Below are 220,175 nucleotides of genomic sequence, written 5' to 3' on the forward strand. Positions count from 1 at the left end.
ACCGTGATAGGGTTGGGTCGGGTGGGAAGATACTCGCCTCCTGTCTTCATATAACTAATATTTTCCGTCACAAGCTAGGAAAATCTCAATTTATATATCAGACAGGAGGCTCATATCTTATGCAAGTTCAAAGTCATACATGGATATACATACAGTGTTAAACTTGACTAATCAAAATAATAACAGAATCACAGAACTGCCATAGATACGTGGTCCTCCGGTCTAAAATAAAATTGGCGAAAGGTGGTCTCGGAAGACCAGTCTGCCGCCATCAGAAGATCCGAAAGTGAACCACCCGAGGTGATTACCTTGGTAGCCATGGCACCCCTGGAAGAATGGGCACCGAACAGAGTAACATCAATCCCAGCCATGTCCATGGTGAACCTCACCCACCGAGCCAGCGTGGCCGAGGAAACCGGCAGATGTGGGCGTACATAGGAAATGAGAAGTTGTGACAACGACGGAGACCGCAGCGCAGCTGTTTGTAACTCATAAGCCTGCAAGCAGCGAACCACACATAAGCGTGGGTGTGATGGAAAAGACGGATAGAAGACCGATTGTATTCTTGTTTTTGTACGACGTACAACCGAGAACTGAACGCCCCGGGGTGAAAATTGGCGCCTAGAAATGTCTAAGGCTTTGACATCAGATACTCGTTTGATGGAGATTAAGCATAAAAGAACGGTAAGTTTAAAGGACAGTAGTTTTAGCGGAAGAGCGTCATTGTCCTCCCATGTAGAAAACATGTTCAATACCAATGCCACGTCCCAAGTGTTCTGATATCTGGGATGTGGTGGACGTTGGAATCTAACACCTCGTAAGAGGCGGCACACCAAGGGATGTCTACCAACCGGAAGGGAATCTACCGGACAATGGTAAGCCGAAATGGCTGATCGATACACGTTGATGGAGCTATATGATCTCCCGGATTCAAATGAATCCGCCAGATAATTAGCTACCACTGGTACAGGTGCGTGAACGGGATCAATTTGCCGTTGATCACACCAACGTACCCAGGTTCCCCAGGCTGATCGGTACGCCGATCTAGTCCCGGGGGCCCAGGCCAGGGCGAGGAGGTCCCTAGCTGTTCGTGAAAGGTCGCTACTCGAGTCCGACACCCCGAGACCAACCAAGCGAGGAGATGGAGGTCGTGACCCACTACCAGGGGATGGGGTTCCCCTGTGGGATTGGATAAGAGATGTGGAACCCGGGGAAGCAGCCTGGGGAGATCGACAGTCATTCCCAGGAGCAGGGGAAACCACGGTTGTGCTGGCCACCAAGGAGTGATCAGCACGACTGAGGCCCCCAGGTTTGCCACATGTAGGAGAACCCTGAGGATCATTGAGAAGGGTGGAAACGCGTAATGCGTCCCTTGTGGCCAGGTCTGGCGAAGGGCGTCTATCGCCTGGGCCTCGGGATCCGGTCTCCAGCTGAAAAAGTGCGGGAGTTGCCGATTGAGGCGTGAGGCGAAAAGGTCCATGGAAAAAGGACCCCACAGTCGAAGCAGGGAGAGGAATACCAAACGGTCCAGCCGCCAATCGCTGGAGTCGATGAGGTACCGAGAATTCCAGTCCGCAACCAAATTCGAGGTGCTTGGGATGTATTCTGCCAAGGGAACGATGTTGCGTTCCAGACAGAAGTGCCAAAACTCCTTTGCTAGAATTGCCAGAATTCTGGATCTGGAGCCTCCTAGGCGGTTGACATATTGGACTGCGGTCACGTTGTCCATGCGTAGTAATACACAGCAATTGGATACGTTCGGCAGAAGACTCCTTAGGGCGAAAAAGGCCGCCGTGAGTTCCAACGCATTGATGTGTAGCAGAGACTCCTCTGCGGACCAGGTCCCTCCTGTGGTGGAGGGTCCGCATCGAGCACCCCAGCCGTGTCGGCTCACATCCGATTCTATAATGTAATCCGGATTGGAGCTGAAAATGGTTTTCCCATTCCAATCGATGGCGTGTCTTAACCACCAGCGTAACTCTACCACAGCTTCCGCATCCAGTGGTACCTCGTCTGAGTAGCGAAGACCCTGGCGTAGGTGAAGCGCCTTGATCCTCTGAAGGGCTCGATAATGGAGGGGTGCCGGAAAGATGGCCTGTACCGAGGCCGATAAAAGTCCCACTAGTCGTGCCAAGCCGCGTAGGGACACTCGCCGTTTGTACAATACGGAACGAATCTCCTTGCGGATAATAGCCAGTTTGGTCTTGGGTAAGCGAAGGACAGCGCGATTGGTGTCCACTAAGAATCCCAAAAATTCCATCTCTTGAGATGGAATCAGGATGGACTTTTCGCGGTTTATGACAAAGCCTAGTTCCTGGAGTAAGTTGACAGTCCAGGAGGCATGTATGTTTGCCAGTTGGGTGGAACGAGCCATAATGAGCAGGTCGTCCAGGTAGATAATTAATCGTACGCCTCTGCTCCGTAGGGCCGCCACCACGGGTTTCAGCAACTTGGTGAAGCACCATGGGGCGGAGGATAGCCCGAAGGGAAGGCAGGTGAATTGCCATATCTTGTCTCTCCAAATGAAGCGTAGAAGGTGTTGGGAGGAAGGGTGAATGGGGACTGTGAGGTAGGCGTCCTTCAAGTCCACCTTTACCAACCAGTCCCTGGGGCGCAGGAGGTCCCTCAGATGATGAATCCCTTCCATCTTGAAGTGTCGATAAACGACGTGCTGATTGAGGGTTTTTAGATTTATAACGGGGCGGAATCCGCCATCCTTTTTCCTGACCAGAAAGAGGTTGCTGAGAAACCCTGGGAGAGAGGGTCCACCTCTATGACGGCCTGTTTGGAGAGGAGAGCTTGGAGCTCTTGGTCTATCAGTATCGAGTTTTGGTTTGAGAACCGGATGGGGTGGGGTACCACATTCAGTTCTGGTAAGGAATACAGTTCTATCTGATATCCCGCAACCGTGTTGAGTATCCAGGCGTCTGCCGAAATCGCAGACCAGGCGTGGATAAAATGTCTCAATCTTCCCCCTAGGAGAGTGTGAAAAGAATATTGGTGTGTGGCACTCACCGGTAGAAGGTCTTGAACGGGGGTAGCCTCTCCCTCCGCGTCCCCTCCAGGGACGTCCGCGTGGTGGAAAGAATGGTGCTGGTTGAGCCACCGGGATTGGGTATGACTGCGGAGCCTGGCTGTACTGAGCGGGAGCTCTATAGTATTGCCTGTTTGCGGAGTAGCGACCAGCAGAACGGCCCCTGTTTCTGCCGGCCCTAGGAAAAATTTTGGCGGTCCCTGCTTTCTTCAGTGACGATTGGGCCTTGTCCAGACTCGTGTACAGTCCGACCATTTTATTAATATCCTTGATAAGGGAATCGCCAAAGAGCATGCCTTCGGCTGACGGGCCAGGTTCTGAGTCTGCGAGATGGGATAGCTGAGGATCCAACCTCATCAAAATGGAGCGGCGACGCTCCGTGGAGCAAATGGTATTTGCGCTGCCTAACAGGCAAACCGTTCTTTGGGCCCAGCCTCTGAGCTGATCCAAATCCACCGGATTATCCGAGGAGGAAGCTTGTTCAGCGATATTCAAAATTTTTGTGACAGGGCCAAACAGGTCGAGGATACGATCCTGGATGGAACGAAAGGATCGTTCAATACCCTTTTTTTGAATATTTGCCCTGCTTAGTAAGGTACCTGAGAAGTACCGGGTCCACCTCGGGGGTGCAAACCGCTTTCTTCGGGATGCATGGGCGAGGACACTCCGCTCTCAATTTGTTGCGGTTGTTTTTATCCACGGACCTGCGGGCCCAGTATTGGATATATTGGGCAACCTCCGGAAGAGGGGCCCATTCTCCAGAGCGGGGGTGAGAAATCCCTTCTGGGTCGAAGAAGGGTTCTCCCCTAGCGTCTAGAATTGTTTCGCCCTGGGTTACAGGGGTGGCGTTGTCAGTGGGCGCCATATGCCCACTACCCTCATAATCAATATCATCAACATCATCATCAGACTCGTAGGCGTCTGCCGCCTCAGATTCCGCGGACGAATCAGACGTGTCCACAAAGGAATCAGGTTTGGACCGTCTAGCGGACCTTTGCCCCTGCGTTTGCTGCTCCCCGAGGCTCAGGGGTCGGTGAGAGTCTGGGAGGGTAGTGGGTCGGCAGACCGGGTTGGGTGCTGCCTGGGGCACATTATTTACTTCCCCTGCCGGGGAGTCGCATGTTGTGGGAACGTGTTTGCGCTTATGAGTCGCCTTGCCCTTTTTTGTGGGCGGTTCACCACAGCCTGGGGGACCAGGCATGACAGCAGCCAAGTGTGTCATAGGGGCCGAAGCCATGGCTACTTGTACTGAATGGTTAATGAGTTCCTGGATCTGGGCAGCAGTCAGGAATATGGGGCTATGAAGGGTGTGGTCACCTCCATTTGGGGTGACAGAGGATTCAGTATACTCCTCATCAGCCATGGTAATTACAAGCTGAGGGGTATAATCTTGGTAACAGGCAATTAAAAGGCAATTAGGGCAAGAGGGGAAAGCAGGTGGGAAGACTTTCCACACTCTGATTCCACTAGCAGTGTAATTGGGGCTCCCCAGATGATCTAGCCCAGTAAGGTTTAAATGTAAGGTAAACCTATCTCTTATTAGGTAATTATTAATTAATTATTAATTAATTAGATCGATTGTATATCAGGGGGGGGGCCCTCAGGCATGTCCTACCCGTACAGCCGACTACTCCACACTGGAGCAGCGGCGAACGGTAGGCGTGTCCACGTTCAGGAGAGCGTAATCTCGCGAGATTACGCTTCCTGAGTTGTGATAGGACGGCGCTGAGGTCCGCCGAGCCCGCCCCCCGCAGCGCGCGATGTGCTGATTGGAGGAGCGCGGGGATGCTTCGATACGCCCCCTCAGTGACGGGACTCTCTGAGGGGAAGCGCGCGGTGTCTGAGGAACTGACAGGGAAGGCGCCAAGACGTGTAAAATGGCGCCGACCTGCAATGAGAGATCTACCTCAGGGGAAAGAGAAAAACTAAAACTGTTTGTAGAAAACGCTGGCGCTTAAAGCGACAGCTAAAGACAACAGCATATTTTTGACAACGAAATTATATATACAATTACATGATACCAATAGTTACATATTAAATAATGTTAATATTACTACATAATAGATTAAAATGTAATGGGAAACGTAATGGGAACAAGTCCCAAACGAAGTCCCATTAAATATGACAAAAAATCTTTTTCAAACAGTAAAATTATATTTGTAGAATAATATACTCATCTGATTTCATGCTGTGAGCAGAAAGAAAGAGGAGGTGTTTAAAGAGACAGTCCCTTATATACTACCTGATCTGCCGTGTGATTGGCCGGCATACCCAGAGGACTGCTGGGACTTGTAGTTTGTTTATAAAAAAGTTCTTTGATTATTGAAATTCACTGAAAGTTGTATTTCTGCTGTGCGCATTATTAAAGGAAGATAATGCATAAGATATGAGCCTCCTGTCTGATATATAATTCTAATTATGACCAAGCAGAAACTTTCTTTTTCCTGGTATGGTGTTGTACATGGTAGCAATATAATATCAACATATCACTGGAGTACACATCCAAGAGAACTACATTGTATATAATACTGTATACACTATAGCCTCCCCACACATGTATTCCTCACAAAGTAAGTACATTTTAGGTAGTTATGTTATTGTGCATCTTTTAAGCCTCATACGATTGTTGGCCAACTGAGCGTCTGATTTTTGTCAAAAGGGCGTGTGCCAGGATCTTGTCTTGAATACTAATGTTACACAATTGTCGTGCCACAAACACGAACGTAGTGACGTACTACGAGGAATTTTAGCTCTTGAGCTAATTTTGTGTTTGGTGAGCACTGATTCCGAGCATGCGTGTTTGTACTTTAGACTTTTGTGTGACGAATTTGTGTACTGACCATACGAAAATTAGACGTGGAGCCGATGTCCGCCTAAAATTTACTAGCCTCCCATCCAACATTTGTTGGCTGAAAATTGGAAAACAAATTGTCTAAAGGAGCGTACTAACGGTAGAAATTTAAGACAACAGTCTGTCAACAGACAATCCCCTTCCAGCAATCGAACCGTGTGTACGATGCTTTAACCACTTCCATACCAGGTACTTACGCAGCTTCCCGCCCAAGCCAATTTTCAGCTTTCAGCACTGTCGCACTTTGAATGGCAATTGCGCGGTCATGCTACACTGTACCCAAACAAAATTGGCGTCCTTTTTTCCCCCACAAATAGAGCTTTCTTTTGGTGGTATTTGATCACCTCTGCGATTTTTTTTTTTGCGCAACAACTAAAAAAAGGCTGAAAATTTGGAAAAAAAATTACGTTTTTATTTTTTTCTGTTAATTTTTTTGTAAATAAGTTTTCTCTTTCAATTACGGGCACTGATATGGCGGCACTAATGGGCACCGATGAGATGGCACTGATGGACATCGATGAGGTAGTACTGACGGGCACAGATGAGGTGGCACTGATTGGCGGCGCTGGTATGCGACACTGATGGGCACACATAGGCGGCACTGATGGGCACACATAGGCGGCACTGATGGGCACACATAGGCGGCACTGATGGGCACACATAGGCGGCACTGATGGGCACACATAGGCGGCACTGATGGGCACTCATAGGCGGCACAGATGGGAACTCATGGGCGGCACTGATGTATACTTATGGGTGGTACAGATGGGCACTGCTAGGTGGGCACTGGGCATGGATGGGCACTGTGGGGTGGCACTGATGGACACTGGGGTGGCGCTGATGGACACTGGGGTGGCGCTGATGGACACTGGGGTGGCAGCACTTATTGTTGCCAGTCAGTGCCCATTTGTGGGCACTGACTGGCAACTTTTTTCTTTATGTTTTTTTTTTTTTTTTTTAAACTTTTTTTTTTTTCTGGCTTTTTTTTTGCCCACCCTGGTGCTCCAGGGTGGGCATCCCTGGTGGTCCAGTGTGGCGATCCGAGGGGGGGCTGCGCTGATAAACAATCAGCGCGAACCCCCCCTGTCAGGAGAGCCGCCGATCGGCTATCCTCTACTCGCGTCTTTCAGACGCGGGTGAGGAAGAGCCATCAACGGCTCTTCCTGTTTACATCGTGATCAGCCGTGGTTGGACACGGCTGATCACATGGTAAAGAGTCTCCGCCGGAGGCTCTTTACCGAGATCGGAGATGCAGGGTGTCAGACTGACACCCCGCATCACCGATCGCCGGGATGCGCGCCCCCACGGGCGCGCGCGGCATGAAATCCTGCAGGACGTTCTGGAACGTCCTGTCAGGATTTCATAACCACTTCCCGGACGTAAATCGGCCATAGGCCGGGCGGGAAGTGGTTAAAGACAATATCTAATACAAATGTTTACTTGCTTATTTCATGTAAAGTATTGTATAATAAGAATAAAGTTTAACATGGAAGAAGCTTGGAATAGCGTTGAAGGAAGATCCAAATACATAAATCTATTTCTAGTTTATAAAGAATTCTGACAAACCAATAGCCATAGCAGCCCATGTGGATGCCATGGGACCTGGAGGTTGGTCCCAATTATAGAGACTGAGGCAAATTAAACACAGAGGGCCAGATTCTCAAAAGAGTTACGACGGTGTATCTCAGAAAACACCGTCATATCTCTGTTTTTGGCCCCGGGTATCTATGCGAGGGATTCCTAGAATCATTTTCGCATAGATACGGCCTAGATCCGACAGGTGTAAGTCACTTACACCGTCGGATCTTAGATGTAATTCGACGCTGGCCGCTAGGTGGCGTTTACGTTCAGTTCTCATTTGACTATGCAAATGAGCCTGATACGCCGATTCCCAAACGATTCCCGCGTCGTCGTCGTTTACGTCGTTTCCGTAAGCGTGAGGTTACCCCTGCTATATAAGGGGTAACCTTACGCCAGTCCGCCGTATGCCATGTTAAGTATGGCGTCGGTCAGCGTTGTCTTTTTCCGTCGGTTACGTCGTTTTACTAAGTCGTTCGCGAATACGACTTTACGTCAATGACGCTCACGTCAGCGTCATTGACGTTTTCCGTCGTGAGCTGGAGCATGCGCACGGGGGCGCGCTTAATTTGAATACAAGCCGCCCCCTTTGAATTACGCAGGCATATGCCGAGCCATTTACACTACGCCGCCGCAAATTACGGAGCAAGTGCTTGGAGAATACGGCACTTGCTCCAGTAAGTTGCGGTGGTGTGGTGTAAATGGCTTACACTACGCCGCCGCCGATTCTATGTGAATCCGGCCCAGAATATCTGTGTGCATGTGAAAATAATACACATCTACAGTGCCGTGAAAAAGTATTCATAACCCGTGACATTTTCCAGTTTGTCATGTTACAACCAAAAACGTAAATGTATTTTATTGGGATTTTATGTATTAGACCAACACAAAGTGGCACATAATTGTGAAGTGAAAGAAAAATGATAAACGGTTTTCCAACTTTTTTACAAATAAATATATGAAAAGTGTGGCGTGCATTTGTATTCAGTCAACACTTTGTAGAACCACCTTTCGCTGCAATTACAGCTGCAAGTCTTTCTGGGGATGTCTCTACCAGCTTTTCACATCTAGAATCCGGACAGGTGGCAACCCTAGTTCTAAGTAATTTTCTAGCAAAAAAATACAGATTTTTACATGTATGTGAAAAGTGTGGAAATTGGCTTGGGCTGCTAGTGGTTAAAGTGTAATCTTCATATGCTTGGTTTAACAAAGTGGCATGTTGGAAAAATGGCATTCACCAGGTGGGCATACTGTTCAGAAGCGTGTTGTTGGAAGGCAACATGTTTTATTTCATAATACAAGATGTGTTTGAAATACGATGGCAAGAGGTGGAATGTCCATTAATCTGGGAATGGATCGATGCGGTTGAAGAAACTTATAAAATGGAGGAACTGCAGGAGGACATGGAGGGCAACAATATGGTACAAAATATGAAATGGGAAAGTTGGAGAACTTTTAAGAAATCATGGAGTTACGCGGAAAAGTTAAGAGAATATACTTAAGGACACCATAGAAAAATCAGAGAGAAGTTGAGGTATAAGGAGATTGTTTTGGGTGAGATAGGAGGGGGGGGGGAGTAAGGGGGGTGAAGTATTAAGGGAAAAACTCTTGTATTTGTCGAGCAAAAGAAGTTAAATATGTATTCAAGAAAATTTATAAATAAAAAAAAAAAAAAAAAGAGGGAAAACAAAAACAACTTACACAAGAAACAGAGACACTAATGATGCAAGACCTAAGTAGAGATGCAATGGGCTGGTACGCAGATCATGAGCATGTAAATGCACACTCTATGAGGTGGAGTCTGAAGTGAAAAAAAAAAAAAAAAAAAAATGAAATACGAACTCTGGAGTTTTCTTTCTGGTTGTTTCAACCAGGTGTCTGGAATTTCACTTCCTGGTTGATACAGGCAGATGGTTCCCAAGTTGGAATGTAACCAGTTAACATCAAAGCTTGTTGTTCTACTAAGCAATGTGTTTACTTTCATAGATAACCTTATGTCATTGTGCTTATCAGAGTCATAATAGATTAGCTAATTATAGGGATAGGCAAGTTATACATATATAAAATAGATAGATAGAATCCGTAAACACCTTTCAAAAGACCAGTTATATAGTTTAATAATATTGCATTATTTACTTCACGTGTTTTATGTTACACTGCATTGTAAACAGATAAAAGGGGAAGATGTGGAAGTGGAAGCAAATCAAACTCTAACTAAGCTCTTATCTACTCCCACCCCTATTTTTAAGCATATTCCACCTACTCTGTAAAATGAAAGATGCGTATACTTTTTCTGAAGGCACTCCGGTCCGGTCACATGATCAGCTGTTAACGCGGCCTCAGTGTACAGGATGCCCCATAGCAAGCCTAAGAGTAACATCATCACCCATGTTCTGCAGTCATTTTTGGCAATCTCTCCTCTACAGTAACGCCGGTACTGGAGAGATCATGTGACGGGACTAGGGCAACTTCAGAATAGGTAAGTATAGGCATCTTTCCCTTTACAGGGTAAATAGAATAGGCTTAGAATGGGAGTGGATTTAAGCTTAGTTAAAGCGGTGGTTCACCCTCCTTCACATCATTATACCATTACATTCGGCATCGTAGCGCGAGCTACGGTATGCCGGTCTTAAATTTTTAATCCCCGTACTCACTGTGCTATCGATCATTGAAAAATCCGACTCCCGCGGGGAATGGGCATGCCTATGGAGAGGGAGGATGATTGACGGCCGGCTCTGGCACGTCACGCTCCCCGAAGACAGCCGGAGTAGGTCTCGGCTCTTCACGACGCCTGCGCACAGGCTATGCGCAGGCGCCGTGAAGAGCCAAGCCTATTTCGGCTATTTCCGGAGGAGCGTGACGTGCCAGGGCCGGCCGTCAATCACCTTCTCTCACCATAGGAACGCCCATTCCCCGGAATCTTCAATGAGCCATAGCACAGTGAGTACGGGGATAAAAAATGTAAGACCGGCATACCGTAGCTCGCGCTACGATGCCGAATGTAATGGTATAATAAAAAAAAACATTTTTTTTTTTTTAACAGGGTGAACCCCCGCTTTAAGGCTTGATTTGCCTTTCACTTTGAAGGGGTTGTAAACCCGCAAGGTTTTTCACCTTAATGCATTCTATGCATTAAAGTGAAAAACCTTCTGTAGTGCAGCAGCCCCCAGAGTCTTCCTTTTATTTACCTGAACCGTTTGTTAGCGACGGGGACAAGCACAGCAGTTCCAGCCGCTGTCTCGGGTCCTCATTGGATAGATTGATAGCAGCAGGAGCCATTGGCTTCAGCTGCTGTCAATCAAATCCAGTGACAATGGATGCAGCAGCAGGACCCAGGAGTGCGCCTGCACGAGTGCCCCCATGGAATGCGGCTCTCCGTGGGGGCACTCAAGAAGAGGAGGAACGCCACTGAGGAAACGTGGAAACGTGGTATTCATTCACAGGATAAAAAGCTGCCTCTGAATAGCTGAGCACTATTCAGCCGACCCAGCACTGTGTACTGTATGCTTTGTCCAAATGAACTAGTTAAAGTGACAGGAAACCTGCATTAAAGCTGAAGAAGCTGCTTATGTAAGTATGTAGGTTGGTACAGTTTATCCTCCCCGCTGTAGGGGGCGCTGTTTAGTTGACCGCTGTGCAGAGGGGAATGGAGGATTAAAGGAGCTTTGTTCCTGTGAAGCCTGTAGGTGTCATCAGGAAAGCAGTCGTCCGATTCGATGCTGCTGCCCTGAATGACCTCCACAGCTACTGTATGTTTAATGATGGCAATGCTAATAAATAGCTCTGTCCCACTGTGGTTGGTGAACATTAACGTAGCCTACTAAAGGGATCTCTCAGGTACAAAGACTGTGTTAAAGTACCACCAGTGTAGTTAAAGGGTTACTCCACTTTCACCGGAAAAAATAGCAAATAAAAAAAAAATATAGCATATACAATTGCCAGCCCTCAAATGTTTGACTCGCTATTCGTATTTTGCGAGTGGAAAATGGTTTCTGGCGAGTGTGGGCTGCCTCTGAGATGGGGAGGGGTGAGCAGTTGGGATCTGTTCTCCCAACGATAGCCCCAGGGGAGAAGAGGGTGGAGGAAGAGGCCAGGGTGGGAATTACTCACTGTAACATCTTACATTAGAATTGCTGTCTGCTTGCGGTCACACACAGTCCCGCCTCTTGACCCGGCGCCTGTGACAGACAGAATGCTGGTCCAATGCTGGGATGTGTTCTGTCTGTCACAGGCACTGGGTCAGGAGTCGTGGCATTGTGTGACTGTGAGGGGATGGCAATTAAAATGTAAGCTGTTACGGCGGACAATCCCCACTCTGTGATGATCCGACCACCCTCTCTCTTCCTCTGCACAAGTAAGGCTGCAATGATGGGCACAGGCGAAGCTGCAATGATGGCTACTGGTCACACTGCAATGATGGCCAAGGGTCACGCTGCAATGATGGGCACAGGTGACAATGCATTGGTGGGCACTGGTCACGTTGCAATGATGGGCATAGGTCACACTGCTATGATTGGCACCGGTCACGCTGCAATGATGGCCACAGGTGAGGCTGCATTGGTGAGCACAGGTCACGCTGCAATGATGGGCACAGGTCACGCTGCAATGATGCGCACAAGTCACGCTGCAATGATGGGCACAAGTGAGAATGCATTGGTGGGCACTAGGGATGAGCCGAACACCCCCCCGTTCGGTTCGCACCAGAACCTGCGAACAGACCAAAAGTTTGTGTGAACTTTAGAACCCTGTTAAAGTCTATAGGACTAGAACGTTTGAAATCTAAAGTGCTAATTTAAAGGCTAATATGCAAGTTATTGTCCTAAAAAGTGTTTGGGGACCCAGGTCCTGCCCCAGGGGACATGTATCAATGCAATTGTTTTTTTTTAAAACGTCAGTTTTTTCGGGAGCAGTAATTTTAATAATGCTTAAAGTGAAACAATAAAAGTGAAATATTCCTTTAAATTTTGTACCTAGGGGGGTGTATAGTATGCCTGTGAAGTAGCGCTTATTTCCCGTGCTTAGAACTGTCCCTGCACAAAATTTAATTTCTGAAGGAAAAAAAATAATTTAAAACCACTCGCGGCTATAATGAATTACAGAAAAAAAAATGTGTGGGGGTCCCCCCAAATTCAATTTTCAGGCTCTTCAGGACTTAATTTGACAGGGGAACCCTGCGTCAAATAAAAAAAAAAAATGACGTGGTGTTTCCCCCAATAATCCATACCAGACCCTTTATCCTAACACGCAACCTGACAGGCCGCAGGAAAAGAGGGGGGGAAAAATGATGCGGCGGGAGCCAGTGACAGCTCTTATGTAGGTGTACGTGACCCCACCCCCCTCTGACGCAAGGGAAAACCCAGGCTTTCCCAGTGACGTACGGGAAACCTGCGTTACATCAGAGGGGGGCGAGGTCACCTGCACGTCACTAGGAAAGCCTGGGTTTTCCCTTGCATCAGAGGGGGACGGGGTCACGTGACGGTGGCCCCTGCCCTCACCTACATAAGAGCTGTCACTGGCTCCCGCCGTCTCATTCCCGGGTGTCTCCGGTGGAGACAGGTGATGCGCTGTGCTGCGGACATCTCATTGTTGGATCCTGGACCTGGATGAAGAAGAGATCATCTTATCGCTGGACCCCGGAGAGGAGATCACCCATTGCAGGATACCGACAGCGTTGGGGTGGAGACCGAGAGTGGATTACCACTGCTGGAATCTTTTTTTTATTTTTATTTTTTTATTTTTAATAAAGGACTTTCCCAACAGTGTTTGTGTTTTTTTTACAATTTGTTACACTTTCTTTGTGAAATGGTAGGGGTACAATGTACCCCATTACCAATTCACATAGGGGGGGGCGGGATCTGGGGGTCCCCTTTGTTAAAGGGGTCTTCCAGATTCCGATAAGCCCCCGCCCACAGACCCCCACAACCACCGGCAAGGGTTGTGGGGATGAGACCCCCAAAGTATCCTCCCCATGTTGAGGGCATGTGGCCTGGTACGGTTCAGGAGAGGGGGGTGCTCTCTCGTCCCCCCCTCTTTTCCTGGGGCCTGCCAGGTTGCGTGCTCGGATAAAGGGTCTGGTATGGATTTTTGGAGGGAACTCCACGCAATTTATTTTTTGATTTGGGGTGGAGTTCCCCTTAAAATCCATACCAGACCTATAGGGCCTGGTAATTGAATTTGGGGGGACCCCCACAATTTTTTTTTCTCAATGACTTTCAATGCCCTTTGTCTGTATTGCCGGGAGCCGACAATTCATTATGGCCGCGAGTGGTTTTAAATTACTTTTTTTCCTTCAGAAATAACAGTTTGTGCCGGGACAGTTCTAAGCACTGGAAACAAGCGCTGCTTTACACACCACCTAGGTACGAAATGTAAAGGAATATTTCACTTTTATTGTTTCACTTTAAGCATTATTAAAATCACTGCTTCCGAAAAAAATGTAGTTTTTAAAACTTTTTTTTGCATTGATACATGTCCCCTGGGGCAGGACCCAGGTCCCCAAACACTTTTTATGACAATAACTTGCATATAAGCCTTTAAAATTAGCACTTTAGATTTCTCCCATAGACTTTTACAGGGTGTTCCACGGCTTTTCGAATTTGCCGCGAACACCCCAAATTGTTCACTGTTCGGCGAATGGGCGAACAGGCAATGTTCGAGTCGAACATGAGTTCGACTCAAACTCAAAGCTCATCCCTAGTGGGCACTGGTCACGTTGCAATGATGGGCATAGGTCACACTGCTATGATTGGCACAGGTCACTGTGCAATGATGGCCACAAGTAAGGCTGCATTGGTGAGCACAGGTCACGCTGCAATGATAAGCACAGGCGAGGCTGCATTGGTGGGAACAGGTCACACTGCAATGATAGGCACAGGTAAGGCTGCATTGGTGAGCACAGGTCACGCTGCAATAAGCACAGGCGAGGCTGCATTGGTGGGCACAGGTCACACTGCAATGATGGGCACAGGCGAGGCTGAATTGTTGGGCACAGGTCACGCTGCAATGATGGGCATAGGCGAGGCTGCATTGGTGGGCACAGGTCACACTTCAGTAATGGCACAGGCGAGGCTGTAATGATGGACACAGGTGGTGCTGTATTGGTGGGAACTGGTCACGCTGCAATGATGGCCACAGGTGAGACTGCATTGGTTGGCATTGGTCACGATGCAATTATGGACACAGGTCACACTGCTATGATGGGCACAGGCAAGGCTGCATTGGTGGGCACTGGTCACGCTGCAATGATGGGCACTGGTGAGGCTGCATTGGTGGGCACTGCTCACGCTGCATTGATGGGCACAGGTGAGGCTGCATTGGTGGAAACAGGTCATGCTGCATTGATTGGCACAGATGAGGCTACATTGATGGGCACAGGTCAGGCTGAATTGATGGGCACAGGTCAGTCTGCATTGATGAGACTGCATTGATGGGCACAGGTCATGCTGCAATGATGGACACAGGTGAGGCTGTAATGATGGACACAGGTGAGGCTGCATTGGTGGGAACTGGTCACGCTGCAATAATGGGCACAGGTGAGGCTGCATTTGTGGGCACTGATAACGCTGCAATAATGGGCACAGGTCACGCTGCAATGATGGGCAAAGGCGAGGCTGCATTGGTGGGCACTGGTCACGCTGCAATTATGAGCACAGGTGAGGCTGCATTTGTGGGTACTGATAACGCTGCAATAATGGGCACAGGTCACGCTGCAATGATTGGCACAGGCGAGGCTGCATTGGTGAGCACTGGTCACGCTGCAATTATGAGCACAGGTGAGGCTGCATTGGTGGTGTGGTGGCAAAAAGCTGGGCTGTACGCAGAGCACAGCGCCATTTTGCCCTGTGCTATTAAGCACAGAATCCATCTTAATGAAATAATGCATATTTAAGCTAAATATATTCACTCACCATCATTCTCTGCCATTCATACAAGCAAGAGACCTCACACCAGCATGTTCTCATTCCATTCAGCTCTTAGTCATCATCCCTTCTGACCTCCAGCTCCTTTTCTCTTTATTTATGTCAATTTGAGTAACAAAAGAAGGTGGTGGCTTTACAAAACAGCCAATCAGACATGGTGTATACATTCAAAAGAACCAATCACAGACATGTGATTGGAACAATGCTTAGACGGTTGCAGGCAGTTTAATTAAAAGACTCAGTAGGAAGTGAGGTCACAACATGTGACCACCTCCATAGGAAGTGAGCTCACAGGGTGTCAGCTTCACCCAGCAGATGCCCATGTATGGAAACCCCTCCAACAGGGATTCCATACAGCAATAACAAAATAATACAACAACACCACAATACAATACAGCAATAATCAATAACAATACAGCAATATAATAACAATAGGATACAGTTACTGATGGGAGGAGCTTATCTGCAGGCGTAGGCGCACATCACAAAACAGTGTTGATCAGGTACTGAGAGGATGACAGGAGCGCACACCAGCTAAATTGACAATGCGTTTGCAGAGCGGACGCACCGAGAAGGCGAATATCTGTGCATCACACAGGGGCCCTTTCACCGGCCGACACCCCCCTCCACAAACACCCTTCTCCAAATCAGGAAGTGTATCTCCACCAGTCTGTCTGCCCCAGTCAGCTTTCTAGAGCGGGCTGAGGGAGAACCAACCATGGGTGACACTATGACAATACATAACAAATACATCTTTAAATTTCCACAACAGTGGGCACAGATGAGGCTACATAGATGGGCACAGGTGAGGCTGCATTGCTGGGCACAGGTCAGTCTGCAATGATGGGCACAGATGAGGCTGCATTGATGGGCACAGGTGAGGCAACATTAATGGGCACTGGTGAGGCTGCATTGATGGGCACTGGTGAGGTTGTTGTTCAAATATTTATTTTTGTAACTTAATTCTGCATAAATCATCTTAAGTGTAATTTCATGAGATAATTTACGAGGGCGTGTTTAGGGGTGGAATTAGGGGCAGGGAAGGGTAGGGGTTGGTTGGGGCAGCTGGTGACGAGTAACCCATTAGGCCTGGCTAGTAGCTCAGGATTTGACATTTTGAGCCCTGCAATTGCAACAAAAATGACAATTGCGCGGTCATGCAACACTGTATCCAAATGAAATTGTTATACCCCCCCCCCCCCGCAAATAGAGCTTTATTTTGGTGGTATTTGATCACCTCTGCTATAAACAAAAGGAGAGTGACAAGTTTTAAAAAAACACAATATTTTTTACTTTTTGCTATAATAAATATCCAATTTTTAAAAAAAAAACACACAAATTTTTTTCCTCAGTTTAGGCTGATACGTATTCTTCTACATATTTTTAGTTAAAAAAAATCGCAATAAGTGTATATTGATTGGTTTGCGCATAAGCTATAGCGTCTACAAAATAGTTGATTGATTTATGGCATTTCTTTTTTTTTACTAGTAATGGCGGCAATCTGCGATTTGTATCGTGACTGCGGACACTTTTGACACTATTTTGGGACCATTCACATTTGTGATCAGAGTCTTCAAGTCTTCGAGTAAGGGATGCGATAACCCTAATAACCAATGGCCTGGATTGTGCCCATTTGGCCCGCCGTAGGTACGCCTGAAAGTGGGCATACCCTGAATAAGAAAAGTAAAATGAGAATATGAAAAAGCTGAGGGAATGGGTGGGTGGGACCCAGAAATCTACGGCGACCCAGCCCTGACAGGGAGGGAGTCTTAAATAGCCTCAGACTCCTCCCACAAATACAGGCTGGCCTGCGGCCAGCCTTCTTACTTGTGATCAGAGTCTTCAAGTCTTCGAGTAAGGGATGCGATAACCCTAATAACCAATGGCCTGGATTGTGCCCATTTGGCCCGCCGTAGGTACGCCTGAAAGTGGGCAAAAGACCCATATTTAGGTGGAGAGGGGTAGATGAGCGACCAAGAAGTAAAGCAGCACGCACCCGGATGGCAACCGTAAGCATACCTGATAAGAAGCCGTTGTGACCGGAGAAGCTACTGCCTCATGACCTGTGAAAGAAGGAAGCCCCTGCCGAACGCGTGAAGCAGCCCCTGAACTCGACCAATGCCCCGAGAAAGATTGATTCGAGCCTGCTGCCTGCGACAAGCCAGCCGAAAGCCTGAAACGTTGATGATACAAGGATACTAGGGGGCAACTGAACCAGAACTGGCCCGAGACGCCCCTGCGACCATGCCTAACAATGAATACTACAACCGGACGCCAGACTTAGCTCCGTGAGGAAACCCCCCCAACCCCTGACCTACCCATACCTGATATGGAAAGTGAGCGGGTGAGTAGCAAAAATTGACAACTGACAGGAAGTGCTGGATACCTGATGGATAAGTTGACGGGGCAGAAGGACGAGGCCCATGCGCTGCGCAGCCACAACCTAACATGTTCCATGTCGACACACGAAACCCGTTCCTACCTGATAGACTTGGCTGCAAGTACCCATCGAAGGGACGTCAGAGAATCTGAGATGGGAGAATCCACCACCACCTCCGACAAGGAACACCCATGGCTCAGACATAACTAAAAGGACTGATAGCCCGGACCCAAAGGGATGATGACATGGCCGGCAGAAATGGAAGAGCAGGAACTGGTGGTGCGCAGACACAACCTAGACAAGACAGAAAACAGACATGCAACCACAACACCCAATGAGCCTACCTATATATGATCAGAACATCAAGACCGCTGCGCATAAATAAACCCGATGACACCCCAACCCAGTGTGACTGGCATGTGAGCCTGAGTAACCTGCCGCGCAGAGACAGGCAATTTAACTGAACACTCAAGGCTAGTGTACCCACGGACGGTGGTAGGCAATCGTATAGGTGTATGAATGAACGTGCACGTATGACGTATGGTATACAGGCGAGAAGATTGTGGTCAACAATCAATTAAAAACGAAAACCTCAGCCCGTAAGAATCTGAAGACGTGACAGATCCTGAGATGTGAGCACTAGCTAATCAACCCAGATGCAACGTGGACAACGTACAATGAGACATGGTCATCACGGAGATGACAACACCAAGACAAACAAACACAGACAGGAATCGTGGGGCAGCAACGCTAACACAGAAATCGTGGGGGCAGAAATGCTATGACAGAAATTAAGGGGAACAGAAATCGTGGGGGCAACGGTAATGCTGAGACTGAAAACTTATAGCAAAACCTGGGGCAGAAATGGTACGGGAGACCCGCTGAACCTGAATACTGAATCATAAATATATAGGACAAAAATAAAAACAAAACCCTGGGGCAAACCTGGTATGAGAACGACACTGAGCCTGAAATGCTGAGACAGAAAACACAATGACAGACAGAAATAAGACAAAACGTGGGGGACGTAGTGCCCAGACAGAAAAAACGTGAGGGCCGCCGTGCCCAAACAGAAAATGTGGGGCCGCCGTGCCCAAACAAACAGCGCGGGTGGCCGCCGTGCCCAGACAGAAAGCGTGAGGGCCGTAGGGCCAAGACAGAAAACCAGGGGCAGGGACGCCATGATAGTAAACCTGGGGCATAACCGCCATAACAGCAAACCTGGGGCAGAAACCCTATGACCGGAACCCTGGGGCGGAAACCCTATGACCGAAAAACCCCGGGGCAGAAACCCTATGACCGAAAACCTGGGGCAGAAACCCTATGACCGAAAACCTGGGGCAGAAACCCTATGACCGAAAACCTGGGGCAGAAACCCTATGACCGAAAACCTGGGGCAGAAACCCTATGACCGAGAACCTGGGGCAGAAACCCTATGACCGAGAACCTGGGGCAGAAACCCTATGACCGAGAACCTGGGGCAGAAACCCTATGACCGAGAACCTGGGGCAGAAACCCTATGACCGAGAACCTGGGGCAGAAACCCTATGACCGAGAACCTGGGGCAGAAACCCTATGACCGAAAACCTGGGGCAGAAACCCTATGACCGAAAAACCTGAGGCAGAAACCCTATGACCGAAAACCTGGGGCAGAAACCCTATGACCGAAAACCTGAGGCAGAAACCCTATGACCGAAAACCTGGGGCAGAAACCCTATGACCGAGAACCTGGGGCAGAAACCCTATGACCGAGAACCTGGGGCAGAAACCCTATGACCGAGAACCTGGGGCAGACGTAACGACAGAACCTGAGGCAGAATGGTCTGACAGAAACCCCAGCCTGGAACGCTGAGGCAAAAACTCCAAAAACTCATGATACTATAGCTATGTAACATTTGAGCGACTACCATGAGAAACGTAACGTATGCGGACACATACCATGAGCCACGTGAAAGCATGAGAAACATCATTGCAAGATACAACCACCATGAGAAACGACATCGCATGAGAAAACCCATGAGAAACGCCATCGCATGAGAAACGCCATCGCATGAGAAACGCCATCGCATGAGAAACGCCATCGCATGAGAAAAACCCCGAAACACTTCACCGCATGAGAAACGACATTGCATGAGAACATGCATGGTACTAGAAACGTAACCACTTGAACATAACTAGTATGAGCAACGTAGTCGCATGATGAGCAACGTAGTCGCCTGAGCCACATGGTCGTATGAGAAAATAGTCGTGAAACAGTCGCATGAGAAACATTCGCATGAAAACCTAATCGCATGAGAACATAGTCGCATGAGAAACAATCGCATGAGAAACATAGTCGCATGAGAAACATAGCCGCATGAGAAACAGTCGCATGAGAACACGTAGTCGCATGACCAACAGTCGCATGAGAAACATAGTCGCATGAGAACACGTAGTCGCATGAGAACACGTAGTCGCATGACCAACAGTCGCATGAGAAACATAGTCGCATGAGAAACATAGTCGCATGAGAAACATAGTCGCATGAGAAACATAGTCGCATGAGAACACGTAGTCGCATGATGACACGTAGTCGCATGAGAACACGTAGTCGCATGACCAACAGTCGCATGAGAAACATAGTCGCATGAGAAACATGTCGCATGAGAAACATGTCGCATGAGAAACATGTCACATGAGAAACATAGACGCATGAGAAACATAGTCGCATGAGAAAACGTAGTCGCATGAGCAACAGTCGCATGAGAACATAGCCGCATGAGAACAATCGCATGAGAAAACGTAGTCGCATGAGAACATAGTCGCATGAGAACCAATCGCATGAGAAAACGTAGTCGCATGAGAAACAATCGCATGAGAAAACAGTCGCATGAGCAACAGTCGCATGAGAAAACGTAGTTGCATGAGCAACAGTCGCATGAGCAACATAGTCGCATGAGAAACATATTCGCATGAGAAACATAGTCGCATGAGAAACAGTCGCATGAGCAACATAGTCGCATGAACAACATAGTCGCATGAACAACATAGTCGCATGAACAACATAGTCGCATGAACAACATAGTCGCATGAGAACACGTAGTCGCATGAGAACACGTAGTCGCATGAGAACACGTAGTCGCATGAGAACACTTAGTCGCATGAGAACACGTAGTCGCATGAGAACACTTAGTCGCATGAGAAAAAGTCGCATGAGCAACATAGTCGCATGAGAACACGTAGTCGCATGAGAAACAGTCGCATGAGCAACATAGTCGCATGAGAACACGTCGTCGTATGAGAAACATAATCGCATGAGAAACAGTCGTATGAGAAACATAGTCGCATTAACAACATCGTCACATGAGAACACGTAGTCGTATGAGAAACATAGTCGCATGAGAAACAATTGCATGAGAAAACGTAGTTGCATGAGCAACACGGTCGCATGAGACACACGGTCGCATGAGACACACGGTCGCATGAGAAACAGTCGCATGAGAAACAGTCGCATGAGAAACACGGTCGCATGAGAACACGGTCGCATGAGAAACAGTCGCATGAGAAACACGGTCGCATGAGAACACGGTCGCATGAGAAACGGTCGCATGAGAAACAGTCGCATGAGAAACAGTCGCATGAGAAACAGTCGCATGAGAAACAGTCGCATGAGAACACGGTTGCATGATTGACAGTTGCATGAACCCATAAACGTATGAGAAACAAACAGTTTGTATTACCTCTATTGTAGCCTAGAGACACATTAGGACACTTGGAAACATAACTAAGCCGCTGGGAGAAGTGGATGGAAGCTGCGCCCCCCCCCCCCCCATGCAACCAGCGTGGTGGATGGATGGAAGCTGCGTCCCCTCCCCCCCCCCTGAACCAGCGTGAGCCCCGGGAGGAGGAGTGAGAGGACCAACGAGCAGCCATGCCGCAGCTGCCGGCGTGAACCCGAAGGAGATAAGTGAGTGGGGGTTGGAAGAGGGGACACCTGCAAGGACCAGGAGACATGCGGGAACCCCTCATCTGAGCACCGAGCCCCCCCCCCTATGGACCCGGTGTGAGAACCGGACCGTGAGCGGCTCCCCCCTCCCCTTGAAACACCATGTGCGGACGGAAATAGCGGCGGGCCGTCGGGTCTCCATGCTGCCAGCGTGAGGGGAACCTCCATTAGCCCCCAGCTGCCGACCTGTAGCTCCACATGGAAACCGGAAATGGCTCGGTCCCCATGACAATGCCACACAAACAATGTAACCCGGAGGAGTGGGAGGGAGGTTGGATGGTAAATGACAGCGCTCAGAACCCGCAGATAGCCCAGGGTGGAAGGCGGCTCCCGCTCCCCCATACCGCCTGGTAGACGCCCAGGGAGAAGCTAGTGGGTCAGCACACACGTGGAGCCGCCATGAGCAGGCGGACGACCCCTCCCTCCTCCAAATCCGACGCTGAATGGCATCTGCTGATGTTGACATGACACGCCCCCCCTCCTCCCCAGAAATCTACGGCGACCCAGCCCTGACAGGGAGGGAGTCTTAAATAGCCTCAGACTCCTCCCACAAATACAGGCTGGCCTGCGGCCAGCCTTCTTACTTATACAGCAATCATTGCTATAAAAATGCACTGATTACTGTATAAATGTCACTGGCAGGGAAGGAGTTAAAACTAGGGGTGATCAAGGGGTTAAACGTGTTACCTAGGGAGTGATTCTAACTGTAGGGGGAGGGGACTCCCAAGGGGAAGAGACCAAGCCCATGTCCTCAGCTTCTCAGGTCCCTCTTTAATGCTCCTGGCCCATAGCTCCCAACTGTCCCTGATTTCGAGGGACTGTCCCTGATTTGGAGCAATGTCCCTCTGTCCCTCTTTCCTCCTCATTTGTCCCTCATTTTAGTCTGATCTATATAGTTGTATATAGAATGCACTTTTTATCTATCAAAAGTGTTTTTCAGTGCTAAACATTTTTTTTTTTTTCAGTTTTCAAAAGAGCTTTATTGTTGAATAAAGAGTAACATTGCGGTAAATTGTCACCCACGCAGGGGTGAAGCAGGGTATAAAACAGAGAGATGACAATTGTCAAGCGTTTTTACAAAGCGATGAAAAAACATAAGCGATCAACCTTATATTAGATAGTCATGAAGGAGAACTTAAAGGGGTTGTAAAGGTAAAAAATGTTTTCCCTAAATAGCTTCCTTTTCCTTAGTGCAGTCGTCCTTCACTTACCTCATCTTTCCATTTTGCTTTTAAATGTCCTTATTTCTTCTGAGAAATCCTCACTTCCTGTTCTTCTGTCTGTAACTACACGCAGTAATGCGCCACTTTCTCCCTGGTGTGGAGAAAGCCGCTTGAAGGTGGAGGGAGCGAGCAGGAGTGTCAGGACGCCCACTACCACACAGATCCTTTCTCTATCTGCAAAGTAGAGAGTGTCCTGACACTCCTGCTCGCCCCCTCCCCCCTCAAGAGGCTTTCTTCACACCAGGGAGAAAGTGTCGCATTACTGCGTGTAGTTACAGACAGAAGAACAGGAAGTGAGGATTTCTCAGAAAAAATAAGGACATTTAAAAGCAAAATGGAAGGATGAGGTAAGTGAAGGAGGACTGCACTAAGGTAAAGGAAGCGATTTAGGGATTTTTTTTTTACCTTTACAACCCCTTTAAATAATGAACAATTGTAAGGTACACACTGTAAAAAACGGTCTGCCGGCCGCAAGTTGCCTAATTGCCCTGGCACCCCTATTGGGAGCAATCTGTGCCATAGGTCACCAGGCAAACCTTGTATTGCCCATTAGAGGAAACAGTGTACACCTACGGAGCAAAGAATAATGGGCCAGATTCACGTAGCCCAGGCGCAGCGTAACGTAACCGATTTAGGTTACACCGCCGCAAATTTTCTGTCTAAGTGCCCGATCCACAAAGCACTTACCTGGAAATTTGCGGCGGTGTATCCTAAATCCGTCCGGCGCAAGGCGGGCCAATTCAAATGGGGCGGGTACCATTTAAATTAGGCGCGCTCCCGCGCCGGACGTACTGCGCATGCTCCCGACGCAAATTTCCCGACGTGCTTTGCGCGAAATTACGACGCGCCGACGTTTTGTGAATCGCGACGTGAAAAAAAGTCTTGCGCCGAAAAAAAAAAAAAAAAATTCAAAAGCGACGCGGGAAAGACAGATATACTTTTACATGGTGTAGTAATTTTAAACTTTGTAAAAGGTGCCCTATCTTTGCGACGGCAAACTAACACTTGCGGCGACGTAACGACGGGAAAAAGTTTCGTGGATCGTCGTAACTGCTAATTTGCATACCCAACACTGGTTTACGACGCAAACTCCCCCCAGCGGCGGCCGCGGTACTGCAACCTAAGATCCGACAGTGTAAAACTATTACACCTGTCGGATCTTAGGGATATCTATGCGTAACTAATTCTATGAATCAGTCGCATAGATAGAAACAGGGATACGACGGCGTATAAGCAGATACGCCGTCGTATCCCTTTTGTGAATCTGGCCCATTGTGACTTAGAACTTGTCAGAACTAAAACCTTGAAACGTTCTAAATATTTGACCCAAGGGCTGAAAGCCCACCCTGTAGAGCGTTATCTTAAAAGTCGCTCTGTGAATAAACCGTAGCATAAGGAAGTGGAGATTGGGGGAATGTTACAGTCATAACCCATATCCCCATTAGTGAGGGCCAATGGGGGTAATGAGGAAGGAGACAGAAAAGAGGGGAAAGGCATAGACAGGTTGAAGTGAAAGGAGGAAGCAGTCAAGCAGTGCTAAACTTTTTATCTGATTTCTAAATTGCTGCATTTGTAAATTCCAAAAACAAATATAAAGGAATAGTAGTGGTAAAAAAAGCACTTGTGGGATTAACCAATCTTGTTTTTTGTACAATTCTCCTTTAAGGGGGCGTGGCAAGGAGTGTGTCCTATGTCTGCATACTTTTGCTGATAAGTGTCCCTCATTCTCATCTCAAAAAGTTGGGAGGTATGCTGGCCCCTCCCTCCTGTTGAGTGCCCCCACAGCAAGCAGCTTGCTATGGTGGCACCTTAGCTGAGCCACATCTTGATTGATAGCAGCGGGAGCAAATGGCGCTTTGCTGCTGTCAATTAGAGCCCTACAGGTGCAGCAGCTGATTGATAATTATGAAACCACTCCCATTAGATTCACTTTTTCACATAGACACAGACACACAGTGATTTCTTTAACCACTTAACGCCCGCCGCACGCCTATTTACGTCCACAGAATGGCATGTACAGGCAGATGGGCGTATATATACGTCCCTGCCTTCTAGCAGGTCGAGGGTCCGATCGGGACCCCCTCCGCTGCGTGCGGCGGGCGGCTTACCTCGGGGAGCGATCCGGGACGACGGCGCGGCTATTCGTTTCTAGCCGCCCCGTCGCGATCGCTCCCCGGAGCTGAAGAACGGGGAGAGCCGTATGTAAACACGGCTTCCCCGTGCTTCACTGTGGCGGCTGCATCGATCGAGTGATCCCTTTTATAGGGAGACTCGATCGATGACGTCAGTCCTACAGCCACACCCCCCTACAGTTGTAAACACACACTAGGTGAACCCTAACTCCTACAGCGCCCCATGTGGTTAACTCCCAAACTGCAACTATCATTTTCACAATAAACAATGCAATTTAAATGCATTTTTTGCTGTGAAAATGACAATGGTCCCAAAAATGTGTCAAAATTGTCCGAAGTGTCCGCCATAATGGCGCAGTCACAAAAAAAATCGCTGATCGCCGCCAATAGTAGTAAAAAATTTTTTTTTTATAAAAATGCAATAAAACTGTCCCCTATTTTGTAAACGCTATAAATTTTGCGCAAACCAATCGATAAACACTTATTGCGATTTTTTTTACCAAAAATAGGTAGAAGAATACGTATCGGCCTAAACTGAGGAATTTTTTTTTTTTAATATATGTTTTTGGGGGATATTTATTATAGCAAAAAGTAAAAAATACTGCATTTTTTTCAAAACTGTCGCTCTATTTTTGTTTATAGCGCAAAAAATAAAAACCGCAGAGGTGATCAACTACCACCAAAAGAAAGCTCTATTTGTGGGGAAAAAAGGACGCCAATTTTGTTTGGGAGCCACGTCGCACGACCGCGCAATTGTCTGTTAAAGCGACGCAGTGCCGAATTGCAAAACCTGGCCTGGGCATTTAGCAACAAAATGGTCCGGGGCTTAAGTGGTTAATGTAGCAAAAGGTAGGACACTGCAACAAAGTTTGGTAAAATCCTTGCAACGTACAGTTTATAGATCAGTCAGAGGGGAATGTTTTTTCCCCAACAAAAGGGGTGTTACTCTTTAAGAGCTATTATACCTGGACTGCCTGTAATATTGAGGCTCAATTGACATATTGTTGGAAGCTGTAAGGGAACTCCTTGCCGCTGTCTTCCCTGTGTTAATTGTTACTTCTGCTTTGCCAAATAATAATTTTGCCACCTTCCTTGGTCTCTGTGTACCTTTACTCCATCTCAGGTACCAATCAACTGGCACTGCCTACAACTTCGCACAATTCATATCCTTATTACATCAGCTGGCAGTAACAGGGTTCTAGGGTCCACTATGGTACCCTTAGGAGCAGCCTTAGCGCTAATCCCAAAGTCCAATGGGTCCAATGTCTTGCTGACTGAGTAGGAATAGAGACTGGAAAGTGCAGTACACCTCTACCAGGTGTCCTCCAAGCTGATTACGGAATTAGCTATTAACTCCATTAAGGCTGGTGCCTGCCAAGCTATCATAGTGCTACCAGAGGAGGAGCACACTAGCCCCACTTCCGGCGCCTGCCTTACTAACAAATGGCGACCGTCGAAGTGTTGAATGCACATTTTTGCCAGTTCTTTTATGCTATACAAGCTCCGGAGACGAGGTTAGCTGTCCATGTACCGCGCTCCGTGATCTGATGTTTATTATGCCCGCTGCCCCATGTCCGGCTTTCGGAAGATGGGCGCCCTTGGTCTTATGGCTATATTCACAAAACAATGGCCGCTGCCCCACTTCCGGCCTTCGGAAAGATGGCTGCCGCCCCACTACCGGCGACCGCCCAATTGGATGAATCCCACTATATAACACATCCCTAATGTACCTCTAACCACTGAAGAAGTCAAGTGACCGTGACGAATATGCATAAGAGTCCACTAAGAGGTGACGTTTGCAAGTTCGCTACTCGTTTTTATATGCCTGTTTACATTGTATCTATGTGAGTACCATAGTGTATGTTTTTTTTATCATTAACATTTTTAAACGATACTGGACTATTGGCGCCTTTTATCTCCCTGTGTGAGGGTCATTGTTGTCCATTAGACGTGACTCCCTAGGGGGACTCTGTCCACAGATAGAGACTGCATCTCATTGGGACACATCACATTTGAAAACGACTGGAACTCCTTTTGCTGTATCTGCCTAAACAGAGTTTATACATGCTGTTACCTTACAGCAGTAAGGTAAGGGGACACCCTCATCAACTCTAAAGAAAATTGGAATCCTTTCCTGCAGCAGCTTTCACGTTGAATATTTGGCACAAGCACTTTTATCTTGATAGATTTTTTTTATTTTTATGCTCTTTTAGTAGCATTTGCTGTCTTTGCATGAACACTGACGTAACATTCCAGTTCACATATGTTTCATATGAATCACTTATGTGTGTTGTTTAGCTTTGCTGCTTTGGGACTTCTTTTACCAGCGCACGCTCCAATTTAGTTTCACCTAGCACTTTGTATCTATTGTTATTTTCATTTTTGATTTGATGTCATTCATATTATCATTATCAGCAAGAATTTTTATTCGTTTTTTTGATTTTCACATATATATTTGTTATAGCACTTTCTCCTTAATTTAATTCATTCGCCTTTATTTCACACAGTGCAGTATTACTTATTCATTATATTTACTTTGGGTTTGATATACCTTCAGTGCTGCAGCAGTATTCCTCTTCCACCCCCCCCCCCCCCATTTCTTTGATAGCGCGGTAATATCCCACTATGTACAAATAGTTGCATGGCTAGAAGGCCTTTCCGGAGGATTGTTACCCTGACTGCGATGAGATGCAGGTTCTTTATTCACAGACAGCAGGCGGGCGAAAACCTTACTTACTTTTAAGTAGCCCTACAAAAATTATGGAAATTGTTGTAAAAAAAAGGAACTATCTGTGCTGATATAGGCACTCCGGATAAGCTTTTATGGGACCAATTTATAGGAGGAGAAAGCACTGGCTCTGTCTGGTGGTCCCTGCAAGAATGGGAGTGGTCCCAACCTTTCTTCACCTTCAATGGTGTGGTGGTGGAAGCAGTGTTCTGGGAATAGGAGGATGTAGATGCCAATACTGCAGTGACAAAGAGAGGTGTGCCAATGTACTTTAGAGAGGGAGCTTTGGCTCCTTCCCCCTGGTCGGCTACGCAGACAGCCATACGGGAGTTGACACATATGACAATATGGCCTCTATGCGGCAAGAGATGACTGCAGTCAGCCAAGAGTTGACCAAGTTTTCCAAAACATCCTCATTGAAACTTTTTGAGGCCCTGTGCGCTGGAATGGCGATTGTTTCACTAGGCCTGCAACAGACTGGGAAGACATTAGTATCGTGGAGAATCCTCCCATCCAGGAAGTTTCCGTGATATGGTATCTTCCGGTTGGAGGAAAACCACCTGACCTTCAGAAGACAGATTAAAACTCTGCTCTTTTGATATCAAGAGACAGGAACAACAAGCGCCCAGAGGCGATTCAGTTCGCATGTGCCGCGCTATATAAGTTTTTCATTCATTCATTCATTCACTTGAGTCCAGGCCCCTGAAACCTGGCCGGCTGTCCTGAAAGAGAAAGTTCCACCACTATTCTCAAGGACTTTGCTGCAAACCCATTGGCAGATACCGATTGTCCTGTTGAGCCTGTAGACTCCTCTATGGACACTGTTGCCAGCCCGAGTGAGGGTGTTATTTCTGACCATGAAAATCCCAAGCATTTGAGGCTTCTGAGCAACCTTTAGTAATTGAAAGCCCTGATGCTGAGCTAGGGGCAGACAGCAAGCACCACTGCCCCATTTGATCTAACTGTTACCTGCAAAGTAGTAACTACAACGGGGCGGTTCCACAATTTTCACACCTCACATCCTGTTCCTAAAGAATAATATCTGTTTTTCTAACGTAATTGAATAAGGGTTTTGGTGCTACCTGTTTGGATATAAATGCTGGGGTTTTCTTCTAGAATTGAAGGCTTGAATAGGCTATGAAATATCTTCAAACAATACATTTTCTATATATTTTAAAACCATAAGGAATGGAGTAACCTAAGTATAATAATGATTAACTAAAGGTTTATCAGGGTTTAAATAGGATTTTTTTTTCTTGTACGCCATTTGAATGGCTTTTAATTAAATTCTATAAAAACAGTCATATAAGAAAGGGAATTTAGATGTTACTGATCTCTTATTATTATGCATACTGTAAATTACAATAACTGCAGAATTAGGTTGCAGCTGTATTCTGCGTTTATTTATGTCAAATATTAAAAGCTTTGTCCTTTGAAATGCCTAGAGTCTATACTCTAGACGGTATATGCACTACCAACTCTGATATGGCAGAGTAGTACTATTGCAAAGTCTATGTTTAGGACCATATGTAAACTTGATAATTTTTTTTAGGTGTAACTACAGTTGAGAGAGTCACTCTTAAATAGCAAATTTACACAAATTCAACCCAAACATGCCCTATCTGCCAATTATTTGTCAATTGGTAAATAGGCAAAATGGATGCCTTACGTTAGACTTTGAATAAGGGGGCATGTGCATACCAAGCAGGGCTAGTTCAGGTTACTGGTCCAATAATCTATGACTGTGGATGATGGATGGATATGTAGCGCTACCCCCGGAGGTGCTGCTTGAGTAAGTTTAGTTCTGTACTCTGCCTATCAAACCCAAGAACAGTCTCAGACCCTCTGGCACACCTGGCAATAGTGTAAGTGCAAGTACAGTAATAACAGACATACGTTGTAGTAGAACGCAGAAATAGTCTTTACTGTGGAATTTCTGTGAATGGTAACAACAGTAGAAGTATAGTTCAAGTAAAATAACTGTAGAATAATGGCTAAAGATCAAGATCAATATAACACACTGTGAGGCTCCTTTCAGGGCATTCCTCAACAGCAAAAAACCCCAAGAGCAGAGACGAACACTTTAATAATAAAAGATCACAAGATAGCAAACTCTATAATGGATTATTCACCACTTTACTTGAATTTGGCTCTATGAGTCCAGGCAGAGGAATGACCCTCGCTTATGTAAGACCTCTCTCTTCTGTCCCCTGACACCACAGGCCCACAAACTATAAACACAGCATCTACTTCAGTGGTCAATGGCTTAGCTTTCAAGACAAACTACCCCGGTCATGCAGCCCTGAGTATGGGTGCGTTTCTGTATGGCCACAATTACTTCAGTTCTTTTGGCTGCAGTGCAGTTCCATATAATAAACTTGATTGCAATTGGCACTTGTAAGTTCGCAGATTTGCCAATTTGGTATTTACAAACATGTTTGCCGCTATTAGTGTTGCTTATTTCCCACTCTTCTTAGTAAATCAACACCACAGTCTCTTAACACTTCTCACAGGTGATGATCTGGCCTCTCCTTCAAGGGTCACTAAAGGAAAACATTTTTTTTTGCTGAAATGACTGTTTACAGGGTATAGAGACATAATAGTTAACTGATTCCTTTTAAAAATGATTAAAAATAGATAAAAACCAATCATATAATGTACCTACAGTTTAGTTTCGTTTTTGCTGTTGTTTCCTGGTTCTCTGATGTACAGAGAGCCAATAGAGGGCAGTGATGGATTGTAAAACGAAACTGGATTGGTGCTGACACACAGTAATCACACCTCCTTGATTAGTCACCACAGTGAGAAATCTCCCAGTACTGTGGTGATCAGGAAACAGACAACCAGGACGTGTCCAGAACAGAGAGGAATTACAGCAGCATCAGAGCAAAAACGAACAATGAGGACATGAAACCAGGACTGCAGTAAGGTAAAGGACGCTATTTAGCTAAAAAAAAAAATTCCTTTAGTGATCCTTTAAGGCCAAGGTAGATACTCTGCCAGTGCCTGTTCACACACGCTGCTCCTAGCGCAGCTTGTCTCCAGGAAAAAGAGCTCTGAGGGATAGGCAGCCCCTATACAAAACCGGCACAGTCAGGATGCTGGTTTTTATTAACCACTTAAGCCTTGGACCATTTGGCTGGTCAAAGACCAGGCCACTTTTTGCGATTCGGCACTGTGTCGCTTTAACTGACAATTGCACTCGTGCGACGTGGCTCCCAAACAAAATTGACGTCCTTTTTTCCCACAAATAGAGCTTTCTTTTGGTGGTATTTGATCACCTCTGCGGTTTTATTTTTTTGCGCTATAAACAAAAATAGAGCGACAATTTTGAAAAAAATTAGAATATTTTTTACTTTTTGCTATAATAAATTTGCTCAAAATATATATAAAATATTTTTTTTCCTCAGTTTATGCCAATAAGCATTCTTCTACATATTTTTGGTAAAAAAAAAATCACAATAAACGTTTTTTGATTGGTTTGCGCAAAAGTTATAGCATCTACAAAATGGGGGATAGTTTTATGGCATTTTTATTAATAATTTTTTTTTACTAGTAATGGCGGCGATCAGCAATTTTTATCGTGACTGCGCTATTATGGCGAACACATCGGACACATTTGACACCATTTCGGGACCATTGTAATTTTTACAGCGATCACTGCAAATGCACTGATTACTGTAAAAATGACACTGGCAGTGAAAGGGTTAACCTGTAGGGGGCGCTGAAGGGGTTAAGTGTGTCCTAGAGAGTGATTCTATACTGTTAGGAGGCGTGGCTACGAGTGACACTTCACTGATCGCTGTTCCCGATGACAGGGAACAGACGATCAGTGACATTTCACTAGAAAGAACAGAGAGATGTTGTGTTTACATTGACATCTCCCCGTTCTTCAGCTCTGTGACCCGATCGCTGGACACCGGCAGACATCAGACATCAGACCGTTTTCATCAGACAAACCGATCGTGTGTACGTGGCGTAACTCTGCTTCAAACAGGTCATCACATATTTGTATGCAAGCAATTTTTGGGGAAAATGGAGAGCCTTAAAAGTGTTTCTTTATCAGAAATATTTCATGCCATTTTTAAATGCTTTACAAGATGAAACCATCTAAATGTGATTTTCAATTATTTCTTACAAAGCAATGTTTGCTTTTGCAGGCTACAAATGGTGGAAGAATGGTGTACATTTTGTTCCTGATCCCTCTGCTCCTTATGGGTGGAGTGCAAGGTGAGTTTTATAGATCTTTGAAAACCTCTGCTTATAATAACATAAACTTCCATCCATTCAAATCAAAGAAGTTCTTTGCATCATGCAATTAATGCATATTATTTCATGTATGTTGAATCATATGGCTATAATACATGACCGGTGTATTCGAGATATCCCCAACTCTCCAATATCACCCTTTTTTCTCTTTTAAACCCTTCTTATAACACATCCCAATATCTTACCCCCTTTTTACAATAAAAGACTACACCAGAGTTGGAGTATAATTGGCCATAACAGCCATTTTTATTAACCAATAAAATAAATAACTCCAAATATTAAATAACTTTTAATTAAATTACTTTGCCATTAAAGTGGATGTAAACCCACTCTCATCAATTCTAAACTACTGCCATAGTGCTGATCTATAAGGATGTACATGCCAGTCCTGCATGTATCCTTACCTGTCAAATGTCCCCCATTTAGCTGTTTGAAACCCCAAAAAAGTCCAGATTCGGTGGGCAGGTCTGTTGTTCGGCGCTTGGTGGGCGGAGTCATGATGTCAGCAGACTCCCGCCCACCTCTACACTCCAATTGGCCAGAGCGTGCACAGGACCAGGCAGAGCGCATTCTGGGTAACAGCAGAGTGCGCTCATGGCCCCCTGTCATTTTTTAAACAGCACACATTGATGTCCTGTGACAGTCGGGGATGATTGCTGCGACGGGACAGCTGTGAGCACCGACCCCCCCGCATGGCTTTTCATCATCTGCTTCTCCTCCTCCCTCCCGCGGCTTTCACCTGAAAAGCCATGGAGGGGGGGTCGGTGCTCACAGCTGTCCCCGTCGCACCGATCATCCCAGAGTGTCTCTAGCACCCTGTTATCCTCCACCCCCAATGTCGTCCACCCCCCCACGCCGTGTCTTCATCCTCAACCCCCCCTCGTCCTCCTCTATGTGTCCACCTCGTTCCCCGCATCCATCGCCGGCTTCTCTCTCCTCTCCCGCAGCCTGCCAGGGGGGCGGGAGATCTGTCAGGATGGAGAGCAGAAACCGAGCGCTGTGCATCCTGTGATAGCTGAGCAGAGTAACCCGTGTGTTACTCTGCTTCAGTTTATGAATGGAGGGGAGACGCTGTCTTCCCTCCATTCATCTTCAATGCAGAGAAAGGATCGGGGAATCAATGTCCTCTGTCCCTTTCTCTGTCTCAAATGGGAGATGTCAGGGGTCTCTGTTTAGACCCCTGACATGTCACCAACACCCCCCACAGGACTGATAAAAAAAAAAAAAATCTAAATTGTAAAAAAAAAAATGAAATTGAAAAAATAAAACATCCGACACCACAACCGCCCCCCCATACCAACACGGTCCAGAACCCCCCGACCACTACCCCACTGACACCGGCCACTACCCCACCGACATCGTCCACTGACACCGACCATTACCCCACTGACACCGTCCACTGACACCGACCACTACCCCACTGACACCATCCACTGACACCGACCACTACCCCACTGACACTACCCCACTGACACCGACCACTACCCCACTGACACTACCCCACCGACATCGTCCACTGACAACGACCACTACCCCACTGACACCGTCCACTGACACCGACCACTACCCCACTGACACCGTCCACTGACACCGACCACTACCCCACTGACACCGTCCACTGACACCGACCACTACCCCACTGACACCATCCACTGACACCGACCACTACCCCACTTACACTACCCCACTGACATCGTCCACTGACACCGACCACTACCCCACTGACACTGACCACTACCCCACTGACACTACCCCACCGACATCGTCCACTGACACCGACCACTACCCCACTGACAGCGTCCACTGACACGACCACTACCCCACTGACATCGTCCACTGACACCGACCACTACCCCACTGACACTACCCCACTGACACCGACCACTACCCCACTGACACTACCCCACCGACATCGTCCACTGACACCAACCACTACCCCACCGGCACCATCCACTGACACCGACCACTACCCCACTGACACTACCCTATTGACACCGTCCACTGACACCGACCACTACCCCACTGACATCATCCACTGACACCGACCACTACCCCACTGACATCGTCTCACTACCCCACTGACATCGTCCACTACCCCACCGACCACTACCCCACTGACATCGTCCACTACCCCGCCGACATCGTTCACTGACACCAACCACTACCCCACTGACATCGTCCACTACCCCACCAACATCGTCCACTGACACGACCACTACCACCATCCACTGCCACTGACCACTACCCCACTGACACCGTCCACTGCCCCACTAACATCATCCACTGACACTGACCACTACCCCACTGACACCGACCACTACCCCACTGACACCGACCACTACCCCACTGACACTGTCACCGACCACTACCCCACTGACACCGTCCACTGACACCAACCCCTACCCCACTGACACCGACCACTGACACCGACCACTACCCCACTGACATCGTCCACTACCCCACCGACATCGTCCGCTGACACCGACCACTACCCCACTGACATCGTCCACTACCCCACCGACATCAACCACTACCCCACTGACATCTTCCACTGATACCGACCACTACCCCACTGACATCGTCCAGTACCCCACTGACATTGTCCACTGACACCGACCACTACCCCACTGACACCGTCCACTGACACCGACCACTACCCCACTGACACTACCCCACTGACACAGACCACTACCCCACTGACACTACCCCACTGACACCGACCACTACCCCACTGACACTACCCCACCGACATCGTCCACTGACACCAACCACTACCCCACCAGCACCATCCACTGACACCGACCACTACCCCACTGACACCGACCACTACCCCACTGACACTACCCTATTGACACCGTCCACTGACACCGACCACTACCCCACTGACATCATCCACTGACACCGACCACTACCCCACTGACATCGTCTCACTACCCCACTGACATCGTCCACTACCCCACCGACCACTACCCCACTGACATCGTCCACTACCCCACCGACATCGTTCACTGACACCAACCACTACCCCACTGACATCGTCCACTACCCCACCAACATCGTCCACTGACACGACCACTACCACCATCCACTGCCACTGACCACTACCCCACTGACACCGTCCACTGCCCCACTAACATCATCCACTGACACTGACCACTACCCCACTGACACCGACCACTACCCCACTGACACCGACCACTACCCCACTGACACTGTCACCGACCACTACCCCACTGACACCGTCCACTGACACCAACCCCTACCCCACTGACACCGACCACTGACACCGACCACTACCCCACTGACATCGTCCACTACCCCACCGACATCGTCCGCTGACACCGACCACTACCCCACTGACATCGTCCACTACCCCACCGACATCAACCACTACCCCACTGACATCTTCCACTGATACCGACCACTACCCCACTGACATCGTCCAGTACCCCACTGACATTGTCCACTGACACCGACCACTACCCCACTGACACCGTCCACTGACACCGACCACTACCCCACTGACACTACCCCACTGACACAGACCACTACCCCACTGACACTACCCCACTGACACCGACCACTACCCCACTGACACTACCCCACCGACATCGTCCACTGACACCAACCACTACCCCACCAGCACCATCCACTGACACCGACCACTACCCCACTGACACCGACCACTACCCCACTGACACTACCCTATTGACACCGTCCACTGACACCGACCACTACCCCACTGACATCATCCACTGACACCGACCACTACCCCACTGACATCGTCTCACTACCCCACTGACATCGTCCACTACCCCACCGACCACTACCCCACTGACATCGTCCACTACCCCACCGACATCGTTCACTGACACCAACCACTACCCCACTGACATCGTCCACTACCCCACCAACATCGTCCACTGACACGACCACTACCACCATCCACTGCCACTGACCACTACCCCACTGACACCGTCCACTGCCCCACTAACATCATCCACTGACACTGACCACTACCCCACTGACACCGACCACTACCCCACTGACACCGACCACTACCCCACTGACACTGTCCACTGACACCGACCACTACCCCACTGACACCGTCCACTGACACCAACCCCTACCCCACTGACACCGACCACTGACACCGACCACTACCCCACTGACATCGTCCACTACCCCACCGACATCGTCCGCTGACACCGACCACTACCCCACTGACATCGTCCACTACCCCACCGACATCAACCACTACCCCACTGACATCTTCCACTGATACCGACCACTACCCCACTGACATCGTCCAGTACCCCACCGACATTGTCCACTGACACCGACCACTACCCCACTGACCACTGACAGGCCCGTTGCTACAAGGCAGGCAAACCAAGCAATTGCTTGGGGCCCCAAGCTAGCCTGGGGCCCCAAGCAGGGCCCTTGCCGCGCTCCTCTTCCTTCCTCCTGTCAGTCCAGACCCTGTGCTCACTTCCTTTTAGTGTGTCCGGGAACAGGAAACTGAATCTCCTGCCGCGCGGTACAGACCCGGTAGGGAGGGGGGGCCCGGGGCGTAAAAGAACATAGGGGGATTGTGCGTGTAGGGGGGGGTTGGGGGGCCTCCATGTCCATTTTGCTTGGGGCCCACAAATTCCTTCAAACAGCCCTGACCACTGACACCATCCACTGACATCGTCCACTGACACTGACCACTGCCCCACTGACACCAACCACTACCCCACCCCCTTTCCCAAAGCACTGTGAAAATATATATTTAAAAAATAAAACCCCACCCTCTCATCAATAAAAAAATGTAATTGTAAAAATGTATAAAAATATAAAAAATCCACTGGTCCAAAAAAACCTTTTGGAAATAAAATAAATAAATTGTAAAATAAAAAAATGATCTGACACTGTCCACTATCCTGACACCATCCTGCACGTACTACCCACCTCTGTACAATCCGCATTCCTGTGATTCGCACCGCATTGATGTTCAGATTACATGCAATGTCTATGTGATGCAAACTGTATGGCTGAAATCGCATCACATTCGGACCAATCACGCACAGGACCCTTTTTTTGGTCTGCACCAGAATCGCATGGGTGTTCACACATATGCGATCCGATTCTTGTCCAAACTGTCAGTTCGCAGTGCGATATGCGAGCTGAAATTACTATTGTATGACACTCCCCAGCAGTTCGCATATGGCAGTGTGAACTGCCGTGCGAGTCGGGTGCGATGTGGGAACCCGCAGTGGATTCACAGAGTTCCCGAATCGCACCAGTGTGAACCAAGCCTCAAAGCATACAGCCTACAAATATCACCTGACTGCTCCCACCAAGGCTCGGTTCACACTAGTGCGATTCGGGAACCCTGCGAATCCACTGCGGGTTCCCACATCGCACACAACTCGCACGGCAGTTCACACTGCCATATGCGAACTGCTGGGGAGTGTCATACAATGATAATGACACCCCCATTACAGCTCGCATATCGCACTGCGAACTGACAGTTAGGACATAAATCGGATCGCATAGGTGTGAACACCTATGCGATTCTGGTGTGGACCAAAAAAAGGGTCCTGTGCGTGTTTGGTCCAAATGAGATGCGATTTCAGCCATACAGTTTGTATGGCTGAAATCGCATCGCACAGACATCGCATGTGATCTGAACAGCAGTGCGGTGCGAATCACTTGCGATGTCGCACAGCGAACTAATGTGAACCAGCCCTAAGTTCATTCAGCCTTACTGGGTGTAAGTATAATAAGTGAGAAATCCACCCCTCCCCCACATAACACATACTGGTAATATAGGAATTTGGCATATGTGATCAGGTGACCTCAGACACACACACTTCAATATAATAATAATATGATCACTCAAGCTTGGACTACATATATCTCCCCTAATAACGTGTCTATGTATATTCTGATGGCTGCTGTTCACTGGAGCATTTCATCATGACATTGAACTGTGCCTCACCTCATGTTTTGAAAACATTTAGTCAAAACACAGGAGAGACAACAAATTCTAGGAGAGCTAGAAGGGAGAGGGGAGGGGGAGGGTGATGGGAATTGTGCACTGTTTACAGAAACTGTGTGTCTGCAGGCTAGTGCACGAGATATGTAAATAACCTGTCACTCAAAGCATGGGGGCGGAACAGACTTTTCTTTTTCTCTGAAAGTTCGTTTTATTCCCCTGAACAATAAAAAGAGGATTGCTCAGCGCTGGATTAACTCTGTGTGGCAAGACTGGGCACAGATGATAGGAAATCTTATTGTCTACATTGTGACTTAAAAAAAAAAAATTGGGGTTTACATCCACTTTAACATATATTCAACATTTTTAAACCACAGTTTCTTAACTCCCAGTCTGTTGGTCTCTGACGGCACCCCAAACTTTTTCACTTTCCACCACTACACTGCAGGACCATAATTTTTCCCATACCAGGCCTCCAGCCGTATCACCAGCTCGGAGACAACCCCCTCCCGCAGTGCAACCATAACCGTATTCCAGCAGACACCATTCCACTGGAATACATCAGAGGGGCACATACCACCGATGAGCCCCCCACCATTTCCATGACATCTGTTTTCTGCCACCGTCAAAGACCAAAGACACCGCCTGTTAACAGCTGCTATGACGACCCTGTGATGGACTTTTTACCTATATGCTTCAGGTTAATCCTCCCTGCTTGTTTAAGGCTGTTAATTGTAGTTACTCTTCTGCAGCTAGCCCTGTTTCAAATGTTAATTGTTTTAGCCCTGTGTTTACTGGTTACTGTGATTAGATAAGTGGCTTGTGTTAATTATGCTGATTGCTTCATTGTGATAATTATCTCTCTATATGCGGTGCCGACCCGGCTAGCTACTGAGTAGTTCAAAGAAATATCTTTATTTCAAAGGAGCTGTATTGAAGACCCCCCACTGTGTGAGGGGGGGCGGAGATTTGTCATTGTAACAGTTGTAACCACATATAAGCTCTGGTTTCTTACCATTAAAACTCTGTCTTGTTCCAGCAGTAAGCTTGTCTCATGTGTGGCTTTCTGGGCGATTCCAGGGATATCCCTCCTCGTGGAATATTGGGGTGATTGTCGTTATGGGAAGAAGGGAACGTTGACGGGGATATCATACCGATACCGTCACAATTGGTTGGTAGCAGTGGGATTTTTCCCTTCTATTCCCCTTTACACCCGGATTCCAAGCAGACACTGGAAGAACTACTGGAAGTTCGTGGAAGGATTGCTAGCAACAAAACCAAGCGGGTCATCATAGCAGAATCAATGGAGCTAGACCAGGAGGACGGGATTGCAGCAACGCCAGCAGTACAAGAGATGGAGACACCAGTGATTCAGGAGGAGGAATCGCCAGCCAACAAGCTAATGAGAGAGAAGCTAGCGTGGTTCGGCCCGAACCCAACGCCAGATGTGGTACTGAAAGTGATGGACATGTTAGTAAACGCAGAGCTACAGAAGGCTAAAGAAATAAGAGACGCAGAGCTACAGGAGGATAAACAAATAAGAGACGCAGAGCTACAGAAGGCTAAACAAATAAGGGACGCAGAACTACAGAAGGATAAAGAAATAAGAGACGCAGAACTACAGAAGGATAAACAAATAAGGGACGCAGAGCTACAGTTAAAACTGGCAGCAGTCCAACAAGCAGCCACACCTTCTACGAACAGTGAGTACAGCACAGCAGACGCAAGGAAGATTCCGTTTAGCGCTTTTAAAGCTTTTGATGAAAAGGACTGTGAGATTGATAACTTCCTGGCGGATTTTGAGCGACAATGTAACCTGCACCGAATAGCTAGAGGAGACTGGGTTGCAATATTGTCAGGCAAACTGTCAGGCAAAGCTTCTGATGCGTTCCGGACCGTGCCAGATCAGGATATCCATAGCTACGCCCGGGTTAAAGAAGTGCTCCTGGCTCGCTATGCAGTAACCCCAGAGTCCCACCGACAGAAGTTCAGGGACTCACGCAAAACCACGAAAGACTCTTACGCAGAATGGGCATGCCAGCTGTCCCTGTCGGCCTCTAACTGGGTTAACAGCAGCCAGGCCACCACCGCAGAGGACATTTTGCAACTAATGCTCCTGGAGAAATTTTACAATCACATCCAGACGGACGTCAAGGATTGGGTGAGAGATCGCAGGCCCATGACTCTACCAGAGGCCGCGAAGTTGGCGGATGAATATGCGGATACTCGCAAGACAAACCAGGTCACACCACGGGTACAACCCCCACAACCAACGGCGCCCTCACACCCACCAGCCGCTAGATACCAACCGCCTAACAGACCGATGACATATAGCCCTCGCTACCCACGCCAGGAGGACAACGAACAACGCTGCTTCCGGTGCAAACAGTTGGGTCACTTCAAGCAGAATTGCCCCATGAATGACAACACCAGGTCAAATTGGTCTCAACCTGGGTACCGCCCACCAGCAGCAGCCCATTGTGTAGACTCGGCTTGGGATCCCCAGGAGCTGGGTCAGGAAGAACCATTGGGCACCCCTTACGAAGCCCTCATGGTACAATCTGTTATTACGGACAACAGGGAACACCATTGTCAGCTGGTCATGGGCGACAGCCATGAGCCGGAGGGGCCTTGGAGGGAGCTGGGCAGAAAGAGGCACCGCCAGCTAACCTCCAAGAAGAAGAGGTCCTGGAAGTCATATAACCAGCGGACCTGGGAGGAGAAGAAGCGACTGGAGGAGAGGGAGTCACAGCGGGCATCCCAGATGCGGGCCGAGATGTTCGCCAAGGGCCCACCGGTGGCCCCTTACACCCCCACCCAGTTCCTGATGATGAAGGACCACGTGGAGAGCCTGCAGGACATGAGCAAGCAGGATCTGATCCGTGAGTACATGGAGCTGGAGGAGTGCATAAGCCGCATGGAGGAGGAGAACAACCACCTGAGGTCACAGCGGGCTGACCCCCCCAGGCTCCATGAACTGGAGATGGAGCTGGAGAAGCTCAAAGAGGAGAACCGGCGGCTGCGGAGGGAGCAGGGGGTGGCTGACCTTATGGGGCTCTGAGTCCCCTTTCCCCCCCCCCCCCCGGACTCTGAGCACCAGTGCTACAGCACTTCAACAAATATAACTTTTTCTTTTTATGAATCTCCTGTGATTGTCACTTCAGAGCCATAACCTGCCCCTCCCATAGCGGGACACCTAGATGGCGGCGCACAGACCCATTCGCCATCTTCACACTGACTTCTGGTGACTCTGCAGATCGCACAAAGACTTGGGGACTGACCGGCGTGTGATCTGACGACCCGGTGGCATACCTGAGTCGGGAGCAGTTGTCAAGGGAGGTCAGTCATGCCAAACGGAGTTAACCTCGGACTAAAAGCTCTGAACCCGTCAACCCTACTGGACCAGGGAAGGTCCAACCGGGTTTGCCGGAGCAGGGAGAAAAAGGGGGGCCATTGTGATGGACTTTTTACCTATATGCTTCAGGTTAATCCTCCCTGCTTGTTTAAGGCTGTTAATTGTAGTTACTCTTCTGCAGCTAGCCCTGTTTCAAATGTTAATTGTTTTAGCCCTGTGTTTACTGGTTACTGTGATTAGATAAGTGGCTTGTGTTAATTATGCTGATTGCTTCATTGTGATAATTATCTCTCTATATGCAGTGCCGACCCGGCTAGCTACTGAGTAGTTCAAAGAAATATCTTTATTTCAAAGGAGCTGTATTGAAGACCCCCCACTGTGTGAGGGGGGGCGGAGATTTGTCATTGTAACAGTTGTAACCACATATAAGCTCTGGTTTCTTACCATTAAAACTCTGTCTTGTTCCAGCAGTAAGCTTGTCTCATGTGTGGCTTTCTGGGCGATTCCAGGGATATCCCTCCTCGTGGAATATTGGGGTGATTGTCGTTATGGGAAGAAGGGAACGTTGACGGGGATATCATACCGATACCGTCACAGACCCGAATTCATGCATCCTGCAAGAGAAGAAAGCAAAACAACGCAGAAAACACAACATAACAGGAAGGGTGGTTGGAAAAGCTTCCTCTCTCTGTCTAAAACTCCTCCAAGTGCCCTCGGAGGTTCCCGTGCCCTCGGAAGTTTCCGCCCCCTCCTTTTATACCGCTCCACCCCTTTAGTTCATTTTAGCCTCTAGCCTCCTCCTCTCTGTACTTCCCCCATAATCTATCCCTGTGTTGCCTCTCCTCTCCACCTCGTCATGCCCGGCCCTTCATTACTTTGTATTTCTTGCCTCTACATTCCGGGCCTCCCTTGCTGATCCAAGCAAGTTCAGCTTTAGCCATGTACATGCTTTGCGATTGCAAAGAGAACCATACTGAGGGAGCACTTACGGCATGGGTGCTCAACCTGTGGCCCTCCAGCTGTTGCAGAACTACAAGTCCCATCATGCCTCCACCTTTGGGAGCCATGCTTGTAACTATCAGCCAAGTTGCAATGCTTAATGGGACATGTAGTTCTGCAGCAGCTGGAGGACCACAGGTTGAGTACCCACAACCTACAGTTTACTGATTATAAACAGTCCAGTAGGACTATTTCTGGAAAACGGCCTAGATCTATTACCCCTGAACTTCCTCTTTGCGGTATATAAGACAACTCACAACTTAAAAACATATTAAGCAGAAAAGCAGATTAGGGTAAAGCAAAACTCCCCATTTACTGTGTGTACTGTAGGCTTCTGTCTAACAAATGATAATGGCAAATCAAAAGCCAGCAGTGCATTGCCACGTATTGTGAATGCTGCATCACCATTTAACATGGAAGGGTAGTTGACAGAGACCAATATTTGATCTTGCCGCTGCTTAACAAATTCTTAAAATACTATATAGATTAAAGCGGAGGTTCACCCTAAAAACATTTTTCTAACATTACATTGTGCTCACTTCGAACATTGACAGTATGCGTATTTTTTTTTTTTTTGCTGTACATACCGTTGTATAGTTATTTTCCCCCCCGGGTTCTGGGTAGTGGCTCCTGCGGGAGTGGGCGTTCCTATGCAGAGGCTAAGTGATTGACGTGATGACAAAAACTTCCCCCCGGCGCATAAGACACATCACCAGTTTCCGAAAGAAGCCGAACGTCGGTGCACAGGTGCCGTATAGCGCCGACTCGCAGTTCGGCTTTTTTGGGAAACTTGTGACGCGCCTTATGCACCGGGGGGAAGTTTTAAAGCGGGAGTTCACCCGAAATTTTTTTTTTTTACATTAGATTGATGCTCATTTTGTCAAGGGGAATCGGGTAGTTTTTTTAAAATTTGAAGCAGTACTTACCGTTTTAGAGAGCGATCTTCTCCGCCGCTTCCGGGTATGGTCTTCGGGACTGGGCGTTCCTATTTGATTGACAGGCTTCCGACAGGCTTCCGACGGTCGCATACATCGCATCACGAGTAGCCGAAAGAAGCCGAACGTCGGTGCGGCTCTATACGGCGCCTGCGCACCGACGTTCGGCTACTTTCGGAAAATCGTGACGCGATGTATGCGACCGTCGGAAGCCTGTCAATCAAGTAGGAAAGCCCAGTCCCGCAGCCCATACCCGGAAGCGGCGGAGAAGATGCATCTCTAAAACGGTAAGTACTGCTTCGATTGTAAAAAAAACACCCGATTCCCCTTGACAAAACGAGCCTCAATCTAATGTTAAAAAAAAAGTTTTTTGGGTGAACCTCCACTTTAAGTCAATCACTTAGCCTCTGCATAGGTACGCCCACTCCCGCGGGAGCCACTACCCGGAAGCCGGGGGGGGAAAATAGCTATACGACGGTATGTACAGCAAAAAAAAAAATCAGCATACTGTCAATGTTGGAAGTGAGCACAATGTAATGTTAGAAAAAAGTTTTTAGGGTGAACCTCCGCTTTAAGGAAAGGGTAAATTTAAAGGAGTTACCTGATGCACCTCAGCCAATGACACTTCAATTTAATAGGGGATACTGCAAGTAATTTCAAATAGAATTCTCAGATAGCGAATATTATTCAAGTTAGTACTGAAATGGGATGGCTACAGCTTAGGTTTAACAATTTTTTTTTTTATTGAGTGGTAAAATTATCTTATCTCCAAAGAAAACATCTTATAAATATGTTCATTTTGTATCCAAACCTTTTGTGTAGTGCAGTTTACAATCTCTTATTCACCTCACTGGTATATGTCAACAGCTGTGTGTCATATGTCAGATGTCTTCTTTAGAACTGAGACAGCTAAGCACAAAGTACAGAAGATAAGATTTGCCAATCCATTTAGCTTATTATTTATAAGTGTTCCTTTGTTTTTTTAGTCTCTGCAAACAATAGACCTCAGTTTGGAACCATGCCCCCTGTCATTATAACAGAAGATCTTCCCGTTGGTGAGTAGTTTTTCATGCAATATGTCATCTTTAAAAATACAGTGGAACCTCGGTTTACGAGTAACACGGTTAACGAGTATTTTGACAGACGAGCAACTTTTAAAAAAAAATTCTGACTCTGCGGTTGTTATCTTGCAAAATGAGCAGAATTCAAGCTAATGGAGTGTGCAGTACCACATTTGACCTGAGGTGCGGGGGCGCTGGAGCCAAACAGAGCCGAGCGGAGCCGTTCGAAAATACTCAGTTCCCGGGTGTTTCCGAGCCTTAACCCAAGGTCAGCAGAGCTGTCCCCGGGCCTTTCCGAGTGTTTCCGAGGCTTTCCGATGCCCCCCCACCTCTGCCTGCATGCGGTATCGCATGCCATTGAAGTCAATGCGGATCTAATTATTTTTGTTTCCATTGACTGCTATGGGGAAACTCGCTTTGATATGCGAATGCTTTGGATTACGATGATTCTCCTGGAACGGATTATGCTCGTAATCCAAGGTTCCACTGTAAACTTCATGCATACACCAAAAAAGTGATGTATTTTATTTAAAAAACATTTATTTTTTCACAGAACTGCATAAAACCTGAATGTGTCCAAAAATCTGCCTACTTCACAGCATAGCAGCTTTCATTTTTAGAATAGGAGGGTCAACACTAAATGTGACAACATTAGTTTCTTCTCCTTTATTGTCCAATCACAGGCAGGAGCCAGACTGGTGACCAAGCTATATTGTGTAACTGCTGTAGTGGAAAATAAGCTGTGTTGTATGGTTAGGCTATCTGGGTTACAAGACTTGTAGAAAATTCTTCTCTGTACACATACCACTTTTCCAATTCACAGTTGGGTGCCGATACTGTCCCGTGCACTGATAATCCAATGATGAGGAAGTTTACATTAATTTACAAGTCCAACAGAAGGCTGGTCACCTTCTACTAAAAAAAAACATTTAACCACTTGCTTACTGGGCACATATACCCCCCTCCTGCCCAGGTGAAATTTCAGCTTTCGGCACTGCATCGCTTTAACTAACAATTGCGCGGTCGTGCGACGTGGCTCCCAAACAAAATTGACGTCCTTTTTTCCCCACAAGTAGAGCTTTCTTTTGGTGGTATTTGATCGCCTGTGCGGTTTTTATTTTTTGCGCTATAAACAAAAAAGTGAGACAATTTTGAAAAAAATACAATATTTTTTACTTCTTGCTATAATAAATATCCCAATTTAAAAAAAAAATAACATTTTTTTTTCTCAGTTTAGGCCGATACGTATTCTTCTACATATTTTTGGTAAAAAAAAAAAAAAAAAATCGCAATAAGCGACTGGTTTGCGCAAAAGTTATAGCGCTTACAAAATAGGGGACAGAATTATTTTTTTTTTAATTATTTTTTTTACTAGAAATGGCGGCGATCTGCGATTTTTAATGGACTGCGACGTTATGGCGGACACATCGGACACATTTTTGGCGCCATTCACATTTATACTGCGATCAGTGCTATAAATATGCACTAATTACAGTATAAATGTGACTGGCATTGAAGGGGTTAACACTAGGGAGTGAGGAAGGGGTTAAATGTATCCCTGCTTAGTGTTCTAACTGTAGGTGGAGGGGGGGGTGACTGGGGGGGTGACCGATCTGTGTCTCTATGTACAAGAGACACAGATCCGTCTCCTCTCCAGAGACAGCACCGCTGTCTCTGTGTAAAACGGCAATGAGAGATGATCTCATATGTTTACATATGAGATCCTCTCTCATTGGCCGCACAGATCGCCTCGCGAACGGCCACTCTGATTGGCCGTTCGCGGCGATCTGTAATTGGCTGTGTCCGAGGGACACGGCCAACACAGATTTTCCCTGCAGCGCGCTCTGGAGCGCGCGCGGGGACCGCCCTAAGGGGCGGCCGTCAATTGACGGCGGTTTGGAAATTGGGATCCGCACTGTAGCCGTCAATTGACGGCAGGCGGATCCCAAGTGGTTAAAAACCTTTGACGAGTAATACTATTTAAGGGTATACAAAGCATACTTCAACAGCAGGAACAGGCATAAGGTAAATAGAAGCTTTATGATCAAAGTGCCTTTTCATTAGAATTCCAATTTTGATGACAATTTGTGGAATACAGATACTCAAATCTAGACACCACATCCCATCTAAGAGTACATTAGAAGAAGACGGGAAGAAGGGTAACGAACCCTGGGGACTTTAAACGGTGTCAGTAAATCAATAATGCAGATATAGTAAAAAATAGAATTTTTTATTTTACAAAATAGAACACAATAATTTAAACATGTAAAAAAAACATCTGATGAAGTGAATCTAGCTCAACCATGAGCTGTGGACCTGTAGCAGGATTGCTCAACATGTTTTGCTGACAATGAGCTTCTTCAAGAGCTTGAACAGGTAATGCTAAAAGTCACAAAAAAAGATATACACAGGATGAAACACAAATTAATAAATTGACATAAATAGGTGAAAAATACACAATGTATTGAAATGCAAATAGTCAAAAATGAAAAAATATATATAACGGTTTTGAAATGAACATAAATACATATACATATTCTCATATAGACCGAAGTGCAAAACCCAGTGCAAAACCCAGGCAAAACTCACCATATTAAACCTGTCTACATCCATAGATATATATACACAGTGAGGAGAAGGTAAGAAACATAAAATATACATACAATACATTGTGCATTTTTCACCTATTTATGTCAATTTATTAATTTGTGTTCCATCTTGTGTATATCTTTTTTTTGTGACTTTTGGCATTACCTGTTGAAGCTCCTGAAGAAGCTCATTGTGAGTGAAACATGTTAAGGTCTGTTGTGGATTTTAAGGGGAATCCCAAGCCCAAAAAACACCTAAAAACAGACCCTTATCCAAGCATGGAGCCCAGCAGGCCAGGGGTTGGCAACGGTGCCGTTTATCGTAAGTGATGCTACATTTCCTTTGTGGGACGTTGTTTTTTTGTTTAATAAAGGACTTGTCTCTGTGTTTTTATTTTATTTTTGACACTTTTTTGGTGAATGAGTAGGGGTTCAATGTACCCTCATACTCATTCACATAGGGGGGGGCTTGGATCTGGGGACCCCTTTGTTAAAGGGGGCTTCCAGATTCTGATAAGCCCACCCCCCCACAAACTCCCACAGTCAGGTTGTGGGGAAGAGGCCCTTGTCCCCCATCAACATGACAAGGTGAAAGCACCCCCCCCATGTTGAGGGGGTGTTCGCTCGTTCCCTCCTTTTCCTGCCAGGCTGCATGCTCAGATGAAGGTCTAGTAAGGATTTTGGGGGGCCCCCCACGCTGTTTTCTTTTCTCAATTTGTGTTCAAACCTGATGACGTGTGATTCAGAAGCATTCCCAAAGAGGTCAATGAGCCTAGAATTCGCATCTGAAATGCACCGCAGTGCTCAGAAACCGCACAAGACTTTTTTTTAAATTTGCACTGTGGATGCACCACAGATATTAGGTAGAATTAAAAAAAAGAAAAATGTACACTATTGTTTCTGGGTTGTACTACAGGTAGAAGCAACAACTAACTTACATACAGTATATGTGGTATTGCTGCGATCGTTGGCAGCAGGAGAATTTGTTTTGGGTTGTTCTTTGGCGGTAGGTTATGGTAGTAACAAGAAATATACAGCTACACTTAAAATGTTTATATTTCTACTATTTTGGGTCAGTTTTTCTTTGATAATAAAAAATAAATCAGGAGATATTCATTACAATTTACCACCAAATGAAAGCCCAAATTGTCCTGAAAAATATGCCGGATAATCCACCTGCACAAAGTAGTTGTGGAGATATGTAAGCTTTTAATAACACATATCAAAGTTGCAAAATTGTGCTTAGGCGTTAACATTTGTTTTACCATGAGGCATGGAGGTTTAATGTAGTCAGAGTGAATGGACTGTTGCTGTGTGCCTGGCTGCCTCTGCACCATTATAGCTCTACACACATATACTCAGTGCCGGCCCAAGACATTGTGCTGCCTGGGACCAAGAATTAAATGCTGCCCCCCCAGAAAAAAAATCATGCCAACCAAAAGGCCCCCACATTCATTATTTTATATCATGATAACTAAAGGGGACCCGTCATGGCTCTATACATGTATAAAGGAATATAAAGAGGACCTGTCATTACTCTTTACATGTAAAGGAATATCAAGAGGACCTGTCATGGCTCTATAAATGTATATAGGACTATAAAGAGTACTTGACATGGCTCTATACATGTATAAAGAAGTATAAAGAGGACCTGTCATGGCTCTATACATGTATATAGAGGACCTGCCGAGACTCTTTACATGTAAAGGAATATAAAGAGGGCCTGCCATGGCTCTATAAATGTATATAGGAGTATAAAGAGGACCTGCCATGGCTCTATACATGTATAAAGGAGTATAACGAGGGCCTGTCATGGCTCTATAGATGTATAAAGAGAACCTGTCATGGCTCTATATATGTATAAAGAAGTATAAAGAGGACCTGTCATGGCTCTATACATGTATATAGGTGTATAAAGAGGACCTGTCATGGCTCTATACATGTATAAAGGAGTATAACGAGGGCCTGTCATGGCTCTTTAGATGTATAAAGAGGGCCTGTCATGGCTCTATACATGCATATAGGCGTATAAAAGGACCTGCCATGGCTCTATACATGTATCCAGGAGTATAAAGGGACCTGTGAATTGCCGGCGGCCACAATGTCTTTTGCGCAAACTAATCAATGTACGCTAATTGTGTTTTTTTTCTTTGGTACTAAAATTATGTAGAAGAATACATATTGGCCTAGACTGAAGAAAATAGTTTATTTTTCTAAATTTTGGGCATATTTATTATAGCAAAAAGTAAAAAAATATATATATATTTATAGCACAAAAAATAAAAACCGCAGAGGTGATCAAATATCACCAAAAGAAAGCTCTATTTGTGGGAAAAAAAAGGACATCAATTTTATTTGGGTAGCGGAGCTGGCGGAACGGGCTGGTGGGCATCAGTATGCTGCCCCCCTAAAAGTGCTGCCTGGTACCCATGGTACCACCCGGTCCCATCATAGGGCTGGCCCTGCATATACTATATGCTTTTCCTGGTGGGATCTGTTAACTACTTAAACAACTTTAGTACCAAATTGGTGCCTTGCTTACACAAGGGTTGCAGATCATTTAAAAAATATATATATTTATAACAGCACCATTAATACCTCAATTACCTTAATTCAGTCAGCAAAATACTGCATTTGTTTCATTTGTTTGCATTTATTGAAGGATTTTGCTTTTATTTTATTTTATTTTTACACACAGTTTTTTATCTCTCTCCCTGCAAGCAGAGAGTGAGATACAATGTATCTTTTTTCTCCTTTTCACAGAGAGAAAAACACAGTGGTGGGTTTCATAGTAATTGATCACTGTGATAACTAATCGAAGGCTATCACAGCGATCTGGTGACCTGGAACATAGTACGGGATCTGAGACCCTGGAATCTGTGCTGGAGCATATACAGTATGCGGCCCCATGGAGAAAAACCCAGTCCAGAGACTGCTGGAAGGGGTTATAAACAGTCCACGGATGTCTTTTTAAGATTTATTGCTCGTAGAACCTGTAACAGAGGAGGGGTTGGGGTGGTATGGAATACACCATAATGCTGACTTTTAACAAGAGGACACACGTGATTAGGCTAGACTTCTCTGAATGGTCTTTATGCTAAGGGTTAAAAGAAATGGCAAGAACTGTAAGAACAGTCTCAAAAATAGCTACTGCTGGCATTTATCCATAAGAGGAACACCTGAAGCATGAGCTCAGGTCTATTCTCAAAATGTCACTGCAGGATGGCTGAACTCCCCCACTTTCCTCCAAACACCCCTATGCCTCAGGAAAACTATGGCTTCCACCAGATACTCTTCAGTGATGGAAGGGTTAATAAGCAAGAAGATGTATTAAGTAAATCGTAGGGGTGCCTTAGCACACACTGGGAGTCATGAAGATAATAAACCAGGGGGTCACCAACCCAAGTAAATAGTGAAAATTAATATGAAGAGAAACAAAGTAGGTATTTTAATGGTGGTCTGCTGGTATTTACATGATTGTCCAATTACACACACAAAAAAAATCTTAAATATAAAAATACATAACTTTTATTGAACAGCAATTAAAAAATCTGCAAAACATATAACTGAATCCACATATGAAACCATACAGTAAAGGGAAGAATTACTGTCCAGTGCAATGGTTCAGTTACACATATCGCTGAAACATGCCGCGTTTTCAATTTGCCAAATATGCTTGTGAATTAATTGAATACAAAGTTCATATATCTAAAAAAATATAACATATATCAATATACATCATATGCATTACATTGTTCAACTTATGAAAAAAAGGCACCACTATCCCCTTACAAAACTAAACACATATTAGGCCTTGTACACACGACGGGACAGTCCGATGAAAACAGTCCGCCGGACCGTTTTCATCGGACATGTCCGCTGGGATGTTTTGGTCTGATGGCTGTACACACCATCAAACCAAAATCCCCGCGGACAGAATACGCGGTGACGTGGCGGCGACGTGACGGTGACGATGACGCGGCGCCGTGCGCAAACCCGGAAGTTCAATGCTTCCACACATGCGTCGAATCACTTCGACGTCATGCGCGGGTTCTCGGGCCAGCGGACATGTCCGATGAGTCATACTGACCATCGGACATGTCCGGCGGACAGGCTTCCAGCGGACATGTTTCTTAGCATGCTAAGAAACATTTGTCCGCTGGAAATCTGTCTGGTCAGCCGGAAAATGGACCAGTTTCAGCGGACATGTTCGGTCGTGTGTACGAGGCCTTACTTTTCGGGGTTAATAATCACTGCCACAGAACAAGTACACACATTCAATCTTACACGCAGCACTTTCCAGTGAGTCTACCAGACCAGACCTTTAGGTGAGACTGCTTAGTTAGCTCCAAATATGATTAGGAATAGCCCCCCCGGCCCTGCCACAGCTGGGACCTTCATGAACATCACCAGACTCCAGTAAAACTACTTTAGAGGGGCAGAGCCTCTGAGGCTGTGGAACTTCTCCTGCAGGACATGAACAGGGATCATCCAGACCTAGACTATTTATGTTCCTCCCCAGCCACCTACTGGGCACACCTCCCCAGGGATTGGCTGCAGCACCATAAATATTCAAGCTGTCCATTTGACTCTTACAGCCTTATATGTTATGAAAGCCTCCAGAATGCAGGGGGAAGCAATCAAACCTGTAGCATGTAAATTGTAGAACAGCCCAAAGAAATTAGTAGCTGCTCCAATGATTCTAAAGGAGCCAAAAAAACTAAAACTAAATGTACCTATCATTATGGAAACCTGTCTATGAGGGTGCTACATGTGTCTTCTGTATTTGTTAATATCTGCATATCGGACATTCTTTCTTTTCTTTATTATTAACAGCTGCATGTTTAATTTATTCTCTCTTGTAACAGGGTCACATGTATTTACCATCATTGCTACAGATGTTGATGGTGACACTTTGACATATGGCATAGAAGGACCAGATTCATATTACTTTAGCTGGAAGCCTAGCACTGGTGAGGTGACTCTTGCTATTTCAGTAGATTATGAGGTAGGTGGCATGAGCAAAGAGTATCCATTTAAAAAAAGAAAATTAGTTTTGTTGTAAGCAAAATATGTATTCCAAATAAAATTATGTATACAAATTTAAAAGACCATGCTGTGATCTAACAAGTATGTCTTATTGAAATAAAGCATAATATGCAAGATCATATGTAATATACTGTACATGTTAAATCAATGCTTTACAAATATATGGTACAAAGTAGGGTTGTCCAGATACCGATACCAGTATCGGTATCGGGACCGATACCGAGTATTTGCGGGAGTACTCGTACTCGTGCAAATACCCCCGATACCTAAATAGAATACTTCCCCCCCGCCGCTGCCGCATCAAAAGCCGTCGCATCGCACCGCACCGCCGCATGGGTTAAACGCCGTGCAGGAACATCACAGCTATTCAAATGAATGCTGTGATCTTCTCCATGCAGCGGCGGCAAAGGTATGGGGGACATGGCTGGACTCGGGACATGGCTGGACTCGGGACATGGCTGGACTCGGGACATGGCTGCATATGTGAGGGACATGGCTGCATATGTGAGGGACATGGCTAGACGGACATGGCTGCATATGTGAGGGACATGGCTAGAGGGACATGGCTGCATATGTGAGGGACATGGCTGCATATGTGAGGGACATGGCTGCATATGTGAGGGACATGGCTGGGGGGGACATGGCTGCATATGTGGGGGACATGGCTGCATTTGGGGACACATTTAAAAAAAGTATCGGTATTCGGTATCGGCGACTACTTGAAAAAAAGTATCGGTACTTGTACTCGGTCCTAAAAAAGTGGTATCGGGACAACCCTAGTACAAAGGCAACATTGTATGATAAAGGCACTTAGCAGACATTTCTCACCCTTGCTATTTGCCCATCAAAAGCTAGGGCCGACAGTGTGCTCTGAGGCGAATGGTTTAATAAACCATATTCACGGAATTCGTTTTTTTCCTGGCCAAATGTTGCATGCACTGTTCATGTCAGCTGTCTTGCTGAGGTGGTACAGCATTACTAAGCAGGATGCAGAGCCTGCATATGCATTCGCTTGCCCCATATCCATATATAATTGTCAGTTAGAGAGAAACTAATTTTCTGCACATGGTTAAACCTACACTTTTTAACCCAGCTTGTAGGCCTTAACTAGGTACCTTGTATTGGGAGGAAAAACTCATGCATCATACATAGGGTATTGATGTTGTTTATCTTAATTGTGACCAGTTTGTTGGCCACAACTGATAAACTGATCTTCAGGACTGATATAAGCAATCCAGAGAACATACAGTTGCAGTATTTACAGATTATGTCTTATCTCTTCTTGCATAGGCATAGGACGTTCTGCAGTCTGAACTATCTCCGTGCCTTTGGACCGCTTACCAGAGTGTATAATGTAAAGGAGTCCTCCCTGAGCTATTCCTTCTTGTCTGGAACCTGACCCTGTGCTAAGCACTGTCCCTCACATACAGGTTCCTCTTCCTACCACTCACTTGGCAGGAATGCTCCAAAATGACATGGAGTCCCTTATTTCAAAGGTTCCCTCACTCAAGATGGCCACGAAAGTCTCGAGCGTTCACTGTCCAATCAGGCTTTCCTGTCTCAAGGCAGTAAACAAAACAACTATGGGATCAATTCCCTTACTAGACTCCCCTTCCCATGCAATAGTGGTGTAAAGTCACCTACAGATGGGAAGGCTAACTGCACCTGCCCACAAGATGGCCCAGCCAATTTTTATTATTTATCACTTACCAATAAAATTCACAGTACAGTTCGCGCCAAATGTACTAAAGTCAGCCAAAAACACATTCTTTCAAATAGCATATAGACCCTATAGAATTAAGAGTCAAGTTTAAGGCCTCGTACACACCGCCGAACATATCCGCTGAAACTGGTCCGCGGACCAGTTTCCGCGGACATGTTCGGTCGTGTGTAGGGCCATTTTTCAGCGGACATTTGTCCAGCCGACCGTTTTCCGGCGGACAAAAATTTCTTAGCATGCTAAGAAACTTGTCCGCTGGAACGATGTCCGCCGGACATGTCCGATGGTCAGTATGACCGATCGGACATGTCCGCTGGCCCAAGAACCTGCGCATGACGTCGAAGTGATTCGACGCATACGTGGAAGCATTTAACTTCCGGGTTCGCGCACGTCAGCGCGTCATCGTCGCCGTCACGTCGCCTTCACGTCGTCGTCCTGTCACCGCGTATTTTGTCCGTGCGGATTTTGGTTTGATGGTGTGTACAACCATCAGACCAAAATCTCTGAGCGGACATGTCCGATGAAAACGGTCCGCGGACCGTTTTCATCAGACAGATCCGGTGGTGTGTACGCGGCCTCACAGTTGGAGGCAGCAGACTGTAAGCTCCATTGGGAGTGACGTATATTTCCATATAATTACATACAATACAATATATATATATATATATATATATATATATATATATATATATATATATATATATATATATATATATAATATACTGTATTCTATTTATTACTATAGCTCCAAAAGAGTCCTCAGCTCTTTACTTTGTACATAAATAATTTTGTTAGCCTCTTCACAAGAAGGGCTAACACTGTAATTTTACTCACAAAAAAGTTAAACACTACTAAGCACTCTGACACCCTGGAGTTGGGCACATGGGTAAATGGAGAGATATTGGCCTAAAATGAATCCCTGTTGTGTGTTAGAGATGTACCAATAATCCTGATAATGAAGAATAACCAGCTGTGATAAACAGTAATATTGGAAATAAACAGACTAAAAATGGTCACAGATAAACCATGAAACATACAAAGATGTCAACTATAAGTCCAATGTTGCTGGATGAGGGGGAAGCTCCAGAGACATGTAAAAAACATAGAGATCCAGAACAAAGATTAAAAGTGCGTAGTTAACAACCTTCCTCCCTGTGTGATACATAAATGGGGAAGGTCCAGTTCAGGGGGGCTTAGAATGAAGAAACACCACAGTTCATGAAATCCTGAACCCCAAGACTCTGCATGTGATCAGCACAAAATGCTGGTGTTCTGGTGAACACTACCAGTCATTGGGGATCACCAGCTTTGGACCAGTACCTGTACAGGTAAGCCTGGGCAGCCAACAGTTCCTAGCCTGGTCTGAAGTCATGAAAGAACAGGGTTAGTAAAGCACATGTGGGGTAAGAAGCAAAGCCACTAGAAAATGTTTAGTCGGCAAGACAAGCAGGAGGAGGAATGCAGTTGTGAGGTACATTGCAGCCAGTCATGAAGCATGGTACCTGGTGTAGGTGACAGGTCCTCTGGTAGTGAGGGGATCGGTGTTCTGGTTTGCTTCCTAGTAGTCGGTGATGATAACCCCTTTATGTGCCTTACTCACCAGACTGATAAGGTCCTGCTTAAATTCGAGGAGGGGTTCTTTCGCACATTTGGAATATGTGGACCTGTTAGGTAGAAGCCTAGAAGATTCATTGGAATAGTCTGAATAATCTTGTAGGACAATCCCACCCTCTTTGGTTGCTGGTTTTATAAACAATTATTTTTGGTCTCAAAGTTTGCAGAACTTTACGTTCTTCTGTAGTCAAATCATGCCACCGTCATATACACATTGGCACTAGCTCCAATTGGATGTGCAAAAAGAAAAAAAAAAAGAGGGAAAGGTTAGCACATTGCAGAGGCGTCAATAAGGTGTGGCTATTGAGGCTGGAGCCCCAAATCTGGGACCCATAGCCCCGAGTCCAGGGTCCCATATCATAGAGACGAGAGGAACTTTCTCACACAAATCTCTCCTGAGCTGGTAAGTGCAGACCATGGGGAGGGGGAAGGGGGGAAACTCTGTACATACCAGCCTATCTTCTGTATACCCAGATTCTGCATATACCAGCCTATATTCTGTATACAAGCCTCTCTGTATATACCAGCTTATCTTCTGTATACCCAGCCTCTGTATATACCAGCCTATCTTCTGTATACCAGCCTATCTTCTGTATACCCAGCCTTTGTATATACCTATATCTTCTGTATACCAGCCTCTTTGTATATACCAGCCTATCTTCTGTATACCATCCTATTTTCTGTATACCCAGCCTCTGTATATACCTATATATTCTGTATACCAGCCTCTATCTTCTGTATATCCAGCCTATCCTCTGTATATACCCAGCCTATCTTCTGTATACCCAGCCTCTGTATATACCAGCCTTTCCTCTGTATACCCAGCCTCTCTGTATATATCCAGCCTCTGTATATACTAGCCTCGCTGCATACACCCACCCTTTCTATATATACCCAGCCTATCTTCAGCCTATCTTCTGTATACCCAACCTATCTTCTGTATAACCAGCCTCTCTGTATATACCCAGCATCTCTGTATACCCAGCCTTTCTTCTGTATCCCCAGCCTCTCTGTATATACCAGCCTCTCTGTATATACCAGCCTCTCTATATACCCAGCCTATCTTCTATATACCCATCCTCTGTTTATACCAGCCTCTCGGTATACCCAGCCTATCTTCTGTATACCCAGCCTCTCTGTATATACCAGCCTCTCTTTATATACCCAGCCTCTCTGTATACACAATCCGCATCTGGTGGCAGGTGACGTGACAAGTTCTCTGGTGACCCCAAGGTAATGAGGGGGGCTTTGGTGACCCTTATGTAATAATATATAATATTTTTTTTGTATATATATATATATATATACACACACACACATATGTATATTATATACATGTGTATGCCCACCCAAGCGTATGACTCTCTTTACTTCAATGCTATGGGCTCTAGCCCCAGATCTTTTGTAGACCTAGCAACGCCCCTGGCACAGTGGCTAAGTAGTTAGCACTTCTGCCCATCAGCACTAGGGTGTTCAGTTCAAATCCCAACCAGGGCACTACCTGCACTGAGTTTGCATGTTCTCCCTGTGCCTGCGTTGGTTTCCCCTGGGTACTCCTGTCTAAATTGCCCCTAGTATGTGTATGGAGGAATTTATGTTAGGGACTTTAGATTGTAAACTCCCTGAGGGCAGGGACTGATGTTAGTGTATAATTTATTTAAAATGCTGTGGAAATTTACAGCGCTATATAAATACCTGTAATAAATAAACCCCTGTCAGGTTTTTATTGCTGTTTGCTCATCCTTTAATTTGTGCTAGTGATAATTGTCAAATGGACTGAAAGTGAGTGAACATCTAAATTTTGAGTTGTCATCGCAGCAAAAAGTGAGGAAAAATCTCCCATTAGGGACACTTGCTCTAATTACAACTGTTTAAGGCTGTCCATACATGGCTCGAAAATCAGCTGGTTCAGCAGGAACTGGTCATGTTCCCATCCATCTGTGGGCAGGCTGGTTGTACTGAAGTTGATCTATTAATCGGCTTCAATACAACCAGCCTGTTAGGTTTCTCTCATGCGATAACAGTGCCGATTTTGTTCAAAATTAAAAAAATATGATATGCCTTTAGACATACTGTAATCCATTTTTGGGATCTAGGAAAGAGACCACTTACTGGACAATCTTACTAACTGCATGCAGATAGTGATGGGGTGAAAAAAAAACAAACACAGGGCCAGATCCACATAGAAATAGATCGGCGCAGCGTATGTGAGATACGCTACGCCGCTGTAACTTACTTTTTCTGGTTCGAATCCCCAAAGAATTTGCGCCGTAAGTTACGGCGGCGTAGTGTATCTCAAGCGGCGTAACGGCGCGATTAGGGGGCGTGTTTTCATTTAAATGAAGCGTGTCCCTGCGCCAAATGAACTGCGCATGCTCCGTTTCTAAATTTCCCGCCGTGCATTGCGCTAAATGACGTCGCAACGACGTCATTTTTTTAACTTAGACGTGAATTACGTCCATCCCGATTCACGGACGACTTACACAAAAAAAAAAAATCAAATTTCGATGCGGGAACAACGGCAATACTTAACATGGCAAATCTAACTATACGCCGCAAAATATCAGCTTTAACTATACGCCGGAAAAAGCCGACTAGAGACGACGTAAAAGAATGCGACGGCCGCGCGTACGTTCGTGGATCGTTGGAAATAGCTAATTTGCATACCCGACGCAGAAAACGACGTGAACGCCACCCAGCGGACGCCAAAGTATTGCATCTTAGATCCGAAGGCGTACGAAGCCGTACACCTGTCGGATCGAACCCAGATGCCGTTGCATCTTAGTTTGAGTATTCAAACTAAAGATACGACGCGGGTAATTTGAAAGTACGCCGGCGTATCAGTAGATACGCCGGTGTACTCGCTCTGAGGATCTGGCCCACAGGATCCTGGCACGCTCACTCTTTCCACAGTAGCAGCTTTACAATTAAAAAAACCCATAGGGAAATAATATTAAAATGTTCTTACCTTACCTCCAGATTCCACATAGAGTGCCTAGGCAAGGTTAAATCATCATTCTTCCAGTGAGATGTCGTGAAATGCTACATATCCCGAAACACCTCCTGAGATTTTGTATACTCTGCATTCTCCAGGATCTTGCTTATGGCAGAAAGATGTCTCTCTGTCCAAGGGGCCTAAAGCGAAAGCCAGGAGTAGGGAAAGTATTTTAAATTCAGATTTATTTTTTAAATGTAAAGCTGCTGCTATTTACTGCAAGGTCTGCTTTACCTACAATGCAACTAATCCCCAGTTTGTATGCTGTATATTTCCATTAGAATGTCTTTTTGAACATTGTATATGTCATTGACCAATGTCTTATTTAAGAATGTGTATAAATATTTGTACGTATGTATTTGTTAATTTGTATAATCTAATGCTACAATTTGTTCAGATCTTTATTTATTTTTCCTCTTTAGGTCAAAACCTCACTTACAATAATTTTGACAGTGACTGATGGAAAAAGTGCAACGGTAAGCTTCTACGGTTTTATTGGCCTCTATACAGGCATTAGTCACATGAACATCACACCTGCAGCAGCACAGTGTACAGTCAAGAGAACAAAACTCAATTTTTGTTTAAAAATGCTTAAAGTCTCGTACACGCGATCAGATTTTTAGACGACCGTTCGTCCTTTTTTATTTCATGCTAGTCTCATGTTGAAAGTGAAGAGGTTACTCAGCATACAAAAATTCTCGTACCACAGAATACAACTTCAAAAGTGACATAATATGTTGAACAGTTTTGAATGTGTTCTTTCGTTTCTGAGAATGCGTAGTCTTGCTCCTATGATTTTTTTTTCGTATGTACCTTACTGATTAAACGAAAATCGGACATTGAGTTCACGTACGACAACATTTTTATAGTCTGCACATCCAGTTTTTGTCTTACAAAAAAACAGAATCGGCTGTTGAAAGCACCATACTAACGATCCGAAAACCGGCAGATCGTTCGTTCCGCCAAATTTGACTTTGTATTTTCGTATCGTGTGTACGGGCCTTTAGTCGTTCCTCCCTAAGCACACAGACATTGGAGAAGTTTACAATTAACATTAATAACATCCATCCTTGCAGGATCCAAGTGTGTAAAAAAAAAAAACCTTATTGTATTTGGTATGTTTCCAAAGCCCTGGCTATCATTTAATATTTACAGCCATGTAAAAGTTGTCACACTTCTCCACTCTATTAAAAAAAAATATGGCTGGAATTCCACTTTCAGTGTCTCTCTCTGCAGAGGTGAGTTTACAATCAGTACTGCTCTTAGAGATACTTTTCATGCTTTTCAATGGTGGCCTTGATGGCACCTCTTGTTTTCAACCTCCCATGACAATAGTATGTCCATCCCTGCTTAGGCCCCAATCATACCTGTTTTTTGTGCTTATTTCCTTATTTTATGCAGAATCCCATTATTTGTAATTGTCCCTGCTCACACTCAGTTGCCCTACACTCTGTGCTCAAAAAACACATGAGCTTTTTGAGCCTATTTAGGCATTTTTGGTCCTATAGACTTCAGTGGGAGCGTATGTAAATGCGCAATTTGCAAATCTTTTGCTTGCTTTTTTACACCTTAAAAACTTTTTTCCTCCTATGGCATTCTCTCCTTCCCTTGCCCAGACCAGGAAATTAAAACCCAAAGCTTGATACATGTGTAAAAACACATATACAGCACCTGTAAGTTGCCTGAAAAACGCTTCAAAATTGAGAGCACATTCCTGGTTATTTTGAAGCATTTTTCAAAACCAGTGAGATGGTGAGACCAGCTTCTGTCAGTTGAGGAGCTGTACACATGGGCCGAAAGTTTTTGTGTTTAGCTGATTTTAGGCACATGTATACCTAGCATAACTTTTGCTCTCCTTGTGCATGCATGTATAACTTTGGTTCTAGTCAATACTATGGTGGGTAAAATGCAGGGTAAAAGATACTGTGCAATGCATTGTAATGTGTGGCTTTTATCTGTACTGGTAAAAGTTCTCTTTCATCATCTCTCTCCATAGGTTACCAAGACCATACTTGTAGTTGTGAAGGATTGCAATGATAATGCACCGATATTTGAGGGCACGCCTTATTTTGTCACAGTCAATGAGGTATTCTAAATTATGCTTTATAAATTAGAGAGCTTGATTTTTGTCTTCTAGTAGAAATAATGTTACTAGTGGTAAGCGGTGAAATACATAAAACATTCATACTTATTACTCGAAATGTCAATTTTTTTTTTTTTTACAGAAGAAATATATATATTTTTTAAATTGAACAAAGATTCAGTGTGAAGTAGTTTTACAAATTGAAAATTGCTTTGTTACACTTGGGAGGTAAAATGCAGTGTATATAAAAGGATTATGCTTGAAATAAAAGTACAATCTATTCAGTAGATAAACTAAACTTGTGTTTTAAAATTTTATTTTTTATTACAAATTGTATAACAAGGACTGTATATGTTAAGAACATTTTAACTATACATTAAAACAGGTAAAGAAAAAAGGGGAGAAAAATTGCGCTAATATACAAAAACAAAAAACAAACCAGTGTGGCCACGGGGTGACAGAAATGCTGGTAAATCTAATATAAAGCTGCGACTTGCTGTGCAACATCAAACAGTGGTCAAAAATTGGAAAAAATAAAGTTGCCCTAAAAACTTAAGTAAATTATTTGAAACAAACATGTGCATATTTCAAATATTTTGAAATATGCACATGTTTGTTTCAAATAATTTACTTAAAGCGGGAGTTCACCCATTTGTAAAAATTTTTTTTTCTCCCCTTAGCTTCCTGCTCGTTCGGTCTAGGGGAATCGGCTATTTGTATTAAAATATGAGCAGTACTTACCCGTTTTCGAGCTGCATCTTCTTCCGTCGCTTCCGGGTATGGGTCTTCGGGAGCGGGCGTTCCTTCTTGATTGACAGCCTTCCGAGAGGCTTCCGACGGTCGCATCCATCGCGTCACTCGTAGCCGAAAGAAGCCGAACGTCGGTGCGGCTCTATACTGCGCCTGCGCACCGACGTTCGGCTTCTTTCGGAAAATCGTGACGCGATGGATGCGACCGTCGGAAACCTCTCGGAAGCCTGTCAATCAAGAAGGAACGCCCATTCCCGAAGCCCATACCCGGAAGCGACGGAGAGGATGCATCTCGTAAACGGGTAAGTACTGCACATATTTTAAAATAAATAGCCGATTCCCCTAGTAAAAACGAGCAGGAATCTAAGGGGGAAAAGTGCCCTCTAAGGGTGAACCCCCGCTTTAAGTTTTTAGCGCGACTTTATTTTTTCCTATTAAAACAGGTAACCACTCCCCTTTCCCTCATATTAATGTAAAAGCTTGCTGCTAAAATGCATTTTCAGTTATTGACAATACTGATCCAGAAGCATATTGCTCTTGCAAGAGCTTGATGAATTTCTCTTAAATTTCTGGTGTCATTTTATCTATAAATGAAGGTATTGTGTATTTTTGTGAGGCAGTGATTTTCTAACACTGGCATATTTGAAGATGCTGCTGGTGAAGAAACACTTTATGGTGATCTATAAGCAGCAGAAATACTGTAGTGTTTCTGGAATGACAACTCTGGAGGGAAAAGCTTCTTGCCCTTTCAAAAAAAGTCCTTATTTCATTCCATTAAGTATTTTTTTAATGTCCTTATGCCGCATACACACGGTCGGGCTTTTGCCCGGCCAAAAGCACATCGGAATTTCCGACGGAATTCCATCGCAGTAAAATACAACATGTTCTATATTTAAACTCCGATGGAATTTCTCCGATGGGGCATACACACGGTTTCCGTCTGCCTTTTTCTATTGGAAATTCCGATTGTGTGTACGGGGCTTTTCTACCATGCAAGGATGTGTTTTGTCATCCTTGTAGCATTTGGAAAATAATATTTCTTCTCACAATATTTGCAAATTGCATTTTGCTCTCAGCAGACATTGCACCGTGGAAATGTTTCAAAACGTTACATTTTGGTCTTACTATTTTACTGAGAGAAGAAAAAGAAAAAAACTAAAAATTCACCCTCTTACCTGTCAATTAAGGCCTGATAAGAAAGAAACTATTACTACTGTATCCCAACAATCACCAAACTGTAGGACATACAAGATGGAGCCCACAAGCAAACTAAACTGTAGAATTTCTCCTGCAGTGTCCCCTAGTAGAAGTAAGGGGCTTTTGCTTTCTAACAGAGAATGTTAGCTGCCAGGAGAAGAATCCATTTTTTTACCCCTGTTATAAAACATAAAACCAAGCTAAAGATTGTTCCTTTGTGTCCAGATGTAAGCTGGAAAATGCTGTTTGCCTGGCTGTGCAGGAGTGGGGAACCCTGTCAACTGCAACCCCTATGGAATAGTGCTATACCTATGCAGCATACCACTCAGTAGTGCCATTTCATCTTTTAACTCAGATTCATTTAACTCCTTCCTGAACTTGTTGCTTGTTCTACCATTGCTGTTAAGCCCCTTTCCAAGTTGTAGCAGGTAGAGATCTTCCTCCATCCTTCGCCCTCTTGAACTGAGAGAATCTGGAAGCTCCACAGTATCATCATTAGTGCACCACCAGTAAGGAGGCATTTCAAATCCTCAGCATGACTGATGAGAGCAGCAGGGAGCTCTCACAGTCCAATTCTGCAGTACCATCCGAAAAATAATTTTATTATTTTGTGGTGTAGTTGTAAGTATGCATATGCCCTGTGAGAGAAATAGCCTTTTTTCATGACAATTTTGTGATACAAAAAAAAAAACTTTTCCAAAGAATTGTGGAAAAAAATTACAACTTTAAATAACTAAAAACTTTGGAGCAAAGGGGTTATTTGGGGGTTAGTTGTACGTTCCTGGCTTGTTAGTGTCTCAACAAATGAGATAAGCTGTCAGTACATCAGGTGTTATGAGGTGTGATCAATTTTCAATGGTTGGCACTATAGCTTGTAAACTCTATAACTTTCACACAGACCAAATAATATACACTGATTTGGGTTGTTTTTACCGAAGCAATGTAGCAGTATAAATTTTGGCTCAAATTTATGTAAAAAAAATACTTATTTGCAAAATTTTAAAACAGAAACATTGGGTTTTGTTTTCAAAATATTTATTATTTTTCATTTATAGCGCAAAAAATATAAAACACAGTGCTGATTAAATTCCACCAAAAGAAAGCTCTATTTGTGTGAAAATAAGGGCAACAATTTCTTATGGGTACAGTGTTGCATGACTGAGTAATTGAATATATGAAGATGTACTACAGCGCTACTACCGGTACTTATATTGAGCAAGAAAAAAACACAACAAAAATATCCAAATGATATAGCTGCATACAAAAAGAGGTGTAGAAAACCAATTAAAGTGAAAGAAATGGTAGTAATGCGCTAATACTAACTTTTGCTGCTGTTAGTATACAGTGTACAACGTGTGCCAATGATACCAAATATACACCCAAAATAAGAGGTATCGATAAAATGCAATGTGAAGCAAATATAATGACATCAAACCATTATGTGAACAAACAAAAAACACAAAAACATCCCCCTTTTCCACACACAGACCAGTGCAATTAGCTTGGAATGATAAGGAACAATCCTATAGTGTGCTGGGAGTTTTAACAGTGCTTGTTTAGCTCAGGCTGACGCTTTGATACTTCAAGGTGACACAGCTCTTGCTGTGTCACCTTGAGGCACTAAGTCACGTGCCGAGTGACGCAACGCGTGGGGGAGGAGCCTAGTGACGCGATCGGCAGACATATGTTCGTATAAGGAGATCGCCGCACTGAGCGGCATGAGAGGCTGCATTTAGAATTTTTTTCTGATCAGGGGATCCGTGAGTGTAATTGCATCACCGCATCTATGTTCTCCCTTTGACCAACATTATTGCACCATATTTTTTTTCTTTTGTTTTTTCCATGAGCTGTGTCACCTTGAAGTATCAAAGCGTCAGCCTGAGCTAAACAAGCACTGTTAAAACTCCCAGCACACTATAGGATTGCTCCTTCTCATTCCAAGCTAATTGCACTGTTCTGTGTGTGGAAAGGGGGGATGTTTTTGTGTTTTTTGTTTGTTCACATAATGGTTTGATGTCATTATATTTGCTTCACATTGCATTTTATCGACACCTCTTATTTTGGGTGTATATTTGGTATCATTGGCACACGTTGTACACTGTATACTAACAGCATCAAAAGTTGGTATTAGCGCATTACTACCATTTCTTTGAGTAATTGCCATTCAAACTGTGAGAGCACGGAAAGCTGAAAAGAAGTGCCAAGTAGGCAAGTGGTTAAAAAAAAGTTGGGTACTAATGTCACTGTCAGTGATTTCTCTGAGAAATTGGTGTGTCAGAGGGGCTGAGATCTTCGAGAAGGTTAGTAACGGAGGACCTATCTCACCTCCTTTGGGGGTAGCGCTACATTAGTCTAGGGTTTGAGTCTGAAGCCTGTGGTCACCCCTGCACCACCTCCAGTCCCTGGCTATTGCAGAAAACCTAATATGACAACAAAACAACAAAAAAAGAGGAAAAACCTCAAAGGTATTGAGTATCTCGGTACCCAAAGGACAAGGCGTTCACACATTCATTCAAAATTTTAAAAATATTTTATTACAAAAAGAATTAAAAAAATATAGCAAACAAATAACAGAAAACATCAAAATAACAATATTACTATTTCAAGCACATGTTGAGCTGTGCTCATTTTTCAGTGTTTAGTTTTCCCCACCGAATGATGGTGCCGCCTTCTGTTTAATTTTGTGTTTTTAGGCACTAATAACATTATGCTAATATGATAGCAGTTACACTTTTGAGAACTAAAACGACTTGCTAAACTATTTTCTGTCTTCCCTACTTGTAGAGCACTGCACCAGGAACTATAATTTTCAGTGTTACAGCAAAAGATTATGATGATGAAGGACAAGCACCAGTTTCATTTGAGATTATTCAGGTATGTATTGAAATGGAATTAGAATAAATTACATCTGGTTAAAAAAAAATTGTAACCTGTCCTATCCTATAAGAGTTAGCTTGTCCCTATTTATTATCTAGCACTATATTTTCTAGTGTAGCGCCTGTGTACTTTTCAGTACAGGTGCTATGTTCAATTTAGAGGAGGAGAGAGTTATTTGCTTTCATCTGTGTTGATCTATTTAAATTTTGGCAGTCGCCAGCCCTGAACTGTCCTGTGGGTCATTCTGTGCTTCAGAGATGTAGTTTAATCTCTGGATGGCAGGTGGCGCCAGAGGGGTCCAGGCGGAGCCGCTTCTCCCCAGCAGCCAAATAGAGGAGTTTTCCCTCGCGGAGCATGCTGGGGAGGGGTATTTCTGTGGCGGAGGCCATTGCTCGGGGTTCTTCGCGGGTTGCTGGTTCCAGGTGCGGCACCCACCTTTAGGGTGTGCGCACATCAAGGGCCCCGGCGTTATGGCCTACCAGGCCGGGGCGCACGTGCCACGCGGAGTTCCTGACTCTGGGCTCTCATGGCCCGGAGCAGCTGATGCTGCTAAGGGGCCCCAGTGACTTACTGGGTCCCCCCAACTCTATTGAGAAGATCCCAAGCAAGTTGTGCTGTTCGGTGGGGAGTCGGTCTGAGACGGACTGAGAAAAGCCCGGAGGCAGGTGATCCAATAGGGCTTGAACGAACCATCGGGGATCTGGGTGACCGGACACTGACAGGTTGTATGCTGCAAACTGTCAGACGGTAACCCCAAGCTAAGAAGTCTACCTGCGGAAGATTTAGGCAAATTATAGTCTGGGAGGATTCGCTCTACTATTTCATGTTCTTGTGTACTAGGCCTGTGGCAGAGGTCTCAATACCAATCCAAATTCCATTAGAGCCAAGTCGGTGGCAGAGACTTGTTCCCAGGGCCGATCCCCTGGGAGGTTAGGATCGGCACTGCTTGTTCCTTTTCAGAGGTTCTAAGTGATGCTCTGGCTGCCAGGCCTGTGAGAGGGACCTGTCCAGGGGCACTTTACCCACTTTGGCTGAAGTGGGGACGAGGAAAAAGTTGCTATTAGAAGCAAGACTGCTTCTGTTTATCCATATGCCTGAATCTGCATGTTCTTCTTTCACCCACCTACTTCTATCTACCTCAGTTGGATTGTTGGTCATATTGGACCAGTAATAAAGCATTGAAAAACGTCACCCTGCTATCTGGACATTCCGTTATTGCTTCATCCTACCATCATCATCCCTAGACACATCACAGAGGTAACATAATTACGCCGATCCCAAATCTAACCAGCGGCTCCTCCGGGGGTAGTGCTACACTAGGTATAGCTGACTATCTAAAAACTAAGGAAGATGGACTTTGAAAGCACACGGGTAGATAATGTAAGAAATTAAGAGTTTTTTGTTTTAGAAAAATTGTAAAAACATTTATATGTATAAAATTGTTATACCACTGTTATTAAATGGCCCACACATAGGTTATCATAGCACTTCCAACAATAACAATTGAGTTTGCAAGACCCAAAAAACACATTAATAAGTATCCAAAAAGAATAGATAGTTTGCAAGTACAAATGTGGAGTGGGTAAACCACGGTGTGGGTCCAGATGCAGAAAAGATTCGCTCTACATGTTACGTGTAGAGATACGCTTCTTCAGGAGCTTTGAATCGGTTCTTTGCTGGTAAGCAAAAAAAGTCCAGGAATATTCGTCCAATACACCAGAATGTCTATGCAAAAACTGATAGTGTAGACCAGTATGCGTTTTAGGTAAAGTTAGTTTGTCCAAGTATGGCGCTCAGAACTTTAGTCAGAGTCTTTGAATCTGGGTGCTAGGGTGTAGGCAATGGGCCTCCTTGACATGCAGTGGTGATCTGTCTGGGTGTCTAGGGTGTAGAAAGGTTTTGCCCACTCTGTGACCCACTTGTGCCAAAATCGGGTCTGGGGCACAGCAGGCTGCATGCTGAGTACCAGAGACTCTAACGAACTTTAGTGCTAGAACTGCCAGCTGTCAGTGACTGCCCTGGTCCATTACTAAACTTAAGAGCTAAGTGGATCAGCTCATGGGCTGCTGTTCCAGGTACAGTACACTGTACAAAAATGCTTTCACATTTGAGTTGATGCAACTAAGTTTTGTTTCACATCTGCAGCAATAGATAATTCGATATGGTAATCTATATCTTGGTAACTAAAAATTGCAAACCTGTAAAAATTTTACTAATGTTCTGTCCATGGAAAACCAACTTTAAAGTAGTATTACACCAAAAATTGAATATATCGCAGTTTACTGATCATTAGATGTGATGGCCGCATTCATTTTTAATTTTTAGGCTTTTTTCCCATTGTTTTTAGCTGATAATCTTGCCAGTAAAACACTGCCTGTATTAGCATGCCCCCACTCTAGATGAGCACATGGGGGCACATTTGAACAGAAGCATTGTCAGTCTGAAGGGGAAAGGGGGTGTTGGATATAACTGATTTAAATACACAAACAAATTGAACCCCAACTCCAGCTAACACTTACAGCAAACAGTTTTTTTCCTTTTGGTATAAAGGTTTTACATCAACAAATATAATTTTAAGCACTCATGCCAGTGTTAAATGGTTTGTCTTATCCCTGTAACTTAGGGTGACCAGACATCCCCAGTTTCAGGGGACAGTCCCCTGATTGAGGACACTGTCCCCGGACCAAGTCTGTCCCTGGTTTTGTCCCCAGATTGGATTTAATAGGGGGCAGAGGCAATTTCAAGGACAGTCAGTGCAGAATTAAAATAAAAAAAATAGAATTACACACACCCCACTCCGCCGTGCCTACTAGCTTAGGGTTGTTGTATTTTTTCCATTATCTGTGCCCCTTTCTGATGATCATGTGCTGGTCGGAGCGGAAAGGGAATATTTCTTCAGTTTCGGGCGCATGCCCATTCAGCTTCGCTTGCATGTTCTTTTGCCTTGGCTCAAATCCTGGCCAGCCACCTGCCTATCTCCTTGCCTTCCCTGGCGGAGTGATCTTCCTCCGCTCCCCATCCAGTAGTATCTGGGGCCCGAAGAGTAAGACTTAAGAGCCTGTGAGGCGGGTGGCGACGGGCAGAGAGTCGTTGATTGTTGCCATTACTAGTAAAAAAAAAATATGTCCCCGGATTTCATTTTAAAAATCTGGTCACCTTACTGTAACTGATACTGTAAGAAAGCTTCCAGGCAGCTTGAAATGTGTGTAGTTCGTTCCAGCAGCCAGCCCAGGCTGGGGAAAGGCACTTTTGTCTCAGTTTTCTAGGATTTGGGGTTTCGGTGGGCCCACTTGTTATATAAAGAGGGGGACTGCTAAGACCAGGGCTGCAGAGCATTCATGCATTAGGACAAAAATCCTTCTGTGTGTAGCAGCCTTCCCAGCATCCTGTAATTACTTACCTGAGCCATGAGTGTCCTATGCGTCTGGGACACTCCTCCTGATTGGCTGAGACACAGCAGTGGCACCATTGGCCCCTGCGGCTCTCAATCAAAGTCAGTTAGCCAATCAGGGGAGAAGGGAGGAGGGGCCAGGTCGGGGGTCCTTGCCTGAATGGACACACAGAGCCGCAGCTTGGCTCGGGTGCCCCCACAGCAAGCTGCTTGCTGTGGGGGCACTCGATAGGAGGGAGAGGCCAGGACCAGCAAAGAGAGACCCGAGAAGAGGAGGATCCAGGTTGCCCTGTGAAAAACCAACTGCACAGAGGAGGTAAGTATAACATGTTTGTTATTTTAAGATAAGATAAAAAAAAAAATAGACTTTACAATCACTTTAACTTATCCTAATGTTATAATAATGTTTTACACAAACAGATTTTTTTTTCCTGGGTGTTTTGCAATGTAATCTATATATATAAAACTCAGTGGGGCTGATTTACTATGCTCTGTGCGCTGCGCTGGTTCATGCCTTAATTAGTGCGCCGGGTGGAGGCTTAATTAGGCGCATGAACCAGCGTAGCAGCCGGCTTTAAAGTAATATGTAAAGCCGCGCCGAACTCCCTATAGAAGTCTATGGGAGAAATCAAAAGTGTTCATTTTAAAGGGGCTAATCTGCAAGTTTTGTCCTAAAAAGTGTTTGGGGACCTCAGTCCTGCCCCAGGGGACATGTATAAATGTTTTTTTTATTTTTTAAAATGGCCGTTTTTTCGGGAGCAGTGAAATGAATAATGCTTAAAGTGAAACAATAAAAGTGAAATATTCCTTTAAATTTCGTACCTAGGGGGGGTATAATGTCAGCATGTGAAATAGCGCATTTTTCCCGCACTTAGAACTGCCCCTGCACAAAATGACATTCAGAAGGAAAAAAGTCATTTAAAAATTCACACGCGGCTATAATGAATTGTCGGCTCTGACAATTCTAAAGGGATTCATTCATAAAACAAACAACAAAATGTGTAGGGGTTCCCCCAAATTAAATTACCAGGCCCTTCAGGTCTGGAATGGATATTAAGGGGAACCCCGCCGTAAAAACCAAAAAAAAAAAGACGTGCGGTTCCCGGCAAATATCCATTCCAGGCCCTTCAGGTCTGGTGTGGATTTTAAGGGGAACTCCACCCCAAATTTAAAAAAAAAATGGCGTGGACCAGGCCACATGCCCTCAACATGGGGAGGATGTCCCCATGTTGATGGGGACAAGGGCCTCATCCCCACAACCCTTGCCCGGTGGTTGTGGGGGTCTGCGGGCGGGGGGCTTATCAGAATCTGGAAGACCCCTTTAACAAAGGGGACCCCCAGATCCTGCCCCCCCCTGTGTGAAATGGTAATGGGGTACATTGTACCTCTACCATTTCACCCCAAAAAAAATGTCAAAAGTGTTAAAAATGACAGTAGCCGGTTTTTGACAAATCTTTTAATAAAATCTTCTTTTCTTCTTTCCTTCGGGTTTCTTCCGCTGCTTCTTTCTTGGGTCTTCTCGTCCACATCTTGCCCGACGTCTTCTTCTATCTTCTCCGTCCGTCCTTCAGCCTTCTCGTCTGCCCGGTGTCTTCTCCTGTCTTCTCCGTCCTTCAGCCTCCTCGTCTGCCCGGTGTCTTCTCCTATCTTCTTCTCCTTCCGTCCTCCTCCTCGTCCGCATCTTGTGTCTTCTCCGGTCTTCTTCTTCTCGGTCCGCCAGCCTTCTCCTCCACATCTTTTTCTTCCCCGGACCCAGCGCTTGAATTTGATTTGGCCGCCGTGTTGCGCTCCTGGGACCCGCCCCCCTCTGACGCCACAAGTAAACTCCTTAGAAGGTCATGTGCGTCAGAGGGGGGCGGGGTCACAGAGCGTCACACGGCGGGGGAATTCAATTTCAAGCGCGCCGCCCGGAGAAGAAGATGCCGCCGCTTCCAATTGAAGTTCCCGCCGTGTCACACTCATGCGACCCCGCCCCCCTCTGACGCACATATGCCACACGCGGACTTTCATATGAGTTTACCTGTGGCGTCAGAGGGGGGCGGGTCCCAGGAGCGGGAACACGGCGGCCAAATCAAATTCAAGCGCTGTGTCCGGGGAAGAAAAAGAGGTGGACGAGAAGGCTGAAGGACGGACGGAGAAGAAGACAGGATAAGACAACGGGCAAGATGCGGGACCAGAAGGCTGAAGGACGGACGGAGAAGATAGAAGAAGACGTCGGGCAAGATGTGGACGAGAAGACCCAAGAAAGAAGCAGCGGAAGAAACCCGAAGGAAAGAAGAAAAGAAGATTTTATTAAAAGATTTGTCAAAAACCGGCTACTGTCATTTTTAACACTTTTGACATTTTTTTTGGGGTGAAATGGTAGAGGTACAATGTACCCCATTACCATTTCACACAGGGGGGGGGGCAGGATCTGGGGGTCCCCTTTGTTAAAGGGGTCTTCCAGATTCTGATAAGCCCCCCGCCCGCAGACCCCCACAACCACCGGGCAAGGGTTGTGGGGATGAGGCCCTTGGCCCAATCAACATGGGGACATCCTCCCCATGTTAAGGGCATGTGGCCTGGTGCGGTTCAGGAGAGGGGGGGGCCGCACTCTGTCCCCCCCCTCTTTTCTGCGGCCGACCAGGTCAGCGTGCTCGGATAAGGGTCTGGTGTGGATTTTTAGGGGGACTCCACGCCATTTTTTTTCAATTTGGGGTGGAGTTCCCCTTAAAATCCACACCAGACCTGAAGGGCCTGGTATGGATATTTGGGGGGACCCCACGCCATTTTTTTTTGTTTTTACGGCGGGGTTCCCCTTAATATCCATTCCAGACCTGAAGGGCCTGGTAATTTAATTTGGGGGGACCCCCATACATTTTTTTTTTTTTTTTTTAGTTTTAATGAGCAATGACTGTATTCTTTATAGCCATGAGTACTTTAAACTTACTTTTTTTTCACTTCAGAAATGACATCTTGTACAGGGACAGTTCTAAGCACGGGAAACATGCGTGTACCCCCCCTCCCCCCTGTATGAAATTTAAAGGAATATTTTACTTTTATTATTTCACTTTAACCACTTCCATACCGCGCCTATTCTGGCACTTCTCTCCTTCATGTAAAAATTATATTTTGTTCCTGGGAAATTAATCAGGACCCCCAAACATTATATATAATTTTTTAGCAGACACCCTAGGGAATAAAGTGGCGGTCATTTTTTATTTGATTTCCAACGGTATTTGCGCAATAATTTTTCTAACGCCTTTTTTTTTTTGGCCCAAAAAAAAAACACGGTTCATGAATAAAAAAAAAAAAAAACAGTAAAGTTAGCCCAATTTTTATGGATAATAGATACCTAACTTGTCACGCTTTAATATTGCACACACTCATGGAATGGCGCCAAACTTCGGGACATAAAAATATCTATAGGCGATGCTTGTTTTTTTTTTACAGGTGACCAGTTCAGAGTTACAGAGGAGGTCTAGGGCTAGAATTATTGCTCTCGCTCTAACGCACGCGTCAATACCTCACATGTGTGGTTTGAATGGTGTTTACATATGTGGGCGGGACTTACATGCATATTCGCTTCTGAGTGCGAGCTTCTAGGGACAGGGGCGTTATTTTATTTTTTTGTTTGTTTTTTTTACCTCATATTTTTCTTCTTGCACTTTTTTGTCACTTTTTTTGATTTTGGATCACTTTTCTTCCTATTACAAGGAATGTAAACATCCCTTGTAATAGGACTAGTGTGTGACAGGTCCTCTTTATGGAGAGAGGTGGGGTCAATAAGGCTGGAAAGCATGGTATTGAAAAAAAAATAAAATATCTCATGCTTTCAGCTGCAATCATGTTCGTTCAGCACAGTGGTGTAGTGTATAGCACTTTGACCTAGCAGCAAAAGGGTCGCTGGTTCGAATCCAGCCCGTGACACCATCTGCATGGAGTTTGCATGTTCTCCCTGTGCCTGCGTGGGTTTCCTCCCACAATATAAAAACACGCTGTAAATCGGATCCGGTCTAAATAAGCCCTAATATGCAGTAGTATATTTAGGTTTTGTTCTGCCCTAGGCCTGACTACATATCTGCACCTCCTAATAGAAAAATGACCCACCCCTTCCTGTCAAGGTCACACCCTGTTTTTGTATGACCCGCCCAGGAATTTTCAGGGGACCCACACACTAGTTCTGGGGGGGAGGGGGGCACTGGATTCCCTTAACCACTTCCATACCAGGCACTTACGCACCTTCCCGCCCAAGCCAATTTTCAGCTTTCAGCACTGTCGCACTTTGAATGGCAATTGCGCGGTTATACAACACTGTACCCAAACAAAATTGGCGTCCTTTTTCCCCCACAAATAGAGCTTTCTTTTGTTGGTATTTGATCACCTCTGCGATTTTTTTTTGCGCAACAACTAAAAAAAGACTGCAAATTTTGAAAAAAAAAAAGTTTTTATTTTTTTCTGTTAATTTTTTTGTAAATAAGTTTTTCTCTTTCAATTACGGGCACTGATATGGCGGCACTGATGGGCACCGATGAGATGGCACTGATGGACATCGATGAGGTAGTACTGATGGGCACAGATGAGGTGGCATTGATTGGCGGCGCTGGTATGCGGCACTGATGGGCACTCATAGGCGGCACTGATGGGCACTCATGGGCGGCACAGATGGGCACTCATGGGCGGCACTTATGGGTGGCACTGATGGATACTTATGGGTGGCACAGGTGGGCACTGATAGGTGGGCACTGTGCATGGATGGGCACTGTGGGGTGGCACTGATGGACACTGTGGGGTGGCACTGATGGACACTGTGGGGTGGCACTGATTTTCCCAGGTTGCCAGTCAGTGCCCATTTGTGGGCACTGATTGGCATCTTTTTTCTTTTTTTTTAATGCTTTTTTTTTTTTTTTCCATATATTTTTTTTTGCCCACCCTGGTGGTCCAGGGTGGGCATCCCTGGTGGTCCAGTGTGGTGATCCGAGGGGGGGGCTGCGCTGATAAACAATCAGCGCGAACGCCCCCTGTCAGGAGAGCTGCCGATCGGCTCTCCGATACTCGCGTCTGTCAGACGCGAGTGAGGAAGAGCCATCGATGGCTCTTCCTGTTTACATCGTTGATTGGACACGGCTGATCACGTGGTAAAGAGTCTCCGTCTCCGTGAGAGACTCTTTACCGAGATCGGAGATGCAGGGTGTCAGACTGACACCCCGCATCACCGATCGCCGCGCTGCGTGCCCCCACAGGCGCGCGCGGCATGAAATCCGGCAGGACGTCCTGTCAGGATTGTGTAACCACTTCCCGGACGTAAATCGGCCATAGGCTGGGCGGGAAGTGGTTAATTTGCATAGTTTTTCTCTCACTTCCTGTTTGGCTATGGCGCAGGAAGTGAAGGCAAATCTCCCCAATTGGACACAGATAATACAAAATAAACTGACAGGGCCTATAACCCTCCCTCACTCTATCCAAAATTAAAGAAAATAAAACGTGTTGATTATAGTTCTAGTCAGGGGCGGACTGACCATTGAGTCACTCGGGCACTGCCCGAGGGCCCCATGCCACTAGGGGGCCCCATCCGGGTTGCCAGGCTCAGTAAAACCAGGGACAGTATGTAAAAATCTGTGTTTTTTTTAGATCTGTCCCTGATATGTCCGAAAATGACATGCTTTTAATGTGAATATCCCAAGATTTTAGCTGCCCGCCTCTGCACTACCTCCTGGCGTGGTGGCCATCTGTAAGCCAGAGGGGCCCCATACTCTTCTACTGCCCGGGGGCCCCATGAGTTGTCAGTCCACCCCTGGTTCTAGTTTAAGCACAAATTTCATAGAGTTTTATTGAGAGGCCTAAGAAAATATAACCATGCCAATAGGCCAGGATACAGCGTTGCTAATATGTAGGAATGTGTGTGTTAGAGCACCCCACCCAATGTTAACTAAAAAATTATTAATTTGCAAATAAGTATTATCTGCTCATTTTTTGGGGATGTCTGCACCCCTGATAGTGAGAACATTTGTGAGGTGTCTTCACCCTTTCTAATTCATTCACTTCCTGTCACATAGCCAAACAGGAAGTGAGGGTAAAACCTTACTAATATCTTTTCTTGGGGACACAGAGATCAATCTAAATAGTTTCCCATTATGTAAATTGCACTCTAGCATTTTGCTGTGTACACCCCAAATTATTAGGGATCTTGGACTTTGGGGTCCATTTACTAAAGGCAATTCCACTTTGCACTACAAGTGCAAAGCAAGGAAGAAAACAAAACAACTTTGCTTCTACAGGATTGGATGTTAAAACCATCAGTGCTTCCTCTCTCATTTTCAGCAACTATGCTTGTACTGCAGAGTGGCTTTGCCTTTACTAAACCCCAAACTAAATAATCATTTGGGGCAGGGATCCTCAAACTACGGCCCTCCAGCTGTTTTAGAACTACACATCCCATGAGGCCTTATAATGCACTGACATTCACAGACATGACTAGGCATGATGGGAATTGTAGTTCCTGAACAACTGGAGGGCCGTAGTTTGAAGACCCATGATTTAGGGTGTACACAGCAGTGCTGGAGTGCAATTAGCTTAATGGGGACACTAGTTAGATTGACCTGTGTCCCCAAGAAAAGACACTGGTAGGGTTTTAACCTCACTTCCTGTTCAGCTGTGTGACAGGAAGTGAAGCCAATTTTAAGAAAAGGGACACAAAGCTCAACCCAAAAAAACAAAAAACACAAGCAGGGGTTCTAACACTCACTTGGCTTCCCTCAAACACCCACAATTAGAATAGGGTTGCCTTGCCCTAGATTTAAGCACAGTGCTGTAAATCAGCACTTCAAGCCTGTCCACCAATAGCAACCCCCCCCCCACAGGCCATGTTTGCAGGTTTTCCTTCATCTTGCACACGTGCTTTAAAAGACAGTCTGGACAGCAATTCTTGATAAGAGAAATCCACAAAACATGTCCTGTCGGGGGTACTTGAGGGCTGAGGACCACTACAGTTAAAAGAAAATACTTACCAGTTTGTCTTTAAAGTCATGGGGAATAAACATGGCAAACATTTCATGATTACACACCAGGAAAGAAGCTTAGACAAAAATCACACCCAATTTGTTAGGCCCAAACCTATTTCAGCTGCAGCTGTCAAAATATGTTGCATGAAAAAGTAACAAAAAACAAACTTCAAAATTTTAAAGTAATTTTTATTGGTCAACAAAACAAGGAAAGCAAAAAAACAAACAAACACACACAAACAAAAATACATTTCAAAACTCAAAATAAACAGATTTAAAGTCGCAACATCTTCACAATTTTTTCATAAAATAAGGCAGCAGAGACAAATACATCAAAGTGAACATCATTTAAAAATAAACAAAAACCATTGGCAAAATAAAAACCCATGCAACAAACCACATTTGTGTTCCGCAACAGCATTTCTGCCTGCCCCTATGAGGGCAGCTGAGGACTGATCGATGCACAGTTTTTATAACATGTGCTAGTAATGAAGCAATTGAAATCACATGAACAAATTGCAGTCTCTAGTGTGGGTGAGCTTACACCTGGTTAATTAACCCAACCCACGCTCTATGACCATCCAAGTGATTTTCACCTTTTAAAAAGAAAGGATTTTTTCTAAGTGTTTGAGCAGACTCAGTTCATCACACATGTAGGAACAAAGCTGCAATGGCATGAGAGTTTTTTTTTTTTTTTTTTCCCCTGATCTCATGCTTTCCAGCCTGGCCCGGTCATTGACCAGCAATATGGTCCGGGGCTCAAGTGGTTAAAAATTAACAAAACACTAAAGTTAGCCCAATTTTTGGGGATAATGTGAAAGATGATGTTACACCGAGTAAATAGATACCTTACATGTCACGCTTTACTATTGGAAACACTCCTGCAATGGGGCCAAAATTCATTCCGTGAATATCCCCATAGGCGACCTTTTTCTTGTTTTTCCAGGTTACCAGTTTATAGTTACAAATAAGGTCTAGTGGTAAAAGTATTGCTCTCGCTCTAACGCACGCGTCAATACCTCACATGTGTGGTTTGAACGATGTTTATATATGTGGGCGTAAGTCCCGCCCACATATGTAAACACCGTTCAAACCACACATGTGAGGTATTGACGCGTGCGTTAGAGCGAGAGCAATACTTTTAGCACTAGACCTTCTTTGTAACTATAAACTGGTAACCTGAAAAAAAAGAAAAAGGTCGCCTATGGGGATATTCACGGAATGAATTTTGGCCCCATTGCAGGAGTGTTTCCAATAGTAAAGCGTGACATGTAAGGTATCTATTTACTCGGTGTAACATCATCTTTCACATTATCCCCAAAAATTGGGCTAACTTTAGTGTTTTGTTAATTTTTAACCACTTGAGCCCCGGACCATATTGCTGGTCAATGACCGGGCCAGTTTTTGTGATTCGGCGCGGCGTTGCTTTAACTGACAATTGCGCAGTCGTGCGACGTGGCTCCCAAACGAAATTGGCAACCTTTTTTTTTCCCCACAAAGAGAGCTTTATTTTGGTGGTATTTGATCACTTCTGCGTTTTTTTTTTTTTTTTTTAGAGCTCTAACCAAAAATAGAGCGACAATTTTAAAAAATAAAGAGATATTTTTAGTTTTTGCTATAATAAATATCCCCAAAAATATATATTATAAAAAATAAAAAAAAACTCAGTTTAGGCCGATACGTATTCTACATCTTTTTGGTTCCAAAAAATCGCAAATAGCGTTTAGTGTTTGGTTTTGGCAAAAGTTATAGCGTCTACAAAATATGGCTTTTTTTTGTTTTAACTAGTTATTGCGGCGATCAGCGATTTTTATCGGTACTGCGACATTATGGCGGACACATCGGACACTTTTTTGGAACCATTGGCATTTTTCTAGCGATCAGTGCTGTAAAAATGCATTGCTTACTATAAAAATGCCACTGGCAGGGAAGGGGTTAACACTAGGTGCGAGGGAGGGGTTAAATATGTTCCCTGGGTGTGTTCTAACTGAAGGGGGGGTGGGACTGACATGGGTAAATGACAGATCGCTGTTCATGAAGGGGAACTCCAGACCCCAAAAAAAAAATAACGTGGGTTCCCTCCAGGTGCATACCAGGCTCTTAGGCTTGGTCTGGAACATAAGGGGTTAAACCCGCGTAAAAAAAACAGCGTGGGGTCCCCCCCAAGATCCAGACCAAGCTCTTATCCCAGGCACGCAGTCTGGCCAGACAGGAATGGGGGTGGGGACGAGCGAGCGCCCCCCCCCCTCCTGAGCCGTACCAGACCACATGCCCTCAACATGGGGGAGTGTGTGCTGTGGGGGAGGGGGGCACTGCCCCCCCACCCCAAAGCACTCTTGTCCCCATGTCGATAGGGACAAGAGCCTCTTCCCGACAACCCTGGCCGTTGGTTGTCGGGGTATGCGGGCGGAGGGCTTATCAGAATCTGAGAGGCCCCTTTAATAAAGGGGCCCCCAGATTCCGGCCCCCCACCCTATGTGAATGAGTATGGGGTACATTGTACCCCTACCCATTCACCTGGGGAAAAAAAAATGGAAAAAAATAATACACCACACACATTTAAAAATTAATTTATTAGTCAGCCGGGGGTCTTCTGCCGGGGCCCCCCACCACCAATTAGGCCCCGGGCTTCGCCATCTTCTGCCGGAACCCCCTTCACCAGTGAGGCTCCTGCCTTTGGGGGAGGGTCCCAGGCTTCGTCGGTTTCTGCGGAGGGGGTGCACTTGCACCCCACCCCCGTCTTCAGCGCCGTAATTCACCGGGACCCCCTTCACCAGTGAGGCTCCTGCCTTTGGGGGAGGGTCCCGGGCTTCGTCGGTTTCTGCGGAGGGGGTGCACTTGCACCCCACCCCCGTCTTCAGCGCCGTAATTCACGGGCTTCTACGGTGTTTTCCGCCGGGGGGCGACACCCGCGGGCTTCTGCGATGCCTTCCGCTTCTGCCTGTCTCCTCCGCGGAGCACAGGGCTTGTCTCCGCTGTCTTCTCCCTTCTCTTCCATTCGATGTTGACACGACGAGGTCCAGCGCTGGAATGCCGTCTGAGCAGCGGGCATGGACTTATATAGGGCAATGCCACCATGTGACCTCAACCCATGTGACATCACATTCCCATCATGCCCAGGGAATGTGATGTCACATGGGTTGAGGTCACATGGTGGCATTGCCCTATATAAGTCCATGCCCGCCGCTGACACGGCATGTCAGCGCAGAACCTCGTCGTGTCAACATCCTATGGAAGAGAAGGAAGAAGACAGCGCAGACAAGCCCTGTGCTCCCGGAGGAGACAGGCAGAAGAAGGAAGAGAGAAGAAAGAAGACGGAAGGAAGCCCTGGCTCCGCGGGGGAGCCAGGCAGAAGAGGGAGCAGAGAAGACAGAAGAGAAAAGACCGGGGAGTTGGCGCACCTCCGGCAGAAGACCAGGAAGACCGGAACCCTGGCGGAAGGCACCGGAAAGACCGGGGGATAGGCGCCATCCCCCGGCAGAAGTCGCCGAAGTCCGGATGCCCCCCCCTAATGTAAAAGAGCTTAAATGGGGTGGGGGCATCCGGCGGAAGGCTCCGGAGAGGACCGAGGGATGGCGCCCTCCCCCGGCAGAAATCACCGAAGCCCAGGGTCCCGGCAGAAGATCGGGAGAGAAGAAACCCCCCCTTGTAAGAGAGCTAAAGAAGAAAGGGGGGGCTCCGGAGCAGATTAATAAAATATTTTATTGTGTGGTGTTTTATTTTACTTTACACTTTCCCCCATGTGAATGGGTAGAGGTACGATGTACCCCATACTCATTCACATAGGGTGGGGGGCCAGTATCTGGGGGCCCCCTTATTAAAGGGAGCTCGCAGATTCCGATTAGCCCCGCCCGCATACCCCGACAACCAATGGCAAGGGTTGTCGGGAAGAGGCTCTTGTCCCTATTGACATGGGGACAAGAGTGCTGTGGGGTGGGGGGGCAGTGCTCCCCTCCCCCACAGCACACACTCCCCCATGTTGAGGGCATGCGGTCTGGTACGGCTCAGGAGGGGGGGGGCGCTCGCTCGTCCCCACCCCCATTCCTGTCCGGGCCAGACTGCGTGCTTGGGATGAGGGCTTGGTTTGGATCTGGGGGGGGGGACCCCCGCACCGAATCAGCGCGGTTTTAACCCCTCACGTTCCGGACCAAGCCTAAGAGCCTAATGTAGCCCTGAAGGGGGACCCGCGCCGATTTCAAGTTTGAAATTTGGCGCGGAGTTCCCCTTCATGGCTGAAAACAGCTCGGAGATTCCCGTGCGCCGCGTCACGCAGCGCATTCACGGGTACGCCGCTTGGTATTTACCAAGATTTTCACGGCGTACTGACAAGGCGCACGGGAAGCGCCGAAATTTCTCTCTGCGCATGCCCAGTATGCAAATGAACCTCCCGAAGTTCAGGCGCACTGTGCAAGCGTACAGGGATCTGTTTTCAAAAAACACTTTCCCTTTCAATTCGGCCCGCCAAACACATTCAAACACATGTCACTTCACTTCCCCTGCATCCCCCCATCTCCCCCCCTAATAAACTCCCGCCCGAATCCTCGATATTTACATTTCAATGTGCCGTGCGCCAGGTCTGTACTGGTGCACAATGCACCCTCTCCTGGGCGCACGGAGCACATTAGTAACTAGGGAAATACACTGCACTAGCAGCGTATTTCTTTAGTAAATGGCCAAACGGCTGCTACTCCTGCTTTTACTCCATGAGTCATGGAGTAAAGGCTTGGTAAATCAGCCCCAGTGTGTGTATGTATGTATGTTCCAGCATCACGTCCAAACGGCTAAAGATATTAACATGAAACTTGGCACACATGTTACTTATATGTCAGCAACAAACATAGGATAGGTGGTTTAACCCTTACCCACCCCCATTTGCCATGGTCGGGGTTTTTCTTTAAAGTCCCATTCAACTCTATGGGAAATACATGTTCCAGCATCACGTCCAAACGGCTAAAGATATTAACATGAAACTTGGCACACATGTTACTTATATGTCAGCAACAAACATAGAATAGGTGGTTTAACCCTTACCCACCCCCATTTGCCATGGTCGGGGTTTTCCTTTAAAGTCCCATTCAACTCTATGGGAAATACATGTTACTTCATAACTTCCAAACGACTGTAGATATTTCGATAACACTTGGTCACATGTTACTTATATGTCCACTTAAACTATCGGATAGTTAATTTATCCCTTAACTACCCCCATTTGTGAGGGTCGGGGTTTTTGTTTAAAGTCCCATGCAAATCAATGGGAAATGTATGTTCCCACATAACTTCTGTACGCCTGGAGATATTTCAATAATACCTGGTACACATATTACTTATATGCCAAATAAAAATATATGACAGTTAAATTAACCCTTACCTACACCCTTATATAAAAGATGGGTATATTTATATTACTATGATTTTCCTCCCCAAAAGGTTAAAGCGGTGGTTCCCCCTTAAAAACAACTTTTTTTTATTCCACTGCCCCCCCACATTACAATCGAATTAAGGCTCTTATTTTTTTTTTGCTGCTGTACATACCTTGATACAGCATCTTCACCCGTGCATCCGGGTTGCGAGTCCCGTGGGAGTGGGCGTTCCTCACATGCTGTTGATTGACGTTTTGCCCAAAAACGAGCTCTCCCCCCGTCGCGTAAGCCGCGTCACGATTGGCGAAAGGAGCCGAACGGCGATGCGCATGCGCAGTATAGCGCCGACTCGCCGTTCGGCTCCTTTCGCCAACCGTGACGCGGCTTACGCGACAGGGGAGAGCTCGTTTTTGGGAAAAACGTCAATCAACAGCATGTGAGGAACGCCCACTGCCGCGGGACTCGCAACCCGGATGCACGGGTGAAGATGCTGTATCAAGATATGTACAGCAGCAAAAAAAAAATATGTGTCTTAATTCGATTGTAATGTGGGGGGGCAGTGGAATAAAAAAAAGTTGTTTTTAAGGGGGAACCACCGCTTTAAGATAGGAAGACCGGGCAACGCCGGGTATTCAGCTAGTGCATTTATAAAAGCAAATTTACAAAAATTAAACCATTGTGTTGACTCTCTGGACAGTATATTAACTTAAAGCAGAGTTCGTTTTTTTTTTCTTTTTAAACATCCCTGTGTTGTTTCCAGTGAATCCTACATCAATATAACATGTCGGTCAAGTACATATTATATAACATGTCGGTTAAGTACATATTATATAACATGTCGGTTAAGTACATATTATATAACATGTCGGTTAAGTGCAAACCCAGCCTCCTAAGGAATTTAGGTGGACAGAGTAGCACAGTTATTCTGACAATACACACACTTTTCATTTGCAGCCCTGTTAGCACATTGGGTAGACCTGGGCTGTCTTTACAGTGTTTAAAACTTTTTTTCCCGCTGCACCTAGTCTTGCCCTCATGCAATGGAGTGAGGGATAACACTGTCGAGTTTTCTTTGAGCGCTAGCCAGATACAGATTTTGCCAACCTATGTGCAGCTTGCGTAGGGGAGCAACAAATAGAGGGGCAGCGTCGGTAAACACCAAGCTATGTAAGGACAAGATTGAAGCAAGCTTAAGGTACCTATTTGCTGTAAATTCATCCAAGTTCTTCCTGATGTGTCAAACCATTATTTGTGTTTAACAATAATGCATTTGGTGTTTAATCCTTTACATTAAAACCTTGGTTTGAGAGCATTTTGCAAAACAAGCAACATTTTTTAATACATTTTGCCTTAATATACAAGCGATGTCTTGATATACTATAATGCCGCGTACACACCATCACTTTATGTGATGAAAAAAAACGACACTTTCTGTGAAGTAAAAAATGACGTTTTTGAAACTTCAATTTTCAAAGACGAAGTTGCCTACACACCATCATTTTCTCACAATGATCTTGCAAAGTGAGGTTACGTTCCACCACGTTTTTCCATTGAAGCTTGCTTCATAAGTAGCTTCTGGGCATGCGTGGATGAAAAAACGTCTTAGAAAAGGACGTTTTTTGCTACACACGGTCAATTTCTGTGAAGTAAAAAGTGCACTTTTGAAAAACGACACATAAAATTGAAGCATGCTTCAATTTTTTTTGGTCGTTTTTTACAAGACATAAAACGACGTTTTCCCCCACACACAGTCAATTAAAGTGACGTTTTTAAAAACGTCATTTTTTTTCATCACATAAAGTGATGGTGTGTACGCGGCATAAGAGTAGCGTCATGTCACATCTGAGTATAAAATAGAAGAGAGGAGCCTCTTAGTGTAGAAATATGTTTACATTTAATGAAGTTACAACATTTAGAAAATCACATGGTTGATGATTAAAACAGGCACAGACATCTGGAGTAAAGCTTTCCACATAGACCATTCTCCTTACCGCCATTGATGTCATTGATGTCATCCCTTTCACGAGTGGTTCAAGCCTCATTTTCAGATTGCTCTACTGCAGGGTAGTCTTCCCAAGCAGGATTGCAGACTGACAGCGGTGAGAGCCGGCAGTCAGGAGGACGATCTATGGGGACAGCTTTACCCCGGATGCTTTCAGAATGACCCCCATTTTGCTCCTAGGAACCATAAATGTTGTATCTGACCTGATGCATATTTTTATCCATCATTATTTAGTACTCCAGCTTGACTGCACCAATTATTGTTGCCTTGATTCTTTAGATCACGCCAAATATTCCAGGCCCCTACCTTTTCTTCATCAACCGAGAAGCTGACACAAGTCCTACAATTGGAAATATTGTACTTAATGACACTTTGGACTACAAGTTGAGCACCCTTTATCAACTAAGTGTTCTAGCCAAGGTAAGATATTTTATGTTATGGGCATCTGTTTGCTTTTAATTTCTACTATTCATGTTGAAGTTGCTATATTATTATATATAGTGTTATGCCCCATACACATGAGTGGAATTTCCTCCAGCAAATGTCTGATGTGAGTTTTTTATCGGAAATTCCGACCGTGTGTATGCTCCATCAGACTTTTGCTGTCGGAATTTCCGTCAGCAAAAGTTTGAGAGCAGGTTCTCAATTTTTCAGACAGAAAAAATTCCTATCGGAAAATCCTTTCGTCTGTATGGAATTCCGAGGGGAAAAAAACATGTATGCTTGGAAACAATTTAATGCATGCTCGGAAGCATTGAGCTTCTTTTTTCCGCCTCGTCGTAGTGTTGTACGTCACCGCATTCTTAACGCTTGAAAGTTCCGAGAATTTTTGTGTGACTATGTGTATGCAAGCCAAGCTTGAGCGGAATTCCGTTGGAAAAACCATCCAACTTTTTTCCGACGGAAATTCCGCTTGTGTGTACAGGGCATTAGAGTTTTATACAATTTCAGCAACTTCTCAGCATGTGACTGACCATTGTTTGCGTACACACTACTCTATAGAATGAAGCCAAACAAGTTGTCTTAGGCCTCTTGCACATGGGAGTGAAAAAACGCCTTTTTATTTTTTTTACAGATTTTTAAATGAGATGCATTGTTGCACACAGCTGAGTAAGGATCCATAATACAGCGATGAGTACAGAGCAGTAAAACTAAAATAGAAAATTTTACATTCGAGTGTAGTAATTTACTCACGTTTGCGTGTTTACTTGTCTATAAGCATGTTTACACGTCTTCTCCTGATTGTTGACTTTGACACACATACACCTACCTCCTGGAGAGTGTTCTTGATCCGGCCAACTGTTGTGAAGGGTGTTTTCTTCATCAGGGAAAGAATTATTCGGTCATCCACCACAGTTGTTTTCCGTGGTCTTTCGGTGTTGCTGAGCTCACCGGTGCGTTTTTTCTTTTTAGGAATGTTCCAAACAGATGTTTTGGCCACACTTAGGCCCCTTTCACATGTGCGGACCGTATGTCTGCTTTTTCATCCATCTGTTTGCGGATGAAAAAGTGACAGCCGACGGCTCAGCAGGGATTTACGGAGCGATCCCCGCTGAGCTTACGGACACACGGAGGCGGATCATTACTGATCCGCCCCGTGTGAAAGGGCCCTAAATGTTTTTGCTATGTCTCTGATGGGTTTGTTTTGTTTTTTCAGCCTAATGATGGCTTGCTTCATTGATAGTGACATGTCTTTGGATCTCATATTGAGTGTTGACAGCAACAGATTCCAAATGCAAATAGCACACTTGAAATGAACTCTGGACCTTTTATCTGCTCCTTGTAAATGGCATAATGAGGGAATAACACAAACCTGGCCATGGAACAGCTGAGCAGCCAATTGTCCCATTACTTTTGGTCCCTTAAAAAGTGGGAGGCACCTATACAAACTGTTGCAATTTCTACATCGTTTACCTGATTTGGATGTAAATACTCTCAAATTAAAGCTGGAAGTCTGCTGTTAAAGCACATCTTGTTCATTTCATTTATAATCCATTGTGGTGGTGCATAGAGCCAAAAAGATTAGGATTGTGTCGATGTCCCAATATTTATGGACCTGATTGTATCTTTTAAGAAATGTGTAAGGGTGTAATTTTTCCCAATGACCACAAATGTAAGGAGCTTTTTTTCCACTGATCATCACACTAATGTTGTAGAGTTGTAGATATAATAACTTTGGCAGAGATTCTCTGAGGCCTCGTACACACGACAGAGTTTCTCGGCAGAATTCACAGAGAAACTCGGTCAAAACCCGGATTCTGCCGAGAAACTCTGTCGTCTGTACACTTTTGGCTCGATGGAGCCACCGAGGAGCTCGTCGAGAAAATAGAGAACATGTTCTCTATTTTCTCATTGTTCTATGGGAGAAGGCGGCCCGCCGAGCTCCTCGGCGGCTTCATCCCAGAACTCGACGAGGAACTCGACGTGCTTGGCACGTCGAGTTCCTCGGCCGTGTGTACGGGGCCTGAGACCTCGTACTCACGACCGTTTTCCTCGACAGAATCCATCAAGAAACTTGGTGGCAGAGCTTTTTGGCAGAGGAAAACGGTCGTGTGTATGTTTTTCGTCGAGAAAACTGACGTGGAACTCGACGAGAAAAAAAGACAACATGCTCTCTTTTTCCTCGTCGGGAGTCTCAATTTCCTCGTCGTGTTCCTCGTCGGGCTGGTTTACAACGAGAAACACGTCCGTGTGTATGCTTAGAAACCCGCGCATGCTCAGAAAAAAGTATGAGATGGGAGCATGCCTTCGGTAAAAGTAGCGTTTGTAATGGAGATAGCACATTCGTCACGCTGTAACAGTCTGAAAAGCGCAAATCATCTCTCACCAAACCCTTACTTAACACGCAGTAACATGAGATTAGCAAAAGCAGCCCCAAGGGTTGTGCCAGTGGAATCGAACTTCCCCTGCCGTCGTACGTGTTGTACGTCACCGCGTTTGAGAACAACGAGATTTTGTCTTGACAGTGTGTACGCAAAGAAAGCTTGTCAAGATTCTCGACAAGCCTAACAAGGATCTCGTCGAGGAAAACGATGTTTTATTTGCGACGAGTTCCTCGGTCGTGTGTACGAGGCCTCAGACTCGAAAGTTATTTCAAGGGTTGAGAAAGGCTGCTCTATCTAAAATAAAATGACGTACCTTTTAACAACAAAGCAAGGTACATCATTGTTTAAAGTGTATACATGTATGGCAAAATCTAAAAAAAACATTCATTTTATTCATCAATTTAAATTTTGAATTATTCATGTGACTGTGTTTTTTTCAGCTCATAAATATTTTCAAAATATACATGTGGCTATCACACTGAGAAAACTGGAGACCCGTGCTCTTTTTTTTTTAGAGAGGGTTTACTTCCTCTTTAAGCCTAGTACACTCTGACAAATGTTGGGCAACATTGGCCAGATCTAATTAAAAACCGTCCGACATTCGGACCATGTGTATGACAGAAGCCGGCCAAGCAAGCTGGTAAAATCAGCGGCCAATGGTGGAGAGCACTGACTGTAGTGTTCTGGTGGGGGGGGCGTCCCCCTGTCAAAACACAATAGAACAGCAGTGGAAATTGCTGCACTAACGTCTGATCGTTAGTACAACGGCTCCAACCTTAGCTGTCATTTTTTTATCATTTAACCTGGGTTGACGAAAAAAACAAACTAGTGGTGTGTACCTGGCTTTAGGCAGCGCTGACAACACTGCTATGGATTTCAGTGCAGAAATAGCAACATTGTCAGCTCACTATAGGAAGTTAGGAGCTGTCTGCATTTGAGGAGGGGTAATGCCATTGTATCAGGCAGACTTTTTGTTACATGTTCTGGGGGTTAGCTCAATAGGGATCACCTTCCCTGGGAAAAAAGGCAGTCCAACGGCAGGTCTTTTTTTTTAAGTCTGGCTTGTAGCCAGTTTTATATAAAAGGTTGCATAGAAAACATAACAGAAAATAAATCCTTGCCATGCAGGCACTAAGGCCCCTTTCACACGGGGCAGTGGAGGTGCGGTGACTCCATAGCAGCGCGATTTTTAGTGCCGCTATACCTTCGTATTTACCGCGATATTCAGCCGCTAGCGGTGCGGTTTTAACCCCCGCTAGCGGCCGAAAAAGGGTTAATACCGCCCACAATGCGCCTCTGTAGACGCATTGCAGGCGGTATTACCGCAGTTTCCCACTGATTTCAATGGGAAGGAGCGGTATAGGAGCGGTGAACACCCCGCTCCTATACCGCTCCAAAGATGCGGCTAGCAGGACTTTTGGAGCGGTCCTGCTAGCACACCGCTTCAGTGTGAAAGCCTTCGGGCTTTCACAATGAAGCCTGCAGGGCACGATTTTTTCAGGCGGTATAGCAGCGCTATTTTTAGCGCTGAACCACCTGTAAAACGTGTCAGTGTAAAAGGAGTCTTACTAAACATTGCAGGTTCCTACCTCACAGATAAAGGGCTTCTCCCAGTCACTCACAAAAACAAACATTATGCAAATCTTTTCCTTTCACTACAAAGCTGCCAAACAGCCCCTTCCCAAAACGATGTGAGCAATATGTGTCCGCAAAAATCCCCTCCCTTAACCCCAAAGAATTTGCAGCACTAATCTTCGCACTTATCCCCTAAGGATAGATTCCCCTTGTAAGCCCAAATTCTCCCCAAACAACAATGTCCCCTCTTCCAGTACAAACTCAAATCCTCTCCTGCCCCAAATACTCCCTCCCAACACAAATCCTCTACCTCTCAAATGTCTACTCTGAGCATACCCCCCCCCCTCCAAAACCCCCTCTCCCAGCAAAAATGTCCCCCAAATCCCCTCTCCTAGCACCAATCATCTCCCCCCAACACCTCTAATCCCCGCCGCCCCAGGGCAGCCCTGCTTCTGCCCACCCCTTGTCCCAGCCCTGCCCAACCAGCACCTCTAAGGTGGCCTGCTTTCTAGGTATGGCCAGAAAGCTGTGATAGGAGGGAGTGAACAACAGAGAACTTGCACCACCTAACTAACCTATCTCACCTATCTCACCTAACACAGGTTTTGTTAGGTGAGATAGCAAGAGGAATGGCATGTGTCACTTAAAAGTATAACTAAAAGCAAAACTTTTTTTTTTTTTAGTTTAGCTTTATCCCAAACTTTATGAGTCACTATCCTGTATCACATACCTCACAACTTTTTGAGATGGAAACGAAGGACACATATTATCAAAAGTATGTAGGCATAGGGCACACCCCCTGCCACACCCACTTAAAGGAGAATTATACAGAAAAAATAATATTAATTAAACCCACAAGTGCTTTTTTTTACCACTACTATTTCTTTAAACTGTCTTTTTACAAGTGCAGCACTTTAGAAATTTGATCAAAGGTTTAGCACTGTGAAACACTTTTTGATAGATAAAAAGTGCGGTAAATATATACAACTATATTGATTAGATCAACATGGAGAACACATTTCAGAGGAAAGAGGGACAGAGGGACTTTGTTCCAAATCAGGAACAGTCCCTCCAAATCAGGGACAGTTGGGAGCTACATGTATCATGCTGGTAATTTGTCTCCTAGTCAGTGACATCCCTGGTGTTGGCATCTCTAAAATTAATTGAAGAAAGGCATTTCCAAAATGTTAAAACCTTACATGTTCGTTATAAGATGGAATGCATGTAAATCATTTTGGTTAATTTATTTGTAGTTTTACATTTTATTTGTAACTTCTAAATTGATTGTTATTACAGTGCTAAAATAATATTTGTATTGAAACTTACAGGACCGAGGTGGGACACTCAATGGTTCATTTATTCATCAAAACTCCACAGCTTATGTATCTGTAAATGTTAACGATGTACCAGATTTGGACCCAGAGTTTATTGGAGCTCCTTATGTGGCTTCTGTTTATGAACATACCACACTAGTAAGTAATTTGATATTATTATAAGCAATCTACAAAGTCGAAAGAACCCCAACGTGTTTGGGCAAAGCAGTGTCCCTGGAAACACTGCTTCAACAAGGGTATTCCACAACTGTAACATTAACTCAGTCATCTTTAAAGCATCAGTATGCGTATTGACCTTTCCTGAAGTCTATAAAGTGCATATATTGTAATTAGATTCACTAAAATCTCAGGTAATCTTTAACATGTTAATATAATTTCAAAGGTAATAATTTTCAATCTTTAAAATCTGTAGCTTTCAATAAAATAATATCAGGTAGTCCTTGCATGAAAGTCATTGTTCAGGCGCATCCTGTAATGGGGGGGGGGGGGGGGCAACATTTTATTCCCGTCTCCCAAATCCTCTCCTGTGTTGTCACCCTGTTACTTATACCCATTTTATTTGCTTTGATTGGAGAATTTAATGTTCTCCATAGTTAGCTCACTTTTTGGCTAATTCCTGCTGAATGAGCTACAAATTCTAAAATTTGGTGGTCATGCAAGCACAGCCCAGCTAAGAATTGACTGAGCCTGATGGAAATATGTTGGGCGAACTGTGATTGCATTCTATCAGATGCAGTGACTGTTTGGCAGCACTGGCAGCTGTGGGTGCTGCAGCTGCATGAATACTACAGCTGGGCTACAAAACTGCAATTTGAGCTGTCTATGGGAATCTAAAATGGCAATGCTGTCTATCATTGTACAGACATTTTCTACTGTTTTACAAACCAAAAATATCAACTGCTGCCATCTATAACTCACTTTTATGGTAAGGTGAACTAAGCAAGAAATCCAAGTTCCTAGGACACATATCAGCTAGCCAGAAAAACATTACACTGTCTTAACAATTTGCATTAAAAACAAAGGTTTTCGTTATTAACATTTACAAAAATATATGGAACCACACTGTCTGTCTCGTCAAGGCCCCGATGTATAGTGTGTTCCTAACTCTAATCGATGGGAGCATCCATGTTGGAGCATATATAGCAGTGGATAAATTAAGGGCTGGTATGTCAGGAGGGAGGGTGGCCTCCATTAAAGACACATAGACACACCAGAAGCCCAACACTGCAAAATGGCAACTGTACAATTTGTCCCCGTACCAAATGTTCTGCTGTTGTCACTTGTCAGTAGAAGGAAGCCTGCATTGAGCAATGACATGTACAAGACAAATAAACTGTTTACTTTGCAAGGGAATTTTTTTCAGATTTTAGTGAATAAGGTGAAGCTCTATTGACTTTTCTTGTTCAATAATGTGCAAGCAAAAATACTGTTTTTTAATTCCTTGCCCGTGATTGATCATTCCCTTACAAAGTGACCAGCCTACTTGCCTTTAGTAGACCAACCCTAAAGTGCCTTAAAGAGGCAACTTCCTTCAAAGAAGAGCAGGTGCATTTTATTTACCTACATTCTGCCTCAGACTAGGTTCACATATGTACATGCTCATTTCCATCTACTTCAGTGGGCTGCTGTACCTGTGAGAAACACGGGGAAGACAGTCCTTGACCCTTTTTAAAAATGCGACACATAGAATCACATGGTGATGTGGCACTGAGCGCAGGTGCCGTTGGGGTGCTATTAAGAATTAATGGCACCCCGGGCCTCTGATAAAGAGCAGCCCTTTTCTGTGTGAGTGGGGAACACACAAGATTATGCACACGTTTGCGATCCGCATATATGTGAACCTAGGCTTATACCACCTGCAACATGAGGTACAATAGTGCTGTGAATGTAAGTCGTTATTACCAATGGTGTGCACCTCTAAATTCAAAGTGCTCAAAGTGATTCAATTAAATCAATAACAAAACTAATTTATAAATATAAATCACAGAATGAATAAAGTGCAACGTATATATATATATATATATCTCCATTAAAGTCCATGTGTTACAAGCAGCTCCGGGTCTTTTGGTGTTGCTGAGCTCACCGGTGCGATCTTTCTTTTTAAGGATGTTCCAAACAGTTGATTTGGCCACACCTAATATTTTTGCTATATCTCTGATGGGTTTGTTTTGTTTTTTCAGCCTAATGATGGCTTGCTTCACTGATAGTGACAGCTCTTTGGATCTCATATTGAGAGTTGACAGTGACAGATTTCAAATGCAAATAGCACACTTGAAATTAACTCTGAACCTTTTATCTGCTCCTTGTAAATGGGATAATGAAGGAATAACACACACCTGGCCATGTAACAGCTGAGCAGCCAATTGTCTCCATTAAAGCCAATTGTCTCCATTAAAGTCCATGTGTTACAAGCAGCTCCTGATGACGTCAGAGTGATGAAACGCGTTGGGAAGGGCTTGTTGGCATTACTTCCATCTGCTTGGTTTTGGGCTGTATAACACAAATAGTTAGTTGATATGCGCATGTAGCTTGTGTGATGCAAACCTCTTAATGTAATTAGTATACTGCTTGTTTTTAAACCATTTTAATAAACAAAATAATACTATGGAATGCAATCTGTACATGCACATGAAGCATGTAGCACTTTATTAATTTTGTGATTTATATTTATGAATTTGTTTTAGTTATTTGATTGAATCACTTTAAGCACTTTGAAATTAGCGCAGCACACCATTAGTAATAGTTATTAGATTAACTCTTCACAGGGAATTCCTAGTGCAGGCAGCTTTAAAGCACATACCATAGCACAGGAAAAAGTATGTTTTTTGTAACATGTGGCACAGTAAAATCCAATGCTTTATATCATACATACAGTAAAGAAACATTTTATTTTATACTTTTAGTGCAATTAAATGATCACCTGTTCTTACGTTTAAATTAAACATCTTCTTTTCCTGCCTCATAATAAAACCCTGTCTCATTGATATGTATTTTCTAGGATGAATTTGTTCTTAAAGTGTCAGCCATTGATGCAGACAGAGGAATTAATGATAACATCCTATATTCCATCAATAGTAAGTATGCCAACTCCTGAGAGGGAGTATTAGAGGTGTAAACAGGATATAGAATTTTCATTTGGATTTTGTTTGTCTTCAGGTTCCACAGTGAGTGATCTCTTCACCATAGAAAAGTTGACTGGAGAAATCCGTGTAAGTGGTGACATAGACAGAGAGGAATTATTGGATAATGATGAGCAAGTTATACTGACTGTGATGGTAAGTATCACATTTGAATTCATCTGAAACTACAGTTGTGTAAAGCAACATATAAATATGGGAATACATGTCCAAATACATCACTATTATAAGAGAATTAACCATTAAACACAGTCTTTAAAACTAAAAGTTAATACTGTATATAACATGAGCAAAATGGAAAGGGAGAATTAAAGGAGCCCAATTTGGAAAATTGTCAAATCATTAAAGGCTAACTCCATCTTTTTCAACATGTTACAGTACATGAACAAAATGAGGGAGTATAGCCTCATATAAAAATAAATAGTAAAATTAAAAACGTACCATAATCCCAGTTACAGTAGAAAAAGGGGGAGAGTGGGAGCAAGGGAATAGTAGCTGAAGCTAAACCCACTCAGTTGGTTTTAGGGAACTATCTCTGTACTGATAGAATACAATAAACATAATAGTATAAAAGATTTATTTAAATATAAAATTGCAAAACAGAACAATTGTACAGATCCATGATTGGTCGAGGTCGACAAGTTTCGTGGGATTGCCGCTTCGTCAGGACAGCCAATCTATACAGTAAATAATACAATGAAAAACATGTAATATACATCAGCAAAGGAATATATAATTCAAGAAAATTAATAATATAGGCTTACCCGATGAGTCAATTGTCAGTGCACGGAACCAGGCGGCCCAGGGGGGTTCCCCCCGCGGCGAGCAGGGGGATATTAGATTGTGGAAATCTAGACGTAGACAAAAATATATGTATATAGTCATACCTATATATATATATATATATATATATATATATATATATGAGCCAGCGAGTGGTATCGAGAGGGGGTTACAAACTTACAGTACATGTTTAGGGTATAAGGCTCCATTCACATCTGCATGTTTCAGGAATGTTACTGACTTTTCGAAATGTGATCAGCAAACGCGTGTTTTCATGCGCGGCAAAACACGCGTTGACCATTGATGCTTGTGTGAAAAACACACACACAAAAAGCATGCCTAGCAAATGCTAGATGTGATTGTACTCTGACATGTAACTTTATGACCACTGTTTTAAATTTACCTTGCTTTTTTGTCCTATTTCATACTGCTTAGTTTCTTCCTCCCTTAAATATCCATGTTATAAACCAGTGATTATCAATCAATTTCATTGGTATGGATGTTTTAAACTATTACTAATCAATCATTTATTGATAAGATTTATATAATATCATGGATTTTTCTACTGATCAACCTATTTACTAACAGCTCAGATTTTATCGTTCTTCTTCTTGTGTCTTATGTAGATCAGTATATTTATTAAGTAATCATACACATCAAAATGTATACCTTCTACGAGGTCACTATTTTCTCTGTGTGTGTCTCTTGTTCTTTTCTTTTTCTGTGCACGCGTGCCTCCTAGTGATCAAAAGGCGAACCAACGTTCAGTTACATTGGTTCGCCCAGGGGAGCCAACCTGCCGCAGTACAACACGTGAAGGGGTTAAAGTTGAATTACAGGCAGTCCCCAGGTTACAAACATCCGACTTGCATACAACTCGTACTTAAAGTGGAGGTTCACCCGGAAATAAAAAATTTTAACCTTAGCTTCATGCTCATTTTGTCTAGGGGAATCGGCTAGTTGTTTTAAAATCGAAGCTGTACTTACCGTTGCAGAGAGCGATCTTCTCCGCCGCTTCCGGGTATGGGCTGCGGGACTGGGCGTTCCTATTTTGATTGACAGTCTTCCGACAGGCTTCCGACGGTCGCATCCATCGCGTCACGATTTTCCAAAAGTAGCCGAACGTCGGTGCGCAGGCGCAGTATAGAGCCGCACCGAAGTTCGGCTTCTTTCGGCTACTCGTGACGCGATGGATGCGACCGTCGGAAGCCTGTCGGAAGACTATCAATCAAAATAGGAACGCCCAGTCCCGAAGACCATACCCGGAAGCGGCGGAGAAGATCGCTCTCTACAACGGTAAGTACAGCTTCGATTTTAAAACAACTAGCCGATTCCCCTAGACAAAATGAGCATCAATCTAAGGGTAAAATTGTTTTTATGGGTGAACTCCCGCTTTAAGAACGGAGGCAGCATCTTTGTTCCGGCGTAGCGCATCTCATATACGCTACGCCGCCGTATCCCAGAGAGGCAAGCTGAGTATTCACAAAGCACTCGCTCCCTACGTTGCGCCAGCGTAACGTAAATCCTTCGGCGTAAGCCAGCGTAATTCAAAGTAGGTGGACGGTGGGCGTGATTCATTTAAATGAACCGTGACCCCATGCAAATGATGGTCCGAACGAACGGCGCATGCGCGCGCATGCTCAGAATCACGTCGAACATACTCCCTAAGATACGACGGCTCAATGCCTACGACGTGAACGTAACCTACGCCCAGCCCCATTCACGTACGACTTACGTAAACAACGTAAAATACGACGGCTGTTCCGTCGTCCATACCTTTGCATGGGATGCGCCTCCTATAGGTGGAATAACTTTACACCGGATGTACGCCTTACATAAACGGCGTAGATTACAGCGACGGGCGCAAGTATGTTCGTGAATCGGCGTATCTAGGTCATTTGCATATTTGACGCGTAAATCAATGGAAGCGCCCCTTGCGGCCAGCGTAAATATGCACCCAGGCTCCGACGGCGTAGGAAACTTACGTCGGTCAGATAAAGCCACAATTCAGGCGTATCTATCTTTAAGAATCAGGCGCATAGATACGACGGCGCATCCGTGCGCTTACGCTGCGTATCAGTAGTGTTTAAAGTAGAGTTCCATCCAAAAATGGAACATCCACTTTTTGGAATCCTCCCCCCCTCCGGTGTCACATTTGGCACCTTTCAGGGGGAGGAAGGAGCAGATACCTGTGTAATACAGGTATTTGCTCACACTTCCTGGCATAGATCACCACAGTGATTGCGGTAACCTACGCCACTTCCTGTGCCTACACTGTCCTCCCCCGCTGTCTTCTGGGAGACACACATGTCCCAAAAGACAGCAGGGACCAATGAGGACGCGCAGCGCGACTCGCGCATGTGCAGTAGGGAACCAGGAAGTGAAGCCGCAAGGCTTCACTTCCTGATTCCCTCACCGAGGATGGCAGCGGCAGCAGCCAAGAGCCGAGCGATTGATCAGCTTTGACTGCTGACATCATAAACCATATTTCTCCATTTACATGAAGGTCAGGTTAATATATCCCAGCCAGCACAGAGTTCCCCCATATATCAGAGTCTGCAGGATTCCCCCTTACAGTGCAAGGGAACGTTGACATAAAGGGGAACCCTGCAGATCATGATCTAAAGCAAAACTCTAATGTAAGGGGTTGCTCTGGTGACCATAGACCACCTTATAGCGGAGCCCACTGCTTTGTCCTTTACATCAGAGTTCCCCTTTACATCAGGGTCTGCAGAGTTCCCTCTTGCACTGTAAGGGGAGAATTGTTACAGACCCTGATGTAGAGGGGAATGCCAGGAACTCTGAAGTGGGGGGGACTCTGGTGACCAGAGACCACCTTCTGCAGAGTGAATACATGAAGATAAGGGGGGTGCTTGCTATAAGGGGGAACCGCCCCCTTACAAAATTTGTATTCACCCCCCTTACATCGGTGACCCCCTCAGACTGGCACGGTCACTGGCATCAACTCACGTGCACAGTGCAGGGCTCAATCAGATGGATTCAGCTATGGTTTTATTCTATAGTCTCCCCTCCACAGTCCACACATGTCTGACTCCTCCCGTGTCCCCCATCCTGGCAACCCTCCCTCTCTTGACTCCTCTTAAGATCCCCCTTAGAGACTGCAGATGTGAAAAAAGACAAGAGATGGTCAGAGCTTGAGGACATGATACAAGAAATGGTCAGAGGCTGCAGACATAATACAGGGGGTGGTCAGAGGCTGCTGACATGATACAGGAGGTGGTCAGAGGCTGCATGGACATGGTGCAGGAGATGGTCAGAGGCTGTGTAGACATGGTACAGGAGGTGGTCAGAGGCTGCGGACATGATACAGGAGGTGGTCAGAGGCTGCACGGACATAGTACAGGAGGTGGTCGGAGACTTGCAGACTGTAACAGCACTGATGAACGGAGTGAAACACAACTGCGGTTAGCAAGGACTTCAATGCGATTCTCTATGCGACAACTCAGTATTAGGCCCCAGGCGTCACTCCTCATAACAGGAGTTTGGGGATCTATACATCATCTCTGTGTCACATAAAGAAAGGCGTTGAGCTACTAAGCATGGACGCATTACAGCATGCGACCAGAGCTTAGCGTTTAAATTAGTTCAAGGACAATATCCCAATACACCACTCCATGCAGGTGATTATCAGTAAGGGACCCCAGGCGTCTCTCCTCGTAACAGGAGTTTGGGGGTTCTCTACATCCTATCACCTTGGCATGTAGAGATGTATTAGGCCACTAGGGGAGATGCTATGAAATAGCATCAACCCCTAGCATAGAAAAGTTAGAGCGAACATGTTCAAACAATTAGGACAAGGCCTATGAGGATTTGTACTTATGTCGGGCTCGTAGTAATAGAAGTTGTAGTGACAACTGTTACTTGCATATGACAGGTACTTTAGTTGAGTAATAGTACTTGCATATGAGAGGCAATATTGCTCAGGTAAATATAGTAGCATACTTGAGGTGAATATTGTAGATATAATACTATTGCTTATGAGAGTCAGTATAGCTCAGGTAAATATAGTTGCAGACATAAGCTGTAGCTATAGATGTAGCAATGCACACATATGAGAGGCAATTATAGCTGTAGTAATTAGAGTAGCATACATGAGGTAAATATTGCTATAATGATTTAGAGGTAGCTGTGCCTTTAAAGTACTCCTTTGCAATAAGCTTTAGCACATTAGTATATTGTAATATCCACACGTTATTTGTAATACTACAATTGTTATAGATGAAACATTAGCATTAGATCTTCCTATAGAACTACAAGTGAAGGAATGACTACTTATCCGTTTGTAGATATCTATTCAGGAGATGGAATGTTCATGGTGCAAGATGTTCATGGCATGAAGGTAGTTCCCAGCAATGCAGTTGTTGTAGGAAGTCTTAGCAGCAAAGTAGTAGTTGTTTCCTGGAGCGGTGTTCCGGCAAGGGGAGCAAAGGCAGCAGCATGGTTGAGCTGACAGGCTAGGCCTGAGAGGCTATGGCTGAAAATAATAGAACGCCAGCTGTATCTCCATTGAATGCCTTTATAGGCAGGAGATCAGCTGGAGTGCATTGCAGTAATTCAAACAGTTCCACGCTGAAAGCGCCAGTCTGTAGTAAAGGAAACAGGCACGCGGAGCGCCTGTTACAGAGTTATGGTACTGGAGGTGGTCAAAGGCTGTGGACATGGTACAGAAGGTGGTCAGAGGCTGCGCAGACATAGTACAAGACGTGGTCAGAGGCTGCACGTACATGGTACAAGAGGTGGTCAGAGGCTGCCGACATGGTACAGGAGGTGGTCAGAGGCTGCGAACATGGTACAAGAGGTAGTCAGAGACTGCAGACATGATACAGGAGGTGGTCAGAGGCTGCGGACATGGTACAGGAAGTGGTCAGAGGCTACAGACATGATACAGGAGGTATGAGGCTGCGGACATGATTTAAGAGAAGGTAAGAGGCTGCGTGGACATGGTAATGTCTTCCTCACCCCCTCACAGTAGCTTTCTCCCCCTTCATATTACCCTTTCACATTAGTGGCCTCCTGTGCCCCTTTCACCTCTCCACAGGCCCAACAGTGTCCTCCTCTGCCCCCTTCGCCTCCACCAGTAGTGTCCTCCTCTGCTCCCTTTATATTACCCCCTCACATGAGTGTCCTCACTCCTCTGCTGTGACATGGCCCCACCGAGAACGAGTGCCTTCCATTCAAAAATGGCGCCAGGCGGCCCCATCACGTCACCGCGCATGCGCCCGTCTGGCTGAAAATGGGTGAGCGTGTACAAGCTTTGTGGAGCCCAGCAGGTGCATGTGCAGTTGCAGTGTCGGCCCACAACAATCATTTTTATTGGCGCTGCTGCCTGTAATGGGCATTTACGGGCAGCCCGAAAATGTGCTGACATTTTCTGGCTGTCCTTAAATTAACGGGTGGTTGGCAACTCTGCTGTATATATCATTTTCCTTGCACATGATTGGTTCTTCTTTGCAAAGGGAAATGTCACCACATTCACTAAGCTCTATTCATTGCAAAGTGTAACTTCCCTACCAGCGTATTTGCTTTTAGTAAATTAATTGTGTCCAGATTTTTTCCTCATCCTAGATTGGAAACTCATATTAGAAGGTCTCTTTTCCCCATTTGTATTATATCTTTGTGCTTGACATTGTCTATAGTTTGTAAATGCCACTTTTTCACTTTTGTACAACATAACATAAATATAAGACATTCATAACAATTCCTTAGTTACAACGTTTCTGGTCAATATTATCCTGTGCCTGTTATATTTGTTTGAAAAAATACACACAATTTAAAAAATCGATACAAACATTTCTCGTGGCTTCATATTAATTATTTAGATTCATCTTTTTAAACTTGTGGGTTTTGTATATGAAGAAAATGTAAATTATTTTTAAATAATTAACCATTTTGCAAGGTTAAATATCTAAAAAAGGTTATAGTGTATTTTATTTAGCAGAAAAGCTAAACTACATCATAATGTTTTGCCATGGTTTATATTTTAATGGCTATTTTGTTCTATTTTGTACAGGCCCAAGAAGAGAATTTAAATATACATGGACAAAATGCAACGGCGACTACAACTGTTACAATTCGTGTATTAGATATAAATGATAATAAACCAGAATTTTACAACTGTGAAGTAACTGATTGTAATTTCAAAACTGACCATGCAACAAACTTCTATGGAGAAATAGAAGAACATTCATCTGTGCGGGTACCGGTGGCAAATCTTACCATCACTGCTAATGACCCTGATAAGGTACTTCTTGATGTTTATCACTAGATGACTTATTGAATTCCTATGGGCCTGTATTAGCAAATGCTTAAGTGAACTGGCATAGAATTTTGAAATCTGGTTCCACTAGATGACCATGAGATTGACGTTATCTTTTTTTTTTTCAATCAGAAAAAGCTTTTATTGTGCAGAAAATAGAGAAGGTACAAACGTTTGTAAAAGGCATAATGCACTAAAAGTACCATGTACAAGGTTATACATGAGGTAGGGTAAACCATCTGCACAATAAGGCCTCGTACACACGACAGAGTTTCTCGGCAGAATTCACCGAGAAACTCGGTCAAAACCCGGATTCTGCCGAGAAACTCTGTCGTCTGTACAGTTTTGGCTCGATGGAGCCGCCGAGGAACTCGACGAGAAAATAGAGAACATGTTCTCTATTTTCTCGTTGTCCTCGTTGTTCTATGGGAAAAGGCGGCCCGCCGAGCTCCTCGGCGGCTTCATCCCAAAACTCGACGAGGAACTCGACGTGCCAAGCACGTCGAGTTCCTCTGTCGTGTGTACGGGGCCTAAGTGTAAAAGTCAGCGTATTAGACTTTAAACTAAAGATAACACAAAAAACTTAGAACATATATCCCCCACAGTGTGTACCATCTATTAATGTACAAGCAGAAAACAAACAAGCATTCTGAACAAAGAAAAACATTATCCAAGGTAATCTAATCATTATTCCTACGCCTGTCTGTAAAGATCATGTATCTAGTCCCTTATCATCCCCTCCAAGAGCTTGCATACTATTGATGTTAGGCTAACTGGTATGTAATTTCCAGGGATGTATTTTGTCCCTTTTTTAAACATTGGTGCTACATTGGCTTTTCTCCAATCAGCTGGAACCATTCCAGTCAGTGGACTGTCAGTAAAAATTAGGAATAATGGTCTGGCAATTACTAAGTACCCTCGGGTGCCGGTGATTTATTACTGTTAAGTTTCCAAAGTTTATTTCTAATTCTGTCCTCTGTTAGCCATGAGGGTGCTTTCTGTGATGTGTCATGAGAACAAACACTGCACTTTTGGTAACTGAAGCCCCCCCGATTCCCTTGTGAAGACTAAGGAGAAGAATAAATACCTTTGTGGTCAATCTTAGCCGCCCTAATTACACCCTTACATATCTTGTTGCATTCTTTGTAAAGTCTGAATGCTGATTAGGGATGAGCCGAACAGCCCCTGGTTTGGTTTGCAGCAGAGCATGCGAACAGGCAAAAATGTTTTTATCCCCCTGACACCAATGATGGAGTGTACTTTTTCCCCCTGACAGCAATGATGGAATGTACTTTATCCCCCTGATACCAATAATGGAGTGTACGTTATCCCCCGACACTAATAATGGAGTGTACTTTATCCCCCTGACACCAATGATGGAGTGTACTTTATCCCCCTGACACCAATGATGGCACTTATTTTATTCTCTTTGACACCAATGATGGGCTTTGTTTTGCGCTCATTGTCACCAATGATAGGTCTTATTTTCTTCTACTGACACCAGTGATAGGACTTATTTTATCCCACTGACAATGATGGGATTTATTTAATTCTCACTGGCACCAATGATTTACCCCCATGCCTTCTTGGCAGCACAGTTCACACACCTCATTTTTCTTCTCAAACTCTTTGAGAAATCCCTCTTAATTATTTTCAATTGTTTGAAACTGTACTAAAGGATATATCTTTAATGAGAGCCTCACATAAACCTGAATAAAATGGCATTGCTCCTAGTAAACAATGTTGCCAATATAAATAAAGTTCACCTTCTCCCCTCTTCTCTTGACGGTTTCTATCAAAAGGGAGACGCTGTAGGTGCAGGACACAAGTTCTTGGTGGTTTCTTCTGTATGTATAGGAATTGATGATAGCTTGTTTTGCAGGTGAATTCCATAACTCCCAGTTGATCCAGAGGAAGGCAAAAAAAATAAAAAATCCTTCCTGACACCCAAAGGCGATCAGATTATTCTCTGGATCAACTATCTGTGGTGAGCTGTCAGTGTGCACATGGCCTGTGTAGTAGCTTTGAAATCCCCACTCTTCTACTCTCTACGGCACTTGCAGGATAGATCAGTGACATTCTCACTGGTCATTGCCAGCAGAGAACATCGAGTACTGCAGATAGAAGAAGGAGAAGAGCAAGGATTACAAATCCCCGTACCACCACACAGGCTCCATGAGCACTAACAGTTCATCACCCTGGGAGGTAAGTACAGCTGATTGTACAGTATGGAACTCACTTGTTGATCCAGAGAAAGGCAAAAAACTAGGGTTGTCCCGATACCACTTTTTTAGGACCGAGTACAAGTACCGATACTTTTTTTCATGTACTCGCCGATACCGATTACCAATACTTCCCCCAATGCAGCCGTGTCTCCCCTAATGCAGCCGTGTCTCTCCCAATGCAGCCGTGTCTCCCCCAATGCAGCCGTGTCTCCCCCAATGCAGCCGTGTCTCTCCCAATGCAGCCGTGTCCCCAGCCAGGTCCCCCCCCACAGTCTAGTTGATCAGCGCTCAGGGAACATAACAGCTTTCATTTGAATAGCTGTGTGTTCCCCGCCGCGCTACATGATATATAGCCCCTCCCCCTTGTCCGGGCACTTTGATAGACAGATCACCCGCCCAATCCTGGGATGGGTGATGATCTGTCTATCAAAGTGCCCGGGCAAGGGGGAGGGGCTATATATGACGTAGCACGGCAGGGAACACACAGCTATTCAAATGAAAGCTGTTATGTTCCCCGAGCGCTGATCAACTTGACGGTGGCGGCGGCGGCGACAGCAGCTCTCCTCTCCTCCGGTGGCATGTTTTACATACCCGAGGACTGCTCTGCTCTCCGCCTCCTCTCCGCCCCCTCTCAGTCTCCTCTGCGACCGCTCTCTGCCCCCTTCTCCGCCCCCTCTGTCTCCTCTGCGACTGCTCTCCGCCCCTCTCTGCCCCCTCTCCGCCTCCTCTCCGCTCCCTCTCCGCCCCCTCTGTCTCCTCTGCGACCGCTCTCCGCCAGCTCTCAGAGGGTAAAAAAAGAAAAAAAAAGTATCGGTAAAGCATCGGAAGCATTTGTGCGAGTACAAGTACTCGCGCAAATGCTCGGTATCGGTCCCGATATCGATACTAGTATCGGTATCGGGACAACCCTACAAAAAACCCTTATGAAGCTTGGTATAGTTTGCTCCAACTGGGAAAAAATTCCTTCCTGACCCCCGAAGGCGATCGGATTACTCCCTGGATCAACCATCTGTGGTGTAAACAATGGTGGTAAAAATTCTGTGATGTTAAAAAAAATTCAAAAATGCATAGAATTGTTTTTTCTGAATCTTCACAGGACGATATCATTGTCTAATGCAGATTCACATGCGTGCCCACATGCTGTTGATGTATGTGTAGGTATATCAAAGCAAATTTTCCCATAAGAAATAATGGAAACTCAAATGATTCGTTCCACAACCATTTATTCATAGGTCCTTCAGTTTATAGTCCATATGAAAAGATTATAGCAATGTGATAAGTTGTATAATCATAAAATGTCCATCCACAAATGGAAGCCTCCCCAAGGGGATTAGAAGCAAAATCCAGCAGGAGCCACAGAGTATTAAAGGGGTTGTAAAGGTACAATTATTTTTCCTAAATAGCTTCCTTTACCTTAGTGCAGTCCTCCTTCACTTACCTCATCCTTCGAGAGTCAGGACGCCCACTAACACACAGCTCCTTTCTCTATCTGCCACGTAGAGAGCGTCCTGACTCTCCTGTAGTCCAAGGAAGGGGCGAGCATGACACTCCACACCAGGGAGAAAGCCTTGCATTACTGTGTGGAGTTACAGACAGAAGAACAGGAAGTAAGGATTTCTCAGAAGAAATAAGGACATTTAAAAGCAAAATCGAAGGATGAGGTAAGTGAAGGAGGACTGCACTAAGGAAGCTATTTATGGAAAAAAATTGTACTGTTGCAACCTCTTTAAAGAGAAGAGAGGCGCCTCTAAGGCCCTGTACACACAATCAGTCCAAACTGATGAAAACTGAAGTTCAGTTTCATCGGTCCAAACCGACCGTGTGTAGGCCCCATCGGTCAGTTGTCCTTCGGTCCAAAAACAGAGAACTTGCTTTAAAATTGGACCGATGGACGCCTGACTGATAGGTCAAAACCGATGGTTAGTACGCAAAAGCATCGGTTCCAAACCCGTGCATCCTCAGAATCAAGTCGATGCATGTTTGGAAGCATTGAACTTCATTTTTCTCTGCACGTCGTTGTGTTTTACGTCACCGCGTTGGACTCGATCGGTTTTTGAACTGATGGTGTGTAGGCACATCAGACCATCAGTCAGCTTCATCGGTTAACCGATGAAACGGACCTTCAGTCCGTTTTCATCCGTTTGGACTGATCGTGTGTACAGGGCCTAAGTGTAGCAATATGTTGCTAAATGTTGTACCTTCATTAAATGTAACTATATTGCTACACTTAGAAGCGCCCCTCTTCTCTTTTATACTCAGTTGTGACATGACGTTATTTGTATATCAAGACATTGCTTGTATATCAAGTCAAAATGTATTAAAAAATTTAGCTTGTCTTGCAAAACACTCTCAAACCAACTTACTCTTAAACCAAGGTTTTACTGTATAGACTGGTATAGGTGCTGGATGCAAACATAACTGAGTTGTTTGAGTTCTGCTTTGGTAGAATTATGAAATGTGCATCTCAGTGATTCACTCCATGTGGCATCTTCTGCCCCCTCAGCCCTATGATAAAGTGCTATGGTTGTGTAACTGAACCTTTACCAGGGGGCAAAGAAGCCAAACTACCCAACAGTCAAGCCAATGACCAGATTTGTTGCTATTAAGGCTCCATTCACACCTAGGCGTTTTCACGCCCGCCGCCCGCCGCTATTGCAGCCTGCAATACGCTGGAGGGGTGATTTTACATTGTCGGCTATGGAGATGGTTCACATCTCCACGACGAACGCCGAAACGCCTGAAGCTCAAAACAAGTCCCGGACCCTTTTTTTCGGGCGGCTTCGGCGTTCGGGCATAGCCGACAATGTTAAAATCACCCCTCCAGCAAAAAACAAGGCTCAAAAACGACGCGTTTTGTCGCCGCAAATCGCGGGACAAAACGCCTATTTTATGTCGCCGCAATACGCCGCATATCGCCTACGCAAAGGTGTGAATGCAGCCTTAGAGTTGTAAAGGTCTTCTCCTACTTACTCCTTTTATGAAGTCCGCCAGGTCCAGGTCCATGTCAGGGGTGTAATTGGAATGGCTGAAGTTCACTTCTCTCCTGTATTCATCAATGGTCATGCTCCTAAAGGGCATATGTTTTGTGGCCAAGATGTAGGCAATTGGCTAGATTCAGAAAGACTTAGGCTGGCATATCAGTAGATACGACAGCCTAAGTCTGAATCTGCGCCGACGCAAATTTAAGCGTATTCTGGTAACCAGATACGCTTAAATTAGGCTCAGATACGAGCGGCGTAAGTGTCTTACACCGTTGTATCCTAAAGTGTAATTTTTAGGCTGACCGCTAGGTGGCGCTTCCATTGCGGTCGGCGTAGAATATGTAAATCAGTAGATACGCCTATTCACGAACGTACGCCCGGCCGACGCAGTACAGATACGCCGTTTACGTAACGCATTATCAGGCCTAAAGTTATTCCATCAAATAGCTGGAATAGTAATGTTAAGTATGGTCGTCGTTCCCGCGTCGAAATTCGAAAATTTTACGTCGTTTGCATAAGTCGTCCGTGAATAGGGATTTACGTCATTTACGTCCACGTCTAAACCAATAGGACCGCGCGGCGTACTTTGCCGCAATTCACACTGGGATATGTAGGCGGACGGCGCATGCGCCGTTCGTAAAATACGTCAATCACGTAAGGTCACCTCCATAAAACACACCCCCTCAGCCGAATTTGAATTATGCGCGCTTACGCCCGCCCGATTTACGCTACGCCGCCGTAACTTAGCAGGCAAGTACTTTGTGAATCATGTACTTGCCTCGCTAACTTATGCCGGCGTAGTGTAAATGCCATACGCTACGCCGCCGCAACTATGTGCCCGCCGACCTGAATCCACCTATATGACTCCTAGTGAAAACCAGTCAGGTTCAAAAGGGTAGAAGTCATTGTTGACAACCTGCCAATCCAAAGAAAATACATCAATAAGTACATTGGTCAGTACAGAAAACAAGAATACATCAAAGAAGCCCACAAAGCTGACTTCATTTTTAACCACTTACCCCCCGGACCATATTGCTGCCCAAAGACCAGAGTACTTTTTGCGATTCGGGACTCTGTCGCTTTAACAGACAATTGCGCGGTCGTGCGACGTGGCTCCCAAACAAAATTGGCGTCCTTTTTTTCCCACAAATAGAGCTTTCTTTTGGTGGTATTTGATCACCTCTGCGGTTTTTAGTTTTTGCGCTATAAACAAAAATAGAGCGACAATTTTGAAAAAAATGAATATTTTTTACATTTTGCTATAATAAATATCCCCCAAAAATATATAAAAAAACATTTTTTTTCCTCAGTTTAGGCCGATACGTTTTCTTCTACATATTTTTCGTAAAAAAAAATCGCAATAAGCGTTTATTGATTGGTTTGCGCAAAAGTTATAGCGTTTACAAAATAGGGGGTAGTTTTATGTCATTTTTATTATATTTTTTTTACTAGTAATGGTGGCGATCAGCGTTTTTTTTTTTCGGTACTGCGACATTATGGCGGACACTTCGGACACTTTTGACACATTTTTGGGACCATTGGCATTTTTATAGCGATCAGTGCTATAAAAATGCATTGGATTACTATAAAAATGCCACTGGCAGTGAAGGGGTTAACACTAGGGGCGGGGAAGGGGTTAAGTATGCCTGGGTATGTTCTTACTGTGGGGGGGGGGTGGCCTCACTAGGGGAAACACTGATCCTCTGTTCATACCTTGTATGAACCGAAGATCAGCATTTCCCCTGCTGACAGGACCGGGAGCTGTGTGTTTACACACACAGCTCCCGGTCCCCGCTCTGTACCGAGCGATCGCGTGTGCCCGGCGGCGATCGCGCCCGCCAGGCACACGCACGGGAGTCGGGGGCGAGCGGGGGGTGCGCGCGCGCGCCCCTAGTGGCGGCTGGGAGAGAGGACGTCATATTACGTGCTCTCGCCCAGCAGAGCCACCTTGTGGACGTATATCGACGGTGCGCGGTCGGCAAGTGGTTATAGGCTGACCCCATTATCTTATAGGAAGCACAAGCCCCCCCCTCCCCAACTTAGGGCCACAAAGCACTTACGCCGGTGTATCTCGAGATGCGCGGCGTAAGTGTATATATACGCCTGCGTAACTATGCGCCGTATCCACAAAACTAGATACGCCTGAAAATCGCCTTTTTCCGACTGACATTACTTTTCTGCGCTTGCGCATCGTGGGCGCATATATACGCTGGACGCATCTGGCGCTCCCATTGATTTGCTATTCAAATATGCAAATGAGGGAGATACGGCAAACCACGAACATACGTGCGCCCGATGCGGGCTACGCACACCTAGCGTAAGTTGCACGTCCGGCCTAAAGTTACCCCTCATAAAGCAGGGGTAAGTCAGCAGCAGACATGCACAGGTCAGCTGGAGAGCAGCTTCAGCAGCACCGTTACGGACGAGCTGAGCATCCACACTTGCAGGACAACAATCTGTATGCCAACATGCCAGGGGCATCCATGGTCATAGCTATACTACTGGCTTCACAGGCGCGTAGGAGGAGGGCACGGGAGAAGATATAGCGACCGCGCCTAAACGTCTTTGGCATGGGGGATTCGGAGGTGTATCGCATCTTCAGATTCAGCCCTGATGCCATCCTGGAATTAGCCACAACCCTGAAAGATGACATCACCAGCAAGACAGATCGCTCACAAGCAGTGGAGCCACTGGTCAAGGTACTGGCAACACTCCATTTCCTTGCCAGTGGCTCGTTCCAGCGTACAAGTGGAGTTGTGGCTGGGATGGCACAATCCTCCATTAGCAGATGTGTGCACCAGGTTGTCCCCGCAATCCTCAGACGCATGTCCCTCCACATCATCAGACCCACCCAGGAGCATCTGCGGCAGAAGGCAATGTGTGATTTCTACAGTATTGCAAGATTCCCACGCACCGTGGGGGCCATTGATTGCACACATGTGGCACTACGGCCCCCCCGTGACACAGAGCACATATACCGCAATCGTAAGCATTGGCATTCCATCAACGTACAGGTGATAGCTGATGCCCAATGCCTCATATGGCACGTCCGTGCCAAACACCCAGGGTCCAGCCACGACAGCTACATATGCCGTCAAAGCACCATCCCAACAGAATTTGAACAGAACGTGTACAGGAACAGCTGGCTGGTTGGTGAGTGACATGGGTATCAGGCATGACTGTCCGACCCCATGATGCAGACATCACGAGGGGCACATGCACGACTAACATCCTCCTGTCTTTTCCCTTCCAGGTGACTCTGCATATGCACTTGGGCCCCATCTCATGACTCCATTCCGGAATCCCGAAACCAGAGGAGAGCAAAAATACAATAATGCACACACACGTACCCGTGCAGTGGTGGAACGCACCTTTGGCCTCCTGAAGTCCCGTTTCCGATGCCTGGATAAGTCGGGGGGGACCCTGTTGTATTCCCCAAACTTTGTGTGCCAGATCATCGGTGCATGTTGCATGCTGCACAACTTCGCCGTGAGAAAGGGCCTGGAGATTGACATATGTGATGACCTGACCCCCGAACCAGACATTCCACCCCTAACCGAGGCTACCCCGTCTGCTGGGGGAAGAGCAGTCAGGAGATGCCTCACAGTAGGCATCTTTGCACGTTAAACACACACATTCATCATGGCATAAGGAGAATGCACGCATGCACACCACTGTGGTCCCTAGCTCACACACTCCACATCCACATCACATTGGATTAGCCCAAGTCCACCATGCAGGACTTGGGAGCAGCAACGCCATGTCAAGGCTCTAATTATGTTGCTGTCCATTCATACCACATTCACACGGTCCTGGGGATCACTTCTCCCTGACGACCGAGGATGACACCCCTTTTCCGGCAGGAATGTCACCCCCACATTCTAACACCAGTCACACTGTAGCCTACACCACTGACCGTGTGCTTGGTCTACAAAGAAAAAAAACTCATAACCTGAGTATTAAAAAGAAACAAAAAAAACTCATAACCTGAGTATTAAAAAGAAACAAAACCAAAAAAATCATCGGCGCTGTCGTGGCCCACGCCTGGTGCCACGGCCACCGCCCCGGCCCCAGCTCCTCATGGGAGACTCATGGGGCAGGGGGAAATCAGGAGGAGGAGGAGCATCCCCTGGTCTCTCCACGGCTGGCGGCCTGCCCTCCAACGCCAGGGCGATGCGGGTGAGGACCGCATTGGTGTCGGCCTGCAGCAGCCTTGACTGCCTCCCCTCCGCCTGGATGGCAGCTGTATTTTCCCTGACAGCCTCTGCCAGGGCGTGGACCTCATCCACAAGGCCTGCTGTGGTGGCCTGCAGATCCCCCAGGCAGGTGACCACAGCAGCAGAATTGGAGCCAACATCCTGGACAGCCTCCGTCATGGTGGCATAGGAGGCCATGCTGTCTGCCATACGCTCCATCTGCATGGCAACCTCACCCAGATGGCGGGTCTGGCGGGCCTGTTCCCTCCTGAGGTGTTCCGGGAGGACTTCAGACACCCCCCTAGTCTTCCTGGTTGCCTTCCTGTGGCCAGAAGAGGCTTGGGGCCGTGGAGAAGGGGAGACCCTTGAGGGGGAAGACCTGTCGGGGGAGGACCCTGAGGGGCTACCCCTGATGGAGGTATGACTGGTCCCAGCCAAAGGGGGAGACTCCTCCAAATAGAGGGAGACCTCGTTGCCACTGGTCACCTCCTCCTCCACCACCACCTGAGGAGAGGTGTGGCCACTCCCCTCCACTGATGAGTCATGGCTTGCCAGGGGGTCTGACTCGGACTGATGTCCGGGGGATGGTGTTGAAGAGCCACCGGCAGCAGATGGCCCAGCACCCTCCTGCACATCTGTGGATGACACAAAACATTCACATGTTGGAGGACCCACACACTTGTCACATGTTCCCTTCCACCCCCACACATGCTACACACCAGATAGGAGATAAAACACACTTACCTGTCCTCAAGGCATCCTCAATGGAGTCAAAGCCCTCCACTCCCTACACTTGATGCCTGTGGAGACACTGGGCAACCACCTGCTCCTCAGGAGTGAGCATCAAAGTAGTTGCTGGTCCCCCTCCAGTGCGCCTGGCATGAGCCCTCATCTTCGCCATCTTACCTTTGACCAGGCGACGCAGATCATTAATTAATGTCATTGGTGGTGACCTCGTATCCCAACGCATTCACATCAGCCGCAATCTGCGCCAGGATCTCCATCCTCCTGGCCTTTATGGTGTTGGCACTCTCTGCACCATGGAGGTAGACATCAAACTGGGACATGGCCCTGATGATCACCTCCTTCTCCTGTGGGGAAAAGTTCAGCTTCCTCCTCTTCTCTGAACCTGGAGCAGACATGGCTCAAAAAAAAACAGCACCAAACCAACCAGCAAAAAGTACCTTGCTTCAGGGGGGGAAACAAGCGAATGTACTTTTGCGCTCGACGGGCACATGTATGGGCGTATTTATGCCCTGGGCGTATCTCAGGGATTATGCCGGGCCTAGTTCTGAGCATGCGCAGAGAGGCGCGGGACATAGTCAGCGTCACGGCGCATGCGCCGTTCGTTCGGCCCTTCATTTGCATAGGGTCACGGTTCATTTCAATGGAACACGCCCACTTCCTTCCTACTTTGAATTACGCCTAGGAATTGACATCGCGCCAGCGCAACGTTGGACGGAAATGCTCTGAGGATACGGTACTTGCCTCTCTGAGTTGAGCCGGTGTAGCGGAAATGAGATGCGCTACGCCGGTCTATATATACGCCGCGCTACGTGGATCTGGCCCTTAGTCTTTTATATATAATCCCTTTTATAATGTATATTCATCAAAACACATATTCTAAGGGATGTATTTATAAAGCTGTGGTGTGTCCTTTATGGCCAAAAATAAATGATTTATAAAGCAGAGTGGAGTGTGTTACAAAGGTATATGGCACTCTGCACATTAATTAAATGAATGTAAAGAAAAATCTAAGTGGTATTTGATGAATTCTTATATACTGAATAGATAAGTTATGAGTATGGAGAAATATACAAACCTCTGGAGCCATGAATCCTCTGGTTCCAGCCACACCAGTAGTCCTTTTATCGTCACATAGACCACCTACTGCCAGTCCATAATTGGCAATGCAGACATGTCCTCCTTCATCCATTAGGATATTATCAGGCTTGAGGTCCCTGCAAAGAGAAAGACTGTAAAGCCTCGTACACACGATCAGTCCATCCGATGAGAGCGGTCTGAAGGACCGTTGTCATAGGTTAACCGATGAAGCTGACTGATGGTCCGTCGCGTCCACACACCATCGGTTAAATAACCGATCGTGTCCAGGGCCGGATTTGCTCTCCCTGCCGCCCCAAGGCCAGGTTCCACAATGCACCCCCTCCCCGCCAACCGAACCCCCCCCCCCAAAATCAATGGAGAATGTGCGGCACGGTTAGTTCAAATATGTTTTGTTTGTTTTTTTACTCTTTATCACTTTTTTTATTTATTTGTAGCTTGTCGCTTACTTTTTTTAATTTTTGTATCATTTTCTTATTATTTTTCTTATTATTTTTGTTATTCTTTACTTTTTTATTTTATTAATTTAATTATTATTTCTTATTATTTATTTATTATCAATTTTTTTTCACTTAACTTTTTTGCTATCACACATATCAGGAGAAAACAATTTCCTGTGTGATAGCAATTGGAGGTGACATGTTCTCTTTATTGACCTTGTCACTTCCAAAACAGGAGTCCTAGCACTGTGCTAGAACTCCTGTCATAGCTGAGATGGGAAGAGCACAGCTCTCCCCTCTCACTGTGTACATTGGCAGCAGGGACAAGAGACAGACTCGGTGGCCGGGGGGAGGATGGAGTCCCGAAGATAGAGCCAGCAGAGAGAGGTATGTGGGGTGGGGGGGAGAGGGGAGGACGGACAGAAGCACATATTTTACAAGTGATTTTGGCGACATCGCCGCAATCACTTGTTAACGAGCGAGCAGATTCCCCCATAACTTACCGCCCTTAACTGTATGTTCCGGGCGTCGGGGGACTCCATGCCACTGCCGCCCCTTGGAGCCCTGCCGCCCCAAGGCCTGGCCTCAGTGGCCTTGTGGGAAATCCGGGCCTGATCATGTCAGAACGCGGTGACGTAAAACACATCGACGTGCTGAAAAAAATGCAGTTCAATGCTTCCAAGCATGCGTCGACTTGATTCTGAGCATGCATGGATTTTTAACTGATGGTCGTGCCTACTAACGATCGGTTTTGACCTATCGGTTAGGAATCCATTGGTTAAATTTAAAGCAAGTTGGCTTTTTTTTAACCGATGGTTAAATAACCTATGGGGCCCACACACGATCGGTTTTGACCGATGAAAACGGTCCATCAGATCGTTGTCCTCTGGTTAACCGATTGTGTGTACGAGGCCTAAGTGTCATTTTCTGGCATGGGTCATCTTAGGCCGCGTACACACGGTTGGTCAAAACCGATGGAAACGGACTGAAGGTCCGTTTCATCGGTCCAAACCGACCGTGTGTGGGCCCCATTGGTCAGTTATCCTTCAGTCCAAAAATGTAGAACTTGCTTTAAAATTCAACCGATGGACGCCTAACCCATAGGTCAAAGCCGATGGTAAGTACGCAAAAGCAGTGGTTAAAAACCCGCGCATGCTCAGAATCAAGTCGACGCATGCTTGGAAGCATTGAACTGCATTTTTTTCAGCACGTCGATGTGTTTTACGTCACCGCGTTGGACTCGATCGTTTTTTTAACTGATGGTGTGTAGGCACATCAGACCATCAGTCAGCTTTATCGGTTAACCGTCGGGTGGACTGATCGTGTGTACGCGGCCTTAAACAGATTTTGAGGATCACTTTACCGCCAACTGATATTTTAATTATAGGTGGCTGCTAGTGAAAGAGGTTTTCCATTAGCTTCTTCTATCAGTTGGTTGGAAAAGTGGGAAGACATTAGGTACCCACGTATATATGTGCCTGTCCTCAATCTCACCTCTGCAAACATTTTACACAGGTATATGGTCTACAATAGAATATAATTAGTTACCTATGGAGGATGCCATTACTGTGAAGGAACTCCAGTCCACACAATATTTCTGCAACAATGAACCTGTAAATGAGATTTTTTTTTTAGATTGAAACAAAATTACATTTAAAAGAAATTAAATTCATATAGAAGCAGAACCCATGGGCAAATAGAGGCAGGGGCAGGAAGGGGCTGGTCCAGTGTGATTAACAGTGCCACCTGAGACAGGTGCAATTCCCGGTGCAGTTTTTACCAAGATCCCAAAAAGGTCTACTAAGCGATCCCACCTAGAGGATCCAATTTGCCCCATTTTAAAGAATAGGGAACCTCCAACACTGCCCCTATGCATGTGTCTCAATGCACATGTACACTGAGACTAATTACTAGGCAACTATGTACTGTCTCCATCTCCTTTCGCATGTGCAATCATTGCCCACTATGGGCAAAGCTGTGTGTGAGAGCAGTGCTCAGGCTTTCCAGGGTGCTGCCAGCATGGGGTATTTAAAACATTGCTGCTTCACTGAGTATGTAAAAATAAAATAGAAAGAAGAGCATATATATATATATATATATATATATATATATATATATATATATATTACTCTATATCCAACCTGAGTGCATTACAGTAATAAATACAAAGGATTTCATTGGACTTAAATATCTTATAAGACTTGCTTTCTTTTCTATTTGAAACTTACTTGATGGTGTCACTGTAGACTGGTAAATATATTTCCAGATAAAGTCACTTAAACTGCCTCCGCAGACATATTTTTATCACATAGCAGGCACTGAAGGGGATTTGGAAGGCGGCATATAGCTGAATTAGAAAGGGGCACCCTTCCGACTTCTCCATGGCATAGCGTTCTATTTCAAGGTTAAAGGTATTTCTAGTCTTAATGACTGACTTGATGGCCACTTTCTGCTGGCTATTTCGGTGGGTAGCCAGAACAACCTAAATGAGTGAGAAGATAACAATTAGTGGGTTGTTGAAAGGGTGTTTTGTGGGTGGAGCTAGTAAGTTAAGTAACAGAGAGTAAATGAGCACTTACCTTTCCAAAGCTTCCTTCTCCAAGCTCATAGTGCAATGTGAAGCTTGACAGAGTTATTGTCATGTCCTCGCTTGGTGCCGTGGAGTCATATCCGGGGGTTTCAGTCTTTGAGTTTATACATCCCGAAGGTTCTGGAAAGACACTCACCATGCTTAGTGCAGTGTCAGTGGTCCCAGCCTCAGCCGAGGCAGGATAGGAATGGCTGAAAGGTCCTGAAAGGACACACTCTGTGCCCAGGTTGTTTTTGGGGGGTTCCATCTTCATGTGGACAAGCAGGGCTGCAATGTGCCGCAGGTTGCGAATGGACCTCCATGATGCTGGAGGTGCTGTTGACACTGGCAAGGTTATGACACCCTGGGGATTTTGGAGATGACTGGTAGTGGTCCTCACCTCCAGACATGGAATTGGTGGCTGCAGTCACCTCAGCCAAGGTGAGGCAGAAAGGGCTACCAGACCCTGAAACGACACCAATGCTTAGGTTGGTGTCATTGGTTCTAGTCTCAGCTGGATGTGCAGGGCTTGAATGCCCTAAGGGTGTTGAAGAAACCTCCATCAGATTGGAGGCGCTGATGTTACTGGTCCCAGCCTTAGCCAAGGTGGGACTGGCAGGGCTATGACACCCTGAGGGTTTTGGAGATGACTGATGGTAAAAGTCATCATCATTATTTTTGCCCAGAGGGCTGGACCGGTGGCTGATTCAGTCTCTCAGTGAGCCGCTGAGAGGCTGAACCAGCCGCTGCTACCCCCTCCACAGCTCAGAGCTCCAGTGAGCGCTGGAGGGGCAGAGAGCCATTGACTGACAGTCCCCAGCTCTCTGCTCATGGAATACTGAAAACGGAGAGATCAGCGCTCTTTGATTGCTTAATTCAAGTCTTGGAGCCAACGGGGGACCGATGTTGCATCCAACTACGTGAGTGTATATATATGTATTTTTTAACCAATACATCTCTTTTAAGATAGGAGACAGAGTTGTAATTAGGAAGAGTAATTTTTAAATATCCTTTCAGCTACTCTAAAATAGCACTGCAACAGAATAAAACTTGTCCCACTTCCCAAATGTGTGTCTGTTTTGAATGAACATCTGTCTTATATTCAGTGGTTAAACTGTCGCATGCATGGGCAACGCTGTCACAGATTATACAAAGCTAACTTTTTGACATAGTATAGCCAAGCTTGCAAGTACAAGTACTGTGCATTACACCACCACTGATCACTTACTCTTCACTGAAAATATTTTCATCTAATGAAGTCATTATTGTGTATGGACAATGCTGGGGAAATTGCAACAAAAAGGACTCCTAAAAAAAAGGAAACATGAAGTATATGTAAAACCAATAAATAAAAGCTAGCTCACAGAGCTAAGAGTATATTGAGAAAACACTACAGTGCACAGGCCAGAGGACAAAACCCAATTTATGGTTTGATCAACATGTATGTGCACTTATTGAAGAGATAAAATAAACCAATTCAAGAAAAAGCAAGTTTAAGAAGTTCCTTTCAAGAAAGGAGTTTACATACCCTTTAATATTTTGCACTTCTTCTTTTGGTGTCAATGGCAGAACAAGTGATTAAGCACATTAAGCCTTATTGATGGCGCCTCCTAGGTTAAGTAACTTCTTGAAATCTACATAAATCTGTACACTTCTTTCGTAAGCTATATTGATTGTTAAAGGACTACTAGTAATGAAGCTCAGCAAAAATAACATATACTACCGTACCTGTTAAGTTAGGTTCAACTTTTTTTCCTTCTATTTTTTCTTCTTCTTTTTATTTTTGTTAATAGATTGAACTGGATGGACTTTTTTGATGTCTTTTTTCATGTAACTATGTAACTCTTTGCTTTGTACTTCTTTTAATATTTGTACTTTTTAAAATTATTTTACTTTATACATTTTCAGGATCAAAATGGAGCCTTCAACCTGTATTTAAGGGGAAAGGATGCTGACTGTTTTACAGTATCTCCAACTCGAGTGATTAACACTGGTCTAGTTCAGGTTCTGGTTAAAAACTCCAAGGCTATTGACTATGAAATTGTTCACGTGATGAATGTTGAGGTATGATAGTTAATTAAAAAATGCAAATGCTATCTATTTTTTTGAGAAATAATGTTGAACGTGATGTATGATAATCCAACACAAAGTAGAAGAAGAAGCACACATTATTCACCCCTTCATGGGTCTCCTAAAACTGCTGCCATGAACTCTCAAAATGTGTATAGGAAATCTTCTTCTGCAGATTAGAGAATGAAGGATGAAATAACCTAACATCCCTTTTGTTTGGCTCCTTTAAACCTGTGAACATGCAGTAGGCCGTGCATTTACTTGCACTGCAGAAGGAAACTGCTTTGAATGGATTGCAGATGTACAATGCAACTAAAACCAGACGAGGGCCTTTAATTTTTGTACGCACTTGTATGTTGAGGTGTGCTGTAATGTTTGTGTGTTTGAATATGTTTTCAAGATGCATCAGGATGAAATTTAAAGTGAATGGCACCGCAACACACTGGTGATGTTGCATTAATGTAACGGTCAAATGCAGTTGTCACCAATTTAATGCTTAAAATGAACACATCATTATTAAATTTCTTGCTTTACAAAAAATAACTGAACATCTGTCAGCAGCAACAAAAATCATTATTAGCTTTTTTTTTTTTGGGAAACTCTTTTTATTAAGTTTTACACATGTTGCATCTTTCTTGAGTAAAATAACTGAGCATCTGTCAACAGCAACAAAAATCATTATTAGCTTTTTTTAATTTGGGAAATTCTTTTTATTAAGTTTTACACATGTTGCATCTTAAAGTGGAGGTTCACCCAAAAAATAAATTCTTAACATTAGATTGAGGCTATTTAAGGGGAGCAGAAACGGGTATTTTTTTTTAAAATCAATGCCGTACTTACCGTTTTCGAGATAGATGTTCTCCCGCCACTTCCGGGTATGGGCTGCGGGACTGGGCGTTCCTATTTGATTGACAGCCTTCTGACCGTCGCATACAGCACGTCACGAGTTTCCGAAAGTAGCCGAACGTCGGTGCGCAGGCGCCGTATAGAGCCGCACCGATGTTCGGCTTCTTTCGGCAACTGGTGACGCGCTGTATGCGCCCGTTGGAAGGCTGTCAATCAAATAGGAATGCCCAGTCCCGAAGATCATACCCGGAAGCGGCGGGAGAACATCTATCTTGAAAACGGTAAGTACAGCATTGATTTAAAAAAAAAATACCCGTTTCTGCTCCACTTAAATAGCCTCAATCTAATGTTAAATTTTTTTTTTCGGGTGAACTCCCGATTTAAGTAAAAAGAAAGTTACTTCTTTATTCTCATTTGTTAATAAAGTGCCCTCAGCCTAGGCAGTCTAGATCACGTTCTCTGGCTACCGATCAGTACTTCAGAAAGTTTTCTGTTTTAAGCAGCAGTATAATAAGGTGATCAAAAGGTTGGTCCCATATACAAAGATATTTACAAACTATACAGAGAAATACAGCTTTAATTTGTGAATAAACCATGGTAATGGTTTTCATTAGGTTGATCTTAAACACAAATACATCTAAAAGTGTCAAATGATACATAAATCATTTTTGTTAAATTAATTTCAAATATTATTAATGTGAACCGTTTAGCTTATCGCAGACTGATTGAGTTATTCATTATCTTAGCCTGAGGCTGGGTTCACTCTTGTCCGACAAACGGTCCTACATTGGGAGCCTCATGTAGCATGACGTGTGAAAATCAATGTTTCCCTATGAGAGCTGTCTTAACTGGTCCTACACAAGTCGGTCCGACTTTGAAAATGCTCCCTGTACTACTTTTGGTCCTACATTGATCCTACTTCAGCCCATTGAATATCATTGAAGTCGGACCAAAGTAGTATCCTGTTCATGAAAGTAGGATGGATGTAGGACCAATGTAGGATAAATGTAGGACCAATGTAGCAGAGCAAAGTAGGATGAAAGTAGTGTAGTAGTGTGAACCCAGCCTGAAAGAGTCAACTTATTGGCATGCTCAGTTATGTTAATGATGACTAATAAAGCATAAGCACTGTGAAACCGGAAATGACAGAAGCAAATAAGTATGGTAAATAAAAGGCCTACGGCGCGTAAACACTGCAATATCCCTAATAACTGCTAAATAAATAAGTGATCAAAATTGTTTTTCTGTGATGAAGCCCTGTATAAATGGCATACTTCTTTTTGATACCACGTAAAACTTTTTTTATTTTTACCTTTTTCTGCATTAGATTGTGGCTAATGACACAGGAAATTCAGCTGATTGCTGCTCCATGGCTAATGTGATTATCCAGCTGATAGACATTAATGATCACATTCCAGAATTTCCTGATCCATTGTATAAGCTTGAGGTTGAAGAACACTGTGCTAATGGTACAAGTCTAGGAATAATTCAGGTAAATAAAATGAACTTTATGATTGTTATTCAGGATGGTCAAATCCCTAGTTAGATTTGTTTATTCATTCCTTTGTAGTACATCCTATTACACATACTACTACTATTATTAATAATATTATACATGGTTTATATAAGGCCAACAATTTGCTAAGCACTTTACAATATAAAGAGAGATGGTATGGTTGCAATACAATTTAAAACAAGAGAGTTTTAGGAGGGCTTTGCTCATGTGAGCTTACAATCTAAATGAGAAGAGCAAGTGATACAAAAAGTAATAATGTGTGTGGATGAGTTGATGGAGAAAATAACATTTAAATTGTTAGGTATTGTCTTTTTATCTTTTTTTTTTATTGAAACATGACCCAGTGGAACAAATGGACTAAACGCCTTGCACACTATAAAAACAAAAAAACGAATTTAAAGTGTACATGGGCAAAAGAATAAAAAGTATATTTAGTAGATCTCTGTAATACATGCACATTTCTCAGTGTTTTGTCTGCAAAGACTGCAAAATACCAGTTGATCCTGCACAAAATTAAATGAGCTTTACACTTCCCGTTGTGTGCTTACAACAGTTCCTTTGTTAGATACCTTTCACACTGGGGCACTTTTCAGGCGTTTTAGCGATAAAAATAGCGCATGTAAAGCGCCTCTCATGTCTCCCCAGTGTGAAAGCCTAAGTGCTTTCACACTAAGGCGGTGTGCTTGCAAGACAGGGAAAAAAAGACGGGGGAAAAAGTCCTGCAAGCCGCATCTTTGGGGCGGTTTGGGAGCAGTGTATACTGAAATGGATGGGCAGCGCTGCCGACGTGCCTGCAAAGCGCTTTGTCAGTGCTGCAACATGGGCGCTTGTAACCCTTCCTTCAGCCGCTAGCGAAGGTTAAAAGCACCCCACCAGCGGCCGAAAAGCGCCACTAAAATGATGGTAAAGCACTGCTAAAACTTTACAAGCATGTAAATGTGCACACACGTGTAAAGTTCTTATTCACCCTCTTTAACTGCCAGTATTTCAATTTACACATTTTACATATGCTTGTATATTCTTGCATATACACACAAAATTGCACTTAAAAGTAAAATTTGATATTGCCTTTGAGAGCATTGCTGCATTATGTGTCTTTACACAGCTATGTGATTGTCCCATTGACAAAAATGCACCTGTGTTCAGGTATGTAAAAAAAAACAAAATGCTAAATGGCTACAGCAGCATTTTTATTTCTCTGTTCGTGCACAAGAGACCTTAGGCTTTATGTACACAGGCATACAAGGGCAGTACTTCAGAGCCTGCATAATCACTGCCCTGGGACTCACAAAAGGCGCATACAGCCGCCCATTGAGATGAGTTAGATGATGTGGCAGTACACAATTATATGCTGGGGATTGTGTAAAGCACCTGTACGCATCCAGTCGTATCCTCCGAATGCAGCTAGTATGCCTTCACAGCATATGCCCATTGACACTATGTAGTAGCTAAAGGCAATGTGTGTAGGGACACTATAAAAGCTTGGGGACACTATGGGAGCTAGGAGACGCTGTGGAGGGTTTGCAGCTTCCTGGGGGCCTTAAGAGGAATTGAATAGGGTAAGTGGGGGGGGGGGGGTGCAGCATATAAGCCACTCCCCTTCACCCTATTAGCATAGCTCCCAACTGTCCCTGATTTTGAGGGACTGTCTCTGATTTGGAGCAATGTCCCTCTGTCCAGGGCAGGACTTAGGGTGGTGGGGGCCCCTGGGCTTGAGTCACTTTCGGGCCCTACCTTCTATACATTACTTCAAATAGAACAAAATGATACATACACAAGCTATGTATTAGAGCTACACAATTATGGATAAACTGAGAATAAAAATAGGGATCACGATTCCGAACAAACAACTAAACAAAATTACATAATTTATGTTAATTGCTGAAGTCTATTAAAAATGTTTAATTAATCTGAATTATTAAGCAAGAAGAAGCAGGCTATTCAAATCACTGTTAAAACATTTATTACTACTTCCAAATGATCCATAAAAACAAAAAACTGATTGGATGGGAAAAATTTGCTGAATAAATAGCGATTGAAGCAAACTTTCTGTATAGCATCAACGTCACTCACCTTACATCCATTGCAACATAGAGCTCCTACCAGTCTGTTCAGGACAGTGACTCCTCCTGTGTGTACGGGGATGGAGAAAAAGAGACAGCCGCCAAGCTGATTGATGTCCGGGTAGTAAGAGGCAAACACTCAGTAAACACTGTCGGCAGTGAACCGATGGAAAGACAGAAGCGGAGAGCTCCGTGGGGACAGACGATGGTCACACCCGCCAGTGACGTCAGACCGGCTGCAATGCTGGCAGGGGAAACAGGAAGTGAGGGGCCGTACCACTACCCAGTGACAGTGGAACAGTAAATCTTCTCAACTTTTCAACTCATATGGCAGTTGAAAATAAGTGAAAAAGATGATGCGTTCTGGGAAAATTATAGATAACAGTTGCCTTCAGTAGAAATACACCTCCAAAAGGCAGGCCACTGGGATATTCAGAGCCTTTTGTAAATGGGCGGGGCCCCCTATTGGGCGGAGCCCATGGGCTTGAGCCCAGCCAAGCCCAATGTTAAGTCCGGCCCTGCTTCTGTCCCTCATTTCTTCTCATATGTCCCTCATTTTGGTCTGATCCATATAGATGTAAATAAAATGCACTTTTTACCTATCAAAACGTTTTTTCCAGGGCTAAACCTTTCATCCAATTTCTAAATTGCTGCATTTGTAAATTCCAAAAGCCAATATAATTTTCATAGGTTCTTGGGTAAATAAATAGTTATCTCATTGAAGTTTTTTGTTTCAGGCAACAGACCTTGACTCTGGACTATATGGATTAATTACATATGGCCTGCTACCTCCATCCATGTAAGTATGAACAGTGATTCATACCTATTTATGATCAAAGAAGGTATCTTTTCCCCACATGTAATAATAAGCCCAGATATCTTTACATATGAAAAGTATAATTTTGCCTCCCACTTTCCCCACTACCCTTATTTTACAGTGTTAGAACAAGAAAATAACCAAGTGGATTTCCATTCAGAATGCAAAGTCAAATCTTTTAACAGATGCTGAACTAGCAGCAACAATTTTCTGAACAGATTCAGACGTCCCACAAAAAAAAAGAAAAAACATAAACACAAAAAAAATCATTAATATACAAAAATATCTTTATTCACATGATTGTTCCCCAAAACCCCAACCCACATTTTAAAAATTTGAAGCAAACTCACCCATCCATCCATGTCTTCATGCTTTATTTTGTTAAAGCGGAGTTCCGTTCAAAAGTGGAACTTCTGCTCATTGTACTCCTTCCCCCACTCCGATGCCACATTTGGCACCTTTTCGGGGGGAGGGGGGACAGGATACCTGTCTTTTCCAGGTATTCTGTCCCCACTTCCGCGAGCCTCAGCTATGGATATTTGCCTCACCGTTTGGGTTCCCTCCTCCTTCCCCAGCCGCTGGGCCAGTAGAAGAGAGGAGGGGTGCCATGCGCAGTAGGGTTCCCGGTGTGAAGCCGTAAGGCTATATTGCCGGGATCTCTTACTCGCAATGGATTGCTACAGCACCCAACAGCTAAAGGAAACCTCAGCTGTGGCGCCGACATCGCTGGACTCCAGGACAGGTAAGTATACAACTATTAAAAGCCAGCAGCTGCAGTATGTGTAGCTGCTGGCTTTTCATTTTTGCAGCGGTGGTCGGACCTCCGCTTTAAGAAATCAATTTGAAAAACACTTCCTAGCTGTCCCTGAAAATATATTGGAACATGCATATCTAGTCATACCTGGCCAAAGTGCAACAGCAGCACACAGATCTTAAAGGGGTTCTAGTCTGTGGTGAAGGGGAGGGTGAGGAAACCCTTAAACACGGGAAGCGCGGCAGCGCTGGCCGAGACTGCAGCGGTACCTATGGCATACCCCGGAGGGGAAGGAGGGGGACGAGCGCCCACCGGAAATCACCGAGCCGTCATCTCCACTCGGCTGTCACGTCACACACGCACAGTCCCGCCTCCGCCATCGGCATTGGACCATCTCCTGTGACAGACAGAACACTGGTCCAATGCTGGTGGCGGAGGTGGGACTGTGCGTGTGTGACGTGACAGCCGAGAGGAGATGACGGCTCGGTGATTTCCGTTGGCGCTCGTCCCCCTCCTTCCCCTCCGAGGTATGCTATCGGTGTATAGCACGCACCCGTGATTTTCCCCCTATTTTCAGGGGAAAAAAGTGCGCAGTATACGCCGATAAATACGATACTTACATTTTGTTTTTCCTGGTTCCCCTGTTTCTCCCCTAATTAATATGCTGATGAATATAACCCTTTTTAAATACTTTTAAATAAAACCTTTCCGTTTTTATACCATGTGACAGTTATGTGTCTTTCTATGTAATGCAGGCAGATCATGGCTGGTGGGAGGGGCTTACAGGGTGCTGTACATATCTTTGCGAAAACATCCTCAGTACTCTTTCTAAGAGGTCATAGCCCTGAGGCAACCATGTGTTGGCTCCTAGGAGGAGTTATGCAAACAATAAAATGCCTCCATGAGTAGGTGTTAATATTGAGGAGTGGGAATTCCAAGGCATACTCCACTTGCAAGCAGACTGCCATAGGTAATGCCTACACATGATGCAGAGCCTTCATAATTGGAAGAACTGAAATCCAATTAATAAAAGTGTCAGGCCAGAGACAGTGAGCCTGATGAGAAAGAGTCTAGATAATGTTGGACATCCTTCAGCCAAGAAATGAGGTGGGCTTTATCTATCTTTCTGCAGCTTCTAATGCACAAAAAGAGAAGCTCACACTGTGCAGTAAAATTAGAGTAATGCCCTGTACACACGCTCAGGATTTCCGACAAGAAAAAGTCCGCCGGGAATCCCGATGGGAAAAAAAGACCTGGTTCTCTTTTTTTGCTGGTGGATTTGGCAGCTTTCCCGTAAAAAAAAACTGCAAAGGAGCATACACACGGCCGGGATTCCTGGCCAAAGGCTCTCCTCAGAAAACCCGGTCATGTGTACGGAGCATTAGCAATTTCAGTACAGGATAGGAGCCTGTACAACTGTTCAAAACTGAATGTAAGGCTGGAGTTCAGCTTATTTTTCTAATTGGTCCCCCAACAGGGATTTAAAATACAAAGTATTATTCAGCGTAGATGATTGAAGACACATTTAGAGCGCTGGTCATCGTGGACCCTTCCACTGAGGCTGTGTCACCAAGAAAAACCTGACACTATAATGTTGCAGGAGGCATCAAGACATGATGTTCAAAAAGTAAAGAGGGGTTGGACCTCCAAGGTGGGGGGGGGAGCATTGGGGACAAGAGGGTGGAGCCTAGAGTTGGAAACAAACCTAGACACAAGCAGTGTAAGTAAATCATGTAGCATTTCTGGTAAGCCTTCTACAGCTGCTGTTTGCCTAGGCCTACTTTTTTAGTGTGTCTGTAGAGTGTCTCTTCCTGTTCCTAGATCCAGCACCCTGAGTTTACTATCAATGTAATCAAAAAGCTAAAGTATGTGAATGTGCTTATCAAACTCCTGATAGCTAGGCCCCTATGAAGCTAGGCTGCCTGATCACTGTCACATAAAAGAAAGTACTCTACTGCTTCTATTCATGTATTATATGCAGCTATAGGGTACATGTTTTACTGATCTTCAAACTGCGCAATCATTTTCTTGGGTTAGCTTAATACACATGTAACAATTTTTTTTTTTTTTTTAGACTTAACTCTTTCACAGTGAACCCTTCTACTGGAGAAATCACAGTGGTCAATGGAGATCTTTTAGATAGAGAACGGCTTTCTCAGTATTATGCTACTCTGCAAGCTCGGGATGGATTGAATGCCACTGGAACTACTCTTCTTGAGATCACTTTAATAGATATTAATGACTGGCCTCCAGAAGCAATAGGGACATATAATATATTTGTCAATGAGAATACTGAGGAGGTTTCCCTTGAGATTAAGGTAAAGAACCATGTTAATGGTTACTATGATATGTGCAAGTCCTTCCTTCCTTCCTTCTTGCTTTCTCATATGGATGTTTTTTTTGCTTTTTGTAGGCAATTGATAATGATGAACCAGGCAATAATAACAGCATAATAAGATTCCGGTTGCTACCAGGTTACTTGAGTGAAAATTTCACCATTAACTCCGCCACTGGTGTTATCACCAGCTTGACTCCTTTGGATCGGGAAGCAATTGATATAACACTTAATGGACGCATTGTACTTACAGTGGAAATATATGACCTGGGAGTCCCCTCTCTATCATCAGAAGTTAATGTGACCATTAATGTTGAGGTAATGTTACGCTTAAGACTAAATATCTTTATTTCACAAAACATGGCAATAACTTATTTTATGAGTAAACCACTACCAAGTATAGCATAGAAATGGATACATTTCAGTATTATCGTGAAATAAAAAATAAAAACAATTTCAAAGGTAATGTATAATATGTTTGTATATATTTTCTTCCTTTATGATCTGAATTAATAATTAAAAAAAAAAATGTTTTTAGTGATGTAAATATCAAATATAGCATACGTATGTTTCCTAGCTGGATGTATGATTTCTCTCATGTGCTTCTGGGATAGAAACAGGGAGAGTCGGATGACCAGCATGAATATTTATCAATCCCCAGCCAGTCTCTGGAGGAAGCTGTCAGAGAGTGAATAGGGAGGCGGTGGATGGTTGGGAGGCATTTCCAGAGTGTTATTTTCTTTCTGGGGAGGGGTCCAGTTCTCCTGGGGCTGCTGCCCCTGGGAGATGACTAGTAAGACTGCAGTCTGGGCCCCAGAAGGTGATGGGCTGAGGGTCTAGGGAAGATTGCTAAGGGATTATTAGCTGGAGTGCATTGTTCTGGAGTCCTGGGCCCAGATTCAGATAGGAGATACAACGGCGTATCTCCTGATACGCCGTCGTATCTCTGAGTGCGGGCCGTCGTATCTATGCGCCTGATTCAGAGAATCAGTTACGCATAGATTTCCCTAAGATACGACCGGCGTAAGTGTCTTACACCGTCGTATCTTAGGCTGCATATTTACGATGGCTGCTAGGTGGCGCTTCCGTATAGTTACACAAGGAATATGCTTATTAGGTATTTACGCCGATTTAGAAACGTACGTCCCGCCGGCGCATTTTTTTACGTCGTTTACGTTAGGATTTTTTCGGCGTATAGTTACCCCTGCTATATGAGGCATAGCTAATGTTAAGTATGGACGTCGTTCCCGCGCCGAGTTTTGAAAATGTTACGTCGTTTGCGTAAGTCGTTCGCAAATAGGGCTGGACGTCATTTACGTTCACGTCGAATCCAATACGTCCTTGCGGCGTACTTTGGAGCAATGCACACTGGGATATTTCACGGACGGCGCATGCGCCGTTCAAAAAAAACATCAAAAATGCGGGGTCATCTTAAATTTAAATAAAACACGCCCACAACATCCCCTTTGGAATTAGGCGGGCTTACGCCGCCACACATACGTTACGCCGCCGTAACTAAGGGCGCAAGTTCTTTCTGCATACGGAAGTTACAGCGGCGTAACGTATCTAAGATATGTTACGCCCGCAGATAGATAGAACATTCTATCTGAATCCGGGCCCTGGTCTGTTGAGGGGTCTTTTGTCTCTCTCATAGAGGAGCTGCCTGTAGATGCAGGGTGGTGGACATTTACTGGGACATTGTATATGAAGACCTTTCTGTGGACTCTTGGGTGTGCAGGGGCTGGAGGGGAAATACGTAAGTGCCAGAGGATGTTATTGGGCTTGGGACTGCTTTTGGAGTCCTAGATATACTGGCCATCCCTTGTTATCTCCAGGAAAGGCTGCCGAGGATGGATTGGAGAGCAATAAATTCTGATGCCGCGTACACACGATCATTTTTCAGCATGAAAAAAACGTTGTTTTTAAAAAATGTAATTTAAAATGATCGTGTGTGGGCTTCACATAATTTTTCAGGTTCTGAAAAACGACCAAATTTTTTTTCGAACATGTTGCATTTTTTAACGTCGTTTTAAACAATGTCGTTTTTCAGGTTGTAAAAAATGATCGTGTGTGGGCTAAAACGACGTTAAAAACCCGCGCATGCTCAGAAGCAAGTTATGAGATGGGAGCGCTCGTTTTGGTAAAACTACCATTCATAATGGAGTAAGCACATTCATCACGCTGTAACAGACAGAAAAGCGCAAATCGTCTTTTACTAACACGGAATCAGCTAAAGCAGCCCAAAGGCGAATGGAACTTCCCCTTTATAGTGCCGTCGTACGTGTTGTATGTCACCGCGCTTTGCTAGAGCATTTTTTAAAAGCGATGGTGTGTGGGCAATGTCGTTTTAATGATGAAGTTGGAAAAACAATTTTTTTTCTACATGCTGAAAAATGATTGTGTGTACGCAGCATAAGACGTCCCGTAGACTGAAACTGCATTGTCAGTGGCCCGGATTCAGAGAGCAATTGCGCCTGCGTAACCATAGTTACGCAGCGCAATTGCTTGCTTGCGCCGGCGTTACGAATGCTCCTGATTCAAGAACATCGTAACGCTGACTGCAGGCTAAAATCTGCGTGGCATAAGGCTCTTATGCCACGCAGATTTTAGGCTGCATTCTTGCGATGACCGCTAGGGGGCGCTCCCATTGTGCTCAGTGTATAGTATGCAAATTGCATACTAACACCGATTCACAATGTTGCGCGAGCCCTGCGTACGCAAGTTACGGAGTTTCCGTACGGCGTCTTTAGCGTAAGGCTGCCCCTTCTAATAGTACGGGCAGCCAATGCTAAAGTATACCTACCGTTCCCGCGTCATGAAATTTGAATTTCACGTTGTTTGCGTAAGTGATTCGTGAATGGCGCTGGACGCCATTCACGTTCACTTTGAAGCAAATGACGTCCTTGCGACGTCATTTGCCACAATGCACGTTGGGAAAGTTTCCCGACGGCGCATGCGCTTTACGATCGGCACGGGAATGCGCCTAATTTAAATGATTCCCGCCCCCTGCGGGATCATTTAAATTGCGTGCGCTTACGCCGGGCAATTTTGCCGGCGCGCCCTCGCAATTTACGGAGCTACTGCTCCGTGAATCGAGGGCAGCGGCGCAAATTTGCGGGGGCGCAGGGCAAAATCGTTGCCCTGTGCCTCCGTAATTTATGCGCAATTCTTACTGAATCTGGGCCAGTGTGTATGAAACTGTGCTTGTGACTGGCAGCTTCTATACTAGTAGGGGAGACCTGGGCACATTCTCAGCAGCCCCTTTGGGCTACATTTACAGAGCTCAATAGATAAAGATCAAATTATAGGCCAAAGTGAAGAGGCGGAGGAGTGACTCTCCTCACCCCACATCAGTCCTTGCTCTGTTTTATCTGACTTGGTAAATCAGTTTGAAAGAAACAGTCTGAGAGCATACAGTATGTCTACTGCTTTGCTGTCAAAATGTAAACTAAAAGTTTTGTATAAATAGTAAAAAAATAAATAAAAAAGAAAACGTTTTAAAGCAGGAATTATATCTAAAATTGATCCGATCCCTTAAGGTAAAGTTTTCTTTTAGGTCAGTTTATTAATAATGATAATGTTAGCTCATGTTGCATGAGAACCAAAGCAAGCCTGGAAATTTGGTAAGCAATTACAGAAGTTCCTTGGGGGAAGAGGTATAACAGCACCACTCCATGGGCCTGTTTGCTGTTGATGTGCTATTGGAATCCAGCAACAACTCAAGGTACAGCTTGTAGAAGTAGAAATATATAACTATTTTAAAGCTGATCTTTGGGGAAATTGTAAAATGATCCTTGCAATAAAGGGTGAGTTGTGCTTGACTGGAAGAACATTAAAAAAGTTTTACTTATGTAGCACTACCCCGAAGGAGCTTCTGGTTTAGATTTTGGGTCTGCACGTTACCTCTATGTTCGTTGTCTAGCGAGAGATGTCTGTAGTAATTGAAATATCCACACAAGATGTAAAACCTTCAACTGTAGGCTTTATTTTCGCTGCATAAACTTGTGAAGGAAGTAGAGAGTGTAGAGAGAGAGAGAGGGGGAAGGTTCAAGTACACAGTACAGAATGCACAATAGTTCTCAGAGTTTCAAATTTCACCACTCACTCAGTGGGTATTGCTCACCCGGATAGACCCCTCTCACATGGCCTAGCAGCCGGGATGATGCACGGATAGCACAGAAACAGTCTCTGCCACCGACTGTTTAAGTGCATGAAATGAATATTCAGAAATCCTCTGCCACAAGATTTAAAGTCCCGAATTTCTTGCCTTGCAGCCAAAGTACCTATAGGCCAATCTGGCAGGCTGCAAGGTATTGTAGGTTAGCGGTGCATTCTTCAAGAAGTTACCAGGCCTCTCCCAAAGTACCAGCCTTCTGCTGGGGCCTCCCAGGACAGGTCCTCCCCTGGCTTCCTTCATTGGGTGGCTTCCCCCCGCAGGACAGACAGCATAGGATCACCTCCAACACATAGGCCCCAGACAGAATAACTGGATCTACTTTACAGGAACACAGTCTTGGACCAGCGTGGTCCTAAGACTGAGATCACGCAAACCCACCTTGCGTCAGGAGGGCCACGAGGCGAAGGACCCCAAAAAACGGCGTCTAAGTATCCCCTTCCAGCATGCACAGCGGGGTCACCACTCCCACTGTACTGCTGCCGAGAAGGGACACCCAATACACCATGGTACACCTGCATTTCAACATGGGCCTGAAGTGGCAACGCCACCCACAGACAACAAAGGAAAAATACTACCAGGCAGTACCACACCTAAAATAGAGGCAAATTTATACACAATTCAACAGGTCTGGGCCCAACTATTGGCCCAGACATCCCCTAAATTTTAAATAGCACCCCCATCTTTGGGAGCAGGGCGCTGCACTTATATTTTTCCTCCCTCCCACAGACTTCCTTCCTCTGTATGACTGGTGCCCTAAAGTGCCTTCTCTTTGGCGCCTCGTCTTGCAGTTGCACTAAGCATATCAGTCACCTGCAAGGCAGCACCAGCAGTCCTACATTATTAGTGGTGATGCAGAGGGCCTGCTCACAACCTAGAGCAAATTAGAGAATGCTGGCTGTGGGGGGTGTGAGGGGTACGGTAAGAGCAAAACAACTTTTTATTGTCCCCTACACAAAAATTAGCATTTAACCATTGCAGTTTGGTGGAGTCCCGCTGCAATTGTCCTATGAAATTCAGCTTTAATACTGTTTCTTTTATTAACACTGAGTGGGTGAGTGTGTAACTTGTATAGCGCTACAAATGCAAACTAAATCGCCTCAATGCGCTTTTTGCAGCCAGTCTTGGCCTTGAGTCTTCAGAAGAGGTGGGTCTTAAGCTTCTTTCTGAAGGCCAGATGGTTTTCTTCCATGCGGATGTCCGTGGGTAGAGCGTTCCATAGCCGTTGTCCTTGGCCTGCGAATCTTCGTTCTCCTTTTGATTTGTAGCGGGTCTTGGGGATGTGGAGGAGGTTTTGGTTAGTTGATCAGAGTGGGCAACTAGGGGTGTATTTTCTCACATAGTTATTGCGGAGCGTTTCCTTGTGTGCATTTGTGAGTGAGGCAGAGGATCTTAAATGTAACCCAATCCTTCATGGCTAGCCAATGGTGGGTCCTCAGGCATGGGGTGATTGATTCCCAGTTTTTTTTCCCGTTACCAGTCTGACTGCTATGTTCTGGACAACTTGTAGACGTGACTTCTAACTAACATAATATACTAATTTATTTTTCAGGATTTAAATGACAACATTCCATTTTTTACTCAAGAAGAGTATAGATTTTCTGTTAATGAAAGTACAGAAGGTAAGTTCTTACCAGATTATGATCCGCTATTGCGTAAAGTGGAACTACAAATTTACACACCCACTGTAAATCATACTGCAAAACCTGAATGGATGTTCAAATATGTGACTATCACAACACTAATGCCCCTTTCACACTGGGGCGGGAGGCGCCGTGGTGGTATAACGCCGCTAAAAATAGCGGCACTATACTGTCGGATTTGCCGTGGGATTCGGCCGCTAGTGGTGGGTATTAACCCCCGCTAGCGGCCGATAAAGGGTTAATACCGCCCGCAATGCGCCTCTGCAGAGGCGCATTGCGGGTGGTATTGCTGCGGTTTCCCATTGTTTTAAATGGGAAGGAGGGGTGAAGGAGCGGTATACACGCCGCTCCTCTCACCGCTCCAAAGATGCTGCTGGCAGGAGATTTTTTTCTCTCCCGCCAGCGCATCGCCTCAGTGTGAAAGCCCTCGGGCTTTCACATTGAGTATGCAGTGCAGGAGTTTTTCAGGCGGTATAGCAGCGCTATTTTTAGCACTGTACCGCCTGAAAAACTCCTCAGTGTGAAAGGGGTCTAACTAATGCAATCCCAGCCTGATGGGCATTTTCAGTAGCAATGCGGCCAATGCCTTGCACCTGGGCATCATTTCCTATATTATCGTTGAAGCACATGATATAAGATCTATTATGATGTAATTATACAATCATAGTCAATTAATACCCATTCTGCCTTTCAGGGGCCTATGTTGGGATAGTTGAAGCCAGTGATGCCGATCAGACTGAAATAAATAACCGTATTAGCTTCCGTATTTCTCAAGGCGGATCTGGAAACTTTATCATTCGAGGACAAAAAGAGACCAACAGTTCAGGCCATTATATTGGGCAGCTGTTCGTAGATCCTGAAGTCAAACTTGATTATGAACAGCAGAAGAGTTACACTTTAATTGTTGAAGCACAGGATTATGGATTTCAAGGCATCAGTCACACAGCATATACCACAGTCTTTGTACAAGTGCTTGATCTCAATGATGAACCACCACATATTGACCAGTCAACTCTGGTGGATCTCTATGTTGTTGAAAATAGGACAGGGGTTCCAGAACAGATTGCACTCTTGAATGCCACGGATCCCGACACAGACCATCTTCTTGAGTTCCAGGCATTGTCTGTCTCCTGCTATAAGAATTCCAAAGATGTAGGCAGCATTTGCTATGACTGGTTGTGGCTGGCACCTGATGGACAGCTGTTTGTGAATCATACTGAAGATGTTGATTATGAGCAATGCGACCAGATGGACATGCTGTTGCGTGTAGAGGACAAGTTGACACTTCTTGGAGACAGATACAGCAACAATGGTCTCCTCAATATTATTTCTTAGTAACCATTTAAGGATATTTTATTTTCAAATCTATTACAGCCAGAGAGACATACACCTTAAAACACTGCGATTTTTTTATCTGCAGAAAAATGATATAGCAGCCACATAGGTCACTGATCAAGTACACAATATGCTTGATTATTGTTGGTCTTAATAATTTACATGAAAGTGAAACTAAATAATATCTTCATTCTCCAAAAATAACTCATACACATCTTAATGGCCCCATAATCAATTTTTAATGAAATTGTTTCTTAAGCCCTGTACACGCGATCGGTTTGTCTGATGAAAACAGACCGATGGACCGTTTTCATTGGACAAACCGATCGTGTGTGGGCCCCATCGGTTTGTTTTCCATCTGTGAAAAAAAATAGAACCTGTTTTAAAATTTGACTATGGAAAAAAAACGATAGAAATAAACGATCGTCTGTGTGGAAGTCCATTGGTCAAAAATCCATGCATGCTCAGAATCAAGTCGACGCATGCACGGAAGCATTGAACTTCATTTTTCTCAGCACGTCGTAGTGTTTTACGTCACCCCGTTGGACACGGTCGGATTTTTGACCGATGGTGTGTAGGCAAGACTGATGAAAGTCGGCTTAAATTCCATCAGATGTCCGATCGTGTGTACAGGGCTTTAATGGCCCCATAATCTATTTTTAATGAAATTGTTAATGAAATTGTTTCTTACTGTGTTTTTCTGCCTCTTTGTAACATCCTCTGTGAGCTCCCAAACCTCTCCCGTACCCCCTCGCTTCCATATTTTTGTAACGAGCCATGCACATTAGGTGCGATCATGTGCACTGCTGTATGCACACTACAAATCCCATAGCCCCTAGTCCATCTCAGGAGGGAACAAGAGAGGGTTGGTAAGGTCCTACGTACAGTTGAACCATAAAAAACAAGCATTGCTGACCACTAACAGGAAGTCAAATCGCTGCTGAAATGTCATTGGTAACTGTTTAGTACAAATTGGATAGAAGATTAGCCAGATTCAGAGAGACTTATGCCGCGTACACACCATCACTTTATGTGATGAAAAAAAATGACGTTTTTAAAAACGTCACTTTAATTGACTGTGTGTGGGGGAAAACGTCGTTTTATGTCTTGTAAAAAACGACCAAAAAAAATTGAAGCATGCTTCAATTTTATGTGTCGTTTTTCAAAAGTGCACTTTTTACTTCACAGAAATTGACCGTGTGTAGCAAAAAACGTCGTTTTCTAAGACGTTTTTTCATCCACGCATGCCCAGAAGCTACTTATGAAACAAGCTTCAATGGTAAAACGTGGTGGAACGTAACCTCACTTTGCTAGAACATTGTGAGAAAAACGATGGTGTGTAGGCAACTTCGTCTTTGAAAATTGACGTTTCAAAAACGTCATTTTTTACTTCACAGAAAGTGTCGTTTTTTTTCATCACATAAAGTGATGGTGTGTATGCGGCATTAGGCTGGCGTATCAGTAGATATGCCAGCCTAAGTCAGAATTTACGTTGGCGCTAATTTAAGCGTATTCTGGTAACCAGATACGCTTAAATTAGGCTCAGATACGAGCGGCGTAAGTGTCTTACACCCTCGTATCCTAAAGTGTAATTTTTAGGCTGACCGCTAGGTGGCGCTTCCATTGCGGTCGGCGTAGAATATGTAAATCAGTAGATACGCCTATTCACGAACGTACGCCCGGCCGACGCAGTACAGATACGCCGTTTACGTAACGCATTAGCGGCCTAAAGTTATTCCATCAAATAGATGGAATAGTAATGTTAAGTATGGCCGCCGTTCCCGCGTCGAAATTCGAAAATTTTACGTCGTTTGCGTAAGTCGTCCGTGAATAGTTAAAAAAAATGTCAATCACGTCGGGTCAAGCCTCATTATCATACAACACGCCCCCTCAGACAAATTTGAATTAGGCGCCCTTATGCCAACCCGCTTTAGGCTACACCACCGTAACTTAGCAGGCAAGTACATTGTGAATCATGTACTTGCCTCGCTAACTTACGGCGGCGTAGCTTAAAGGAGTTCTCTGACCTAAAACTTTTAACCCCCGCTGTGCCCGGGCTGTAAAACTATACAAAATAAACTTTCACTTACCTGCCTACGATCCCCCGTTTTTCCGATATCGCCGTCCTGTTCTCCGGTCCCGGTCTCTTCCACTTCCTGCGGGTCGGTGACTCACAGTGCGCTCAGCCTATCAGCAGCCGCGACGGGACATTGCTGCGGCCGTTGATAGGCTGAGCGCACTGTGAGTCACCGACCCGCAGGAAGTGGAAGAGACCGGGACCGGAGAACGGGACGGCGATATCGGAACAACGGGGGATCGTAGGCAGGTAAGTGAAAGTTTATTTTGTATAGTTTTACAGCCCGGGCACAGCGGGGGTTAAAAGTTTTAGGTCAGAGAACTCCTTTAAATGCCATAAGCTACACTGCCTTAAAGTTGCGGCCATCTCTGTGGATCTAGCTAGATATATATATAAAAAAATTAAGTTACTTTACACTGTATTATGTAATAACATATTGTGCTTGTCTTTGCTTAGTGACCCAGCGAGTGCTCATAGTAGATGCCAATGACAATGCTCCAGAATTCATAGAAATTACCCAAGCATTTGGTAAGTTAGAACACAGACTTACTCTATAGGAACTTGCTTACAATAGTTTTGGCAGTTAAAATTAAAAACTAAGGGTCAAAAGGCTTTTAACAAGTTTGTATGCACAATCTTTCTTAAAGGGGTTGTAAAACCATTTTATACTTACCTACACATATCATACTTACCTCCACTGTGCAGTTCGTTTCGCACAGTGTGACCCCGATCATCCTCTTCTGGAGTCCCCAATGGCACTTGTGCTTCCTCCTCACATCAGTAGGAGAAGGGCTTTCCCTGGGGGTTACCTTGCGTCCATAGACACAGAATGCTGGACTGGGCCCCAAGCGTCTGCATCATTAGATTTGATTGACAGCAGTGGGAGCCAATGACTGCATTGCTATCAATCTATCCAATCAAGAGCCAAGAACCCCAGGCAGAGAGGTAGAGGGGGGCTGGGGAGCTGGTCAGTGACATAAGTTTTTTCACCTTAATGCATAGCATTAAAATAACATTGCCAGAAAGCTCAATGGGCAGCTTTGGTATATCTTCTACTTTCTGTTCTTTAAATGATTTATGCTCATAACAGTTTTTTTGTGTTTGATAGTGTTACTCTTAGCAAGTGGCAGCATCTCATAGACCTGTTAGCTAGTTGAGGTTAATGGATCTCACTCTCCAATAAAGAGAGCTGCTGGTAAAAGCACAACTGCTAAATGCTAATTAGAGCTTGAACTGTCAGTTAGAACGTAATAAACACGACTTTGCGCAAGAGGAGATCCACTCTCTATTCTCCTCTGAGCCTTTGTTTTGCAAGTCATTCACAAAATGTAGTCCATTGTGTGACTCTTGAGGTGTCCTGCAAAGTGTTCTTTGCATTATGCTGCAGAGACACTCTGTAATTGGAGGAAAGCCTAGTCACATGACTTTGTCTGGCGATCAGACTCTCTTGGTCCTGTCACTCTTTGGCCAGGGAGAAGCTGTGCCCATTCAGCTTTCTCCAGATGCCTTCTTTGAAGACTGGATCTGTCAGGTGAAGTCTTAGGGGTGTTGAGGATATCCTTAGGTGCAGGACCTCCAGCTCTGCCCCAGCTGTGACCTCAATGACCAGGATCAGGACTCAGTGGAACTCTTTCGAAGGTGAGGGGGTAGCTACCTCCACTCAGACAGGGTGGAAGACCCTGCTGTTCTGGAGTTCACACTATATTTCAGCCACCTTCTAAGGCACCCTATCCAGGGATCGGCTGGAATTCTTCCTGCCCTGTGTTTCAGAAGCCTCTAGAAAGGAGGAGAAGAGTAGCTGAAATAAATTAACAATTGCTCCAATGACTACAAAGGAGCTTGTAACGGTCACCACCGTTTACGATTCCCATTCCATCACCCCACGACAGCTTATCCGACAATCCAGCCGACGGGCACGACCCATTCCATTTCCCAGAATAACCGAGACACACGCTCTGTTTCTGGTTCCAAAATGAATTAATGCTTTAATGGTTAGCTCTCAGGTTTTTATACAGTTACAAGCATGTGACTGTTAATCACAGGGACAATGAAACTCTCCACCCAAACATCACACAATGGGGCTTCAATACACCTTCAGATGGGCTAATTACTAATCACTATCCAGACAGCCTGGCTCCGCATTTAGAGGAGGTAATTACTACAGTTGACAAGTCACATTCCACATCTTATCATCAATAGACTTTTCACACAAAACAGTGTCATTAGCATCACACAATGGAAGACCTTAGAGCAGATGTAATTAGCATCTCAACAGTCTATGTTAAGTATTGAAGGAGACGCTCTCTTTTGACCTGTTGTGGACAGAATTAACCAAACTGTAATATTCCAAGATATCTTGCAAAACATGAATTATCATTAATGTCCCTTCTCATGTAATCCGAGATATCAGTTCTCAGTCATCCTATGCCCAAAAGGGACATAGGATGACCCTAGACCCAAGAGTCATTGGTGAAGCTGGCACAGGAGTACCCCCCATCCTTCAAAAGTCTCTGGGTGTCACGGGCCATTCCGTTACAGAGCTAAAAATAAGAACAATTCATTTTTCTCAAAAATTACAAAAAAATTTAATTTACTTAACACCCTAACAGCTTATCTAGGAGGGTGCTACAGTTATAAAAAAAATCACTGTAAAGCACTCAATCTTAAAATTGAAAAAAAAAAAAATTGAATTTTTTTTTTATACTCACCTGAAAGGGCAGTTGCTATGTGGAAGTAGCTCTTCTGCCTCTTCTTCCACCGCGGTGGATCTTCTGGCTCATCCTACGTCGCTGTGTCTTCTTGTGAATGAGCCACACTGCCTTCTGGGAACTGTGTGTATCCCAGGAGGCAGCCGCCCATTCACAAAGCGCTGTGCGTTTTGCACATGCGCAGTAGGAAACGGGCAGTGAAGCCGTAAGGCTTCACTACCTGTTTCCCTTAGTAATGATGGAGGTGCCAGGACGATCACCAGCGATTGCCGTCGGGAGACCGACATCGTGGGCGACTAGGACAGGTAAGTGTCCTTATTAAAAGTCAGCAGCTACACTGTTAGTAGCTGCTGACTTTAAAAAAAAAAAATCACGGGTGGAATCCCGCTTTAATGTGTTGGTGTTTTTTCTTTCATATTTGAAGCAGGTGTATGGCCATGGCAATTACATTACACTTCTGTAAAAAATGTAACCCTAAGGCCCGATTCAAACTAGTGCGATGCCAGACATTGCATTTGATTTGTACTGCATTGCTCGATATCTGTGCGATGCGATTTCAGCCATACAAACTCTATGGCTGAAATTGCATCGCATTTGCACCAAAATGGTGCAGGACCCTTTTTTTGGTCCGCACTGGAATCAGATCACATTGGGTGTTTGTTCAAACCTATGAGATACAATTCCTGCGCCATTTTACAGTTTACCATTTTACAATTCACACTGCGATCTGGGAAACCGATCTGGGGGTGTCGTTAACTTTACATTGACACCCGCAGCGGTTTTGCAGATCTCAGTGTGAACCTCTGTGCGATTCAGGTGTGATGCAGGAACCCGCACTGGATTTGCAGGGTTCTCACATTGTGCTAGTGTGAACCAGGCCTAAGTAACCTCAGGATTCAGTAATGACTTGCAGATTAATACTGAAATCCCAGTGCAGCACCCCCTTACTGGGCACTACGCTAAAGTTAATGGGAATGGGAGAGTTAGTTTACTTCCATTCACAATCTATTGAGATTTGGGCTGTTGTCAATTCAGAACTGTCCTGTAGGTCAGTCTGCACTCCAGGGGTGCGTTACCACCCCTGGGCGACAGTTGGCGCTAGAGGGGTCCTGACAGATCCACCTTCCCCAGCAGCCAATCAGAGGAGTGTTTCCCTCTTTGGGCATGCTGGAGGCGGATATATCTGTGGCAACCACCATGTTCTGTTCTGTTCTGTGCGGGGCCTGAGTTCCAGGTGTGGTATCCACCTTCAGGGTAAGCGCATCCATGGGCCCCGCCACCGTGGTCTACATGACCGAAGTTGCGCACCATGCAGTGCTTCACCCTGACATTGAGAGGGGCCCCAGCGACTTGCTGGGTCCCAGACCTTCATTGAGAGGATCCTAAGCTGAGAGCTGCACGGTGGGGAAACGGCTCAGGGAGAACCTAGAGATTCTGTCCAGGAGGCCTAGACGAACCCTCGGGGATCCGGTCATCACGTTGCATGACAGGTACACTAAAGCTGTCAAATGGTGACCCTTATTTAAACTAACTGGGGGGATTAGCTCCATTCAATCCTTCATATCCAACATTTCTAAGCCTGTGGCAGAGGCCTTGAGTCGGGCCTGTGGCAGAGGTCTGTTCCTCCCAGTAATTTGCAAGTGGCGCTCCGGCTGCCAGGCCTGTGACAACCGCCTGTCCGGGGGCACTTTACCCACTCTAGTTGGAGTGGCGACGAGTTGAGCAAAATTATTGCCGAGAGCAGGCTTGCTCTCCTTCATATCCAGGGCCTGATACTAAAGTTCTCTCTATGCTCATCAACCTTTCTCTATAGTGTGCCATGTTGATGTTGGCCGTGTTGGGCCTTGGAATAAAGCATTTAAAACGTAATTGATGTCTGGACACTCGCTCTGTACCTACACTCACAAGTGTCACCCCTAGACTAAAAGAAAGAGGGTAACTTAATACGCCGATACCAAACTATCCAGCGGCTCCTTTGGGGGTGAGTGCTACACCAGTACTCACATATTTCACTGTTTAAGACTCAGATATACATGTACTTTTTGGGCACCAGAGTACATGTCTGAATATAGCTTTTGTTTTCTGAGAAGATAAGCTTTACAGGACACTTGGAGGCTGCATTCACCTGGAAAACACAGTATCACAATATAACTAGAACCAAACAGCCAAGGAAACACACCTACATTACCGATATAGAATTCTACAATAATAATTAATATTTTTTGTTCATATTGTTATAACAAATGTACATTTTGAAAATAATTTTGCCAAATTATGATAAATGAGTTTGTTTCATTGATTTGTATCGTTTTAGTGGTTATTCCTGAAACTGCTGTCATCAATACTGAAGTGGCATCTGTGAAGGTATTTCTCTTTTTATTGTAAAATTGCAATGTTCTAAAATGCCAGAATACCAGACATTTTCTTATTTGTTTGTATGTATAAAGGTTTGTCATCTAACCACGTAAGAACCGATGCAACTGCTTTGGGGTAGAGCATATGTAGAAGAAACAAAGATCAGAAAACACTGAAATATCCAGCTGTGACAAGAGCAACTTGGATCTTGCCTATTGCTGCTTTTATTTAGAGCAGAGGTCTCAAACTCAAATTACCTGAGGGCCACAAGACAAGTTTTCATATGCCATGGGGGGCCGCATGCAAACTTTCAAACTTCAAAAACAACAGTACTGGTGTCAGCGAACACATTATTAACCCCCAGCACTGGTGTCAGCGAGCACATTATTACCACCAGCACTGGTGTCAGCGAACACATTATTAACCCCCAGCACTGGTGTCAGCGAGCGCATTATTACCACCAGCACTGGTGTAAGTCAGGGTTTGACAAATTTGCTTGGAATCTAGGAGCCAGCTAAAAAAGTTAGGAGCCAGAAAACGCACCCCGTCCCGACGAGCTTGCGCGCAGAAGCGAACACATACGTGAGCAGCGCCCGCATATGTAAACGGTGTTCAAACCACACATGTGAGGTATCGCCGCGATTGGTAGAGTGAGAGCAATAATTCTAGTTCCTCTGTAACTTAAAACATGCAACCTGTAGATTTTTTTAAACGTCGCCTATGAAGATTTTAAAGGGTCATTTATAACTGGTCCGCGGGCCGCAAATGGCCCGCGGGCCGGTACTTTGAGACCACTGATTTAGAGAGATATGGGGATTGCAATTTTGCTGACCTCCTTCAAAAACATTTTTTTGCCTGGCTAGATTGCTGATCCTCTGCATTCAGTACTTTGAGTCACTGACCCTGAACAAGTATGTATATCAGAAAAAGTCATAAGTCCTTGTCTGCACACCAGCACTTGTAGGCTGTAGCATGGCAACCTCCATGTTTCACTCACTGCTTCTAAAGGCTATTTTTTTTAATTTTAATAACAAACATGCTATACTTTCCTGCTCTGTGGGTATTGCACAGAGCGGCCCTGGGCCTTCTCTTATGGGCCCCCCCTGAAACCCTTAGCTCCTTCTCTTCTCCAAATGCCACCATAGGAAGACACTTCTTATCGTGGCACACAGTGCTGCTCAGCACACCCCCACTACTCCCTTCTTACAGGATTTGATTATTGATTTTGATAATAGTCTACCGTAATATTTTACTGTGTCTTATATTTTCAGTAAAATGTTCAGGCACTGGGTTGGTAAAATGTTTACATAAATCTGAATCAGTGCAGAGGATTGCATCTATCGCTAAAGGTGTTAATAAATACGCCCTAATGCTAACCTGTAGGGGTGTATTGAGAGCCGTGTGGTAAGAGGTCAAGGGGGCAGCATATTGACCAGTGGCGGCTGGTACTAAACTTTTTTTGGAGGGGGAAAACAAACCCCCCTACATCTATACTCACCCCTCCAGGGTTGCGGCATCTTCTTTAGATCCGCCTCCTGTCCTGATTTGCTGGGAGAAGCCGGGAACCAGTAGCAAATATTGATTCGCTAGTGTCACAAGTGGCCCAACCTTTTTCAGGCCAATTAGAGCCTCAGGTTCTAAATATGTGCTTGAAGAAAAAAACCTCATGGAAACCTATGAGTCTTTCGCCCCCATGCAACCCCCGTATGCAAACTAGGGGGGCAGCGCCTCTGCACCCCTTATGGACTGGCCGCTCCTTGACATTTTGCCCACTGTGGCCAGATATAAATTGTAAAGAATATTTACTCTTTTTTGTTTATTTGCAGGCACAAGATAAAGACAGTGGACAAAATGCTGAGCTATTATTTTCCATCGACAAAGTGGATTTTATCTTTTCAACTGGTGGAGTACAGCAACTTGGCAATTTATTCACTGCCGTCACAAACAATGAAAATAATATTTACATTGGCTCTATCAGGTCAGTTATTAATGTAATGATTAACAGAACATTTTCCTTGTTTTACATTGATCTACTGAATGTAGAATGATGAACACGCTAATTATTTTCTCTTTGCAGAGTTGCCAGCAATCTAGATAGAACATTGAAGGGGCAATATAATGTAACAGTCAGAGTGACCGACAAAGGAAACCCTCCACTTATAGCCATACGCTCTATAACAGTAAGACATCAACACATTAAAACGATTAAAAATTATACTGTTCTATACAACTCTAGTTTCTGTTTATGATGTTATGTTATGATTGGATGGGACTTCAAGGCCTCCTGTTTTAAGGAATACATACATTTTGTGTACCATTAAAGCCAGATACCCTTAAGGCGTGCTTGCCATGCTCTTAAGCTAGACTCTTTTAATGGTACACTTTTTGGCAGGTGTTGACTGCCGTGCTCTGAATGTTGTGTAAAACCTGAGCAGGAGGTATTAGACATTCAGGGAGGTACCACTACCTAGAATACATCTGCTGTGTCCCTATGTCCATCCATCAATGGTATACAATAGTTGGACACTATTTTGGAAGTTACATTTCAGATATGCTGTGCCTTTTGGTCTTGAGGATGCTAATCATTGTGCTTATTTGAATAAGAGCTTCACCATTATAATATTTCGATATTTTGATTTTCTTGTGTAGCACTACCCCCCGAAGGAGCTGCTGTTTTGTTTTGGGTGGCATGTTACCTCGTGGCTCCTCCGCCGTCTAGGGGTGTATGGTAAAAGTAGTAGTAACCTGAATGTCCACGACGGGTGTCTTTTTATGTTCTCTTTATTACCCAGCCGGGTAAAAACAATAAAACTTTTGGTAAAGAGTAAAGATTTCTTTCTTTCCGGGACGGTGGTGTGAGCATGGAGGAATGAACGCACGTTAGCGAGGAGAGCCCTGAGTCCGTGGTGCGTTGAAACAGGAGAGCGACGGTTCCGAGACCCCTCTACCCCCATCGAAAGTCTGCGGTGAGCGAGGGGGGAGAGCACAGCACCTGATTGACGGATCCGAGACCCCTCTACCCCATCGAAAGTCTGTGGTGTGCGGGGGGAGAGCGCAGTATCTGACAGAGGACCCAGACAGCTGATGTCGCGGCGGGGAAAGAGCCAAGGAAGACGCGTAGGAGGTGTTCAAGCCCCCTGCCACTCATACATCACACGTTACATGACGGTGAGGAGGGGGGCTGAGCAGCAGGAGGAAGCCGTCGGAAGCAGGGTTCTGAGGAGGGAATCACTATCTGAAAGCTCCTTTAAAGCTGTAGCTGTGATTCAGAATACACCTGTATCTGTATCAGATTCGCCGGTGATAAAAGGACAACAGTGGATCGCTGGAGAGGAGTTGGTAACAGCGTCAGACCCAGTCCTTAGTCCAGCTACTTCGGTGGTCAAAGCGGTGAACAATACAGGTGATCTACGCTACATAGGTGAGACTGATAGACCCCCAGCGGAGGGGCGGACGGAGGTGCCCTCAGAAGCAACGGCGTGGAATAAAGGTACTTTTGAAACGCCTATACTGTTACGGTCTGCTTTGCCGGAGATAGCTGACAATATAACGGGGGACACGAATACGGGGTCTAGAGAGTATACAAGGACATCATCTATATTGGCTGTAATGTCTGCAACCCCTATATCCCCTGCACCATCTCCACCTCTAAACCAGAGGGAGAAGGTTGTAACAAGTGGTAAAATATTAAGTTCCAAAGAGAGTGAACATATATCAGAAGAGGTTATGCAGTCTAGCATACAGAACGCACAGAGTATGCCCGATACGGGGGACACATTTGAATCAGAGTTGATACCTGACATGCGCCAGTTAAGCAGGCTTATTCAGGCTCTCCCAACCAGAGATGATATCCAGAAAATGTTAACGCTAATGACGAGTACTTGGAAAGAAGAGTTGGAAGAAGTCCGGATAAAAGTGGGGGCGGGGGAGCAAAAAGTGGGCATACTGGAGGAGCAACAAGTGGTCGTGGACTTCAGATTGGGGGTACTAGAAGAAAAGTGTGAGAAACAGCAACAGCAGCTGGCCAGATTACAGTTAAATGCTGAAGAGGCAGATAACAGAAGTAGAAGGAATAATGTGCGCATAAAAGGAATACCAGAAAGTTGTGAGGGGGCGGCGTTAAGGGAAGCTGCTTTGGCTATCTTTAATAAAATCCTAAAAAAAAGCTCAGGCTCCCCCCTGGAGCTAGATAGGGTCCATAAGGTCCCAACAACAAGGAATCCAGATCAGACCAACCCTCGTGATGTGTTATGTCGTATACATTTCTATAGAGAAAAAGAAGAAATACTCAGGGAAGCATGGAAAGAAGGACCGATGATTTGGGAGGGGGCGAATATACAAATATTTCCGGATTTGTGTTGGCAAACCAAAGCACGACGGCGTTTGTTAAGACCCCTACTAGAACATATACGCGGTCAAGGAGCCATATACAGATGGGGGTTTCCGTTGGCCGTTAATGTGAAAAAAGAAGGAAGGAATTTTAATTTAAGAGAGCCGTCCCAGCTCCCAGCGCTCTTTGAATTTTTGGGGTCAACACCAATAGTAGTCCCTAACTGGCTAGATCTGCCAGTTACAGCTGAAAGAGAGCCTAGATAAACGGTGGTGAGGGAAGGTTAAAAGGGGTAAAACTGTAGAGGACATGGGGGAGTTCCCCACCCCAATTTTGAAGAGAAAGAGGAGACTTATGGAAGATGGCCCCTCCTAGGGGAATGCATATTCTTATTTTGTTTTTTTCCTCCCCTTTTTTCATGTTTTTTTTTTTTTGTACTCTCTCTCTCTGTATCTCTACCTGACCCACATGGGTGGAGGCCTTCTGGAGAGTTTTCTTTTGGTGATTCTTGGGGTTCATACCCATATCCGACTATTTTTTTCGTTGGAAGGTTGTTTTTTTTTCTTTTTTTTTTCGGACGTGGTTTAGGAGGGAAGGGACTATCCTCATGTGGGGAAGGCTATAAGTTAAGAGTGGAACATATCTGAGTGGCGGGGCTCTACCGTCCCGCTCATATGTGTATATGTGTATATATGTGTATAAATTTACAGATGCCCCCTCTGTTCCTCTTCCCTGAGGTGGGTTTATTATAGGTCAAATAGAGCACTAGGAAAATGACAGAGGAAGACCCAGAAACATAGGTGGGCTAGTAGGCCAGCATCCCCAGCTCCGCTCTTTTTTTTTTTTTGGGGGTTAGGGGGGGGGGGGGTTGTGCTGGGAGGGATAGGGAGGGGGGGTTTTTCCTAAAAAGGGGGGGGGGCGTTTTGAAGAGGATGGGTTTTTTTTGGGGGGGGGGGGTTTCACTAAGTCACCATGTCACTAGAGCCCTAGATCCGTTTGATGTAAGGATCAGGGAAGGTATAAGATAAGACACACCGAGTCTATAATAGGTGGAGGCGATGGATGGGATGGGCAAAGGTACAAGGTGGTTCACCATTAGGGGAGATTAGGGATGTGGGGAAACTGAGAATTGAGGAAGGGAAGGGGGGGGGGATTTTTTTTATCTCCGTTTTTTGGGGTCATAGATAAGAGGGTTAGGGGGGATTAGAGGAGTCACAATAAAAGGATGATACATTTACACACTTTGAAACACTAAAGGCAAATAGGCCATGACACTTATTTTGGAATAGGATATAGAGGTGGGGGGGAGGGGTAAGGGGTAAGGGAAGACGATATAGGGGAATAGGGGTAGGTGGGGAGGGTAAGAGTGGGTGAGCGAGGTTTGGGGATAACGGGGGCCTAATAAGATGACCTAATAGGAAAACGAAGGAAGAAAGAATAAGCAAGGGTAAGGGAAAGGGGAATAGAACCTTTTTCTTTTTTTCCTTTCTTGGTGGGGATACAAGAGGGGGGGAGCAGATATAAAGAGTTAAGATGTTAATAGTCTAAAAGAGGTTAGGAGAGAGAGAGTGGAGAGGGGGGAGGTCAGAAGTACGTCAATCGTACGTTGGTTGTAACATGATAATAGGGGTCTAAATGGTGAAAAGGAAAAAAGGAGAAAAAAAAGAGAAGAAAAAAAGAAAGAAATTTCTACCTCTAAATGGCAGACAGCTAGGCAGTTAGACAGAGATTTATATGTCTAAATGTGCTTATATAGTATATGTATACGACTGAATATGTATAAGCGGTAAGGTCTTTATGATGGGGGGGGATATTTAATTTTTTGTGTGCTCGATTAGAATTGGGGGGTGGAGGGGAAAAAGGGATTGAAAGGGGTAACTCAGGGAAGCGCACCCGGACTTATATTAGGGCGTGACTCTCCTCGGTGCTCACACACCTTAGCCCACTAAAGCGCCTCTCCTCCGTGTGGAGGGAAGTCGGAGACGCTTGATTGTTTTTTTTTTTTTTTTTTGTCCTCTTAGGGATCCTAGGGGATTAACCGGAATGGAGGACTAGAGAGAATTTTTTTTTTTTTTTTTTTTTTTTTTTTTTTTTTTTTTTCCGTTCTTTCCTCTCTCTCATTTTTTTCCCCTCTCTCCTCCCTCGCCCGTCGTTTTTCACTCTTTCAGTGGGGATTCCCCTATCTTTAGCCCTTTATCTCCTTATTGGGTACCTCTATTAGTTTCCCAAGGAGCCACGTGATTGAGATTCTAAAATGGCTAAGATTAACTTGATGTCTTATAATGTAAAAGGGTTAAATAACCCTGAGAAAAGATCTAAATTGTTAGCAGAATTATGGAGACTAAAGACACAGGTCGTTTTTCTCCAAGAGACTCATTTTAAGAAAAATAAAAACCCAAAACTGGGCAATCATAGATTTCCAATTGTTTATCAGAGTTCCTCATCGACAACAAAGACGAAGGGGGTGGCAATTATGCTATCAAAGACGATTATATGGAAAGAACTAAAGGCAATTCAGGATGAGGAAGGGCGTCTACTTATAGTAAAAGGATACCTAAATGACCAGAAAGTAACTCTGGTTAACGTCTATATGCCTAATGAAGGACAGATTGCAGCGTTGGAGAAATACATTAATGTGATTCAGTTGAATGCAGAAGGGAGAATCATACTGGCAGGGGATTTGAATATGGCCCTAGATCCTATCCTAGATACATCTAAGGGAGCATCACACCTGTCATATAGCAAATTAAGTAAAGCAAAGAGTCTGCTACAGGAGATACAGGTGGTAGATAGTTGGAGGACCAGTCACACCCATGAGAGAGACTATACTTTTTTTTCAGCCAAACATAAAACATATTCCCGAATAGACTATATATTTGTATCACAGAATATTTTACAGAATATTGTGGAGGCCTCCATTGTATCATTTACAATCTCTGATCATTCACCGACAAATTGTATACTGGAATGGGGAGAACCTGCAGCTCGTGAGTGGCACTGGAAAATCAATGAGTCCCTCCTGAAAGACCCAGAGTATGAGGAAAAGATAGTTCAGGAAATGGAAGGGTTCTTTTCTGATAATGAGGTAGGAGAGGTGTCGCCTAGTTGTATTTGGGAAACGCATAAATGCTTTATGAGAGGGATTTTAATTTCAATGGGAACACAAAGGAAACGTAAGATAGGGAGACAGATAGAAACATTACTAGGAGAAATTCGTAAATTAGAAAATGTACATAAAAAAACGTTGGCAATTCAGATTGAGTAGAAGTTGAGGCAGACGCGAGATGAACTGAATATGTTATTAACAGACAATGCAAAAGCCTCACTAAAAAGATGTAAACGTGCCTTCTACGAATATGGGAATAAGCCGAGTAGAATGCTAGCGAGGGCATTAAGAGAAACGAGGACCCAAAATCATATAGATGGCATCAAAACAACAGGAGATAGGATAGTGAAATCCTCACAAGAAATTGCAAAAGTATTTAAAAATTACTATACGAATTTATATCAACTAAAAGAAGAGAGGGATACAGGAAAGATGAGTAGGCAGGAGGAGAAGATAAAGGAATACATAGAGAAGGCAGGAATGCCGAAATTAGCAGAGGAAATTGGGAGAAACATGGAAGGGCCGATTACGGCTGAGGAATTCACAAATACCCTTAAATTGCTAAAAACAGGTAAAGCCCCCGGCCCCGACGGGTTTACCCTTTTTTATTATCGGACCTATGCAGAAAAACTGATGCCAAGATTTTTAAAAGCATATAACGCGATAAGAGAAGGGCAGGGGATACCGGATGAAGCTCTTATGGCACATATAGCGGTTATACCTAAGGAGGGAAAAGATTTAACATTATGTTCTAATTATCGCCCTATATCGCTACTAAATGTTGACTTGAAGATTTTTACAAAAATCCTAGCAAATAGAATATTACCACATATCCCTGATTTGATACACCAAGATCAGGTGGGATTTACCCCAGGAAGGGAAGGCAGGGAAAATACGATGCGGGTGATTAACGCGATCCATCTCTCCCAGGTATCTAAAAAAAGGCTAGTCTTGGTATCTACCGACGCTGAAAAAGCGTTTGATAGGGTTTACTGGAAATTCTTAAAAGCAATTATAAAATATATTGGTTTGGGGGAGGGGATGCAAAGATGGGTTATGAGCCTATATTCACAGCCGAAAGCTAGAATAAAGATAAACGAGACTATGTCGGAACCCTTTGAGATACGGAATGGGACGCGGCAAGGCTGCCCTCTGTCACCAATTATTTTTATTTTGACACTTGAACCCTTTTTGAGGACGATAAGGCTGAACACCGATATTAGAGGTATTTGTGTAAAGGGAGGAGTATACAAATTAGCAGCTTTTGCGGATGATTTGTTGTTTTCTCTTACGGAACCTATTTTATCTCTCCCCCCATTGCTGGCTGAGATTGCTAAATATGGCGTGCTCTCAAATTTTAAAGTAAACTATGACAAATCGGAGGCAATGGGGGTCGAGATGAATGTGGTACAACAACGACAATTAGCCGCTTCCTTTCCATTCAAATGGACAAATTCTCATATTGGATATCTGGGGACTAAAATCCCGAAGAAACTAAATAGAATCTTAGAGCTAAATTTAGCACCGTTGATGAGGCAAATAAAACGTGATTTACAGAAATGGGATAAGGAGGTTTTTACCTGGTTTGGCAGGGTTAATATTATAAAGATGAATGCAATGCCTAGGATATTATATCTACTACAGACACTCCCTACCAGTATATCTCAAGGTTTCCTGAAAGAGATTAGAACGAAGTTTGCGGGATTCATTTGGGCAGGGAAACCAGCCAGAGTCAGGAGAGATATCTTAACTTTACCTAAAGAAAAAGGGGGCATAGGTTTTCCAGACCCACTCGCATACTATGAGGCTGTACATTTATCAAGAGTTCTTGATTGGTGTGTTATTCCGAAGGTCAAACCATGGATCCTCTTAGAACAGGCAATGATAGAAATACCACTGGAAGGACTAATTTGGCTTTCTAGATCTATTCTACCACAATCAGTTAAAAAGCACCCAACAATAGGGACGACAATTAAGGTGGTGAAAAAAGTATTTAGAAAATCAAATGATGAAACAGAAGCAAATCCTCTGACTCCGGTCCTGGGAAACCCGGCATTTATGCCAGGTGTGAACGACCCAGGGTTCGAGAATTTAAAAAGACAAGGCAAAACTAGACTGATTCACTTCCAGAAGGAAAATCGGGTAATGATAGGGGAGGAAATTGAAAGTGAACTAGCAGAGGTTCTAGAACCATTCAGGCGAAGACAGTTAAGGGGTTTCCTGCGATCAATACAGAGCCAGACAATAGTAAGGACGAGTTTGTCGGAATTTGAGAAACTGTGTCTCAAGGGAGAAGCGGTGAGACATTCGTTATCATTATTTTACTCCCTGGTAAATGAACTTAAAGCTCCACAAGAAATAGGCTTTATACATACTTGGGAGAGAGACCTAGGGGTAACGTTTACAGAGAACCAGAAGGGAAATTTTTTTGAGTTTAATCATAAAGCCTCTCTAGCATCCAAATACCAGGAGGGAGGATATAAGATCCTGAGTAGGTGGTATAGGACCCCGGAAGTTTTAAACCAAATTTTTCCACAAACGTCCAATCTTTGTTGGCGATGTCTAAAAGAAGAAGGAACTCTGATACATATTTTTTGGAACTGTGAAGGAGTCAAAGAATTCTGGAAGATGGTGTCAGAGGAAATAGAAGAGATAACTGAAATGTCTCTTGGAGAGAATCCAGCGGTTTACCTGCTGCTAGACATCCCGATGTCAGTAGTAAATTATAAAAAATCCTTGATAAGACATTTACTAATAACAGCTAGAGCTTGCATTCCAGCTTTATGGAAGAGCACGTGCGCACCAAGTAGACCTCAATGGCATGAAAAAATCAGGGAAATTCAATGTATGGAAAATCTCACGATGGCTTTGAGGGAACAGGAGGGGAAGTATAGGGAGATATGGGCTCCCTATGACAGTTATAGGGAACGAGGGGAGTAGGGGGGGGGAGAGGGAGGAATGGAAATTATTGTGTTTTTTTTTCTTTTTTTTTTTTTTTTTGTTTGTTTGTCCGGGCTCGGGAAGGTTTTTGGACAAGGGGTCCGGACGCTGGGGTGGGTGAGGGGGAGACTGGATTTCTCAATTTCTTAAATAGAGAGAGGACAGGTTAAATGTCTCAGGGGAATAGGAAATAAGAAGAGCGAGGAATTGTTTTAGATCTATATGGTAATATAGGTGTTAGAAGCAATTAAGTTTAGAGATAGGTCAGGAACAAGTACAACGTATAGTGGTTTAAGTGTTGGTTTGTATTTTCTGATATGATAACATCCCTGTTCTTGTGGAATTGTGAAATGAGGAAAAATGAAAAATAAAGAATTTATAAAAAAAAAAAAAAAAAAAAAAAAAAGAGTAAAAATTCAGCAGAAGGAGAAATAGCAGATTCAGGCGTAGCAATAGGGAAACAGTCCTGCTCCCAACAACACTTTTTTCTTTGCCACTCTAGCCAGAGTGGGTTTAGTGTACCTGGACAGGCCTCTCTCACTAACCTGGCAGCCAGAGTATCACTCGGAATGTAGGGAAAAGTCTCTGCCACAGACCCTCCTTAGAATTGAGATAACGGAGATAATCCTCCTTAATAGACTTTACAGCTGCATCTCCTTCAGGTAGTTTGCAGTTAGGTTACCGACTGATAGGTGACCGACGTCCAACCTCTCAGTACCCGGTTATCTTGATCCCCGGTGGATGGTCGAGACCCTATTGGATTGCCAGCCTCTCTTGGCCCTCCTCAGGTGGACTCCCCACGAACAGCTTCCTCTCAAAGGAACAACGCTTGGGATCTTCTTAGGATTAGGGACCCAGTCGATCACTGAGGCCCACATCACAGCTCAAAGGTTTCGGACCAACAGTGCTGTATTCACAAAGCACTTGCCTCCTAAGTTACGGCGGCGTAGCATAAATGGGGCCGGCGTAAGCGCGCCTAATTCAAATGAGGATGAGGGCGGCGTGTTTTATGTAAATGGGTGGTGACCCGACGTGATTGACGTTTTTTACGAGCGGCAATTTACGAGGCGTATCTATAGATACGCTGGCGTAAATACTTGCTGAATCTAGCCCCTAGACTGCAATATTTGCAAATTAAAATAAACGAGAATAGGAATGAAGTGTACTTAACAAGGCTTCACCCGATTTGTAGTTTCAGAGTGCAATTCAATGAAGAATAAATATGGCCTATTGTATCAGAGTCACTGGCCCTCAGAAACTTTATATGGTGGCAAGTTGACTCTCCTGCGCAAATCGGGAGCGTGCTTGCGGGTCGGGCGGACTCGATATCCGCTGGCGACCCACGATCGCCTGGTACAGAGGCAGAATAGGGATCTGGCTTTGTAAACAAGGCTGATCCCCATTCTGACAGGAGACACGACAGAGATCTACTGTTCTCAGTGATCGGGAACAGTAATCTGTCATGTCCCTGCCAGCCCATCCCCCCTACAGTTAGAACACACCCAGGGAACACAGTTAACCCCTTGATCACGCCCCTACTGTTAACCCCTTTACTACCCCTTCACTGCTATAAAAATGCAGTGATCAATGTAAAAATTACTTTTACATTGATCACTGCATTTTTATAGCACAGATCAATGTAATAATGTCACTGGTCCCCAAAAATTTTCATTTGGGGTCAGATTTGTCCGCCACAATGTCGCAGTCCCGCTTAAAACCGCAGATCGCCGCCATTACTAGTAAAAACAATAAAAAAAGTCCCAAAATCTATACCATAGTTTGTAGATGCAATACGTTTTGTGCAAACCAATCAATATACGCCTATTGCGATTTTTTTTTTTTTACCAAAAATATGTAAAAGAATATATATTGGCCTAAACTGATGAATACATTTGTTTATATATATTTTTTGGATGTGTATTATAGCAAAAAGTAAAAAAAATTAAAAAGTATTTTTTTTCAAAATTGTCGTTCTTTGTTTATAGCACAAAAAAATATTTGCTATAATACACATCCAAAAAAATATATAAAAAAACAAATGTATTCATCAGTTTAGGCCGATATATATTCATTTACATATTTTTGGTAAAAAAAATAAAAATCGCAGGCAGGGCTGTAGTCATAGGGAGGGGGTGAGCACCTTCTGCTTTCCACCATGCAAAACGGCTCAGTTGCTGGTGGAAAGCAAGAAGAGGAGTGACAGGAAATGGCATTTTCAAACCTGGATTACTGTATTTTGGAGGTCAAAAGGAAAAACGAGGTAAGTGATATTTAAATGCTCTTGCTTAAAGCAATCAATTGATCTAATTAAAAACGAACCTTTAGTGTTCCTTTAAGGGGGCAATTCCTTTCGGGGCTGAAGTGGTTAATGTCACTTTTGTAATTATATTGATATTCTGAATTACCATAATTTACAGTTAAGCAACCAACATATTCTTACACAGAATTAAATAACACGTTGATAGACATAAAGGTTGATAAACGCTCCGTGGGCCTCTTCTATGAACTCGGATCTTTAGTTCTTTCCACAGTTTTTTTATTGAATTCAAATCAGGTGATTGTCTGGGCCATTCTAGCAGCTTTATTTTCTTTCTTTGAAACCAATTGAGAGTTTCTTTGGCTTTGTGTTTGGGATCATTTCCTTGCTGAAATGTCCACCCTTGTTTCAACCTCATCATCCTGATCCACCCTTGTTTCATCTTCATCATCCTGATAGATGGCAGCAGATTTCTATCAAGAATGTCTTGGTACATTTTTCCATTCATCCTTCCTTCAACAATATGAAGTTTGCCAGTACCGTATGCTAAAAAAACAGCCTCACACCATGATATTCCCACCTCCAAACTTCACTATTGGTATAGTGTTTTTGGGGTGATGTGCAGTGCCATTTTACCTCCAAACATGGTGTGTATTATGGCATCCATAGTTAAACTTTGGTCTCATCTGATCAGACTGTATTCTCTCAGTATTTCACAGGCTTGTCTAAGTGTCATGCAGCAATCTTTAAAGAAACTTCAACATTTTCAGCAATGGAGACTTTTGTGGTGAGCTTGCATAAAGGCCATGACAGTTGAGTACATTAGTTATTGTTTTCTTTAAAACAATTGTACCTGCTAACTCCAAGTCTCTCTAAAGCTCGCCACAAGTGGCCCTTTGCTCTTGGACATCTCTTCTGATAAATCATTTCACTCCCATGTCAGAAATCTTGCGAGGAGCACCTGTTTGTGGCCAGTTTATTGTGAAATTATGTTCTTTCAATTTCTGGATTATAGCCCCAACAGTGCTCACTGGAACATTCAGAAGTTTAGAAATCCTTCTGTAACCAATGTCATTGGTATGTTTAACAACAATAAGGTTGTGAAGGTCTAAATAAAAGTGTAGCATCCAAAATCCTTAAAATACACTGTAGTGTGCAACTACTCCTTTCACCAATTCAGTCACCAATACCCCACATGCAATGAACTCTTACCAAATAGGGTAACCCACAAATCACAAAGAATCATCCATAGCATATCGTGTCTATTTTCTTTGGTCACTGGACTCTCATTTCATTGAATACCTCCAAGAGATGTTACAACAAGAACAGTCCCCATAGTGTAGTATTATAGCAATTAAAGTGCAGGTTCACCCAAAAACTCAATTTTTAACATTAGATCGAGGCTCATTTTGGGCAGCAGAATCGGGTGTTTTTTTTTCAAATCGAAGCAGTACTTACCGTTTTAGAGAGCGATGTTCTCCGCTGCTTCCGGGTATGGGCTGCGGCACTGGGCATTCCTAGTTGATTGACAGACTTCCCGACAGGCTTCCGACGGTCGCATACAGCGCGTCACGATTTTCCGAAAGTAGTCGAACGTCGGTGCGCAGGCGCCGTATAGAGCCGCACCGACGCTTGGCTTCTTTCGGCTATTCGTGACGCGATGTATGCGATCGTCGGAAGCCTGTCAGAAGCCTGTCAATCAAATAGGAACGCCCAGTCCCGAAGACCATACCCGGAAGCGGCGGAGAAGATCTATCTCTAAAACGGTAAGTACTGCTTCGTTTTTAAAAAAAATCACCCGATTCTGCTGCCCAAATTGAGCCTCAATCTAATGTTAAAAAATGTTTTTCGGGTGAACTTCCGCTTTAATATGACTTTATTTAAAATGTGCCTATAGAAGAATTTGATGATGATAAGCTCCGTACTAACAAAGATGGCTAAATTGCAACTTCTGATTCCTGCCTGATCTAATGACATCACTTCCTCAACGCATTTCATCATAAAGACTTTCTCAAGAGCCCTCTGTGTTTTGATATCTAATTGATAGTTATCTTACACATTTGTGTGGATGCTAGTTGTTAAAGTAGAGTTTCCATCCCAAAAATGTTTTCTCATTATTGTGCTCATTAGACCTAAAAAAGAAAAAACTCACCTGAAAATGCCTGTTGCTATGCGGTCCCATGAAATCTGCCTTCGGAATCACCTAGGATTCTGACATCATCTCCCTCGGTTCCTCAGCACGCTAATGCTCCTGGGAAATGTGTGTCATCATTTCCCAGGATGCAGTGCGCTTCCCCATTATAACTCCCCATTGCAGACTTCCAGGAAGTAAGTGCTTGTGGGCTTCACAATGCCCACAAGCAAAATGACAACTGTGTGGACATAGTTTTATAAACTATCTTTTTTGAATAACTATGCGGAGCGGCGACGGATTGTAAAATAGAAAATAGTAAGTGACCAGATTTATATTATAAAAACACATGATGAAAGGACATACATTTAAAAAATGCTAATTGTGGTTGGAACCCCGCTTTAACATAGCTTTATCATACCAGGATTTATGAATTCTATGTAGATTTTGGCCCTGGCAGTTTAAGATTTTTAGGGGAAATGTTTATCTCCTAACTTACGGCTAAACTATTTAATGACATGCCATTAAACCTCTGCTACTGGTTTTTATTACCTGTGTCTGGATCATAGCAAAGGTGCCACAAACTAAAAACCATTAATTAATAGTTTTATAATATGCCATTACAAATGGATTTCCGTGTTCTGTCTAAGTGTTGATAATGACTTCTCAGAATTCTACTTGTAGCACTCACTCCTGAAGGAGCCGCTGCATTGATCTTTTGTCCTTCTCCATCAATGTCCCGCCTCAAACTTTTACACACATCATGTGGGTTTCAGTGGGCTTTATTAACACAAAGGACCTCAGGTTTGAGATATTCATACTAATATTGATCCAAGGTGGGCCAATTTAAGTATGCAATTAAGATCATACCTGGAGTTTAGCTTTAAAGTGGTATTGAACTAAAAAAGAACAATTTATTATAGAGCAGCTTACCAATTCTTAAATGTGTGACTGCATTAATTTTCCTCTTTAAAGGGTCACTAAAGGAAATATTTTTTTTAGCTAAATAGCTTCCTTTACCTTACTGCAGTCCTGGTTTCATGTCCTCATTGTTTGTTTTTGCTTTGAAGTAGCTGTAATCCTTCTCTGATCACCACACTTCCTGCTTGTCTGGCTCCTTATGAAAAAACTCATGCAAGCTTCTCACTGTGGTCCATGATCAAGAATGTGTGATTACTGTGTGTCTAAAACTCCTCAGAACCAATCGGATTCATTTTAAAAACAAACACTGCCCTGTGTTTGTTTGTTTTTGTTTTGTGTGTCTCTGTACTTCACAGAAACATGAAACTAGTTGAAAAACTAAACTAAACTGCAGGCACATTATATGATTGATTTGTATCTATTTTTAATATTTTTTAAAAGGAATCAGTTAACTATTATGTCTCTATACCCTGTAAACAGTCATTTCAGCAAAAAAAAAAATGTCCTTTAGCCCTGGTTCAAACTGGGCTGCGGGAGTGAAGCCATGTGAGTTCAGTTGAACTCGCACGATTTCACTCCCGCCGGCAGTCCCGATTTCGGCCGCGATTTAAGAGACATCTGTGCAGGTTTCTGCACAGATGTCTATGTAAATCGCGGCCCGAAATCGCAAAAAGTAGTACAGGAACTACTTTTTGAAATTGGTGCAGCGCCGCAGATGCGGCGTCGCACCGATTAGGACGGTGTCATTGCCGACAATTGCCGCCGATTTGAGATGCGATTTCACATGTGAAATCGCATCTCAAATCGAAGTAAATCGTACCCAGTGTGAACCTGGGCTTACTGCTCCTCCTTAACCACTTTTCTTCTAATTTTAATGAGTGGTCTCGTGTCTTGTTAAACTCCCTTCCCCAAAAAAGTTTTATCCCTATTGTGGGGTCACCAGTACGGTATTTGTAAATTGAAATCATATCCCCTCTCAAGTGTCTCTTCTCCAGAGAGAATAAGTTCAGTGCTCGCAACCTTTCCTCATTATACAATCTTCCTGTACAATTTTTCTTTAGATTTACCAAAAACCATATAATATGAGGCCAAACCTAAACACTTTCAATTTATATGCAATCAGTCAGGCCCCTGTACTAGATTGTTAAAGGTAAATCAAAAGAAATTAAACAAGAAAATTGTATAATATATGGCCAGCCTAAGACAGGTAGTTTGTTATTGGCCAGATAAACAGTTGAACTTATAGAAAAAAAACACACATTTAAAGTGGTGGTAAAGGCAACAGGTTTTTTAACCTTATTTCATTCTCTGCATTAAGGTAGAAACCCTTATAATCCCAGTGCCTCAGCACATACCCCCCCCCCCCCACAACCCCTTCCTGCTGCTAAGAGCTTCTAAATGCTAGGAGACGGGCATTCGGGTCATGTGACCTATGTGATTGGCTGTCACAGCAGTCACATGATCTGAAAGCTCCCGATTGGAAGTATGCATCGAAGCTTTCCAATCCCCTGTTGGTAACCATGCTGCAGGGCATGCGCTCTAAGCACAGAAAAGTGTTTAACCACTTAAGGACCCCTTCACGCCGATATACGTCGGCAGAATGGCACAGCTGGGCACATCAACGTACCTGTACGTTGCCCTTTAAGCCCAGCCGCGGGCGCGTGCACGCGACCCGGTTCGAAGCTCGGTGACCGCGGCCGTGGGACTCACGGACCCGATCACCGCTGGAGTCCCGCGATCGGTCCCCGGAGCTGAAGAATGGGGAGAGCTGTGTGTAAACACAGCTTCCCCTTTCTTCACTGTGGCGCCGTCATCGATCGTGTGTTCCCTTATATAGGGAATCACAATCGATGACGTCACACCTACAGCCACACCCCCCTACAGTTAGAAACACAGATGAGGTCATACATAACCCCATCAGCACCCCCTTGTGGTTAACTCCTAAACTACAATTGTAATTTTCACAGTAAACAATGCATTTTAAATGCATTTTTTGCTGTGAAAATGACAACGGTCCCAAAAATGTGTCAAAATTGTCCGAAGTGTCCGCCATAATGTCGCAGTCACGAAAAAATCGCTGATCGCTGCCATTAGTAGTAAAAAAAAAAAACATTAATAAAAATGCAATAAAACTATCCCCTATTTTGTAAACGCTATAAATTTTGCGCAAACCAACCGATAAACGCTTATTGCGTTTTTTTTAACCAAAAATAGGTAGAAGAATACGTATCGGCCTAAACTGAGGAAAACATTTTTTGTTTATAGCGCAAAAAATAAAAACCGCAGAGGTGATCAAATACCACCAAAAGAAAGCTCTATTTGTGGGAAAAAAAGGACGCCAATTTTGTTTGGGAGCCACGTCGCACGACCGCGCAATTGTCAGTTAAAGCGACGCAGTGCTGAATTGCAAAAACTGGCCGGGTCCTTTAGCTGCCTAAAGGTCCGGGTCTTAAGTGGTTAAATAAGGCTGTATATATATGTGCTCATAAGGTTAAACACTTACCAGTGTCCTGTATCAATCCAGTGCTGTTCCCGGCTTCAGTTCTTCTCCCTCCTCTCCGTGCTCTTACAGGCTTTGCTGAGGCAGCAGTAGATGCTGTCAGTTAAATCATGGTAGGAGGCAGCAGTGTTTGTGCCTATGGACAAGGGGCCAAATCTTCAAAGGAGATACGCAGGCGGAACTGCTGTTCAGCCTGCGTATCCCTGTGCCTAACTTTGGAAACGATCCTCAAAAGGATTTTTCCAAAGTTAGGCAGAAGATCTGACATCTGTAAGACACTTACACTGTCAGATCTTAAGATGCAGTACCGCATCCGCCGCTGGGGGCATTTCGAGTCGAAATGCCGCCTAGCGTATGCAAATGAGTACTAAAGCAGATCCTGCGTAAGTTATGATTTGCTTGCGCAAAATTAGGGCTGGTTTTACAATGTGTAAAGTTAGTACACCATGTAAAACCAGACCTTTTTTTCGATCGCCGCGTTTTTTTTTAAAATTTTGTTTTTTTTTTCCCGGGGTGTATTTTTTTTTTAACCCGTCGCAACTTTATTGTCCCGTCGCAATCCACAAAGCCCGGCGTAAATTACGTTTGCGCGCTGCCCGTCGGGAAAAATGACGTCACACGCATGCGCAGTACGTCCGGCGCGGGAGCGCGCCTAATTTAAATGGGAATCGCCCATTTTAATTAGGAACGCCTTAGGATGCACGGAGTTAAGTTGCACTGCCGCAATTTTCCGGGTAAGTGCTTTGAGGATCGCTACCTAAATTCGGAGAATTGCGGCCGTGTAACTTAACTCTGAAAAGTTAAGTTAGGCAGCTTTTCTGTGGATTTGGCCCAAGGTTTCTATGGTGTGAGACTGCAAGTGCACAGAGCAGCTAAGTGTAACATGTTTGTTATAAAAAAAACAACAAGCCTTTACAATTTACAAGTAATGTGGTAAACTGCAATAAATTACATTTTTGTTTTTGTGTTTAATAAAGTTGTTTAATCATTTTTTATTGTGTACCAGAAAAAAAACACCATTAAATATAAAATTTTCTCTTTGCTTTCATTGCCTACAATCTATACATTAGTAATCCTCATGTAATGTATTCTTATTGTTGTTCTTTCTTTGCCTGCAGATATTTACAATAGATGAATCTTATCGATCTATATTGCGCTTCTCAAAGTCAGTGGATGAAGTTCAAGAAAAAGTTGGTTTGATCATGGCGTAAGGAGTATTTTTTTCGTAAATATTATTTCATTACATGTAAAAAGAATTTTTAATTTTGTATACTTGTAGAATACATTTAGAAGCACACAAATGAGCATTCGTTTTCAAATTCTACTCCCTGTTTATTTTTTGAAAAGTGGTAAAGACATAAAATGAAATCCATGGTACATTAGAAGATTATTAAACTGACATTTTTAGCTTTGTATAGAGCAAGGAATCATTTTGCAACGTTGTCAAGTTTCCACTGTTGTTTGCAGGGGCAACCTATCCATTAAAGGAGTTCTCTGACCTAAAACTTTTAACCCCCGCTGTGCCCGGGCTGTAAAACTATACAAAATAAACTGTCACTTACCTGCCTACGATCCCCCGTTGTTCCGATATCGCCGTCCCGTTCTCCGGTCCCGGGCCCCTTCCGCTTCCTGTGTGTCGGTGACTCATAGTGCGCTCAGCCTATCAGCGGCCGCAGCAATGTCCCGTCGCGGCCGCTGATAGGCTGAGCGCACTATGAGTCACCGACACACAGGAAGCGGAAGAGACCGGGACCGGATAACGGGACGGCGATATCGGAACAACGGGGGATCGTAGGCAGGTAAGTGACAGTTTATTTTGTATAGTTTTACAGCCCGGGCACAGCGGGGGTTAAAAGTTTTAGGTCAGAGAACTCCTTTAAGGGCACACGGGCGCCGCTCCCCTTATTCATGCATCCGGCATCCTGCATGGGGACTGGATGAATTCCAAAAAAAGGGTGAGTTCGCGGCGCAGAGCACTGCGAACCGAGCCCACCCAGTTGTGTGACAATTGCCAATAAATATTTGCTATTTTCACACTGATTCTCCTGCTGGCCAATCAGGAAGCGGGTCTGAGACCCATTTCCCAATTGGTCGCTGAGGTGGAGGGAGGAGACGGAAGCCACCATGATGCCCATGGAGGAGAGCAGGGGAAAGGGAAGTGGGAAGCAGGGGAAGTGGGTGCACGGTTTGCTGCTGCTCCCCCTGGTTGTTTGTGTCTTATATGTGGACATTTCCTTTCATAGAGAAACCCGGCTACCCCCCAACACAGAAGGGAACTCATGAGGTTCTAGCCCTTCTTTGCTATACTATATACAGTGCCTTGCAAAAATATTCACCCCCTTGACATTTTTCATGTTTTGTTACCTCACAACCTGGAATTAACATGGATTGTTTGAGGATTTGCATCATTTAATTTACAGAACATGCCCACAACTTTAAAGATTTTTTTTTTTTTTTATTGTGAAGCAAACAACAAATAGGACAAAATAACAGAAAAAGTCAATGTGCATAATTATTCACCCCCCTAAGGTCAATACTTTGTAGAGCCACCTTTTGTGGCTATCACAGCTCCAAGTCACTTTGGATAAGTCTCTTTGAGCCTTTCACATCTTACCACTGGGATTTTTTCAAGTTGGATGGTTTGCCCTTGTGAACAGCAATCTTTAAGTATGACCACAGATTTTCTATTGGATTGAGGTCTGGGCTTTGACTAGGCCATTCCAACACATTTAAATGTTTCCCCTTAAACTACTCAAGTGTTGCTTTAGCAGTGTGTTTGGGGACATTGCCTGTGTTTGTCCTAGCCTCAAATCACACACAGAGTGGTACAGGTTTTTCCTCAAGAATCCCTGTATTTAGCACCATCAATATTTCCCTCAACTCTGACCAGTTTCCCAGTCCTGACTGCTGATGGTGTTCTTTGGGTGATGTGATGTGTTGGGTTTGCGCCAGACATAGTGTTTTCTGTGATGGCTAAAAAGTTCAATTTTAGTCTCATCAGACCAGAGCACCTTCCTCCATACATTTTGGGAGTCTCCCACATGCCTTTTTGCAAACTCAAAACATGCCATTTTGTTTTTTGCTGAAAGTAATGGCTTTCTACTGGCCACTCTGCCATAAAGCCCAACTCAATGGAGCGTACGGCTTATTGCCATCCTATGTACAGATACTCCAGTCTCTGCTGTGGAACTCTGCAGCTCCTCCAGGGTTACCTTAGGTCTCTGTGCTGTAAATAATGCCCTGCATGCCAGATCCGTGAGTTTTGGTGTGCAGCTGTCTCTTGGCAGGTTTGCTGTTGTGCCATTTGGTTATGATAGATTTGATGGCGCTCCTAGGGATCATCAAAGATTTGGATATTTTTTTTATAACCTAACCCTGACTTCTCAACAACATAGTCCTTTACTTGTTTGGAGAGTTCCTAGGTCTTTGTGGCAGTGTTTGGTTATTGGTGCCTCTTGCTTAGGTGTTGCAGCCTCTGGGGCCTTTGAAAAAGGTGTGTATATGTAATGACAGATCATGTGACACTTAGATTACACACAGGTGGACATAATTTCACCAATTATGTGACTTCTGAAGGTAATTGATTGCACCAGAGCTTTTTATGGGCTTCATAACAAAGGGGGTGAATACATACGCACATGCCAATTATCATTTTTTTATTTCTGAAAAATTGTTTTATATATATATTTTCTAATTTTACTTCACCAACTTAGACTCAGGCCCCGTACACACGATAGAATCTATCCGCAGATAAATCCCATCGAATGGGTTTCTGCGGATAGATTCTATGGTGTGTACACTCCGGCGGATATTTATCCGCGGATATTTCCGAATTCCAGCAGATAAATATTTGTCGACATGCACAGAATATCTATCTGCTGGAATCGGATCCCACGGATGGATCCGCTCGTCTGTACAGACTCACCGGATCCATCCGTCCAAAGGGATTCCCCGCACGCGTCGTAATGATTTGACGCATGCGTGGAATTCCTTATATGACAGCGTCGCGCCCGTCGCCGCGTCATAATAGCGGCGACGGCGCGACACGTCATCGCCAGAGGATTTCAGCGCGGATTTCAATGCGATGGTGTGTACACGCCATCGCATAGAAATCTGCTGAAATCCTCGAGAGGATTTATCCGCGGATACGGTCCGCTGGACCGTATCTGCGGATAAATCCTCTCGTGTGTATGGGGCCTTAGGCTGTAATGTAATAAAATAGGTAAAAAGCAAGGGGTGTGAATACGTTGTCAAGGCGCTGTAGGTGTTTTATTGCTGTTAGTGCCTTTGTCCCTGTGGAGAGGGAACAGAAATTAAGGGAACATATCGTTAACACAGACACTAAAAGCTATTAAACCCCCTTTAAGAAGAATGAAGGAGTAGAAGAGTAGGGTGAGAGAAGGATGCTCATTACTTTCCTCCAATCGGGCTCTGCTGCATGCACATCTGCAAACATGGCAACAGAAGGAGAAAGGAGGGAAACACTTTATTCGTTAATCTCCTCCATTCTTGTCCAATCACAGCTTGTTTGTCTGTTGTTCAGTTTTTAAGCAGATTTTGTGACACAAGCATAGTGGTGATATTTGTAAGTATTAACAGTACAGCAGATAATTTCTTGGAGTTGCATTTTCATACTATGCTTCTTAATGTTTGTGTCTAACAGGCAAATTTCAATGGCAACTGAAGCATCTGTGTTTGTTTCTGGGATTGAACCTGACGAAGGCACAAGAAGAATGTTATCTCGGTAAGTTTAAAGACTTTAACCTAAAGCATTCATTGGTTTGCAGAAATAAGCCACAAATCAGGTATATTTTTTACCTAACTTAACAATACATGATCATAATTTCCCCATAATGCCTATAGCTACAAAAATGAGTAAATACTTGTTTTAAAGTGCTTTAATTGCTTACTTAAAATATGTACAGTGGAATCTTGGATTACGTAATTCGTTCCAGAAGAATGCTTGTAATCCAAAGCACTCGTATATCAAAGCGAATTTCCCCATAGAAGTCAATGGATAGTGACTTCTATGGTGTGCAGTACTGCATGTAGCCAAAAGGTGGGGGGCACTGGAGACACTCGGAAACCGCTCAAACACACTTGGAAACACTCAGAGAGGCTCGGAAACACTCAGAGTGCATCCGAGCAGCTCCGAATGTCACCGCCACCCCCACACTTCTGGCCAAATGCATTACTGCACACCTCAGAGGCTTAAACCCTGCTCATTTTGTGAGAAAACTTTCGCAAACCGAGTCAGGATTTAAAAAAAAAATAATAGCTCATATTGCAAAACGCTTGTTACCGCGTTACTCGCAATCCGAGGTGTTACTGTACTTCAGTGTGCTTAGTCCAGATGCAGGTCCAGTAGTATAGATGTACTTTTAGAGATTAAGACCCTGCATCAATTGTGTAAACTGCAGTAGTGAAGACTGCAGTGATTCTCCACTGGATAGCTAATTGTAGAGAGTGAATCATTTGTTGTCTGTTTATTTCATTCAGTGGTAAATGTATTTAATGGGCTGAGATTTCACTTTTGCGTGTAATATTTTGTTTCTTCGAGAGCTCCAGTTATTCTCATGTTTAATCGTTAACAGGTAGAAGTATCATTTACTTTATATATAGGAAGTATAACTTTATTTTCTGCAAGTTTGTAAAGAACAAACACTTGTACCATGTGAACCTGAATGAAATGTACTTTAAAATCTAATATGTTGAAAATTGCAAACTGAATAAAAGTATTATCTGAGAAACAGTTCCCCAATGTATTGCCATATGGTGGAAAGGGGCCTTGCCAAATAGGTAATTTTATATTCTCTAAACTGGTAACTGCTGCTAAGTAGTGTTATGCTAATACCTTGAATGATAGTCCACCTTACTTTAGAAGTATACTTCTAATGTGCAATCTACTGTACTGTGGGCAAAAATCAAGATTATGTGTTCCATTTTAAGCTTGTATTACCTTGTTGTAGTATACTAGGGCACACACTTGTTTTGTATCCTAGCACATGTGTACATGCATGCTAGTATAAAGCACAAATCCGGGGAGCAGAGGTGCTCAATTACTAAGTAAATAACTAAATTAAATCTGTAATTTAAAAAAGACAAGAGAAAGAGAGAACAGTAAGCAGCCACCAAGGTCTGCTTGCACATACCTGCAAGAGCTACCATTCCCCTGTGCCATAGTCAAAAGGCATTCTGAATAGGTAATGCTTTGACACTTTCTGGTAGTGATGAAACTAACTCACCCACTCCCATCGCACAAAAATTCCTATCCTACCAAGAAGGTAGCTCATTGTAGTCATGGGCTAATTGGAATGCATTGAGTTGGGGGCATGGCCAAGCATTGACACTACCTACCAGAGTAAAGGTATATTTGGGGCGTTGCAAATATGTGTACATATCTCTAGGTACCAGCATTTTTTTTTTTTTAAAGCAAAACTGTTCTTTGCCAATGCATTGCCCCTCCCCAGCAGCACATACTCAACTTTCCTTTACCTTCCCACCAATTAATTTGACCGCCATAAAAAAATAACAAATACATCCAGGCATGTGACTGGTGTGCTTGGTGATTGATTCGGTGCTGTAAAATGCAGACAGGGAGGGAGTCCAAAGCACTGTATAAGATCCAACTAGAGTGACTTGGAGCTTATGCGGGGGCTTTCTTTCCTCTTTCCAGGATGTTGAACAGAGCAGAATTTGAACAAAGGAAATGTGATTGTGCTGCCACAGCAGCCTGTTTATTTTTTTATGTTCCCCTATTTCCCCTATTGTCTTTTGCTGCTTGGTACAGTCTTTAGCTAGACACTCTCTGCAACTCTTTTCTACTCAGTTGTTAGTTTTAGTTAATTGCAGAGACAGGGTTTAGGAAAGTAATTGTTTTCTTACACTTCAAAATTTTTACTTTGTAAATTAATTTTTGTTGAAAGAAGCAACAGCAAGTAGCGTTCTATATTGTGAACTATATTTATATGAATATATATATATATATATATATATATATATATATATATATATATATATATATATATATATATACACACACACACACACACACACACACACACACACACACACACACACACACACACACACACACACACTATACCTATCTACAGGTGGCACTGGTAAAGCTATCCTCTACAAACAAGAAGCTTCCAGCACATGATTTCAGTACCCTGCACAACAGGTTATGGGTCCCAGGCACCCAGGCATTGGAGAGGATACCCCAGTGTACTCATCAGCAACCAAGCACTAGAAAGAGAACTCTGCAACTCAGTGAGTACATTGAGTACTGTATACAAGCTACTGAAATGGGGCAAGTGGTTCAGATGTGAAGTTTGCTATTGCAAAGCTGAACAATGGCAATTACCAGTTGTGGAAGTTTAAGTTGAAGATGTTATTTGGCAAGGGTGACTTGTGGCAAATAATGAATACAGACAGACCCATAGATGGAGAGACAGAGGACTGGGATAGGAAGGACAGACAGGCAAAAGCAATTATAAGCTTATTAGTGGACTATAACCAGCTTATCCACATAACAGAACAGAGAAAACTGCCAAAGGTATGGTTACAAAAGCTGCATGAGCATTCAAGTCTAAACAGAAAGTTATTTCTACTAAGAAAGATTTGTAAAATGAGACTAGAAGAAGGCCATCACATGTGTGACCACCAAAGATAATCATATTGTTGCCCTGCTCCTCTGCAGCCTTCCAGAGACCTATACTGCTCTTATTAATGCTTTAGAAACTAGACCCGAGCAGGAGCTGAAAGTGGAATATGTCAAAGGCAAATTTAACGAATATGACAGAAGGAAAGGAAAGGCGCACCATGATGACAAAGCTTGTAAGATGTACAAAGGCACAAAGCACAATAAAGAAAGCAGAGCCTGCTTTCGCTGTAAAAGGACTGGTTACTTAAAAAAGGACTGTTCTATCTGGAAAGCCGAGCAGGAAAAGCTACAGCTATCCACAAAAGAAAGAGTCAAAGCAATCACAAAGGACACTGCAGACATTTCATGGAGTGGCACCTTTAAAGTGACACAGCATGGCAAGCCATGTGACCAATGCATATACTCAGGAGCTACAAACCACATGACTAGTGATGAGACCTTCTTCACAAACATTGATTACAGTGCAAAAGACAACATTTTCCTAGCAAACGGGAAAAGCATCACCTAAGAAGGTAAAGATGAGGGATTCCTGAACTGTATTACACAAGTCAGGTTAAAAGAGTATCCTTGTAAAGAAAAGGCTGTATGTTCCAGAACTAGAAGGCAGACTTCTATCAATGAAAAGTCTTGCAAACAATAGTCTCACAGTTAAAGTGGATGTAAACCCACTCTCATCCTTTCTAAACTACTGCCATCGTGCTGATCTATAAGGATATACATGCCTCCTGCATGTATCCTCACCTGTCAAATGTTTCCCCTCTGTCTGTTATAAGAACTGAAAAACTGCAGATTCTGTGGGGGGATCTGTTGTCTGGAGCTCAGTGGATGGAGTTGTGATGTCAGTAGACTCCCTGCCCTCCTTTACACTCCTCTTGTCAACATGCATTTTTTCCTATGTATTCATTACACTAAATTCTGCTATGATCACTAACATCCATTCAAAATAGAGAAAAGTAACCACATGACTTCGGAAAAGGAGTGGGGGTGGAAATTAAAGAATAATACCTGTCTCCAGGCTAGTGCATGAGATGTAAATAACCTGTCATTCACAGCAAGGGGGTGGAACGGACTAAGGTTTTTCTCTGTAAGTCCGTTTTATCTCACTGAACAATAAGAGGATTGCTCAGAGCTGAATTACCTCTGTGTGGCAAGACTGGGCACAGATGATAGGAAATCTTATACTGTACATTGTACATTGTACATTGTACAGTAATAATAAGAAATTTGGGTTTACATCCACTTTAAGTTCCAGGGTGATGAATGCACAATTCACGATAATAAGCGATTCGCAAAAGGAAAACTGCTCATCAAGACAGACCAGCAATCCACTATAGTCTCTAATGACATACACAACCAATGTATTCACTTATGGCACAGGAGGCTGGGGCGCAGACGTCCAGAAGCTATACAGGACATTATAAAGAGAGGCTTTTCAGAAGATTTAACAATATCGCCTTGCAAAGTGCTCATGAAATGCAAGTGCTTTACTGAAGCAAAAGCCACCCTTCCACAGGCATCTTAAAGAAAAACTACCCACTCCCTGCAGCTCATACATAGTGATGTATGCGATCCAATGAAATCTCCCATGTCAGGTGGGAACAGATATCTACTGTCTTTCATTGATGATTATTCCAGGTACACAACTACTTATCTGATGAAACACAAGAATGAAACATCAGAGAAACTTCAAGAGTTTGTTGCCATGTCTAGCAACAAATTCCAATGCAAACCAAGATTAATACACACATATAACAATGGGGGAGAATACATAAGCAAAGAAGTGGCCTCATACCTGAAGAGACAAGGAATAGTACACCAGACAACTGCACCATACACTCCTGAACAAAACTGTGTGGCAGAAAGAAAAAATCACACTCTTATAGAAATGGCCAGATGCATGTTGTCAGATGCCAACCCACCTCACATGTACTGTAGTCATGACTGCAACCTACCTACAGAACAGACTACCCTGAAAAGCCATTAAAAGTACTGTAAAGCATATGCCTATATTTCAAGTGAAAAGAGCCAAAGACTGACAAAGTGACAATAAGACGTAGTGTTTATTTTGATGAAAGCCCATCACCAGAAAAACACTGATCCCAGAAAGCTGTGAAGGGAATATGCCAAGCAAACTAGAAGAAAAGGTCAACCAAAGCAAACTTTTGCAGGAGTCCCACAAGAGGTGGAACTCATAATGTCTAAATTAAGTTCCACACCAGATCCTGCTGAACTGCCTGAAATCAGAAGATCCACTCAGACTAAAAAGGGGATACCACCCTGCAAGCTGTCATACACTGTCAAAACACATAGCATACTTGAACAAATAACCTGGGAAGACATAGAAAAACTGCCAAAATGTGAAGCCAATAAATGGAGAAAAGCAGCAGAAGAAGAATAACAGTCACTTCTACAAAATAAAACCTGGACATTCACAGAGCTCCCTCCTAACCACAAAACATTAGGTAAGTAAGTGGACGTCCAAAATAAAGTCAGACGCAGAAGGAAATATCCACAAATAAAAATCCTGACAAGTTGCCAAGGGTTACTCCCAGAAATTTGGTAAAGATTGCGCTGAAACATTCCCTGGTGCCATAAAAAACTCCACCATCAGAGCACTTTGGAAAGGGCACGCAAGTCAAACACCTAGAAATAAAAGCTGCTTTCCTATATAGAGACATTAAGGAAGATTTCTACATGGAGCAACCACTAGGGGTTGAGCAAGGAGACAACCTTGTGTGTAAACTTCAGAAGAGCATCTACGTTCTTAAGCAATCTGCAAGGATGTGGAATGAGAAAGTGAACAAAGTACTTATTACTAAAGAGGGATTCTCAAGAAGTAAAGCAAACCCCTGTCTCTACTCCAAGAATCAAGAAGACAGATGGCTATACATCCTTATCTATGTTGATTACATTATAACCTGTTTTGAACATGAAGAGGATTATAATCAGTTCACAAGCTGAAAGAAAAAATTGAAATCAAAGAGCTAAGGAACATTATCTACTATCTGGGAATCCAAATAGAGAGAGTAGAAGATAGAAGTTATCTTCTCAACCAATTTCAGAAAATCTCAGAAACTTTGGAACAATTCCATATGCAAGATGCAAAGGAAGTGAAAACTCCTATGGAACCAGGCTATCAAAAGAGCAATGAAGCAGACAACATGCTACCCAACAGTGACAAGTATCGCAGAGCAATTGGTAAGCTGCAATATGTTGCCACTATGACAAGACCAGACATAGCCGCAGCAGTGGACATACTATGCAGGAAAGTTTCAGCTCCCTGTCGCCCTGACTGGAACGCAGTAAAAAGAGTAATACAATACCTCAAAGGAACAATTCAGATGAAGTTACGGTTACCAGCAACATCCAATCCAAAACTGGTGGGGTATGTGGATGCTGATTGGGCCGGAGACTACACAGGCCACAAATCCACAAGTGGATTCATCTTCCAGTATGGGGAAGGAACCATAAGTTTGTCTAGTCTAATGCAAGTAACTGTTGCTCTATCTTCAACTGAAGCAGAGTACATTGCAGCAGCACACACGTTTCAAGAAGCAATATGGATTTGTCAACTTTTTGTGGATATTGGGATAGACATGTCAAAACCAGTTCCCATTTTTGAAGACAATCAAAAATGGTCAATCCTAGGACACATTGATGTCAAGTATCACCTACTGAGGTAAAATCGAGAGCAAAGTGTTATTAACATTCAATATTGCCGTCAGAGGAGATGACTGCCGATGCACTCACTAAGCCTTTATTGAAGGAACGTCATAATTATTTCCAGAAGAAGCTGAATATAATTTGACAAAGCACATGCTGTTGAGAAGGGTTGTTGAAAGAAACAACAGCAAGTAGCTTCTTTCAACACCCCTATATATATATATGTAGCGCCTGGCTATTTTCAGAGCCGATGCTATTGTAAATTTAGGGGAAGTTCAGAGAGGTAGTTGGCTCTGAACCCGGTTGGTTAAATTGAGGGTCTCTGTTCCAGCTTTGGCTGTGCTGTCTGTGCATACTGTTGTTGTCTGGGGTACTGAGTTCCGCCCCAGGCCGACAGGTGGCAGCAGTAGGGTCAAATGCAGTTGAATATCTCCTCCCAGCAGCCTATCAGGAGGATTGGTCGCCTCGCTGTGCATGCTGGGAGGGGTATTTAAAGGGCAGACGCCATTTGTTCTAGGTCGCTGTGTTCCCGCCCTTGAACTGGGCAGTAGTCCGGGAGATACCAAGCACAAGGCTGGTGTTTCAGGAGAGGCCTGTCCATTCATCGGAGGACAACTTTGGTTCTGAAAGGCTAGATCTACTATACTCTTAGAGCTATAGGCATAAAACTGCTGTTTAACCACTTTGGCCCCGGAAGAATTTCCCCCCTTCCTGATCAGAGCATTTTTTACGATTCTGTACTGCGTCGCTTTAACTGACAATTACGTAGGCGTGCGACGTTGCACCCAAACAAAAAATTACATCCCTTTTTCCCCACAAATAGAGACTTCTTTTGGTGGTATTTGATCACCTCTGCGGTTTTTATTTTTTGCACTATAAACCAAAAAAAGCGTCAATTTTGAAAAAAAGCAATATATTTTACTTTTTGCTATAATAAATATCCCCAAAAAAATATATAAATTTTTTTTATCAGTTTAGGCCGATATGTATTCTTCTACATACTTTTGTTAAAAAATTTGCAATAAGCGTATATTGATTGGTTTGTGCAAAAGTTATAGGGGCAGATCCACAAAAGGATTACGCCGGTCTATCTATAGATACGGCAGCATAATTTAAAATTTCCCGCGTCGTATCTTTGTTTTGTATCCACAAAACAAGATACGACGGCATCGGGGATCGATCCGACAGGCGTACGTCTTAGTACGCCGTCGGATCTTAGATGCAATTTTTCGGCGGCCGCTAGGTGGCGTTTCCGTCGAAATCCGCGTTGAGTATGCAAATTAGCTATTTACGGCGATCCACAAACGTACGTCCGGCCGGCGCATTTTTTTACGTCGTTTGAGTTCGGCTGTTTCCGGTGTATAGTTAAAGCTGCTATTATGAGGCGTATTCAATGTTAAGTATGGCCGTCCTTCCCGCGTACAATTTTGAATTTTTTACGTCGTTTGAGTAAGTCGTTCGAATAGGAATTTGCGTAGAATGACGTCACTGTCGTAAGCATTGGCTTGTTCCGGTTTAATTTCGAGCATGCGCACTGGGATACCCCCAGGGACGGCGCATGCGCAGTTAAAAAAAAAACGTTGTTTACGTCGGGTCATGACGTATTAACATAAAACACTGCCCCCATTACATCCATTTGAATTCCGCGCCCTTACGCCGCTAGAGATACACTACGCCGCCGTAACTTACGGCGCAAATTCTTTCAGGTTAAGTTACGGCGGCGTAGTGTATCTTAGATACGCTGTGCCCGGCGGAAGATTACGAGCAGGTACGTGGATCTGCCCCATAGTGTCTAAAAAATAGGGGATAGTTTTATGGCATTTTTATTATTATTATTTTTTATTAGTAATGACGGCGATCAGCGATTTTTATCGTGACTGCAAAATTATGGTGGACACATCGGACACCTTTGACACATTTTTGGGACTAGGGACAATTATATTTGGGACCATTGTCATTTATACAGAGATCGGTGCTATAAAAATGCATTGATTACAGTGTAAATGACACTGGCAGGGAAGAGGTTAAACACTAGGGGGCGATGAAGGGGTTAAGTGTGTCCTAGGGAGTGATTCTAACTGTGGGGGGGCTGGGCTACAAGTGACATAACAGTGATCACTGCTCCCGATGACAGGGAGCAGTAGATCAGTGTCCTGTCACTAGGCAGAACAGTGAAATGGCTTGTTTACATAGGCATCTCTCTGTTCTGCAGCTCAGTGGCATGACTAGGGCAGTCAGATACCTTACTGCACCCAACCACACATGTATAACCCCCTTTCCTTAATTTAAAATGACCACAATGACACCTGCTGGATTAAAATGGTCTGTTATTTAACAATAACAAAATAAAATATATATATATAAATATATATATATATATATATATATATATATATATATATATATATATATATATATAAAAAACCATTACTCAATTATTTAATAATTTAACATTTTAATAAAACAGTTTTAATACTACTTGGTTGTCGGCCCCCCAGACAACACCCTCCTCACTTTTTGGGCCTGTGGTACCTTGTAGTCAAACTATCCCCAGCCGCCAACATCGCCTCGAGGACCCCAACTGACCACAGACCCACCAACTTATCACCCGGTGGTCCAGACTAACACCAGACCACCGAGGAGGACTCCATCCCTGAGATGGGTCCCACAGTTTTTCCCATACCACCTGTTTCTTCACCAAAACGTCAGGCCCCCCACCGCAACCCCTAATTGCCACCAACCTTCAAAGGAAAACCTACCTTAAAAAAGGGGCGGGAGGGCGGGACTTTCCACTCCGATTTTTCTCCCAGATTGCTGTCCCCTGACTCCTCCTCACTCCTGAAGTATCTATAACACTCCTCCCCGTCCGATACTCGCACCAATTAGGTAAGCCCACTTCTCCTACCTAACACCCCCCCTTTTCCTTAACCTTTTCCCAACCGTAAGTTACTTACACCCTGTCATGTCTGTCCTACGCCTGCGCTTCGCTACGTCTGCGTACATGTCTCGATTGCGGGTGTGCGCGCGTGCCCTCACAACGCTAAATTCAAAGCAATGTACAGGTACATTGCTTTGTGCAGTCGTGACATTCTGCCGACGTATATCGTCATTAGGCAGTCGGCAAGTGGTTAAGTTCTGTTTTCTCAGTCACCTCTCCTTCCACTCCCTGCTGATAAGAAAATTGAAGAAATGGTAGCACACTTATGAAGACATTTCTATGCTGTCCCCTCCTGTAGGCATATTTCTAATGTCAGACTGACAGCTTTGACAACAGATGCAGTAGGACTGACATGTGGGAGTTTCTGAAACTCAGCTCATTATTTTTGCTTATAATGAAGTTTTGAATGTCCACATATGGTTGTTTGAATTTTAAATGGTACATTGTCAACTGAAGTAAAAAAAATCAACAGTGATCACGACAGAATATTGGGGATTAATCTTTTGAAGGTTATTAATTGTTGGTTATGTGATAAGATGAGGCACTGAGATCTTGAGGAATGTAGAATTCAGCTTTACGTGCATAGGGGAACTGCATACGTGTTTGAGAACACAGCATTACAGGAGAGAGCAGAGAGAAAAAAAAAAAACATTATTTCAGACATACAGTATATAAACACACAGATGCCAGTAGATCACTACAACGTCATCTATAGTTTAGAGTGCTTTGTACATGGCACGTTAAAATGTAAAAACACCCTATACCCACTGTTCACAACTGCAAATCTGGACCCCTTTAGATTACACATCACCTGCACCTTTGGACCCCTTTACACAGCACCCTGCACCTCTGGACCCCTTTAGATTACACAGCACCCTGCACCTCTGGACCCCTTCACACAGCACCCTGCACCTCTGGACCCCTTTACATTACACAGCACCCTGCGACCCTCTGGGCCCCTTTACATTACACAGCACACTGCACATCTGGACCCCTTTACATTACACAGCACCCCACACATCTGGGCCCCTTTACATTACACAGCACCCTGCATCTCTGACCCCTTTACATTACACAGCACCCTGTACCTCTGGACCCCTTTACATTACACAGCATCCTGCAAACCCTCGGGCCCCTTTACATTACCCAACACCCTGCACCTCTGGACCCCTTCACACAGCATCCTGCACCTCTGGACCCCTGCATGTTACAGAGACAGCCCCACCCTCCCTACCTTAATCATGCAGCCAGAGGGAGAGACAAAGCAACGCTGAACAGAGAAACTGCTGGAGTTATTTTTCATATTAACAAGCTAATGATTGATTTCTAGGACCACCTAGCAACCAATCGCCTGCTGGTTAACTGGACCACCTAGCAACCAATAGCCTGCTGGTTAACTTAAAAGGTTAACTCCAGCAGTTCCCCTAGTAAGCGCTGCTCACTGTCTCTCTCTCTTCCTATGGTATAGGAGGAGAAAGAGTGTCTTCTTTCTCCTGCACCGCTCGGCTGGTTCTGGATGTAACTCCCGGTAGTGGTAAGTTCCACACCTGGCCTGGGCACCCCCTCACTGTCACAGCTCGGCTCTCCTGGCTTTCCCTGGCTGCCCTGTCACCGCCCCGCTGCACTGCCTGAGCCTGCCCTGCTGTCACCGCTTCACTTGCGGGTGGGATGCCGCCCTGATACCCCCGGGCTGTGACACCCGGGACAGACCAACTCCCCCACTGCCCCCCAGTTGGTATGCCACTGCTTTCAGTGATACCTATGGTATTACACGCTACTACAACCTAGTGTGTCCGAAGGACTGAAGTTCTTATGGAGGTTGAGACAAAGAGCAAAGGACCCATCTTAACCAGCGGCTCCTGCAGGGGTAGTGTTACACTGGTTAAGCCTTGCCCACATAGTAATCTTTTGGTTCCCAAAGCAATACTTTGATAAAAATCTATAACTACACATGGTTTTTGGATGCATTAGAAATACTGGTTCTCCTTTCAAACAGCTTGAGAAAAGCCATTATTAGTAGAAAGTAGTTTAGCAAAAGGATTTTTTTGCTAGCTCCAGGAGGTATGAATGTGTGTGTATCTCTATCTATCTATCTATCTATCTATCTATCTATCTATCTATCTATCTATCTATCTATCTATCTATCTATCTATCTATCTATCTATCTATTGTAAGGGGTTAGCTCGGTAGCGGGGTGTGTGATCCCCTGGATGGGTTCACTACACACTGAATTTACACAGACAGGCAGTCGAAGACGGTTAAAAACAAAGATTTTGGTTTATTCTTCCATCTTGCTGGAAACAAGTGCAAGCATCCAAACAGCATAAACAAAATCAAACATAAAATAAACCCTGGCCACTTGGGGCGTCTACCTTCACCACGCAGGAACCTATCTAGGAGTCTAGCACAGCCTACTACTGGGTAGACACTGCTGGTCATACAGCAGAAAAACATTAGTCTTTTGATTTTTATTACACAGAAAAATCAATCCTCTCCTCACCTCTCCAAAAGACTTTCAATACACTGCTTCTCCTTACTCACAAAGCCTCAGGATGCAGCAAATCAGTGGTAATCCTCTGGACTACTTATAGAGGCCTTAATTGCCTCATTCTGAGCAGCTGAAGTCTTCCAACGCCCTTAGACCTTTTTCTGGCTACATTTGCAGCCGACGCCTAATAACAATTGGTGTATTGTCTAAACAAGGCAGAAATGTATGTCCCGTCTGTGACAACACCCTGACTTCCTGTCACACTATCTATAAATATATATCATTATATATATATATATATATATATATATATGTAGCGCTCACCCCCGAAGGAGCCGCTGGTTGATTTTGGGATCGGCCTACTAAGTTACCCTGGCGGTGTCTAGGGGTGTAGTTGTGAGAACAGCGGTAGTGAGCGAAGGTCCAGACAGCCAATAAAAGGTTTTCAATGCTTTATTGTCCAGGCCAAACACGGCCAACATCAACATGTATTGGGAAGGTCAAGGTTGATGAAGGAAAGAGAAGAGAACTGTCATGGTCTTACCTCTCTCCTGTCTCCTTCGTTTGACATGTGCTGGCGGCCATCTTGGTTTCTAGGTCTCTTGTAGCCTCCCACCCTGCGGCTCCTCCTTCCCACTGGGAGGAGCTGGATACCTGGCTCACATATATAGGAGGTCTGTGACTTCAGTTCCTTGCTTGGTCCTCCTGTGTGCACATGCTTCTAAGACTGCTGCTGCTTCTGGTTCCGATCCTGGCTTCGTCTGACTTCTCTGCTGGTTCCTGATCCTGGCTTCGTCTGACTTCCCTGCTGGTTCCTGATCCTGGCTTCGTCTGACTACTCTTCTGGTTCCTGACCTCTGGTTTCACCATCCGTTGGACTTTTGCTTTACAGCTTGATTTTCAATAAAGCCTTCTTATTTTCACTTATCTCTTGTTGTACGTCTGGTTCATGGTTCCGTAACAAGAACATTGCGGTATCAGGCCTGGATATTAAATGGAGCAGTCAATACTGCTCTGTATAGTACCAATTTTGTAACTCGTCGCCACTCTACTTGGAGTGGGTAAAGTGCCTCCGGACAGACCCCTATAACAGGCCTAGCAGCCGAAGTGTCACTCTGAACTAGCTGGGAAGAACAGGTCTCTCTCACAGACCCGGCTCTAGGGCCTCTGCCACAGGCCAATTTCAATAAAGGACTTAGGTGAATAAAGAGAGCGAATCCTCCCAGTTGACTTTTTCTATATAGGCCCCCGGATGACAGCAAGCATACCTGTCAGTGGTCCGGACGCCCGATCCCAGACTGGGATTCTTTCAACAGGTCATGGAACCCAGCGAAACATTGGGGTCCCTTTTCTCCTCAGGATGAGGTTCGATGCAGCTTTGGCCAGGTGGGCCGCGCTGGCGGCGTCCATGGATGCGCGTACCCTGAAGGTGGATACCGCACCTGGAATGGGGACCTCGCAAAGATTTTTCAACACATGACCCCTGTCACAGATATACTCTCCCCCAGCATGCCCCGCGAGGGAAAACTCCTCTAATTGGCTGTTGGGGAAAACTTGCTCTGCCAGAACCCCTCTGGCACCAACTGCCGGCAAGGGGTGGTATTGCACCTCTTGACCACAGACTGACCCAGTGGACATTTCTGGGATGACAGAAGTCCCAAATTTAGACAAACCACGAATGGGAGCAAAGTAATTCTCCCATTTCCACTAACTTTCGCGTAGTGCCCATGCTGAAAGCAAGGGGGCGCTATATATATATATATATATATATATATATATATATATATATATATATATATATATATATATATATATATATATAATATAGATCTATATATGTTTTTTTTTTTACATTTTTTTGATAGATCAGTGGGTTTGAACATGGAATCTAAAGTGGCTTTTTCCAAGAGCGGTTCTAGATAAACTCTTTCTCTGATGCAGAGTTTTTTTAGTAATAATCTACTTCTGCTATTGATAGGACTTTATTTTTCATTGTATTTTTATTAAAGAAAAACAAGTTCCGAAGTAGACAGACACATTGGCTGAACTAAGTAAAAATTTTCGGGTCATCAACATAGCAATACAGAGATATAGGAAATATGGCCATAACACACATCTTCCATTTATCACAACAGCAAAACATAATGGGGCAGATCCTCCCAGGGTGCATTGCTCCAAATGACGTCGCAAGGACGTCATTGTTTTAGTCGTGAACGTAAATGGCGTCCAGCCCCATTCACGGACGACTTACGCAAACAACGTAAAATTTTCAAAATTGTACGCGGGAACGACGGCCATACTTAACATTGAGTACGCCACCAGATAGCAGCTTTAACTATAGGCCGGAAAAAGCCGAACGGAAACGATGTAAAAGAATGCGACGGCCGCTCGTACTTTCGCTCGTGCTTTCGTGGATTGTTGGAAAAAGCTAATTTGCATACTCGACGCGGATTACGACGTGAACGCCACCCAGCGGCCACCGGAAAATTGCATCTTAGATCCGAAGGCGTACTAAGGCGTACGCCTGTCGGATCTAACACAGATGCCGTCGTATCTTGTTTGGTGGATACCAAAACAAAGATACGACGAGCAAAATTTGAAATTACGCGGCGTATCAACAGATACGCCGGCGTAATTTCTTTGAGGATCTGCCCCAAGGTATACAACAGGCCCCAAATATTTATAGGACTTTAACCTTCACTTTTGCTTCAAGTCTACAGTAATGTTCTACATTAGGCAGGTACACTTTAAAACAATTGTAAGCTCAGAGTGTTCTCTTACCAATTCTTGATTCTCTCCATTAGAGCCAATGAACGAAGCATCCTCTCAGTATACTGTCTGTTCGCCAATGGGACAGCCATAACACCAGATGAACTCAGCAGGTCAGTATTAAAAGGGCATAGTAAAAATAAAATAAATTTAAAAAATGCTTTAATATTAAGCCGAAATAGGCTTGGTCTTCACGACGCGTGCGCATAGCCTGTGCGCAGGCGCCGTGAAGAGCCGAGACCTACTCCGGCTGTCTTCGGGGAGAGTGACGTGCCAGGGCCGGCCGTCAATCATCCTCCCTCTCCATAGGCACGCCCATTCCCCGCGGGAGCCGAAAAATACGATCTCCGATTGCAAGGTGAGTCCGGGGTTAAAAAAATCGGGACAGGCATACTGTAGCTCGCGCTACAATGCCTGTCTCGATGGTAAAATGTGTCGGGGGGGGGGGGGGGGGGTGAACTACCGCTTTAAGTCTGGGTCCTTGTGTGTAGTGTTTGTGTTACATTTATAGGATATTAAGTATAAAGACCTTTGTCCGACCAAAATCACATCGGAATTCCATCGGAGTAAACGAGAACATGTTCTCTATCTAAACTCCAATGGAATACCTCGGAATTTCCAATTGAAATAATCCAATGGGGCATGCACACAGTCGGAATTTCCGATAGAAAAAGTCTGTCTGACTTTTTCCATCGGAAATTCCGATCGTATGTACGGGGCATTACAAGATATGCCAGTCTCATAAAAAACAGGTGGTTCTTAATATGTCATATTTGGTGTAATTTTTATTTTAGTAGCACCTTTTCATGCACCACACACATTAGCTTATCATCATCCAATACTAATAGCTTTGACCAATTCAGATGGTATAACAGATTACAAGAGATAATTCCAGAACACCAAGCAGACTATTTTTAACAAATTCCCTGTATGTCGTTCTGCTTACAAATATGCCTACCAGCCCTCATATCTTCCACTTTAAATAATTTTCCTTTATAGATCTGTTCTGGTATTGTATGACACTGTGGAGATTTTCTACACTGTCTAATACCCATCAAGAATAAATCTTCCAAGTGGGGACACTTCTATTTGACACCTTTGGGGGGTGGGGTTTGGGGGACAGATAATGTGTCACCTAACACTGCTATTGGACACTTTGGAGTGTGGTGGATAGCGTGTCCTTTGCTGCCATCCTGAAATGTTAGATAGTAGTGGTGCCTGGGAGCTCTTGAAGCAAGCAAAAATATTCCTTCTCACCTTCAGGACAGGTAGGTACTAAGCCCATTCTTTTACGGGGTTGCTGCCATTGAGTACTTTTAGGATAGCAACAAGGTTTGTGTTTCTAGTGCAATAATATGTGTTATGTGTCACACTTAGAATTGCCTTTTTTTCTCCAGAATTATACAAGGTAATGAAGTTGCTCTGCGTAACCTACTGTCATATGGCCTCACTCTCATTGTAAGTAGTTCACATCTTAAAAACCCATTCAGTTAACTTTGTTTTATTTCCCCAGTGTGATATTGAGCACATGCAGTAAGCTTCTCCAGAGGTTGCTTGGGGTTTCTTGAGCTGTGGCTGATTAACCTCCCATCTGATTGTGCCTGCATAATTCTAGGCCCAAAAATTGTCTTTTTAGCTGTCTGTAAGGGTGAAATTTTGACCACCATCATAAGGGGGTGGATCTTCTCACCCACCACCCTTGTAAGGATGGCATTCTTTCTACTGATTCCCAATGTAAGGGGGGACATTCTTTCCACCGATTCCCAATGTACGGGGCCATTCTTCCCATGGATTCCCGATGTAGGGGGGCATTCTTTCCATTGACCACAATAATACTGTAAGTTATAGCAGAGGTTTCTGAGGCCTGAAATACATTTTAAGGGTTCCTCTAGGGTAAAATGATTGAGAACAGATGATTTGGCGACAACATTACACAGTTTTCCTACCTTATATCTTGGCCATTCAGCTGCAGCCTGTTTTAATACACAGAAGAAAAAATTATAAATAAATTATATTCATGTTGGTTTCTCTGTCATTGATTAAATTACAGTGAGACCCAGAGAAGAAAAATGGCCACATGGTCTGCATGACTAGGGGAGGAACTGAGTCAGAGAAGGGTCAGCTAGGTCACTTGGGCAAGGGGGGCGGGTAGACTTACCTGATTGGGGGCAGCAGGCCAGGGGGTGGGGTGCAGCTGTTAGTGGTATGTGGCAGATCAGGCATTCTGGGAGTTTTCAGGCAGAGAAGAATCTTCCCTCCCACCCGCCTTGTGTGGGAAATGTTTTATTTTTTTTCATGAGGTGTCAAGTTTGGGGGAGTATATGTCTTGTTTTGTGTTTCTGCTAATGGGGAAAAAAAAACAGTGAGCACTTGCTGGTGGGGATTTTGTCATAGCAGCTTGACGGATCAGAGGGTCTTTGAGGGGTCAGTGATTATTGACATTGTTGCTAAATTGTGGGGTCCATCCAAGGTATGGCACCTACACGTGGTTGGTTAGTGGTAACCACCCCCCCACCAGGAGTTAGGTCCACTGGGGGGGGGGGGGAAGTATGATGAGGTCGTAAGGTCCTCGAGCCAGTTGGGGACATGGACGATTTCAGTAAAATTGTGCCTTATGTCCACCCAAAGACCCCTTGTTTACATTGTTAGAATTACATTGTTGAATGGTATTTTCATTGTTATGTTATTTATTCAGTGTTACTAAATTGGCTGCTGTGGCCATATGAAAGCGCAGGTCGGGCAGTCTGTGCCTTTATTATAGGGTAGGTTTTAGGACCAGGTTGACAAATCTATTAGTCATGAGTATGCTTTGCAGAACACCTTAGTACTTTTAGTTTTCCTATGTTTGGAATACATTTCAAGCACAAGTCAGGAGATTCCAGTCAGCATCAATTGTGCAGCACGGATTACAGTTCTGCAGCTCTGCTTGACCTGCTTTGTGCTGCATTTCTCTGAATGCAGCATGTCATTTTGAGATGAGTTTGCTTTGAAAGCAAACAGGCCAAATGCAGCCTTTTGCCATGATTACATGTTTTTAAGCCGTGATCACGTGTTTGTAAGCAGTGCACATTGGAATGCAGTATTGGGCAGCAATGCCTGTGTACAGAGCCCTAAAAAAGTGCCCCACGCACTCTAAAGATCTTCATTTAGGAAAGGTTCACATCTGTGTGGGAGAAGGACTGTGTGTAAATCACATGATTCCCTGCAGAGGCAGAAAAGATGCACTGCTGTTAGCAGATGCGTGGGGGTGTCTTTAACTCTTAAGGGCACCCCTACATATTGAAAACCACAGCGCACTGCGGTTTTAGCAAAGGTTCAAGAACCTTTTCATACTTGAATTGGCTGCTGTGCCCATGCAAATGTGGCCACAGGAAACTGCATAAGTGTGAACCTAGACTTAAAATGTTTACTGATTTGAGTGCTGAAAAAAGTTTTCCATAAATTTAAAAATAAGTAAGTCTTTACTGTGTAATGAATATATAGCCAGTGAGCAATTTCTTATGTGAGGTAATTCTTATAACAAGGTGTATATCAGTGTTTCTCAATTCCAGCAGGTCTTGTTTTCATGATTTCCCTTAGTTAAAAACGGCTGTGGTAATCACTAAGGCAGTAAAAATGATCAAATCACCTGTGCAAAATAATGGAGAATCTGAAAACATGACCTGTTGGTGCACCTTGAAGAATGGAATTGAGAAACACTGGTGTATATAATCATCATTGAGAGTTATACAGTACGGCCCGGATTCAGATAGAATGGCGTAACTATATGCGGGCGTAGCGTATCTCATATACGCTACGCCGCCGTAAATTTGAGAGGCGAGTACTGTATTCAGAAAGAACTTGCGCCCGAAGTTACGGCGGCGTAGCGTATATGGGCCGACGTAAGCCCGCCTAATTCAAAGTAGGCTGGTAGGGGGCATGTTGTATGGTAATGAATCGTGACCCAACGTAAATGACACACCTAACGAACGGCGCATGCGCGCGCATGCTCAGTATCACGTCAAATTTTCTCCCTAGCTTATGCCGGCTCAATGTTTAGTCGACGTGAACGTAACCTACGCCCATCCCCATTCAACGCAAACGTTGTAAAATACGGCGCTGTTCCGAGTTTCCGATGTCCATACCTAACATGACTTACCCCTGCTTTATGATGGGTAAAGTTACGCCGGTCGGACGCCTTACGTAAACAGCGTTTTTTAATACGCCTGGCGCAAGTACGTTCGTGAATCGGCGTATCTAGCTCATTTGCATATTCGACACAGAAATCAACGGAAGCGCCACCTAGCGGCCAGCGTAAATATGCACCTAAGATACGACGGCGTAAGAGACTTACGTCAGTCGTATCTTAGACAAATGGCGTATCTGATTCTTTGAATCAGGCGCCGAGATACGACGCCCCACATTCAGACTTACAACGGCGTATCTGGAGATACGCCGTCGTAAGTCCTTTTGTGAATCAGGGCCTAGATGTTTTTAATGGGAAACTTGTGCAATGAGTCATGCAACACAAACCATACCACTGTATTCTTATATTTAACAATGGCGTTCTGTCATTATGTACGTTCATGAGATCAGTACAGTAAAACTTTGGTTTGAGAATAACTTGGTTTGAGAGCGTTTTGCAAGATGAGCAAAATGTTTTAAAACATTTTTTGCCTTGATATACAAGCGATGTCTTGATATAAGAGTAGTGTCATGTCACAACTGAGTCTAAAAAAGGAGAGGAGCCTCTAATTGTAGCAATATGGTTACATTTAATGAAGGTACAACATTTAGCAACTTATTGCTACACTTAGAGGTGCCTCTCTTCTCTATTATACCCTGTAAATAAATGCTTTGATATACAAGTGTTTTGGATTACAAGCATGTTTCTGGAACGAATTATGCTCACAATCCAAGGTTTTAATGTATTTGCAAATAGCAGCACTGACATTCAAATATGAAGATGTATTTCATTGGACATGTATATAATATGCATATTATATATCACTTATTTATAATTTTCTTCAAACAGGGAACAGCTGAGACTCCCCTGGCAACAGGAAATACTATACTTATTGGAATCACTGCAGGCCTTTGTGCTGTTGTGATCCTTCTTATCATCATTATGATCATCTCATTGGTCTGTATGAGGAAAAGGTACTTGGGCTCTGTAAACAAAATCCTGTCGATCATTATTGGACCAATGTAAGAATGTTGTAAACAGTCATAAAACCCAACTCCAGTTCGGACAAAATAGTCTAAGGCCGGGTTCACATCTCTACACGTCCACTTTTGTTTGTTTTTTAACATGCAGTGTAGAGCATTTTCATTATTATATTGGGAAGCACAGTACATAAACATGCATAGAGAAAACAGGCTTGTCTAATTTTTCAAACCACATTGCACAACACCGCACCGCATCCCATAGGTCTGAACAGCTTCACTGATACACATTGGTTCTTATGGCACATGCATTATTTTGCTTTACAATGCATGCATTAAAATACGAACAAGGCCTAGATTCCGTTCCAGCCTTCTTAAAAAATAAAGGAAGCGGCTCTGCTTTTCTCACCCTATCTTCAACACTGTTCCCTGCAGACTCACCCAGGGATCCATTGCTCCTTTTTTTCCAGGTTGAATAATGCCATTCAAGCCACGTCCTGTGAATCCGTGAACCAGGGTGTCATTACTCCACCTGGACCTGAACATACAAGAGGATGCTGCTGAGAGCAGTGCCATATGATTATGTGGTGCTGCTTTCTCCAACATTTAGGATCCCTCACTAGGGGAGCAAATGTTGTTTCTCTAGAGTCTGTTCTGTTAAAACAGTCCCAATCGAAGGGGCATAATATGTTCAGATCTATGTATAATCTGGTAACAAATACAATTTATATATATAACTTCTGTGTTTTGTCTTTAAAGTCATAAGAGGAAATTACGAGCTGTCAAAGCTTCAAAAGTTGCAAAATCCTTACCTGGAGAAGCTGTGCAAGGAATAGAGGCCATACCTGGTACCAACAAATTCAACTCTGATGGGTAAGAGACTGCAGTCGCCTAAGGGATTCATATCATATTGCAAAAATAGCCTGTTCAAATTCAGTCATTTAAAATGATAAACTGCTGGGCATCTATTTTTGTCACTAATATCTGCTGTTCTGTATGACATACTGTGTATGTGTGTGTGTATGTGTGAGTGTGTGTGTGTGTATGTACGTATGTGTGTGTGTATGTGTGTGTGTATATATGTATATATATATATATATATATATATATATATATATATACATACTTTATTTATTTTTATTTTGTTGTTTGTTTATTTTAATTTTTTATCATCCCTATGTGCATTGTATTTTTATCTCCAGTGCCAACCCCATGCTGAATGTTGATATGGGCACCTTTTTAGACTTGGGCTTCGAAGACAACAGTTCTGTTAGTGATTCTGCCAGGTGAGATTTACATATACTTTTGTGTAGAGTTTTTAGATTTGCCTAAACTGTGGCTATCATCGAAGACACCAACCAAAATTACATTTTTAATCATGCTGCTAGCTGGGCTCGATTTGGATTGGACTTGATTTGTAGCTAGTGGGAGTGTCAAGGTTGTCTCTGTAAAGAAAAGCGCACAAAGACATTGCCAGGTTAAGTGAAGATCTTGGAATGGAAAACCCAGATGCCATTTGTGTCCCTACTGGGGAACAATGCCATCAACCTCCTATTAGGACACACAGAGAGAGAAATAACACACATTTAAGTGGAGTTGGGAAATGCTTGAACTTGTGACAATGTTTTTAGTTTTTTATAGGAGTCTTTGCCCTTCTGTTCCTGTGACAACCACACCAAACCAACTTTTGCACGGATATCAAGGGTCAGGAAATGAAGAGAAATCACCTAGTGATGCACAGACAGAGATAGAAAGATCTCTATTTAAAACTTTTTAAACAAAAGTTAGAGTTAGGCTTTAAGTAAAAAGGTTACTGTCTACCTAGTTCCAGGGCTTAGCATGTGGTGCATTGAGCAGACAGATAACTGGGATGGGGTAACCATGACTCCACAATGACAGAATACATGAATGGTGGAGGTTTCTAAAGAATCAGTGAAGAGAAATATGCTTTAAGCTGAAGGTAAAGAAGGTTGAGTTTGTAATATTTGGGATACGGTCTATGTTTTTTGACACACAGGAAAGACAGTGACAGCTTATAGAGCTAAATGCATTGTCTATGTCTTGGTGCTAGAGTTGGAGCAAAGCATTTGAGCCAATAGAGTACTTTTTTTTATTAATGGATATTACCTATCCACTAAATAATATAATTCCGAAGTAACAATGGGGACCTGTCCAAACGACGCATATCTGCATGTGGCGGTCGGCATGTGGTTAAAGTGGTTGTAAACTCCAGTCATGAAATTTGAGCAAAGCACATGTATCTGCAGAGTTTACTTATCCCCCTTCCAAAGCTTTAAGTGTAATTTCTCTCTGGTGCATTGTTTTTCTGTTATCAGCATGAATAACTTCTGAGAAGGGAGCTTGTCTATTCAGAACACAATTCTTCTGCTATGTTAATTTCCTCTAATCAGCTCTCATGCACTGTAACCAAAGTCTCTTTGCCCCCTCCTCTGTGCTGCTGACAGATGAAGAAACATTTTTAACACAATCTGCACTTTTGAAGGGGTGTAGACAAGAGAGGACTGCAGATAAATAAGTAACATTTTTGTAGGAGGATTTGTTTAATCTCTGCCTATCACCTGAAGGTGAGGTTTACAACTACTTTAATGTATTTTGTACTCCCTTATTGCCATAATTATTTTGTGGAAGCATATTACAACTCAATTTACAGGGTACATAGAAATGACAAACTCCACATCTTTGGTGGGATTTAAACATCCATGTCACATAAAATTGGATTCACACTATTTGCTAAAATAGGTTTAGCACTCTCCTAGCGTAAGTGACTAGGCAAATTTAGCTTTGGCTCCTTTTGTAACCAAGGGAGCAGTGATGGTTTGGTCTGGTCTGTTCAATGTCTTATAGGCTGGGAGTTTGATTGCTTTCCACTACCTCTGAAAGAAGCTTCCAGACTTTAGGTCGAGAGATTCAAATTGACCAGCCTGAATAATTATCAGAGTCTGGCTAATCCCTGCAGGGGAAGTGTCCACAAGTGGGATGGAGTGCAGATAATAGCCTGAGATACTGGTGAGCAGGGTTTCTTCTCCCCAGGAGGGTTCCAGAGGTGCAATGGGTTAATGCTTCCAGGCATCCTGTGGACTGAATAGATTCTCTAAGAGACTTCAGAGGTGCATAGACTCAGATGGACTTTGCCCAGAGCTGAACACACCACATGTAATCAAGTCCTGAGAGGTGCCATCTCACTCACTGGGTTTTGTCTGGCGGAAGCTGGAAGGGTGCAACTGTCTTGGGGACTTGTGAGTAGTGACCTTAAACTTATACCTGAGACTGTGTGCTGGATGCTGCACTGACTCACAATGGCACAAAATAACCAGACGCCCAAAACTCTACCCTATGGTCTCCAACTGCGAAACCCTGGACTGTTGACTATCAGCCACTACTAGTACTGCTAGAAAAACTTTACTCTGTTCACTACCTATAGCTGGGCATTTTGGAGTATCCCAAGCCCCAATCCCCCTCCTGTTCCAAGTTTTACCAGCAATAAATCACAAAAAAGACAACCCCAAGACTGCTTATTGGAGCTGGAGCAAATTGACGGTTGCTTGGGTAGCTGGTAGCCTATGTGCTGTTTGGGGGAGAACCAGTAAAAGCCAGTGACCCCTGCAGGGGTAGTTCTACATTGGATAGAAAAAAATATTAAATGTTATACGAGCTGGTTAAAAGTCCAACTGGGCAATACAATAAGAGTAGCCACTAGGTCAGAATTTTAATGTCTATGTGAATTTTAATAGTTAATAAAGTTTATATATTTTTCAATTAAAGTGGATGTAAACCCGATTCATGAAATTTGAGCTGGGCACATATATCTGTAGTGTTTTCTTTCTTATCTCTCTCCAAAGAGTCCTGTGTGTTTCTTCTGTTCCGTAGCTCTGTTATCAGCCTGATAACTTCTGACACGTTCTCAGAGACAAGCGATAAAAGCCTGAAGTTTGTGTCGTGGGAGGTTGCTATAAATAGATAAGCACAGAGCTTGACTTCTCACAGCACAGCTCTGCACATTCCTTCCTTCCTTTGCCAATGTGGAGAGGGGGGAGTGCCTTTCCACCAATTACCTGTCTTGGCTGTATGCCAATAATCCACTCCTAGTGCTGAACAGGAAGAGAAAATCTGTAACACAATCTGCACTTTTTAAAGAATATATAAAGCTGAAGACAGCAGATATACACGTAAAACTTATGTAGGTGGATTTGTTTCATCCCTGTGAATCATCTGAGGCTGTTCACTTCACTGGGTATATGTGAGGGTTTACATCCAGTTTAAAGCCACGTGCATCTTTCTAGGCAGCCACAATCACATTGGGGATCATATCATCTTGTTTGGTCTCTTTGGTATATTTTTTTGAGGTTTTATTAGGCTGCAAGGACCGCACCTACTGGGTGCGTTGGCATAATAAATAATCCTTGATTACCCACAGTATCCCCAAAATGTTCTATTTTTATGTCATATAATTACCAACCATTACCAACCTCCTTTTCAACATTCCAGTTGACTAATGGTCTCTAACATTAACACTTTCTACACTACTGACATGGAACAAGCATTCATACTGTAAAGTGAGAGTGAAGTGAGAACCTGTGATCTGCATACTGAATCCCTGATCTGCCAGTCAGTGACAGAAACTAACAAAACTATGGAATTAGCTGAAACCTAGGAAAATAACGATTTCAGAAGGAGAAGCAATAGCCTTCACCTACCTGCACATTATGACAAGAGCCTACCCAGCTCTAAAGTGGTAAAAATGATCTTATTAAAAAACAGCTTTTAATAACTTTTATACCTTGTTCACATTCTTCACAAAAACATTTTAATTTTTCTGTGTTAATACCTATTTTTACAACTTTAATTTTTTTTTGCAGTGTGCACTCTGATTACAATAATATCTTTGTTGGGGTAAAAGGTGACACATCTGTTTACCAGGTATGTATTATTAGTAGCCAAATGTATTTAACCACATCCTTCGGATGGTGTCTCAAGTTTTATTTCCATACAAAATTATTTAGTGGTTAATTTTGATCTTTTTTTGGTGCAAAATGTGTGGGCCCATACATGAAGCCATTTTCTTTATGACCCTACTTTATAAGGCCCTGTACACACGATCAGTCCAAACTGATTAAAACGGACTGAAGTTCTGTTTCATCGGTTAACCGATGAAGCTGACTGATGGTCTGATGTGCCTACACACCATCAGTTCAAAAACCGATCGAGTCCAACGCGGTGACGTAAAACACAACAACGTGCAGAGAAAAATGAAGTTCAATGCTTCCAAGCATGCGTCGACTTGATTCTGAGCATGCCTGGGTTTGGAACCAATGCTTTTGCGTACTAACCATTGGTTTTGACGTATCGGTCAGGCGTCCATCGGTCCAATTTTAAAGCAAGTTCTCTGTTTTTGGACCGAAGGACAACTGACCGATGGGGCCCACACACGGTCGGTTTGGACCGATGTAACTGAACTTCAGTCTGTTTTCATCAGTTTGGACTGATCGTGTGTACAGGGCCTTAGACTTCTGTGCTTGATGCATTCTTTGGCACTGGTAAAATATATTGGACACATTGTTTAACTGCTCTGTATACTATATATATGTATATATATATATATATATATATATATATATATATATATATATATATATATATATATATATATATATATATATGTAGCGCCCTGCTCCTGATGACCAGGCGCTATGTTTAAATTTAGTGGGTGTCTGAGCTGGTAGTTAGCTCAGACTCTTATGATTAAAGCTAAATCAGCCTCTGTTCCGGCTATGGCTGTGCTTGGAGGGTTTTCCCATTGTTTGCCGGTAGGTGGCATTACCACCGCAGGCCAATGTTGGAACACAGGCAAGCCAGAGTGCATTGGGTGTCTTTTCCCCCGGAACAGCCCAGTGGGAGTGGTCTCCCCGCTGGGCATGTTAGGGGAGGATACTTAAGGGGCAGACGCCATTTATCTTGGTCCCTTTTTGCCTCGTGGCCCTCCTGGCTGGAGGCATGTGATGGTCCATTTTCAGTCCCGGGAACACGTTGGCCCGAGGCTGCAATTCCGCCAGGTAGGCCCAGTCATCTTGACTGGGGCCTGCACTTCGAAGGTGATCCTGTACCGTCTGTCCTGCGGGACAAAGCCACTCACTGGAGGAAACCAGGGGAGGACCTGACCAAGCAGAAGGCTGGTATTTATATGCTGAATTCTTAAAAATACAAGTAGCTTGGCTGTCATTGACTTTGTCTTTCTTGGGAAAAAACATGCATCAAAGTACTAAACTTCTGATTTGCATGCTTAAGCTCAGTAGGGCAAACATTTTTAAACTCAATGGATCAGTATGGCAGCCAGGGAACTAACATACCAAAAGGACAGGTCATTATTGACATCCTCTATATTCTCTCTGTTGGTTTCTTTTAAACTCTCTTTTTCCATCGGTAAAAATTATGTGGATATCTGTATTTCTGCACATTCTTATGTTCCATTCACACTTTGCATTTCCAGAACGCGTGACAAATGGGCTGTGTGTTAATGACACTTATAGCAGGCATGCTTTTGCCACACTACAAATGCACCATAATCCGCAGTGAAAAAACGAACCAAAAAATGCTTCTTTGAGGTGGTTGTCACATGTAGGGCAGCCCATTCAGTTGAAGCAATGAGCAGGAACACTCCAAAATTGTTTTTTTTTAAATGTTCCTCTGGAGTCGAAAAAATAGCAGCCCAATCTCCAGTACTCAACAAGAAATCAATCTAAAAACTGAAGAAAGGAAAAGGAAGAAAACTGATCGACTGCACATCTAAAAGTCACCTTTAGTGTATATTCTTCAATAAGATCACAAGCCACAAATACAAAAGAGGGAAGCAGCAGGCACCAACTAAAGTGTTACTAATTCAGCGCTTTTTTATAGGTGATAAAACTCCAAAAACTGAAGAAAAACTGTGACTGCAAGGCAGCATGGCTCTGCCCCCTAAACCACATCAACCTGCACGCATGGGAGTTGATTTATTAAAGTGTAGTTACAATATGCAAGTGCTCCAGAGCTCAGTACAAGTGGTAAAGCTTGACTTTGCAAAGAATACCCAATCAAATGCAAGGAAAATTTAAAAAGCAGCACTTTTGCTTTCACATGATTGGATAATAGAAGTCAGCAGAGCTTCTACTAATTTACTAAGATCTGAAGCAACTGCTCTCACAGTGCACAGACTTTTTGCCTTTAGTATATCAACCCCATAGTGTATCTAGTCAAAGATCGGTGTAAAGTGCACCAGAAATGCAATAAAAATATTTCCCTTTAAATCCTATGGATCTCTTCACATCAGTGTGGTGCATTTTAAAAAGTCCTGCATACTGAATCTATGGTGCCTTGTTTCTAAAGTGCATAAAAAACGGGCACCTCCCAATGATTTCTATAGGTAACACAGTAGTGACATGTTAAAGTTTCACAGGTGCGTACTGGGAATTAGGAATCCAGAGAATGTACCAAAAACGCATTGAAAACGTGTTTTTGCAAATCACATACCGCGTTTTTAAGTGCACCAAATCGACAGTACAAACACCCCCAAAATGTCCTGTTTTTGGAAAGCAATCGCCTATTAACATATTGTGAATGCAAAAGTACGTTTGCATGCATGCGCATGAACATGCGCTAGATTGCGTGAACGCATATGCACGAAAGTATGCGCAAATACATCCAAAAAAAATGCCTGAAAAATGGATGCTCAAACAGCAAGAGGCCTAAGGAGATATTGAACTTTTATTTTGAATGAGCACACAGTTAAAATGATTGGACTGTGTTTTATTATTATTTTTTTATTATTATTGATACACACAGTGGCTCAGCAATTTAAGAGCCGGTTCACACTGGGGCAACACGACTTTCAGCACGACTTTGGGAGGCAACTTGAACACGGCTTGAGTATGAATCACAACGCGACGTACAACACGACTTGAGGTCGCCTCCAGGAGGGGGAACTCAATGTCAAAGAAACCCCCAAAAAAAACAGCATGGGTTCCCCTCTAGGAGCATACTAGGTCCTTAGGTCTGGTATGGATTTCAAGGGGAACCCCCTACGCCGAAAAAATGGCATGGGGGATCCCCCCAAATCCAGAGCCTTATCCGAGCACGCAGACCGGCTGGTCAGGAAAGGGGGTGGGGACGGGCGAGCATGGGGGGGTGGGGCAGGGGGGCGCCCCCACCCCAAAGCACCTTGTCCCTGTGTTGATGGGGACAAAGGCCTCTTCCTGACAACCCTGGCCATTGGTTGTCGGGGTCTGCGGGCAGGGGGCTTATCGGAATCTGGGAGCCCCATTTAATAAGGGGCCCCCCCATCCTATGTGAATGAGTATTGGGTACATCGTACCCCTACCCATTCTCCTGGTGGAAAATAAATGTCAATAAAAAAACACTACACAGGTTTTTAAAGTAGTTTATTAGGCAGCTCCAGGGGTCTTCTTCCGACTTTGGGGGTCTTCTGCCAGGCATCACCGCTGTCTTCTTTCAGCTCTTTTACCAGCGGTGGCTCGGTCTTCTCCCGACTTCGGGGGGTCTTCTTCCGACTTCTCCGCTCTCTTCTCCCGCTCTCCGGTTCTTTTTCTCTTCTGCCGGGCACCACCGCTGTCTTCTTTTAGCTCTTTCACCAGCGGGGGCCCGGTCTTCTGCGTCGCCTTCTTCTCCTCTTCGATGTTGACTCGACGCTCCCTTCTGCTGTAATGCCGGGTGTGCGGTGCGCGGCGATTTATATAGGCCTCTTATGACATCACAGTCCCAGCATTGACCAGGTATTACCCGGAGCATGCTGGGACTGTGACGTCATAAGAGGCCTATATAATTTGCCTCACACCGCACACCTGGCATTACAGCGGGAGGGAGCGTCGAGTCAACATCGAAGAGGAGAAGAGGAGAAGAAGGCGTAAAGGTAAAGTGGCTTCCCGTGTTGCATTTTAAATGGCATTCTAATGCACTAAAGCCTGGTACACATGATGAGATTATCAGATGAATGATCTTCCATTTTTTATTTTTTTTTGCATGCTAATCTCATATCGGAAATTAACAGGTTACTAAAGTTACGAAAACCATTGTACATCAGAATAAAATTTTGGAAATGATGTAATGTGTTATATTGTATTTGTTTTGTATTTTTGGACACAAATTGTGCTGATTATATGAAAATCTTATGATCTGGTAAAGTACAAGAATATTTTTTGTGCTTTTCCCATTGGATAATTTCATACGACTTGTCCTTATAGGCTCTCGAAAGCTGCATATTAATGATCAGTTTATTGTATGATCGCTTCGAAAGCGATATTTTTTGTATGATAATCTGATTGTGTGTACTAGGCTTAAGGACTTGTTTACACATAAACATGAATACAAATGCAGTGCCTTTCATTTATGTTCATTAAATTGCTATGCATTTTGCAGGTTTTTTACTCTGACATCACATCCTTTCTTCTGTTTGTGGGTTGAGAGAAGGAGAGAGGGACACAAATAGCGAGAGACACAGAGAGAGAGACAAACACATTATTGGAGAGGCATTGCCAATGGGATGTCTAGCATCTAATAATTGTGATTGTGCTACATTGAGGAGGCAGATTAGGAGATTGGGGCAAGCCAAACGGCACTATTGGGTGCATAAATTGCTCTCACCCATACCACCTAGTGTGCCCACACATGGCCTACAAACATATCTATTTCTATAACCCCTGTCATTGAGATATCACACTAACCAGCTTTCCACTGCAAATGTTCTACTTCTCCGCTAATGCCTAGTACACACGATAGGATTTATCCGCGGATACGGTCCTCCGGACCGTTTCCGCGGATAAATCCTCTGAGGATTTTGATCCGATGGAGTGTACACACCATCGGATCGAAATCTGCGCCGAATTCCCATCGCGATGACGTGTTGCGCCGTCGCCGCGATGATGACGCGGCGACGTGCGCAACGCTGTCATGTAAGGAATTCCACGCATGCGTCGAATCATTACGACGCATGCGAGGGATGGGTTCGGACGGATCGATCCGGTGAGTCTGTACAGACCACCGGATCGATCCGCTGGAGCCGATTCCAGCGGATAGATTTCTTAACATGCTAAGAAATTTTTATCCGCTGGAAATCGGTCGGCCCGAAATATATCCGCGGATAAATATCCGCTGGATCGTACACACCAGCGGATCTATCCGCTGAAACCGATCCGCGGATCAATTTCAGCGGATCGATCCTCTCGTGTGTACGGGGCCTAAGATGGCTGTCATATGGGTCCTTCCAAGGGCTAAAAGCTTTTTCTTTCCTCTCTTGTTTATGTGTGTTTACATGCATTTATGTTTTTTGAGTTAAAATGCATACATGTATCATTTTAATGCAATGCACCACACTGCAAATTACACCAGCATTGTGGTGTGAACAGGACACATGGAAAACAAATTTCTCTATGCGTCCTTGTGGTGACCTGCGTTCTTTCAATGCAGTAAACTGCAGGTCACTGCCAAATGTGTAAACAGTGTCTAAGGGACAGTTTACATATAGTGCGTCCTAGTCACATTGCAATACAGTCCAGAGCTGCACTGCAGTGAGCTGTATTTATTCAGAGTACAGGATGGGATCGCATGTCAAGCCTCGTACACACGACCGAGGAACTTGACGGGCGAAACACATCGTTTTCCTCGTCGAGTTCCTTGTTAGGCTTGTCAAGGAACTCGACAAGCTTGCTTTGCTTACACACTGTCAAGACAAAATCTCCTCGTTCTCAAACGCGGTGACATACAACACATACAACGGCAGGGGAAGTTCGATTCCACTGGCTAAACTCTTGGGGCTGGTTTTGCTAATCTCATGTGTTTGCGTGTTAAGTAAAAGTTTGTTAAGAGACGATTTGCACTTTTCAGTCTGTTACAGCTTGAAAAATGTGTTATCTCCATTACAAATGCTACTTTTACTCCCGTCTCATACTTTATTCTGAGCAAGCGCGGGTTTCTTAGCATACACACGCTCGAGTTTCTCGTTGAAAACCAGCCCGACCAGGAACTCGACGAGCCAATTTGAGACTCCCGTCGAGGAAATAGAGAACTTGCTCTCTTTTTGGCTCGTCGAGTTTCTCAACAGTTTCCTCAACGAAAATGTACACACGACCGGTTTCCTCTGCAAAAAAATATCTCCCAGCAAGTTTCTTGCTGGTTTTTGCCGAGAAACTCGGTCGTGTGTACGAGGCCTCACTGTTTACCAGAGTAGTGTACCGCACTGCTGTACAGTGACATGAATGGCACTTTGACAACTTCAATTAAAGAGTAAAATAGAAGGGAACAGTGTCTGAAACAAACATCAACTCCCTACCGCTGTCTCACTGCAGCCAGAAAGCACAACTGCTGATGCAGTTTAGCGTGAGGCAGCTATTGGGACAGCGTGAACTGGCTCTAAGGCAATGCAACTCTGAGGCACATGCAGCGCACCACAATGCACAGTAACACCTGGTGCTGCATCAGAAGATAAGTGTAATGTCAAATTTTTGTTGTCTTTTCTGGTGCATTGGCAGCCTATTAACAATCAATGGGCTGCCCTAATGCTCCTAACACTTTAATGCATAACACAATGAGCACCAGATTGGCAAAGGGCGAATGTCACTATTGGTACCTCTTACATTTTGATCAGACTCAATATTAAGTTTAGCAATATATGTAGTGCATATCATAGTCTTATACTAACTTTTTTTTCTTTTTCTGTAGGAATTTGCACCTTCCACTTCTAAAGATGGTGAAGAACCTTTGGCAGCCGCTCTTAACGAGAGACAAAAAATGTCATATAACAATACAGCTTTGGACACAACTGACCTGTAACATGTCACAACAGAAGATTTAAACAAACCCTTTAAATTACTTCTTCCCACCCAATATTGTAAACTATGGACCCTCAGTGCCTAAATCTACCCTTAGTGGGACTGTCAAATTCTTTGATTAATGCCACAGCCACCCTTGAAGAGACAATGGCAAATGCTGATACCAAGTAATGGCGCACCTGTTCCTCTCCCCCCCATGTGGAATAACCAGGGACTGGTAATTGGCCATTTAGGCCTTGAGCATTGCATTATGAGAGAGCAGTTGGTTTGTCACATACTATAAGTTACCGAGAGTAGCACTCAGGGGTAGTGACTAGGGATGGGCTATCTGTTCAAGTCGAACATGAGTTTGACTCGAACATTGCCTGTTCGCTCGTTCGCCGAACAGCGAACAATTTGGGGTGTTAAAACTTTAAAAGTCTACGGGAGACATCAAAAGTGCCAATTTTAAAGGTTAATATGCAAGTTATTGTCATAAAAAGTGTTTGGGGACCCGGGTCTTGCCCCAGGGGACATGTATCAATGCAAAAAAAGTTTTAAAAACAGATGTTATTTTGGAGTAGTGATTTTAATAATGCTTAAAGTGAAACAATAAAAGTGAAATATTCCTTAAAATTTCGAACACTTTTTCTGACAATAACTTGCATGTTAACCTTTAAAATGATCACTTTTGATTTCTCATGTTCGTGTCCCATAGACTTTAACGGTGTTCGCAGTTCGAACAATTTTTTGCTGCAAACCGAACCGGGGGGTGTTCAGCTCATCCCTAGTAGTGACACTCAGTAGAAAAATTATTAAAAGATGGCTCTAAAACTACTGCTAATTTCTGGGCACAAAAAGAAACCAATTTGTCTATATAAGATGGGGTGCCTCCATAACTGTATGCATTGTATCAAGAATAAAGGGAAAAGCAAGATTGGAGAAAGGGGAAATAGTCAATTGCAGGACCAGACCATGGTATTCCTAATTATGAATACCATGGTCTGGTCCTCCAATTGACTACTTCCCCTTTCTTTCCCCATTCTTTGCTTTTTGGAGAGGGTTCACATTCAGGTTTTATTTTGTTGAGACATCTTTGCTTTGAAGATTTATTTAAAATGTTGTCATGTTACAAAGAATACACATATGTTAAATTTGTGTATTTTGTGTAATTTGAAATGTAAATAGTGTCAGATAAATTCAATCTAAAATAAATATAGAAATAATTACACTCAAGAGAGCCATTTGTTATTAACTGCAAGGTCTTCATTATGTGCACTTCACAGCCTCTCCTAGGCCATATGTCATTCATCTATTAACAATAAAAAAATATTATAAATTATTATTATGTGTAAGAGATAAGATTATGGTTAATTTTCTTCTGATAAACATTAAATGAAGGCAAATGACTCTGTTTGAGCTACGTGTCCACCCACAATTACAACCTGCAACTAGACATGTTTATTGTATACTTGTCAAGAGGTACATGTGGAGATTAAATAGATCTACAGGTATTGTAGGACAATTCTTTAAAGGAGTAACAGTACTGAGAGGGCTCATACTGTAAGGGTGAACATCAAAATATACGCCTGTATTTGTGGTGCCTGGCAGCTCTATCTGCTCCATAATTCTGCCCATACAAATGAAGTACAAAATATGCTGTACACAAGGTATATGCGTGTAAATGCTGGTTCTTGCTTTTACAGGCACCTGCCTATTTCCCCAAATGTAACACTTGCAAATTCAGAAAAACACACCCATACATGTGCGTGTACAGTAATTGTAAGTACAAGTGCTTTAATGCTTACACCTGTGTACAGCATATAGTGTCCTTTGAAATGTTGCACATTTTGTCATGTTACAACCAAAAACGTAAATGTATTTTATTGGGTTTTTGGGGTTTTAATTTGATAGACCAACACAAAGTGGCACATAATTGTAAATTGGAAGGAAAATGGTATTCAATTTTTTTTTTTTTACAAATAAATATCTGAAAAGTGTGGCATGCATTTCTTTTAAGCCCCCTTTACCCTGATACCCCTAACTAAAATCTATTGGAACCAATTGAGTTCAGAAGTGACCTAATTAGTAAATAGAGTCCACCTGTGTGTAATTTAATCTCAGTATAAATGCAGCTGTTCTGTGAAGTCCTCAGAGGTTTTTTAGAGAACCTTAGCGAAAAAACAGCATCATAAAGACCAAGGAACACTCCAGACAGGTCAGGAATAAAGTCATGGAGAAGTTTAACCTCCCTGGCGGTATGATTCTTTCTGAAAAAACATGCTGAAAGCGGTACAATTATTTGCAAGGAAATTTGGTGTTTTATACTGTAGGCCTGTGATTTTTAGGAATAACTCACTTAAATCTGACCAAACAAGAATCTAATAGGCATCCCGGGTATGACATTTTTTTAAAAACAAAATTTTAAATTATAATATAATAAATAATTATAAATAATTATAGCAAGTAATAATATAATTAAAATAAAAATTATTCAATAATGTAATCAACTCAAAATCACTGAAATTTGCTCAGTTGCAGAATTATTGCTGTCATTATTTTTTTTTTTTTATGACGAATTTCCCCGCAAATCGCTATCGCACAATTCTGCAAGTGATTATAATTTATTATCGCTGTTTTCTAGCTGATCTAAAACAATTTTTGACATAAAAAGACACTTTTGGTTGCTATGGACAATCTACAGTTTTCAGGCAGAAAGAAAGGTTTTTATTATATAAAATGACATGTAGGACACTGGGCAGACCACTAGGGACAAGGGGTGTGTGTTTTTTTTACATACAGTACTGTAATCTATAAGATTACAGTATACTGTATGTATAGTGTTTGTTTACTTTTTTGAATTTGGCGCCGATCTCCGCTCCCATGCTTCGTAACGTCGCAGGGAACGGAGATCGGCGGCACAGGAGGACGCTGTGTGAATCGAGCGAGGTCCCACTCGCTCACACAGCGTGGTGACATCGCTGGATCCAGGAGAAGGTAAGCCAGCGCGCGCTGCAGGCTCTGCATATCTACCCCGAGCGTGACTCGGGGTTACCGATTTTGGTAGAAAAAATCAACCCCGAGTCACGCTCGGGGATACCGCCAGGAGGGTTAAAGCAGGATTAGGTAAAAAAAAAGCTTTGAACCTCTCACGGAGCACTGTTCAATCCATCATCCGAAAATGGAAAGAGTATGGCACAACTGCAAAACTACAAAAGAGGGAGGGCGCACCGACCTAGTGCATTTATCATAAGAGATTTTTATTTTAATGAAAACAAGTAAATTATACTCACAAACGAGAGTTTAGATACAGCTTAATCAATTGGTCAGACCAGTCATCTTGGTCCCTGTCAGCAAGATATAATGATACTGAGGATTCAATGGTACCCTTTTAGCGACAGAACGGCTAACGTTTCTGGGGCGCACCCCTTTTCTCAGAGCCTAAGAGGTCTGTTGTGACTCTCTCCAAAGGGCCCTCCAGTATATATGTGTGTGTGTGTGTGTAAAGACATGCAAACCTACCAAGACATGGCTGTCCACCTAAACTGGTAATGGAAGGCAAGAACAATCCGCGCTATACCCCTAAAAAGTGAACATTTTAAAGCAATATGTGAATATGTAGTGAAAAAATAATGTAAAAGTGCTGCACCTCGATACAAAGAAGCCTAATATTGGGCTCCAAACAACATATATAACAAGGGAAAAAAGTGCGCTACTCAATAAACAATATTATAATAAACAATATTAAATCATACTTGTGTGAATTGTGGATAAGTGAAATTCAAATGTCCCATGATAAACTAGACAAAATAGATGATGATAAAAAATAAAGTCCTATCTGGGAAACATCTAAATATTGGATCACAGAACTTTGACTCTTCGCAACATATGCTGCTGCAGATAAATCAGCTGGCAGGTAACGTCAATCCCGATATGAGAAGAAACCTTACCAGAAGGTTGGACCCGCAAGGGGTCAGTCAGGCACTCAGTGAAGATATCGATCGCTGAATCCATGTGGCTGTTCCAATGCTGCCTTCTCTTGGACACTCAGGAACCGGGATGTAGGATTCCCCACGTGGATGTGGCAAACAAACTCCTTGTGCTCAGACGGAGGAGGAAGGACTTCATAGTGCAGTGGTTTCCATTAAAAGGTGGTGTTTATTCAGTTTAATGACATACTGACATCAGCTTAACAATGTTCAAACACCGCACACTGGTAAGTCCTTAAGATCAAAAAAGCGTGTGCAGTTACTTCCAGCTTCGGTGCAGACCGATCAGCAGGTGAGCGTGGTGACGTCAGCGATGCTAGGCTCCACCCACTGCACATCACCCTGAACACACCATCTCTACCGTGAAATGTGGTGTTGGCAACATCATGTTGTGGGAATGCTTTTCTTCAGCAGCGACAGGAAAGATGGTCAGTTGATGGGAAACCAAATACAGAGCAATCTTAGAAGAAAACCTGTTATGCCCTATACACACGATCGGACCTTTGTCTGACCAAATTCACATCGGAATTCCATCGGAAGAAGAGAGAACATGTTCTCTATGTAAACTCCGATGGAATTCATCGAATTTCCGATGGAATTACTCAAATGGTGCATACACACGGTCGGAATTTCAGATGGAAAAAGTCCGTCTGACTTTTTCCGTCGGAAATTTTGATCGTGTGTACTGGGCTTTAGAGTCTGCAAAAGACTTGAGGCTGGAGCGGAGGTTCACCTTCCAGCAGGACAATGACTCTGAACGTACAGCCAGAGCTACAATGGGAAGGTTTTGATCAAACATATTCATGTGTTAGAATGGCCCAGTCAAAGTCCAGACCTTAATCCAATTGAGAATCTGTGGAAAGACGTGAAAATTGCTCTTCGCAGATGCTCTCTATCCAATCTGACAGATCTTGAGCTATTTTGCAAAGAAGAATGGGCAAAAATGTCACTCTCTAGCTGTGAAAAGCTGGTAGAGACATCCCAAAAAGACTTGCAGCTGCAATTGCAGGGAAAGGTGGTTCTACAAAGTATTGAATACAAATACACGCCACACTTTTCAATTTATTTATTTTTTATGTTGAAACCATTTATCATTTTCATTTTCAGCTGAAATGGCAGCAAAAGGTGGTTCTACAAAGTATTGACTCAGGGGGTGAATACAAATGCATGCCACACTTTCATTCCTTTGGGTAAAATTACATAGCACCTCGGGCTTGCAGATGCTGCAAATACGGGTGGATTTTAAGCATGAAGTGAAAAAAAAAATCACTTGAATGTGTATACAAAAATAAAAATAAATGCGTTATCACCAATAGTTTATCTGTGAGTAATAAACAATGCCTGTGAACTGATTTTGTATATGTTTTAAGCAATCATCAAAAATTCAGAAAAAGATGAAAAAAATATCAACAAATCATAAACAATAAAACAATATAATTGTGATGGTGGTAGTCCCATACAACTTGTGATATTTATCACTCCTAGGTAAGTGCTACAAAAATGTGCAAGTAGAAAACATGTCCACCATGGAGAATCCCTTTTAGGAAGACTCTCACCTCACTGTATTGAACTTCACGACAAACTCCTACACTAAGCAGACTCCTTTCCTTCTGAATCAGCAAGGACTCTGGCTCTTGGAGAACCTCAGAAGCTCAGGTGGGTTGATAGATGGACGATTCAGTGTGTATTTACATGTTAAAAGACGATGAGAACCTATAGGGTATTCACAGTTATTTAATTTAAAAAAGCAGAAAAATAGAAAGCCACTCACATGCGTGGTCAAAGCGTGGCTTCACAGCACTGATAAGAGAGAGCAAGCTGACAGTGGAAACTTACATTGAATGATCCAATCCATTGCCATCTGTTCTGACGGTTGCAAATGTGAACATTTTATTGCTGAAAACACATATGACATCATTTTACAGACAGTGGTGATTACTCACAGATAAACAACTGGTGATAGAACAGCGTTTACTTATTTTTTGAAGGAAAGTTTTGACATGAGTGAGCAAAGGTGGATATAAAGGAGGATTCACAACAAAACATTACAGAAATGTATAGTAAGAAGCGTGTTTTACCATGGGTTACCACAGCAAACAGGTCTGTTTTTGCTTTGGTGCAATTCCTTATGAACACTCTATGGATTAAGGTATGTTAAAGCGGGAGTTCACCCAATTAGTTATTTTTTTCTCTTTTCCCCTTAGCTTCATGCTCGTTTTGTCTAGGGGAATCGGCTATTTGTTTTAAAATATGAGCCGTACTTACCGTTTTCGAGATGCATCGTCTCCGTCGGCTTCCGGGTATGGGTCTTCGGGAGCGGGCGTTCCTTCTTGATTGACAGTCTTCCGAGAGGCTTCCGACGGTCGCATCCATCGCGTCACTCGTAGCCGAAAGAAGCCGAACGTCGGTGCGGCTCTATACTGCGCCTGCGCACCGACGTTCGGCTTCTTTCGGAAAATCGTGACGCGATGGATGCGACCAGCGGAAGCCTCTCGGAAGACTGTCAATCAAGAAGGAACGCCCAGTCCCGCAGCCCATACCCGGAAGCGGCGGAGAAGATGCATCTCGTAAACGGTAAGTACAGGTCATATTTTAAAACAACTAGCCGATTCCCCTAGACAAAACGAGCATGAAGCTAAGGGGAAAATGTGTTCTCTATGGGTGAACCTCCGCTTTAAGTTGGAACAAAAGGGACAGAGGGCCAGATCCACAGCCGCCGAGCGCAACTTAACTTTTCAGAGTTAAGTTACACTGCCGCAAATCTCCCAAGTTAGGTGCCCGATCCACAAAGCACTTACCTGGAAATTTGCGGCGGTGTAATTTAACTCCGTCCGGCGCAAGGCGTTCCTAATACAAATGGGCGATTCCCATTTAAATTAGGCGCGCTCCCGCGCCGGACGTACTGCGCATGCTCCGTCGGGTAACTTACCCGACGTGCATTGCGCTAACTGACGTCGCTCCGACGTCATTTGCTTAGACGTTAACGTAAATGGCGTCCAGCGCCATTCACAAACGTCTTACGCAAACGACGTAGAGTTGAAAATTTCGACACGGGAATGATGGCCATACTTAATAGGGCTTAGTCAAATAGGACTCAGCCCTATTTTTACACGGTGTAACTCGACGTAAACGACGTAGATTTAGCGCAACGGGCCCGTCGGAACGTTCGTGGATCGCCGTAAGTGTTCATTTGCATATTCTAGGCCGGCCGCAATGGCCTCGCCACCTAGCGGCCGGCCTAGAATTGCATCCTTAAGATCCGACAGTGTAATTCAATTACACATGTCGGATCTTCTGCCTATCTATGGTAAACTGATTCTGTGGATCAGTTCCATAGATAGAAACAGGGATACGACGGCGTATCAGTAGATACGCCGGCGTATCCCTTTTGTGGATTACCCCCAGAGAGTTTAAAGTCTACATTACTGTGCATCAACAGCCCATTCAACTGTTTTTCTGGGGTGCCTAGAAGTTGTAGTTTACAGCAGCCTTATTTATACGATCAACAATCTGCACCCCAAAGGCCCCATACACACGGGAGGATTTATCCGCGGATACGGTCCAGCGGACCGTTTCCGCGGATAAATCCTCTCGAGGATTTCAGCGGATTTCCAATGCGATGGAGTGTACTCACCATCGCATTGAAATCCGCGCCGAAATCCTCTGGCGATGACGTGTCGCGCCGTCGACGCGATTATGACGCGGCGACGTGCGCGACGCTGTCATATAAGGAATTCCACGCATGCGTCGAATCATTACGACGCATGCGGGGGATCCCTTCGGACGGATGGATCCGGTGAGTCTATACAGACCAGCGGATCCATCCGTTGGGATGGATTCCAGCAGATAGATTTGTTTAGCATGTCAGCAAATATTCGATCTGCTGGAATCCATCCCAGGGGAGAAATATCCGCAGAAACAGATCCGCTGGAGTGTACACACCATAGGATCTATCCGCTGAAACCCATTTGCTGGGATTTTTCAGCGGATGGATTCTATCGTGTGTATGGGGCCAAACAGTTTTATTGTTGAGTTACAGTATTTTCTCTGGTGATTTCCCAAGTATCACTTTTCTGTGTCTTCTGCCCAAAGTTCTCAGTGCCTCCAATGTTTCTATTAGCACTCTAGAGTTTTCCATGTCCACTGTCACTGCTCTTTTCTTCACCTCATGTATGAATGTACTCAGGGTCGGACTGACAACTCCTGGGGCCCCTGGGCAATAGAATATTATGGGGCCCCCTGGATTACATGTGGCCGCCATGCCAGGAGTAAGTAACAAACAAAACATATATAGCCGGATTCACGTAGGACTTACGCCGACGTATCTTCTGATACGCTGCGTAAGTTCTCGGATGCGCCGTCGTATCTGTGCGCCTAATTCTCAATACAAGATACGCCTGAATTTTGGCTTGATCCGACCGACGCAAGTCTCCTGCGCCGTCGTATCTTGGGCGCATATTTACGCTGGCTGCAAGTTGCGCTTCCATTGATTTACGCGTCGAATATGCAAATGACGGAGATACGCCGATTCACGAACGTACTTCCGCCCGTTGCTGTAATCTACGCCGTTTACGTAAGGCGTACGTCCGGCGTATAGTTATTCCACCTAAAGCAGGTGTAAGTCATGTTAGGGTATGGACGACGGAACAGCCATCTTATTTTACGTTGTTTACGTAAGAGGTACGTGAATGGGGCTGGGCGTAGGTTACGTTCACGTCGTTGCCATTGAGCCGGCGTATCTTAGGGAGTAAATTCAACGTGATTCTGAGCATGTGCGCGCATGCGCCGTTCGTTTGGCCCTTCATTTACATGGGGTCACGCTTCATTTTAATAGATCACGCCCACTACCTCCCTACTTTAAATTAGGCGGGCTTACGCCGGCCAATTTACGTTACGCTGGCGCAACGTAGGGGGCGAGTGCTTTGTGAATACTGCTCTTGCCTCTCAAAGTTACGTCGGCGTAGCGCATATGAGATGCGCTACTCCGGCACAAAGATGCGCCGCTCTACCTGAATCCGGCTAATAGAGTACAGCAGTCAGGATGAGCACCACGCTCACATAAGAGTCCCTATATCAAAGTCCCAACATTCTCCCTATAATCACAGTCCGCAGAGTCCCACCCTATGGCAGAGCCCCCCCAGTGTGCCACCCTATGGCAGAGCCCCCCCTGTGTGCCACCCTATGGGAGAGCCCCCCATGTGTGCCACCCTATGGGAGAGGCCCCCAGTGTGTTACCTTCTATCAGTGTCCCCTCACAAAGACCTTTGAACCTTAGTGCTTGGTGTGGCAGGCAGCTGGCAGGAAAAGGCTTTTAATTAGAAATTAATTAATAATCCACTTGTTACAGGCTCTGAACTGCGCAAGTGAGTTGTAGAGCCAGCAGAATAGTGAAGTTGGCCTCAGATCGGGCAGTGGGGCATGTAAATAAAAGTCATGCTTGATGTGTGTCATGATATCACCACACAGGCACGCACCCAGACCTGTCCTGCTGCCTGATCCGAGGCCGGACTCTGCAGTGCACCAATCAGCTGCCTCTGAATAGCAACAAGTCCATTTTTCACGGGCACGGGATTGTTAGATCAACTTCAGTTTAGCGGCAGTAGGCACACATGGAACATACAGTATACATACACAGAGACACACACACACAGCATACATATTTTAGCGGGGTGCCTGTGCAACAAGTTAGAATGTCAGGAAAAGTAATTGATGGGATATATGTTCCTCCACGGATTCTTAGATTTATAATCTAAAATAATACCAGCAGAGACTTCAGGGTAAAGAAGGATAGTTCTTTACCCGTGTTGGTAAAGTCTGTTCCGAGGCTGGTTTTATTGGGAGTCTGATAGAGCTCCATGGACCGCAGTTTATTGTTTTCCTTTCAGGTCTTGATTAAGGCAACTGGTCCTAGCTCTCAGTGAGAGAGTGTGTGTCTCCATGTGAGGAGGCATCTTGGAGCACGGCTGCTTATCACTGACTTTGGATACAAGTATTTGTGATTGTAAGGACACTTACTACAATATACACACATACACATAGACACACAGTATACATATACACATAGACACACAGTATACATATACACATAGACACACAGTATACATATATGCACATACACAGTATACATATATACATATATACATATAGACACACACACACAGTATACATATACACATACCGTATTTGCCAGCGTATAAGGCGACTGGGCGTATAAGACGACTCTGCTAATTTTCCAGCTAAAATGTTGGTTTTGGCATATACTCACCGTATAAGACGACCCCTCACTCTGAATCTACCTGTTGACTAAGAGCATGAAACTTTGATTTTTTTTTTACCTTGAGGCGATTATACTAGTATAATATTTGCAGTAGTAGCGCATGGACTTTTTTGCCAAGACAAAATAAAGTACCTCTCCATTAAAGAAGGTCCAATAAAGCATAGCACCACATTTCTCTAAGCCTCTCCCACCATCCCACAGTTACATTTTCTTTTTTACCTGTATACAAATTAACCCACCTTTGATTCTCCCCTACATGCATCTGATGCTATGTTATGCACATTTAACCTATTATGCCCCATACACACGATCGGAATTTCCGTCTGGATAAACTCTGATGGATTTTTCTGACGGAATTCCGTTCAAGCTGTCTTGCATACACACTGTCACACCAAATTACGACCATCCAAAATGCGGTGACGTACAACACTACGACGAGCCGAGAAAAATTAAGTTCAATGCTTTCGAGCATGCGTCGACTTTATCCTGAGCATGCGTGCTTTTTTCGGAGTTCCATACAGACTTTCAATACATGAGGCTGCTAAAGGCACAGGCAGATTGCAGATCTTGGGACGCTTTGTACATCTACTTCAGTAGTTGGAATGTTATCTGACATTACTTCAATTCTTAACCAAAAATACATTTCAAACAGACGAACGGAATTTCCGATAGAAAACATTTTCATCAGAAAAAAAGAGAACATGTTCTCTTTCTAAGTCTGTCGGAATTTCTGATGGAAAAACTCAGATGGGGCACACACACGGTCGGAATATCTGATGAAAAAATTCCGTCTGACTTTTTCCATCGGAAATTCTGATCGTGTATACAAGGCATTACAGTTTCTGACTTGACGCCACCATCCCCAGCAGAATATACTTATCTTTCCTTAATTCCTCCATCATGCAAGGAGCAGATGGAAATACCTGGTGTTGCATGAAGGAATCATGTGTCTTACCCATATCACAGTGCTGGGTCAATTGCTGTGTAAGATATAAGTCCAACAACCTGTAGCAGCCAGCATAATTGAAACTATATTACTCAAAAGAGAACCCTGTCTTATGGATTTCTTTGGAGGTCTGTAGAAGTCCACAAGACAGGGTTCTTTTTTTAGAGGTATATGTTATATTTGTACTCCAGACCTTTGAGTGGGGTTGAATAGCCAATAGGTGGAAAATAAGAGTTCAAAACTGGAACTATGATTTTGACCTTATACAGCACAATTTGGACCTAGGGTAAGCATTAGAAGTAACTTGTATACAGTAAATTTTTCATGAAAAAGCACAGATTCCCTTTAAGAACCTCAAATAACCAAATTTTCAATTATAAAACGTGATGTAGTAAATAGTATTTGAAAAGGCAATAAAGGACATAACTGTAGTCAAATAAGGCCATGCAACTACTATGTCACTCAGCACCACAGCGGGGCCTTAAAAATAAATCCCAACAGCCTGTCTTGCTTCTATGATTTATAAACATGATATCATTTGTTACTGTGGTTATTCTTATTCATGAAATATTGACTATTGTGTTACATGTACCAATCGGATTTAGGAAATGACATAGAATTTCAGAAGGAGCTATAGGAATAGGATATTTTGCTACAGAACACAAACATTAATAGTTATACGCCTACTTGAGGTGATTGTGTCTGTATTAGTGCAATTGTGACAGAGAAAATTGAGTACTGTCCATGTCCCTTTTTCATTTGCACTAACATACAATTTTTCAGGAAAAGCTTTCGGGGCAAGTCCCCTTCTTCAAGATTCAAGCAGTACTGATTCACAACAGTTTTTGCAGAATGTTTTTCTTTTTTTCCCTCAGAGATTGTGTTTTTTTGTTTTAACATTTTAAAATTCAGCTAAAACTGTTGTAAATAAGTACTGCTTGGACCTTGAAGAAGGGGACATACCCCAAAAGCTTGTCCTGAAAAATTGTATGTTAGTGCAAATAAATAAAAAAAGTATCACAGACAGTACTCAATGTTCTTTAGTTATACACCTAGAAGCAAAGTAAGACAAAAAAAAGATAGTATTTTCAAGATTTTATTAACCAACGTCCAGCTCTACAACTTTTACCCACAACAAAGTGGATAGGGAAAAAGAAGGAAAAAGACAGGAATACAGCATTTCACCATATCACATTAAAATAATTAAAAGGGACTATATGGCACATGTTAGAACTTCACATTTTAACTAGAACAGCAAAGAAGGAGAAATGGAAAACAGCTGCTAAAACTACAGGAACATTAAAGATAGAGAGAGAGAGATGCCTGGCTGGTACCAATCTGTCACTGGGGCTAAGGCAAATTGTTAAAGCAGACCTATAAATATGACCTCTTCCCCAACCCCCTTGACTGGTAACCTGTCCATTCCACTTTACTAAGTCATTAGAGGTAGCAGAAGGCACTGAATACTTACTTTTGCTTCCAAGACCATCGCATCAGCATCCTATGGTGCCAGTCAGTTGACCAAATGCCTAAACATCTATGCACATGATCTCTACTGAAGAGGGTCTAGACAGTCTGAACTTTAATAATGTCCTTCAGCAGTATTTCCATGCCTGAATGACCACCACAGAAAGTCAGAGGAGCATTTTTTGCAGGTAAAATACCTGTTTGTTGCTTCTGCTGTATTTTATAATTTGAATGGAATGGGGTGAGCAGGATACCAGGGAGTGAATCTTATTGTTAAGACAGGTCTGCTTTAAGAGAGAAAACAACATTACCGAGATGATGTTACAATATAAAGTACACAGAGAAACTCTGCCGAATTAAAGCCATCGTACAATACTTTAATGATAAAACCATTGATTTTGTGCTTTAATACCTCATTAAGTGATGGTATGTTCTTAATATGCTTAGGAATAAAGGAAAAGATTAATTTTAAATGAACAGTTGCTATAGGTTGTAACTAATGATTCCTTTTTACAGTCTCCAAATTCAACAAAGCTAAAACTTACATTTAACATCAACGCAGAACCCTATCTCTAGTAGCCAAGGCGTTGATGGTTACTCATCCAATTAAAATTAAGGGCACTTTACAACTTATGATCTCAACCTGTGTTGTTTTGCATTGAATTACCTGATTAGATTAAACAATGAGGCACGTTAGAGTTTGATCACCTATAGTTACATTACAGAGGTGACCTTACTCCTGATTGTCTGTCTCTATTATTCACATTGTACCATATAAAATGCAGTCTATCATCTCCCATGTGAAAAAATGGCAATGCTCCTAAGACATATTAAGGAATGCAAGCAAAAAAGGTATGCATGCAAAGATGTAGGATACATTAGGAGCACAGGCCAGTATTAAATCTGTTAATGTTACAGCTATGTACAAAAGTAATACACTTTCAAAGTTCAAGGTCTGAGGTAATGTTTCTATTTCATTAGCAATTCTGTCTATGATCTTCACTGGTGGTCATGCTTATTTACATAAAAACATCACATCACGTCTGTCTATCTCAATACTATCAACTGAATTTAATGGAATGCAAAATTTACCTTCACTATGCAAGTGAAGACTGGACCATCAGATCTAATAACAAGTTCTGCCAAATCCAGATTGTGTGAGGACAACACAAGTTGTAATCGAACATCTTGCAGTGTTAGTTTTCTGCCACACATAGCGTTTTCCTTTTAGGCAAAATAGTTTTGGTCTCATCTGACTGTTAAATTGCTTGGTGAATAAGTATTAGTACTTACTCATTAATTGCCAGATCAAGTCTAAAATTACAAATTTCCTGATAACGGGACTTTGCGGACAGGGGCCTCATAAGAAACAATGTTTCACTCTGACCCCTAGTTCCAACCAACGTATTTTTTACAGGCAGCCTTTCTTTAACTTTAATTTGTAGAATATAAAAACTTGAATGGGAGTGATTGCCCTTAGTTAGCTTAGTAAATTTTGTGTTTGATCTGTACAACAAAGCTCCCCCCCAGAAGACTTGGGTTCATCCCATGTAAAAAAAACAAAAAAAACTGGCTTTGTTATCCAGTCTTTCACCATGCTGTTAAGTCCTCTAGGTTCCTGAGATAATCAACATCATCAGCCTAGCCTCATTGGAAAAGTAATGCTAAAAGTGATCTTCACAGTTTTGTCAGTTTTGTTTTCCAAACGACTTTCCAGCAAAAATGGCTGTGAGCATTTAAGTATAAATCTCTTTGTACACTATTCACACATTCACACACAATAATATTGGTTGCAGCTTTACCTGCTCTTCAGGCACTCTGACAAGCAGTTCTCAATCTATTTAACAATTATATTATATTAAGTTGCTTTCTCTAAATGGGCCTTATGGTCTTCTGCCGCTCCTGCCATTAAACGCTCTCTAAATCGAAGCCCCACAACACCCTTTGCGCTTAGCCTATTCTTTCAGAAGTACAACTCAGATTCAAAAATAAGTGTAAAGGCTCAAGTAGCTGCTCAAAATTATATCATCACACCCTATTAAGTAAGCTAAATAGTGGTTTTATCAAAGATGGAAAACATATTTTTTTTTTAGTGCAATGGGCTAAGGTGTCTACTTTCTAGAAATAGATATACAAAACATTTGTACAACTAGTGGATAGCTAACATGTTTACATTTCAATACTGATACAAGAAAAAAGTTACAATATGAAGTTCTAGGGAAACTGACAGAAAAGACCACACTTTTGAAAACTTCAATGATTGTTATTGGACCGTTGTAGCAATCATCATATTGTGTAAGCATCATGTACTTTCTTAGAAAATATTGGCATGTACCGTTTTATTTTAACTCTTAAAGATTCCCAATGCACACATTCCTGTAAATATGGCTGTATTTGTAGGTGGGAGCTGAAGTGACCACCAGCTGGAACCGTGTGTAGTCAGAGAGAGTAATGTCACCAGCACACCAAGATCTCGTCAAATGCCTGATGAAAGGGTCCTGCGTGGCTCCGAAACATTGCTTTCTGCTGTATTGATGTGATAGTTGATTAAAGCTTTGGACCGATTTTTGAAGATCTTGGTGTGCTGGTAACTACTGACACATTTATTCTCCTTTCCATAAATCTTCAACATCAAATTGGATATTTAGGCTTTAGATGACAGCATTAAATGTTATTTTTGTGGAACTCAATTTATTGTGTTAAAATTTTGAACATTGTGTGTACACAATGTGGACAGTCATAAAATTCACATAGCTTGCATCACGTTTAATATTTGAAATATCACTTATTGACATCAATAGCTCGACAAGTCAGTAAAACATTTGCAAGAAACCATGCAAAGCATTTAAAGGATGTTCTTGATGAATTGTCATGTTTTACATTTTAAGTTATCACCTTGTAATTTATATCCAAACAAAGCAGAAAACACATCATATTGTCAGGTAAGAACTGCTTGAACTATCAGATATTATTTCATATGACATAAAATAAAGTCCCAATGTATTAGTCTCCTAAAATGTGTCCCCACTTTCCTTTAGGAATGTCTGGGAGGATACCAACACCCAGGGCAATTATTCCAAACTGCGCCCCCCTCCCCTGCTCATGATGTGCAAGCTTAGGGGATCCTACACCCAGCAGTCATTGGCTTCTCAAAATCACTGCTGCTGCCACTACTCCTGTCAGCATTGCAACAGAAGTAAAGCACCCCCAGTAAACCATTTCGCCCAAGGCAGCCATCCCTTCCGCCCACCCCTTATCCTGGCCCTGCTCCCAAGATGTGTCCCTAGTTTCCTTTGAGAATGTCTGAGGGGACACTTCCTTTAAAACAGTGTGTTTGGAATTTGGCCTCACAAGATGTGTCCCCACTTTCCTTCAAGAATGTATTGGAGGATGCTTACTTTGAAACAGTGAGTATGTTTGGAATTTGGTCTCCCAAGATTTTTTCCGTGGTAACCTTTGAGAATGTCTGAGAGGATGCTTCCTTTAAAACAGTGTGTTTGGAATTTGTCCTCCCAAGATATGTCCCTGCTTTCCTTCAAGAATGTAAAGGAAGATGCTTCCTTTAAAACATTGTGTGTGTTTGGAATTTGGTCTTTCTATATGTGTCCCCACTTTCCTTCAAGAGTGTCTGGAAGGATACCTCCTTTTTAGCAATGTGTGTCTTGGAAAAGGGTGGCAGGGGTAAGTAGCTATTCTTGGCCCTAGGAGACTAGATGGCTGTGGTGCCACTAGCCTCCATTGAAGTCCTCTGAGAACTTCTGTGTCTTATTCTTGCATTTTAGAACGCTTCCTATGACTTCTTTCTACACAAAGTAACATTTACAGATGTAGTATAAAAAATACAATTACACACTTTACAAAGCTAACAAAGCTATACTGCCTCTTAACCCACAACAAGCAGTAAACACTGAATGCATAGGGCCCATTTAAAAGATGGCTCTCTTTTAATGGTCACCACAAAAATGGGTATTACCTTTTTGAAGGTGCTTCCTGGCCGGTTTTCCCTTTAGCTACACAAAGTACATGTCCCTTTGCCTATAAGTTAGTCTAAGAACATCCAACCATTTTGCGCTGCGATATATCCTCCTAATCACATTATTGTAATGCTCTGTAACATCCCTAAAATGTATTAATCCCATAGTGTGTCCCTAAACAGTGATGTGTGTTGTTCTGATGCTGGAAATCTACAGAGGACTTAAATGAACAGGACTGGACAAGAGGGTCTACCAAAGGGTCCGCTGTCATCATTGTTCAAGCAGGCATTTGTTATATTCCCTCTATGGGCCCTCTAGCGATTGGTGCTCACATGCCAAAGTACCTTCTACTGTATACCTAAAATGCCCTACTCTACATGATTAACATCCTATTTTCGATTTACAGGTCCTATTTTTATATGGCAAGATGACTATTTAGTGCAGTCGTTTATACATTAGGTACAAACTAAAAAGATTTATTTACTGTATGTTTGCTTCAGAAGCCCATTGCATATGAGGTTTGGGCAGGGTATGTTCAATAGCAATTATATGATGCTTTTCATGAGTTGTTGTTTTATAAAATGCAGTAGAAGAGAGGTAAAAATAGAACTGCATCCTGTGGGATGATATACATAAGCATTAGCAAGTTCAAACACAGTATGGTGCACTATGTTTCTTCTCCATAAAGGCAGGCTGTTCTATTTTCATCTATTTGTTTAACTATGCATATATTAAGCCTGACACAAATGAAGTTTATATCTGAAACTCAGAAGTTCAGGGAGAGGCTAATAGTTATTATGAAGAGGATGGTATACATCCTTTAACCCCTTACTGTAGTTCTCAACAGCCTACTTCTATTTGTTTAGAACACATGCCGTGGCTGCGTGGTTGAAAACTAGCTGTAACCACCTTGCAAGAATATTTTTTTCGTGTCTAATCTCCCTCTTTTCTTACAATAAAACTATATATGGGCAACTTTTGTATATAAAATATTGCAAATATTTTTGGAACAAATGTGTGATTACACTGAAAAGCACCCACAAACTATATATGTAAAATTGATGTGCAGGGGTGGCCATACTGTATCTACAGTATGTACAGACTGTGCTGCTGCAAAGGACAGAACTGTTGAAAATAAATACACCTTCTACCCTTCTACAGAGGGGCCTTACTCTAATTAAGGTGCTTAAAGTGTCACTAAACCCACATCATAAAAACCTATCAATAAACGCTGTATTACTTGCTGTTCATACTGACTCAGTCACTGTGAGAATAATTTAATGTATTCTGCAAAAATAACTGGTTGATCCTGCTGCTCTTTATTTCCACCTTCTGTCCATGTCCCCCCCAATTCAGCTAAGGATTTTGCATCTCTGTTGGCATCTGTGCACAAGCTCAGTGTTTTGTGTGTTTCTATGCTGAGCATTCCTCCCTATCACAGAGCAGCCCATGTGACTATATATTTGTATGACAATTAAAACCAGTTGATATTAATTATTTATTTTTACTCTATTTTCCAAACACAGTTTTTTTTTTTTTTTGAACATGTGGCCAGCAGCAAAGAACTGGAATTTTCTCCTGCCTATGTTTCCCTGCAGACAGGCTGGGAATGATCTGGGTGATGTGATAGCTGTATATTGATTACAGTGCCATCATCCACATACAAAAATAGAAATAATAATGTAAATTAAACAGTAGGGGGTAGATTCACGTACCTCGGCGCATTAATCCGCCGGGCGCAGCGTATCTAAGATACACTACGCCGCCATAACTTTTTTTTTTTCGAATCCTCAAAGAATTTGCGCCGTAAGTTACGGCGGCGTAGTGTATATTTGGCGGAGTAATGGCGCGCCATTCAAATCTCTGTGATGGGGGCGTGTTTTATGTAAATACGTCGTGACCCGACGTAGAATTCGAAGGAAAACGCCACCTAGCGGCTGCCGAAAAATTGCACCTAAGATCCGACGGCGTACAAAGATGTACGCCTGTCGGATTCATCTGAGATGCCGTCGTATCTTGTTTTGTAGATATTAAAATTTGAAATTACGCGGCGTATCAAGAGATACGCCGGCGTAATTGTTCTGTGGATCTGGCCCTATGTGTTTACCTTCTCCAGATACACAGAATTGACTCAAAGATTGAATTGACAAAGATGAAAATGTATCTAAGGTTTTAAAATGCTATGGCAAGGTTTATAATTTTTAGTTATAACATTATATTGTTTTGTTTTTAATCTAAGCAAGGATATCCTAAGTAGCATGGCAATTTTAATAGTAAAAACACTTCTTGAAAACGTAATCATTTAGCATCTAGGAGCTTCAAAATTTGAACATGGTTTATGACCACTCCAATCCAGATTCCGTTATTTATAAGTCTAGTCACAGGGAAAATTATCTTTTTGCCTTTTATATATTATGGTCCCGTTAGTGATCTAAGTGGGCTGAGAGATTTCATGATTAACAAAACATAAAAATGGGGGGAAAAAAAACAAAACATACGTTGTACCTCTATGATATTGTCACTAAATCAGCACCATAATATATAACCCTTTAAATAGTTGGCCACAAAGGAACATGCTAAGAAACATATGTGCCCCTAATGGCAATAAGGATTGCAGTAATTAAAGTACAACTAAAGGCAAAACTTGTTTTCATATTTTTGGATAGAGTGCAAATGGATTAGAAGACATGGAAGAAACAATAGCAATAACAAGAGAATCCAACTCACACTTCCACAAGCTCTTGGAGATCTTGGTATCACTTTAACTTAAAGCGGAGCTCCACCCTAAAGTGGAACTCCCGCTGATCGGATCCCTCCCCCCCTCCGGTGTCACATTTGACACCTTTCAGGGGGGAGGGGGGTGCAGATACCTGTCTAAAGACAGGTATTTGCACCCACTTCCGGCCACAGTCTGCGGGCAGATTGCGGGCAGGACGTCACCTCCCGTCCCCCCCGTTGTGTTCTGGGCACAGCAGGAGCCAATCAGCAGGCACAGTGCGCCGAAGAGGGAACCGGGCAGTGAAGCCGGAGCACTTCACTTCCTGGTTCCCTCACCGAGGATGGCGGGGGGGGGGGGGCAGCAGAGTGACAAGCGATTGCTCGTCCTCTGCTGCGGATGGCGCTGGACTCCAGGACAGGTAAATGTGCCGAGTCAGCAGCTGAAGTATTTGTAGCTGCTGACTTTTAAAAAAAAATTTGAATTGAAAAATACAAAAAACTGATTGGGACCTGAAATTTATAATAACAAATAATTATACTCTTGTTATACCTGAATTTAAACTACATTGTAAGAAATACATTTCCAGCCTTTTAGACTAATTACCTAGACAAACCTTTTAATAATCTTTGAATAGTTCAAAGAGAGATACTATATGAACCCGAGGTATGCCATATTTAAGAGTATTTATTACTCCTGCTGATTACAATACAACAGTGTAGAAATGTACTTTTCATTTTGACAAACCTACAAATACTTTATTTCTATGTAAGACATTTTTATAATATTATATGTTTTGACATTTGTATTACTATTCATTTCAACTTTTATTATTTTTCTTTTAACTTTATTTTCTTTTGATTATTCCATACTATACCATGTATGTATTAAATCTTTCCCTTTCAATAATGGTTTATTGTGAAAAAATCTAAATAGAATGCATGTATGTGTTTATTGCTGTCTGTGCCCCCATTAGTGAGATTCACCCTCTCTATTTTTTTTACATAGTTGGTAAGGTTGAAAAAAGAGACACAAGTCCATCGAGTCCAACATGTGTGTGTGTGCTTTTATGTCAATATTACATTGTATATACCTATATGTTGTGGTTCTTTAGGTGCCCATATAATAGTTTTTTTAAATTATCTATACTCCCCGCTGAAACTACTGCTTGTAGAAGAGAATTCCACATCCTTACCGCTATTACTCTAAAGAAACCTCTACGTAGTTTTCAGTTAAATCGCTTTTCCTCTAACTTTAGTGAATGGCTGTGAGTCTTTTTAAATGCCCTTTCACAGAAAAGTTTTATCCCTATTGCGGGGTCACCAGTATGGTATTTGTACATTGAAATACTATCCCCTCTCAAGCGTCTCTTCTCCAGAGAGAATAAGTTCAGTGCTTGCAACCTTTCCTCATAACTAAGATCCTCCAGTCCCTTTATTAGCTTTGTTGCCCTTCTCTGTACTCTCTCCATTTCCAGCACATGGCATACTCCAGGTGAGGCCGGACCAGTGTCTTGTAGAGTGGGAGAATTATCATTTTATCTCTGAAATTAATTCCCTTTTTAATTCATGCTAATGAAATGAGGGCGATAAACTGTACGATGGAAAGGGGAGAAATCAGGCAGCAGGATCAAACTGTGGAGGAGAGAGAGAAGAATATGGTGAAAGGGGAGAGAGAAGCCAGTGAGACTGGACTGTGTGAGTGTTGGGACAAAAGCCTGGATAGTGGAAGGGTGTGAGGGAATGAGGGAGGTGAGTCAATGTTATATCATATAAGCAAAATGTGTTACTGCGCCAATCCCGAGTCCAATATTATTATTCCAAAAAACAAACAAAGTGCTGTAAACTAAAACCCCAAGTGAGAAGACTCACTAGAAATAAATAAACCAATATACAATAATGAATAGCTAAATTATAAAATGTCTGGAAAAATTCAAATAAATATAAATATATATATGACTATTCCAAAGTGAATCTAAAACTGAAAAAATGTGGAGATAAAAAAAACAAATAGCTTTCAATACAATTGAGTTTAAATGAAAAGTCCAAGTGCTCCTTATTGTGAATGAATCAATATGTGGTAATTCTTCCACCAAATCGTGCCACTGCCACCAACTTCTGAAATGCACACTTACCAAACTTAGATATATAAATCGCCTTTAATGATAAGGTGGATCTCTCATCTCCTTGAGTGAGTGACTTGTATAGCGCAGCAAATGCGAACTTAATCGCCTCAAGGCGCTTGGAATCCAGCGTCGTACCGGTCTTTCAGAAGAGGTGGGTCTTTAGTTTTGCCCGATGGTTTTCCTCTAAGCGGATGGTGATGGGTAGAGCATTCCAGAGCCGTGGTCCTTGGACCGAAAATCTTCGTTCTCCCTTCGATTTGTAGCGGGATTTAGGAATTTGGAGAAGGTTTTGGTTGGTTGACCGGAGCACGCGCTTGGTGACGTACGGTTTTATTTTCTCGCTTAAGTATTGGGGAGCCTTCCCCTGTATACATTTGTGGGCGAGGCAGAGCGTCTTGAATGTCACCCTGTCCTGTACGGACAGCCAGTGGAGGGACCTCAAGACTGGGGAGACTGATTCCCACGGCTTTTTACCTGTTACCAGTCTGGCTCCCGTGTTCTGGACGACTTGTAGACGTGCCATCTGGTATTTCGGTAGTCCTAAGTAGAGGGAGTTTGCGTAGTCGAGTCGTGAGTTGATGATTGTTCCCACCACTACCGCTGTGTCCTCTTTCGGGATGAAGGGGATGAGTCTACGTAGCAGCGGAGCAGATGATGAGAACCGCTGATGACTGATCCTATTTGTGCATCCATCGTCATGTCTGAGTCGAAGATGACTCCGAGACTTTTGATTTTTTTGCTTGGTGCGATGGTTTGTCCGAGGATGGTGGGTGGTGTCCAAGTGGTCCTAGAAATGGATTTCCTATTTGCGTGAAGCATGAGTAGTTCAGTTTTGGATCCATTGAGTTTGAGGGAGCTTTCGGTCATCCAATTGTCGATCAGTGTGAGGCACTTTCCAAGTTCATGAAATTGGTCTTTTTTGTTGGTGATTCGAAGGTAAAGCTGCGTGTCGTCCGCATAGGAGTGGTAGCGCAGGTCCTGTTTACTGATGATTTTGAGGAGCGGGCAGATGTAGATGTTGAAGAGTACGGGTGAGAGGGGTGATCCTTGCGGGACTCCGCATGTAATGGTCCGTGTTTCTGATGTAAAACCTCCAAGTTTCACGGTCTGGGTGCGATTTCCTAAGAAAGATGCGAACCACGGTAGGGCTGCGTCAGAGACTCCTGCTACTTCTTTGAGTCGCGTGAGCAATATGTTGTGATCTACTGTGTCGAAGGCTGCACTGAGGTCCAGCAGCACTAGGAGACAGGATTCTCCGTCATCTGCTGCTTCAAGGGCGTCATCCCATATCTTGAGAAGAGCCGTTTCTGTGCCGTGGTCTGGGCGAAAACCTGATTGTAGAGGACCAACACGTTAACCTCCTCCTCCCATGCATTCATAAAGGATTCCGGTGGTACCTTAATTATTCTAAGACAAGGGGCTCATCATAGTGCAGTATGTCCAAACTGATTTATTATTAAAAAATTTAAACAAGGTCTCACTCACAAGGTATGGTGCCTTCAGACCGGCACACTGATGAGCGTTGGGTGTGCTCGGTACTGCTGGAAGGACTCGTTGCCGGTATGAAGGCACCGGAAAAAAATCCACGGTTTTGATGTCGGAATGTACGATCGTGTGTACGCGGCATAACAGTTGTAGGTGAAACTGAAGGTGTGATGAGATAGGTAAGAGTCTCCGAGGGAGTGGAGTTTTATGAGGAGGAACAGGTGGTCAACTGTATCAAAGGTAGAAGAACAGTCTAATGATAAGAGTATAGAATAGTGGCCCTTGAGTTTAGCAGACAGTAAGTACAGTGCCTTGAAAAAGTATTCATACCCCTTGAAATGTTTCACAGTTTGTCATGTTACAACCAAAAACTTAAATGTATTTTATTGGAATTTTATGTGATTAACCAACACAAAGTTGCACATAATTGTGAAGTGAAAGGAAAAAGATAAATGGTTTCAACATAAAAAATAAATAAAATGGAAAGGGTTGCGTGTATTTGTATTCAATACTTTGTAGAACCACCTTTCCCTGCAATTGCAGCTGCAAGTCTTTTTGGGGATGCCTCTACCAGCTTTTCACATCTAGAGAATGACATTTTTGCCTATTCTTCTTTGCAAAATAGCTCAAGATCTGTCAGATTGGATGGAGAGCGTCTGTGAACAGCAATTTTCAAGTTTTGCCACAGATTCCCATTTGGATTTAGGTCTGGAATTTGACTGGGCCATTCTAACACATGAATATGCTTTGATCTAAACCATTCCATTGTAGCGCTGGCTATTTTGGGTCATTGTCCTGCTGGAAGGTGAATCTCCTCAAGTCCTTTGCAGACTCTAACAAGTTTTCTTCTAAGATTGCCCTGTGTTTGGCTCCATCCACCTTCCCCCTCAACTCTGACCAGCTTCCCTGTCCCTAATGAAGAAACGCATCCCCACAACATGATGTTGCCACCACCTTGTTTCATGGTGGGGATGGTGTGCTCAGGGTGATGTGCAGTGTTAGTTTTCTGCCACACATAGCGTTTTCCTTTTAGGCAAAATAGTTTTGGTCTCATCTGACCTTCTTCCACATGTTTGCTGTGCCCCCCACATTCTCGCAAACTGCAAACGGGATTAATTATGGCTTTCTTCTTGCCACTCTTCCATAAAGGCCAGATTTGTGGAGTGCACGACTAATAGTTGTCCTGTGGACAGATTCTCCCACCTGAGCTGTGGATCTCTGCAGCTCCTCCAGAGTTAACATGGGCCTCTTGGCTGCTTCTCTGATAAATGCTCTCCTTGCCCGGCCTGTCAGGTTAGGTGGACGGCCATGTCTTTGTAGGTGTGCAGTTGTGCCATACTCTTTCCATTTTTGGATGATGGGTTGAACAGTACTCTGTGAGATGTGATATTTTTTTATAACCTAACCCTGCTTTAAACTTCTGTACAACTTAATCCGTGACCTGTCTGGTGTGTTCTTTGGCCTTCATGAAGCTTTTTGTTCACTGTATTTATTCTCAGATTAATATACACACAGGTGGACTCTATTTACTAATTAGGTGACTTCTGAAGGCAATTAGTTCCACTAGCTTTTAGTTAGGGGTATCAGAATAAAGGGGGCTTAATACAAATGCACGCCACACTCTTCACATATTTATTTGTAAAAAAAATTGAAAAACATTTATAATTTTCCTTCCACCTCAGATTTATGTGTGTGTTGGTCTATCACATAAAATCCCAATAAAATACATTTACGTTTTTGGTTGTAACATGACAACATTTTCAAAATTTCAAGGGGTATGAATACTTTTTCCAGGCACTGTAGTTAATGTTTTTTTAGAAGGACTGCTTCTGTATAGTTTTGTGGGCAAAAGCCAGACTGAAAAGGGTCAAAAATGTTGTTATCATTGAGGTGGTTGTAGACCAGACTTTTTGGAGCAAGTATATGGGTCTTAGGTTGTTCACACTGGTAGGGTCCAGCGAGGGCTGTTTAGGAGTAAAGGTGACCAGTGCATATTTTGGAGGGTTAGAGACAATGCCAGTATAGAAGGAGAGATTGAAGATGTGAGTTTTAAATTTTATTTCCTGCAACCCTTAGCTGCAGGAAAGAAATTTGCACCGTCAATGGCCTGCTTAAATCTCATCACAAATTACTTTATTCTTGTCTTTTAAATGATTGACAATCTACTAAGAAATGAGTGAGTTAGTGGGTGGAAACAGTGGCGGACAAAGTAGAGAGTTAAATGAAGAAAAGAGTAGATAAGGAGTGTTTCCAGGGAGGATGAGAGTGAGCTGTTATAGACCGAAGTGGCCAGTTTGGGGCAGGACAGGGATGAGATTTTGTCTGAGAGGTAGGCAAAGGTTTCTGTGGGTAACTCTTTGCTGGTTTGGTTAGGGGGTTGAAGACAGGCAGAGTGTGAAACAGATAGGGTTGTAAACAGAGCAGGGCCATCTTAATGCAAGGGCACTCCTGGGCACTGCCCAGGGGCTCCAGGTACACGTGGGCCCCACAATAATCTTGCATTACATCATACTTGCCAACTGCCCCGGATTTGCTGGGACAGTCATGCTTTTTACTAAACTGTCCCGATATGGTTGTGTCCCGGGAAGCGTCTCAGAACCTATACTGTGCCCTCCTGATCCCAGTATTGTGCCCCCCCTGACCCCCCCTGTACTGTGCCCTCCTGCACCCCCCCCCCATGCTGTACCCTTTGTGTTGACTAGTCTTTGATTTATAGAAATTTTACCTGTTGTAAAATCGATTTTTTGAAAGTACTAATTAATATATGTTTAATTCTATCAACTATTTATACTTTATTTCTTTGAAAGTAGGTGTGTAAATTGGGACAAGCTGGTAGGGGCCCCAGTGCATTACTTTTCCCAGGGGCTCTTGATGCTATTAAGACGGCCCTGGATCAGAGAGAGGAAACAGAGTGTTAAAGGGGTTGCAAGTGCAGAAACAAAAGAATACAAGGTCAAGGGGGTTGCCATTATCATCATTATCAGTGAATAGAAGTGTGTGTTCATTGCTAGATCAAAAGAAGAGGTTATGCTGAGGAGTTGAGGGATAGGTAAATTGTTAACATTTATAACAGGGATGTTAAAGTCGCTAAGAATGGTAGTGGGTATTTTAGGGGAGAGAAAGTAGGATAGCCAGGCAGAGAAGTCATCATGAAAGCTTGATAGCGGTCCAAGAGGCTGATAGATCACAGCAATTCTCAGAGAAACTGGAGAGAAGAGACTAATAAAGTGAGCTTAAAAAAAAAAAGGAGAGGCCCAAAGAAGGAAAGGAGAGAAGAACTTGAGAAGCTTTGCAACTTTACCCCCTTTTCATCTCTTTGTACTGATCTGAGAGACAAATATCCATCTGCCCCTTGGCCTTGCCCCCCCATCCTTCCATCATATCGAGAACAGAACAAAAAATGCAGTACAAAGGTAAAATGAGCATATTCCTATTTAAATTTACTTTCCCATTATTTCACATTAATGGCATTTTGAGACAGATCAAACTTACTGATAGATTTTCCATGTACTGTATAACTGAACATGCCTTGCACAGTTACATAGCAGTTCATATAAGCTTGTGTGAATTACATTCTCTTTTCTACAGATAAGCTGAATCTTGAACCTCTTGCAAGTTATCCCTTGACAACCAATGGTAACAAAATAGACCTTCTCTCTGCTGCATTTGGTTGTCTCAGCTGTTTGTCAATAGCTTTTAAGCTGAGATATAATGTTCTCATCTGCAGAATGGAACATCTGTCAAGGAAATACTCTGGTCTGATTTTTGAAAATCACTGTATTGCAAGAAATATGGTTAATGCCATTGCTGACCAATCTTTCAGAAAATGCTAATCGCCTGGCTGTTATGCTGCTTCACTGGCTTCCATAATGAGTCAATGATCGGGAACAACTTTGCTTCTGTTTCATGCTTCTTATGGATGTGTAGCATGAGAACCAGATCAACCACAGAAGTGTTATTTTCTGAGAGGTCAGCCTCTATATTTTCACTAATGAGCCAACATAAAAAGAATACATCTGATGTTTCTGTTTTCTGAAGGTAAAATAAAAATTGACTTGTATGCATAAGACAAAGCACAGCGTAATCACAATAAACAATTGATTTGAGATCAAATTCACCAGTCATTGGTTAGTTTGACCAATCAATGGGATAATCCTTTGTAGAAAGGTTTCTATCAGACAACCACCTACTACTGCAGTGTAATATTGTATAGCTACTTTGATCTGACATTTCATGAAAGGCATTTCATCATCTATTTCCATAACTGAGCTCTCATTACGTTTTTGTGACTCACCAATGCACCTGTCAGTGCTATAGCAAGAGGTAACTGTAAAATTGGAGGCTGCAGCCTCCTGTCATCTCCTTGCCCTTAAAACACCAACCATACACACAAATGCCACACACATTGTAATCATCATGTAATGTAGAAATTATCTTGTAACTGTGAAATGGAAAACTTTTGGTGTTTTTACTACAGCAAGATAGTTGTTAGGATAATAAGCATCTGGATGGCAAAATAATAAATAGTAGTTTATAGAACAAGTACTGTCAAATTTTCCCCACAGATTCAGACTGTAATGAAATAAGGAATCAATACTAAATACGAAAATA

General features: G+C 43.8%; 1 protein-coding gene across 1 annotated transcript; it reads left to right on the forward strand.

The window, feature by feature from the left end:
* The first annotated feature begins 31,993 nt into the window (after positions 1-31,993).
* Positions 31,994-193,114, forward strand: CDHR2 (cadherin related family member 2). The gene is made up of 31 exons (XM_040341609.1): positions 31,994-32,060; positions 44,358-44,426; positions 51,889-52,028; positions 58,821-58,874; positions 60,395-60,484; positions 65,213-65,302; positions 83,318-83,458; positions 88,767-88,910; positions 91,771-91,846; positions 91,929-92,047; positions 98,724-98,954; positions 115,131-115,286; positions 117,466-117,630; positions 120,455-120,516; positions 123,363-123,606; positions 123,702-123,941; positions 129,350-129,419; positions 130,135-130,752; positions 133,309-133,380; positions 137,875-137,924; positions 139,742-139,893; positions 139,993-140,095; positions 157,219-157,307; positions 160,764-160,844; positions 175,663-175,740; positions 177,025-177,085; positions 180,642-180,766; positions 181,532-181,645; positions 181,975-182,058; positions 185,650-185,710; positions 192,497-193,114. The coding sequence occupies exons 1-31, from the start codon at positions 32,009-32,011 to the stop codon at positions 192,605-192,607; spliced, it is 3,942 nt and encodes a 1,313-aa protein (XP_040197543.1). The 5' UTR covers positions 31,994-32,008; the 3' UTR covers positions 192,608-193,114.
* The last annotated feature ends 27,061 nt before the right edge of the window (positions 193,115-220,175 follow it).

This window comes from Rana temporaria, chromosome 3 (genome assembly GCF_905171775.1).
Source record: "Rana temporaria chromosome 3, aRanTem1.1, whole genome shotgun sequence".
NCBI lineage: Eukaryota > Metazoa > Chordata > Amphibia > Anura > Ranidae > Rana > Rana temporaria.

What these genes read in the sequence shown, in the direction of transcription:
- CDHR2 (XM_040341609.1), top strand. Translation starts at nt 32,009, where the DNA reads ATGGTGTACATTTTGTTCCTGATCCCTCTGCTCCTTATGGGTGGAGTG. An exon ending in AACTAAGTGTTCTAGCCAAG is followed by an intron (nt 83,459 to 88,766) that starts GTAAGATATTTT and finishes TGAAACTTACAG; the next exon opens with GACCGAGGTGGGACACTCAA. An exon ending in AGAAATTACCCAAGCATTTG is followed by an intron (nt 133,381 to 137,874) that starts GTAAGTTAGAAC and finishes GTATCGTTTTAG; the next exon opens with TGGTTATTCCTGAAACTGCT.